This window comes from Pseudorca crassidens, chromosome 12 (genome assembly GCF_039906515.1).
Source record: "Pseudorca crassidens isolate mPseCra1 chromosome 12, mPseCra1.hap1, whole genome shotgun sequence".
Lineage (NCBI taxonomy): Eukaryota > Metazoa > Chordata > Mammalia > Artiodactyla > Delphinidae > Pseudorca > Pseudorca crassidens.
In genome coordinates, this window is record NC_090307.1 from 57,384,371 (window position 1) to 57,672,728 (window position 288,358).

Here is a 288,358-nt window from a genome sequence, read left to right on the forward strand (position 1 = left end):
GCTGCCACTGCACCTGCTCAACCCGCCTGCGGACCCTACAACAAGCGACAACAGAGTCACCAGCGGTGCAACATTTACACGGACGAAGTACTTATTTTTGTGCCAAATGGCCTTTAATCAGTCAAACTTTTAGCCCCAGAACTTCTGACCGTATGCAGCAGGACTCATTTGAATAGATTCAGCTTCAAGATGCGATGAGGTCCCACCTACATTGCAGGAGTTAATAAGATAAGGTAGAATTTGATGTAAGACATCCCATGGATCACCTGTTCCAGTCGGGAGTGATGGGTCCAGATTTTCAGTCCAGCCTGATAAATGACTCTATAAAGTACTTTCTGTGCTGACTTTTCTCAGTTGTAATAACAAGGATTCCTACTAAGGAAAGAAAGGAAGTTATGACACTGTTTGTCCTTCAGAGAGAAAGATTTACTGAGAAGTTTTGAAATATTTGTATAACATAGAAGCCAGTGTTTCTGTTCTGGCTTCCCTGGTGTGGTTGGTAGCTTCGCTCGGACTGTCTCTTGTCCCTAAACTACCTCTTAAAAGGGTCTCCATTGTGCAAAAGTAGACCACGAATTCCAGAATCACAGATTTAAAAGGTTTGAGGATTACCAACAGGTCTGGTCTAGTTCTTGCTGGCTGAGATGTGGGAGCTGTAGCGATGGGCCAGCCACGGATGCCCAGGATTGAGTTAAACAGGGAGAAGTATTTACTCACGACTGATCAGAGACCAGATCCTGGTGGAAGGTAGCCAAGATCTAGAAAGGCAACCCTGAGCATCCGGGCAGGGGTCCAGGGAGGGCTAGGGCTCCATCCGCGAGGGGGCAAGGCGGGAAACGCCAGGCAGGGAAGAGGCTAGCGGGTCGGTGCGGAGTGCTGGGGGCAGGGGCCGGGGGGGGGGGGGGGGGGGGGAGGGGGAGGGGTGCTTATTTCAAGGCCGGCTGAAGTTGGAAGGAATGGAGGCTAAAAGGGACTGTGCCGAGGCTGCTCAGGCGGCTCTAAAATTAGCAAGACATTCTCATGATGAGGCCAAGGGATGGACGGTGTCAGGAAGCAGACGCCCCAATTCCTATGTTCAGCTGGTTTTGTACTCTGAGAGATAAACAACAACAGCAATGTACCCGTTGCGGCTTGGTTTGCGTTCAATTCGGTAAACAGGCATCGAATGTCTGCTCTGTGCAAGACAGTGCCGGGTGCAAAGAGGAGGGATGAAATAACTAAGAAAGTCACAAAAGAAAAGACAGAAGGACCAACAACACTGATGGGGGAAGTAAACCAATAGGAAGTCTGCGTAGGATTCTCTGAACTGCTCCGACCGCCTGAGTGCCCTCTCTTTCCTGAATCTGTCTGTGTAGCTGACAGATAATAATAGTAATTAATAAAGCATCACGACATGCCTGCTGCCTTATACTCCGCTCACTCATTTATAACGAAACACTTACGGAGAAGCTCCTATGGGCCAAGAGTCGGCAGCTGTAATGAGGCATCAGAGGCAGTTTCTGGCCTCAAGGAACCTGCCAGCCCTGCCTGGTTCCACTGGGCCCTCTGTGGCGTCCGGGCCCACAGTCTTTGTTTTCAGCTCAGCTCCTCCTACCACGCTGGACACCCTCCCCCTCGCCCCCCCCACCCCCGGAAAGCCCTAGGTTTCCGCGCCGGGGTACAAGCAGTGCTGAGCCCACGGAGCCCGGGCCTCGGCTCCGCACTCGGCTGCTCCCACCGCGATCTGCACCGGGCAGCCTCACCAGACGATGCTCCCGCATCCTGTTCCAGACCTTCCCAGGCTCCTCCAGCCGTAAACACACACACCCTTGCTTCTGTCCCGTCTGTCACTTGACCTACCTCTCCAGTTCCTGGAATCCCGCCCAAGCACATCAGGAAATGCAATTGTCTTCACGCTTTCTCTCTCCTTCCCCTCTGGCCTCCTTCCCTCCCCTCCTGTCCCAGAGGAAAAACTGTGCCTTCTTTGACGGCACCTTTCTCTCTGCTCTCAGACTGACCCACACCCTTCATGCTGAAAAGAGCAGCTTTCCTCCCACATTGCATCTCCTCTCCGGCTTCTATCCTAGCTCTTCCCTCTTTTCAACGAGAATTTCTTGATGCAAGAGGGTGCATCCGTGCCGCCGCCAGCTCCTCTCGGTTCCCTCCCAGCCTACGGGGGTCCTGCTCCCACCACTGCGGAGGCCACTGCTCCTGAAGAGTCGCTGACGACCCTCCCGCTCTGGGACAGTCGCCGCTCGCCCACCCGTGCATCTTGGGGTTGTCACCTGCGATTTCTGGGACACGACGCTGTTCCTGTTTCTCCTTCCGTTTTCTGACAGTCTTTTCCAGGTGCTGCCCTGGCTCCGCTTTCCATCCAGGAAATACGGGCATTAACTAAGGTTCTGAGTCTGGTGCTTGTCTGTCTCTTCTTACAGGTCCCTTCTTCCAGGAGGCCTTGCACATTCTGCACTCCTGCTGTCACACCCGCACCAGTGTCTCCTAAACGTATATATAGGGGCGTGATGTTTTCCTTAGTTTCAGACCCAGGTTTACAATTGCTTGCTAGACAGCAATTCTACTTCAACACATCCAAAATCAAATGCCTTATCTGTTCCCCAAACTCCATTTCTTCTGTCTTGCACGTCTCAGATAAACACACCACCATCTTCCCACCATGCAGACGTGAAGCTCCGGCCGACTTCGCTTCCTCCGCCCACCTTCCCCCCCCCCGCCCCCCCCAGCTTCAATTATTCACCAAATTCTGATCTTGGGGAGCATCCTCACATCTGCGCCCTCTTCCCTTTTCCTTCTGTTACTCCTGTAGGTGGGGACTTGGAGGCACAGTGATGTAGGTGCAAGTACAGAGGCCTAGGAGGCCAGCAGAACAGATTCGAATTCTGATCCCACTGCGTGCAACCTAGAAACCAAGCCCAGGTCAGCCACCCCTAGTACAGTGTGTGGCACAATGAGATGTCAAAATACGTTCATTCTCTTCTTTTTTTCTCTTTACTCAGGTTGTTTTGAAATTCACTTTTAACCATTTCCCTATTTTTTTTTCCTCCTTGCAATCCGTCCTTCATACCAGCACTGGTTTTCATCTGAACATCCTGTTTAATACTGTGTCATTTTCTGGTTTCCCTACTGGCTGAGTAACGTTCATACCTCATGGTACGATAGCCCAGGCCTTCTGTAACTGCATCTATTTATTTCTGTTAGACTGTGAGCACCTCTGTAGGACTGTAAACATCCACAGAACTGAGATGGAACTTTTAATCCAGATTTCTCCAGCTCAATGACTGGAACACGGTAGAGAATTACTATACAGGTAGCCCTGTATAGTAATTACATCTGCTGCTACATTCCCACCCAGCTTCACCTAGTGTTCATTCATTTCCTTTAATGAATTACTCCCTTGGATGTACCCACTATGCCATAAGCTCCCGGGGTCACTGCATTTTTTTCTTATTTATTTATTTTTAAATTTTTATTTTTCAGTTTTTAAAACCATTAAAAAAATTTTTATACAATTTTTAAAGGTTACTTTCTATTTACAGTTATTACAAAATATTGGCTGTATTCCCCGTATTGTACAATACATCCTTGAGCCCATCTTACACCCAGTAGTTTGTGCCTTCCCCTCCCCCATCCCTATATTGCCCCTCCCCCATCTCCCCACTGGTAACCACTACTTTGTTCTCCTTATCTGTGAGTCTGCTTCTTTTTTGTTATATTCACTAGTTAGTTGACTTTTTTAGATTCAACATGTAAGTGATATCATACAGTATTTGTCTTTCTCTGTCTGACTTCACTTAGCATGCCTTCCAAGTCCATCATGTTGCTGCAAATGGCAACATTTCATTCTTTTTATAGGATTTATATATATATATATATACACACACACACATATACCACATCTTCTTTATCCATTCATCTGTTGGTGGATATTTAGGTTGCTTCCTTATCTTGGCAATTGTAAATTGTGCTGCTATGAACATTGGGGTGCATGTATCTTTTCGAATTAGTGGTTTTTTTCGGATATATACCAAGAGTGGAATTGCTGAGTCATATGGTAGTTCTATTTTTAGTTTTTTGAGGAACCTCCATACTGTTTTCCACAGTAGCTGCACCAGTTTACTTTCCCACTGACAGTGCACAAGAGTTCCCTATTCTCCACATCCTCTAGGGGCCATTGCATTTTAGTCATTTCTGTATTCTTACTTGAAAGCCCACTTTGTAAATGTTTATTGATAATTTTAAAATATTGATAATTGTTGAAATTGTTGATGAGGCTTTAAGGTCCATTATATTACTCTCTCTACATTTATGTACGATTGAGAAGCTCCATAATAAACATTTTAAAAAGTTAACGAATAAAGAAAGAAATGAAAGCATGAATGGATGTACATTTTCCCACTTCTGTGCATTTGTTCATTCTATTCACTCCATCTGTTATGTCCTCTTTGTCTCCACAAGTCCAAATACTACAACTTTCAAGATCCACCTATCTTCTATGAAGTAATCTCCAATTCTCCTAGTTTTAGGTTGATCTTTCTCTACTCTACTCTACTCCTAAAGCATCTTGTTTGCTATTTGTGGCTGAGAAGCAAGGTCTCCTACAATATCTGTTCTCTCCTTCTTTCATAGAAAGACCCTCAATTTTTAGCTGGGCTCATGGTCACTCAGAAAAGATTCCATTTTCTAGGCTTGTTTATGGCTTGGAGTAATCAGGTGATTACAACTCCTCTCACTAAGGAGTTGTAATCATGATTGTCCTGTTGTTCTGGGAAACTTCCTCAAAAGACAACTGACCTATATTCCTTGTCTCTTCTTTTTGCCCTGACCTCTCTCATGCTGTCTGGAATGGGGATCTGATGGCAGGAGCTCTAGCGGCTATCTTGGATCATGAAGACTATGGTCACATCCTAGAAACGACAGAGCAATGAGCTGGAAGGAGCTGGGTTCCTGGGAATTTCATGGAGTAGCTCCTGGACTGGACTCCTTCCTGTGGAATCTTATGCAAGAGGGAAATAGGACTCTATTTTGTTTAAGTCACTGTTATTTTTGGTTTTTATTTTTAAGAGCCAGAGTTATTGCTAACAAACACCACTTTTTCAATAACATTTCTTCTTTGAATTCTATTTAGCTGTGGATATATTGCAGGACAGGACTTTTCTCCTCCTTTGTCACCCCCCCTTACTACCTTGGTCACAGATTACACAGATGGTGTCAATATTAGCAAGAGCAAGGTCTGTTTGCCAGTGGGGGCCTATGGCTGTCCTGGCACCATGGAACCTGGGACAATGTCCAGTGTTTCAGGGATCCTGCAGAAGGGGGCAAAGGGGTAGGAAAGACCTCAGAGATGTACAGGAAGAAGAAAAGGGTGGGAGAATAGAAGTTGAAGGGACTCGTAGTGAACACCTGAATGGAATGGGCTCTGTGTGAACTGCAGGATGACTGAACGGGAAAATGAAGATACCTTTCTGTAGTCTCTAGAGCAGGATGTGTTTGCGTTGGGTTACTGGTAAGATTGTCTTCTCTCGGTGATGGTCACCCGCACAACCCTCTGGACACTGCCAGCAAACCTGCAGGTGACGTTCTTCTCTCTCTCCAGCTGAGCTCCTCCTGGGCAGGGTTGATGTTCCACTCTTCACATGTAGCCCAGTTCACAGTTCACAGAGATGCTAAATACGTGTTTGACGTTGATGAGCCTGATGATGATTAGCTTTAGTTTTGAAATATCAGTACCTGTGGGATATTTTTCCTGTGTTAGAATCTGAAAAGAAAAAGATACCTTGTCCTTTCTAGCTCCCCTCCCCTCCAGGCACTTAAGGTACTTCTTGGAATTTGCCTAAATAAATATACACCCAAAATATGTGTGTTTGTGCAGAAGGTGCCATTCGTAGCCAAGGGTGGCTTTAGCCAAGTATTCATCAGCTTACTTGCTTGATCTTTGTCTATTCCATTCGGAATTTTACTCCCCTCTTTTGGTTAAAAGCAAAACAACCAGAAAACGAGGGACTGTATCTTCCTAATGATTGAATGTTTAATAAATATTTATTGAATGAATAAATAAATGAATGAATATCCTAGAGTAATGGAAATAAAAACAAAAATAAACAAATGGGACCTAATGAAACTTCAAAGCTTTTGCACAGCAAAGGAAACCATGAACAAGACCAAAAGACAACCCTCAGAATGGGAGAAAATATTTGCAAATGAAGCAACTGACAAAGGATTAATCTCCAAAATTTACAAGCAGCTCATGCAGCTCAATAACAAAAAAACAAACAACCCAATCCAAAAATGGGCAGAAGACCTAAATAGACATTTCTCCAAAGAAGATATATAGACTGCCAACAAACACATGAAAGGATGCTCAACACCACTAATCATTAGAGAAATGCAAATCAAAACTACAATGAGATATCATCTCACACCAGTCAGAATGGCCATCATCAAAAAATCTAGAAACAATAAATGCTGGAGAGGGTGTGGAGAAAAGGGAACACTCTTGCATTGCTGGTGGGAATGTGAATTGGTTCAGCCACTATGGAGAACAGTAGGGAGGTTCCTTAAAAAACTACAAATAGAACTACCATATGACCCAGCAATCCCACTACTGGGCATATACCCTGAGAAAACCAAAATTCAAAAAGAGTCATGTACCAAAATGTTCATTGCAGCTCTATTTACAATAGCCCGGAGATGGAAACAACCTAAGTGCCCATGATCGGATGAATGGATAAAGAAGATGTGGCACATATATACAATGGAATATTACTCAGCCATAAAAAGAAATGAAATTGAGCTATTTGTAATGAGGTGGATAGACCTAGAGTCTGTCATACAGAGTGAAGTAAGTCAGAAAGAAAAAGACAAATACCATATGCTAACACATATATATGGAATTTAAGAAGAAAGAAAAAATGTCATGAAGAACCTAGGGGTAAGACAGGAATAAAGACACAGACCTACTAGAGAACGGACTTGAGGATATGGGGAGGGGGAAGGGTGAGCTGTGACAGGGCGAGAGAGAGTCATGGACATATACACACTAACAAACGTAAGGTAGATAGCTAGTGGGAAGCAGCCGCATGGCACAGGGATATCGGCTCGGTGCTTTGTGACCGCCTGGAGGGGTGGGATAGGGAGGGTGGGAGGGAGGGAGACACAAGAGGGAAGAGATATGGGAACATATGTATATGTATAACTGATTCACTTTGTTATGGGGCAGAAACTAACACACCATTGTAAAGCAATTATACCCCAATAAAGATGTTAAAAAAATGCAAAAATAAATAAATAAATAAAAAATAAATGAATGAATAAATGATAATAAATCAACACATTTCTATAAATCCTTTCTATATAACCAAGTGATCATAACCTGCTCTGTGTTATTTCTCAGTTACCAAAGGACAAACTGAATGTTTATCATAATGGTGTATTTATCAATCAGTATTGACCGTATGTCAATTTCAGTGTTAATTAGCGTGAGGAACACCCAAGATCCACCTTACAAACTGAGTAGAAAACACACAACAAAAGAGAATGATTTCTTCTAACATGGAAACATAGTACCATTATAAATGAAGTAGGAGCTCAAGGAAGAAATAGCCACATGGCCTGGAGGGAAAAGTTAAGGATTACTTCATGGAACAGATCAACAGCAAAGAACAATTCAGATTGGCTAGGGAACGTGGAGGAAACAGTGCTTTCAGGGGTTGGAAAATCAGGAGCCAAGCTCATGGATCTAGGTAATGAGCCGAGGTCATGGGGTTCTTGAGCAGAGGATTAACTGAAAGCACATTCTAGACTACTGGTCTGGTTGTGTTCCCCGAGATTAAAAAGATGCCTTTCTTTCTTGTCATAACTTGGGGCCTGGGCCATTGTGGGGGCCTAATCAGTGTTTGCTGAGAGGATGAACGAATAAATGAATGTCTCATTAAAATAAATGTAATCACCCTCCCTCCTTTATTCCAAGGGGGATACAATAAGTGACATGGTCTCACCTCTCTACCTCCTGTTTTTCTTTCTTTTAAAATCTTCTCTACTTTTCCACCTTCGGATTCATTGCCCACCTTTCTCTCCATCCTTCCCTTTCTTGGTCTGTTGTGAGTCTAAAGTGGAAGCCCAGGAAATGGGATAAAAGGCAGCACAGCACAGGCAGCCTGCTGATTCCTGAGTCCAGCAGGATGGATGGTGGTCATTGCCGTTGTCACCTGGCATTGCCTCCCACTCTGACTCCAGGAAGATGCCAGAGCTATGTTTGCCAAGCCTTACAATACTGCATGTCCTCAAGGTCTGCCTGCATTAATGACATTTTCCAAAGTAGCATCATTTAGTTATCAGAAAAAACATACATTAGGAAAAGAATGTTGTGGCTTCTTCTCTATTCATAGGCATCGTTATTTTCTGACAAGAATCATTTCTTTTTTTACAATCAGTTAATTCAGTTTGCATCAACTGCTTCTTTGTGATAGATGCTGTCAGAATAAATATTGTGAATTAAAAGCTTTGTTAAAGTTAATTAAGTCTTACGATAGAAGACTTAATTTGGTATATATATATCGCACATTAGGAAATGTGCATATATATATTTGGTATATATATGTATTTGGTATATATATATATTGCACATTAGGAAATAAAATCAAGTTGGACATTTCCTTTGATGATTAAATACGCTCACATTTATTTTTGCTTTCGTACAAAAACACCGTAAAGCACAAAGGCAAAAAACAGTACAAACTAAGACTCACCCAAAATCCATTAACAGTTTGATATATGTGTTTTTTATCTTTTTTCCTCTGCAATTTGTTTGTATGATTTTAGATTTAAAAAAAGAAGATAAAAAAGGAAGATGCATTTGCTTTTCCAATTACGCAATATATCAATCAATATTGCCACAAAGTGTTCCCTCAGTGGATTACTACAGTTTTCTTAAGTGATCTCCAATTTTTAGTATGAACAGTGCTTTTTCATGTTTTGATATTATAAATAATATTGTGATGCACATTCTTAACTCAAACATCTTAGTACATCATCTCTATTTCCTTCTGACAAATTGTTGAATTTCTGTGTCTAAGGTTATATGCATTTGTAAGATTTTCAATCTGTATTTCTGCTTTTTATTCCTTTTTTACAAAACTTTCAGTTATGCTGTAACTTTAGGGAAATAATGCCAGGTCCAGGCAAACTCTGAAGGACCAAACCTTCTGTTTTGGGTGCTCAATATGTCTGCTCTTTCCCACATAAAAACCTGTTCTCTGGAAATAATCTGAAAAATTAATTCTCACATGAGGATGAAGTTTGCGAGGACCTCAGCTGCATAAAGTTGGGAGCAGTGCTGGTCTTGTCCCAGGCTGTGCACTGGTGGGTTGGCCGCACAGGGCCTTTGGCTGAGAGGTGCTCCCTACACACTTACGGAGAGAGATGAGGATGAGGTGTCTCTGCCTGGCTTGGAATAAATCATCTTTCCCATAGGGTTTACATTTTAATAGGAAGTCCCTTGATGATGGAGTAATGGCTCTCTACTTGCGTGATTTTAGACAGCTCTGAGCAAGTGAGGGGATACATTCTGGGCAAGGTGAGGACAACAAAACTTTCTTAATTCTGGAATCTCATTTCACAGATTGTTATCTATTCTATCTACTCACAAGGGGAGGTTAGCAGGAAAAAAACCAGTCTTTGAAATCCCGGATTTAAGGATTCCCCTCTCTGAATAATGTGTTGTCCTCTGGCCTACTTACTAAAATGCTTCAATTCCAAATTGTTCTATCTCATTGGGACCCGCTGTCCATTGAACACCATTTTCCAAATGTTCTTCTCACCCTTCTTGCCCAGCTCCATGGTCCAACTTGATCACTTCCTGTGAACCCCCACACCATCTCCATTCTTTCTCCAGTTACTCACTGGGCAAAGCTGCTCCATCATAACTACACTTGTGCAACTGAATATTGCAGAAGTTGCACAACTGTGCGGACAGTGTCATCTTAAATATGCGACACATATTTCAAATGGGCCCTTGACACCTCCTGGAAACCCTGCCACATTTTCTGCTAAGATATTTATTTTTTTAAATGCTTTCTCCATGCCCCAAACTGAACTTGCTCTTTAAAAAAATATTTGTTTGGGTGCATTGGGCCTTAGCTGTGGCACATGGGCTCCTTAGTTGCAGCAGGAGGGCTCCTTAGTTGCGGCTCACCGGCTCCTTAGTTGTGGCATGTGAACTCTTCGTTGCAGCATGCATGTGGGATCTAGTTCCTGGATCAGGGATCGAACCTGGGCCCCCTGCATTGAGAGTGCGGAGTCTTAACCACTGCGCCACCAGGGAACTCCCAGTCAGCTAAGATATTTATATCCTACCTTTTTCTCTCTTCAGTCACTAACCCAACCCTCCACCTTCCTCCCACAGCTTCACTTTCAACCGATGACTTAGCCTCACAATTCGTGAAGAAGATGGAAACGATTAGATGGGAACTTCCTCATCATTTCACCATTAACTACCTACCTCCGTGCTCGTATTTTCTGCCTTCTGTCCTATTAAGGCCGAGGGGATGTGTCCCTGTCCAAGCAAAGCCACACACCTGCTCATGTGGACGTCATCCCGTCTTGTCTACTCAAGGGCATCAGTCTGCACCTTCACTTCCTCCCTCTCTACTCAACCAGCCTCATCAGAATCTTTCCATCTCTGATCTATCATCTTAGCTAACTCCCCCTTTACTCCAAGCCCCCTTCAGCTACCATCTCATTTCTTCACTCCCCATGCAGAATAACTATGTACTTGACATAATTATCTGTACTCCGTGTCCCCATGTTTTATCTTCCATTCTCTCTGAAAGCCACTCCAAGGCTTCTGACACTAAAGCTAAACTCATGCCGACTTCCTGCACATCTGATACAGTTGACCACTCCGTTTGGGATGAGCAAATGTTCTTTTCTTTTGCCTCCCTGAGGCTCCCAAGTTACTCCTTCCTGGTTGCCTTGGCTGGTTCCTCCTCCTCTTCTGGAACTTAAGTGTGGGCATGTACCAAGGCTCTCTGTTTTTCACTTCCTTCTTTGCTGAGGTGGTTCTCTCTTGGAAGCCCATGGCTGTTGGTAGCATCTGTAGTCCAACAACTCTAAATACCTTTCTCTTCTATGACCTCTCCTGAACCACAGACTTTGTTTGACTTCTTACCTGGCATATCCATTTGTGGGTCTAATAGGTATCTCAAAATTAACATGCCCGATATGGGATGATTGATTTCCCTGTTTTTCCCCATTTTTTCCTGTCTCAAACAGTCATACCACCACTCTTCCAGGGGACAGGCCAAAAGCCTTGAAGTTATCCTTGATTTTTCTCTATTTCCCTCAATTCACTACATCCATTGCATCAACAAACCTTTGTCCTCGAATTATATCTCAGATCTGTCTGCCTCTCTCCATCTCTGTTGCTAACTATAGTCAGAGCTGTCATCAATTCTCTCTTGAGTTGGTGGGAGAACAATTTAACTCCTTTTCCTTCTTTCATTTTTGTCCCTCCTCAATCCATTCTCCACTAAGCACTCAGAGTGATCATTTAAAAAAAAATAACTCATGTTGTTTCTTTGCTTAAAATCTTCTGGTGGGGGACTTCCCTGGTGGCACAGTGGTTAAGAATCTGCCTGCCAATGCAGGGGACACGGGTTTGAGCCCTGGTCCAGGAAGATCCCACATGCCACGGAGCAACTAAGTCTGTGAGCCACAACTACTGAGCCTGCGCTCTAGAGCCTGCAAGCCACAACTACTGAAGCCCTCACGCCTAGAGCCTGTGCTCCTCAACAAGAGAAGCCACCTCAGTGAGAAGCCCGTGTACCACAACGAAGAGTAGCCCCCACTCCCCAAAAGTAGAGAAAGCCCGCGTGCAGCAATGAAGACCCAACGCAGCCTAAATAAATAAATAAATTAATTAATTAATTAAATTAAATCCTCTGGTGGGTTCCCATTGGATTAAGAATAAAGTCCAAACTCCTAACCCCACTCTATATGGCCTGATTCCTACTTCCCTTGCTGACCTTATACTACCCTTCTCCTCAATCACTGTATTCCAGGAACATTGGCATACTTTCTGTTATTCAAACATGGTAAGTGCCAACCTGCCCCAGGGCCTTTGCACTTGCTGAACCCTCTGCCTGGATCATCATATCTAAACCAGTTCAAACCCATTATTCATTGTCCTGTTGTATGTCTTCATGCCTCATTTTTTTTCTTTTCTTTTTTTCATAATTCTTAACTCTAAAATTTCTAACAAAGTATCTTACTCTTAGTAAAATAATAAGTAAGATAATAATAAGATAATAAGTAGATAATCAATAATTTTTTTTTTGGAATAAACAAGTGATGCTGCTCAGTGAAACTTGTTCACTGATTGATTCATTCTTTAATATACCTTTGATAAAGAACATGCTTGGGCATCTATCCAAAACTGAACAGGCTTAAAGTTGAGAGAAACATGAACTGAATTACAAATAATAGACTGGCATCACGTCAGAGTCAGTCCTTTTAAATGCTATATTTGAGATAGTTTCTGAGACTGTAATAAAATGGTAATTGAACTGTCTTCCTCCTAATCTATCCACCTCCCACTGTTGACAAGGCAGAGCTCTGATTCCCCTGTCAAACCAGGGTCCTCTTCGCCCACTGAAATGAAAATTCGTGAAGAATGGGCAAGAACGAAGCATAGACTGGCCACTTACCTGCTCTCTACACCTACTGCCATTTTCTCAATAGCCTGGTTTTATTCACACATGTAGTTCTAATATTTTCCCTTTGTCTTTGATATTCTGAGGGGTCTAGGTGTGGATTTATTTTTTACTTATTTTGCTCATGATACAGGGAGCTTCATCACATATCTTTAGTTATGGAAAACATTTCCATGCTTTTTCAATAATGTTATTTTGTGTTCTTCTTACTCTCTTCTCTGGAACTCTAGTTCGATGTATTTGGTATTTCTCATTTTAGTCTCTGGGTCTCTTAAAGGATTTTAATGGTTTTCTTCCTTACATCTCTAGTCTGAATTCTGAAGTATTTCTTCCACTTCATTAATTCTCTTTTTAGTTAACTGAGTTTTTTTTAATAGTTCCAATAGATAATCTACTTTTCATGTGTAGGATTTCTATTTGTTCTTTCCTAAATTCATCTATTCTTTTCCCCATAATATCCTGTTCCTGCTTTCTATGTTGTATTTCTTCCTTTACCTCTTTCAACATTTCAAACTCAATTATTTTAAAGATTCTTTCAGATTGTTCTATTGCCTCTAGTTCTTGGATGGGAATTATCTCTTTTGTGGTTCTTCCCTGGGGTGGTTCATTTCCTGGGTGGTTTGTAATTTTCACCTGTGAGCTCATCTGAGGTGGGTGTTGTTTTCCATGAGAGTCCACCTTCCTTGGGTTTGTAGACAAATTACAGAGAGAGCAGGTCAGCCTCCTGTGGCTTCTCAAGACTGGTTGCCCAGTTGGAATGTCCTGGTCTCTGTTTTACAGATGGGACAACTCCTCAGCCTTATACAGGGAGTCCTTCTTACAGAGGTTAGTGGCTTCATCTTTTGACCTGTGTGAACATCACAGGTTTGATCAATGAACATCTGATGTATGAACATCAAAACCCTGGCTCCCAAATCCTAAAGCTTGTGTCAGGTTCCAGGATCTCCTTTATCCATTCAGCTTTACTCTTGCACACTACTTTGGCTTTGAGTTTTCTGTTCATTTCCAGCCCTTAAAATCTTTTTTTCATTCAACAGATATTTATCGAGTGTGCCAGGCACCGTTCTAAACCCTAGAGAATCAGAAATGAAGAAAATAATGTCTTTGTCTTCAATGATTTTACATTCCAGAGATTTCTCTTTCTTCTCCCATGCTCTAAATGTATTAAAAACTTATTTGTTGCATTTTATCCATCATTTCCATGTGTCTGGAGTGTGTGTGTCTATGGGGTGGTGTGGGGAGGGTGTCTTTCTGCAGCAGGTCAGCCTGCTGGAATGCCCAGGTGCCACCCCTCTCCTACCTGTGCCCCTGCAAAGTTGAGAGGATGGTGAGGCTTCTAGCCTACCTTGAAGACAGTGGAAATATCTCTATCCACATTTAACCTGAGAGGCAACTGAGTATAATTAACAATTAAAAACATGGACTTTGGAGCCTAAATACCTACATTCAAAACCCAGCTTAACCTCTTACTAGTTATGTGGCCTTGGGCAGAAATTTCTCCTGGTGCTTCAGTTTGCTCATCTGGAAAAGAAGTCCAATAATAGTATTTTCCTTATATGCTTATTGGGAGGATTCAATGTGTAAAGTGCTTGGAACAGTTTCTGACATGTTGTAAGTACTTATTAATTGGTAGCTACAATGCAAACATCAGGGACTATTATGGACTGAATTGTGTTCCCCTCCAAATTCACATGTTTAAGCCCTAATCCCCCAATGTGACTGTATTTGGAGATAGAGCTTTTAGGAGGTAATGAAGGATCATAAGGGTGGGATCCTAATCCAATAGGATTGGTGGCCTTATAAAAAGAGGAAGATAGTCTCTCTCTCTTTCTCTCTCTCTCTCTGTGTGTGTGTGTGTGTGTACACACACACACCAAAGAAGGGCCCTGTGAGCACACAGTGATCAGGCAGCCATCTGCAAGCCAGGAAGAAAGCTCTCACAAGAAATTGAATCAGCTGCAACCTTGATCCGGGACTTCCAGCCTCCAGAATTGTGAGAAAATAAATATCCTCTGTGTATGCCACCTAGCCAGTGGTGTTTTGTTATGGCAGCCTGAGAAGGCGAATACAGTGATCCAGAGCTAAACCCAGTGCTCTGTGACTAGTAGGTCTTCAAGAGATCTTTATTGTAGCCTGTTTGTTGTATTTTGCTTTCCACCATCTGCGTGCCTCATGGGCCAGGTCACGCTGGTGAGATCCAGTCACCAGTATGGCTGGGCTGAGCTGTAAGCTGGAGCGAGGTAGGGAGCCCGGAAACCAAACCCGGTCTGTTACCCAAAAACTGGGTTCACTTCTTGGTGGGTATGGAGCCAAAAGACACAACCAAGCCAAAGAGTGGGAGAAGGAAGGGTTCATTACCTGCAGCAAGTAAGGGGAACACCGGCGATCTTTCCCAAAGCAGTGTCTCCCCAAACAGCAAAATTGGAGAAGTTTTAAGCTAAGGGTACATGCACATTCATGAAGGACTTGAGCAAAGGAGAATTCAGCATAGAATTAGGGCAAAGGTCGGCAGAGTCCAAGCTTTAGTTGACTGAAATCATGAAGGTCAGAAATAGTCAACATCATCCCTTGGGTTCCAGTTGATCTGGTGGTTTGAGCCCTTGAAAGGGGTTTAAATTCTGCAAAACAGCTCAGAAAGTGCTTCAGGCTAATCTTTACCATTCAGAACTGGGAGTCTTTACAACTGATTTATTATCTTTGCTGTTATAACAGCCTTTGTTCTTTTGTCCCCGTGAGAGCATTATTACTGAGACCTGTTCAAGGGCAAGCCTTGTGGCCGGGCTTAGATCACACAATGGCTTAGGCCTAAAATGGCTTCTTTTCCGTCCAAAGTTACATTTGGTTCTTTTCTTGTGCCAACCCCCCACCCTATCTGCTTACAGGTCCAAACCAGGGGATGTCTAAAGTCTCTATGGGGACTATATTAGTTTGTTGGGGCTGCCAACAAAGTACCATAGACTGGGTGGCTTAAACAACAGAAATTTATTTCCTCACAGTTCTGGAGGCTGGAAATCCAAGATCAAGGTATCAGTAGGGTTGGTTTCTTCTGAGGCCTTTCTTCTCGGCTTGTAGATGGCTTGTCTCCTCCCTGTGTCTTTACACGGTCTTTCCTCTGTACCTGTCTGTGTCCTAATCTCTTCTGAAAAGACCACCAGTTATGGGACTTCCCTGGAGGTCCAGTGGGTAGGACTCTGCACTCCCAGTGCGGGGGGTCCGGGTTTGATCCCTGGTCGGGGAACTAGATCCTGCATGCCTCAACTAAGGAACCCCCGTGCCTCAACTAAGACCTGGCGCAGCATAAATAAATAAAAATATTTTAAAAAACACACAGCACCAGTTATATTGGGTGAGGACTCACCCCAATGACCTATTTTAACTTATTGGCCTCTTTAAAGGCCCTATCTCCAAATGCAGTCACATTCTGAGGTACTGGGGCTTCGGACTTCAACAAATAAATTTTAGGGGACACAATTCAGCTTGTAATAAGGACAGGATGAACTCTGCTGGACATCGTCTTTCTCTGGGAGCACGTATTCCAGCTCACTTCTGTGCAGACTTGTCTCCTTCTGGGATGCCTTCACAGTGCTGAGTGATTTCTACTCAGTCTCCAAATGGCTAAACCCATCTGCTCATCAAAGCTCAGATAAAAAGCTTCTACTTCTACAAAGCCTTTTCTGAATTTGGTATCTCACCTTCTTCCTATGCTCACCTCACGCTACAGCAAGTATTGCATCCCTCCTCTGAACTCGGATAATAATAGTGTGTTGTCTATACTTTCCTCACGAACTTGTGGCTTGTATTACGGCTTTTCACGTTCCTGTCACTGCATCAGTTAGAAGTAAGCATCCTGAGGGCACATCTCCTGCTGGTTCATCTTTGTATCCTCACAGTCTGTGCTCAATAAATACGTGTGGAAGGAATAAATGAGTAATAAAAATAACAACTAGATTGACCTCTATGTCATATATGGAGTCAAGTATTGAGACGTTCTTCCAAAACCTCTGATCAATATTTGACTCATTTGAAGACCTTACCTGCTTAGCACAACTTTTGCCACTTACTCAAGGTGAGCACTTTGAAAGCCTGGGTGGAAGAGGCATGAAATTAAGGTGTACCTTTGTACAGGCTGAGGGCTACCTTTAGCAAGAGAGAAGGTCATGCAGTTGTGGTGTGAAATCCTCAAGGACTCATGCAAGAGGTCCACAGTAGAAGTGAACCAGATTAGTTTTTTTTTTTTTTTTTTTTGCAGTGACTTGTCTAATTTCTGCATAAAACACTTTAAAGGTTAGAGAAGTAAACGCTTTCTTATTTTTTCCCCCATTTCATTTTAAAGGGAGTTTCCAGAGTTTGACTCTTCTTTTGAATGATGTCTTTGTAACAAACTTCCTGTGTTGACAAGGAACGCATTGCATTTCTGTAGCTGTGGCTACCATAGAAATGAGGCGTGGTTCCAAATGTCTTACTATTTTAAGGTCTTTATGCAATTTTCTGAGAGTTCAAGTCCCCTAATTTTTATCATGGGTGTATCTTGATGATATACAACTATTATACAGTACAATACAACTATAATACAATAATAATATACAACTACATCTCTAAATATAAATATATACAAATAATACAATAATAATAATATACAACTATATCACTATACTATACTGCTGTAATAAGCATATCAAGTAATGTTTTGTCTTTTGTTTTTTTTTTAACTTCGCCTAGTGTCTTGATTTGTTTTGCTTTAAATTATCTATCAGCAGAGGCCTGAACTCTTACTTCAGCCTTGCGGAGGTAAACCTTCCCCTTTATTTTGGTTTTGTATTATTAGGGTGGAAATGGAACCAGTTACCTCTGCATCTCGGCTGTGTCGGAGATCAATCTGCCTCCACTTCATAAAAGTGGTTCAAATGTCATTGACTCCGATTCTAGCAGAACTGGGGACATCCAAGTGTCTCTAATTTATAGGATAGAGTGATTTTAGCATGAGCCTGTTTTAAAACACAAATAAAAATTTTCTATTACTCAAGCTAAATGGTTTATCGTTCTACTTTTACTTACAGCTTTTATCTTTCTTTGGTGCCTTGTATTTTAAGGCAATGACCTCCTTTAATACAGCATTAGGAGAGCACAGCAATTTGTTTGAAATGTTAACAAGCATAATGTGGCCTAGATAAGAAACAAAAGTAATATTAAAAGCCTGAGGAGATGTAAAGTGGAGAAAAAGTCCATCGAAAAACGTTTACACAAAATAGTCTATAATTCTTTATAGATATGAAGTTATGCGTACAAACTCATAAGAATTCCCTCTCCTTCTGTCTTCTCTCCCCTCCCCTCCCAGCCACCTACACAGCTCCCATCTTGACCTCACCCTCCATCCAGGGAGACAGAAAAAACCCAATTCTCACCCCAGTTTAATTCTGTGACTTCCGGGAGTGCCCGTGCAGAGGCCAAAGCTGCCTGTGATTTTCCATTTACATCAACATGAACCTGGAGAGAAGGCAGGGGATTCAAAGGCTGAGGGGCAGCCTGGCCGCTGGTGGTGGTGGGGGGGGGGGGTGGCTGTGAGGAGGAGGGTCTGATCCAGACCTTTGCTAAGTCGATATTTGTTGGATGAGTGAATGAGCAGAAAAGGCGATGTCTTGCATTTTTATTAGTATAAGATAGAGGTAATTGCCTTCACTTCCAGTTTCGAGAAGAAAACCATTTCTTTTTTTCATTTTCATCATTCTTATCTTCATGTCAACACGGCTGAAACTTCCTCCTAAGATTCTGCCCTAGCAAGGAGTTGATCTCTCCTCTCTCTGCACAGTTTTCTTCTCAGTGAAGTAAAAAGATCCCCTTGGGAATGTGGTCCTGGTTTGTGGTACGGAGGAAGGGGCACTTTTCCCGTGACGTTCTGGGGAGTGGGGACTGGATGGTGGGGAAGCTCACCAGCTGGTGGGGTCTGTGCTGAAGCAGTCTGAGAGCAGAGGGGGTCCTGAGGCCTGGCTGGAGCGTTGCAGCGGGAATATGAGGCTGTGAAGAGCAGAGGGCAGTGGAGTGGGGTCGTTAGTCTATGCGCTGCAGCTGGCCTGGAGGCTTCTGTGGGCAGCTGTGGGCCAGGTGTGTTTGGATCACCGAGATCAACCCAGGAGCAACCAAAATAGAATCTACATAAGAAAACACTGTGATTCTGGGACAGGGCTCCTGGTCTCTGAAAGGAAGCTCTTCCCTCTGACCAGTCCCAGGGATGAGGTGTCAGCGGTGCCACCTTCTCACCCAGCTTAGAACTAGGTCAAGGCAGGCAGGATAGGAGGCTTTCCTGTGATATCATTGCACCCTTCAGGCTGTAGTCCTGCTCCTATAGGTTATGCCCTCCGCCCTTCTTCAAATAGGGAGGAGAGGGAAGGGGGAAACCACAGAAACTTGAGACCAGGGGAGGGGAAAGCTACTTTCATGATTTATTCAAAGCAGGGCGTATTTTGTTGCCAAAGTGTTTTAAGTGCAGCTTGGTTGTGTGTTGCTCCATACCTTTTCCAGAATGTAGAAATTTGCCCTTAAGTGGGGACAGCAGGGCGTGTGTACCGTCTCTGGGTGCCCCCAGAACGTGAATGAGCTTTGTCACAAGTATTGTCTTATTATCTCTAATAATAAGACAATAGTAGTAGTCTATTGCCACTAGACTACAATAAAGTATGTAAAGAAATAGTGTGAAAAATCACTTAGATCTTAATAACTATGAGCTAGGTCATTTTGGAAACTTTCATGTAAATTTTTTGAGATTTTCATGTACATATATCAATTGATTCTTCAGAAGCGTATTAAATCATCTAAGACTTTTCTTACATAACTTCATCTCTAAAGCCCTGAGGTAGAGGTCAAAATGCAAACACCTGAAGACATGACATAATAGTCATTGTGTTTCAAGCATGTAATCTTCCATAAAATCTGTGTATTTTATCTAAACATCTTGCTGTGGGTAAGAGAGCTGGGCCACAGAGTTGGACATAATAAACACTTTGAGACGGCGCCAGTGGTACTATTAATCCATAAATTTTTTTTTTTCACTTGATAGCGGTGGATACTTAGAAGTAACAAGAACATACTGTTTGAGCAATAACAATGCAATGATACTTTGCAACACAAATGCTACATAGTTCCTGTAACTGCCAAAACAGTAAAGAATATTCCTGATTCTATGATTCAACAGGAGTGTAATTCCTCTATTGTACAAGATTTGCTTTCCTGAGGTAGATATATTGATGCACCACAAAGATGGGAAAGTTTTTGTTTTGTTTTAACGTACAGTATAAGGATTCATAGTTCCCAGTACTTTAACTCACACTTTCTCTTTTATTTGTTCTGAGAATGCAAGCCCAGTAATCATTTAAGCATCATCCTCTGCTGCTTTCTGGTCATTCATCTCATACTGCTTCCTTCTCTTTCAGTCAAGGCTTTTTGTACCTAATATCTTCTAAAAGCAGTAATTTCTTACCCTACCCGAGCTTTTAGGAAACTCACAATTTTGCCGTAATGCAACCCCCACCCCCCGCCGCCTCACATGGCTCCTTCTATCTCTGGGCTGCTCCCCTTTCAGAGGACACACCACCCATCCAGCTACTCAAGGCAGAGGGTAGGTAGGTGAGTCCTCCTGAGCAATTCCACCCCAGCCCTGCCCATTTACCTCCGAAACATCTCTCTGGTCAGTGCATCCTCATCTCCTCGGCCGCTGCTCTCATGCAGGCACTGCAGGAACCTCCTGAGTGGTCCAGCCCTGGGTAAGGCTGGACTTCCTGAGACTAGAGGGATGAAGGGTTGGCACATTATCCTGGCGGGACTGCATCTATCCCTAAGCAGCGCCTCTGATGGTACTGATGCTGAGGCCTGGGAACCCTAGGGCTGGCCAGGGTCCGGGTGGAGGGAGTACAGGTGCTGGGTACCAGGCCGGGCCAGGGTGCCTCTGGCAGAGGTGCATTAGGAGCAAGAAGAAAATACAAATGAGAAAAATGTACTTCATATTTGCCCACGTATTTGCCACTTCCGCTACGTTTCATTCTTTGTTGATCTGAATTTCCATCTGATGCCACTTGCCTTCTGTCCGAAGAACTTCCTTGAACATTTCTTACGGTGCAGATCTGCTGGTGGCGGACCTCTCCACTTTAGTTTGACAGATACTGTAAAGTATTTTGCCTTAATTTTTTAAAAAATAAATTTATTTATTTATATTTGGCTGTGTTGGGTCTTCGTTGCTGCGCACGGGTTTTCTCTGGTTGCGTCCAGCGGGGGCTACTCTTTGTTGCGGTGCGCAGGCTTCTCATTGTGGTGGCTTCTCTTGTTGTAGAGCACGGGCTCTAGGCACGTGGGCTTCAGTAGTTGCAGCACGTGGGCTCAGTAGTTGTGGCTTGCAGGCTCTAGAGCACAGGCTCAGTCACTGTGGCACGTGGGCTTCGTTGCTCCGCGGCACGTGGGATCTTCCCGGACCAGGGCTCGAACCCGTGTCTCCTGCATTGGTAGGCGGATTCTTAACCACTGCGCCACCAGGGAAGTCCTTGCCTTAATTTTTAAATAATATTTTCAGTCGGTAGAGAATGCTAGGTTGAGAGTTTTTGGTTTGCTTTTTACTTGGCACTTTAAAGATCTCACTCCATGGTCCTCTGGCTTTTATAGCTTCTCATGAGAAGTCTTGTGTTGGTCTCACTTTTGTTCCTCTGTACATAATTTGTCTTTTTCCCTCTGGCTGCTTTTAAGATTTTCTCTTTACCAATGTTTTTCAGCAAATTCATTATGATATGCCTTGGTATTCTTCCACGTCTCTACTTAACATATTCAGTATTTCCTCTGGCTTCTTGAAAATATAGAATATAGTTGTAACAGATGTTTTAAGGTCCATGTCTGCTAATTCAATCATCTCTGTCATTTCTGGCTTTGTTTTTATTAATATACTTTTTTTCCTCATGTATCATTTTATTAGATTGTGGACTTCTGCTAACTTAGATTAATGATCATAAAACTATAGCAATGCCATTTCAAGTTACATACCTATAAGCTACCAACAAATAACTTATATACACGTAGCTCATCATATTTCAAGCATCTTTTATTGAAATTATGATTACATTTGCTGTTGGGATTGCACTGTGTTAAAAATGACTAAAAATTATTTTGAATTTTCATTATCTGCTCAAATTGTATTAAATTAATAATGAATTATTCTTGATACTTCCATAAAACTTGTGTATATTTTTCCCAGTTTTATTGAGATATATGGACATATAACATTGTATTAGTTTTAGGTATACAACATGATGATTTGACATATGTATATATTGTGAAATGATTACCACAATAAGTTTAGTTAACAACACCTCACATAGTTACAAATTTCTTTTTCTTGTGATGAGAACTTTTACCATCTACTCTCTTAGGAACTTGTAAATATGCAGTACAGTATTATTAACTATTGTAATAATATTTACATGCTGTACATTACATCCACAGAACTTATCTTTAATGTACTTTTCTCCTGGTTATCAATCATATTTTCTTGCTTCTTTGCACACCTGCTGATTTTGATTGGATGCCAGCTGTTATGAATTTCACACTGCTGGATGATGCATTCATTTAAAGTGTGATGCACTTTGTCCTGACACACTATTAGGTGACCATAGATATTTGATCCTCTGGAGGCCTGCTTTCAAGCTTTGTGAGGGTGTGTCCAGGGCAGCTTTCAGTTAGAGTTAATTTAGCCCCACTACTAAGGTGAGCAACTTCTGAAGCCTCTACCCAATATTCCATGTATTACATTGAACATTTTCATTCCGGCTGGTGGGGAGGAGAACTGCTCCCAGTCTGTGTGAGCTCCCAGGACTCCTTGTCCCCCCACATCCCAGGGTTCTCCCGCACTCACAGAGCAGCGCTCAGCCAGAGACCTGTCTGCTGCAGCCCGTGCTCCTCTCTGGGCAACTCTTCCCAGAGCGCGGGCTCTAGGAGCGCAGGCTTCAGTAGTTGCAGCACGTGGGCTCAGTAGTTGTGGCTCCTCTCTCTGCAACTCTTCCCTCCATTGCCCTTTCCTATGAATCCCAGCCACTTCAGCCTCCTTGAACTTCAGTCTCTAACTCCTCAACTCAGTGAGACTGACAGGTTCTCTCTTGGTCCCCCTGGCTAGACTGCAGCCTGAACACTGTCCAGGCATCAAGTTGGAGAAATCACAGGTCTTTCGTTACTGTTTCCCTTTCTCTGGGGCATCACAGCCCTGCATGTTCACTAGCCAACGCCCCAAAGAGTTTTTTTCCACATATATTGTGCCTGGTTTTCTAGTTGTTTATGGTGGGAGGATAATTTCCATAACAGCGATCCTTTGTGGGCAGACACAGAAGTTTCTTGTAGTGTCGTTTTACATTTGCTTCTCTGGGGCCCAGACACTGGCCATTTTTATGGGAACCCTTGGCTTGGGATACCTATACCATGTGGTGCTTGCTGTAAATGTGGACCCCACGAGTGTGCAGTACGGGCTTGAGGAACCCGTTAACTTTGTTTTTCTCCCCAGAACCACTCCCAGGCAGATGGCGAGCTTCAGTAGAGCTTCTCCATGTCAGCTGGTGATATTTTTACTATCCTTGTTTTTTTTTTGTCTAAACCACCTTTTATGCATCCCAGGGCTGTGCTGAGGTCTTGGTGTGCAGTTCCCCATCACGAACGATCCGAATCCATGCCTCTCATTCTGGCACGGGTATTAGAACTCCAGTCTCAGGCTCTAGGGGCTACATCTAGGTAAAATGAGCATTTTTGCATTATGGAGTCTGTGCATATTTGATTTTTATGTACTTGTAATGTTTTAGATAATTAAACACTTTCCTTCTGGGTCCACTTTCCTTCTGGGTCCACTCGTCCTGGGAGGAGAAGGTCAGCCTGCTCAGGCCGGCACTTTCTGCAGGGTCCAGGGGACCCCGGGAAACATCCACCTGCCGTGTCTGACAGTGGGAGGGCAGCAGCTCACTCCTGCCGGTGGTTGGCGTCAGGGCGATAGTGGGGGCTACAGTCAGGTGAGAGGCAAGTTGCAGTCCTGGTCTTTGCAAAGGAGAGGATGTGTACGTGCCCCTCCAAACTGTGTGAGGGACTCTGTCGTCCCATCCCTGACCCTTGACAGGACGAAGGCAGGGGTGGCTTTCACAGTTACTCTTTTCCTCCTGTGTTGTGTGTGTGTGTGTGTGTGTGTGTGTGTGTGTGTGTGTGTCTGTGGTGGTTGGGGGTTAGGGGTAGGGGTGGGGAAGGCCCAAATTCCCTCAAGCAGAAACGCTGCCGCAAGGGGCAGGCCCCAGACCTGGCAGTTCTCTGAACTTAGAGTGACCATCCTGTAGTGCCTTTTATTCTCAGCTGTGGCCTTAGTCGCCAATTCTGGTGCTAGATGCCCCACGCCGTCTTATTATACTCTGTTGACACATTACATTCGGTGACTCCGGGTATCTTAACAATGGAGGAGACCTGACAGATCGCCTGGTGAGCTACCAGATGCACAGTGACGGAGCAAGTTCACACCTCTGAGCGTCAACCGACCTGGGATGCCTTATGTGATTGTGTTGTGAAGGCACTGCTTCAACCAAAAGGAATTTAAAATTCAGAAGACGTGTTACAAGAAGAGGCCAGAAAGGTCACCCAGCGGAGGCCACCCAGCTGGGCAGCTAAACCAGTAAGAAGGAGAGAAGCACTGACGGGGGAGCGGAGGGGTGTGAACTGTTTATTAGGACCCAGAGCTTCCAAATCGCCAGGCCGCCCACAGAACGACACGGCTCTTGTTACAACACACGACACAGGCTGGCTGACTTAATAGCTTGTCTCGTCTGACTGGATGCTGCCGCCTCACTGCGAACCAGGAGAACTGACTGCTGAGAGGCTGGCGAGTCCAGACGGCTCCACAGAACGTGTCTCCCGCCCCCGTTCAACGGCCCTCTGACTTTACCCTGCTCTTTGCCTTAAAACTGTTTCCTAATATTTGCGCTACCAATGTTATTTTCTTAACACAATTTGTAGGTAAAGAAAAACGATTAAAATGTCGTTAGTTGGTGCTTTCTTATACGAATAAAGATTTGACAATCCCCCCCGACCCCCAAAGCCAGCACAAAAATAGGGAGTAGGAAGCACGGAGAGTTCCTCGCGCTCAGCTCGAACCCTTCGCACACACGTAGCCCGAGGCAGTGCGGGGTGGCTCGCCCCCCTCGGCCCACTCGCCCTCCGGTCACTTGGCCTTCTTGTTGCCCTTCGGGCGCTCCTCGGCGACTGTCCTCGCCTCCTCCTCCGGGATGAACACGCTGACGGTGAAGTCGCTGGTCTCCGAGCCGTACTTGTTCTTCACGACCAGCCCATACTTGCCCGAGTCGGACGTTCTGACCCCGCTGATGGTGAAGTAGGCGGTCTTGCCGGCCTCGAACCTGAGGTTGCAGTGCTCGTCCGAGGCCAAGATCTTCTCGTTCTTCAGCCAGGAGACCTCCGGAGTCGGGTCTCCCCACACTATGCAGGTGAGGTTAAGCGCCTGGAAAACAGGTTTCATGAGAGGGGAGGAGATGTATCAGATTAACGATCCAACTTGAAGCGTCCTTCTGGGGGTCGGCCTGACCGGACGGAGGATAAACCTAAACCTCCCGGGCCGGGCTGCGTGTACCTGTGTGAGTTACAGTCTGAAATCACACCTGAGTAGGTTTCTTTGGGGCCTTGGCTTTCTGGCTTTGGGAACATTTATCATCAAAGCCCCACAAAGGCATTTGCTTCCAGTTCCCATAAACACACAGATGCCTTTTTGCTCTAATGTGGCGTTTTGGACTCTGTCTCAGTAGAGAAATCTCCTCGTTGCCATGATCTCCACCTGCTTGCTTTTGCATTTCATTTGTGTCACTGGGCCCAGCAGCAGAATCCTAACAGCTGCTTCAGATAATGTGACTCATTTTCATATCCCATCTTCCTCATTTTATTTCTCCCCCTAAACCCACTCGAGCTGTTGCAGTCGCAGAGGTGCCCTGCCAGCATGTATTTGTAGTTCCTAATATTTTATTATATTACCAACTGTGCTGAAACCCTCTTATTTTAAAAGATCAATGTTTAGGCCTATAATTTTACTTTATATTTTTGTTGAAATATTTTTTAGATAATCATAGATTCATATACAGTATAAGAAATAACAGATTTTGTATATTCTTTACCCAGTTTCCCCCAATAGTAACATTTTACAAAACTACAGTATAATACCACAACCAGTACACTGACATTGACATAACAGATTTCCCCAGTTTTTCTTGTATTTGTGTGTGTTTAGTTCTATTCAATTCTATCACCTGTCTAGGTTCATGTATCCACAACCTCAGTCAAGATACAGAACCTTTCCATCCCCACAAGGATCCCTCCTGCTGTCCCTTTATAACCACGCCCACTTCTCCCTCCCAAGCTGTTCCTAACTCCTGGCAACCACTAATCTGTTTTCCATTTCTAAAACTTTATAATTTCCAAAGCATTATATAAATAGCATCATACAGTAATGTAACGTTTTGAGAGTGCCTTTTACACTGAGCATAATTCCTTGCAGATTCATCCAAGTTATTGCAGGTATCAAGTTTGTCCCTTTCTATTGCTGAAAAGTGTGCCATGGTATGTATATACCTGTAAGGGTCATCTGGGCTGTTTCCAGTGTGGGGCTATTATGAATAAAGCTGCTATGAACATTTGTGTACAGATTTTTATGTGAACATAAGTTTTAATTTCTCTGAGATAAATGCCCAGGAGTACAATTGCTGGGTCATATGGTAAATGTATATTTCATTTGTTTAAGAGATTGCCAAACTGTTTTCCCAAGTAGCTGTATAATTTTGGTCTACATTTCCACCAGCCATGTAGGACTGATGCAGTCTCTCTGCATCTTCACCAGCATTTGTTGTTGTCACTGTCTTTTTATTTTAGCAATTCTGATAGGTGTGTCATGATATTTCACTGTGGTTTTAATTTGCATTTTCCTGATGACCAAAGATGTTAAATTTACTTCACATTTTAAATTCCATTCTTGCATTTTTTTTCTTACCGAAGTCCAGAAATTATAAGGAAAAGAGCTAGGGCTCACCATATACAGGGAAAAGGACAGCCTTCTATCTAGAAGGACCTTGTATGATCACTTGTTACCTCTTCTGTAAGTGTATCATTTAGAATTGGGTAGATATTAAGAAATTTGTTTTCTTCCCATGATTAATTAGCACTTCTCACTGAATTATTCTGCAAACACATTTCAGCAAGAAAAATATGAGTCAAACTATCGACATTGAATTTATCCAAGCAGACCACGTGTATGTTCCGGGAAACTGTGATTTCGTGCATATTAAAACTTTTATCAAAACTAAACAAAACTCCCATGCACCTTAGGTGTCCAGGAAAACTCTTACCTGTACTATATACTTGAGTTATAGATCACGGGATGCTTTCACATACATTCTCTCTCTTAATTCTCACTACCACCCAGTGAGTTGAATATTTTGAACCTCATTAGGTGAAGAAAATGGAAAATAGAGTTTCAAAACAAAAGCAACCCTGCAGCAGTTGAGCTTAAAGTCAACTGTGGTCCTATTTTCCAGGCACGAAGAAACATAGCTGGATGAACTGACCTCTCATTAAAGCCTTAGATGTGCCCTGTTCATCATCATAGTCCCAGTCACCCATCATACGTCTTCATTGCCCTTTGGAGGTGGGAAAAGATGTTGTTCCACTACAAACACCCCTCCTCCTGTGGTTGGCATATTAAATTTGTTTTAATGAAACACAGGGATGAAGAAAGTGAATCCAGATTAGAAATTACGTTCACTGCTCTTCAGAGAGATTCTTATGGATCCAAGAAATACCAGTTTAAAACCAAATGGAAATAAATCAGTTTTCAGCTGAGAAGGGGCCTGTAGAAATTCACAGAGCAGCACGTTTCCCTCCAAAGGTGAGGAATCTCATAGGTCAGCCCATTTTCTACTGGTGTGAGAGGTTGCTTCTTCAATTATGTTCATCACATAGTTATGACTGAACATTTTCTGCTTCTCCTGATGTTAAAGGGAAATCACTTCTGGAAAGAGACTAAGAGGTCTACATATACCCACATCAGACAAACGTGCATCCTGATGCTTGACCTACGAAACATTAAGCTGAGTGGAAAACTGACTGCATTTTGAACCTTGCATGTGGCTATTCTGAAGTCAGGCGTAAGCAGCCGTGGCATATGATGAAGATGGTAGGATGCATCTTCAAAGAAGGAACAAAGTCTGGGGCACTGGAACCCCTTCCTAGCGTGGAAGAATTGGGGACGGGAGTGCTCCATGCTTACCTTGCCCTCCTGGATGGTGACCACATCGGGGAGACCTCCCACTACCCGGGCGCGATCTGCAAGCACAGGCATTTCTGGTTAATCACTGAAACGATGAAAGCCAGCAAACACACGCACAAAGCCTCCCAGAGGAACTCATTTTCCCATTTAGTTTCCCTCTCCTTGCAGTTATTTTATGCCTGCTTTCAATATGCAAAATAAGAAAATGATCCAGTCATTCTGAATGTTCTTCTTCTTCACACACGGGTGCCTCTATCTGTACCTGAAATATCAACTTGAGGTCACTCTGTTGTATCGAGATCTGCTCTGTAACTTTCCCGGCTATTCTCAGCCCTGGCTCTCCTGGAGGCAGAGCAGATCTTGGCCTCTTTCATGGGCTTCTCTCTGATTCGAAAAGGTTGCATAACCAGAGGCTGTGTGCCAGGGAGATCTGGAGGCTGGAGAAGATGTGGGCTTTCCTTGGGGCCTTCCCTAGAGAGTTCCCCTTCCTCATCTCCCGGGAGTTCTTGAGATGCTCTGCAGAGCTCCTGTCTATGGCTTAGGGGACAGGGGGTGGGAAGGGTGCTGAAATCCAGGGCTGACACCGCCCCTCCCCCTCAAGCCTTGTGCTGTGGGTGTGACTGCCTCGGCCCCAGGGACGGACACCTTTCTGTCACTCAGTCAACACTAACGCAGTAGCCGCCACCTTCTCATTTTCAGCCTACTTCAATGAATGTGTGACTCTACCTCCTTATTTCTATCAACACAATCCCTTCTCCAGTAAGTCAGGCCAAATCTTTGAATGAGTCTTAACTGCCTTCTCCTGCCGACTCCGTTGCCCTAACACCACTTGTGGGCCCAGCCCGTCACCTGGCCCCCTGCACCACCTGCCGTGTGGTATTAGGTGAGTCACGTCGCTGTGTGGACCTCAGTGTCCTCATCGGTGGGGCGGGGGGCTTGCGTTAAACCCATGGACATGAAGCTTCTAAACTCTGCTCCGTGGCATCACTGGGATTCATCCTGACTCCACCGAAGGTAATTCAGCTCTTACCTATTTTATATATTGGGAAGATTTTGTTTGAACTAAGTGTTCTATGCAAATGTTTAAGAACATGGAGCTAGAAGGGCTCTCAGGTCTCTTCCGGCTCTGAGCTGCTGTGGTCCAGAGACCTCTGGAAGGAGCATATGAAGCAGAGGGAGGGTCAGGCTCCTTGTCCACAAGAGAGTTCAAGAACGGGCGAGGCCTGGCTCTGGCTCTGACACTCTCCCGTTGTGCCCGGTGCTGGCCTCGGCCTCACAAGCCCCGGGCAGGAGCGGGAGGGAGGAAGGAGGGGGAAGGAGGGAGGAAGGCCTTGCAGGTCAAAGGTGAAAAGTTCCCTTCTGAGTGACCAGGAGCCACTGACAGGTGGACAACTCCACTTCTCACTCTTCCTCCTGGTTCCCTTCCACCCAGCTCAGGGCCAACCCTACAACTTTAACCCTCAACGGTTTTCAGGTTCTGCTCCCACACTGAGAAAGAACCTGAGTTATCACGATGATTCGTCTGTGACTCCTGGGATCCTGTAGACTGAGTTCTAGAAATTTCTGTGTGAAGCACGGTTGAGAGAGGTCAGGAGTCAGCACAGTTTTAGGGACACAGGCTTGACTGCTGGGTCAGGGTCACTCAGCCTTATTTGGCCCCTCAGGAAAATGGGACTACTTGCTGGGGGACCAGCTATAGCGATTCACCTGATACCAAACCTACAAAGTATTCTACTTTTTCTTCTCTTTAACATATATACATTTTTCTGACACCTGGCACCTGCTGCAAGCGATTAAAATCCTGCTGTGTGATTTGCAGCCCAGAGGTGTTTCAAGTCAAGGCTGGGTGCCATTCTCACAGTGTAACCTGAGACCTTCTTTTCACAGACATTCTACTGAAGAGACTAAATGAAAACACATGCAGAACACCTAAGATTTAAAATATAGAAAGAGAAATGAAAGAAAAGGAAAAAAAATGCTTTCACTCTCCTACATCTGCAGTCATAACAGAGAAACAAAAGTTGTATTTTGAAACCACAGCAGGAATAAACACGAAGGGGTTTACTTACTTTTCTCCACGATGGCAGCTTGCCTGTGGTTGAGAGAAACAAACAAACACACAAACAAAGAAGGATTTTGTTTTAGTGTGACTTCAAAGTAGCCAACCTCGACTGCATTTCATGTTTTTGCTGCTCAGCAAAGCGGCAGGAAATGCTGCTCAGACTGCGCTTGCCCGAATGAAAGACCCTCTGACAGCCAATGGGGAGCAGCGCGCATCAGAGACAAGAGAGCCCGTGGCATCGCTGGGAAAGAGGGACTTACTTTAATCTCTGGAATTCTTCAAAGGCTTCGTCGTACGCTTGAAGAGACAAAAAAGAGAAGTTAGAATTTTCTCTCCCAGAACTGGCCACACACAGGGGTCTATTAAAGCTCACATCCTTTAATAGACCAGTGTAGGGCAGTGTAAGCGGTCCAGACAAAATTCAGCTGGCTTTGAATGAGGCTGCGCCCGAGCAGCCTACAACTTGATGGGCTTAACAAGAGAAGCAAACACTTTCTAGGCAGAAAGCATGAAATAGTGGATTTTAGAAGCTCTCAATTCAGTGAGAAGCCTTCAACCCTCCAAATAGAAAGGGAAAGATTTGCTCTGCCGAAGATGAAGTGGAAAGAAAGGTCTGTTTCAAAAAATGATTGGTTGTCTATTAAGCATCCTGAGCATCAGAAAAGCTTTTCTCTCATTAAATCATCCCTCACGTCACAGCCTCCTAGCCGGACAGTTCTGTGGTCCTGCCCGTGCGTTTGCGGTAAAGGGCACGAGGAATTACTACGATCACAGTGTGGGCCAGTGTGGGCCTGAAGCGATGCTTGTACACTGTGCAGCAGACGAAAAATAAGACAGGGAGACAAGGAAATGAGAGCTATGGAGCTCTAAGATAATTATCTTTTTCCTGAGCCTGCGAGTAAGGAACTTGGAAGACTTCAGGCCATAAAGCTTCACTTTTAAATTTCTTTCACCTGGTTTTTAAGCTCCTCTGTGGTCTGGGAATCACAACATTTTATGTCTAGAAAATATGTCCATAATACTAGTTTGCTCTCTTCTTTACAGAAGGGAAAAATAAGCGTAAAGCCAGGCTTAAAGCCTCTAGACCAGCTGGGCTAAGGCAGGCTAGTTAGGGCTGCTTTTCCTGCTCATGCCACACTAGAAGGAGATGGGCACGGCTGAGCCAGTGTGTTTGGTGCCAGTGGCAACACTGGTCAGACAATCCAGGGCCTTTTTGCTTAAGGGGAATTTGAGAGCAGGGTAGTTAAATGAGCTTCGGTGAGCAGAGAGTAAAAGCAAATTTTAAATAAGTTTTGAATGTATCTGCCCACGTCTTGTCTCCCTTTTCTATTGTGTCTCCAAGTGTCAGATGGATCGCAGAAGCAATTCCCCATCACAGTCTCTGCAGGCTGTGACTTGAGCACAGGGTGGCCGGGGGACCAAGTGCTCATCCCCACAGAGATCCTTCAGGGAGCCTTTCCAGTCATAAAGGGTGGGTGGGGGTGAGGGGAGGGGTATTCATCCCAAAACAACCCGGGGCAGGGTTGAAAGGCTGCTCTCTAAGTTGTGAATCTACTCTGAGGATGAAAACATGAAGAGTCATTGCATTTTAATATACGAAGCCGTAGAGGAAAAGGCAGCCCACAGTCTCCTTTGGTAACTTCATACAAGCTCCTTCTTTCTTTAGCAAAGAGTAAGATGAGCAAAGTACCAGAAGAGGGAGAAATGGCACAGGGTTTTTAACTTTTTATTTGTGATTGTACATTTTTTAACTTTTAAAATTCTAATTAATAGCTGCATATCACCTTTCCTGTCTGTTCTTAGATGGAAAACTGCCTTCTGCATCTCATTACTTTCTTCTCCATGTCCCTATTCTTTCCAGAGCCCCTCATTCTCCCAAAAGGCTGAGAGATCTGAGGCCACTTTTCTAACTTCCCTCTGTTCCCCTCAATATTTATCTTTGCTTATTCACATTTACTCCTTTCTGGTTTCTGAAGAAAAGGTATCCCTGCTCCTTCCCAAAGCCATTGCATTCACCTCTGCCCCGCAACTCCAAGCTTCTGTTCTTCAGAACCCCGAGACATCAGTTATTCCCCATCATTCACATCTCCAATCCTTCCAAATCAACTGATTTCTTGGACTCTATGAACATGCTCGCTTTTCAGTCACCATAAAATGATCCTTTTTCAGTTTGTTCTTGCTCAATTGATTGTAAATCAACCTGCCCTTCTCTGTAAGCATCTTGGAAGAGCAGCGCTTCCTCTCCACGTTCACTGTCTCCACTTTACTTTTTACTGATTCTCCACTCGTTGAATTTTTGCTTCTACCACCGTGGCTGAATTTAAACTGCTTTATTAAAATCTCCCATCATCTTCCAATAGTCAAGCGTAATGCCCTCTTATCACACTTCATTCTTTTTAAAATGCCCTCATCTCCACAGTAGGTTCCAACCTGCAGAATATCCGTTTACCTTGTCCAGAAAGATCCACTGTCTTCTGGTGTCCAGTTTTGCCATCAAAGAGCTCCATCACGTATTTCCCTTTGTCATTCGGAGTGGGCTCGTTGATCTGCAGCCAGATTTGCTCCCCGGTGACCCCACTCTTAACTCTGTCTGTGTACTTAATAGCAGTCCCGCTGTTTTTATCAAAAGAAAACATCGTAATCATTGGCTTTCATCCAGAGCTTATCTTTACTTTGTCTCTTCGTACTGAAGGTCTTACCATAAAGTTGTACAGACTTTGAAATAACATGGGATCGGCATATGTTCTTCTGCTTCAGAGAAATTATGGGCCCTGAATCACAGAGCGTGGATTCCAAGGCCTGGGGTGGGGGTCTGGCAGTCTGCATATTTCACTCCCAACAGCAGTCTGGGGCCCAGATTGTAGCACCAATACTTCTCAGGGGTATTAGTTATCTTTGTTTCCACTCAGGTTTATTTGTAGGACTAAGGGAATCTTTAAAGTGAGAAGGCCAAAGTCCATATTATATTACTGCATATTTCATGCAGATGGTCCGTGGCTATAAATGGGATTTTACAGGCTAGTTAAAAACAGACCTAAAGAGGTTCATCTGTGGCTGACATCTATTGACACACATGGTTACAAAGCTATTTAAAACAAACGTAAATGTGCACTCAGTAGTACAGCCAAGAATAAATGAAAAGCAGAGTTGCTGTCAGAATGAATGAGGCACTTTCTCTGACCCTGGATGTGAGTTTCCCCATATTCTATAGTAGGTCACGAGCATACCCATGCATTGTATTCTTTACAAGAGAATAAAAGCAAATAGAACCCTTTCATCTGACAGTCTAGAAATGCTACTGTTACAGATGAAGTAAGAGGAAGGCAGAGGTAGTGTACTCTCAATGATGTTAAAATAAACTCTATGAAGAGTTTGTAAACGTGAGGAAGTAAGAAAAAAAGCAGCATACAAAACTACTTTATTATGGTAACAATTATGCATAAAGACCGGAAGGAAGTACCCCAAGATGTTCGTACTATGGCTAGGAAAACCATGGATGATACCATAGTATAAACTCTTTCTAAGTTGTAATATGATATTAAATATATTTTCTAAAACATGTATTATGTTTGTGGTTGTAATAAACAAAATGAACTTAAAAAAATAAAACCCAAAAAATCTCCACCAAAAAAATTTCAGACTCCAAATAAACATTCAGCATTTTTCTTATACACTAGATTCTTTAAAAGATATTAAAATTAAAATGCCATAAAATGTAGGGTAAAGGAACCCATCTGTACACATAGACGTTAGCCTGAGCAATATAGTATATGTCTTAGAGAGTTAGAAAGACAGATAGTTCTCAGCTTTGCTAATGGTAAGTCTGTCTGAGTTCTTTAATCTCTAGCTAATATGCATACTAGTACCTTAATAGGTGCTAGGTTTGTAAAGCACTTCACGGTTCACAAAATGCCATTCATTCTCTCATTGGGTCCATCAGTGTTATGAGCTAGAACAGGTATTATTGCTCCTATTTTATATGAGAGAAACCTGGGATTCAGAAAATTAGATGACTTGTCTAAGATCCAAGGGAAGACAGGAGCAGAGTGAAGATCCAAACCCGTTTCAAGGTTTTTTTCCTCATCACACCACACACTTACATAAAGACGGGGAAGACAACCAGTCCTTGGTTCCTGAGCCTTTAACAGGCACACGTGTGTGCACACAAAACACGCATTTAGCTGACTAGACCAAACAAAGTTTATGTCTTGTTACTCTGGGAGCAGTTTCCTCAAAACCCAACGTTCTAATTTTTTTGAACATGTATTCTTTTAGAGATGATGTAAAGCCTTTTGATTGATGATTCAATTAATTTATCGTCTCATTCTTCAGAGGGATATATTAGAATGTCCTAGATGTCACGGAGGAATTTCCTAGAATTTGATCTATTTTAACTTATAATTACTTTCCTAAAATGTATTCTGAAAGAAATAGAACAAAGGCATGAAACTCCAAGCATTCAAAGTGGAATTTCACTTGTTCTCATTTTTTTTTTAAAGAACTCAGGGAATTATTAGTAATGATAATAAATGTAATAAAATACTATTCTAAAACAGTGAAGTCATTTTAGAGAAAACACAAATGACTGTTCTGTGGGACCCAGCTCTGCTTAAACGTTCAGTCTAGACTTTTAATGCAACTTGAACCCGGGGTACTGCCGTGATGGGGCAGGGGCTCTGGAGCCAGGCTGCCTGGGCTCAGCCCTCCACCTGTCACATAGCTGTGTGACCTCAGGCAAGTCACCTCCCTGAGTCTGAGCTTCCTAGTCGCTAAAGTGAGAAGAACCTACTTCGTAGAGTTTGAATATTAAATGAATTCACACATCTAAAGGGCCTGGAGCAGTGCCCAGCGTATTGTAAATGTCCACTGAAGGGAAGATCCTCCCAGGGGTGCCACGGCGACCTTCTCCTCAGTGAGGCTCACAAGGACTTCGGGAACTGGCATCTGCTGCATCCCAAGAGTGGACTAAAGGGACATGTTTCTTTGGCAGACTGCTGTCCTCTTTCAGCTCAGGAAATTTCAAGGAAGCACAGAGATCAAGGACCCTGGTGATGGTGTAAGTGGGAGACCTGGTTTGACTAAGAAACCTACTTTAGCTCTTGGAATCCCCAAGGAAAACTTGAGTGAAATCCCTCTGTAACTGCGCGAAGGAAGCCTGGGATTAGAACAGATCTTCAGGCTCAATCCAGTTCAAATACACATTCCCAAAGTCATCTTGAGATCTCCAAAGCCTTCCAAGGAAACGTGCTAATACCCACTCTGCCAACTGCTACGAACAACAACGATGATAAACTCGGGCACTGCTCTAGATCAGGCTTATTGGGTCATTGGCCATTAATTCATACAACAGGAAATCTGGTGCAATGCTGCCCCACTTTTGTTCCAGAGCACAGCATGGCTTAGGAGTGTGTAGAAAGATGGAATAAGAATCTGGCAAAGCATGACTGTACGGAGGCAGAGGTCACGTTACTGAGGCGTCTACAAGTTATGATACGTCCCAGATCACAAAGACAGAGGCTTTAAGCCATCGCTGGCCTCACCATGTACGTGCTGAGGGAGAGTGCTAACCTCACGCTAAAGGGATGGGCTGGTGCTTCTGTCCTACACGCATCAACATCAGACGCGAGAAGTAAGAAGACACCTTACCTGAGAGGAACAGAGGGTTGTTGTTTTTCCCAGTCCTTCCCCTGAGTGGAGAAAGAATTTCTACACAGGATTTACGTTGTTATTTACTTACTTGTGGGACCAGTTAACTTTCAGATCATCCACGTAGTAAGTAACAAGAGAGTACAGCCGGATGCCCTCAACTGTGCTCTGGATCTTCAGGTCTGTTGCAGACAAAGCTGCAAGAAGAAAACACATTATTTCAAACACCTGTAAGCCCATCCTGGAGAAGAATGAAGCACTGCCCTGTGAGAACTTACCTATTGTTTTACATACTTCAGCCATCAGTTCTTTAAAGGCTGTGGATAGAGATTCACAAACAAAGTTTTAGCATAAAAATGCTCAATGTCAAGTCAAATCTCAAACTGTTAGTCACACTTGCTCTCAAAAACATCCAGTCACAAGGTGAATTTATTGACCAATTGGTAACAAAGAACTTAATTTTTATCAAGTTTCAAAAGATTCCTGCTCTTATTTTGATATTTTTGCTCCCTTGAATTCTTTGTAACTGTCACCATGTTTACATTCTAGAGAAAGAGCCACAATGAGATTTCCAGGAAGCTTCTTGGTTTTAGGATTCTCATCTTCCTAAGTCCCAGGAAGGCTTCATTTACATTAGAGGAAGTGTTCTTATCTGTGTCATCAATTCATGATGAATAACCATCTAGGTCCCCTGGTATTTCTCAGCCAATAAACACATTTAGTCCTGCCTCCACAAGGAGTAGGAAGGGAAATCAAAGGCATACTTCTGCTGTTCGTTAGCAACGTTGTTAAAGATCTTGTTCAGGAACAAAACTGGAAATGTGGGCATCCCATGTAGGTTTTCGTTATCATGATATAAGTGTCCTCAGTAGTCTCTGGAAAATGGAAGTTGCTTTCTTGCTCTGCTATTAACTGAGAGGCTTCGAGTTTCATATATAATCTTTCTTGCCACCTTTTAGAGAGTGGACTCTTTTGAGACATGCTTTCATGGTAGTTTTTGATCCTGGAACATTTTTCATAGGGTTGAAATAAAAATGATGATTTGTATTGAAAACAGACCTCTCGTGGATTGTGGACTATAAATCCTCTGAGGATCAAAACTATACTTCTGATTTCAAGGAAGACTAAAAGTGAAGTATTTTTTAATAAAACAGTAGTTCGCTCAGCTGGAAGGGCAATTAAAACAAAATCTGTGGGCAAAAGATCAACATGACTTCAATCATTCAGCTCAGCCTCACTCAGAATTCTGGTCACCTGTATACAGAACACACAGAATGGACCCCAGCAGTGGGTGGACTGACCTTCATCCACAAGCTTCAATCTGCTCTTATCTTTTCCTCTGTCGTCTTTCAGGATAACTTCATAAATCCCAGCATCTTTCTTTGAAAACTAAGGGGGGAATAGATATACCACATTACAACTTATTGTAGCCTCAGAATATGGTGTTTGCATCTTTCAGGCCCTGAGATTTATAGAACTGCCGTCAAAACACACTGAACAAGCATCCAGCCATGAGAGCAATGAACAGTTCGCACGTGAACTATCCATCATAACCTGACCAGCCAGCAGTCCTGAGTTTTCACCCTCTAAGGCGACAACTGATTTGAGGCTTGAAGTCCTTATCTTTTACTCTGCCTTCATATTAAAAACTAATGAGCACATGTATTTGAAAGGCATGCTCTTTTAGACAAAGAGTAGATAAAAATCTATACTTAAGTGAATACTATGATCGTCTCTGTACCTTTAGGGAACAAGTTATCATGAGGCTTAAGAGCAAACAAAGAAGGATCCACTTAACTGTCCTGCCACTCACCCATCTATGAAAAAAACTAGCTCAGAGAGGCAAGAATTGTGGTGTCCAGCCAACATTGTTTGGATATCTGACAAATCCTTGCATATCACAAGGTGAGAGAAGCCTTTGTGTCCTTACAGCTTGCTTTTGGGGTGACATCAGGGCAGGGATCTGTGCCCGGGGCTAAGGAACACATAATCTAGTCTCTGTATTTTAGAAGAATGTAGGGTACAGAACTAATGCATTACATTTTATACTTATAGTCACCTACCTCTGTTATAAGGAGGGTACATATACCATCCTTAAAGTCATGCTTTTCATCCACTGATATCTCCCTTTCATCTTTATACCACACAATATGAGTCTCCTTCTTAATATTTGCCACCTAGAAGAAAAACTGTAGTTATACTTCTCGAAATAAGGGAATGCTACTCTTATGAAACTAAATAATTCTCAATGTAGCACTGGATATAAGAAAAAGCATAGATTTCTAGAGGAATCAATTGAAAGCTATTTTAACTGATAAAGAGTTTAAAATAAAATGGATACAAAAGAATAAACCTAAATCAATAGCATCTTTACTTCCAGCAGAAAAAAATTTGTCTTTAAAATCACCTGGTGGACAAGAAAACATAGAAACATACATACTAACATACAGAATTAAGTAAAAATAAAAATTTGAAAACCAAAGGAAGATAAATCCCATCAGATTAAAATATAGTCTGTGTCACAAAAACAAATGACTTTATCAAAGTATCAGAATGACTAAGCCCCAATCTATGGCTAAATATTTTTTAAAAGGTAAATGAAGCTTTGTAAATAAATGTGGAAAGGAAATATGTTTAAAATTATTTAATTAAAAATTTTTCCAGTTTTATTGAGATATAATTGATATAATATTGTATAAGTTTAGGGTATACAACATAATGATTTGATATATGCATATATTGTGAAATGATTAACACAGTGAGTTCAGTTAGCATCCATCAAGTATGGTTTAATAAATTAATTGCTTGGCAATTTTTAGAAACTCATTTAGATCCAATATCCACACATCGTATCATAAATTTCAAATGGGCAAAATGACTTCATACGATTAAAGGGATTTTAAGCTTTATCTACAATGCTTGAACTTTCTATGAAGAAGAGTATATTCATGTATTTCTTGTGTAATTAAAATTATATGAAAAAGTAAAGACTTCATACAAATCAAGAAAACAATCTCAAAGACCCCACTACATAATTGGACAAATGTATGTATGATTTCCCAAAAAGGAAAGATAATTACAGAACAAACAGATGAAGAAAATGTTTGATCTCATTAAAGACAAGGAAATGTAAGTTTCAAAAAAGAAAAAAAAAATCTCAGCTAATACATCAACATAAGAACTAACACTGTAACTGCAGTGAAACCAGAACACACAAACTTTCTTTATAATCCTGTAAACTGGTTCCTGGGTTTTAACTGTGTTACTAGGCAACATTGCTTATGATAAACATGCCCCGCAGATGGGAAAGCTACCACTGGACTGGGCGGGACTAGAAATGGACTCCGTGGCTTTGGGCTTCCCTGAATATACTCTTGTTATTCGGACATGGTCCCTGCGGGGACCCTGGAAGCTCTGCTTGGGGCGTTGTTACAAGAGGTATTGGCCCCTTGGGGCACGAGGGATTTTTTTTTTAAAGCCATGGCATTTCCTGCACCTGCCCAAAGTGGAGCTTGTCTCCTTGCACCTGAGCTGTCACCTGTGGGTGGTGAAGGGAGTGATTCCTGATGTGGACTCCTGCAGGACAGGAGTGCCCAGCATGGCCCTGTAGGCAAGCTGGGGTTCTTGTCCATATTCTTTGGAGTAGACTAGCTCCAAGTGGGGCCCATGGTAGTCTCAGAGTCTGAATGTTTGGCTGCACATACTCCATCAACTCTAATGCAATATGTAAATTGCTAAATGTACATAAATTGCTGTAATAATGAAACAAAGAACTGTGGGAGGACAGAGGAAGGTTCATTTTACCCAGACTGAGAAGGGGGAGGCTTTACAGAGGAGATGGACTGAGTTGGGCCTTGAAAAAGGATCGTGTCAGAGAAGCTGAAAGAAGAAGGCCATTCGAAGTCATGAATACATAACGAATGAATAGTCAGAACCTACTTCTAGGCTCCTGTGGTTGGTCAGGATCTGGGTAAGGGGCTGATTCTCTTGAGGAAAACCTTCAGAATAGGGCTGCAGAACTCACTTCCCAGAAGCCTAGTGCAATAGGAAGCACAGAAAGAAGGATGCACGGACGTGGGGGCCCCTGAGGAAGGGATGGTTTCTGGGGAGGGCAGTGTGAGGAAAAAGTAAGTAGAGGCACGCAGCTGTGGACAGTCAGGAGGAGAGAGAGGTGCTGCGGGTTTTAGCTGCTGCCTGAGAAAGTGTTTTTCAAGAAGCTCTGCCATTTCCTAAGAGGCTAAAATCCAGCACTGGTTTTTCCTATACATTTCTGGTAGACCGCTGTTTCTTTGAATTTGTCAGATTTAGCAAAGACCGGAGTATTTGCGTTCTGGCTTTTATAATGACAACTACGTGTGAAACGCCAAATCTGTGCATCTGCTTTGGGGTCACTGTCCACCATCACAGCCTTCACACTCCAACCTCACCCAGCAGTTCTTATCCAAAAACGTTTGATGACTCACGGAGCTGCACACCATACACTCAGGTACATGATAATTTAGAATGTTATGTGCAACTTTTTTTTCCTAAATGTTTCAAAGGCCTAATAAGATAATTGGTTGTGAGCTGCAAACTCTTTACCAAACCTCTCCCCTCAAGGGAGCACAGGGGTTTCAGAAGCAGCAGCAGAGCTGCCCAAGACTCGAAGGTACTGTTGTGCAAGACACACAATTTAGATTTAAAAAATTGCCAAACTTCCACAGAAACACAGTGTGGCTGGAATGATTCTGGAATAGATCTACCACTTAGAATGCAACGAAGATGATGAGAGATTCTCCTGAGATTAATAACTGAAAAAGAGTTGGTGGGTGTGGTTAGTGAGGGACGAGCAAGCAGAGCACAGAGGCTTTTCAGGGCAGTGAAAATGCTCTGTATGATACTATAAGGACGGGTACATGTTTTTACACGCTTGTCCAAACTCATGGAATGTACAACTCCAAGAGTGCACGCTAATGTAAGCTATGGATTTTGGGTAATGATGTGTCCATGTAGGTTCATCAGTTGTAACAAATGTACCACTTTGGTGGGAATGTTGATAATGAGCGAGGCTATGTGTATATAGGGACAGGGGTGTATGGGAAATCTCTGCACCATCCCTTCAAATTTGCTGTGAACATAAAACTGCTCTAAAAAAAGTGGTCTTAATTAAAAAAAAAAGGAGACTCTGTCCTTATTAAATAGGGCATGAGTAATGAATAAAAACTATCATCTTGACTTCCCATATTTTTATGTTGTTTTATTTTAAATATTTCTTACCAACCAACAGTAACATTCAACAGTAAAGGCACGTCACTTATCATTTTGGTGCAAATAGAGGAGATAAAAAGTTGATCTTCCTTTTCTTCTCACATTCTATTTTATCTTTATTTCCCTTGTATCAAATTATTAGAAATTTATCTACTTCTTACCTTGCATTTCAATAGTACATTACATTCATCAGTCACTTCCCAGCTCAAATACTCAGCGAAATGTGGACCTATAAAATTTTAATAATATCAGCAATCAGCAATATTAATCATGAATGCAAAATTCCAAGCTCATTCTTAAATTCTAAGGTGATTTACATCTAAAGGGAAATTTTAAAAATTCAAGATTTAGTTTTTAAATATTTTAAACGGATACATATTTAATAATAAATATTTTTTCAATTATTTTTATTAACCAGGGCATTATTAACATAAGCAATAATATTCATTTAATTTGTTACGGAAATAATCTTGGAATATTTTGTTCAAGAAATTGAAGCTTTTCTCTTTATTCACTGCCTATGTTTACCTTGTTTCCTGATAAATTCTTGACGCTGGAATTCAGCTTCTTTCTGGAGCTTTTTATAAACTGAAAATTGAAAAATGAGGAAATATGAAATTGAGTTGAGTGGTATACATGTACATGCCAGTCACTGCGTTAAGTGATTTATATTCATTGTTATAACACTCATACACCATGACCACCCTATTTGTTTTCAGTATTCATAGATGAAGAAAAAGGCTTAGAAAGGTTAAGAAACTTGTTCAAGGTCATGAAGACAGGAAATAGTGAAACAGCTTTGGCGATTGCAAATGTAGAGACCTGGCCAGTCTTTCCATTGCTTTATCAAATATCACATTTTAAATCTTGGTGATTTCCACACTGGCTTATGACAGCTGTCATACAACCTAGTTCTAACGGATAATCCTCCATTAGATTTGGAATCCTCTACTCTTGCATGTTTATCTTCTTCATTTAAGTAATTTAAAGTAGGTACACATTATAAGATAGTATCGTAGTTTGTTTCTGAGACATAATACTGTCTTGGTTGTATTGCAATATCCTTCACTGGAGAATTTTAGTAATAAATACTTGTTTATATATGAGATAATTTAAGTGCGGTATTGCCTGTGGGCCAGTGATAACTTTGGTGTCCTTTTAAATCAACTTTCAGTTTTATGAAATGAAATACTATGGAAAGTATTAATTGCAAATTGCACTTTGAACATTGGAATCTAATCAAGAAATAATTTTTACTTCCTCCCACATGGTCACTTTCGGGCGATGGCGTATTTGCATTGAAGGGAGTAGCAAAATCTTCCAGATAATGTTTCACAGAACACTTACCATCTCCAATGAGAACAAGAGTAGAATGGCCAGTTGCTCTTCCATCTTGAACCTGGAAAGTATATGTGCCCTCATCCTCATCCTGTAGCTTTTCCATAAACATCTCAATTATACCAGTGTTTCGGTCAATATGCATCTTATATTTCTTCAATGTGACAAGTAAAAGAGAGAAATAAGTGAGATAGATAGGATGACAATAAGCCATATAAAATAAACACACAAACTCCAAAGTATCATAATTTAATAGTTTCTTGTTAACATTATTTTAAGTGAGCAAAGTTTCAAAATCTTGTACACAGAAAAAGGAAAATATTATGTGGAATATATGATGTTGACCAGAACTGATTACTAAAAGTCTGACGTTTAGTTTTTTAAACATAAACTTTTGTTACCCCAAATCACAAAATGTTATCAAAAAGTTGTTTTTAGATTCTCATTTTTCTTTCCAGATTACATTATTTTCAATTAAAGAATAATGCAACAACTATAAGCGACGTGAGAGAAGTGTTTGTCTTGATCATTGCTATACCCCTGGCATGTAGCACAAGCATGGAATACAGCAGCCAATTAATAAACATCTGCTGAATTAATACATGGATAAAAATGCTTCTAAAGCATTGGAAGCCCATTTGCTCTTAATGAACAGAAATTGCCCTGCTAGACTGTGCTTATTTTATCATCTTCCTCAAGCAACATTTTTTTCAATGTAAAGATAAGTCTTAGTCCTTGGCCTTCCAAGCTCAAGTTCCATAACAGATCTGAACAATGAAGTTTGCCTATAAAATGTCACAGAATGAAGGCTCAGGTCTGGGATCAACTCTGTGGTGCAATTCATGCCCTGGAGTTTCCCCTGCAGGGAGCCAGTCTTCAACAGAGACCCCGTTTTGGATTAGCTTGCCCCATAACTTGGCTTGTGTCCCTCACTCCTACCCCTGAGAGTAACCCCCATAAACCACTTGAAGGAGAAACTCTATTTCAGACTCTCCTAGGGAACCTGACCTAAGACGGTAATTTCCACCCAGTGAAATAGTATGATTAGAACCAATTGCAATGACAATAAACTGCTCTTCAAGTTCTGTGTGTGTGTGTATGTGTGTGTGTGTGTGCATGTGCCACATGCGTGTGTGAACACATGAAGGGGAGTGCCTCTACACACATGGGCACGAGTGTTCCCTCAATGGCTGTGGTGGCAGCGATGCCATCAAGGCTCTTCCTTCCTCTCCACTGGCCAGATGGTGATCACCGCTGTGGATGAGAACATTTTGAAAACAGGGAGATGGGCCACAGTGGACCCATGTGTGACTTGTTCCTGCTCTCACACAGTTACTACATGAGTTGAAAAGCAATATACTGCGTATTCTTCTGCTATTCATGTTACTCATTCTCCCTCTAACTAATGAATCCTCAAATATTTTTTAAAAACACATTTTGATGAAAGGGGAACAGGTTGTTAATCATGGCCACAAAACACACCTCTCCCCCATCTTTTTAGTCTCCCATTTACACCCATGAGAAGACAGGTATGAGACAGGGCCCCTAAACCCAAGTTCTTCAGTACCACCAGGCACAAGCCTGATGCTGGCTCTACTGATGTCTGGGGAAGACAGATAAAGTGCAGATGTTGTAACTCTAACTATAGAAACTATGTTTACATTAAAAGCAAAGAAATAGTAAATATGATATACATAATCACCTATGTAAATAATACACAAATTGACATACACACATAGAAGTATAGAAAAAGACCAAAAGTATATATTAATATGTATATCAAAAAGTTGTAAGAATTTGTGGTTTGTCTCTTCTGAGTCTTTAAAGTTTTTTACAATAAGGATGAATTGTATTTTTAATCAGAAAAGCAATGAGATTTTTTTTTACATTTTTTTCTGAGCCATTAGAACAATTCTTCCATATGAAGAACCAAGACGCCACTGTAGTCTCTGATGTGAGTATCTGTGTTCAGGCAAGGGTTCTGGCCCCTCTGCCTTCAGTTTTTTTCATAGGTGACCAGCTTCCTGATTTGCCTGAGACAGTTTTGGTTGATGACTGTTATCCCGGAAAAATTATTACTAGCATCTTCTTTCATTCTCAAACGTATCCTAGTTTTGGATAATATGATATAATCAATCTATATTTTCTTCCACACTTTTCACATGTGAAATGATTTAAACCCCCTCACCCCACGTCCAGTGGTTTTCTTAACAACTTATCTGCATTCTAATAGGGGTTTCCCAGCACATTCTACAATGATATGTTTAGAAATCTAAAAAGTGTAAAACCTACCGGCCCTTCAAAAACTTCCTTGTCGTTAACTATGTAGTTGACTTTGGCGTTGCCAGACAGCTTCTCAGCCTGCATCCAAAACCGGACCTGGCCTTTCTCCAAAATTTCAACTGCCAACTCTGATTTAACTGGGACAGCTATGAAAAATAAAAATAAGAGTAGTAGTTATATTGGTAACCATTTGTACTGATACAGATTTTTCCAACAAAGGAAAAACAATGGAAGTGATGATGTAGCACCTTGCTTCTTTCAGTGAGAGCATTGTAGGGAAAGTTTGATTTTGAGGGACAGTAGAACTGTGTTCTAATCCTGACTGTCATAGATGTCTTAACTATAAAAGTGAGGAAGATGAACTGACCTCCCAGGGTCCTTCAGCTAACCTCTGTGACTCTCTACTGTGGCTTTGGTTAGCTTTATTTAGGGACAATAACAAAGTATGATGAAAAGAGTCTTGAGCTGGCCCCAGTAGTTCAAGGTCAGCTACTAACAAACTGTGATGTGAGGCAGTTCACTTTGCATCTCTGGGCCTCATGTGACTCATAGTAAATGGATGGAATTGAACTGAATGTCCTAATTGACCAGGATATTTTCCTGCTCCAATATTCTAAGATTTAATTACTTCAAAATATTTTGAAAAAGAGTTCAATTTGATTTTTTTTCAACAATTTAACTCACTTTGGAGGTTTTTAAAAATGTTTTTAAAAATGAATCTTAAGGGCTTCCCTGGTGGCGCAGTGGTTGAGAGTCCGCCTGCCGATGCAGGGGACACGGGTTTGTGCCCCGGTCCGGGAAGATCCCACATGCCGCGGAGCGGCTGGGCCCGTGAGCCGTGGCCGCTAAGCCTGCGCGTCCGGAACCTGTGCTCCACAACGGGAGAGGCCACAACAGTGAGAGGCCCACGTACCGCAAAAAAAAAAAAAAAAAAAGAATCTTAAGAAAGAATTAATTTTGACTACATATATAAGATGAACCAGCTTGTCATTTAAACCCTATCCATCCCAATGGTATACCTGTTCATTTAAGTTCGTAGATCAAGCAAAATTTTTCAGATGCAAATAAGCAAGTCATTATCAAGAAGCTATATTAAAATACAGCGTGGCTTGCTTCACATAGAAAGTAAGGAACTGTGTGATATCTCTGATTTACACCTGTATCGCTTAAGCCATTTGAACATGAGTGAAATTTTTTAAAAGTTGGCTGACATCTCTCGAAGCCTGTTTCTAAATTTCTTGTAACTTGAAAATGTTCTCTACAAAGCCTCCTCCAAGCCAACAGATCTGTATCAGAGGTGGCTCCTGGGCATCCTCTGTGGAACAAGATGGTTGTTTCTCAAAGTTCTGTAGTACTTCACTTCTGTTAGGGGAAATCACCCTTTGCTTTCTCTCAACTATTCTTAAATATATCTCAAAATTTTAGCCATGCTACATTTTAAATTATAAGCTTTAATTATAAGCTTGGTATAAAGTTGTATGAAATGTACATTAATGTCTTTTGTATTTATCCTAAAACTACCCTTTTCAAACTTCAAGGGATGCCTTTCCTTTGCACTATTCCATATTCATTGTGAAACTCAGTTATAGAGTCATTCCATGCAGAGCTGAAAAGAGGCTCAGACATCACCTACTGAGGGTGTCCCCTGTGAACAGAGAAGGGCCACACCTTGATCAAGGACAGTTATCTACCCCTAAAACCTTGTGCTCCTCACCTGCTAACATGCATATTATCTGCCTCACAAGGCCACCAGGAGTGAATATGGTACCAGGATACACTGAGCCACTGTGAATAATGACCGCTGCTCGAGAAAGGAGTTCTCTTTCTCCCCTGATTTTACTGATGACAAAACTCAGCCTCGGGAAAGCTTAGTAACATATCTGGGTAGCAGAGCTGAGACCAGGGTTGTTCCCTCTATTCTGTGCTCTTATGGTCCTGGCCATCCACTCTGAAGAACACTAGTGGTTTTCCAGTAAGAGCAGATCAGCAACAGACCCCAGGGCAGTGACAGCAGAGGCTAAGTTTTCTCCCTACAGGATGCTCCTGCTTGCTACAAGTTAAGTCTTGAGGGGAATAGAGAGTAGGATCTCTTCCAGAAACATCTGGAAATCTCACTCTAGGGAATCTAATACATGAGTGATGCAGTTACTAAGAAGCTCAGTGTGGCGGCAGTGGGGAGGGGACACACTCCCACGCTCTCCTGGAAGCCTCCAGATCCCTTAATGTTCACGGTCCTCTCTGAGTAATGGGGCACACACAGAAACAGCCCATGTCCTGTCAGACCACCTGGGCTTATGCCCAGGTACCAGCTGTGTACATCTGGTCTAGTTACTTAACCTCTCTGTGCCTCACTTTCTTCATCTCTCAAATTAAATCACCATAGTAGTGACCCTTTTAAGGTCATTGTGGAGTTTGATGACATTCTGTTTAAGCACCCTATAAACAGCATATAATAAATTAATATTTTGGTGACTCTTCCTTCAGTTGTTTAAATAACAACCACCAATTGTATGTTATATTTACACCTAAGAGGACATACCAGATAGATATAATTTATGTATACGTGCTTGTGTATGTCTGTACTCATAGAGTATAATATATACAAGTGGGATAATAACCAATGTCTACAAATAAAAAGATATATTATGCAGGATGTTTTTGTTTCTGTTTTTTTTTTAGGTGAGAAGTGTATTTATTTAGAGAGATACACATTCCGTAGACAGAATGTGGTCCATCTCAAAAGGCGAGAGGCCTGCAGGATGTTGTTGATACTGAAGTATATCTCCCACCATCCCCCCCATATACCTTGAATTTTAGATATATATATATACACACACACACACACACACAGACATATATATTCAAATAAACTGCCTCTCTACACTGCAATTTAGTATCACTACTGGCAACACAGACTAGGTTATTTTCTATTTTTAGCTTTAGATATTTTTATTTTTTCCTTCTGCTCAGCCCTAAATTTCCTTAGGCTCTTTTCTCTGGCAGTTAATTTGCTCCAGCAAAATATCTGGTATTTGTAGGTTTAAGGCATATGTTTAGTGGTTTTCAAAATATTTTTGAAAACAGGAGAATTTACTGTGCCAAGGGATGAAGGAACAGCACACTCTTTATTATACTCTGTAAGAGACGAGACCAGTTAAGACCTTACAAAATCTCAAGAAAATGGCTTATGTGTCAACATATACTAAAAGGAAGTGGGTATAAATTGAGAAATTGGATATGCTGCTTTGACCCTATCATCAGATCTCTGAAATTATTCATGCAGTGACCTGGCTGATCCAACAGTGGTTGGGGAGAGAAAAGTACTGGAGCTGTGATACTTTAAACATTGCTTCAACGGGTTCACGGGAGCTACCTCCGGTTGGGAGAGTCATACCTGCACATCAGAGTTTTTAACACATTTTTGGGTTCTCTCTGTGCTGACCCAAATGCCACACCTGATCTCTAATAGTAGGGCACCTGAGTTTGCTGCTACCCCTTCTCCTAGAACCAACAACTAAAGTGATTATGCTCATGCAGAATGAAATATCTCAGCATACATGACAGTGACAGCGGGCAATTACTACTGGCAAGTCCATATGATCATTGAACTTCAGGGAGGCTGGGCACCTCCAATTCAATAGTAACACCCCAACTTCTCTCATCTCCATCCTTTAAGCTAAATGTAAATGTGTTTGGACCAGCTGTTGCCTAGACACTTTCTCAATGTTTACTGTCTGACTAGATTAGATTAGCAGGTGCTGCTGTTTCTGTTTCACGTTGTAGACAGTGCGAGCATTCACAGGCTCCAGCTGTGCTCGGCACGGTGACCCTCTCCTCCACTCCCCTCTTCATGGCCCCGGGAACATGAAGGGAGGACATCAGTGTGACTGGCAGACAGCTCTTCTGCAAGTGGGTTTTTCTAGGTCACTCTTCTGTTTCAATTAACATTTATATTTTCCCTGAAGAGTTCAGGATTAACCAACGCCCTGTTGATTGTCTCTCTCACAGCCCCTCTATGTCGTGGGTGCTGTGAACAATTACAACAGCCGTTCCTGGAAAAGAAACCAGGCAATGGGGAAATTGGGATGAGGTGCTCAGGTTCACAGAGTACAGAAGAAGGACAGTCCAGGCCAAACCTCTGCCTTCCATACAATTTTAAAAAGAATAACTTTTAAGATACTATTCTTGGTGTAACTTTTCCAGTTTGATGGTGAATAAGCTTACAGACGAGAAACAGTTCTCCCCTAGAATTCAGAAAGCCTGCTTTCTGCATTCACACTCCACAGGCACCCCACTGTGCTTTGTTGAATAAAGTTGGTTTTGAGAACATTCCAGCTGAGGCCAATAGTCACCAACACCCAGCCTCACCATCAAACATGCATTCCTTGGGAATGTGAGAGAGGTCAGACACCTAGTTTTAAGCAGTGTTTATTTTTCAATCACAGCTCTGCTGAGAATTTCAGGAAAGCTGTAGACCTTCGCCCTAGAAGAATGCACATCTACAAACACACAACGTTTTGCCTATAGTTTGGAGTCAGGGTATAGTTCCCTGGGTTCCTGAAACTCCTGTATTAGTGAAGAAGCTATATTTTAGGGATTAAGGAATGAAAAAAATTCCTGATTTAAAAGAATGAGTGATGCTATCACTCTTTGTTTTTTCAAACTCTAAGGTGTAACTTTCTGGATGCTTCACTGCTTTGGCCAGTGGGTACCAATGGGCAAGAGATCCTATCAGGCCAGTGGAACTTTCTGAGTATCGTTTCAGACTTCTTTCTCTTCTCTTAGGTGTCAACTCTGGAATTTAATCTTTTATGTAGAAGGTACTTCATTGAAGGGTTTTTAGATAGTTCATAGGGATTCTTTTTCTGATCAAGGCATCTTTACCTTATTTTCCAGGAGTTTAAAACGTTAGGTACTGTCTTTATTTAGAGGTATGGTTCTTCTATTAAATGTTAACATTAAGTTGCTTAGGAAGAGATCAGTTCGCCTAAAAGACATACAAATTAATGTATCCAGGAGATGTGTGTGTGTGTGTGTGTGTGTGTGTGTGTGTGTGTGTGTATAAAGTTCCAAAATATGTAGGCAAAAGGTTAAGAATGTAATTGGTCAACTGTTACACCTATGTAACCCGATAGTGTTCTATGTAACAGAGCATGGGATGTATCTTCTATGTCAGTGTTCTTTGTATCTCTGGAGAACAATGACAAAGATAAAGGCAGCCCTTCGGAAAGTGCATCTGCAGCTACCGATATATGCTCCATTATATGTTCTCAAGAGCCTCTTCTCTTGATCCTGTCAGAAGTGCGTAGTGGGATGGCTAAACTCTGTGAATGTATTGTGGACACTTACTTGGGAACTTGTGTTCTTGGCTGAGAGCAAGTAAACGTTTCAATTCTGTAGGGAGAAAAAGAGAACAATTAGAGCTTGAACTACTAAAACAAAAGTCACTTGATCCTTGGGAATCACTGAGAAATCAAAGCAGACTCGTGAATGAACTGATTTTTCACTTACCTTCCTCATCTATCAAGTAGCTTGATGCTATTCCATCAGTGTCTGTTACATCGCAGGAGTAGATGCCCAAGTCTTCCATCCCGAGGTCTTTGAAGGTCATTTTCGTCCTTCAGCACAGAATAATTTTATAAGAAGAGAGGCCGTGTGGGGTCTGAGGACCTGCACCCTGCCGGTCTCTAGGCATTTGCACGTCCGCTCCCTTCACGTGGAGCACTTGTTCTGTCCCCCTTGCTGACCTAAAGCCCACTCATTCTTGCTGCTTCTGGAAAGACTTTCCTGACCTCCTCCTATGGGCTGATGGTAACGGGAGGGGGAGCTGGTACAAATCTCCCATCCCCAAGCTATGATGCGTATCGATGTACATCCCAAATAAAGATATTTTTAGCTGATCAACCCTTGCTGGGCAGCCTGAAATTTTTCTTCTTCACAGGGCAGAACCTCCCAATGCCTCTCTTATGTCAACCCTGCACTTCCTGTTTTGGAGGTTATCACATGGCATCAGTATTGCCTAGTTCATTAACTATATACCTCCACTGAATGCCTTTTGGGACGAGATCTGTTTTGTTCACTGTTGTGTCCTCCGGCCTCCATACCTTGTCTAGCACATAATATGGGCCTAATAAATACTTGTGGAATGAATGAATGAATGGGTCAGTGGTCTAGTTCTCTTTGTTTTCTAACTTTGGTGAGTCACATTGCTGGTCAGGGTCTAAGATCACCCAAACATTTATAGGTTAATCAAGGAAAAAAATTTATAGTTTGATTGTCTTTCCTTTGACCAAAATTATGTTTCACTTCAAGGACCTTACAGCATAGTTACAGCAGAACGTCTTTTAATTATTAATATATTCAGTATTTCCTTGCTGTTTTCCAACAAAATTACTATTTCTTTCTTTTATTTTTGAGCTACATTGGGCTTTTGTAATAGAAATAATACTTAGGAATATTTTGCTTTACTAAATATAATCCAATCTGGTTGGCACTATAAAGATATGAAGCTTGACAAGTAAGGTGAAATAAAAAGAAATCTTGAGGCTGAAAGGAAGTAACAGATCATAAAATTAATCTCCTTCACTCTCTTCTATTTTACAGAAAAAGAAATCCAAGGTCCATGTAATTAAAAGCTGCCCCAGGTCACACAGCCGGCTCCAGGTAGAGCTGGGACTAGAGCTCATCTCTCCTGTGCTTCCCATACAGAGTTCTTTCCAGTACAGTAATGTGTCACTCACAAGTGGCGGTGAAAAAGCAGAACAGATTATACCCAATCCATTGAATTTACCATAACTTGAATCAGCAAGTTCTTCCTTAACCCCTCACCATTACTTAAGATTTCAAAATTCTGTAGAATAATGAGAATCATCTTCGAAGTTCACTTTTATGCCAGTTAAAGCTTTTCTTACATCATCATAAACGATGCCAACTAAAAACTGCTGCTCGCCATCTGCTTCTACAAGGATGAAGTCATTAGCCACTGCAGTCGCTGACCTTCAACACACCCTGAAAGGAGTTCAGGGTGGAGATCAGGAATGAGGCGCTCTGTGCTCTGGAAAAACTGGCAGAACAGGCCTTCAGATAGTTAGGTATTTTTCAGGAGAAGATTTTATGAGCCCAATTTCTTGTATCTTCTCATATCTAGAAAAGCACTAAAATCATTGATGGAGACATCGGCTCCTTGTGACTAGCAGCAAGCTTCTGCCGAAATGTGTGCTTTGATTGCACGTTTCCCCTTCACCAAAATCACTTCTATCCTGACTTTCCTCCTTACCTTTTCGGAGCAGTTCCTCAGAGCTGTCTGAGATGCTGTCTCCTGGGCTATTGTCCTCATTTTGCCCCAAATAAAACTTAGGTCATAACTCTCACATTGCGCTTTTTTTTTTTCAGTTGACAGTGAGACACGTATGAGAAAATACTTTAAATGGACTAATGTGAAAAGTATTTTATAAGGATTGTTATTTTTTAAGGTTTATACTGGTTTTCACTTTTTACATTTCCAGTTATAAAATATTTGGATTTCATTCTCTTATTTGAAATGGAAAGCGTACTTCATCCTCCTTTCATGAAAAGGAGACCCATAGTTAGGATTGAAACGGTGCGTACTTGTTGCCTTTGCTTTCAACCTCTAATCTTGGAGACTCCTCTGTGGGGACATAATCTTTGGACCAGGTGAACTCAGAATTTGGAGCCATCTGATCACATTCGAAGTTCAAGGAAATGACTCCATCATCATCCACATTTACAACAAGTTCTTTGGTTCCTAGAAGATCAAAAACAAGGCACTGATAGTTCCTGGTAGAAGTCAATCACGTAAGAATTCCTTACCTTGGGATCCCTTACTGTAGCCTTAAAGCAGGGCCTTGAGCCTGTGCAAGCAAAAAGCCCCAACTGCTCGCTGCAACTGACAATCCTGCTACAATTCAACTTTTGTGTTGTGACAGAATTAAATGAATGTACCATGTTTCTTAGGTAGTGCTAACACCATGGACAGTACTGTTTGTTCAGGGCTGAAGAAAATTGGTTGACGTGACCCTTGGGACAGTTACTGGAGTATGTTGACCATAATAAGAAGGACAAGGCAGCCTTGGGAGAAAGGAAAGTTGAATGGTCCTTATCAGGGCCTAATTCATGACTTTTGCTTCAATATTACCCATATCTAACTAGTCATCAAGAAAGGATAGATAAGAGATAAAGAAATCAAAGGGAAATTAGAGGGGAGAAAGTAGAGGTAGTAAGAACTGCCTATATTCACATGTTCAAAGTTTGTAAATCATTTAAGAATGAAAAAAAACTCCATGGAAACAAATTCTGCTGATCAGGTAATCATAAATTAATCTAAAGATGCCATTCTAGATTAGAACAATAGAAACCTAGAAATGACTGTTATTGAACTTTATGGAAATGAATTTCAAGAGATTCAAATGTTTCAAGATTAGTTTTTGGATTTTAAAAGAAAACAATAATGTTTTGAGGGATTTTTTTTGAGGGTTATAATAAATTACATCTGCATTCAATATAACAATTCAGAGTGTGTATAGCATATAAAATGTTCACATCTCTGCCTAAATCCAATTTAAAAGGTAAAATGCTCTTCTCAAATTGCCATTAATTCAATTACCAGTCTACACTTAGTTTGTTTCCATACATTAGGAAAAATATATTTAATTTCAGAAAGGTATAGTTTTATTTTTTTTAAAGTATAAACAAAAATCTTTCAGTAGATACTTCCCAAGTGATGAAAGATTTTCTCTTCTAGATTGCATCATTCAATAAAACTTGTCAGGGGAAAAACAATTGCAAGACTCCTCCCAGGCGAAGGGCAAAACAAAACGAGTGCCTAAAGAGTGATTGGTGACATTAGGATGTTGGTTCCTAAGCCTGGCAGTTGGTCTAATTTGTGTCCTTATTGATAGTAGTGTGTGCTTCAACTATAAACCTCCAAAAAGTGATTTTTAACACATAGAAAACTTAGCAAAGACTAATTCTAGGAGATTTTTAAAAAATTACTTTTTAAAAAATAAAGGGTTATTTTCACATTTGGCTATACAGATAAACAGAAATAAAGATCAATTAAAGATTTAATTTTTCCTAAGTGAAATGTCCCCCATGTATTACTTTATTGGAAGTCACAGACCATGTTTTATTTCTATTCCCAGTAACACATGACTAATCCTTACATTAGGATTAATGTATAACATTGCTGTATAACAAATAACGAACAAGTTACTTAAGAAAAGACTGACACCTAAGAATGCTGAGGTTTAGATGGTATTATAATACACAGTTAGCATAACTGAATCACAGAGAGTATAAATGGAAAATTTTCTGAATATCTGTATTGTTATAAAGAGGAAAGGAGAAGTAATGAAGTTGACTAAACCTTTCTTGCTATTTACATAATATCTATTTTGGAGGCATGACAGATTGTTCGTATTAATCATTCATTGGTTTATTTGTAATCTCTTTAAAAAGGAAGTGAATCATCCATATGCCTGCTGTTTATTATGTTGGAGGTATGACTTAAGTTTACAGCAGAAAAAAATATTGCTTAGCTTAAGAGTCTTGATTTTTATTAAAGTGAAAGATTTGACGTTTCTACAAAGGAGTCATAAAACAGAAAGCATATGAACAATATAATTAGCTTGGCTTTTCTCTCAATTACATGGATAACCTTTGTACCGTAACACTTCACTCATTTGGAATCTTGCCCAAGACCAAGAAGTAATGAAAACAAGTCTCTAAGAGCCAGTGCTGATGTGACAAAGTCCATGCACTAGTATTCTTGAACACTCACTGGTGAATTCCATAGACCATCACTTGGAATCTCTACTTAGCTTGAGATGATTGTAACAAGCTTAGTTGGTCAGTTTCTCTCAGTAGATTGAACCCAAAAAAGAGAGGAAAGTAAGAAGCTACTATCATCAGGAAAATGACAGCAGGAGAGGAAGCAGAAAACTAAAAAGCAGGCACAAAGACATTATTTAGTAGAGGGACAAACAGCTCCTCACCCCATAAGACGTCACTATATTGTAACACTGGGCAATAAATAAGGTGGATACTTATGGCTCTGAGTCATTCAGAAAAAGGTAAATGAAATTAAGTATATTGCATCCAAGAAGTATGAAAGGTAGGTACTGAAATGTGTAATCTATTTTATGAGAATTTTCATCAAAGAGTCTTAGAATGAAATTTTAAATAATTGATGCTCTAGCAGTAAATTCTCAGGTAAATGGAACTACTGGGTATTTAAAACAATACCTTTTTCAGGTTTCTGAATGGCCAGATTTGGTCCCAAACCCATGCAACTTAGAGAATAGAAAAACCCTGCTTAGTTGTTGTCTCAATTGCCTCAGCTATTAAGAGAAGGATATAGAGCTGCCTCACTGAATTATTCTGGGCAATTAATTTTTGTAAAGTACTTGGAGATCTTTTGTGACATATGAAATGAAACAAAAGATGTTATTTTTAAGTCCCAGGCAATATGTGTGTTTCCACTTTAACCTATGCGTTTTACATCATTACTTTGTAGCTGGGTTCTAATGTAAAAAAATGTAATAATTTATACTTTTAGAAAACAACATGGTATTTTTTGAAAGTCTTAGATCAAAATTTGTGATTTGAAATTAAGTAATTGCCTGGAGGGGCAAAATAAAAAGTAGGGATTAGATGTAAAGTCAACTAGTATCTGAGTGTGCTCATCTGTGCAGCTTTTCTTGATTAATCATATCAAATCAGAACATGGTAGACAATATCTGTAGTGGATAAAAGAGAAGCATGAACATTTCCTCAATTTATGCTCACATAATTGTGGCTATGATGGGTGCTATTTGTTGATTTATTTAAATAAAGGGAAAAAAAGTTAAAACTCTCTTCCATACTTCTGTTTTAAAAATCAAATACTCATTAAGATGAGTATTTGATTAATTTTCAGTTTTCAAAAAGTTGCACTGGTTGTTTATTTTATCAAGAACAGGGTTACATTCTACAAGGGCAGGGCTTTTGTCTTTCATATTTTCCATACATATTTACACATGCCAGGCACTGGACTGAAAAAACAGATTTAAATGAGAAATGTCAGTTTAGAATTGCAATGTTTATTTTATTGGAACTAGTCTTATTAAAGCTTAAGCATAACACCAATATTTTGATAAACAGACAAAATTAAAAAAAAAAAACCAACAAAGAAAACATTCTAGTCGCAGTGGGTTTCCTACTTATGCTCAGAATTTAAAACTTGATCTCTTTCCTGACAAACAGTGATGCTGTCAACTGGCTGACAGTATCACTCTGAAAGTGATCATAATCACAAGATTTTGAAAAGTAAAGTTTACTGAAAATAATTGAAATACTAGTTTTCTAGGCATATTTCTTACACTCCACAAAAATTCTCTTTAGAAAATAATGTTTAGTCAAAATACTATTACAAAGAAAGAACACAGTTTCAACTGTATAAATATAAAACAAGGTTATTGTCTTAAAATGATTATGGCAACAAGTTATCTTGTTCCCTATTTGTCACATGAATTACAATGCTAATGCTCTCATACTCTTTCAACATGGCTTTTGAAATTCAAAGCCTTCTGTTACTGTTCAGCTTTAATTAATTGGTTAACATAGTTCTTTGAATAAAAGTGTTTTTGGAGAGTGACTTAGTAGACCAAGTATTTTATAATAATACCTATAATGGGAAATGGAATTGAAGTTGCCTGGAAAAAAGGTAGACTCTTCCTGCATTCTGGGTTTATATATAGAGGAAGTCATTTTTGGAAAATACATAGATTCATAGATTCCTCTCTGTGTAATAAAGAAGGTAATTATGTTAATCTGGAAAGGACATTTTTTCCACATATTAAAATCTAAGAGGAATTAATAGTGGCGTTCCTTAAATGAACGGATCCTGGATACATCATGGGCAAAAAATTCTAGTGAGATTTTACAAAAGATACATGACATTGAAATGGATGATTCTTTTTATAAGTGCTCTAGGAACACCAAGAGCAATGTAATGACAGCATTTCTAAGAGGCCCCAGGCTAGTCCACAACTACACCTGTGGAGATTAACCTGGTGCAGCGTCAGAGTGAAAGAGGTGCAGCTACAACACCCTCAAATTTTCTTTTTAGAATGTCCCACGGCCTGAGTTTTTGCCAAGCACTGAGCTGCTGTCAATCCATGGTTGAACTCATAAATGTCTAAAGAGACACATTCACTAAATTTGACTAAAACATGAGCAGAATGGTTCCGATATTTAACAGGCAGGCAGCAAGTTTGATGTTCTGCTGTCAAAGTAATGGAATCCCTATGGATATTCTCATCTAGATGAAAGGCCATCTCACTTTCCCGCAGAGTTGAGCTGGGAAAGTGGACCAAAGTTTGTCAGGACTTAGATTTTTCTCAAAAACAACCTTTGAATCTTTTCAAGAATATGAAGAATTCAGTTAAGAGCAGAGGAGATTTGGCTATAGAAAATGAAGGAGATAATTCTGGTCTGAAAAGGAATTAAGAAGAGTTGTCTCTAGTCAGCTGCCCCAACCCTAAACAAATCCTTAATGAGGACATAGAGGAATACTGGATTGCGTGGAATGGCATTTTAATAGTCCCTCCAGGCTTGCCACTACCCCCAGTAAGTGAATGGGTTAAAGTACGGCCCAGGGCTAAAATGAACTTTTGGGAAATTAACTCCAGCCCATAATAATAAAACTCCAGCAAATAATGATTTTAAAAAGAGATAAAATTTAAAAGTGGGAATTCATCTTCTCACACATTTCATAATCTGATGTGAGAATTTTCTCATATAATTTAGTCTTTTATATCTGCATTAATAGGACACTTTTATAAGTTTTATTCTTTGTCCTTCTCCATGGTGTGCGTGAGTGTGTGTGTGTGTCTGTGTGTGTGTGTGTGTGTGTGGTGTTTAAAAAAACTGGAGAGTGGGACAGAACAGAAGCAGACAGAAGTGAACAAATGTAATCGGCTGCGTGTAACGCTGAGGTCCCCTATGTGGAAGACAGGACCGCTGGCTGACACACCAGCGGTCCTGGTGCTACATCAGGTACTCCACTGGACCTCTCCCAACTCACCCTTCATAACCAGGGCGTTCATTATGAGATACTAGGGTTAGGTTTACACGTTGTGGCTGCAAAACAGAGTCACACTCTCTCGCCAAAACATGGTAGCCATTCATTATTTTTTTCATCTATAAACCAGGTACTAGGCTATTGACATATATAGAGAAAATAAAGTTCCAATTTTGAAGGAGCCCACAATCTAATGCACAGTTCACAAACCTTGAATTTCATACTTGAATTACCCAAGGAGTTAAACAAACAAACAAAAATGAACCTATGCCCAGGCTCAGTCCTGGAGACTCCGATTTAATTGGTCTGGAGTAGTCTATAATGGAGTCAGAATTTTCAAAAAGTTCCTGGCATGATTCTAATGCAATGTACTGTCAAGGTTGAAAACTACTTTGCTAATGGGTGAAAGAGAGCAGATAGTGAGCAAATATAAGTGAAGTTTTCTAAATTAGCCAGTTGAGCTAATCTTTAATAGTCAGCCTGGCTTCCTGCTTCAGAATCCTTCAAAGCTCCACCTCAAGGCCACTGAACCTTCTCAGCCCTACCAGGTTCTATAACCTATCAATTTTCAGAAACTGGGATTGGTTAGTAGGTTGTCAACTCAATCCCAGCTCATTATTCCTTCTGGAGCTCCGTTCTTCTAACCTGCCTTGCTCTTGGTGAGAAGTCCTAACTTCCAATAACTCAGTTCCTGCCCGGGACTCTGCCTGGGTCTGGGTTCTCCTGCCCCTCACCTCAGTTCTCCTGCCTGCTGCTGGGTCTCTGGTAAGAACACCTGCAGCCTGTTCTGCCAGTTATTTGTTGCCCTCCAGATCACCTGCCACACCTTGGCAGGTCTCTCTCTTGCCTCCCGTCTGATCTGGTTCACTTTGTCTCCACCTACAGCCCAGACCTGATACAATCAACATAGATACTGTTTGAAAAATATCAAATATCAAGACTAGAAGTGCCTCTCATGTACCAACAAATCTACTCTAAATATTTTCCAGCTTATTCTTCTTACAGGCTTGTTTAGCTACTAGATTTCTTGGTAAGGCACAGCACACTTAGTCCATTTTGATCCTCATTACCAGCACGATCAGACTTTGCAGTAGTGGCTGAGCTACATCTGCTGGCATTTTCGTCAACTTCAAAGGGAGACCAGTCACCCTACCAACCCCAGTGGATTAGGTTAACTTTTAACCGGAATTCAAATTGCACTTGAGGTATCTTGTTAGGTGTATTTGAGGTTTGCTGTTACATGATAAGCTTTATTCTCTATCTGAAATTTTAGTAATGTGTTCCAAAAGGAGTTGTTCTTCTGAAATAGCAATCCTAGTTTCACGTTCCAAACCTTGAAACTGATAACAGATCCCATCCCCCCCCAACCCCGGCCCCAAACATTTTAGCATAAAATAAAAACATGATTAAAAGTAATATATTGGTATTTAATAAAGTTAATAAATACAGACAACCTTAGGCTACATACAAGTTTTTACAGGGATTTTTGAAGCCTTAACACCTGTTTACAGCCTATTCATCTATGGGAAATATTTTGTGAACCTCTAAGCTCTCATCATGCCGTGCTGTAAACTGTTTTTCCACCAGCTCACAAGCCCAGTGGGTGGTGACAACGTCACATTACTCTACTTGTGGTGCCCACACAGCACCTGGCATGAAGCAGGTGTTCAGGAAACACATAGTGCAGGAATGAATGTGTCTGTTGCATATGGAACCAGCCTCAGTGTCCTGGGTTTGGGCTCCTTCATGGCGATGCTTCAAGTCAAGCATCTTGACTCTGTGCCTCCTGGGATTTTTTCCTAGGCTTGAGCCAGTGGTTCCTGAGCGGGTTAATCTGCTGCTGTTTAGTCTGCAGCTACTGCTTGTAGTTATATTCTGGGAATGGAACGGCCACAGAATGACTTTGGGTGCCTTGTTCCAAACGAGTGAAACAAAACTCTCCCCCAGGAGCTCACCAGCAGACTCCTTTCTGATGGTAAAGTTTCCACCCTGGTGGCTTTACTAACATCCTGACTGGCCACCTGCCATTCCAAGGGTTATTGATGAGAAAACAGGAAATCAATTTAAGCTTTCTTTAGTCAATCAGATTTGGGTTCCACTGCTTAAAGGGTGCTTTTAACCTATCAATGACTAGATCGTTTATTTGTGTAATAATCTAAATGTTCTTACAAGGGCAGCCTCACAGTTGGGCTCTTCTGCATGTCTATTGGCACCCTAGATATCTGCACAGTTGGCACCTGAAGGGTCTGATTTCTATAGGAATGTGTGTCCTCATGTCTTCGTGTGTCACCTTTTACCTGGCATTTGGGCTCCTAGCATTTTTCTATTTTCTCATGAAGTTTTGCAAAGAGTACTTATATGAGGTATGGCACTCTGTCCAGACACACCTACCACACTTTGGTACAAGAAGGTCACTTCTGTCGTACCCGGTGCTAGAGGGTAGTTACAGGAGTAGATGAAAGCAGTTTATGAAGTAATAGGATGAAAGGGGCAGGTACTTCCTCAAAGGATACATTAGATATTCTTTTCAAGCGTCATTAAGTGAGAGCAGAGTTTTCTATATTTACATTCTTTTCTCATCCTAAAAACAAATATTACATTATATATCTGCTCTTTATTTCAGTCTGAAAATAGGAATGGATTAAAGTGAGAGTGCTTGGACTAGAATGAATATAAACTTAAAATAACTGGTTAATACTTTTTTTTAATCTTTTTTCATTTCCAGTGATTTCTTTCATGTAACCTTAATGAACTGAAATTTATAACTTTGAAAAGGAGATTAAATGGCAAAATAAGTATTATATAATGATCTGAAACTACTTGCACAGTGAACACTATAAACTTTGTTCACATAACAAAGGGAAAGGCTGTCTTTCCTAGTCCAATCATGGCATCTTGAAACTGGGAAGTGAGGCTGCCTCAACTCTACAGATCATTCAATTAGGACCGCTGTTAGTTTAATCCAGGGGTCAGCAAACTATGGCTTGTGGGCTAAATCTGGCCCATTGCCTCTTTTCGTATGGCCTGCAAGCTAAGAATGGTTTTTACGTTTTTAAACAGCTTTTACAAATAAAAAGAAGAGGGCTTCCCTGGTGGCGCAGTGGTTGAGAGTCCGCCTGCCGATGCAGGGGACATGGGTTCGTGCCCCGGTCCGGGAAGATCCCACATGCCGCGGAGCGGCTGGGCCCGTGAGCCATGGCCGCTGAACCTGCGCGTCCGGAGCCTGTGCTCCGCAGCGAGAGAGGCCACAGCAGTGAGAGGCCTGTGTACCGCAAAAAAAAAATAATAATAATAAAAAAATAAAAAGAAGATTAATATTTCAAGACCTGAAAACTAGTTATAATTCAAATTTCATAGTGCATGTAATGTATCATATTACATAATGCATGTATCAAGCACAATAAAGTTTTATTGGCACATAGTCATGCTCACTAATTTATGTATTGTCTGTGGCTGCTTTTGTGCCACAGCAGAGTTGAGGATTGTTACAGGGACCATATAACCATAGAGTTGAAAATATTTACTATCTGGCCCTTCACAGAAAAAGTTTTCTGTCCCCTGGTTTAATTTAGTAGCTACAATTATATAAATCCTACTTTTGTTTAAGGATCATGCTTGCTACCTGGGCTGTTCCAGCTTCCTGTGTGATGGGAAAATATTCTTGTGGGAATTAATGGCCATAGTATAATAGGAATAACGTCCCAGGAATGTATGCTTTAAACAGTTGGTCCAGGAAGCATAATTTGATCAAGAACTTCCCTGTTTTTAAGTATGAACCAGAGTAGCCCTGGACCGCTACAAACGTGGCTCACCCCTGCCCTAAGGTCCTGTGACGGGGTAAATGATTGTCAAGTCCTACGCTCATTCTTATCAATCATTCGGCTAGCATACAGTGATGATTTTGAAAATGAGGAAAAGCATAGAAGTAAGGTTGAATGTTACTTTGGTATCTTACACAGATGAGACTAACGAAAAAGTAAAAGCCTACCTGGACGGGTTTCTGCCACAACAGGCCCAGCAAGGTCAGACGGCTTCCCGACACCTGCCTGGTTTACGGCTCGGACTCGGAACACATAGCTGACACCCTCTTTGAGGCCTTGCACCTGGAAGAAGCAGGTATAGAAGTGATGGGTGCTTTGTGTCATTTGAACAGAAGTGCCCTTCCTCTGTGGTGGCAATTCAATTATACAGCACAAAGGGCACAGGACTTGGGTTCTGAACGTCATTCTGTCAAAGACTGTGTGGCTTCAGCTAAGACTTTCTTCTCTCTGGACCATGTGTAAGTAGAGATTTCCAAGATCCCTTGAAACTCAGATGCTGTTTATTTTTTAGATAATTTAATGGTCACCAGCATCAGAAACAGAAGACTAATACAGGTATGCTTTAAAGGAGTTAGCCACCTTATTCTTTGGTCAAAAGACAAATTACAAAGTGCTCAGGAGAGCTTATATGCTGCCCTTTTTTTCCTGATCCTTTTGAGACGTTCCATGAATAATTTCAGATAAAATTTCTGACAAGAGAGGGGAATTACAAGCACGGATCACAGATCATGGATCATTTTCCGTTTAAAAGCATGTTAAAGCACTAGAACAAAAACAAACAAAAATTGTCCCTATAAATATAATACAGCTATTTCTCACTAAACAGACAAGCAGGGACTTCCCTGGTGGCACAGTGGTTGGGAATCCGCCTGCCAATGCAGGGGACGCGGGTTTGAGCCCTGGTCCGGGAGGATCCCACATGCCATGGAGCAACTGAGCCTATGCTCCACAACTACTGAGCCTGCACTCTGGAGCCCACAAGCCACAACTACTGAGCCTGCATGCCACAACTACTGAAGCCCATGCGCCTAGAGCCCGTGCTCTGCAACAAGAGAAGCCACCACAATGAGATGCCTGCACACTGCAATGAAGAGTAGCCCCCCACTCACTGCAACTAGAGAAAGCCCACGTGCACCAATGAAGACCCAACGCAACCAAAATAAATACATAAATAAATAAATTTTTTAAAACGATAAAATCTTAATAAATAAACAGACAAGCAATTAACATGATTGTGAATTTTAGTAATTTGTGAATAGTCAAATATATTCAAATTCCAAATCCTCACATTTTCAATCATCAAGAAGATGCTTGCTGAGGACCTATATTATATGTGTGCCACCAAGCTAGAGTTACAAGAGCATAAGAGAAGTAAAAAACATATATGTTTTTATACAACAGTCCCACTTCATAATTTTTTGTGACTTTCTTTGGGTTCAGCACAGTCTCATTAGTATTACAAATACTGTCAATATTTTACAAAAATTATCTTTTCCTTTTTAGAACATGTGACTTTTAAAAGCTATATGTATTTTAAGAAGGAGTTTATTACACACAAAGGGCACAATTTTTTCCCATAGTGTTGTGATGGAGATTAACAGCCAAAATGGGATTTAAATCAAACAAAGCTAGAATATACTTATTCAACTAAGCGAAGTGTTTGTGACCATGTATTTAGATGAGCTATGTATTAAATTGTTGGGTTTTTAATCTAATTATTTAATTGCATTGTGTTTATGGTAACAGAATGTCACTACTTATATAGTGATAGCTTTCACTGGAGCTAACGGATTTTTGAAATGAATTTTAATCCGTAAATGAATTTAGGCACAGGCTAAATGCATAAGAGTTTGATGTATTTAAATTCTATACTTAGAAATAATGCCAGGCAACTGTGGATCTACAGAAAGGAACAGAAACATTTCCTTGTCGTGAAAAAAATAGACCAGTTGCCAGGTACCTGCCACATCTGCACCTGCCACTTAGGTAATATGTGGCCGTGAGTCAGATTTCTGCCAACACAGCACAGGAAGTGAATCAACTTCCTAGTGTCTAGTCACTGAGGTGACAGGCACACCCCTCCACTCTTCCATCACCGCAGGGGCAATGACTGCTGGCTTAAAGCACTAGAGATGCGTAATCTATATCCCCCACCCCTTCCAATTATTCAGTCCCTCTCACCACATTGTCTCAGCAGATTGTAAATACCAATCAAGAAGGAAGCATGAGCTCTGTTGGTTAAACCTTTGGGTGGATAGTAATGCATCTTTCACTCTCTAGGAACCCCTAGACACTCAGTGCTAATGTGAATGGGGGTGCTTCTGGCAGAAACCGGTTAGGCCATTATGTGCCAGTGCCACGGTGCTAAAATCTCCTGTTCCTGGAGCTATATGTCCTTTCCTCACTTAAATTTGACAGATTAAACTTTTTAACATGCACGTTTTTCCTCCATTTCAGGGCTGAAACTTTTCTGAATATGAAACATCTGGAAAAGTGACTCCACATCAAAATGGGTATGGGGACTATAGGACATCTCTACTTTTCTTCTTTATGCCTTTACTGCTTGAATTTGTCATCATAAGCATGCATCTGTTTTATAATCAGAAAAATCAGTAATTCTATTTTTGCTTTAAAAATTGTGGCCAAACTCTAAGGTCATTTCCTTACAGAAAGTTCGTCTCCTGGTTTGTGAGGGGCACTCAACCTCAGTCTCTCTCTTTCCCCTAAATTTGCCTTTCTTCTTCTTTTTTAAAAAACTGAGTGACATTAACCATTCTTTGACGTGTTTAAACTCCATTATTTTCTCTTCCTACTCATTTTTCCTGGGCTCTTGGTCCCCTTTGCTTGGCTTCTCACTCTCACTTGGTTTCCTGTGAGTCGGGCTCCTGGGATCCTGTGCTATGGCAGATGGAGGATTTGGAAGTCATGCTGGCCATAAGCACACACCACCATCATCTAGGATGTGTCCGACCTTTGTTTTACATTGGCCTTTGGGGATGTCTTTGTATCTAGAGGCCTCCTGACTTCTCTGGACAGCCAAACAGCACCCTAGGCTCCAGACCTTCCTTGACCTTTTCTTTTCCCCACGAAATGTGACCTTCCGTATCTCCTCATGGTATTGTAAGGGGCTGGAGAGCTTACTGGCACGTGGGAAGCTGAGTTAATGGCATGTTGGATATAATGGTTTAAGGGTCATCTCTCCTGGAGGGTACATTTACATCTTTTTATAGGGACCCCAGAGAGTGGCTGCCCTAACCCCAGAGAGTGGCTGACAAATGGTATGGACTTTAGTGGCAGGTTGACAAGAGAAATCTCTTAAACCAGGTATGCTCTGAAAATCCTCCAAGGCCCACGCCCTGGGTGGTGGCATATTCTGCCAACAGATAAGACTGCACACTGAATGCACTGTGAAGCTTCCTGTTTGACTGTGGTCATACAGTCACACTTCATTGTACGTAACAAGAACTGGAGTCATATTCCCCACAGTTTCTGAGGCCTTGTTGTAGATTCAGGGTCTCCAGATGCCACTGCTGATAATAGGGGGAAACATTCTTTTGAGATTTCTATTTGGTACTAGTGAGAGAGTCAGTGGCTAGAGCAGAACAGTCTCTGGCAGATAGAGTTAGAAACTGGTTCAGTTGGAACACTCTAGAGGAACCTGGAAGGCAGTGACATGGAGAAGGGTGAGAACAAGGTCAAGAGTTGAGGCAACTCATTCCTCTGGTCCCTGAGAGCTCACGTGAGCACAGGGGTGAGGGGGCAGGGGAGGTAAGGCAGACCACGACTCAAAAGGATCAGCAGTTAAAGGCGTACAGGCATGAACTCTATGAAAATAACACCCTCAAATCAAAAACCACCGGCAAAAAGTTCGAGGTAGGAATGAGAAAGTCACCTTTTGGAGATGGTAACATCTTAAGACTGTGAGTAACAAAAATGTGAGGTGGGTAAGTGGAGGCGAGGAGGGACAGAAGAGGGAGGAGGGATCTTTCCTAAAGCCAGGCAAAGGGATTTGGGTCAAATTACAAGCAAATTGTTTTAAGTATCAGAAACATCCCCCAAACCTCACCGACTGCCAAATGGAATCCTACCAGGATCCCAACACATGACACAGACCAATGCTGAGATGCTCTGCTTTATCTCACTGACTTTAAAGTTAACTTCGTTAGAAGAACCGTTTTTCTTTAAAAAAAAAAAGATTTTCTCAAACTGTGAGCACCCTCTCACCTTCAGGTATGTGTTTTTCAGAGCCGCCTCATTGAGTCCTCGCCACTGGTCCTCTTTGGCACTGGCCTCCTTCATGTCCACAAAGTAGCCAGTGACCGGAGTCCGTCCTGAGTGCATTGGAGGCTTCCACTGCAGAACCAGGGAGGTTTTTCTGACTTCACTGTACTTGAGACTGTGCGGTGGTCCTGAGAGGGAAAGAGAGACTGATGCGTAACAATCATAATGGAGATAAGAAAACTCCAATGTGTGTAAACCTAGAACCACATTTAAGGTCTTAAAGCTGAAGCTAATGCTGGTGTTCTTCTTTTGTAAAATCTACTACTCCCATGGAAACAGGTATTCTGTGCTCATTTCATATCAAGTTTCCTCAACAGCTCTGTATCAGCCTATTAAGACCCCTTATGGGCAGCAAGTGGTTAAGGCCAGTTCAAGGTGCCCTCCAGCAGCTGGATGAAGCCTTGCCCTCAGGCTGTCCTCAGGCCTGTGTTCCTCACCTTTTATCATAACAGTTTAATTTGGTTGCAGATTCAGTTTCAGATTATTTTTGGATGACAATCTGAAAATACCCCGCAATCTCAATTGTGACGAAGAAAGCAACTCTCTTTGATGGCTTATGAATATAGAAATATATATATATTGCAAAATATATATCCCTCCCTCACTGGAGGGATATCTTTCTCGTAAAGCATATATCCCATATAGGGGTAAAAACAAACTACAATTGTGGTTACAAAGAACTTTCACCAAAACAAATATAATCAATCCCACGGGCCCTGAGTCTATGCTAAACCCTATCAGGTATTTTACATTCTTTTATCTCACCCATCCCTAAAACAATTAACAGAAAGCTCAGAGACACCAAGGAACTTGACCAACCTGTTCAGGAAGGAAGCCAAATACTTCCTGTGTGTGCTCTTTGCACTCTTGGGCGAGTCCCATCTACTCACTGATGGCCTGCATCTTTGCATGACTACCAGCTGCTATGAAGGTGATATAGTTATTTATTTTCTTTCTTTTTTTTTTTAAAGGATATAGTCAGATTTGCACTTTATTTATTTATTTAAATTTATTTATTTATTTATTGGCTGCGTTGGGTCCTCGTTGCTGTGCGCGGGCTTTCTCTAGTCGCGGCGAGCGGGGGCTACTCTTTGTTGCGGTGTTCAGGCTTCTCATTGCGGTGGCTTCTCTTTGTTATGGAGCACAGGCTCTAGGCACGCGGGCTTCAGTAGTTGTGGCTCGCAGGCTCTAGAGCGCAGGCTCAGTAGTTGAGGCGCACGGGCTTAGTTGCTCTGCAGCATATGGCACCCTCCCGGACCAGGGCTTGAACCCGTGTCTCCTGCATTGGCAGGTGGATTCTTAACCACTGCACCACTAGGGAAGTCCCTTTATTTTCTTTTCTCTTTCCTCTTTTTTTTTTTTTTTTAAATAACAACTGGTTTCTAACCAACCAATCAAAAGCACCTGAACTGACTCACAGTGGCCTGAGAGCCAACTACAAGCGCAGACTCCATCATGCTATGCTTTGGCATTTTGCAATTGATCACTGTGTTTTTTGGGCCCTTTTCCTCAGCTTAATGGTCACTGGCAATGAGTCATCCTTGTCTCCTGATGATGCCTTCTGTGGAAATAGGTTTAAATAACACCAGTACCTTACCCTGGTGTGGAGTGCTCTGTTTTGCAAAGGGCTTTTATGACCATTGTCCTGTGTCATCCTTAGGAGCCAGAGAGGCATCCCAACAGGTAGCACCGGCACTTTCTTCCAGAGAAGGACCACTGTGCTGCTGCTTCCTACCCCCTCGTGTCTTGGAATGAGCAGACCTAGTTTCCAACCCTAACTGCCACTTATTCCCTGTGTGACCTCCTGGGTATCATTTAACCTGAGTCTGTTTCTTCATCCGACAAAATGTCCTAAATGCTCTCACCTATCATAAAGCTTTCTTGACTCATGGCTTTCCCAACACTTCTCAGTGAGTCAAGGGTGAATCTGGGAAAAGAGAGGCCGTGGGCATGGATGACTGCCCCGTTCACTTTTCCTCTGAGTTGGGAACACTCACCCTGCAACCTCTTTTGCTAACTATATCTCTGTCTATCAAACCATTTTCCACAGGTCTGCTCAGAATTTCTTGGTCTGTCGTCATTCACATTTTAACTTTATTCAGGAACTGCAGTAATTTAAAAACAGACCCACTTTTGTGTAGGTGGCAGAAAGAACTTAAGAAATATCGCCAGCTTCAAGAAGGCAAAAGGAAAGCCACTGTGTTTGCCTCTTGTATTAACTGAAAGAGAGTGAACTCTTGAACTTCTCTTGAGTTTCTCTTGCAATCTTTTTATTCACACCTGATAGAGATGTGATGTAGATGGACGCTCACTAAGTGAAGGCAACAAAGATGGTCCTCCAACTGCACTAAGGTTTCAAATAGAGGAAGTGGATGGCACTGGGGGCATGGCTGGATCCACCCAGTGTGCCCAGTGTGGCCTGGTGTTCTAACGTGGTTGGAGCCAGTGCTGTAGCAGTTGTTATACAAGCTGAATACCCAACCCAAGTGGGAGAATTTAGTCATTCTGTGGCACTAAAGTATTTGGGTGTTTGAAGTTAGTGCCATTGGAAGCACAATAAAACCATCCACTAGGGACTTCCCTGGCAGTCCAGTGGTTAAGACTCCGCCTTCCAATGCAGGGGGCGCAGGTTCAATCCCTGGTCGGGGAATTAAGGCCCCCCATGCCGTGTGGTGAGGTCAAAAATTAAAAAACAAAAAGCAAACAAAAAAAACCCCATCCACTGACTATGTTGCTAGTCTGACTCTTAATGACTTAGTAAATTTGTTAGTATTCAGTCTTTACATTTGTTCACTGTTGTAACTGTGTAAGAGTTAAAAGCATAGGTAATTGTTTCTGGCTTCTCCCCACTTTCATCCCTGCCCCATCAACCACCCTCTATGACAACCTCCAAAGGAGAGCATTTCCAGTCCGGTTCCAGGATCTTTATTGTGATGCAGAGTTGAGAAAAAGCTGACATAGACAGAAAGGACTCAAGGGCTAAGTGGAGAGATATAAGAGGCAGGAGGCCAGGACTGAAGCCCTAGGCAGGCATGTTAGGTCCCCTGTATGTACAGTGAAGAGCTGGGAGCAAGGGAGGAGGAGACCACAGGAAGGAGGCCACAGAGGCTGGGGCTGAGGAGACAGGGGAGGGAGGCTGATAAATGAAATGCTCCAGAGCAGTGGGAGAATGCACAACTTGGGAGTGCCAGAGGACATTTTAAGAAATTTTGCTGGCGGATGTGAATTGGATGCCCTTTAATGGCCTTGAAGAAGACAAGCAAAGATTAGAATTCCTTTTAAATAATCAAGTGGCATTCAAACTGTGTGCTTCCGTCCATCCTACTCCATGCAGAGGCTGAGCTATGGGGACTCTAGGATTTATTTGGAATATAAGAAATTTATACTCAGTTTTATATTGGTACCTATTGTTTCATAGTACTGTAGAAATATTTAACGTAAACACAAGGGGCTGAGAGAATTTGTCTCCCTTAGAAGCTGTATATATGTACCACTTAAATTTAGTTCCAGGTTGTAGGTTCCATTGGAAGAAACTCTGAGCCTCAGTGCTGAGACATGGTCTTCCCGGTTTACCTGGAACAGCAATGGTCCACTCTTCACATTTGAAGCTTGCGCTTACTGCCGAGGGTGCTCCCAAGCCAGCGATGTTCATGGCTGCCACTTGGAACTGATATACCATGTTCTCCTTCAAGTTGCTAATCTGCAACATGGACAATATCATGGATAGTGAACATTTCAGGTTTGTTTTTCTAGTGGTTCAACGTTTTATTTATTTACCTCCTGTGTTGGACATACTCTAGGGTGACCCCCCAATGAGTCACACCCTTTTGTAATCTCCCCTTGCATTGGGGTGAAACCTGAGACTTGCTTCTAGCCAACAGAACATGGCAGGGGTATTGGAATATGAGTCCTGTGATTGTATTATATCATATGGCAAAGGAGGAGGGATATTTCAGATGTAATTAAGATCCCTAATCAGTTGATTTTGAGTTAATCAAAAGGGAGATAGATTATCCTGGGCACACCTGACTATGATGTTGTGATTTATAATAAGACATATATATTTGGTTTTTGTCCCCATTCCTGGCACAGAGCTCCTAAAACACTTGGAATTTCCTAAGTGATGAGAGTTATAAAGTATCTTTTGTTGTGTTAATGAGGTGACTTTTGGAAAGCACCTAAGGATAGGGACTGGTTGCCAAGGGAACAAATCATGTGATTAGAGGCTGGGAACTTTTGGCCTCATCCCAGACTTCTGGACCTCCGGGGAGGGAAGATGGGCTGGAGATTGAGTTCAATCACCAATGGCCAATGATTTAATCAAGCGAGTCCATGTAATGAAGCCTCCATAAAACCCCAAAAGAGCAGGGTTCAGACAGCTTCCAGGTTGATGAACACATGGAGGTGCTGGGACAGTGGTGGTCTGGAGAGAGGATGGAAGCTCCATGCCCATTCCCCATATCTTGACCTATCAATCTCTTTTATCTGGCTGTTCCTGATTTATACCTTTTATAATAAACTGATAATCTGGTAAGTAAAATGTTTCTCTGAGTTCTGTGAGCCACTCTAGTGAATTAATCAAACTCAAGGAGGAGGTTGTGGGAAATTGATTTGTAGTCTGTTGGTCAGAAGCACAGGTGACATCCTGGACTTTCAACTGGCATCTGAAGTGGGGGCAGGGTTATTCTTGAGGGACTGAACCCTTTACATGTGAGACCTGAGTCTATCTTCAGGGAGACAGTGTCAGAATTGAGTTAAATTGTAGGACACCCAGCTGGTGTCTAAGAAGTGTTGTGAGTGTGAAGTAGTGTAAGAGCAAAGGAGAAACACACAGGAGGGAAAGTGAGTTTTTCCAAAGGACTGGCTTAATCAGATAGAAACTCTTAAAATGGGGTTTGGGCCCTGCCTAAAGAGAAACACTGTCATGATGGCCTTGAAGAAGCAAATACTGTTTTTCAAACTGCTTAGCCACTCACATTTGGAGAAGGACAGCCTCTAGGAGCTGAGGGTCTCAGACCTACAGCTGCAAGGAACTGAATTTTGCCAACAACAGTGAGCTTAGAAGAGGAACTCGAGTTCCAGATGAGAACACAGTCCAGCTGAAACCTGGTTGCAGCCTTGTGAGACCCTGAGCTGAAGACCCAGCTAAGCCGTGACTAGACTCCTGACTCAAGGAAACTGTGATACCACAAACAGGGACAGTTTGTGGTAGTTTGTTACACAGCAACAGAAAACGAATGCATGTACAGATGAAAATTAAATGAATTCTAATCTTGGAATCAAAATACTCAAATTCTTGTAATATTTCTGCTCTTTACTGAGTGATCTCATATTTTCTATATCCCTCAGTATGAACTGGGTTGTTGTGGGGTAAATATATGTAGTAAAATAATAAATGTGAAAACATTTGCAAAATAGAAATGATGGAATGTATTAATGTGAAAATAATCCATGAACTAGGCTTTAAAAGAGGAGACAATGAGTAGAAGGACGTGCTCTCACTCCCTCTTGCAAGAACACCAGAATGACAACTAACTGCTGAACAATCATCGACAGGAAGACACTGGAACTCACCGAAAACATACCCCATATCCAAAGACAAAGGAGAAGCCACAGTGAGACGGTAGGAGGGGCGCAATCACAATAAAATCAAATCCCATAACTGCTGGGTGGGTGACTCACAAACTGGAGAACACTTATACCACAGAAGTCCACCCACTGGAGTGAAGGTTCTGAGCCCCACGTCAGGCTTCCCAATCTGGGGGTCCGGCAACGGGAGGAGGAATTCCTAGAGAATCAGACTTTGAAGGCTAGCAGGATTTGACTGCAGGACTTTGACAAGACTGGGGGAAACAGAGACTCCACTCTTGGAGGGCACACACAAAGTAGTGTGCATATCGGGACCCAGGGGAAGGAGCAGTGAGCCCATAGGAGACTGAACCAGACCTACCTGCTAGAGTTGGAGGGTCTCCTGCATAGGCGGAGTGTGGCTATGTGTCACCGTGAGGACAAGGACACTGGCAGCAGAAGTTCTGGGATGTACTCCTTGGTGTAAGCCCTCCCAGAGTCCGCCATTGGCCCCACCAAAGAGCCTGGGTAGGCTCCAGTGTTGGGAGCCTCAGGCCAAACAACCAACAGGGAGGGAACCCAGCCCCATCCAACAGCAGAGAAGTGGATTAAAGTTTTACTGAGCTCTGCCCACCAAAGCAACAGCCAGCTCTACCCACCACCAGTCCTGGCCATCAGGAAACTTGCACAAGCCTCTTAGATAGCCTCATCCACCAGAGGGCAGACAGCAGAAGCAAGAAGAACTACAATCCTGCAGCCTGTGGAACAAAAACCACATTCACAGAAAGATAAACAAGATGAAAAAGGCAGAGGTCTATGCACCAGATGAAGGAACAAGATAAAACCACAGAAAAACAACTAAATGAAATGGAGATAGGCAACCTTCCAGAAAAAGAATTCAGAATAATGATAGTGAAGATGATCCAGGACCTTGTAAAAAGAATGGAGGCAAAGTTCAAGAAGATGCAAGCAATGTTTAAGACCTAGAAGAATTAAAGAACAAACAAACAGAGATGAACAACACAATAACTGAAATGAAAAGTACACTAGAAGGAATCAATAGCAGAATAACTGAGGCAGAAGAACGGATAAGTGACCTGGAACACAGAATGGTGGAATTCACTGCTGTGGAACAGAATAAAGAAAAAAGAATGAAAAGAAATGAAGACAGCCTAAGAGACCTCTGGGACAACATTAAACAAAACAACATTTGCATTATAGGGGTCCCAGAAGGAGAAGAGAGAGAGAAACGACCCGAGAAAATATTTGAAGAGATTATAGTCAAAAATTTCCATAACATGGGAAAGGAAATAGTCAACCAAGTCCAGGAAGTGCAGACAGTCCCATAGAGGATAAACCCAAGGAGAAACACGCCGAGACACATAGTAATCAAACTGGCAAAAATTAAAGACAAAGAAAAATTATTGAAAGCAGCAAGGGAAAAACAACAAATAACATACAAGGGAACTCCCATAAGGTTAACAGCTGATTTCTCAGCAGAAACTCTACAAGTCAGAAAGGAGTAACATGATATACTTAAAGTGATGAAAGAGACGAACCTACAACCAAGATTACTCTACCCGGCAAGGATCTCATTCAGATTCGATGGAGAAATCAAAAGCTTTACAGACAAGCAAAAGCTAAGAGAATTCAGCACCACCAAACCAGCTCTACAACAAATGCTAAAGGAACTTCTCTAAGTGGGAAACACAAGAGAAGAAAAGGAACTGCAAAAACAAACCCAAAACAATTAATAAAATTGTAATAGGAACATACATATCGATAATTACCTTAAACGTGAATGGATTAAATGCTCCAACCAAAAGACACAGGCTTGCTGAATGGAAACAAAAACAAGACCCATACATATGCTGTCTACAAGAGACCCACTTCAGACCTAGGGACACATTCAGACTAAAAGTGAGGGAATGGAAAAAGATATTCCATGAAAATGGAAATCAAAAGAAAGCTGGAGTAGCAATGCTCATATCAGATAAAATAGACTTTAAAATAAAGAATGTTACAAGAGACAAGGAAGGACACTACATAATGATCAAGGAATCAATTCAAGAAGAAGATATAACAATTATAAATATATATGCACCCAACACAGGAGCACCTCAATACATAAGACAACTGCTAACAGCTACAAAAGAGGAAACTGGGCTTCCCTGGTGGCGCAGTGGTTAAGAATCTGCCTGCCAATGCAGGGACGCAGGTTCGTGCCCCGGCCCAGGAAGATCCCACATGCTGCAGAGCGGCTGGGCCCATGAGCCGTGGCCTCTGAGCCTGCGCGTCCGGAGCCTGTGCTCTGCAACGGGAGAGGCCGCATCAGTGAGAGGCCTGCGTACCGCAAAAAAAAAAAAAAAAAAAAGAGGAAATTGACACTAATACAGTAATAGTGGGGGACTTTAACACCTCACTTACACCAATGGACAGATCATCCAAAATGAAAATTAATAAGGAAACACGAGCTTTAAATGACACAATAGACCAGATAGATTTAATTGACATTTATAGGACATTCCATCCAAAAACAGCAGATTATACTTTCTTCTCAAGTGTGCACAGAACATTCTCCAGGATGGATCACATTTGGGTTACAAATCAAGCCTCAGTAAATTTAAGAAAACTGAAATCATATCAAGCATCTTTTTTGACCACAGCGCTATGAGATTAGAATTCAATTACAGGGAAAAAAAACATGGACACATGGAGCCTAAACAGTCTTTAACTAAATAACCAAGAGATCACTGAAGAAATCAAAGAGGAAATCAAAAAATACCTAGAGACAAATGATAATGAAAACACAATGATCCAAAACCTATGAGATTCAGCAAAAGCAGTTCTAAGAGGGAAGTTTATAGCTATACAAGCCTACTCAAGAAACAAGAAAAATCTCAAATAAACAATCTAACCTTACACCTAAAGGAACTAGAGAAAGAAGAACAAACAAAACCAAAAGTTAGGAGAAGGAAAGAAATCATAAAGATCAGAGCAGAAATAAATGAAATAGAAACAAAGAAAACAAGAGCAAAGCTCAATAAAACTAAAAGCTGGTTCTTTGAGAAGATAAACAAAATTGATAAACCACTAGCCAGATGCATCAAGAAAAAGAGGGAGAGGACTCAAACCAATAAAATTAGAAATGAAAAAGGAGAAGTTACAACAGACACCGCAGAAATACAAAGCATCCTAAGAGACTACTACAAGCAACTCTATGCCAATAAAATAGACAACCTGGAAGAAATGGACAAATTCTTAGAAAGGTATAACATTCCAAGACTGAACCAGGAAGAAACAGAAAATATGAACAGACCAATCACAAGTAATGAAATTGAAACTGTGATTAAAAATCTTCCAACAGGGCTTCGCTGGTGGTGCAGTGGTTGAGAGTCCACCTGTCAATTCAGGGGACACGGGTTCGTGCCCCGGTCCAGGAAGATCCCACATGCCACACAGCGGATAGGCCTGTGAGCCATGGCTGCTGGGTCTGCGTGTCCGGAGTCTGTGCTCCACAACGGGAGAGGCCACAACAGTGAGAGGCCCGCGAACCGCAAAAAAAAAAAAAAAAAGATTTTCCAACAAACAAAAGTCCAGGACCAGATGGCTTCACAGGTGAATTCTATCAAACATTTAGAGAAGAGCTAACACCCATCCTTCTCAAACTCTTCCAAAAAATTGCAGAGGAGGGAACACTCCCAAACTCATTCTATGAGGCCACCATCACCCTGATACCAAAACCAGATAAAGATACTACAAAAAAAGAAAATTACAGAAAATTCACTGATGAATATAGATGCAAGAACCCTCAACAAAATACTTGCAAACAGAATCCAACAACACATTAAAAGGATCATACACCATGATCAAGTGGAATTTATCCCAGGGATGCAAGGATTCTTCAACATATGCAAATCAATCAATGTGATACACCATATTAACAAACTGAAGAATAAAAACCATATGATCATCTCAATAGATGCAGAAAAACGTTTTGACAAAATTCAACAACCATTTATGATAAAAACTCTCCAGAAAGTGGGCATAGAGGGAACCTACCTCAACATAATAAAGGCCATATATGACAAACCCACAGCAAACATCATTCTCAGTGGTGCAAAACTGAAAACATTTCCTCTAAGATCAGGAACAAGACAAGGATGTCCACTCTCGCCACTATTATTCAACACAGTTTTGGAAGTCCTAGCCACGGCAATCAGAGAAGAAAAAGAAATAAAAGGAATACAGATTGGAAAAGAAATAAAACGGTCACTGTTTGCAGATGACATGATACTATACATAGAGAATCCTAAAGATGCCACCAGAAAACTACTAGAGCTAATCAATGAATTTGGTAAAGTTGCAGGATACAAAATTAATGCACAGGAATGTCTTGCATTCCTATACCCTAATGATGAAAAATCTGTAAGAGAAATTAAGGATACACTCCCATTTACCACTGCAACAAAAAGAATAAAATCCCTAGGAATTTTTTTTGTCTACCTAGGGAGACAAAAGACCTGTATGCAGAAAACTATATGACACTGTTGAAAGAAATTAAAGATGATACCAACAGATGGAGAGATACACCATATTCTTGGATTGGAAGAATCAATAGTGTGAAAATGACTATACTACCCAAAGCAATCTACAGATTCAATGCAATCCCTATCAAATCACCAATGGCATTTTTTACGGAACTAGAACAAAAAATCTTAAAATTTGTATGGAAACACAAAAGACCCCGAATAGCCAAAGCAGTCTTGAGGGAAAAAAACAGAGCTGGAGGAATCAGACTCCCTGACTTCAGACTATACTACAAAGCTACAGTAATCAAGAAAATATGGTACTGGCACAAAAACAGAAACATAGATCAATGGAACAGGATGAAAAGCCTGGAGATAAACCCATGCACCTATGGTCATCTAATCTATGACAAAGGAGGTAAGGATATACAGTGGAGAAGAGACAGTCTCTTCAATAAGTGGTGCTGGGAAAACTGGACAGCTACATGTAACAGAATGAAATTAGAACACTCCCTAACACCATATACAAAAATAAACTCAAAATGGATTAAAGACCTAAATGTAAGACCAGACACCATAAAACTCTTAGAGGAAAACACAGGAAGAACACTTTTTGACATAAATCACAGTAAGATCTTTTTTGATCCATCTCCTAGAGTAATGGAAATAAAAACAAAAATAAACAAATGGGACCTAATGAAACTTAAAAGCTTTTGCAAAGCAAAGGAAACTACAAACAAGACGAAAAGACAACCCTCAGAATGGGAGAAAATATTTGCAAATGAATCAACGGACAAATGGTTAATCTCCAAAATCTATAAACAGCTCATGCGGCTCAATATTAAAAAAACAAACAACCCAATCCAAAAGTGGGCAGAAGACCTAAATAGACATTTCTCCAAAGAAGACATACAGATGGCCAAGAAGCACATGAAAGGATGCTCAACATCACTAATTATTAGAGAAATGCAAATCAAAACTACAATGAGGTATCACCTCACACCAGTTAGAATGGGCATCATCAGAAAATCTACACACAACAAATGCTGGAGAAGGTGTGGAGAAAAGGGAACGCTCTTGCGCTGTTGGTGGGAATGTAAATTGATACAGCCACTATGGAGAACAGTATGGAGGTTCCTTAAAAAACGAAAAATAGAATTACCACATGACCCAGCAATCCCACTACTGGGCATATACCCAGAGAAAACCGTAATTCAAAAAGACACATGCACCCCAATGTTCATTGCAGCACTATTTACAATAGCCAGATCATGGAAGCAACCTAAACGCCCATCAACAGACGAATGGATAAGGAAGATGTGGTACATATACACAATGGACTATTGCTCAGCCATAAAAAGGAATGACATTGGGTCATTTGTAGAGACATGGCTGAATCTAGAGACTGTCATACAGAGTGAAGTAAGTCAGAAAGAGAAAAACAAATATCGCATATTAACGCATATATGTGGAACCTAGAAAAATGGTAAAGATGAAGCGGTTTGCAGGGCAGAAATTGAGACACAGATGTAGAGAACAAACGTATGGACACCAAGGGAGGAAGCAGTGGGGGTGGGGGTGGGATGAACTGGGAGACTGGGATTGACATGTATACACTAATATGTATAAAATGGTCAACTAATAAGAACCTGCTGTATGAAAAAATAAATAAAACAAAATTCAAAAAAAATCCATGAACGATAAATAATCCTTTGAACATTAAAAATGCTTAATAAATGGAGGTACTGATGGAACCAGCTGAGTTAACAAACTTTACCTACTGTATGATTTAAGCCAAGACAAATCTGTATCCATGATCCAGTCTACACCTGATTTTATCATGAAGCTGGGTATCCATAAAGGGAAAAATAATTTGACCCTTATTTCACATCATACACAACATTTATAGGTGAATTAATAACTTAAACGTAAGTGGCAAACTGTAAAGCCTTTAGAATATAATCTATATAGCATGGTCCCAGCTGGGGCCATGGCTTTCAGGATTCCTGAACTAGAAGGCATTTCTTAAAAAAAAAAAAAGGCACAGAAATCGCTAATGACAAAGCAAATGTTGGTAAATCTGACTACAATAAATTTGACAAGAAAACAGGTGTAGTTCACCATAAGGAGAGGAAAAGTCTAGCCAATGAGACGATATAGGCAACTTACATAGCCAACAAGGATTTATGCTCAAAATATTTAAAGAACTTCACAAGGCAATAAGAAAACCCATTAGAAAAATGGGCAAAAACCTTGTTAGGCATGCTATGACAGATTTCAAAATGGACCATAAACACAGGAAAAGATGTTCAGACTCATTCGACACCCAGATTGTCGAAACAGGAAAAGTGTGAACACACCAAGTGCTGGAAGGATGTGCAGCATTGGGAATTCTCAAACTCTTCAGAAAAACAGCAGAGAATTATGAGGTGAAGTTGGAGATAAACAAGACTCTGGCCTAGCAATTTCACTTGTGGGTAATAACCTAGAGAAACTAGTGCACATATGTGCCAGCAGGCATGTACAAAAATGTTCATAGCTAAATTGTTTGATATGGCTTACAATGCCCCATGTCAATCAATAATTGAATGGGAAGGTCTACTGTGAGATGGTCATATAATGGAATACACAGCAATAAAGTCAGAGCTACTTGTACCAACATGGAAGAATCTTAAAAATAAAATTTTGGAAAAAAAAATAAAAAATAAAATAAAATAAAATTTTGGGGCTTCCCTGGTGGCGCAGTGGTTGAGAGTCCGCCTGCCGATGCAGGTTGGGGAAGATTCCACATGCCGCGAAGCGGTTGGGCCTGTGAGCCGTGGCTGCTGGGGCTGCGTGTCCGGAGCCTGTGCTCCGCAACGGGAGAGGCCACAACAGTGAGAGGCCCGTGTACCGCAAAAATAAATGAAATAAAATTTTGTTTTATGTATTCTCAGTATGCGTGTGATATTTCATAAATATTAGATGTTAAGTTAAAAGAATGTGGGCTTCCCTGGTGGCGCAGTGGTTGAGAGTCCGCCTGCCGATGCAGGGGACACGGGTTCGTGCCCCGGTCCGGGAAGGTCCCACATGCCACGGAGCGGCTGGGCCCATGAGCCATGGCCGCTGAGCCTGCGCGTCCGGAGCCTGTGCTCCGTGACGGGAGAGGCCCCAATAGTGAGAGGCCCGTGTACCACAAAAAAAAAAAAAAAAAAAAAAAGAATGTGACATTCAGTTGGGGAAAGCACCATTCCCCGGGCCTCACCCTGCTCTTGCTCTCACAGCTTGGGGTTCTGTGAGGGAGGGGTGGTGACTTGGGTCTAGCTGACGATGCTGCAAAGAGGGGAGCCAGTAGCTATGGTAATAGTGAGACCCCTCAGGTGCTCTGAGGTGGGCCGAGCAGTGAAGGCCCACGTGTAGCAGGGAAACTCGTGGGTGGACACGTGAAGTGCCCCTTTGTGGCTATCAGAGCACTATGACAGGGGCCACTTCGCAGAGGGCAAGCTGAGTCTGGCCATCGGGTCCATGTCCCTTTATTCTTTGTGATTTGGACATTGAAAGTTAAAAATCCAGTCATTTGGATTCCGGGGCTCTTAAAACTAGTCGCATATTGTTACAGATACTTTGTGAGTTAATTTTTGTAAAAAACGTAAGTTTTCATAAAAAGTATATATTCCATACTAAATATTTGAAGAAATTATGTTTATGTGTATAAATCAGAAAATACACATACTGCCTGGTTAGCCAAAATATTTCTATTCATCTTTGTATATTTGTCACAAAAGTCATGTCACTGCAGGCAAAGGACACTGGAGAAATGACAGGAATCATTGACAAGGTGCTGGGCATGTGCATGTATGTGCATGTGTGTGCATTGTGTGCATGTGGTGTGTCAACAGACATATGACACCCCGCACTACTGAAGGCCACACACTTACCTTATATGCCTCATCACTGACAGCTTTGATGTTGGCTTCTCTCCATCTTCCTGGTACCCCGTCAATTACTTCTCGATAGTTCACATAATAGCCCGTAATTTCAGCCCCTCCAGTCTTATCTGGTTGCTTCCATCCAAGAACCATTGAGTCACGAAAACTTTCAAGACAAGTGATATCATACGGTGGAGATGGTGCCGCTGTTGCAATATGAAGAGCTCATGAGTGGACAGAAATGCTTCTATGATTCTACCTGCATCAAACTGTCTCATTGGTGACATGCATGAGGGCACTAGGTCCTGTGGTGTAAAACTAAAACGTGACACCAGTAAGTAACTTAGCATCGATTTGGTATGTGAGGAAAAAAACTGACACACAGTAAAAACTGCACCACAATTATTATTCCAAAGATAAAAAGAACCTGCCCCCTCCACTCCCAAGGAGGAATAAGTTTTGAGATACTAACAGCAAAATGTTAGTATTTCTAACAATATCCTGAAAATATAACTAACGATATCCTGAAAAATGATCTGTTCCCCATAAGAAGAAATATTTTTCCCAAGATATATATTTTTGTTTCTTTTTTTCAATACTTTATGTATCTTTATTGATTATTTTTCATCCTACTTTGTATATCTCAACTCTAAATTTTAGGACAGAGGTACATGCTACCTCTTCATTCCTAAAGCAATAGCATGAAAAAGTAAGATATTTTTGTTTCTTTATGTGGTTTTGTTTTCATTTGCTCCCTGAGGAAAATGACATATGTATATCAATTTCTGCCTTGATTTGCTTATTAAGAATTTCTATATATTTCCAAACAGTTAGCATTTCACCACTCAGGTACATGTACCCTTGTGAGACCTTACAACTATATAGGTTCTGTCTCCACACAGAAAAAAATCATATACTGGAGCTCAGCTAAATGCCATGTTAAAAATCTTTTTTAAAAAACAGGAACAATCAGCCATGTGATTTTTCTCTTAGTATAATACTTTTTGCTGCATTATTTTAAACCTGATGCTGGATTATCATTCATATGGCACAAAATACTACACAGCTGCCACTGTGTTTATTAGTGCTTAATCAGAAAAATATTTGGATGTTGTTTTAAAAGTCTTTCTTCATTTATGTGGATTTGTTGATGAAACTTTCACTCAACTACTGAAATTATGTTTTTTTGATAAAGAAAGAGAGGGTGGGGTGGTGGAAAGAAATCCACTAGATGTGCAATAACATTAAAAAGAATTTTCTGAATATTTATTTGGATTATCAGAGATAAAGGAACTATCTCATTCTTATTCAAAAAGATTCTCAGAACAATAAAGATTTTAAAAAATAAAATACGTTTTTTCTCTCTTTACCCCAACACCAACCTCCTTCATTCTTTACATTTTAAAGAAAAGCTTTCTTACTCTCTCTCTCTGTTTCAGAGCAATGTTGAATATAAACTCTCAAATGAATACCCTATCTCATCTTGAGTTGAAGAGGCAAATAAAGGTGTCAAAAAAGTAGAGAAGGGCTTCCCTGGTGGCGCAGAAAAAAAAAAAAGTAGAGAAGGTTACAGAAGTTAGGGATGGGATATACATAGGGGATGGGGGAGAGGCAAGATATGATTTACCAGTATATGCTTACCGTTTCATTTTTATTTGATAAGAAAAACATTGCCTCCTAGAATATATAAACCACAAATACCAAATATCCTAATCAGAAAATTCTGATTACTGATAATTAGTCTTTCTATTCTAATTCTAATTAGGTAATTAGCCTTACTGATAAATAGTCTTAAGTAAATCAGTTCTGGGAATGTGGATCATATATAGTAGAATATGTGATTATATGCCCTGTTAAACTTTTCATGACAACTCAAAGAGATATTGTTTCTTATGTTTATTTGAATTAAATGTGAAGGTAATTTGAAAACCTGAGGATGAAAAACAGAAGTTAATAACTATGATCCTGATAAAATGTTACTTTTTTGTGACATATTTTTCCTATCCATTTATTACCAAACACGGATATTTCGAAAGACCTCCCATAGGCTATGAGTATCAAATCCTTCCCCTCTCATATCTAACTCTCTCAGCAAAATGAGGCCAAAGGTGTGTCTGCTTGTTAAACCAAAGAGACTCTATAGCCAAATTACTTCAAATATTCTATTGTCATTAAGCACAATGAATTATGTGTCAAAGCCAAACCCCTATAAAATTACTTTCACAACTAATTAAACAAAAGTATTACAAATGGATAACTGAAAACATAAAATTAAGAATGAACACTGATGGAAGTGAACACAGATGGAAGAAGGTGATCTGGACAACAAGTGGTGAGGACACTCATGGAAACAGACAGGATGCTTTTACTGTTTCAACTCTCACCTAGATCCTTCTTCTTTTTCAGAGGGTCAGACTTACTTTTCCCCTTAACAGCTGCTTTCTGTAGTGGTGGGAAAAGCTCTTCCTGAACTGTTTCACTTACTTTACTCACTTCTGTTTGGCCCAGGTTGTGAGAGCTACTGGGTAGTGAAGGTTTGTTAAGTTTGCTACCAAGCAAAGCATCTTTCTTAAAAGTTGTCTGGGAGGTGTCATGCATGCCTCCCCTGGAGTCTGTTAGTCCACCTGGTATATCACTCAGTTCAGGCCACACAGCTGGAGACACTCCTCCCCCTACAATTGCCAGATAACAACAGAAACACTTTGAACCAGGACACAGTACAGAGTGCTCTTACTTCATAGAACAAACGAGAAAAACATTAGCACCACAAACAGAACAAAAGCAATCTCGGTTTAACGGAAATCACTTGGCTTTGCAAGAAATATGGAAAGCATACATTTCACATAACTTACACCAAGGAAGCATTTCAACATTTCCATATTTTCAAAATAGAAGAAATGAGAACAAAAAAACCACAGACAGAACAGAAACCATTCTGATTTGCAGGACCCAAGTAAATATAAGAACAAGCACTTCTCAGACATTTCTTGAGAGAGCTCCATTATTCAACAGAATGGGGGAAAAAAGGACCATAAAGTGCACAGGAGACAAACATTGAAGATCTTGATTATATAACAATTAGAGTTATGTACCTTACTGATATAGTAATGGTCTGTACCTCCCAACTTCAAAGACGCATGTTCACTATGTCCTTATAATACAAACATATTCTAAGGAATGTTGAAAAGTAATATGGGGTGCTAACTGAAGATAACTGATATTAAATAATCTTTCTCTTTAAATATGTGCTACTACATCACAGATTTCAATTTAATTGCCCTGAAATACCTGGGTCCCTTTCCCACCTTGAGATTGGAAGGTACATCACTGTACATACATATAATTATTTTATTACTAGTTTTATTCTGTTGGTTACTTTGCCAGCAGAGATGAAACATATCAAGCAACCACACACGTCTCGCACAAATTTTAGCAGTTTATAAAAAGCAGGTTAATGTGCTGTTACTGAGAACAAGCCAGGCTGTGCCGCAGATGAAACGGCTTTTAGGTGTGAGATGCTCTGTGTTACGGGTGATGCACCACCTCATGGAATCGGGTGGCACTTCATACTCCCGGATGAGCACGAAGTTAGAACGGAGATTCACACAAAGGGAAATATCTGAGGAAACTCGGACTGGTGAAGAGGAAAAGGCTACAGATGCACAGAATCTGGATAAGTGATGAAGATCTGTAAAATGAGAGCTATGGAAGGTTAGAGGTCACCTGGAGTCAGAGACAATGATCATCTGAGGACGGAATCATCGGGCAATACTAGAAGTTTTACACAATTTCTGAAGAGGATGGTACCTTTCGTTGTAACTTAGAAAAATTCATTTTTCTAAGAACTTACCAATAGCAGCTTTTACTTCGATTGCTTCTGAATCTTGTGAATATTCACTAAGTCCAGCTGCGTTAACTGCTCTGACCCGGAAAATATAACTCTGACCGGTAGTCAGTCCATGACAAGTAAACCTGAAAGGAAAGAAAGTTTTAAAAAAACTTTCCCAGGAGGAAGGTTAGGGAAGTTGATTGTTAGCTTAATGGAATGATCTGGCTTTATGAGAATGATTCATTTTTTAAAAGGAAGAAAAAGACGTAGAGAGATGCAGGTAACATATGTACATTAAACAAGAAGGCACCTCAGGCAATTTTCTAAATTCACTCTGTCAAACGATGAGGAGTCTTGGTTATCCCCTGCACAAACACCTACCCTTTTGAGCCTACGTGTGCTTATCAGTAAAATGGAGATAATAACGCCTACATGGTAATTTTTGTGTGAAGACTGACCATAAAGTATATATAGCACCGGAGGGCGGGGAGGGATAAATTAGGAATTTGGGATTAACAGATACACACTACTATATATAAAATAGATAAACAACGTTTGTTTATCTATTTGTACTGTATAGCACAGGGAACTATATTCAATATCTTGTAATAACCTATGACAGAAAAGAATTCAGAAAAGAATATGTATTAAACAGAATCACTTTGCTGTATACCTGAAACATTGTAAATCAACTATACTTTAGTTAAAAAATTAAAAATAAATTTAAAAACTTTAGCAAAAAGTATATATAGTACCTGGCTATAGGAGGCATTTAATAAATAATAGGTGGTATTAATAACACGATTAATGACTATTTCAGGGATATACTTATAGCTGTAAGGCACTGGCTGCCTTAGTCATAGAGGCCTACTCACTGCCTCCCTGCATGCCATGGAAGGTATAATTACTTGAGAAATTGACTCCAGAATTGTCATTTGCATTTAAGGGTCCAATAATGAGGTGCGAATCCATGGGCAGTTTGACACATAAAACAACTCCACTCTTTAATAGCTATTATGGCTATAAAGAAAAACTGTTTCATGAATCACTGTAACATTCTAATGCATCCTAAGGACTGTAAGCAGAGGAAATAACTGGTCTGCTAATGACTCTATCACTATTAGCATGTTGAAATACTTAATAAGGGCAGTCATAATGTAGGCCAGCTCAGTTCAGTAAACATTTATTAAGCACTTCAGTGTTCCAGACACTGAGCCAGGTACTGAGGATACAAAGATGAATAAAAAATGGTGCCGGCCCTTGAGCAGCTCCATTCTATTTATGGAAAGGCAGACTCTGCCTTACCCTCCATGAAAATTTCTAAATAGTCCCCAGAAAATGTGGGGAACTCAGAGTAAACGTGAAGTACACAAACAGGCTAAATGAATCTCTTGCAAAACATATTGCCTTCTCCCGTTAGCTGGTTTGTCTTCATTCTCTCCTGTTCTACAAAAGGAACGACTCATCCTCTGGGGGTCCTTGGACATAGAAGTGGCCAAGTCAGAAGCTGCCTAACAAGCCTGCTTGACAATTGGGATGGGGTGAGTCTCCTCTGAGGTTGGTCCTAAATCAAAGGAGACTCAGAATTTGGATGCAGGCCAGAATCCATCATCAACTTGCAAAGCTGGTTGATAAAATATTCAAAAGCAAGAAAAAATAACCCTCCTCACATTAGAAACAGACACAAGGAGACAGTAAAGTATTCTGAATGTCTTTATTTTGGTGTTTATATCTCCTCAGCACTGGATTTAACCATATTGATGTTCAAAATTTGTAAAATGTTGATACTTTTTTCTGCTCATTTAAAATGCCTGCATAATTTATGACACTGGACAGCTACATGAACAAGAATCAAACTGGACTACTTTCTCACACCATATACAAATATAAACTCAAAATGGATTAGACTTAAATGCAAGATCTGAGGCCATGAAAGTCCTAGAAGATAGCATAGGCAATATGCTCTCTGACATTGGTCTTATAATATTTTTTTGGCTCTGTCTCCTCAGGCAAGGGAAACAAAAGCAAAAAGAAACAAATGGGACTACAGCAAATGAAAAAGCTTTTGTACAGTAAAGGAAACTATCAACAAAATGAAAAAGCCACTTACTGAATGGAAGAAGACATAAGCAAATGATATATCTGATAAGGGGTGAATATCCCAAATACAAAAAAAAAAACCTCATAAAACTTAACATCAAAAATCCCCCAAACAACCCAATTAAAAGATGGGCAGAGGATCTGAATAGATATTTTCCCAAAGAAGACATACAGATGGCCAAAAAGCACATGAAAATATGCTCAACATCATTAGCCATCAGGGAAATGCAAATCAAAACCACAATGAGCTATCACCTCACACCTGTCAGAACGTATATTCTCAAAAAGACAAGAAACAACAAGCGGTGGCAAGGATGTGGAGGAAAGGGAACGCTCATGCACTGCTGGTGGGATGTAAATTGGTACAAACACTACGGAAAAGAGTATGGTGGTTCTTCAAAAAATTAAAAATAGAACTACCATACCATCCAGCAATTCCACTTCTGGGTATTTTTCTGAAGAAAACAGAAACACTAATTCAAAAAGATACATGTGTCCCTATATTCACTGCAGCATTATTTACAATAGCCAAGATATGGAAGCAACCTAAGTTTCCACTGATAGATGAATGGATAAAGAAGATGTGGCATATATATACAATGGACCATTACTCAGCCATAAAAAGAACGAAGGCTTGTCATTTGCAACATGGATGAACCTAGAGGGTATTATGCTAAGTGAAATAAGTCAAAAAGAGAAAGACAAATACCATATGATTTCATTTCACTTCTATGTGGAATCTAAAAAACAAAACAAATGAACAAACGTTAACAAAACAGAAACAGACTCATAGATATAGAGAACAAACAGTTGTTTGACAGAGGGGAGCAGGGTCAGGGGTGAGTGAAATAGGTGCAGGGGATTAAGGGTTACAAACTTCCAGCTACAAAATAAATGAGTCATGGGGATGAAATTATAGCACAGGGAATATAGCCAATAATATTGTAATAGCTTTGCAATGCTGGCAGATGGTAATTAGACTTATCGTGGAGATAATTTTGTAATGTATAGAAATATTGAATCACTACGTTGTGCACCTGTAACTAACGTAGTGTTGTAGGTCAATTATACTTGAATTTAAAAAATAATAATAAGGGACTTGCCTGGTGGTCCAGTGGTTAAGACTCTGTGCTTCCAATGCAGGGGGCACAGGTTTGATCCCTGGTCAGGGAACTAAGATCCCACATGCCACGTAGCATGGCCAAAAAAAAGTAATAAATAAAAATAAAATAAAATGTCTGGTTAATTTACGTTCGCTAGAGCCTATTAGATCCTTGAAATCTAGTATCACACTGGGTATTAAAACACGAACAGAGGGTTAAAAAGGACAAACAGCATACAGGGAAAGAATCAGAAAAGAGCTATGAAATGATCTCTTATCATAGCTGGCATTGTGTTTCTAAGTGTTTAATATCACTAGTAATCCTTTTTTCAAATGTATGGCTGTAGACATGTTCAATTTTAAGTTCATCTGGATATTCAGAGCATAATGTTTTTAATAATCTCCCTGTGTTTGATGCTTGTGCTGCTCTTTGGGTCCATGTCTGCGGTCCTTTCCTCAGCCCCTGTGGCTCCAGTGTCATACCCCCACTCCCCCCACCCACCCATCCTGCATATTGCGGTTACCTTGTGCCCTTCACGGGGTTGTTGTTGCAGGGCTCCCACTTGCCAGAGCCAACAATACTTGACTCTATGTAGTACCCGACCAGCTCCTTAGCATCTTTGGATTCCTCCCACATAACGACAACTGATGTGTCTGTATTTCTGCTTGGGATGATATTGCTCGGGGGCTTGGGGATGTCTGAGAAAAGAGGGAAATGATGGTCCAGCCCAATGTGGTTTAGAAATTCATTCTTATCACATGTGCACAGACATGCACACACATATATAAATTTTACACTAGTAGTCACGTCAAACACACAGTTCTTTTATAATATATTTGTTAAAGCAGAAAGTTTTTAAAAATATGCTAGTTTGGGAGTACAATGAGAAACTAAACACCCAGGAACATACCAACCCCTTCCAGAAAAAAATACATTAGCAATACTGTTGAAACTCCTGGAGAAGTGTACTTTTCATAATAATTCATAATAATGAAAATTTTTAATATATCAGTCAAGTACAGTCATCAATTACATTAATAATATGAAAAAAGGATGTCATGATTTTTACTTTTGAATATATACATATTCCAATAAGATTCTTGCTTTGGAATCCTCTCTTGAATTGAAGTTAAATAAGTTTACAGTGGCTCAAGCAAACTCTATACTTACCAAGTTTGTCCTCGACCATGGTCACTTCCGTTGCCTCGGAGGGCTCACCAATTCCTGCTGAATTGGAGCAGCGGACTCGGAACCGGTAGGATTTCCCCTCAGTCAAGTCAAACAGAGCAAAGCGGGGAGACTTCACAGGGAGCTCCATGTTCACCTGCTGCCAGTTTTCTGTTCCTGCATCACACTGTAGCCAGAACAGTGGAATCCATTGAAAGGACAGAAAGAATAAACTGGAACTCTAAGCCAGGCATCTTGAAGTTCGTTTATCTGCCAACAAACTACTACCTGTTATGCAAACTGGACTGCAAAAGAGATTTGGGGGAAATGGGGTATGAAACATCTGAAGTACACAGGATTATCTAAATCAAATATGGCTGTATTGTTGAACAAATATGCTGCTTTAATACTTCCCTTCCTTTTTAACTAAATAAGATCATTGGTCCACTTACAAAAGTCCTTAATTTATTTAGATGATAGTTTGGGGTCAGATACTTTTCTAATTCTTAGGGTAGGTAATTAAATTTAATATGCTATGTTAGATACTTATACTTAAATTTCCATTATGTTATTATGAACTGTGTTATTTTAATTGTGTTTTATTTAATGTCTTATAACATCATGCAGGTCTGTGCTCATATACCATCTCCTCAGAAAGGCCCACTTGATCACCCTCCTTCCATTACCAATCTGAAAGCTTTATTTGCTCCTTTCCTATCTCTCTGTATCCCTTACTTACTCTGCTTTATTTTTCACCAAAACACTTATCAACACTTGAAATTAAATTATTTATTTGTTGTCTCCTTCATTGGAAAGTAAATTCCAGTGAAACAAGTTCAGGGAGCTGTCTTGTTCACTGCTATACCCCAGAGCCTGGAATTGTTATCTAGCACATAGTAGATAATCAACAATTTTTGTTTCTGAATTAATAAATGTTTCTGAATTCTGAATGCATAAAGTTAGTGTAAGATAAAGAAAATGTTATTTTTTTGCCCATATTTTAGAATAAATAATGGGGAAAACCAATTTAAAGATATTTTATCCTTGAAATTAAATTGATCTACAGTGACTTTGAAATCCCTGAAAGAAGGATGTGGTGTGTATTTGAGCTTAGGTACAGAATACAGTAAGAAAACTATCAGCAGTCTTCAGTAATCCTTTTTCCCTACTATTATAACTTTCAGCTCTGCCCAAGGTAGCAGAAGTGACTTTGCTCCAGAACTTCTGAACAGTTTTAAGAGACTTTTCTGGAAATCCAAACCTTGTGATAGACTGACCAGTTGTCAAGAATGATAAATTTGGGGGACAATAAGTTTATTGGTACATCACTCAGCGTAATCTTCATTGACTTGAAATGAGAGGCAATACGGTATGGTGAAAAGAACTCAGAGGCACCGATTCTGGTCCTAGCTTTGGTAACAACGAGATATGTGATCCTGGGAAAGTCACATTAGTGTCATCATCTGTAAAATAAGCAAATTTGACAAGCTAACCTCTGAAGTCCCTTGCAGTGCCTTTTATGATAATGTGTCAGTTGTGTGTGGGAGAGTAGAGAGGATAAATTCCCCCAAACAGTCAATCTGCTCCCCACTGACGGACAGAATTCTCCCAGACTTTTTATCCTTTAGTTTATGGCTTTGACTCATTTTGACATTTTCTCTCTTAGGGAACACATAAACATTTATCAGTCATTTACACTTTCATAATAAAAATAGTAGCTGCATTTCAGTGTGCTAAGAACTTTACCCCATTGTAACTCTTTAATCCCCTCAACTGTGCTCTGAAGTAGGTACTGTGGAGGTAATATTGTGTGATTACTGAGGTTTTCCAGAGGAGACTTAGGCTTGGGAAGGTTGAAAGGCAGCAATGTATAAGAGCTGGATCTATGGACCTGAGCCAGACTGCTAGGGTTCAAATCCTAGCTCTGTCTCTTCCTAGTTGTGTGATCTTGGGCAAATTATATACCCCATCTATGCTTCAGTTTCCTCATCTACAAAATAGACATAATGTAAATGAAAGTATTTCCCTCATAGAATTACAGTAAGAATTAAGTGAGTTAACACATGCAGAGCTTAGAACAGTATCTGGTCCTTGTAAACATTAGCTATTTTTATTCCTTTGATAGAAACAGAGCTACCAAGTAATACAATCCTTGCCTCTGACATGACCAGACTTCTGATAGGGGAATGAGAGAAAGAGCTGAAAACATAAGACATCTGGGGAAAAATTGGGGGGCTGAAAAGAACATAGTAGGATGGAAGGGTTGGGAGTGCTGAGACCCGATTTATCTAATTCCTCTCAGTATCAACCATTTCAGAGCTCACAGACATGGCATAACTGGTTGCAAGCCTGTCACCATGACAGGCAAGTTCGTCCTTTATGTGCAAATCCCAGGTAAAGAGTTCCATGAAGAAATGCAAGCCCAGGGGTAACCAAAGAGGCAGCACTGCTGTAGGCGTGAACATCCTGGGGATGGAAACTCGCCACAGGACGAGAGCATGGGAACATCTCCCTTAAGAAAGGTCAACGTATTAGATAGAAGTGGTTCATCAGAGATAATCTGAGACTTGGCTCAGGAGAATGGTCTAGCATTTGGAAGTTCCTCTGTAAATGTGCCCCAGGTCTCTGGATGTGTGCTGCTCCCCTACTACCTCAATGTCCTGGCCCTTTTGTCTGTCTGTGGTGCCTGTACAGGCCTCTTTACCCATGCCGCACTCATAAATGTCCCTTCTGTTCCATACGAACAGGTGCAGTGCTGGAAGAACATTTAAATTTTAACCTGGCTCACGTATTTAGGCCTGGAAAAGTGACAGACTTTCGTGGAGAAATTCGTGTTTATGTGACCAGAGGAGATGCTCAACAGAAGCTAAAAGCTGACTCATCTCAAGAAAAGGCCTCGGTAGTAGGTTCTTACTGTGCCATTATTCTAAGAAAGATGGTAATTACTGTCACAGAGCTTATTCAGAACCGTCTTCATGTGGAGCATTTCAAAAGGATTCACTGGGGAGGGTGTATTAAACACCACAGGAAATGAATGTTTATCACTCTTTGTCTTGTCCTCTATTAAAAAAAATTGAGGGAAAAATTTTTAAATCAAGAATGCTACTCAAGTTATATTTTATTTGAAGCTAATATCTAGAAAATATAGAAATTAACAAAAATATAAATTTTTAGTATTATTTTGGTAAAATCAGAATTTCTTTGAAGACGTCCATATTACACGTTGAAGAGATGATACGCTTATTGTTACCGATTTGTTAGGGATAAGAAGCAAGTGAGGAAAGCTCCTAAAGATGTGAGTTAAATGTCCTCATCAAAGAAAAGTATAATAATTAATAAAAGGAAACCACAGACCCTAGTGTTTTTAGCTCCAGTATAATTTTCTCAAGAGCTGCTAATTAGAAATAATTAAAAGGCCATAAAGATAGTCGAATATTGCTTTTACGTTGTTACCTAATTTGCAGATGTTTGCCTACGCCTATATTCCTATGATATCTATTCTCTTGTAATAATTGTCAGGGAAGGTGATCTAATAGGTGTTCTGAAATTGAATGATCAGAGTAGCATTAAAGGTAAAAGAGAGGACTTTAGGAAAATTAATTGAGCTCCATAACATTTTTGCAAAAAAAAAATGACCTTTTCTATGATTTTTCTATGAAAGCAAAATGTAAATGATACCTTAACATGCTATCACAGAATTTTATAAAAATAAAATATAACAAAAAAGTACAAACAGTTGTTTCATTCATTGTTCTAAAAAGTGGTGCATAACTGCCAATAAAAATGTTCTTACAGACAAGATAAGATAAACTTATTTTAATTTTTTTCAATTATATCCTAATCAAAACCTTCTTAACAATGGATTTGGAACCTCAGTTTCAGCACATTCTCTTTAAATGCCCTTTTCCAGTACCAATGATCCCTTTAGGCGCGGACTTCCTCCGCCCACCCCGGGCCCTGTGCCTTGCCTGGCAGGTGCTCCCCTGTGCACTTGCAGCTGGGGTAGCTCCCCCAGATAATGTCTTGTCCAGGTCTTGCTTTTCTCCATTTTCTCAGCATAAATACTTATTAGAACTCCTCTCCAATATGGGTATAGGATAGATTCACATGTAATTCTCATCATTTCACCCATTTTAGGCCTTCATTGTATGCTGCCCTCTCCAAGATAACTACAATATAATTGTAAGATATTTGAGGGAAAGAACTAGCCAGTATCTTTCTTGATTGTAACCCCTGACCCCACCCTCCCACCGGCACTTAGAGTAGTGCCAGCCAAGCTCGAGGGAGCATGTGAGGACTTTCTGTCTTCACTCTCGCAGCCATTTGAAAGTATTGTAACTTCTATTCCTCTCGCCCATCTACCCTTCCTGCAGAAGGACAAGTGCAGAGAGATGAAAAGGCATTTCTAGGGCAAGGGAGACAGAAAAAGTGTCGAGAAAACAGTGTCACAGAGGCAATCTACAGTTTCAGGAACATTTCTCTTCTTAGAAGGGTTATGAGTTGGGGTCTGTGGACCTTGTAGGAGTCTATGGGTGACACTCAGGGATCCATAAACCCCCTGAACTTTAAGGCAAAGTTCTGTGTGATACACATTTTTCTATAGAAATTGTTTACAGTTTATAAGAGTTTAAAAATTTCAGGACACAATAGAAATTTAATCTTTACTTCCTTAAAGAAATCTTGAAGAAGTGTTAAGAGGTATAATGTCGATCCCAGAGTCTTACCTTTTCTACAAAGTAGAGGATGCCCTCATGGCCACGCTGACGGGGGGGCTTCCAGCTCAGCACCACGTAGCTCTGTGTGGCCTCGATGACAGAGAGGTCTGTGGGGGGCCCGGGAACAATACCCTCTGAAAAACAACAGGGAATAGTGAGGGGCACACACTTGGGAAGCCCAGGGCACTCAAGAGTCACAGAGGGAGGAAGAGCTAATTACTGCTCCACAGTAAAAAGAAGTACCTTGTCTCTAAAATTCTTCCTAAAACTTTCATTCATTCATTCATTCATTCAAAGCCACAATTTTACTTTCTTTGCTTGACAATTTTAATTTCCTTACAGTCCTGAAAAACAGTAGCAATGACACAAGTTATGTTTTCTGCACATCTTACTTTTTTTTAATAAATTTATTTTATTTTTGGCTGCGTTGGGTCTTTGTTGCTGCATGCAGGCTTTCTCTAGTTGTGGTGAGCGGGGGCTACTTTCATTGTGGGGCGTGGGCTTCTCATAGCGGTGGCTTCTCTTGTTGTGGCTGGCAGGCTCTAGAGCACAGGCTCAGTAGTTGTGGCACACGGGCTTAGTTGCTCTGCGGCATGTGGGATCTTCCCAGACCACAGCTCAAACCTGTGTCCCCTGCACTGGCAGGTGGATTCTTATCCACTGCGCCACCAGGGAAGCCCTTCTGCGTATCTTAAATCAGCTTTTTGACAGAATATCTTTTCAAGTATGCTTGGGTGGCAAACAACCTTGGAATATAGAAATAGTATATCCTCTAGGTCAGAGAGTTGTTTCTGACCAGAATAGTAAAGATAATGTCTTTCTCCAAGAAACTTTGAGTAGGTTGGTGAGCAGCTCCCTTGTAAGACTGGGGTTTCCTAAGGGCAAGCTTTCTCAGCTGTGACGCAGATCTCTGCATGGGCAGCGTCCACATGTGTGGCTCCACATCGCCCTGTGGGGCTCAGGGAAGCAGGGGGACCAGTGAAAACACGAAGCTCATGCTGTCTGCTGAGCTGTGGGTAACAGAGCCCTTTCTCTCTGACCCGGGAGTCTCATGCCTTTTGTCAGCATCTATGAAACTGCTATGAAACTTGATGGCCCGTAAGTAGGGTGAAGTTTTATACCCTCCACAGTTCTTGACATTGGAGTGGCCCTTCCATGTGAAACAAGTAAAATAATGAGCAAAATATATGAAATCACCATTTATAGACATTGGACATCAGCCATCACAGGACAATGATACCCCATAGCTGGAAAATTAGATGAGACCTACCACTGTCCCAGCTTACTCTCTGGAGGGAGTTTCAAGGCAGCAGCTCAGGAAGAGAAACCCAGGTGGAGCCTGGCAGTCTCCCTGAGTGGAGAAGAAGCTGTAATTCCAAGGAGGGCAAAGTGTGCACAGAGAGAGTCATGGGGAGGAAAAGGCTGCACAGAGAGAAAGGCTTCAGAGACTTGAGGGGGTCCCTTTGGAGTATTCACTTTAGTATTGATCAGCACATGCATACAAGGAAAGCATCTGGGGCCGGGAACACCCACACAAAAGAACTGGAGAGAAAAATTCTCAACGCTCTCAAAGGACCTGGGAGAGTTCATCCTCCCACCAGCCAGACTGGAAATCTCCTAACTCACGGGGCATCCGGTAGAGTACTCAGAAAAGTACTACCTCTGTAATTCAGCCAAATTACGGCTACACTAAAGGCTGCTCTGATTCCACCAAACAAAAGCAAACCTTGAAAGAATCAAATTGTTTCCCCAGAACAAAGCTCAAGAATATTTATAGACATAAAAAAATATCCAGCACCATACAACATAAATTCAAAATGTCTGACATGTCATTAAAAAAAAAAAATGGAGGATCTAGGGGAAGATGGCGGAAGAGTAAGACGCGGAGATCACCTTCCTCCCCACAGATACACCAGAAGTACATCTACACGTGGAACAACTCCTACAGAACACCTACTGAATGCTGGCAGAAGACCTCAGACCTCCCAAAAGGCAAGAAACTCCCCACGTACCTGGGTAGGGCAAAAGGAAAAAGAATAAACAGAGACAAAAGAATAGGGACGGGACCTGCACCGGTGGGAGGGAGCCGTGAAGGAGGAAAGGTTTCCACACACTAGAAGCCCCTTCGTGGGCGGAGACTGCGGGTGGTGGAGAAGGGAAGCTTCGGAGCGGTGGAGGAGAGCGCAGCAACAGGGATGCGGAGGGCAAAGCGGAGAGATTCCCGCGCAGAGGATCGGGGCCGACCGGCACTCACCAGCCCGAGAGGCTTGTCTGCTCACGCACCTGGGTGGGCGGGACTGGGAGCGGAAGCTCAGGCTTCGGTCAGAGCGCAGGGAGAGGACTGGCAGAGTGAACACAGCCTGAAGGGGTTAGTGCACCACGGCTAGCCGGGAGGGAGTCAGGGAAAAAGTCTGGACCTGCCGAAGAGGCAAGGGACGTTTTCTTCCCTCTTTGTTTCCTGGTGTGTGAGGAGAAGGGATTAAGAGCGCTGCTTAAAGGAGCTCCAGAGATGGGCGCGAGCCGCGGCTAAAAGCGCGGACCCCAGAGACGGGCATGAGACGCTAAGGCTGCTGCTGCCGCCACCAAGAAGCCTGTGTGCGAGCACAGGTCACTGTCCACACCCCCCTTCCGGGGAGCCTGTGCAGCCCACCACTGCCAGGGTCCCGGGATCCAGGGACAACTTCCCCAGGAGAACGCACGGCGCCTCAGGCTGGTGCAACGTCATGCCAGCCTCTGCCGCCGCAGGCTCGCCGCGCACTCCGTGCCCCTCCCTCCCTCCGGCCTGAGTGAGCCAGAGCCCCAGAATCAGCGGCTCCTTTAACCCCGTCCTGTCTGAGCGAAGAACAGACGCCCTCCGCCGACCTACAAGCAGAGGTGGGGTCAAATCCAAAGCTGAACCCCGGGAGCTGTGAGAACAAAGAAGAGAAAGGGAAATCTCTCCCAGCAGCCTCAGGAGCAGCGGATTAAATCTCCACAATCAACTTGATGTACCTGCATCTGTGGAATACATGAATAGACAAGGAATCATCCCAAATTGAGGAGGTGGACTTTGAGAGCAAGATTTAGGATTTTTTCCACTTTTCCTCATTTTGTGAGTGTGTATGTGTATGATTCTGTGTGAGATTTTGTCTATATAGCTTTGCTTTCACCATTTGTCCTAGGGTTCTATCCGTCCTTTGTTTTTGTTGTTTTTTTTGGGGGGGTTTTTTTACTTAAAAAAAATTTTTTTCTTAATAATTATTTTTTTATTTTAATAACTTTATTTCATTTTATTTTATCTTCTTTCTTTCTTTCTTTCTACTTTTTCTCCCTTTTATTCTGAGCCGTGTGGATGTAAGGCTCTTGGTGCTGCAGACAGGAGTCAGTGCTGTGCCTCTGAGGTGGGAGAGCCAACTTCAGGACACTGGTCCACAAGATACCTCCCAACTCCACGTAATATCAAATGGCGAAAATCTCCCAGAGATCTCCATCTCAACACCAGCACCCAGCTTCACTCAACGACCAGCAAGCTACAGTGCTGGACACCCTATGCCAAACAACTAGCAAGACAGGAACACAACCCCACACATTAGCAGAGAGGCTGCCTAAAATCATAATAAGTCCACAGACATCCCAAAACACACCACCAGACGTGGACCTGCCCACCAGAAAGACAAGATCCAGCCTCATCCACCAGAACACAGGCACTAGTCCCCTCCACCAGGAAGCCTACACAACCCACTGAACCAACTTTAGGCCACTGGGGAGAGACACCAAAAACAACGGGAACTATGAACCTGCAGCCTGCAAAAAGGAGACCCCAAACACAGTAAGATAAGCAAAATGAGAAGACAGAAAAACACACAGCAGATGAAGGAGCAAGATAAAAACCCACCAGACGTAACAAATGAAGAGGAAATAGGCAGTCTACATGAAAAAGAATTCAGAATAATGATAGTAAAGATGATCCAAAAACTTGGAAATAGAATAGAGAAAATGCAAGAAACATTTAACAAGAACCTAGAAGAACTAAAGATGAAACAAGCAACGATGAACAACACAATAAATGAAATTAAAAATACTCTAGAAGGGATCAATAGCAGAATAACTGAGGCAGAAGAACGGATAAGTGACCTAGAAGATAAAATAGCAGAAATAACTACTGCAGAGCAGAATAAAGAAGAAAGAATGAAAAGAACTGAACACAGTCTCAGAGACCTCTGGGACAACATTAAACACACGAACATTCGAATTATAGGGGTTCCAGAAGAAGAAGAGGAAAAGAAAGGGACTGAGAAAATATTTGAAGAGATTATAGTTGAAAACTTCCCTAATATGGGAAAGAAAATAATCAAGTCTAGGAAGCACAGAGAGTCCCATACAGGATAAATCCAAGGAGAAACACTCCAAGACACATATTAATCAACACTCCAAGCCACATATTAATCAAGACACATATTAATCTCCAAGGAGAAACACTCCAAGACACATATTGTCAAAAATTAAATACAAAGAAAACATATTAAAAGCAGCAAGGGAAAAACAACAAATAACACACAAGGGAATCCCCATAAGGTTAACAGCTGATCTTTCAGCAGAAACTCTGCAAGCCAGAAGGGACTGGCAGGACATATTTAAAGTGATGAAGGAGAAAAACCTACAACCAAGATTACTCTACCAGCAAAGATCTCATTCAGATTTGATGGAGAAATTAAAACCTTTACAGACAAGCAAAAGCTGAAAGAGTTCAGCACCACCAAACCAGCTTTACAACAAATACTAAAGGATCTTCTCTAGGCAAGAAACACAAGAAAAGGAAAAGACCTACAATAACAAACCCAAAACAGTTAAGAAAATGGTAATAGGAACATACATATCAATAATTACCTTAAATGTAAATGGATTAAATGCTCCCACCAAAAGACACAGACTGGCTGAATGGATACAAAAACAAGACCCATATATATGCTGTCTACAAGAGACCCACTTCAGACCTAGAGACACATACAGACTGAAAGTGAGGGGATGGAAAAAGATATTCCATGCAAATGGAAACCAAAAGAAAGCTGGAGTAGCAATTCTCATATCAGACAAAATAGACTTTCAAATAAAGACTATTAGAAGAGACAAAGAAGGACACTACATAATGATCAAGGGATTGATCCAAGAAGATATAATAATTGTAATTATTTATGCACCCAATATAGGAGCACCTCAATACATAAGGCAAATACTAACAGCCATAAAAGGGGAAATCGACAGTAACACATTCATAGTAGGGGACTTTAACACCCCACTTTCACCAATGGACAGATCATCCAAAATGAAAATCAATAAGGAAACACAAGCTTTAAATGATACATTAAACAAGATGGACTTAATTGATATTTATAGGACATTCCATCCAAAAACAACAGAATACACATTCTTCTCCAGTGCTCATGGAACATTCTCCAGGATAGATCATATCTTGGGTCACAAATCAAGCCTTGGTAAATTTAAGAAAATTGAAATTGTATCAAGTATCTTTTCCGACCACAACGCTATGAGACTAGATATCAATTACAGATCTGTAAAAAAATACAAACACATGGAGGCTAAACAATACACTACTTAATAACGAAGTGATCACTGAAGAAATCAAAGAGGAGATCAAAAAATACCTAGAAACAAATGACAATGAAGACACGACGACCCAAAACCTATGGGATGCAGCAAAAGCAGTTCTAAGAGGGAAGTTTATAGCAATACAATCCTACCTTAAGAAACAGGAAACATCTCAAATAAACAACCTAAACTTGCACCTAAAGCAATTAGAGAAGGAAGAACAAAAAAACCCCAAAGTTAGCAGAAGGAAAGAAATCAAGATCAGATCAGAAATAAATGAAAAAGAAATGAAGGAAACGATAGCAAAGATCAATAAAACTAAAAGCTGTTTCTTTGAGAAGATAAACAAAATTATAAACCATTAGCTAGACTCATCAAGAAAAAAAGGGAGAAGACTCAAATCAATAGAATTAGAAATGAAAAAGGAGAAGTAACAACTGACACTGCAGAAATACAAAATATCATGAGAGATTACTACAAGCAACTCTATGCCAATAAAATGGACAACCTGGAAGAAATGGACAAATTCTTAGAAATGCACAACCTGCCAAGACTGAATCAGGAAGAAATAGAAAATATGAACAGAACAATCACAAGCACTGAAATTGAAAATGTGATTAAAAATCTTCCAACAAACAAAAGCCCAAGAACAGATGGCTTCACAGGCGAATTCTATCCAACATTTAGAGAAGAGATAACACCTATCCTTCTCAAACTCTTCCAAAATATAACAGAGGGAGGAACACTCCCAAACTCATTATACGAGGCCACCATCACCCTGATACCAAAACCAGACAAGGATGTCACAAAGAAAGAAAACTACAGGCCAGTATCACTGATGAACATAGATGCAAAAATCCTCAACAAAATACTAGCAAACAGAATCCAACAGCACATTAAAAGGATCATACACCATGATCAAGTGGGGTTTATTCCAGGAATGCAAGAATTCTTCAATATATGCAAATCAATCAATGTGATGCACCATATTAACAAACTGAAGGAGAAAACCATATGGTCATCTCAATAGATGCAGAAAAAGCTTTTGACAAAATTCAACACCCATTTATGATAAAAATACTCCAGAAAGTAGGCATAGAGGGAATTTTCCTCAATGTAATAAAGGCCACATATGACAAACCCACAGCCAACATCGTCCTCAATGGTGAAAAACTGAAACCATTTCCACTAAGATCAGGAACAAGACAAGGTTGCCCACTCTCACCACTCTTATTCAACATAGTTTTGGAAGTTTTAGCCATAGCAATCAGAGAAGAAAAGGAAATAAAAGGAATCCAAATCGGAAAAGAAGTAAAGCTGTCACTGTTTGCAGATGATGTGATAGTATACATAGAGAATCCTAAAGATGCCACCAGAAAACTACTAGAGCTAATCAATGAATTTGGTAAAGTAGCAGGATACAAAATTCATGCACAGAAATCTCTGGCATTCCTATACACTAATGATGAAAAATCTGAAAGTGAAATCAAGAAAACACTCCCATTTACCACTGCAACAAAAAGAATAAAGTATCTAGGAATAAACCTACCTAAGGAGACAAAAGACCTGTATGCAGAAAATTATAAGACACTGATGAAAGAAATTAAAGATGATACAAATAGATGGAGAGATATACCATTTTCTTGGATTGGAAGAACTAACATTGTGAAAATGACTCTACTACCCAAAGCAATCTACAGATTCAATGCAATCCCTATCAAACTACCACTGGCATTTTTCACAGAACTAGAACAAAAAATTTCACAATTTGTATGGAAACACAAAAGACCCTGGATAGCCAAAGCAATCTTGAGAACAAAAAACGGAGCTGGAGGAATCAGGCTCCCTGACTTCAGACTATACTAAAAAGCTACAGTAATCAAGACAGTGTGGTACTGGCACAAAAACAGAAAGATCAATGGAACAGGATAGAAAGCCCAGAGATAAACCCACGCACATATGGTCACCTTATCTTTGATAAAGGAGGCAGGAATGTACAATGGAGGAAGGACAGCCGCTTCAATAAGTGGTGCTGGGAAACCTGGACAGGTACATGTAAAAGTATGAGTTAGATCACTCCCTAACACCATACACAAAAATAAGCTCAAAATGGATTAAAGACCTAAATGTAAGGCCAGAAACTATCAAACTCTTAGAGGAAAACATAGGCAGAACACTCTATGACATAAACCACAAAAAGATCCTTTTTGACCCACCTCCTAGAGAAATGGAAATAAAAACAAAAATAAACAAGTGGGACCTAAAGAAACTTCAAAGCTTTTGCACAGCAAAGGAAACCATAAACAAGACGAAAAGACAACCCTCAGAATGGGAGAAAATATTTGCAAATGAAGCAACTGACAAAGGATTACTCTACAAAGTTTACAAGCAGCTCATGCAGCTCAATAACAAAAAAACAAACAACCCAATCCAAAAATGGGCAGAAGACCTAAATAGACATTTCTCCAAAGAAGATATACAGACTGCCAACAAACACATGAAAGAATGCTCAACATCATTAATCATTAGAGAAATGCAAATCAAAACTACAATGAGATATCATCTCATACCAGTCAGAATGGCCATCATCAAAAAATCTAGAAACACGGGCCTTCCCTGGTGGCGCAGTGGTTGAGAGTCCGCCTGCTGATGCAGGGGACACAGGTTCGTGCCCCGGTCCGGGAAGATCCCACATGCCGCGGAGCGGCTGGGCCTGTGAGCCATGGCAAAAAAAAAAAAAAAAAAAAAATCTAGAAACAATAAATGCTGGAGAGGGTGTGGAGAAAAGGGAACACTCTTGCACTGCCAGTGGAAATGTGAATTGGTACAGCCACTATGGAGAACAGTATGGAGGTTCCTTAAAAAACTAAAAATAGAACTACCATATGACCCAGCAATCCCACTACTGGGCATATACCCTGAGAAAACCATAATTCAAAAAGAGTCATGTACCAAAATGTTCATTGCAGCTCTATTTACAATAGCCAGGAGATGGAAACAACCTAAGTGTCCATCATCAGATGAATGGATAAAGAAGAAGTGGCACATATATACAATGGAATATTACTCAGCCATAAAAAGAAACAAAATTGAGCTATTTGTAATGAGGTGGATGGACATAGAGTCTGTCATACAGAGTGAAGTAAGTCAGAAAGAGAAAGACAAATACCATATGCTAACACATATATATGGAATTTAAGAAAAAAAATGTCATGAAGAACCTAGGGGTAAGACACGAATAAAGACACAGACCTACTAGAGAATGGACTTGAGGATATGGGGAGGGGGAAGGGAAAGCTGTGACAAAGTGAGAGAGTGGCATGGACATATATACACTACCAAACGTAAAATAGCTAGCTAGTGGGAAGCAGCCGCATAGCACAGAGAGATCAGCTCGGTGCTTTGTGACCACCTAGAGGGGTGGAATAGGGAGGGTGGGAGGGAGGGAGACGCAAGAGGGAAGAGATATGGGAACATATGTATATGTATAACTGATTCACTTTGTTATAAAGCAGAAACTAACACACAATTGTAAAGCAATTATACTCCAATAAAGATGTTAAAAAAAAAATGACCAGGGAATTCCCTGGTGGTCCATTGGTTAGTGTTCTCACTGCTGAGGGCCTGGGTTCAATCCCTGGTCAGGGAACTAAGATCCCAACAGCCATGAGGCACAGCCAAAAAAAAAAAAAAAATCACCAAGTATGCAAAGAAGCAAGAAAATACAACCCATGATGAGGAGAAATATCAATCAATGATACAAAACCAGAAATGTCACAAATGATAGAACTAGTAAACAAGGACATAAAGACGGTTATTATAAATGTATTCCATATGTTCAAGAGGCTAAAGATTAAAGATGATAATTAAAGACATGGAAAATATAAAAATAATACAAATTAATTTCTAAGATGAAAACTACAAAGTCTTTTATAAAGAATACATTGCCTGGAATTCACAATAGGTTAGAGGCTAAAGAGGAGAAGAATAATAAAATTAATGACATAGCAGTAGAAAGTAACACAGAAAGAAATGAAACACGGAAAGAAAAAAAGACTGATAGGAAAAATGAGCACAGCATCACTGAGCTTTGGTTTCAAGAGGCATGTAATTGGAGTTCCTGAAGACGAGAAGAGAGGGGGAGTATAGAAAAAAATATTTAAAGAAATAATGTGAAAAAAATTTTCCAAATCTGATGAAAACCATAAATGCACAGATTCAAGGAACTTGCAAACGCCAAGCACAAGATATGAAGGAAACTACACAAATGCACATCATAATCAAATTTCTAAAGCCAGTGATAAAGGGAATATCTTAAAAGCAGACATGGGAAAAAAATACATTACATACAGAAAAACACAAATAAGAATGGCAGGAAAAAAAATGATAGCAGTCATTCTTACAGTGCAGACCTATATTACAATGGACCAACCTCTAAAGAAAGACTGTCAACCTAGAATTCTATAGCTGGTGGATACAGTCCAAAAATGAAGACGAAATACAGACTCTCGCAAACATACAAATAATAAAATAATTCATAACCAGCAGGATTGCACTACAAGAAATATTAAAGGAAATGCCTAAAAAAAAAAAAAAGGAAATGCCTTAGGTGGAAAGAAAATCACATCAGATGGAAATCCACATCTACACAAAGAAATAAAGAGCAACAGAAATGGTAAAAATGTGAGTGAATACTGAAAACTTTCTTCATACTTTTAAAATTTCTTTGAAAGCTTTGTGACTGTTTGAACCAAAATAATAACATCGTATCATAAAGTTTATAATATATAAACAAATAAAATACATAACAACACCACCATGGCTAGGAGGGGTAAATGGAATGATACTGCTGTAAGTTCTTATACTACATGTGAAGTAGGATAATATTACTTGAAGGTACATTGTCATATGATGTATATTATAAATTCCAAACTACTATAAAAGAAAAAAATAATTATAGCTAATAAGATAACATAGATAAAATGGAATAACAAAAGATATTTAATCCAAAAGAATGTAGAAAGAGGGAAAAGAAAGCAAACAAATAGATGGAACGGATAGAAAACAACTAGCAAGATGGTAGATTTAAATGCAGCCATATCAATAATCACATGAAATGTAAATAGCTCAAACACCCCAATTAAAAGGTAAAGATTACCAGATTGCATAAAAAGGCAAGGCCCAACTATATGCTGCCTACAAGAAACATGATTTAAATACAAAAACACATAGGTTAAAAGTAGAAGGAAGGAAATCATATGTCATGCTAACACTAATCAAAAGAAAGCTGGGGTCATTATATTCATATTAGACAAAACAGATTTCCAAGCAAAAATGTATTACCGTGAATAAAAGGAGTCACTTCCTAATATTAAAGTGGTCAGTGCATAAGAGGATATAACAATAAAAATGTTTATGCATCTAATAACAGAGCTTCAAAACACATGAAACCAAACCTGATAAAACTACAAGAAGCATTTAAATCCACCATTTAGTTGGAGATGTCACCACTATTTTAACAATAATTGATAGAGGGGCTTCCCTGGTGGTACAGTGGTTAAGAATCTGCCTGCCAAAGCAGGGTACACAGGTTCAAGCCCTGGTCCGGGAAGATCCCACATGCCGCGGAGCAACTAAGCCCGTGCACCACAACTACTGAGCCTGCGCTCTAGAGCCTGCGAGCCACAACTATTGAAGCCCGCCTGCCTAGAGACCATGCTCTGCAACAAGAGAAGTCACCGCAATGAGGAACCCACGCAGCACAACGAAGAGTAGCCTCCGCTGGCCACAACTAGAGAAAGCCTGCGTAGCAACGAAGACCCGACGCAGCCAAAAATAAATAAATAAAATAAAATAATTAAATAAAATAATGGATAGAATGAGTAGATAGAAAATCACGAAGAATAAAAGACTCAAATGAAATCCCAGCAGGGTTTTTTTTTTTTTAGAAATTGATAAGCTGATTTTAAATTCTACATGGAAATGCAAAGACTTAGAACAGCCAAAACAACTGTGGGGAAAAAAAAAAGATTAGAGGACTTATACTACCTGATTGCAAAACTGTGAAGCTTTAAAAAAAACATGAAGCTTATAAAAGCTACAGTAATCAAGACAGTGTGGTACTGGTGTAGAGAAAATAAAATTGACCAATAAATATTCCAGAAATAGATCCACAAATATACAATCAATTGATTTGGACAATGGTGCCAAGGCAATTCAATGGGAAGAAAATAATCTTTTCAACAGATATTGCTGAAATAACTGGAGAGCCATATGCAAAATAATAATAATAACTTAGACCCTTAATCCACACAATATAGAAATAATTAATTTGAAATGGATCATAGATTGAAATATAAGAGCTAATGCTATAACATGTCTAGAAAAAAAAAGGGAGAATATCTGAATGAACTTGGATTTGACAAAGATGTCAAATATGATGCAAAAATGGCAAATAAGCACATGAAAATGTGCTCAACAGTATTAGGGAAGTGCAAATTAAGACCACTATACACCTACTATGAAATACCACCATGGTACAAAACACCACTATGCACCAATTAGAAAGGCTAAAATTAAAAAGACTGACCATACCACGAACTGGTTACAGTGTGGAGCAGCTGAAACTCTGGACTACTGCAGATGGGAATGTAAAATGTACAACCATTTTGGAAAACAGTTGGCAATTTCTTTAAAAATTACACAAACATCTATCAGATGACCTATCCATTCAAACCCTGGGTATTTATCCAAGAGAAATGAAAGTGTATGTCCACAAAAACACTTAACAAGGAGGTTCATAGAAGGTTTCAATGGTGAAGGTATAAATAAGTTGGAATAAACTGATACATGCATCAATATGGATAAATCTCAGAATAATTATGCTGAGTGAAAGAAACCAGACAAAAATGAGTATGATTCCATTGATCTAAAATTGTGGACAACACAAACGATAGTGACAGAAAGCATGTCAGTGATGGCCTGGAGATGAGGAAGGGGCAGGAGGGAGGTATTACAGAGGGGTATGAGGAAATTTAGGGGTGATGTATATGTTCATTACTTTGATCACGGTGATGGTTTCACAGGTGTTTGCACATGTAAAATTTATCACATTGCTCATTTTACAGACATGCAGTTTAGTGTATGTCATTATACCTCAATTAAGCTTTTAAAAAAAAGCGATTCTCTGACAACATAAGTTACTTCATGATCTCCAAATATTTCAGAATGTTCTTTCCAAAACACTTAAATAATATACAGTGTAGCCTCATAACAAAAGCCAAACTGCATAGCAGAGCACTGGCAATACTATCTGGGGAAAATGTGGTTTTTACCTGTCGGTTCCTCCTCAGTGACAATGATCTGTCCAGTCCAGGGTGCTGAAGGGCGACCTGACAGAGATAAATACAAAAATCAGAAACATTCACAAATGCAGTTCAGCTGCACTGAGAAATTGGTAAACTGGCCAGATTAGTCCCCAATGGGGTTGTTACTAGTTTACTTATGTACCTTCTTAGTGAGTCTTATCAAGCACGCACATGGTATTTTGGGGAGAGGGGGCATAGTCTCTGTTCTCAAACAACTCACAATCTGCTAGATTCCACGTTTCCGGAACTGTACTGACACAGGCGAGGTAAACAGCCTGTGTTCATACACTGTTCCCCATGTATCTCCTGAAACACATAGGCTCTCTCACCCTCCTTGAGAGATAGCATTTAATTGGGAGAAAATTTTCAGGAACAATTGTAAGCCGGGCTGTTATTTATGTCATAATGAAGATGAAAGGGGAGAGGGGCGCTGATCCTGCAGTAAAGCTCAACGAAAGAGATTTCTTTCCATTAATTTTGAAAGTGTTATTTACAAAGGAAAGCAGTTTAGATCCCGAGTAAGGAAAATGAGTGAGACAGGCAGTATAAAGTTAAAGGGGAAATTCATTTCTGTGATATCAGAAAGACATCAGAAAGAGAGAATGATTCAACTCCTGCTTCAAGTGAGGGACTTTTCACCAGACTGTGTGCAAAAACAGAAAGGTGATAAGCAAGATAATTCATTTTCAATCCCAACAAATCTTACTTTCATTGACATTTATTAAAGAGGAGTAAATGAAAGTATGAGATGGAATTAGGAAAGAGGGAGAGAAGTTGGACAGTGGGTGAAAAGTGATTGGAGAGTAATCAGGGAGCCTGATTAGAAAAGTCTCCAGAGGGAAGGTGACATTATTTTACTTAGATTTTTATGATGCCACTACATGTACTTAAGGTCAAGAATAACACTGAAAATGTTATAAATGGCATAGACCAGTAGTCCTCAACTAGGGTGATTTTGCCCCCCAGGGACATGTGATAATGTCTCGAGACAATTTTGATTGTCATGATGGCGGTTGGGGGGAGGGGGGAGGAGGGGGTGGGGGGACCATAGGCATCTAGCGAGTAGAGGCCAGGGATGCTGCTAAACATCTTACAATGCACAGGACAGCCCCCTACAACATAGAATTACCTGGCCTAAAATGTCAATAGGGCCAAGGTTGAGAAATCTGGTATAGACTGAAATGTGAAATTCCAACAATTCTTTTAATGCCACTTTAAGGTTCCTATTATTAAGGATGCTGTATTGGTTCCTATGAAACAAATGCAGAGCATAATTCATATACCACAATTTTTTTTTTTTAAAGAAGATGTTGGGAGTAGGAGTTTATTAATTTATTTTATTTATTTTTACTGTGTTGGGTCTTCGTTTCTGTGTGAGGGCTTTCTCTAGTTGTGGCAAGCGGGGTCCACTCTTCATCGTGGTGCGCAGGCCTCTCACTATCGCGGCCTCTCTTGTTGCAGAGCACAGGCTCCAGACGCGCAGGCTCAGTAGTTGTGGCTCACGGGCCTAGTTGCTCCGCGGCATGTGGGATCTTCCCAGACCAGGGCTCGAACCCGTGTCCCCTGCATTAGCAGGCAGATTCTCAACCACTGCGCCACCAGGGAAGCCCCATGTACCACAATTTTGACATTGAGACTTGGAGGCTAAATATATGAAAAGATTATTTTTGACTCTAACACAGAAACCCGAGTACAGATCAGACACGATGTGTTGTAAATGTGTTTTTCCTTTGACATAAAGAAATTCACAGTGTTGAGTATTAATGCTCTAAGGGATAAATTCAAGATTAAGAAAACTACCTTACAATTTTAAGAAAATGAACCAGAAAGAAAAGTATATTTGAACTGTGCTAATAAAATGAAAGAAAAAAAAAGCTCACCAGCCTTTTGGTTTTCATATTTCATTTCAAACACAATGCCTGTAACTCAGTCAAATAAGGCAAACTCTTCTGAATCAAATAAAAATAACATAAAATAAAGCCCTTAGTGAACAGATGAGTCAAAAAACAAATACTTTTTTGTTTTTGTCTTTTTTTCCCCTGGATTTTTCTGATCAGTAAAGGATTTCTTATTCTCTTCTCCCTCTAGTGGAGGGTGGAGAAATAACCTTGGAATAGGATCTACTTCAGGCATATAAAAAAAATTCAAGATGATCCTGAAAAATGAAAAATGCTTACTTTTAAGTCTAGCTTTCTCAGCTGGATCCAGAGCAGCCACAGGCTCGGAAACACGAGAGGGGAGACCTATTCCAGTTTTGTTCACAGCACGAACTCGGAATATGTAAGAACGACCTTCTATCAATCCAGTGACTGGGAAACGAGCAAACTTCACAGGTGTGTCATTGCACTGAGACCAGATGTCTGTGCCCACCTCACACCTAAGGGAGAGAGAGTAATGGACAAAACAGAAAAAAACAGAGCTGGAGGAATCAGACTCCCTGACTTCAGACTATACCACAAAGCTACAGTAATCAAGATAATATGGTACTGGCACAAAAACAGAAATATAGATCAATGGAACAGGATAGAAAGCCCAGAGATAAACCCATGCACCTATGGTCAACTAATCTATGACAAAGGAGGCAAGGATACACAATGGAGAAAAGACAGTCTCTTCAGTAAGTGGTGCTGGGAAAACTGGACAGCTACATGTATAAGAATGAAATTAGAACACTCCCTAACACCATACACAAAAATAAACTCAAAATGTATTAGAGACCTAAATGTAAGACCGGACACTATAAAACTCTTAGAGGAAAACATAGGAAGAACAACACTCTTTGACATAAATCACAGTAAGATCTTTTTGATCCATCTCCTAGAGTAATGGAAATAAAAACAAAAATAAACAAATGGGACCTAATGAAACTTAAAAGCTTCTGCAAAGCAAAGGAAACTACAAACAAGACGAAAAGACAACCCTCAGAATGGGAGAAAATATTTGCAAACGAATCAACGGACAAAGGGTTAATCTCCAAAATCTATAAACAGCTCATGCAGCTCAATATTAAAAAAACAAACAACCCAATCAAAAAACGGGCAGAAGACCTAGATAGACATTTCTCCAAAGTAGACATACAGATGGCCAAGAATCACAAGAAAAGCTGCTCAACATCACTAATTATTAGAGAAATGCATATCAAAACTACAATGAGGTATCACCTCACACCAGTTAGAATGGGCATCATCAGAAAATCTACAAATAACAAATGCTGGAGAGGGTGTGGAGAAAAGGGAACCCTTTTGTGCTGTTGGTGGGAATGTAAATTGATACAGCCACTATGGAGAACAGTATGGAGGTTCCTTAAAAAACGAAAAATATCATTATCCTATGACCCAGCAATCCCACTACTGGGCGTATACCCAGAGAATACCATAATTCAAAAAGACACATGCACCCCAATGTTCACTGTAACCCTATTTACAATAGCCAGGTCATGGAAGCAACCTAAATGCCCATCGACAGACGAATGAATAAAGAAGATGTGGTACATATATACATTGGAATATTACTCAGCCATAAAAAGGAACGAAATTTGTAGAGACGTGGATGGATCTAGAGACTGTCATACAGAGTGAAGTAAGTCAGAAAGGGAAAAACAAATACCGTATATTAACGCATATATGTGGAACCTAGAAAAATGGTACAGATGAATCAGTTTGCAGGGCATAAATAGAGACACAGACGCAGAGAACAAACATATGGACACCAAAGGGGGAAAATGGCAGGGTGGGTGGTGGTGTTGGGATGAATTGGGAGATTGGGATTGACATATATACACTAATATGTACAAAATAGAGAACTAATAAGAAGCTGCTGTATAAAAAATAAATAAAATAAAATTCAAAAAAAAAAAAGAATCTTACTAGATTTGTAAAAAATGGTGCATTTACATAGAGGGATACTTTTACAAAGGTAGATAGTTATGTTTTTAATTAAAATACAGATGCATATTTTTTTTTAAAGAATGTATCTAAAACTTCACAGTTCATCATTATTCAATGATGAAATAACTTGGAAACATTTAGTGTACAGTTAAATAAAGTATAATCTATTATAAATATTTCTCTGGTTAGTACTGAGCCCAGTAGGCATATACTTACTTACTGCTATAAATATTAAGTTTAATCCACCTTGGTACAAACCTGTCATACTACAGCGGCATAGATTATCTGCCCCTAGTGGTTTTTACAGTCAGGGTTTATTACTCAAAAATGGAAGAGAATTGGAGCAACTATCTGAAAAGAAACTAAGTCAGACAATAATGTATTTAGGTCAATAATCTAAATTTGTTTCTAAATTGGCCAAGCTCACTGGATAATTCATATGTAAGACCCATTTACTATAAATATAAAGCCTCTAAGTTTTGGAGAATGTAAACAGCAACGATTTGTAAATAAAACAGTTTAATACTATGGATATTTGTTATTTCTTTGTCAAACTTGAATCCTGTGATATAAATGAGATTTTCTTAGTATTCTTAGAGTACTATTCTTTAAATTACTTAATATTCTTAAATTACTGACATACTAATAATATGGACATTAAGCATATTGAATACCAGCTATTTCATTTCTAAAGTGGCCTCTATTAGGTGAACAAATTCATAATATTCTTGCCAAATTAGTGACTTGGGTTGGTAGTACAATTCAAGGATTATCTTTGGAATTTAGGTAAACAGGTAGGTATGTGTATATACATATATATATATATATATATACATACACACCAGACAGAGACAGAGACACAGAGAAAAGAGGGAGAGGAGACCAGTAAAGAAAACACTTCACCTAGAAATGGTGGGAGAAATCAAGCATGTGTCTCTATGGCCAAATCACTCTAACTGAAGTTAGACTAAGTACTAACTTATCAATAAAATATCCCAGAATAGGACTCCCTCCATCCACAGCCGGCTGTTTCCAAGAGATGATGATATAATCTTTGTTGGCATCCAAGGACACCACATCCAAGGGAGAGGCTGGGGCTCCTTCAATCTCTGCATCAGCATCTGTGGGGATACAGAAGGATCCTGTTAACCCTCTCGGATGTGCTCTGTCAGCCCCAAAGGCCAAGGTCTTAGTGCAGACATTTCTTACCATACCACCGCAGTGGCTATATCTTTGGCCCCAGTCGAGCGATCTTCAATTTGTAATTTGCTTACCAAAATAACAATGTGTGCTTTTCACCATCAGTACAAGGAACATTACACTAGGAAGGGCTCTGAAAAGGACCCATGACCTCTGCCTCATGGCCCTTGCCTGCCCAAAATGTTCTAAAAGAAAATAAATAAGGACATGTTGAGGACTGCTATCAGAAAAGTCTGATGTAAGTTATGTCAGGAAGTCTGTTCTTAAGATAACTATTGTGCAGTGTTACTCGGAAACTATGAATGGCTCCAAAGGGGAACAAGCAGCCCCTTCTATTACCTTCTAGATACATCCACAAGAGAAGAAGAACCAAGAAGCTTTGCCCATCCCTATGCTGGGACCACCATTTTGGAAGAGAAACAAAAACATTCATTTTAATTAAATGTTTGTTCCCAAGCTGAAGATCCTTGCGAAAGTAACTCTGATGAAATAGCCACATCTGAGCTTAGTTTATCTGAGTTTAGTAAAGTCCAAGACTATACAAGAAACAGAGTTCAGTGACTGTTCATGAAATGGGATCCTCTGACAGTGGGTCCCCTCAGCAGTGTATGCACAGATAAATTAGTAACACAGGGGTGTTTTTAGGAGGAAAGGAAGGGGAATGAAAATAACCCCATAGTAGCCTTTTAAGTGAAAATGATTAAGATAAGAGTCACAGTCCCAAGGGGAGGGGAACCACATTTGCCAATTCCACTTGACATCTGGTCAACCCTTTAACAACCGGAATTAGTAGGAGAGGAGGCTGAGACATGTAGGAGCCACTCACCCAGCGAAAACACTCTTGTTGACTGAATAATAAACACTTTCTTTTCCTATGATCTACTCTTTTGTAACTCTTATAAGTTACTGAAACATTTGCTAACAGGGCTGTGCATTGTCTGTGAAGATCTTAAATCAGTTTGGTTTTGAACATTCTGTTTCTTGCCCCATGAACCGGCATGAACCCATGAACCTGCAGGATAATATCTCCTGCATAAGTGCTATAGGAGAGTGTAACCAAATCATCATGCCTAAAACAATGCAGAATTCCTGCATGCCACACAATGGCAAATGGGCATTTTGGTGGGGAGAAACTTTTTTCCTTTTAGGCTTTCAGAGCACTGGATGGTGGGGAGAAGATTTGCTGATGGTGAAGGTGGAGCAGAGCTAGGATGGAGGTGGAGATGCTGAAGTTAACAGACCTAATAGCTGCTCAGCTGCGAGGGGGACAGCTGGCAACCTCTAGCCATGTCCCTTTTTAGCAAAAAGCCCATAATGTAACAACCAGCAACGTTGGTGTTGGTAGATAAATCCATTGTATGTAACAGAGCCTGGCAGACAGCAGACATTTAGGGAGCCATTTCTCAGCATTTCTATAAAATTGCTTGGAATATGCCATTTGCCATGTGGACTTGACAATCTTTCAAAACACGGTTCTGTATAGCAGCTGCTGGAAGCCAGATCCAAATACCATGCTGTATTGCTTCACACTTGTGCTCTTGGCTCCCAGCAGCTGCTACAGAGCGTCTGGCCCACAGTACCCACTTGGGCAACGTCAATCCTCTTCTTAGCCTCTGCCCTTCTCCCAACCCTCCAAATAGTCAAACTTTTTGTATCTCTGATTAATTAGGCCAAAGATTAGCCTGCTACTCTTTATATTCTGACGTCTGACACAGGCTATTTAATAACTTTTATCAAAATGTAAGTAATTTTATTGTTTATCTTTATTATAAAAGTAGTGTCTTCTTGTAACATATATGTAATAAAAAATACATGTTAGAATCCCTCTTAATTCCGTAACTCAGAGATTACTAATACTAACGAATTTGCCTAGATTTTTCTAGATTTTTTTCCCTATATTTATAAACTCAAAAGTAATTGTTTTTCACAACAATGTAAATCAACTATACTCCAATTTTTAAAAAAAGTTATTGTTTTTTCAATAAAAGTGGGATTGGACTATATAGTTTCATGTAAACTGGTTTTTTTTAATATATTTTCATATTAGTAAGTATACATCATTAGTTTTCATTACTGTGCAGTATTTGTGTGTTTATATGGAATATTTATTATACTTTATTTTCAGTTCCCATTGGTGGATATCTAGATTCCTTCCATATTTTCTCCCAAACAAACATTTTTTTCAGCTTTGTCCACTTAAATTCCTAGAACTAGAATCGTGGGGAAATGCGCACTGTTGATACATAGTGGCAAAACACCCTGAGCAAAGCTAAACCGATTTACACTCACCAGCAACGTGTGGGAGTGCTGGCCCCTCCATTCCTTCATCCCAGTGGATTTTAAAACCTTGTAAATCTTTTCAGTGTGATAGATTAATTTGATTGCTTTGATTACTAGTGAAAACTTTTCCATAATTTATTTTTCATTTGTAATTCTTTTTTCATGACATTTATATTCCATCCTTTATCACTGCATCATCTTTCTTTCCTCCCTGCCATGTGTGTAGGAAGGGGAGGAAAGAATATATAAAAGTCTAGAAGAATATGTGATAAAATGATAACTTCAGGTATCTCTGGATGTTAGACTTACGATGGCTTTTCTTTTTTTCTTATTTATATTATCTAGTTTTTCAGAAAGAACACATATTATGTATGTAATAAAAAACTGGCCAAATATGTACAGCTCTGGAATGTGTTTCTGCAGACATATGGTGCTTTCTACACTGATCATTCTGGTTCAGAAGCTATTTTCTAAGCAGCAAAATACCAGAGCTCTAAAAAATGCATTGAAATGGCCTCATGCAGCTCAAAGTTTAAAATAAAAAGCACCATAAAATGTCACTTAAAACACTTTGGCGGTTTCTCAAAAAGTTAAACACAAAGTTAACATACGACCCAGCAGTTCCACTTGTAGCTATCTACCCAAGAGAAGTGAAAACCTAGGTCCATGAATAGGAACACAAATGTTCATAGCAGCATTATTCATAACAGTCAGAGAGTGGAAACAATCCAACTGTCCATCAGCTGGTGAATGGACACACAAAATGAGGCATATCCATACAGTGCAATATTAGTCAGCAATAAAAAGGAACAAAGTACCAACATAAAAACCTCAAAACATAGGCTCAATGAAAAAAGACAAAAGTAGAAGATCACATATCATATCCAGAAATGTTCAGAAAAGACAGTTTATAGAGGCAGGGAGTAGATTAGTGGCTGTCTGGGGGCTAGACTGGGGATGGGAGTGGGGAAGGGGCACAAGAAGTCTCTTTGGGGTGAAGGGGATGTACTAAGCTGGATTGTAGATGGTGGGTGCACAGCTCTGAATATTCTGAAAAGCACTGTCCACTTAGCATGGTTGACTCTTATGGTGTGTAATTATATCTCAATAAAGATTTTTTTAAAAGAATCTAAAATATATCATTTAAAATAAACTTACAGGGGAAATCTTTTTCTAAAAGTTAAATTCACAACTCGATTTCTGAAATTTGTCTTTGCAATTTTGTCTTCCCCATGAATCTTTTCAATCCTCTCACATCAATATCTGATACATTTTAGAATCTTCCCTTATTTGTGGATATGAAAACTGGCTTAATGATAAATTTCAATCCCTTCCCCCTGTCTGTGGTTGGTCATCTGAAGTCTGGCCTCAACCTGCAGAGAGCCACGACTCTGGATGTGGGCACTGAGAAATGTTGCTGAGGAAACCCTGGACTGTGTCAGAGTTCCCAGAAAAAGTCCACAAAGGGAATCCTCAAGGCATAACTTAAGTGTTTCTTGAGTCACCAGAGATACTCTTTGGTTCAGGTGAGACTGAGAGCAGAGGCAAAGGCTCTGTTTGCTTTCAGTTATCATCTGGCCAGGTCTATCTGGGTGCTTTGTTTAAACAAACATACTTGCTGATAACTTCCAGGGTGTCCATTTTTACTGCAACTGACCCAGAGGGCTACCCCTCTTTTCCCCTCACAAGATCCAACTTTTCCCAAATGCTTTTGTGCAGGAGGAAGTCTGCCCCATTTATCAGCTGGCATAGATATGCATGCATCTTTATCAGTTGCGAATCCATGGCAGAATTCAATGATCATTTGTTATTGTTCAGTACTGGTGTGGTATATAGACTGCTGTCTCTCCCCAGTATCCATTTCTCCTGTTTCCTTTTAGTACCAGAACCCCTGAGCTTCTGCAGGTAACATGTTGCCCAGCTTCCCTCCCTGTGGATGTGTGGTAGAGTGTTCACCATGCAGAAGTGATGTGTGCGTCCCTGCATCTCTGCCCTTCCCACAGGCTGGAACGGGAACACAGGACAGCACCACGGGGGCAGTGGAGCAACAACATAGATGGGAGCCAGGACTCTGAATAACTGAGTTGAGCAGAACCACCTGGACCACCTTCCTACCTCTGGATTGATGGACATAAGACAGAAATAAACTTTTTAAAAAAATTTCATTTCAGCAGCTTAACCTATTCCCTAATTAAAATCCTGGGTTAGCCATCAGAAGGCCTGTATCCTAGTCCCACTTCTGCTTCTAACTGTGAGGCTTTTGGTAAATCATGTTGCTTTCCTGAGCTTTAGTTTTTGCATCTTAAAATTAAGGGGAGGAATTTCCCTGGTGGCGCAGTGGTTAAGAACCTGCCTGCCAATGCAGGGGACATGGGTTTGAGCCCTGGTCCGGGAAGATCCCACATGCTGCAGAGCAAATAAGCCTGTGCGCCACAACTACTGAGGCTGTGCGGCACAACTACTGAAGCCCGCATGCCTAGAGCCCATGCTCTGCAACAAGAGAATCGACTGCAATGAGAAGCCCGTGCACTGCAATGAAGAGTAGCCCCCACTCACTGAAACTAGAGAAAGCCCGCGCGCAGCAACGAAGACCCAATGCAGCCAAAAATAAAAAATAAATAAGTAAATAAATAAATTTATAAAAAAAAATTAAGGGGAATCCTAACATTTTTGTGTGCCTTAGACTCCTTTGGCAAAGTGGTAAAGAAAACCTAGAGGGCCCTTCTCAGAACAATGTTTTTAAATGCATAAAATAAAATAAAATACACGAGCTTACCAAAGAAACTAATTATACTGAAGTACAGTTATAATCACAGACCCCTTGGGAGTCTGTGGACCCCAGTTAAGGACACCTACATGACCTCTAAATTTCCACCCTCATCAAAACACCTAGGAGTTTATGGTTCTATTTAATGCACAAGAGATAAAAAATTAGCAAGTCTACTTGTATTGTTTATGTTTATTTTCTGTATATTGCGACGTTTTGACATCTTAAAAGCCTTTCTGGGTGGGGAGAGATTTTCTGCCCCCATCTCTGGGGGCTAGCCAATTTTAACCCATCCAGAGCTCACCTCCTCCATCTGGCCCGTGTACCCCAGGAGGAAATATTCCTCTGCCTTAATCATCTCAGCACCAGGGACCAGACAACTAAGCACGACCCCTGTAGCTTAGGGTCTGCTGAAGTTGTTCACACCAGCCAATCCTGAACTGTTTACCCCGCCCTGCCATGCCTTTTCCACAGGAACTCCAATACAGACTGCGGTCTAAGCTCTCCCTCTGCCTCTTCTGCCTCCTGACCAACCAGTAGTGCCTTTGCTTCCCCATGTGGCCCTGGGTGGTTCTCTAGCACCTATGAGTATAATACACTCTTTTCCTGAGCCCCTCCTCTGTCTCCTCGTGTGGCCACACCTGACTGACCACCACGTAAAAGAACACAGAGCACTGCCTTTGTGGCCTGGAAGTGTTCATCGTCTTCCAGATGTGCTAGTATCTCATGTAGAAATAACATTCCCACTTGTACATGTCTGACCTGTTAGAGACATCGCTGAAAAAAGAAAGACTCCTAAAACCAAGTTATAGTTTGTCTTAAGGATTCAGTTGTAGCATCTTGTTTCCTAGTTCATTAAAACTAAAGCTATAAAGAAAAGGCCTAGAATGAAGTAATAAATTTGCTCTCCAAAATAGATATTCAAGAGTGAGTCCCCATCACTCTTTTATTGTAGCTTCTTCAAACTGAGACGGCTTTTTGCATCACTAGGACCTAGCCTCTCTACTCAGACACCTACAGAGCACTGCTCTAGAGGCTCATTGAAGATGAGGAAAGTACTGACACTAGTGACAGTAACATAGTCTGGAAACTGGTCACCTTCCATTCCAACTGGTGCCTTCAGGGTTAAATTTTTACATTGGCTCTTTCATCTTTACCAAAAATATGTTTGGATAGATTGACATGGCCTCGGTGTTTTAAATATTCTCAGATGTTCTGCTTTTTGCTAGGTCTTACCTCGAACAAAGACGTAAGCGCTGTATTGCTCATAATATTCTCCCATTCGTACATGGATTGTGTAGAGACCTTCATCTTCCTTGTTGAGATGAGAAAATGTTAGTGTTGCCCGATCTCCACTCCAGTGTGTTTGCACCCATTTTGATGGAGAAACAGGAGCCCCTGGGGAACAAAAGTAAGCAAATTAACTGATTTCTTTCTCTATTACTCTCTTCTTCCTCCTTCCCCTCCACTCTTCCCTCCCCCCAATTCTCTCTCTCTCTCTCTCTCTCTCTCTCTTTATTCCTCTTCTTCTATATTGAAAGCTATCTGAATATTAGAGGACGTCTGTAGGGCTTTGAGTCATTCTGCCATGTTTATATTGGTTAAAATGTTAGAGCAGAAGTGAGGGGACCAGGGCCAGATACGTAATCTGCAGGGCCCAGTGCAAAATGAAATTACAAGACCCCTTGCTCAAAAAGCAGAGGAAAAAAACACAGTCAAGGTACTAAAATATAACGCTTTGTCCTCTAAAAATAGTTTATTACTTATAAAACATAATAGGGTAATACAAATTGCAAAAACTAATATTTTCATGCCATAATTTTACATACAAAAATAATACTTTATTAATGTGATACGTTGATTGATAATACGATATTTTTTACTTACTTTTCTGCAAATTCAGTTATTTTTAGTAACTTCATTTTAAATTGATATAACTGAAAGCAACATCAGTTACTCTTTGCAAATGCAAGATCATAAATTAGTTTTGATTTTTTTTATTTTAAGAAGGATCTTTCTGCTGATGCAACTATTAATGCAGCTGTTAGGAGTATTACATAGTCATAGTAATATACAGCTTTATACGTTATAGTATTATATGGTTATGGTGCTATAAAGTTAACATTGGGTTAATCTTATGATAAACTATTTCAAAATATAAATTTTAGTACTCTAGAGCTGACGATTCTTTTTTATTTTAAACATCTTTATTGGAGTATAATTGCTTTACAATGGTGTGTTAGTTTCTGCTTTATAACAAAGTGAATCAGAGCTGACAATTCTTGAAGAACAATTTTTTCTAAAAAGATTTAACTCTTTATACAAATAGTTTCATGTAAGTCTGAATTTAATTTTAAATGTAAATTTACATAATTGCATCCTAATGTTTTCTCTTACATGTCCTGTAACTTGTGGTCATACAAGAAACTGAAAATGACTTCATGATTTGTATATAATTCAAATGCCTGTTTATGCATTCTCTCACTGTATCTTTGATTATGAGGAAAATTTAATTTCAAAATTATCTTTCTTGTTAATAACTGCTTCATCCAAAGTTTTGTATGAAAATAGTGTTTTTTCATTGAATGTGACAATCTTTAAACTTAATTTTTATTTCCAAGCCTGTGAATGTTTGCTTTGCAATGTTGTGGCAGTTTTCATAACCAGAGAGTCTAAACTCTGAAGAATACTAACTGCCTTATGTGCCTTACTGCAATGTCTATGTACATGCTTTTATTTTATAATATCTTACAAAGTTTACTGCGTGATTGCTGGCAGTTCCTGTCACGGTGCTCAGGCGAGGAAGCTCATATCTGTGCAGATGCCACAAATATGCATTCTGGGGGCGGACGGGCAATCTCGGCTCCCACGGTGGGTGCCCACACTGCCCCACGTGGGACCCCTCCTCTCCTGGGCCACGCTGTCCAGCAATGTTGCTGCTACTGCTGCTGCCGTGACTGGTTTCACTCTGGGCCCAGGTCCTGGTCTCAGCCATGGTCTTGGGATGGCCCAGACTGCCCGGTGCCCACACATGCACTGAAGTTCAGGCCAACTGCATGGTGAGCATGCTGACCACCACCCACCGTGCCTGGGGACCAATGGGCCTGCTCCATAGTCCCATTGGACTTCACTGGACTCCGCTTTGTTTTACCAAATAAAATTAACTTACAAAATGAATATACATCCACCTTGCAAAATGAGAATACAATTTTTTGTAATCCTTTCCCTATATTACTTGGTGATAAGAAATTATAATCTCCACAAATATATTGCGAAAGTTCTGCTACTCTGATACATGTGTAAAAGCTTTTGTAACATCCAAAAGGTTATGTCCTCTAACGTTCAGATTCTGCCAGCTCTGATAAAGAGAACTGCAGTCTTATGGACATTCATGCTCTGGGGCCAAGCCTGGGCTGTGACCTTCTGCAAATAAGAACCTAGTGAGAATTCATTAGTAAGGCTCACCATTTCGGTACCACTGGATCTCCGGCTGGAAATGTTTAATTTCAGGAGTGATAACTACACGGCAGCCTAGACTCAACGTCTCGCCTTCTCTCCCGAAAGACACATCAAACTTGTCATCAAAGTGGATCTCAAACTTGGACGCATAACCGTAAGGGGTCACAGCAACTGGGCACAACAAAAACAAACATCAGTAATTTACTTTTTGTCATCAAAGAGACACAAGCATTTTAATAAGCACAGGCAGAAAGCAATCACAACAAACCTATCAAGTGACTTATCTGGGCAAAAATTAAGTCTTATAAAAGAGGTATGTAGCATATTCACATATATCATTATATTGAAATGGAAGTTCTGTGTATGGAAATTCTTGCTTCATTGGTCAGATAAGCTAAATGCTTATTTTTACTATTATAATTAATAGAATTTAAAAGGTCAGGTTTAACGCCTTACATAAAATGTAAATGAACACCACATTTAGCTTCGACTTAAATATAGCTGCAATATATGCACATTAAAATGTTAGATTCTGAGTTCATTTAAACTTTACTGCTTGTACTCTTGGAACAAACAGCCATATCGATTTCTCATAAAAATAGACTTTTTTAGTAAGTGGCTTCAGCTTCTTGGATGATCTGGGTTAAAAAAATACAAGAAATATCAATGGGAGAAAACAAAGTTTAAAATACCATTCTTAGAAATATCTTATTTATAGATTGAGTCAATACCTGCACCATAAACTCTCCTAGGTTTTATTTTCTCTTTTCTCAAAGGAAAGGGCCTGGGAAAATAATGACTATTTTTTGATGGCTTCCTGCATGCCAGGAACTTCACATTTGACATGTCATCTAATCCTTGCAAAAACTCCATGGCATAGTTACTAGTTTTTCCTCTCTTTCAGGTGGGGATATAGAAGTTCACGAATATATATAGCTAACGCAAAGGTTTCAAAGGCATCATGTGTGAAACTCAAATTCAAATGTATAACTGCCCAACTCTAAAACTTAGGCCTTTTTTCTCCTATTTCAATTCTCTTCCTAAGACCTCTTTGAATTAATTTGAAAATGCAAGCTAACATTTATTGAGTTCACCTTGTGCCAAGTATTGTTCCAAGTGTTTAATATCTATCAACTCAATTAAGCCTCATAATAACCCTATCAGGTAAGTACCATTATTATTCCCATGTTATCGATGAGAAAACAGCAGCACAAGGAGACTAAATAACTGCCCATATGCACCCTGCAGACCCAGGATTTACACGGGCAGGCTGTTTCCAGAGCCTGTGCTCTCAACCAATACATGGGGTTGACTTGACTTTGTGTGTCCCCAGGCAACCACTCACCAACAGGGAAATGACTTCTCTTTGAAGCGTGTGTCCCATCTGCCCCATTTTTATATGATGATGTCCCACTGAGATCAAAACGCAAAACAACTTGAACAGATCTTGTTTATTGGGAAGTTGGGCTGGTTCCAAATCTGCCTCAGGGAGTAGAGATAAGGGTTATAGGGAGGGCCTGGTTTAGGTCAGGGGTTGGCATATCTGTGAGCCAACTCTGGATTGCCTCCTGTTTTGTACCATGAAGAATGGTTTTTAAATTTTTTAACGGCTGAAAAAAATCAAAAGAAGGATAATATTTTGTGACATGGGAGAAGTCATAGGAAATTCAAATTTCAGTGTTCATAAATAAGGTTTTATCTGGATACAGCCATGCTCATTCATCTATCTATTGCCGATGGCTGCTTTTGTGTTACAGTGATAGAGTGGAATAGTTGTGACACAGACCCACACAGCCTAAACTATTTACAATCTAGTCCTTTACAGAAAATGTTTGCCAATCCCTGGTTTAGAATATGGTTGGTATTAGAAAGACCAGGTTACAAGTCGCTATTCTACCATTATGCGTGGTCTTGACCCATGACTTAATCTCTCTAAATTGTTTCCTCATCTGCATAGCACAGATAAAAAGGCACCCAGTTCATAAGCTTTGGAGAGCAGTAAATGAATCAATGCATATAAAAAATGTCCTAGGGGACTTCCCCGGAGGTTCAGTGGTTAAGACTCTGAGCTTCCACTGCAGGGGCATGGGTTCGATCCCTGGTCACGGAACTAAGGTCCCACATGCCACACGGAGCAACCAAAAAAAACAAAACAAAACTGCAAATCACCAGTAAAGCTGGCGGTGCTGTCTCCCAGCTCAAAAAAAAAAAAAAAAAAAAAAAAGTCCTAGTACGGAGTCTGGCACAACTGATCAATACATATTAACTACTAGAGCAGAACCAAGGGCAGGGAGCTTTATCCATGATATTTACCAGCATATTCCAACCACCTAAACTGGTACCTGGCACACGGTAGATGTTCAATAAATACTAGTTGAATTAATGAATAAGAGCCCTCCGTTCTCTGTGTTGGGAACAACTGCACTCAGTTCAGAAGCCAGAGGAGGCTCTGAAAGATTAAGAAGTCAGAGAGGTTAGATTGAGCTGGGCTTTCAGACTTTGGCTTGATGGAGAAGAGGGGAATGGAAAAAACATGGATGATGATATAGAAGTGGGACCGAACAGGATACGTGTGGAGGATTGTAGAACGACCAATAGGCCAATCTTGGGGACATTGGGGATAAGTCATAGTTTCAAATTTCCCAGTTATTCTATCTCAATATAAATCAAATGATAGAGAAGGACATGATTTGGGATGTGTTCCTTCTTCACTCTCACCCATCATTCCCCTCTTACCCAGGGGATTGATACCAATGATTACAACTTAGAATATTAAAATTAGGAGCCATTCCATGAAGTCGATGGAGTAGGTCATCTATAGACATCAAACTAATTAGTTAGGTGAAAAATTGAACCATGGGAAAGTATTTTCATCAACCATTTTTAAAAATACCACTTATTTTTTAATGTTTGGAAAATAAGAAGTTCGGGCTTGACTACTGTCTTCAGTCCGAACAGTGTAAGCATCCAATTACTTGAACAACAATAAGGATTTTACTTTTATTGCCACCCATGAAAAGAAATTCTGATATAGATGAAATGATTGAAGTTCACAAATTTACAAATTACTATGGATCAGAATATTGTTAATAATTTATTAAACCACATTTAGACCTCATTAAATTGCATTTCATAAATTAATGTATTTATTCATTCATCATCAAATACTACTCTACATCAGGTGCTGGGGTTTAAAGATAAAAGGTCCAGCCTTGCCTTCAAGTGTCTCATGGGTCAGTGGGAGAGAACAGTTAACAGTGTCCAGTGAGATAGATGCTCTTACGAAGGTGCGACAGCTTCACTGGGGGCACCGAACCCTGAGTGGGTGGGGCCTGGGGAGTATCAGTATCTCAAGGAGTTGATACTGAACTAGATATTTAAAAATGAGTAAAACTGCTCTGATATAGTCCAGACTGTGTGTCTGTGTGTGTCTGTGTGTCTGTGTGTGTCTGTGTGTCTGTGTGTGTGTGTGGTTAAATCACTCTGCACAGATTTGTGTAATGATCTTTCTCAATTTAAACACAGAAAGACTTAAAAGCATTTTAAATGCTTTTAAGACTTAAAACCATTTTTAGCCTGTCACATCTGGGCATTTATAAAACCAGAACAAAGCAATTATATGCAGAAAGAGAATATAGTAACCAAAGAATCTGAAAAAATAAAACCAATCACAGGTAGTATTACACACATACTAGCATATATTATAATATAGACTATGTATTTATTTCAGCATTATGGAACAGCTTATTATGCAGTATTGTACAGAGATGACACAGCAAATATACTTGTAAACTTACAGCTGAGGGGCAAGGTGGAGGCCCCCGCATGGAAGCGAGTCTCATCAAACTCTCCCTTATATCCTAGAAGAGAAAGCAGAAAAGCATGCCAACTGTTCCTTGACTTTATTTTTTAGCAGTGAGAATAAATTTTTTTAAAATACACTTTGAATAAAACAAGTTCAGCAAACCTACTCTTTACCACAACCGAAGCATATGCTGAAAGCTCTCCTTTAACATTCATCGCCGAGGCCCGGTACTGAGCGGTGTCTTCAAAATCACACCTGAAAGAACGGATGGAAATGAGTGCCCAGTGCAGTGACACTCCTGGTACAGTCGTCACTCAGCATCCGCGAGGGATTGGTTCCAGGACCCCCATGGATATTAAAATCCGTGGATGCTCAAGTCCCTTAAGTAAAATGGTGTGAAATAGTCAGCCCTCAGTATCTGCGGGTTCCGCCTCCTCAGATACGGAAGGCCGATGTAATTGCTAGCTGTTTCATCAAGGATCTCTTTGCTAACAAGCCACAGGGCAAATCACTGACTGACACATAGCTCTTTGGCACTCCTGATAAAGCTACTCTCTCTGAACCAGCACCCTGTGGTGTGTTATATAGGCCAACAGATCTATCTACCAACAGCTATAGTCCACCGTGACCCTAGCCTGGGTTCACTTAAAATGTCCCCCCCCCAAAAAAGTCAACAAAGTGTCAAGCATATAAATTACAGTGTGAACAGTGTGATGAAAAATTGTTCTAAGGTTGTATCAGGAGCAGAAAACGTCCAGCCATGTACCTTTGGAGCAGCTAAGACCCTGAACACCTTGGGGCCTCCCTCAAGGTGGGTTTCAGTCTGGGGGGCTACAGGGTGATGAAAAGACAAAGAAATAGCCTCTCCTTATAGACGCCCACAGACTCCCTGAGCCACAAAACGGATCCCGGTTAGTCTAATGTGCTCTAGCCTCAAAGTACAAATAAGTTATTTAACTTTCAATCCTGCTAAGGTTCAGGCCCACAGAACAACGCAAGAAGTGCCATTTGGAAGTTCCTCTAAGTTATAATGCAGAGATTGGGATGCTGTTAATGGAGTAGAGAGAGAAGGACCTCACACAGAGATGAACAGGCTAAGATTTCAAAGAAGGCTGTTCTGTGTCTTCTCACTGCCAGTGTTCGTGCTCTTCATTGTTCCTCTGGGTTTAGTTTCATTTGCAATATCTTAATTCTTGTTGAAATCTACAGACATCAATAGAACCCCAGGAGGGTCAATACAGTTGCCTTTCCCATAGCTATTTAATTATAAAGCAACCACATAGCTCACTGCCGCCTCAGCAGAATCCCCGACTGGCAGAATGGATGTAACTTTAGGAAGGGGTCAATGCTTGGCAAAAGCCCCAGAGTCCCAGGGTTCTTTCTGCTTGAAGCCCAGCATCACCTGTGTCAACTGCTCTGACCTGAGAAGGCTATGAATCTCTTGAGATCAGAATGACGTAATTTATTTTTACTTTGACATCTCAGCATGTCATGGTTTTATTTGAACCAAAAATGCTGGCAGCTTGTTTAACTTTTCCATCCACATAACTAGGCTTGGATTTCAAAACCACATTAGGAGACACGATAAACCTTTGAAAACTTGGAAATTTTGATGTGGATTCTGCTTTCAAATTTTGCTTTTGATTTTGCTTTATAAACATCCCAATGTCAGGCTCTGTGTCCATCTACAGGCTGACAGGGTGGGCACATAGTTTCCCACAGTTCCTGGTGAGCTGAAGGAAAGAACAATTTCTCTAAGTACAGCTTACTTTCAATGTCACCCACCCCAAACTTCATTGGCCTTTACTGATTAAAGGCAAAAGTGTATAGTGATGGCATAGATTTGGAACTCTGAAAGTATAACTGAATATAAATGCCTATTTATGTAACTTATTTTCTTACTAATGTCTAAGAAAAACTCTCCAGTATATAAAAGGATAAATAGATACAAATGAATTTTTCCTCATCGTCTTTGACTAAATTCAAGTAAGATCACTTTGGGAGGTAACGTGGGCTTGGTAAGAGTGTCATGCTTATCGCTCTTCGGTGTGCACCAAGAAGCAACGTATGGGACTGTCCCCCATCCTGATCGCGCTGCATTGGGAGGAAAAGGGAACAGTCGTTAACTGGAGCACAAATTGCCACCCTAAGCAACTGCTGGGCAACACACACAGACCCTGATGTCTCTTACGCGTTTATCTCCAGAGTGTGCATTCCATATCGGCTTTCGATAATATACTTTCCAGGGTTTGCATGGACGTCTATTGGCACCTGGTTTTTATACCTATGAGACAATGGAAACAAGGTGAAGTAAGTTGAGGTGTAAATAGATTCATGATTAAAAGCAACACACACATAACTGTTGTTCTTGAAGGAACACCTGTAAACAAAGCACTGAGGTCGGTAGTGGGGTCTGTTCAATAAATGCAAATAAAACACATTATAAATACTATAAAACCTCTTTTTCTTAACATTAAAACAATGGAATTTTATTTTGATGAAAAATGAGTTTACAATCATTTAGTAAATGAAGAGCAAACACTTCATTTTCCTATCCCATAACTCGAAAAAAATCATTAGTGAATAAATATCTGTGAACAGATTAAGGGTAAGGCAGACTGGATAATAAACCACCTGAAGTTCACACTCTCCGCATGTGACTCACTTGAAAAGGATGAAAACGGCACTGGAGATAACTGATAAGATATGGCCATTGAATCTCATCCTAATCATTCAAATAAGCCCAATGATACTCATTTTTTGCTCATCATGGACAGCAAACTATACACATTTTACTGAAAGAATACTTTGATAGAAGCACTTATTTAGATTATATTGTGCATCACAATTATTAAAATGGCTTGAACAGTTCCACTCAACCACCATATATAAAGTGCAACTACATAATATTCTACATTTTATCTGGGGTGTGATGAATATCAATCTAGACTGAAAGTACCCCAGCTGCCAATTTCCACCACTTCTGAAAAGATCTAGATGTGTGAAAAAGGACTGTTCCCCCATACAAAGAACCAATTTCACAAACCTACTGGTAAACCAATACATTTATATAACTGGAACCTCAAGATGCTAGAATTGCAGTCATTTAAAAAAACATTCAGGGCTTCCCTGGTGGCGCAGTGGTTGAGTCCGCCTGCCGATGCAGGGGACGCGGGTTCGTGCCCCGGTCCGGGAAGATCCCACATGCTGTGGAGCGGCTGGGCCCGTGAGCCATGGCCGCTGAGCCTGCACGTCCGGAGCCTGCGCTCCGCGACGGGAGAGGCCACAACAGTGAGGGGCCCGCGTACCGCAAAAAAACCAACCAACCAACCAAACAAACAAAAAAACCATTCAGCCATCCAACCATTTTAAAAACCATGGTCTTTAAAAAAGTTTACACTGCAATATCCTAAACACTGTTCTGTGCATCTCACAATGAAGAGAGTGGCCTTGCAGTGGAGGATGAGGAGAGTGCAGCGTCATCGTGAAGAGTAGCACGCTATGGTTTCAAGGAACATCACCATCACAGCATCAGATTCTGTGTGTCAGGATCGAGGTCATTGTTGCTAGAAGGGGGATGGATAGGGAAAATATCGAGCTCATCCACTTGAGGAGTTGGGTGCATGACTACCAGCTGGTCCTGGGGAATGTCAGCTGCAGCTGCTGCAAGGTTGGTGATAGATTTACTTTTTACACACTGAAAGTCTACACACCGGCTCTTTCCTTCTTCCTTCTCCCAAGACATTCGAATAAAGGGTCTTTGGACATAGTTGTAAATCACTTCTGGGCAGCCCCCAGGCCTTTTCTTTTACTTTTTTCTTTGTAGGTTGGACAACCTTTTATTCCCAATCTAATCTTCTTAAGACCCCTCTCCATCAAAACTGATTTGGCCACAACTCTGTTTTCAATGTACTTGAAAAATCTATATAATTTTGTGCTATAAATAATTTGTGAATATTATTCTCCCATCTGTGGTGGATACTCTTCATCCCAATCAACCACATCATCACCTGTAAGCACCACTATGTGGCATTCATGGTCCCCACTCTGGGCACTAGCTACCATGAGAGGCAGAGTCATTTCTTTCAGGTAAAATTCGAACTGTCTACGGGCACCATCATTTGATAACTCATGCATTAGGGCACTGAGATCTCTACATTTAATAGTACTATATTCAAAAGAGATACAAAGAGAGTCGCATGGTTCTCTCAGTTCAGGAATAGATATGCCATCGGGACAATGGATTATTCCTGTTTTATAGTAATCCAGAATAGCTCGAAACACAGTAGAGCCAATCCCCTCTGCCACCTCATACTCTCCCTTCTCGCTGGGACATGTAGAGTTATGTTCTCTGCCAGCCCCAAACATCCTGCCTAGCACTGCGTATGGCTGAGCAGTAAAAATGGATGGGTCTACAACAAATTTAGCGTTATCCACTATTAGTGTCACTCGTTCTGACGTTCTTACATTCCGACCTCCTTCTTTTTCATTTTCACACACAAACACCATTTCCCCAGATGTCTTACAGCTACCATCTGAACTTGACTGACCACTGTTTCTGCTGCTGTTCCCAGCACTGCTCCTGGAACCATTTGGAGATGCTTTTTGAGGATGAGGACTGCTTGGACGAGAGGAACTGTGATCTTTTTCACGTTCAACATGGTGCTGTCGTGTTGAAGTAACATTTCTAATACGAGGAATGAGCTGAGATTCTGTACTTTCGTGAGATGAATCTTGGGATCTGTCACTTGACCTTCGTCTATCTCTTGATCTCTCGTTGAGAGAGATCAAGTCACCATGTAGACTCATTTTGGTGTGGGCAACAACTCCTTTGGCAACACGTGGGGGAGTACTTGAATGTTTATAACGTTTACGATGTCTACTATTCAATTTCCAATCCCAGTTCTCTGGATCACTGGAGTTACTGTCAAAAGGATGAGGCCATCCTGCCATCCCACTTCAAGCTTCCTCACATTGCTGCTCTGAAAGCACACATGTAGCACCCATAACCTGTAGTCCCCCTTGAGTGTCCAGGCACAGGCCGGGGCCGGCGACACCTCCGCTTCCTCCCCAACTGGATCCCTCCGGAGGTGTCTGTGGCCGCGGAGGCTCTGGCGGCTGCGGCTACAAGAGCCTCCCCAACAGGTTGCAGGCCGGCTCCCAGGCTGCTTCTCGCCTAAAACTTCTTGACGAATGTGCTTTCCTCTCCTCCATTACAAAAATTACGTTCAAGAAGTTGGCCATTCACAGCAATGTGGTTGAATCTTGCATGTGTAATGTCGAGTAAAAAGAGCCAGACACAAAAGAGTATAATGATTGCTTTTATGTAAAGTACAAAACCAGAAAAGACTAATTAATGCTGCTAGAAGTCAGGAGAGTGATCCCCCCGGAGCGGGGCAGGGGGGATTAAGGAGACATCCTGGGTGCTGAAATTGTTTGGTTTCTTGATTTAGGTGCTGGTTACCTGCGTGTATGCAGTCTACAAAAATTCATCAGAGTTCTACATTTATATGTGATACACACTTTTTAATGTGCATATGATACTTCAATAGAAGATCTGAAAAAAAAGAAAACAAAAACTTGCCTATTGTTGACACAACAGAGAGGAAGGCTTTGAGTGGTTTTTTTTGTTGGCTCTCTGTGTAGGATGAAAGCAAAACATTCTTCCCACTAACATTCTTGCATGTTGTTCAAAACCTTGTCATTGCATTGAAAGCTCATTATATTTGTTTTACTCTTTTGTGAGCAAGCATAGCTCTCCTCTTGGAAGAACTTAAAATATCAATCATGAAAGAAAACTACTGACAAATAGGAGCTGAAAGATTCCCTTTCTCTGACTGGCCATCCTTGGTGAAGCCTCTCAGCCTTGAGAGGCTGGCGCTCCACGGAGGGGCCCCTCCTGAGACACTGTCTCCTGAGTCTGCAAGGGGCACCTTCTTCACCACGTCCTCAGGTTCTCAGTAGCCAGTGGCTATGGTGCTGGACCAGGCTTTTCTGCTTAAGCCATTTTCTGTCCCAAAGAGGAGCTGGACTTCATTTGATTCCCTTTAGGACACCCCACTTCACTTGTGCAGACATCGCAAATAACGCTAATAACCATAACGGACACAGAGTGTTTACTGTGAGCCAGGCAAGTGCTTTAAATTCAATGCTCACAACAACCGCACGAGATGGTACTACTTTTAACATAGTAAAGTAGTAGCATTTTCCAGATGAAGAAACCCAGGCATGGAGAGGTTAAGTGTCTTGCTCCGGCTCTCACGGCTAGAACAGCAGATCTGGGATTTGCACCCAGGCAGTCTGGCTCCTGACAACATGGGATGCTTCCACTTTCCAGCTGTTCTCTATTTAGCTGCATTTTATTTCTTCAGATTTCTGGACATGGTTATAAGGAGGTTTTGGAGCAGGGAAAGTTGTGGAAAGGGAGAGAAAGAAAGGAAATAATCTTCAGCCAGTCCCTACCTCTTCCCAGCTTGTACACTCGTACACTCATACACACACACACACACACTCTCTCTCACACACACACACACACACGTGCATCCTATGTCCCTAAAATGCATCATTTTTTATACTTTAAAAAATGTACCATTCTCCTTCTCCACCTAGCAAAATCCCAACTCGTCCTTCAAGGCTCTGATCAAATGTCACTTCTTCAATAATCTCTCCCTTGAAATCCCGTACGATATCATTCCTGCCTGTCCGCATTGGTGTTACTTGGTTCAAATGGAAATATATAACATTTATCAAATTATGGTTGGACAAGTGTCACTTCTACTAAGGTGTGCGTGCCTTGAAGCTGGGGATTGTGTCTGATCCCTACTTACTTCTATTGCCACTCTCAAGGAAGTAGGCATCACAGGCAAATATTAGGCACTCAGTGTTTGCTAAATTGGATTGAACAGAGTTATTGGGTAACACCATAGATTTAACTGTGCTTCCTGATTTGGGGCCGAAGGAACGGAGTTCTGATAAATCCATCCTTCATGATATGGATAATTTAAAATAAGTGCATGTGAAGAAGGTGTGTTGAGGCTCTTTGTGTCCTGGTTCCCTAGGATGTGAAACGGCAGGGTGGGCTGGCTTAGGAATCGCAGCTGCGTAGCAGGTGTAGGGGCACAGCCTTCTGCCCCACCCTTGGGAGCCATCCCTAGCTGTTTCTGACAGCTCAGAAGCAGCCTCAGTTAGCTCTCTCCCCACAGGGCTCCAGGCAGACAGGACTGTTTGATCAGAGATGGCGTGTAAAAAGAAATCTGTGGCCACTCCTAATCTGGAACATTCCTTGTTTTGATGAATGACAGGGTAGGACATGTTAATCAGCATGTTCTCCTGACTGAATTGGTTTAGGTCATTTCACACTTGACTCACAAGCTCCCTCTTGCTCAGTTTTCTCCTTTGCTGTGGTGTTTGCAGTATTTCCTTCTAACATAAGAAGAGAAATATGACACCCAATTCTGTGTGGCAGGTGCTACTTGACCAAACAACTGAGTGACACTCTATTTGGCTTCTGACCAAAAACGTTGTTCATATTTCTATAAAGTTTGAATTAAAACAGCATTTGCAGCTCCCAGGCATTCTTCACTTTCCTTGTCCTTCTGTCCAATCCGACTTAGCACCTCAATGCCTTCCCCCCATCCCCCGACCCCCAGCTAAACAGCCATGGCTTCTCTGTCTCTGTCTCTGTCTCTGTCTCTGTCTCTCTCTCTCTCTCACACACACACACACATACAAACACACACACACACTTTGAGAAGCTTCCATTCTCTCCACTGGAACTCCAATGTCAGTGTAAGGAGCATCTGTTTTAAAGCTGCAGACATGGATTAAATGAGGAAGTGATTCAATTCTATTCTCCAAGGAGTTCACCTAGCTAGGCGCTCAGGTTCAGAGTCATTTGCGATTGGCTGTCTTCACCATCAAGTCAGGGGAGAAAAGTAGGATTTGAGGCCTGCTCTGTATATGCTTCGCAGTTTGTTACTTCTGGAAAATGAAATTCCAAACTGGTCAGTCACCAGCTGATTTTGGAGAGTTAGCTACACCCTGGGGTTATTTGTCAGAGGGTTTCTGAAATTCCTGTGAACATTTAGCTGTACACCATTTTCCTTATCATTTTCATGTAGAGTCTATGAACTAGTTAATGAGCTTCTGTTACAAGTATTTCTAGAATAATACTCTTTATGTATGTGTGTAAAATACACACTTAATTCCTCCAAACAAATGTCTGTTTGGATATTGGGCTGACTTTGATAAGAAGGGATTACAGTGAAAGCTCTTTGGCAGTGTAAAGCACGGTCAAACAAAAGGGCTTCACTCTAACTTTTCTCTATCAGCAAATAATGCCTGCCAAAATGATCTTTTCATGTTGAATACCCCTACAAGTGTGGTTGCTACTTAGAATGCAACCCTACTGTTTTGAATAAATAGCTGTTACTTTAAAAACCAATTAGCTGAGAGAGAGCTATTCCATTAGCATAGAATTTGGACTTAAATAAATAAGAAAAATCTAAAATAAAATCCCAAACCCTTATACCTGGGAAGTAATTATAAGTAATTTTTAACTATTTTAAATGCAGGCTGTTTTCCTAAGATAATATGATAGTAATTGCTAAATTTAAATACATTGTGAATAACTCTAATCTTGTAAACAAATTCAATACATGATTCTATCATGGAATTTGTGAATTCACATAATTTGCAAAAATAGATTAAGGCGTTTCCAAGTCCCTGGACTCTCCCTAAGATAGTACTATTTTATTCCCAGGTTTTGAACTCTTATCATGCTTAATGACAAATATGTTTGTCTATTTGACAGTGACTTCAGGGATAATGTGAAGAATTTCAAGTATGTATTTTTAAGTGTCTTGCGTGAGGATCTAGCCCAGTAACCACATACACATCTGAAAACTTGGGTATTGAGTGAGCATCAGATTAATACTAATCCTCACTAACACTAACACATTGCTCCAGGGAGTTTGTGTGAGTCTCCCTGCAGATTACAATCCAGGCTTCCATTGAAAAAACTGATTTAGACTTTGGGCTCGAAATGCAATTAAATCTGGCTCTTTTTTAAAAAAAGGAAGTGTAAAATTAATGCAATTCTCTCCTTCTCTTAAAGAGAACTTTTCTCCCTCATTTCACATAGTTTTTACAATTTGACTGGGCAATACAGGCATATGGTTCAAGGACCAGAAAATATCAGGGTGCCCAGGAAACATTCTCCTTCCTCAAACCTGTCTGCTTTCTGCCCAGCTCCTCCCCACAGCTAACTGTTCTCCTTAGATTCTTACATAGCCTTCCAGAGCTTCCTTATGCAAGTAATATGGATACAAACATAAATGTTTTTCCTCCCCTTTTAAACCAATATATAGCCTATTAAACAAGTTATTATATAAATATAGCCTATTAAGTAAAACAGCTTTGGTTTTTCACCACATATATATTTCTCCTTCTCTGTTGACAAGCCCTCCTTCAGGATGGCCTGCTTCACTGTGGTGGTGCAGCAGCGTCATCTACAGCTAACTTTTCTACCGGACGCAAAGCCCACAGCCTTCCTTCTGCTCGGAAAGTGAGCTCAGTGCCCCCACACCGGGCCCTGATGAATGATGGGCGCGCCTGTCAGTGAGCGCTCCCTGGCTACCCTCTAGATTCCATCCAGACGGATTTAGTCAGTACGCGGGGTTGGCCAAAGAGCAGCTGCTGTGTGTTGATATCATTTGTTAGACCTCAGGGGCTTCCATGACCTGAGGCTGCCCAGTGGAAACCTGGAACTGAACCCTCTTTGGAAAGGTGTCTGAGGGAGCCAGGTCCCAGGCACACATGCCTTTGAGAGCTAAAGGCTTCAAGCGGAGGCATCACAACTGCCCGCAGCAACATCACACACTTATTTCTGTACTTTCCCTTCTTCTATTCAGTAAGGTCATTCTCAATTGTTTCTTTCATACTTATACTCAGTGTCAGGCCCAGTAAGCTGCAGCTGGGTACCAAAGAGGCATAAATGCCAGCAAACTAGTCACCACCAACCGTGGTTCTTGCTAGGTCGTGGATTCCCTGCTCATTGAGGGGAAGGATGCTCACTGAAGATCGCACACTCTGGACCAGCAGCTTGCAAAGTAAATTAGAGCTTCATTTCATGATTATTTTTAAAAAGGCAACGTACCCAGCAAGCTATAATCAATCTTACATGGAAGTTTACTCTCAGAGATGGATTCACCTTGAAACCAGTGAAGCTCAAGTTTCAGGGTCTCTCATCAGCATGCGTCCCCATAAGGCTCTGTGCCTAATGCATATGACTTAACTTTATATTCTTTTTTGTAAAAGTGCTCCTCAAATGGTATAACTCTTATGCCCCACAAAACCTGGATCTGACCTTATTTATTGCCACAGCCAATTTTCAGTTATCTGCTAGCTGATTGTCCAAATTTCAGCTTTATCCAGGGGCAAATCTTGCTTGCTAAATAAGGTGAACTATTTTCTTAGTGGTCCACTGGTTCTTTTGTTTTCATATTTACTTCTCACTTGACTTGCAAGGCAACAGGACTTTCTGTGAAATGGTCTGATCCGTCCCTACTGGGAGAATTCTTGATACAGAATGGATTTGACTTCTCCAAGCACAAAAGGGGTCACGAGAACTAGAGAAGGTTTGTTCCAGTCAACGGACAGCCTCCCAAACAGCCTCCCAATCGTTCCTGAGACAAATCTTGCCTCTGTGCCTTTGTTTTTGATTCAAATGAACCCCTAGGCCATACAATTCATACGTTAAGGAAATAAATACTTCAAAGCTAAAGGTGAAAGATTTGAGGGATCAATCATACTTCTCAGCCCCATTAGTGAAGATAACAAAAAACTGACAGTATGGGCTTCCCTGGTGGCACAGTGGTTGAGAATCCACCTGCTAAAGAAGGGGACACGGGTTCGAGCCCTGGTCCGGGAAGATCCCACATGCCACGGAGCAACTAAGCCCGTGCGCCACAACTACTGAGCCTGCGCTCTACAGCCCGCGAGCCACAACTACTGATCCCGTGTGCCACAACTACTGAAGCCCACGTGCCTAGAACCCGAGCTCTGCAACAAGAGAAGCCACCGCAATGAGAAGGCCGCGCACTGCAATGAAAAGTAGCCCCTGCTCGCCACAACTAGAGAAAGCCCGCATGCAGCAACGAAGACCCAACGCAGCCAAAAAAAAAAACCAAAAACTGACAGTATTTCTATTTTCCAGTTTGACTGGAGTTTTACGGGTTGACAATTTAGTCATCTCATATTTTTTCTGTGGCGTTTTAATATTTTTTGTTTGTTTTTATTTTTTTAACATCAACATATTTACTCATTTGCTTATTTTTGTTTGTTTTTAAATCACTCCTTTTTCAGCCCACAAAGCACTATGTAAGGAGTTTAATCTCTAACAGAATTAGAGCTCTGCCTTTGTAGAATCCTATTACTCTGGCTTAGTAACACCATCAGTGGTACATGGCATGTTTGTATTCTAGTTGCTGAGTATTTAACGGAATAAATAAATGCTTAAGAAATTAATATTTACCTCCTAGAGATTACTTTGTATTCTTTTGAAAATCATCTTTAACTCTGATGTTTAAAAATCAGGAAAACAGAGATAGGACACTGTGTGATAAATATATCTACTTAAGGACTCCAATGATTCGTTTATTGGTAGTACATTTTAATTCATGAAAGATGAGAATTTTTTTTACTCATCAAGTAATTTTTTTTTTTAAACATCTTTACTGGAGTATAATTGCTTTACAATGGTGTGTTAGTTTCTGCTTTATAGCAAAGTGAATCTCAAGTAATATTTCTTGGAGCTAAAAATTTGTTATTCTTTACGTATTTCTATAGGAAAGTTTGGATTTTTTCTGAGGTGGGAAATAATCAGTTTTTTAAGAGGAAATGTCCCTTTGATAGGCCAATTTGTGCAACTCTATAGGTAGAGAGAAAGGTGGGCAAAGATGGACTGATTCCTAACTTACTATAGTATACTCTTATACTTTTAAAGCTTGGAAATTGATTTTTTAAACTTCATTTTCATCTAAATATGTTCCTACATTTCTCATCTTTGTTTACTATAAATTATTTGCCTTGGTAACATAGAGCTGGCTTTGGTTTCATTCTCTGGTTTTCAAACTCAAGAACCCTAGAAAGAGTTTACATACAAGAAAAACTGTAAGTAAATCCAATATTACCACAGGCAGATTGATATCACAGGTGAATTTTTAAAAAACACAACTCACCACCTGCTCCTTAAGAATAACCTTAGCTAGCAGTTTATCTTGTCAGCCACCTCCATTATGCTAGCCAGGTGTCCAAAGAACATTAGAAATAACAGAAAAGAGAGGAAGAGACAGGCGCTCTTTGGGTGACAGTGCTATTCTATGAAGTGTTTATACTGTGACATAGGGCATATTTACCACCACTCCCGAGGATAAGGGAACTGCATGCAAAATACCCCTGTCGGAGAAGAAGACGGAAAACGCCTTTTAAAACTGGCTCACAATCCTCTTCAGACTTCTGCTCTCTGTGGCAGACATTCATGCCGTATGATGGGAGAGTTCTGAGTTTAGGGATCACAAAGTCATTGACAATTGCAATAGGATATATAATGGACGGAAAAAAGGGGAGCTTATTCGTTATGGAACAAAAATTTCTTCAGGCCCCATAGTCGTAACAGCTCCCTCTATTTTTTGGCTTTAGAAAACACATTAAGACCTCAGCTCATGTGAGGAGTAGAGATGGAGCCCTCTGGGTCTTAATTACTTTTAAAAAGGCAGTATCGCTTCTCATCACAAAATGATACCAAATAAATATGCTGACTAAATTTTAACACTTTATATAAGATAAAGATCCATTTGTATAATAGGATTATAAAGTATCATAATAAATCGTAATGGATGCAAGACTCTTCTTTCCTTCCATACATGTATTTTTTCTTCACTATTTAAAAAATCTATTCAAATTTGTAGATGCTTTCACTGACTCTTGCATATTCACAATGTCACATGTTTTCATAAGAGGTAAAATTAACTTTGAGTAATCGATTCTATGAGAAATTTTCATAACGATAGCATACCATGTGAGACGAGGTTCTGGCCAGCCGGCTACAGAGCAGTGTAATTTTACATTTTCTTTCTCCCAAACAGTGTGGGAACGAGGTTTAATGACAAATTCAGGAGCATGGAGAAGACTATCTTCATTCAACTTTTTATGATATGCCTCAGTTTCTTCTAACTGAAAAAAAATCAACATATTATGAAATCAAAGTAACATGTGCTACAAAAATGTAATGTAGAAATCAAAATGATCATTTTTTTCATTTGCAGCCTTACTTTTGCATTCATTTCAAACGAATTCCCCTCACCCCTTTTGAAAACAGACACATCACTTAATTTTTAACATTGTAAGCCTGAGCAACATATTTTACTTCTCTAAGGTGGATTTCTTAAGGTTCTTCAAGAACTTTAATTTCTATAGAAACTAAAATTTCACAGAATTTAAATATTAAGTGTGTCTTTCTTTGACCTATACATTTTGATGTCTTTTTCCTTCTTTTGTTTCTCCGCAAGACCACATATTTCTTCATTTGAAGCTAATTAATCTATATTAACACACATATATACAATGTTACATGCATTTCTACTTTTTAAAATTAATATTTATTGGAGTATAGTTGATTTACAATGTTGTGTTAGTTTCTGCTGTGCAGCAAAGTGAATCAGTTATACATACACATGTATCCACTCTTTTTTAGATTCTATTCCCATATAGGCCATTACAGAGTATTGAGCAGAGTTCCCTGTGCTACACAGTAGGTCCTTACTAGTTATCTACTTTATATATAGTGGTAGCATTCCTACTTTTGTAAGTTATCTTTTTTTTTACCGTTTTTTTCAGTGACAGGTGTTCTGCCTTTTCTCGAATTGCAACTTTCCTCGACTTCTCAAAACCTTCCTCCTGGCGAAGCATGGACGTGGACTGTTCGGATACTGGGGACTGCTTGGCTGCCGTGACTCCTTCCTCTCTAGCAAGGAGATTCCTCTGGGCTATGTAAGCAGCAGCTTCTTTAATTCTTTCTTCTTCCGTGTCTGTAATTCCACTGACATGCACTTGGCTAAAATATAATAACAGCGAAATATGGATATCGCGGATGGCAGTGATGAGATAGCCCAAGTTTACCAAGTTCAAGGTGCCCGACCTCAGATGCTGTACACTGTGCCCAAAGAAAACCTGACGTAGAAAGACCTGGTAAATAGGAGCTAACTCTTCACACATGGCAGTGATCTTCACCTTAACCAACAATGATAACCACAATAATACTACCTATTCTGGCTGTGGTGCCTTGACAAGTGCTTTTTACATACATTGTCTCGTTTTTCCCCACAACAACCCTTTGAAGTAGACTGTACCCTCTCTACTTTAGCAATACGGCAACAAGACACGGAGAAGTTAGATAACTTGCCCAACGTCATTTCTTTGGTTTCCTTAGTGTGTTGAAATACGATTTAGTCTATAAAAAAAGATTAAGTTACGACTTCCTTCCAGAAAAGACGATATTGTGAAATGACAGACAGTTGTGTGGCTGTGATTCTGATTTTCGCCTATGTGCTTGATCTGGATTCTGTGACTCAGATGATGTAATGCATTGCCCAGAGGTGCTGCACGCAGAAATAAGTTGTACATTTACGTGAGATCCTTAAGCCTAGTGGGTTTCCTTTCCATGATAATAAAGGTTGTGTGTGTGTATCTACATATTTAATATGACAGCCTTACTTTGTGCTTACACACAAGACAGCCCTGTTGTAAAGAAATGATCAAACTCACAGCTGAAGTGTCGATGCTGACAAAAGTGACTTGTTTTTACTCATAATTGATGATGATGATGGCAAGTGAGTGGTTACATCCCAAAGTGCTGTGCCTAATATAGTAGTTTATGATAGAATTTGTGCTGTGATTTAGTAATGTTTAAAATATTTGGATTATTTTAAAACTCCTTCAATACCTTTGTTGTCAATCCTATTACATGTTTCAGTGAGGAGTATGTTGATTATATTGAAGATTCTCTTGAAATTGAGTCTCCTGAGACCTCTTAAGGCAGAATTGTACATTTGTTTTTCTTATAAGAAAAATTACTTCAAACTTCAAGCAAACACTGCCATTGTGTTTACAAGTCCCTGGCACCTGAATCTATATAGTTTGCTGACGAGTAGGACGCAACATTTGCACAAGTTTGGAATTTCTCATGGAATATTACTAAAACATCTGGCAGACACATTAGTCTACCTTGTGTTTTACTCAACTTAGTGAGTAAATTTTAATTTCTTTTCCCTTCTCTCTCTCTCTCCAAATATTAAAAAGTAGTCTCTACCAAGGAAGTTATCTGCTATAATTTAGGGGGAGAACAAGGAAGATGGAACATTTTTAGCTTAGTATCCTGACATAATTACCTCTAACTTTTCTTTTTGAATGAGATAGGAAGTGAATGAATTAATAAGTGAATACAAAACAAACGTCATGAGAATCTACTTGGAATTCTCTATAGAGGCTAATATACAATATAGAGATTTGAAATGAGGTTTGTAATATGATTCAATATGTATAGTAATTGATTATATTCAATGATAGTCCGGCCCCAAGTTGAGACAACTCTAAGTGAAGTTCACATACCCTTTAACAGTGGATGTGCTAATATAGCTCTAGAGGGCAGAATGGAGTCATGGTTTCCCTGCCTTTTCCATTTGCAAATAAGGTAAACCTTGGGGAAAAAAACTGTAATTATTTCACAGGAAAACTCAAGTACACTTAAAAATATATTTTTGACCCAGGACAGCAGGCACATTTGCCTTTAAGTAAATATAAGTGCATGTCAGTGGTAACCCTGCTATAATTTGGGTACAAGAGCAAGAATATGATACTAACATCAAAAACACACTACTGGGCTTCCCTGGTGGCGCAGTGGTTGAGGGTCCGCCTGCCGATGCAGGGGACGCGGGTTCGTGCCCCGGTCCGGGAGGATCCCACATGCCACGGAGCGGCTGGGCCCGTGAGCCATGGCCGCTGAGGCTGCGCGTCCGGAGCCTGTGCTCCGCAGCGGGAGAGGCCACAGCAGTGAGAGGCCCGTGTACCGCAAAAACAAAACAAAAACAAAACACACTACTGCAAATTTAAAATAAATTAAAAACCTTTGCAGGGCTTCCCTGGTGGCGCAGTGGTTGAGAGTCCGCCTGCTGATGCAGGGGACGCGGGTTCGTGCCCCAGTCCGGAAAGATCCCACATGCCGCGGAGCGGCTGGGCCCGTGAGCCATGCCGCTGAGCCTGCGCGTCCGGAGCCTGTGCTCCACAACGGGAGAGGCCACAACAGTGAGAGGCCCGCGTACCGCAAAAAAAAAAAAAAAGTCAAAGGTATAAAATGAAAAGCTAAAAATAGAATATTGTTTACCCCCTTACCTTCCTAAGTAGGTTCAGAGCAATTATGACATTAGCCTCCGAAACAATTCAGAAAGGAACCATCAGAAAGCAGTGGAAAGAAAAAATGGAGGGAAACAGAAGTTGGTTACCCAAAATTACACCCGCATTATTGCCTAGTGATTTTCCTGAGAGCACTTGCCTGGAGAAGATGACCTCATTCTGAACCATCTTAGCTCTGTGAATAATTCTCCATTCAAAGGAAAATAAACAGGGAAGACTCAGAAAGTTCCTGTTAAACTTTAAGTTGGTGTCTTGGACAAGTCTCCTTTCAAGATTCCTTTGTATATATTATCATTCAAAAAAATGTTTATATTATAAACAAATTTGGCATTACACAGACTGGTGATTTAGTGATTATTTTGTTTGAACTTTACCTCAAAATAAATAGTAATCTATTTTACATCTAACAAACATAAGCCAGGCATTATTATGGTGCAATTCTTTTACTTAGTCTACGTTATCTAAGACTTTTTTTTCTTCATAATGAATAATAATTAAAACCACACTGGCAACCAATCTACCTAAACATATCATCTGATTTTCTTCTTTTAGTTCACCCAATATTTTATAGTTTTAACCTTTCTTTCTACTCTAAACATAGTGACTATATATAGAGTCGAAAAACTAGCATCCAATACTCAGCTTCTAATTTCAACTAGTTACATAATTAGAAATAAGTTGCTGATCATCCTCTTTTGTCATATAGCCATCCTATGTGATGGCAAACAGTTTTACAATGAACACATCTCCCTCCGTGCATGGTTCTGAGGTTCCACAGACCTTTCTCAACCAGTACATAGTAAGTGCTCAATAAATGACAGCTGCTATTGTTATTACTACCTGACAACATTTACTCTCCACTTTCTAATAATCAGATCCAGGGAGAAAATCCGTACATACCGTCCTGAGAAAATGGGCACCATGTAGTCACTTGGCAGATTTTCTTTCTTCTCTCCAGAGAGAAGGCTTTTCTTGGCTCTCTTTGTTTGGGGGCTCAACTTGGATGAATAATCTTCTAACATCAGACTGGAATCTGTAAGTCTGAAAAAAAACACCCTAATGTGAGTCTATAATTTAAAAAAATGCTTATAAAAGGAAGTTTTAAGTTTGAGGACGTTTTACAGAAACCTAGACGGCTAAAGTTATAATCATCTTTTATCTTTAGAGCTAGCGTGAGAATGACCTCACATAATGCACTCTATCTAGACACAAGAGAAAACTAAGTCTATAGCAATTTTTAAAAATTGCAGTATAACTGCTTTACAATGCTGTGTTAGTTTCTGCCGCACAGTGAAGTGAATCAGCCATATGCATACACACATCCCCTCCCTCTTGGACCTCCCCCCGCCATCCCGCCATCCCACCCAAGTAGCCCATCGCAGAGCACCGAGCTGAGCTCCCTGTGCTATACAGCAGGTTCCCACTAGCTATCTATTTCACACATGGTAGTGTATTTATGTCAAATTTCATGGCTTTTTCCCCCTTAAAATTTCGAGGGAAAGTGGCAGTGCTTTGGTAAGAGTTCCAAATACCCTTTGCTGTTAAGTTAATGTTGGAAAGTTAGATGGTCTACATAAACGGTTTGGATACATTGTGTATCCAAATGCTTTCAGGGGATTGACACAAAAGCAGATTTTCTGTATTGGGAGCCCAGGCAATTCTGATGCAGGGCCTCTAGGTTCAACTTGAGGCCTTTATGTAGTATAGACAGACTCCGTCTGAAAGGACACTGGGTTCATCAAACAATAGAGTTAACATACTTTGTGTGAACACACAGCGTCGAGTGACTCGGAAAATTACAGGTTTGATAAAGAACACTTTCCTAGTGCTGTTGCACACAAAAATCCACCCACCCATGCACACTGGTGCGAGTGTACACTTGGAGGTAGTTATTGTTCTAATAAACCAAAAAATGTGTTAGCAGAGTGGAAAACATGACAGAAGAGATTGCACCTAGAGAAAAGAATTGATGAAATTAAAAGGACAACCTTAATCTATATAGTTCTTGAATGAAATGAAGTGTATTTTCTTTCAAATGTATAGAATTTGGCATAAATTTCAGAAGTTCATGGACTCTGAACAATCCATGGGCTCAGGCTAAAAGCCTCTCGTCCACATTGTAATGAAAGATAGTCACAATAGGAAGCCGTACAGGAACTCTCTGTACTATCCTTGTCATTTTTCTACAGACTTGAACTGATTCTAAAATTAAAAGTTAATATTAAAAAGGTCCCTGGTGTAGAGAAAATTTGAAGAGAAAGTGAAGCATGTGAGTGGTGTGGCATGGAAAAAGCCAGCTGCCCAGTTAAAACAGCAAAACCTTCCAAAGTGTCCAAACCTTGATCGTTTCCAGTCTTTAAAAAGCATTAGCAAAAGCAAAGAGATTACCTAAATCAAAAGAAGACAGCACATACACAGAGTACAAAATGGGTACATAATAATGCAAATAATCTTATCCCCTGCTAAGCAAGTAACACAGACCTGCAGGGCTTCTAGGAAGTACAGGGGGTGCAAACGTAGCCTGAGAGTATAGGGTGGGCTACTGTCTTTAATTCCTGGAGTGGAGTTGTAGCACAGAAATGGCAAACCTTTTCCTCTCCCACTAACTACCCCCTCCCCCAGGGTGAATATCTAGCTCTTATTCTATGATCAGCCTTAATGCCAAAGGTTAGAACCTTGAAATCAAACTTGTGGATTGGTTACCAATTGGAAGGCTTAGTGAAATTTGTTCCTGGCTGGCTGTTCCAGGCAGCAGCAAAATGATTGCATTCTATACCCCTAGCAGGTTACAAAGTACAGGCTGTGCTAATACAGGTCTAAGTTTAAAGTGGTATTTTCCTTCACTCCTTTAATTCCATTACTATACAAAATAAAATTAATTATGGAGTCTGTTTCATTTTTTTCTATTTATAGAACATTTGCATTTTCTAATTTTTCTCCTGTTTTTCTGTTTTTGCTCTTTTTACTTTTTACTTTCATTCTACTATCTGCAGTCATATTCTCATGAGCTCATATTTTCAATGTTTATTTATATCAAAACAGCTGTGACTTGTCATTCTTTTTCTTGTACTGTCGTTCCTTTTTTTCTGTCATTTTCCCTTTAAGATAAACCTTTAAAATGATTCACTTATTACATAGAATGTGTCAGAATGTGATTATTCCATTCTCACAAGTAAGTCACAGCAGATGATTTTTAATAGTTAAACTTCATGGTAAAGATTTATGGTACTATCATCAGTTTTCAAATAATATTTCATTTGGAACAAAAGGCTTCAAAAAAAAGCATTATGATTTATATATTATATAGTATTATTTAGAAAATCATATATTATATAGTATTATTTAGAAAATCCAAAGTATTTAGAAAATATCAAACACTTGTTATGCTCTCTAAAGTTTCTTCAAGCTTTTGAATCCTAACAAAAAAAGAGTGTGTGAAGGATTAGATGTTAAAATACTGTGCCAACAGACTATTTGGTAATGCTAAGTCATTTATCGAAGTTAACAAACAAAACTAAATCAGAGAAACAAAGTTTTAAGGAACTGACTATGCAATAATCAGTGTAACTAATTATTTGAAGGAAAGCCATGTCTATTTTGTTATGACCCAGGAACACTGAAGTCTAACATCTTACTCTATTGAATTTTAAAGTCAAATAATGTTTTTAGAGGAGTTCAATAGAATATGTAAAATTTTAATTTCTTTTTTTAAATTTAAATTTCTTTGAAGTTACATCAAAGAGCTAAATAAGGGCTTGCTAACCTCTTGGGCTTTTAGTTGTATCTAAATTTTGAAAATAATACTCTGTCTTATAAGTCAGTTTCTGAGTAGACACTTAACTTGATATGTATGGATCAATTTGGGTCTTTTAACTATTAAAACTATATTTAACAGGACTTCCGTGGTGGTGCAGTGGTTAAGAATGGTTAAGAATCCTCCTGTCAATGCAGGGGACACGGCCTCAACCCCTGGTCCAGGAAGATCCCACATGCCACAGAGCAACTAAACCCATGCGCCACAACTACTGAGCCTGTGCTCTAGAGCCGGTGCGCCACAACTATTGAGCCCACGTGCTGCAACTGCTGAAGCCCATGCACTCAGTGGCTCCGCAACAAGAGAAGCCACCGCATTGAGAAGCCCGTGCATTGCAACGAAGAGTAGCCCCCACTCGCAGCAACTAGAGAAAGCCCATGTACGGCAACGAAGACCCAACGCACCCAAAAATAAATAAAAAAATTTTAAAAACCCTAAATTTAATGTTCTTTATGTCTTGAATCTTTCTGAACTTCAATTTATGAAGGCAGGGAAACTAAGCTATAGGTAAGGATTGATTTGCGTGTGCATGGGTGCACCCATGTGTCTGTAACTGTGTCTAAGTACATCTATCTGTACTCTGCTACTAATTGTGGTATGTCGTCTTAATATGTCTAAAGTTAGCAGAATTTAAAGAAATATCATGGTGTGTATGACATCATCACACCTATGACCAGCAGCACCACAGAGAAGGGATGTAGCTCAGGTACAGAAAGCTCTTTCTGGAAATGTTCCAGGGACTCAGAAATAGACTTGCACCTCCATCCAGTTCAAATACTGAAAAACAACAACAACAAAAACAACATAACCTTCCGCTCTTACAACTTCATAATTATTCTTAACAGGAATAGCAAGAACAAAACTAATTATAGAATCACAGAACTGGAAGAGATCTCAGGGATATTTATACCACACTCAGTTTATAGATGTGGAAGACCTGGAATATCTTTGTAACTTGCCCAGGTTCATACAGCAAGTTGGTAGGTGAGCTAGGACTAGCATCCACCTAGGTTAGTGCTCTTTCCACTACAGCAGTAGTCTCTAACTTTTGTGACTGGGTCCTCTCAATCCAAAAATATTGGGGGCATGCCACCTGTTTATTTATAAATTCTACACATATACTGCTGTATAAATATTCTCACTTTATGAAATATTCAATCAACAGAAAAATTTTATGGGCCAAATTTGACTTTTTAAAAAATACAGAAGTGCTCATATTTCTTCCTACACTTCCATGGCTTGCCTTCGTGGATTCGCCACTTTGGAAACCACAACACCGTGTCACACTTCCCATACTGACTCTGATGTTGATTTGCTATTCCTGAATTTATTCACATCAATTGATTTATTCACATCACAGTTCAATTAAAAATAAAGCATTAAAAAACTCATTAAACTTTACATGAAGTAAAATGCTAGTTCTTTAAAGTTATGTTGTCCTAGCTCCCCAGGATGAGTAACTTTATTCACACTTATGTTAAGTATGGATCTACTTAATGGCTATACTATTTTCTAAAAAAATTATGACAACCTATCAGCATGTTTCAGAAAAAATGATCGGTTGTAGACACCCATCCCTATATGCCTACGGTTATATTGTATTATTGGTTTCCCTCTCTATCTTTCCCATTGCCTATGACTATTCAAGGAGGGGGATGGCCTAAGTTACCTTTGTATACTCAGTACTGTGTGCACTGCCTGATAGTGTTCAATAAACTTACTGAATGAAGTGAAATCAAGATTCATCCTCCTGTAATCATATGCTATCTCAGTGATTCTCAACCCTGACTTGCCATCAGAATCAGCTGAGGAGCTAATAAAAATGACCAATGCAGAGGTGGGACTTGTAGTATGGTGGAGTGAGCAGTTCAGCAGTTTCTCTCCCCAAAAAGCCATGATAAAATTGGATACGATTGCCAAAACCAACCCATTCAGGGCTCTGAAAATCAACCAAAGGCATACACTACACTGACAAGTGGTTATTCATAAAAAGATACTGAACTTCAGGTATGAATAAGTGGGAGTCTGTGTGACATTCTTGCCTAGTCTTTCACCACCCCCTAGCTCCCAGCTCAATCCATAAGGTAGTTCTACCAAGGTGGGAAAAGGTGAGAAAATCATAATGTTCACTGCCAGAGGGGTTGACTTGATTTGGAGCAGAGCATGATAAACCTCCACAACCAGCAACATTGTAACATGAGCCACCTAAGTGGCAAACAAACAAGGGAAGACCAGCAGCTCAATCAATCTCAGGATGCAATCACGGTTGGAGCAAGCAGAAGACTGGCAGGTCAGCCTGAAATTTAACAGGAAGATTTGAAAAATAAGACCACCATGGAGGGACTTCCCTGGTGGTGCAGTGGTTAAGAATCCACCTGCCAATGCAGGGGACATGGGTTCAAGCCCTTTTCCGGGAATCCCACATGCCACGGAGCTACTAAGCCCATGTGCCACAACTACTGAGCCTGTGCTCTAGAGCCCACATGCCACAACCACTGAACCCGTGTGCTACAACTACTGACGCCCACACGCCTAGAGCCTGTGCTCCACAGCAAAGACAAGCCACCGCAATGAGAAGCCCATGCACCACAACAAAGAGTAGCCCCCGCTCGCGGCAACCAGAGAAAGCCAGCGCACAACAACGAAGACCAACGCAGCCAAAAAAAAAAACGACCACCATGGGGGCCTTCATAAGCTCTCCATGTGCCTGAATAGAAAAAAACTGGAGAGGGCTCAGGTTATCCACACATCATTGGTTAACTGTAAACCTGTGTACATGTGCAGAGGAGAAACAAGAGAGTCTAGAGGTAAGCAAATCCAGGGCATACATACTTCAAAATTACCTGAAATTCAAATGTGCTCCCCAACACACACACAGATCTATTGCCAGAAGATGGAACCTTTACTGTCTTGAGATGTTTGAGCACAGTGTCTGACCATTCATTTATTGGCCATTAATCTATGCAAATACAAGGTGATCCCTATGAATTCAGGCTTAAAACTGAGAATGACAATTTTTTAAAAAAACTAAAACAGAGACATCAGCAGTAACACAGTGCTAGGTAAACAGATTCTATAAATGTGTTTAGGCAAGTAATTAAACAAAAACAAAACAGAGCAACAACACATTTAGGGAAAAATTCAGAATCCAGAATTACTACAGTATATTATCTAACAGGTCCCATTTTCTTTTTTTTTTTTTTTTTTGGCTGTGCTGGGTCTTTGTTGCTGTGTGTGGGTTTTCTCTAGTTGCGGCGAGCGGGGGCTACTCTTTGCTGCGGTACATGGGCTTCTCATTGCGGAGGCTTTTCTTGTTGCGGAGCCCAGGCTCTAGGCACGTGGGCTTCAGTAGTTGTGGCTCGTGGGCTCTAGAGTGCAGGCTCAGTAGTTGTGGCACACAGGCTTAGTTGCTCCGTGGCATGTGGGATCTTCCTGGGCCAGGGATTGAACCTGTGCCCCCTGCGTTGGCAGGCAGATTCTTAACCACTGTGCCACCAGGGAAGCCCCCAACATGTCCCATTTTCAATTACAACAAAAATTATGAAACATGACAAGAAATAGGAAAGTGTGACACACACCAGCAGAAAAAATCAGTAAATAAAAATTGTCTCCAGGTGCACCCTGATGTTCAATTTAGCAAACAAAGACTTCAAAGCAGTAATAAGAAATAAGTTCAAAGGCCAATAAAGGAAACCATGTTTAAAGAATTAAAGGAAAGTATTATAATAATGACCCAAAAAGAGAGAATGTCAACAAAGAGATAAGAATTATAAAATAGAAGCTAATGAATATTTTGGAGTTTAAAAGTACAATAACTTAAATGAAAAATTTATTAAAGGGACTAAACAGATTTTATATAGAAGAATTTAAAAAATCAGTGAATCTGAAGATAGAAATAATCTAATAAAAAAAAAACAGAAAAAGAATGAAGAAAAAATCTTAAAGCCTCAGAGATCTGTTAGACAACATCAAACATACCAATATATGAGTCATGGTAGTACTGGAAAGAGGAGAGAGAGAGAAAAGGTAGAAAAATATATTTGAAGAAATAATGGACTAAAATTCCCCAAACTTGATGAAAATATTAATCTACGGATCCAAGATACTCAACAAACCCAAGTATGATACTCACAAAGAGATACACATGTAGATATATCATATATAGTCAAACTGTTGAAAGCCAAAGTCAGAGAGAAAACTTCAAAGCACCAAGAGTAAAATGATTCATCACATACAAGAGAACAATGTATTAATGATTCACTTCTCATCAGAAACGATACAACCCACAGGCATTCGTATGACATATTTAAGTGCTGGGGGAAAAAATAAATCAAGAATTCTATATTCAGCAAAACTATTACTCAAAACTGAAAGCAAAGACATTGCCAGACAAAGAGCGAGAGAATCCATTGCTAGCAGACCTGTCTTATAAGAAATGCTAAAGCAAATCCCTCAGGTTTAAAGGAAATGACACCAGACAGTAATTTGAATCCACACCAAAAAATAAAGAGCACCAGGAAGTAAATAACTGGATAAATATGTAAGCATACATATATTTCTATTTTCTTAAATTCTTTGAAAGACATAAGATTACATAAAACAATACTTATCACACTGCACTGTTGGGTTTATAACATATATAGTTGTAAGGCATATGATAATAGTACAAAGGATAAGGGAGGAAATGGAACTATATTGGAGCAAAGTTTCTAAATTTTACTGGTATGAAGTTAATATAAATCTGAAGTAGATTGTGATTAGTTAATATGTATATTATAATTTCTAAAGCAATCCCTTAAGAAAATAATAAAAAATAGAGTCAAGAAAGAAAGGAATTAAACGGTACACTAAAAATATCTATTTAACACAAAACAAGGCAGTAAAGGAGAAACAAATGAACAAAAGAGATATGAGATATGCAGAAAAAAATTTAAAAACTGGTAAACATAAGTCCAACCATAGCAGTAATTTTATTAAATGTGAATGGATTAAAAACTCCAAGGAACAGCAGAGATTGTCAGAATGGATTTTTTAAAATCCAACTATATGCTGCTACAAGAGCCACATTCTAAATTCAAAGACACATATTGTTAAAGTAAAAGGATGAAAAAGATATACCATGCAAATAATAACCATAAGGAGCTGGAGTGGCTATATTAATATCAAACAAAATATACTTTTAACTAGGAAATATTACTAGAGACAAAGAGGGACATTTCATAATGATAGGAAGGTCAATTCCTCAAAAAAATATAACAATTATAAATGTACATGCATCTACCAACAGAGCCGTAAAATATATGAAGCAAAAAATGACAGAATTGAAAGAAAAAATAGAAAATTGAAAATAGCTGGAGATTTCGATACTCCACTTTCAATAACTGATAGAACGACTAGATAAAAATCAGTAAGGACATAGGAGACTTGAATAACACTCTCAATCAACTTGATACAACTGACCTTTCTAGAATACTTTACCCAATGACAACAAAGTACGTATTCTTTTAAACATTCTCCAGGAGAATTTATATGCTAACTCACAAAACAATCTCAATCCATTTAAATGAATTTAAACCATACAAAATATATTCTCTGATAACAGAAAAATTAAGTAAAAATCTACAACAGTAAGAAATTTAGAAAATTCTCATATATCAGGAAACTAACAACATACTTCTAAATTACCCACAAGGGAAAAGAAATCACAAGGGAAATTAGAAAGTATTTTGAACTACATGAAAACAAAAACACAACATATCAAAATTTATGGGATAAAGCTAAAGCAGTTATTAGAGGTTAGTTTATAGCTTTAAGTGTCTATATTAGAAAAGAAGAAAAGTCTCAAATTAATAACTTAAGCTTTCATTGTAAGTTAGAAAAAAATTAAATATGAAGCAAGTAGAAGGTAGATATAATAAGATTAGGGAGGAAATCAATAAAATAGAAAACAGAACAACAATAGATAAAATCAGTGAAACAAAAGTTGGTTCATTGAAAAGATCAAGAAAATTGACAAACCTTTCACTAGATTAACCATGAAGAAAGAGAGAAGACACAAATTATCAAGAACAAGAATAAAAGAGGCGACCACTACCAACCCCACATAGATTAAAAGGCTCACAAGGAAGTATGATAAATGCACTTATGCCAAAAATTTAGACAACTTAAATGAAATGGAAAAATTCCCATAAAGATTCAAACTACAAAAACTAACTCAAGAAGAAATGAAAAATCAGAACAGATCAATAACAAGTAAAGAAACTGAATTAGTAATTTAAAATCTTTGCACAATGAAAAGCCCAGGCCCATATTGTTTCACAGATGAATTCCATGGAATATATAAAGAAGAAACAAACAAATCATTTACATGTATTTTCAAAAACAGAAGAGAAGGGAACACTTCCCAACTTATTCTATAAGGCCAGTATTACCTGATATCAAAGCCAAACAAAAAAACATTATAATAAACAAACAAACAAAAAAAACACAGACCAATAGCCTTCAAGAACACAGGTACAAAAATCCTTCACAAAGTATTAGTAAACTGAATCCAGCAACATATAGCCAAGTGGTATTTATTCCAGGAATGCAAGGTCGATTTAACATTTGAAAATCAATCAGTGTAATATACCATATTAACAGAATAAAAATGATCACCTCAATAGATGCAAAAGAAGTATTTGACAAAATTCAGCATTGCTTCATGTTAAAAACTCTCAACAAAAGAGGAATAGAAGGGAAGTTCCTCAGTCTGATAAAGACCATCTATGAAAAATCTAGAGCTAGTATCATATCTAATAGTAAAAAATTAAATCCTTTCTTCCTAAGACAGTAAGGGAACAAGGGTGTGATATTTGCTCTTGCCAATTCTCTTCAACATTGTACTGAAGTTCACACTATACTGAAGAATAGCCAAGGCAATTATTAAAAATAAAATTGAAAAAATTGGATAGCAAGTCTACCTTTAGTTATGGATGATATAATCCTATATGTAAAAAATGCTAAGGAATACACACACACACACACACGCACACACACACAAATGCTACTACTAATAAATGAGTTCAGCAAGGTAACAGAATACAGAATCAAAACACAAAAATCAATTATACTTCTGTTTACTAGCAATGAACAATACAAAAATAAAATTAAGATAACTCCATTCACAATACTATCAAAAAGAATAAAATATTTAGGAATAACTTTAACATAGAAGTATAACACTTCTACATTGAAAATTACAAAACATTATGATAAGTGAAACAAAATCTAAATAAATAAATATCTCATGTTCATGGATTGAAAGAGTCAACATTGTTAAAACACACATTTTTCAAAATTGATTTACAGTTTCAACATAATTCTTATCATGTTGCCAGCAGACTTTTCTCTTTGTAGAAATTAACAAGGTGATCTTAAAATTTATATGGGAATATGAAGGAATTACATAGGCAAGATTTTTTATTTTATTTTTTTGTAGAAGAGGAACTAAGTTTGAGAACTTACATCTACCAATTTCAAAACTCTTTATAAAGCAATAATAATTAAGAAAGTGTGGTGCTGGCATAAGGACAGGCATATAGATCCATGCAACAGAATTGAGAGTCCATATATAAACCTTTTCACTTATGGTCAGTTAATTTTTGATAAAGGTGCTAAGGAATTTAAGGGTGAAAGGATAGTCTTTTCAACAAATGGTGCTGGGACAATTGTATATCCATAGGTGAAGGGATGGATTTAGAACTTTACTCAACATCACATACAAAAAATTACTTCAAGCAGCCGCATAGCACAGGGAGATCAGCTCGGTGCTTTGTGACCACCTAGAGGGGTGGGATAGGGAGGGTGGGAGGGAGGGAGATGCAAGAGGGAAGAGATATGGGAACATATGTATATGTATAACTGATTCACTTTGTTATAAAGCAGAAACTAACACACCATTGCAAAGCAATTATACTCCAATAAAGATGTAAAAAAAATTTTAAAAATTAATTCAAAATGGATTATTTCTAAATGTAAAGTAAAATTACAAAACTCAGAAGATAAAAGAAATTCTTTATGATATTGAGTTAGAGTTCTTAGATATAACATGAAAAGCATGATTAAAAAAGGAAAAAAGTGATGAACTGAATTTCATCAAATGTAAAAGTTCTGGTCTTTGAAGGACACTGTTAAAAGAATGAAAAGACAAGTCACAGAATGAGAGAAAATATTTGCAAACATTAATAAAGGAATTGTATATAAAATATTTAAATAACTCTAATGATTCAATAATAAGCAGAAAAAAATCCAATTTAAAAATGGGCAAAAGATTTGAGCAGGCATTTCACCAAAGAAGATACACAAATGGCTACCATGCACATTAAAAAGATGGTCAATGGGCTTCCCTGGTGGCACAGTGGTTGAGAGTCCGCCTGCCGATGCAGGGGACGCAGGTTTGTGCCCCGGTCCGGGAAGATCCCACATGCCGCGGAGCGGCTGGGCCCGTGAGCCATGGCAGCTGAGCCTGCGCGTCCGGAGCCTGTGCTCCGCAACAGGAGAGGCCACAACAGTGAGAGGCCCGCGTACCACAAAAAAAAAAAAAAAAAAAAGATGGTCAACATCGTTAGCCATTAAGTAAGCACAAGTTAAAACCACAATGAGACCCCACTACACACCCAAAAGAATGGCTATAAAAAATAAGACAGAAAATAACTAATGTGGATAAACTGGAATCCTTGTACCTTAGTATGTGAATGTAAAACGGTATAGCTGCTTTGGAAAAGAGTAGTTTCTTGTAATGTTAAACATAAACTTAGCACACAACCCAGCTGATATTTTAGAATGTGCAAGAGAAGGTTCACTTCAAACAGAAAGCCTTAACTTTCTGTCATAATTTCATTTATTCAACAGAAAACTTATTTAGTATCCACTGTGTGCACAATAGCGTGCTTGAAGCTGGGATGGGAGGGGGATATGAAGATAAATTAGATAAATTAATGACTCCTGTTAGGACTTCTCTGGTGGTGCAATGGTTAAGAATCTGCTTGCCAATGCAGGGGACACGGGTTCGAGCCCTGGTCCGGGAAGATCCCACATGTCACAGAGCAACTAAGCCTGTGCGCCACAACTACTGAGCCTGTGCTCTAGAGCCTGTGAGCCACAACTACTGAAGCCCGCACGCCTACAGCCCATGCTCCACAACAAGAGAAGCCACCACAATGAGAAGCCTGCGCGCCACAGCGAAGCATAGCCCTCGCTCTCCCGCAACTAGAGAAAGCCCGCGCGCAGCAACGAAGACCCAACGCAGCCAAAAGTAAATAATAAAATAAAATTAATTAATTAAAATAAAAAAAGACTCTTGTTTTCTGAGAGCTTTACCATCTAGTAGGGGAGTAAATGCTACCAGGCCTGATGTGTTGAATTATGTCAATCATGGAAGAAAGGATGGAAGGACAGAAGGAAGGCAGGCAGATAAACAGAAAGATTAGAGCAAACAAAAGCTGAATTCACAGGCTTGGAGGCAATTTCTGTCTGGGGTTATCAGGGAATCCTTTGTGGAAGAGCTGGACATTAAAAGATGGGTAGGTCATCCCAGGATGACACAGAGATGTGTGCAAAAGCTTGAAAATAGAAGTTCCATTTTCATTGCTGACTTATCTATGTGTTGCCATTAGACTTTACCGAGTCGTCACAAAGGAGCTGAACTCATTTTTATTATTCTAACAATTTTCCTTTAAAACCGCCTCTTCATATATACTTACAACCTAGCACTGCAGCGTATAAAGAAAATGCTCAGCTGTTTCCCAGAAGGGAGGAAAGGGTGGTGGTTTCACTGAACTATGGGTCAGCTTCTAGAAAACTATCCTTCTTGGCTGTCTTTGGTCATTTGGTCAGCCCCTCCTCCTCAGGGCTTCTGGGATCTGAGGGTCCATCTCTTTCATCTTCAGAACCCCCTGGAGGGTCAGAAACAAGCACTTGGAGTTTGCAGTCTCTTTTCTCATTTCTGTCTTTCTATCAGCTGCATTTTTCCCTGTTGCAAAACTTGAAAGACTGTATTTTCCCTGGGTTTTGTGAAAGGTTGTTTTGGGTCTACTTTTGATATACAGCAGCTTTGTCCTACGCTCCTCCTTTGGTATGGGTATCATGTCAGCCTCAACACTTTCTACTGACCTTTTGATTCTCCTGTTTCCCAATCTAAACACTTAAGGAACTTTCAGGAGAACATCAAAGTTAGTGGATAAGCAGGAGGCTTTGAGTCCTTTTTTCACTAGTATACTTTCCAGAAAAGGTCTCTTATAAGATACAAGCACGAATTTAGTTTGATCAACATCATCCTTGAAATTTACTGACATGCAGTATCATAATAAATAACAGTCCCTTGGCCTTTCTTTCTGTCTTTGCATTATTTACCTTATAGTTATCCTGTTTTCCTCTCTATTTCAGTCTCTCAGCATAAAAATATCTTTTTTATTTTTATTTATTTTTAATGTATTTATTTTTGGCTTTTTTGGGTCTTCGTTGCTGCATGCGGGCTTTCTCTAGTTACAGAGAGCAGGGGCTTCTCTTCATTACAGTGTGCAGGCTTCTCATTGTGGTGGCTTCTCTTGTTGCAGAGCATGGACTCTAGGCACGCAGGCTTCAGTAGTTGTGGCTTGTGGGCTCTAGAGCACAGGCTCAGGAGTTGTGGCGCACGGGCTTAGTTGCTCTGTGGCATGTGGGATCTTCCTAGACCAGGGCTTGAACCTGTGTCCCCTGCATTGGCAGGCGGATTCTTAACCACTGTGCCACCAGGGAAGCCAAAATATCTCATTTTTAGTTTTTAAAAAATTTTAGTTACTTAAATAGTAATATAACCACAATTTTTCTTCTATTTATTGCCTTATTGTTTCCATTATTTAAATTTCCGCTGACAAGTAACATTTTACTCTCCTTTTTAGTAATTTGCCACAGCTAATGTATAGATAGACATGATCTAAAAACAAATACCAGGGGGGTCTGAACCACTTCTCAACATGAATGTTAGAATAGTCATGCTCTAGAAAAAGCTAGTGGGTTAAACACTGAGAGACAAATCTTTATGGTTACCACATACACCCTTCAGTTTCTATCCATTCCTGGCTATTTTAGAAATTAATTTAACTCAACTGAGTGAGTATGGCCCATTTTTAAGCAGAAGTGAAAGAGTCCACTCTATATTTCCTAGATATATTATGCAGGACACTTGACCATAGTATCAGGAGATGCCTTATAGAGTCTAGGTCTGTGGACTGAAAATTGTCCAGGGTTAGTAAAAGTTAGCCTTATTAACTTATTTATAAGGCAGCCCAGAAACCCATATTCCACCCCACTCTGAGGATGGTCGCTAGGGTTGACTAGACTTTGCATGAAGCTTACCTTCCTCATTTGAGGTGCTCCTGCTATCTCCTGTTTCATCTAGAAAGGCTGCTGTGGAAAAGGTCAAGCCTGCAGCAAGGGCTCCTTGGGCTCCCACAGCTCGGAGAGCTCTGCGGGGAAGCTCAGTTACACTCACTGCTCGGCCAGCAGTGGACAGAGTTAACATGTTACCTCTGAGCGATGGGAGGTAACTGCATGGCCCTTCCTCCACCTCTGGCTACTCATTCTATTCCCACTCTATGAGGGGACATGTCTTCCTTCTCACAGCCTGATTCACCTGCCAATGGAAGATTAATGCCATTCTGGGGGTATCTTGTATCATCTAAACTTTAATTTGACCTGCAAAAGAGCCTGATGAATAGTATTTTCAGTGTAGAAACAAAGCAAATGAAGCAGAGAATGAATCACGTCTTTCTGGGCCTCAGTGTATGTTATCTGTGGAAGGAGGGGCTTGAATTAGATGAGCTTGTGGTCTCTTCCTGCCATTCCCCAATTCTATGGATCTACAAATTGCCAATTGTAGGAAACTGGTATCACCAGGAATGATACTCCCAGTCCTCTCTCCGCAAACAAGTTGCAGGTTTACAGCCATGAGAGTCGGAGATTGATGCGTGGTGAAGGCTTCTCTCTTTGGACGCAGCGTTTATTTTGGGGATTCAGAACACAACTCAGTAGTTGCCTTTTAAAGAAGGAACTGGCAATAAACCTGTCCATTTCTGGGCAGAATAAAAAAGAATAACTGATTTCTGCTTTCATTAGATGTTTCCCCTGATAGTCTCCTGTCATATAGGAAGTAATATGACTCATCATTTTCTTAGTACTTAAATTCTGGAAGACAAATCGCAGAATGTTCTATTTTCTACCCAGAAACTTATGGTGCCTTTTCCTTATATATAATAGTTAAATCTTTCTTTAGAGAAGAGGATATATCTTAATCCTTCTTACCCTATTCTATTTTTTATTGCTTCCATAACATTTATTACCTTTTAGCATGATTTAAATTCATTGTCCTTTTTATTATGTTTATTGTTTATGACCTATCTCTCCATGCTCCAAGAGGGCAGGAATCTTTGTCAGATTTATTCAATAATTTATCCCAAGCACCTAGAGCAGTGCTTAGCACACAGGAGGCACTCAGTAGATATTTACTGAATGAATGAACAATACCTAAACCTCACTAAACGGTCCCTATGTGCTTGCTATTATACTACACACCTTACATGATTATCTCTTTTAGGGCTGCCAACATGAACAACAATCATTTTCCTCATTTTACAGATGAAGAAACTGAGAGTTTACAGGCATATCCAAAGTTGCAAGTGTAATTGCATGTAAGTAAAGGCTTGTTTGACCCCAAAGACTATCCACTTGCCATTACGTTAGAACATCTAGAAATGGAGATATAGAAAATGGACACTAATCCGATACCCATAGCTGAGGTCAAGACACACAAATGTCCACAAGGCAGCAGACTTCTTTGGTAGCATCTTTTGAAACCACACTGGGGTGGGAAAGGGAGCAAGTCTTCAGGTCCCCCTCAGTCCCTGCTGTAATCAGATCCATCAATAAAAGACAGGGGTTTGTGTTTTATGGTCTCTGTTTTTAGCATTGGATTGGTATCTTCTGTGAGAATTACAACTGGTTTGAACATTAGCACGTTCTTTGCAAAGTCTAGAAGTTTCAAAAGAGGTTATGATCTGGGTAACAACCAAGGGTCAATCAATGTGACATGAGTGTAGGTAAGGGGCACAATTTAAGGTTAGGCACGGTGCCCAGGGCAAGTCACTCATGTTTCAGTTTTCTTATCCCCAAACTGGTGTCTTCCAGAGCCCTTGTGAGTCTCAGGTCTGATTCTAAGTGACAGTTAAAGAGTGTGTAAGGTTCCAGGTTTGGCATTCATAATGCCCCTGGGATTTTCTAGCTATTGTTTCTACCTATTGTTCCCTGCTCTAAATCTTGGTTTCTCCAGGAGAAGCAGAGGAAAGAAAAGGAAGCATAATGCAAAACTATACATTGATGGTTCAAGAAAAATATGGTAGCCATGTAGTCAAGGGGAATTACTGGGAACTTGTAGAAAGGGTGAGGGACTTGGGGTAGGTTGGGGCGCTCAAGTCACTCTTCCACTATTTGTTAGTGTAAGGGAGAAAAGTCATTTAATCTCTTTGGTCTCCAATTCTCTCATTTTTTAAAAAAAATATTTTCTTATTCTTTGTACATTTTTTGTGCTATTTTTAAAATTTGTTTATTTATTTGGCTGCGTTGGGTCTTTGTTGCTGCGCGCAGGCTTTCTCTAGTTGCGGCAAGCAGGGGCTACTCTTCGTTGCAGTACACGGGCTTGTCATTGTGGTGGCTTCTCTTGATGAGGAGCACAGGCTCTAGGCATGCGGGCTTCAGTAGTTGTGGCTCGCGGGCTCAGTGGTTGTGGCTCATGGGCTCTAGAGCACAGGCTCAGTAGTTGTGGCACACGGGCTTAGTTGTTCCGCAGCATGTGGGATCTTCCCAGACTAGGGCTCGAACCCGTGTCCCCTGCATTGGCAGGCAGAGATTCTTAACCACTGCACCACCAGGGAAGTCCCTCCAATTCTCTCATTTTAAAAATGAGGATAATAATTTCTACTTCTCAGAGTTACTGTAAAGTGGTATAGAGAATGCTATGCTGAACGGTATCATATGGGCTGGATTTTAATCTGTTTAGAATCAGACAATCTGATGCCTACCATTACCACAGAGGGTTGAGGGGCCCATCACCCAAGAACTGTGCTGTGTTGTTCTCTGGTTTCTGGAAGTTATTCATTTCTACTTATCAAGTATAACAAAATATTTCTTTTTTACTCCCATCTTACTCAAAAGAAAGGATGGCACCCTGATTTCCATATACCACATTCCCTGTAAACATCTTCCTTATTTCATCCTAATTCCTTAGAAAGGGATCCTCAGGTCACACACTGGGCTGTCTGATATTTATATGCAGACTTTTCAGTGCAGTGGTTGTGACCTTTGTTGAACCACAGAGTTCTCTGAGAATCTGATAAAAGCTAGGGTCTTTCTCAGCAAAAAAAAAAATTTCATCTGCGCCTAATTTTGCATATAATTTGAGATCATCCAAAACTCTGTTGAAACCTACTCATGGACAGAGGCTAAAAACCCTTGCCTAATGGTTGTGAAGTGGTCATGAGTACCATTTCTCCTTTCATCTCTAATAGTATTTGTGAATTACTAACATAAAACAATAGTCTTGTATCATTTTGTTTTCCTGAATTACTTTCTTTAATTTAGTTTTTTTTTCTCACTGTGACTAAGAACAAAAGCATTTAGAATAAGCCTTCCAGAATTTATTTTATAACCCTTGGCTCAGAATGCAATTGGTAAACCAATCTGAGCTAAAAACCACACTGACTCTGAACAAGCCATTGTTCTTAAGTCTTAACTGAGGTCAGCCAAGTCCTGAGCACGTATAAGTCTCCATAGTTTCCACTTTACTACTGGACATCTAACTACAAAGCAGAGGCTAAAAATAGATCAAGCCTAGTGTTCATATACACTCCACAGAATTGCATTTCCAACCCCACATGAGTTTTAATTAACAACACTCTTCACAACCAAAGAGAGACTTCATTTAGCAGGGAAAAGTTGATCTACTTTGAAAAAGTTAAAATACAACCTGAAGGAATTATGAAGATTTTGAAATGTTCAAAGAATATCATTTGCTCCTGTTAGCTCTGGGTCTAAAATAAGAAAAACTAAAATACCCCTGGGATTAGGTTAGCTTTCTTTTCTTTTACATTGCATTACACAAAGGAGAAAATATTGACATCCTCTTCCCTTTCTTGTTTCTAGGTCTACATGTCTACTAAGTGGAGTTGTTCAAACATAGCAAGCCATTAATAAATACCTAATTACCTACATAAATACTTATAGAGCAAGAAGGAAGATGTGAGGTCGAGTACAGATAAATAATTACAGTTCTACTGCCTACAGAAAGTTTATTATCTGAGGCTCTTTATAGTTAAAATGGCTGTCTTCCAAAGATAATATAGAGCAAATGTTTTCTGGATAAAATATAAAGATTCTCAAATTTTCAATTACTAATGTTAGATATAATTTATCAGATTGTAAATAAATATGAATATTGCTTCTGTGGTTAAAAAAAGAATTTGTATAAAATTAAAATAATTTTTACAAAATTTAGCAATAGAGTTTAAGAAGTAAAACTCTTTGAATTACAGATTCATAAAACTCTGTAGCCTCTACAGCATTGGGGGAATGAAATAAGTACACAAGGAGTTACCTTAACAACTGTATGGTAATAAAAATACCCATTTTCTACATTTTCTATAGACTTGGCACAGACAGACCAGGAAAATGGATATTTAAAACATAATCCTCTCTATTACAGGACAGCTGTTTCCTAAATGAGGTTCTTAAACACATGTATGGGACATTCTTCAGGAGAATGCAATGATACTGTCACATAGCATGGTGCTCGTTCCTATTTCCTTTGGAAGGCAGGTATTTGAAACAAGAGCTAAAAGAAGTGAGTTCACCTCCTCACTGACAATATTTCCATATGTGCAGCTAATCTGAGGTCTTTATGAATATCCCCTGGCACACATGACCCATGAAAGTGAGATTGCAAAACAATCCTGTTCCATTTTAAATGGAATTTCAGAACGTTGCCATCACACATTCCAGGTAAACTCCAGAGACTCTGGTACTGAACATGCAGAAGCTCCCAGGAGGTCAATGTCAGTGCCCAGGAATCACAGCCGTGGATCAGGTACTGCTTAAACCCACAGGGATTCAGGCGTTTCTGCCTTCAGAAACTGTCCTTACATACAAGCCACCATATTATTTCCTCAGTAATTTTTTTAATTCCCAGAAATAAACACCTTCTCCAGTTGCCCTAACAGATATTTTGTGGACTTAAATTTTGTAAGACAAAATTATATCTGTTTAGAACAAATAATGCAACCTACGCCAGATGGAGGAGGTTTGAGCCAGCAGGTGATTACTGATCACATAGCCCAGGAATTTTTATGTTTTGAAGTTCAGCAATTCTTTCTGTGGACTATAGATAGATGTTTAATAAAATCACATGAATCTTGCAAGTGTGTTTTAATCCCCATGACACATTTTGCTCTGGATATGGAGAAAATAAAAATTGGCTTGGACTGAGAAATTATCTGCCCAGCATTTATCAGGCTGGAACAACAAACACAGAGAAACCAAGCTCAAGGTTCACAGGAAATGTGTCTCCCGGGGACACTGCTGCAGTAGAGGGTTGTGATAACTCCCTCTTTGAGTGACTACAGGCTCACCGAGAAACTTTCTTCTCTAATATCAAACATTATCAGTAGGCTTGCTGTTTGAAATTTTATCAGGAAGAATGAGGTATTGCCTTCTTGTGTGGAGGAGTTGCTGTTGACAGAGAAGCAGCCTCAGTTCCCAGCCCAGGTGCTGAGCTCCACATAAAAGGTTTCTAGATACAACAGTCCTCATTTATCTCAACTTGACTGTTTCCAAAGCAGCAGGACACTGGATTCATTTTTCAGACCAGACCTACATCTAAGCTCCATGCTTCCTAGAATCCTACTGAAACTCTCTTTTCCTCTGGTGTGTGGTCTCCCTCATGGCAATGGGTTAAATCCAATTTTGTCAGAGTACCAGTTTGCTCCTGGTATTCTTAGGCTGACTGAGATAGGGCCATGTTTTTATAAAATGCCCTGGCTAAAGAAAATATTTGCTGCTTGAATAATAACTCGGAATTTTAACCTTGGCTTTCATATATTGAAAGACTAGAACACATCTCTGCTGTAGTTTGGGATCCTGTGGTCTGTGAATTTCAAATTCTATTCTCATCTATGACTTCCCTGGTGGCACAGTGGTTAAGAATCCACCTGCCAATGCAGGGGACAGGGGTTTGATCCCTGGTCAGGGAGGATCCCACATGCCACGGAGCAACTAAGCCCGTGAGCCACAGCTACTGAAGCCTGCACACTTAGAGCCCGTGCTCCGAAACAAGAGAAGCCACCACAATGAGAAGCCTGTGCACCACAGCGAAGAGTAGCCCCTGCTTGCTGCAGCTAGAGAAAGCCTGTGCGCAGCAATGAAGACCCAACACAGCCAAAAATAAATAAATAAAATAAAATAATTAAAAATAAATAAATAAAATTGGAAGTTAAGACTCTGCATGAGCATTTCTTTAAAAAAAAAAATTTCTATTCTCATCTAAGTTGAAATGTTCTCAGGACGAGGAAACCTGCTGTGAGTATTGAAATGAGGTTTCCTGGCTCTGCTGCTGCTGAATATTGAACACGACTTGTGGCAAAACATCTCTGCTTCTAGCAATATCGCAGATGGCAATTCAAGCAAGACATCCCAGGGTGGCTGTGAAGCTTTTTGTGAAACTCAGAGAAGGAAGGTAAAGGGAAATCGTAGACATAAGTCCCAGGCCTCCCAAAACATGGCCTTGCTCCATACCTGGTTTAAAGGTAGGGCTGCCAGTAAGAAGATAAGAAAATGTGACATGGGGAAGTTATTCAGAGAACGTGGCTTTGCCCTAAATTCGTAAGGCTGCTTTGGACATACCCATGGGAGTAGCCATAGTCGTAGGCTGAGGCAGCCTTCTGACTGACTGCAGATGAGAGGGCAAACTCGGAGGCCCGGGAAGCCTGCTGCTGGTAGGACGCGGCGGACGCCTGGCTGAAGGCCTCGGACTTCTGGCGGTGGGCAGCGGAGGAGCGGCTGCTGTAGGCAGTGGAGCCGTGGGTGTAGATGGCCGAGCTTTTCTTCTCCTGCTGGTACTGGCTCATGGTGGTGCGAAGGTTTTTGTTGTGGTAGCTGCGATCATAGTGCTCGTGAAGTTTCTGATAAAAAGGCAGAGACATCATGTGCCCCCAGGGAACCAGGCAATCTACAAGAAAGCAAGAGTTTGGGGGTGAACTATTAAGGAACAAACCCAACAGAACAAGTCATCTAAACCAACATGTAAAAATTAATACTCTTTTATCTGTTCCAAAGAGTAAGTGGAAACTGATGTGAAGGTTAGTTTAGCTGGTTACTCAATAAATTCCTTGCTTCATAGCCCAGATGTACCCCCTCCTATCATTGTACCGTCTTCTCCTTTTTTTAAATACCTAGGAGATCTTTACAAAGTTTCCCTATTGTGCTTTTTCCTTAGACCTTTCATAGCATATATTTCTAATTTTTTGGCATTTCATTCTGACAGGGGCTTCATCTGAGAGAATATGTAATGATGGAGAGTCTGCGTCCAGCCAACGTGGTTTTCATTCAACAAATAATAACTGAGAACCTATTTTGAGCCTGGTACTATTCCAGCACAGGAAATACAGAGATGAACAAAACAAACAAAACCCCTGCTCTGATAACCCTATATACAACCTTATGATCTATTGCAAGAGACAGACAAATAGAGAAAATAAAGTGTAAAGTATATTAGAACCTGCTAAATGCTATAGAGAAAAATAAAACAGGAAAGTGGGATGGGATGCAATTTAAACAGCATCATTAGGGATGATGATGATGACTGAGCATGAAAGTGACATCTGAGCATGAGAATATCTGGGGGGAAGTATTCTGGTTGGAAGACCATTGCAAAGGCACTGGGGTGTGAGCCTGCCTGTTGTACTCCAGGAATGGCAAATAGGCCAGTGAGGCTGCATGGAGTGAGGGAGGTGCAGGGAGAGGTATAGAAGATGATGTCAGAGAGGTGGAGGGTGGGGAGGGCAGATAGTGTAGTGTCCTACAGGTGACTGTAAGGACTTTGAATTCTATTCTGAAAGGGCTAAGGAGTCACTGGAATGTTCTGAGCTGAGAATCACTCTTGCTGAGTTTGAGAATAGACTGTTGAGAGACAAGAGTGAAAGCCAGGAGACCAATTAGAAGGCTGTTATGGGCTGAGTTGTATCCCCCCCCCCCAAATTCATATATAGATGTCCTAACCTTCAGTACTTCAGAATGTGACTGTATTTGGAGATAAGATCTTTACAGAAGAAGTGAGGTTAAACTGAGGTCATTAGGACAGATTCTAATCCAATATGACATGATTGGCATCCCTATAAGGAGAGGAAATTAGGACACAGATATGTACATATACAGAGGGAAGACTGTGTGAAGACACAAGAAGATGACCATCTACAAGCCAGGAGAGAGGCCTCAGAAAAACCAGCCCAGCTGACACCTTGATCTCAGATTTCTAATCTCCAGAATCATGAGAAGATAAGTTTCTGTTGTTTAAGCCACCCAGTCTATGGTACTTCGTTATGGCAGCCCTAGCAAATTAATATAAAGGCCACTGCAATAGTCCAGGCTAGAGATTATAGTGGTAGCAGTGGAAGTGTGAGAAGTGATCAGACTCTGCATGCTTTGCAGGCAGAAGCAATAGCATTTGTTGAAAGTTCTGGATTAGGGTGTGAAAGAAAGAGAGGAATGAGAGATGGCTCCAAGGATTTTGCTTGAGTAATTGGAAGACTAAAACTGCTATTAACTGAGACGAGCCAGGAGTGTAAGAAAAGAGCAGTTCAGAATGGAAGAACAGGAGACTGGTTTGAGACATTCTACATTTGAGATACCTGCTAGACACCCAAGTGGAGAGATTAAGTGATTAATCTTAAACTTAATTAAGAGATTAAGTTGGATATTTGACTCTGGAATACAGGGTAAAGGTTCAGGATGGAGACCTACATTTGGGACTCACCAGCATTTAGATGCTATTCAATGCTGAAAAGAAAATAGATGAGAATGAAAGTCCTAGGACTGAACCCTGGAGGATGCTTATATTGTCATATAACAAGCTCTCTCGAATTTCACAAATACTTCAAAAAGGTATAGTGTCAAGGCAGAAAAATTCCATTAAGAATATGAAGGCTTCTAGTCTTCCTACATAAGGCAGCAAGAAAGTCAATCATCAGTGTAGCAGTTTGCATTGTGAACATGACCTAACAGTCCTACTGAAAGTCAAAAATAGGTTTGCTTAGTATAGAGAGGGGAAACTTCAGACTGCATTATCTTTCTTGAAAAATCTGTCCACTGACAGAAGCGTATCAGCCATATTGACAACCCTGGATGAAGTAGTGGTTTTATGGAAGCCCCCTCTTACATTTTTTTTTAATTAATTAATTAATTTATTTTTGGCTGCATTGGATCTTCGGTGCGGTGCGCAGGCTTCTCATCGAGGCAGCTTCTCTTGCTGCAGAGCACTGGCTCTGCAGCAAGAGAACTGGCTTTAGGTGCGCAGGCTTCCCTGTGCCACCAGGGAAGCCCCCCTCTTCCATTTTTAATGCTTTTGTGCATGTCCTAAATTTTTTACAAGTGAAATTAGTTGTAATAAATTTTTCAAATCTTTTAAAAAAATTCTAAATGAGGACTGAATCCTTCTAAACTTGCCACATTTTCTGTCAAGTTTAAATCTACTTTTTAGGACTTCCCTGGTGGCACAGTGGTTAAGAATCCGCCTGCCAATGCAGGGGACACGGGGTCTATCCCTGGTCCAGGAAGATCCCACATGCCACACAGCAACTAAGCCCGTGTGCCACAACTACTGAGCCTGCGCTCTAGAGCCCCTGAGACGCAACTACTGAGCCCACGTGCCATAACTACTGAAGCCTGTGTGCCTAGAACCAGTGCTCTGCAGCAAGAGAAGCCACAGCAATGAGAAGTCCGTGCACCACAACAAAGAGTAGCCTCTGCTTGATGCAACTAGAGAAAGCTCGCGCACAGCAACGAAGACGCAATGCAGCCAAAAATAAATAAATAAATAAATTCAAAAAATAAATCTACTTTTTAGAAAGCCTTTTAAAGTACAAGACAAGCTTGCTCTTCAATTCAGTTCCATTAAAAACAATGAGATAAATATAAAAACAGTTTCTAAGATGAACTGAAAAGCTGTTTCCCTTTTATTATTACTTTATGTTTTCTTGTCATTAGTCCTGCAGATTTCCAGGCCAAACCTCAGACTTGATAAATGAGGATCTTTGGTGAGAGCGGGAGCAGGAGACTGAATTCTACACAATTTCTCAAAGTGTTTCCGATGTACACTGAAGTTTGAGAAATGCTTGCCTTAGAAGATAGGAGTGATTTTAAGGACAGGTAGAGAATAATATTTCAATGGATTTTAAATGACTAGTGTGGAGAAGTTTTCAATTTTTTGTGTTTTTATTTCAACACCTAATAAGAATTTTCACCTCTTAAAAATTTTTTTTAAAAAATCTACTTTTTTTTAACATCTTTATTGGAGTATAATTGCTTTACAATGGTGTACTTGTTGCTGCTGTATCACAAAGTGAATCAGCTTATACATATACATATACCCCCATATCCCCTCCCTCTTGTGTCTCCCTCCCACCCTCCCTATCCCACCCTTCTAGGTGGTCACAGAGCACCGAGCTGATCTCCCTGTGCTATGTGGCTGCTTCCCACTAGCTATCTATTTTACATTTGGTAGTGTATATATGTCCATGCCTCTCTCTCACTTTGTCCCAGCTTACCCTTCCCCCTCCCCATGTCCTCAAGTCCATTCTCTATGTCTGCATCTTTATTCCTGTCCTGCCCCTAGGTTCTTCAGAACCATTTTTTTAAATCTTTTTATTTAAACTAAAGAGTCAGCATGTATTCCCTAGAGAAGAAAATCCAGCAAACTTCATTCCAGAAATATTTATGTTAGGACTCATGGAAGATATCAGTCTACATGCCATTTCTCAAGAGGAAGAAAATAGCTACCAGCAAGCAACTTTGCTTCAACCCTTAAATAGATTGCTATTTTCTGTTCTAAAATATACAGGATGATGATCAGGTGTAATGAATTATTATTAGACACATTTTTATAAAACAAAAGGGTTGAATATATAAATATAGAAGTATATGATCAGGCATTTATAAAGATGTTTGATAAGCTTCTGTACTGATACATACTACACTGCAACACAGCACATGTTATTTGAATGATGTCCAAATAAATAGTGAATGACCTTCCTGTGTATTATGTTATAAGCTAAATTCAGAACCCAAATAACTTGAAATGCTGTTATTTTCACAAAATAAAATCTTTAAATGTCTTGCCTCAATTCTATTTTCCATTCGCTTTATTTCTATTTTCCCCAAATACGTTTATTTTTAATAATACTTAATATTCCAAGCACAGAGATAATATATTACAAGTAAACAGGCTTTGGCCTTATGTCAACTCAGCTGGTTGTCATAGCTCTGACCTCTGGAACAAAGGTACAACTACCTTCTCCTCATCAAGTAAGTGAGGATTATCCCCAACACATGACAGCTAGAGTGTATTGGGAGGAAAGATGGTTTGGTTGTCTTCCATTCCTTTAAGACCTGTGTTTTTTCCTGAAAATAATTTGGGAATTTAGGAAGAGACAGTAACTCCATAGTTGTAACTGTGACATGATACTTTGTACAGGCATTAGAGGCTGAAAGCTGATAAAAATTCTTCACAGAAAATATTAACTTTAGGATCATGATGTGGGGCTCTTTGTTGCCTCTGAAATATTGCTTAACCATTTTCCGATTAGAAATACCCAATGTACCCTTACATTCATCCACGTGGCACTGTCAGAGCAAAATCACTGAATTAGAGACTAGTGACTTCAGAGCTAGTTTACTCCTTTTGATCTAATATGTAATCAGGGAGTATTGTAGGCGTATGGAGGATAGAAAACACATGATTTCCTGTTACCTCACCCATTCCAGGTTTCAACCAAACCACTGAACTGTAACTTGGAAAGAGTACTTGACTCACGCTTACAGTTCTATCTGAGACAGCTATTATCTTTTTATAGTTCCAGAAACAGTAGCTTAATTTTAAAAGAATCCACTGATCTGAGAGAAGAGCTGTGCCAGCACAAACTGGCACCCTGCCGCTCGTTTTCCTTCCCCGGAGCTCCACTTTCCTATTTCTCTGCTATTCTGACATCTCTCTGAGAAAACTGCTGAGCTCAGAAGATAGAAAGAAACCACACACACTGCAGTGCTGTTGAGCACATAAAATATCAAGTGCATTCTTCTGCCTCAAGGTCACACTTACCAGTTTCCAAAGGAGTGATGGTGGTGGAAATGTTCCGACGTGACTGTGGAGCTGGATGAGAGAATGAAAAACCCACGCAGGTTGAATCCAAGAAAATGTTAAGAGGCAGGGCTAAAGACAGGACCCTGGGGGCCAGTTCAAAAATAATGCATGTGGTCAGGCTGTAGAATGTCAGAGCCACACAGCCAGCCTTTTATGGCCAAGAGGGCAGATAAATATAGCACCAAATGGGGAGGGTAGTCCTAAACCAAGAGGAAGAAGGAGGCCCTGGCAGGTAGCTGCCTCAGTAATTAATTACATTAATGCCAGTCAATGGCTCTGGCCTGATTAAACCAAATGTAGGATTTTTATTTGGCTATAAGAGCTATTTTCAATATAATTTTATCACAGGATATTTAAAAGCATAATGGAAAGAGTGGTTTGTGTTGAGAGTTAAAAATAGGTGCAGTAATCTGATTCCCAAAATGGACTTCATGGAATTTTAATGCCAAGATATGATTCTGGATGCGCTGTTCATAACCCATGTACAATACATTTAAAAGACACAAGGTGAAAAAAGAACATGAGGCTAACTAGAGACAAGCAAGTAAGAAATGGGTCACACATGGTGGAAATTTTGGCTTGATGATCACCATTTCTCTCATTTCAGGAAAATTTACAAAGTAGGTTATAGCTTCAAGTTTGAATCTTTGATTCCCTATTCATTAACTAAAGCCTTTACGAAGCAACAGGTTTTATCTTTCCTAAAGTCAGAGTAGGGTCAGTCTATCTAACAAGAGATTCTCTTTCTTTGTTTTTAGAATATGTCACAAATTCAGAGGTGGTGTAACCTGGTGGCAAGAGCCTGCACTTTGGACTCAGACCAGACCTTGATTCTAGGCCACCGATGGCATTTAATAGCCAGGTAACTCTAAGCAGAGTATTTCTCCTTAAGTTTCATTTTCTTTCTCTATAAAATGGGGACAATAATATCCAAATTAGGGGACTGCTATGGAGATCAATGTGATAATGCAGAGAAAGCACTTAACCTAGTGATTGCCACAAATGAAGACTCAGTAAATGTCAACTATTGTTACCGATAGTAATAACTTAAAAGCTCATTGTTTAGAGTATATGTAAGGAGAAGGTTATGTCCTGATGTGATATTACATCGACTAAATACAGATCCACTTGTATCTACCAAAATATTGAACAGACCCAATATCGTAGCCTACTTTATAATTCCTTTCTTGATGATAACTACAGTTAAGACTGTTGAGAATCTATCAAGTGCCAGACACTCTGATAGGCACTTTGTACACATTATCTCATTTAATTCTCATATTGCCTTCTATCGCTGAGGAAACTGAGGCTTCGAGAGGTGAAGTCATTTACCAAAGAGCACACAGCTAGGAAATGACATAAATGCAATTCATTCAGAGATATTTGGATTCCAAAGCCCATGCACTTTTTGTCATGGATTGCCTTATCCTCCCTCCAATGATACTTTGTCTATAAAAAACTAGATATTTTCAAATGGTCTTTCAAGTGCATTACAGGTCCCCACTCATAACTTAGGGTCAGCTTTTGAGCTACCCAATCAATGTATGTAAAAGAATGTATTCCACTTAGTACTGATCAAATTCAACCCAGCATTTGTTTATCTAAATGCACCTCTAGTCAGTGTGCATACGTACATTTTTGCTGTCAGGAATCCATAGGAGAATTTTCCAAGCTTTACGTTCCCAAGTACCCATTTGTTCTCTAAACATCCAATACAGAATGGCAGTGGTTCTTCCGAGTTTTATCCATCAGCCATTGGAATGGTTCCCAGTGAGACATTTCTCTAGAGAGCATGGTAAGTTGCTTCAAATCTCCTTGAAATAGAAAGAGGAAAAATAAGCAAAAATAAGAGATATAAATCATCATAATACGAGCTAATAGTTAATAAGCATTTGCTATATGCCAAGTATTAATAATGACCATGATACACACATAAAAACATTTCATGGATTATGAAATTAATTTAAGATTTAGAGAGATTAATATTCTTAAAGTCACACAACTAGAATGTGACAGAAAATTCAAACCTGGATCTGTTCTACACAGAGCCCAGCCTCCTTTATATCATACTGTACTGCCTTATAACCATTTAACTCTGTGTGTGTGTGTGTGTGTGTGTGCAGATAGATACATACATACATAGATAGTCAGATAGATAGATAGAGTGTGCCATATGCCAATAATGTCCACTAGAAGTAAGAACTCTTACCAAAAAAGAGTCTTAGTTATATTTCCCATGTAACAGACAACTATTAGGTCAAGATTTACTTGCTACAAATATCAACACATTAAAATATTTACTGAACTTTGATCCCTGTTAAGAACGCAAAATGAGAGAAGTCCACACACATTTGTGGAAAAACTAAAATATCATTTATTCATTGATGCTCAGGATCCCAGTGAAAGCCAAACAGTCTATTTCAAACAACTGTACAGTAAGATTCGGCAAAAGAAGTAGAAGCTAGACCCAAGCAAGTCTCCTAAGTGATCTTTCTGCTGTAGCATCATCTGGATTCAGCCTTTTCTAACAACATATTTATCCAAAATATAAATATCCAGATAATAAACTACCTACTGTGTTGTACTGCATAATAAAACTAAAGATGAAAAAATTAGTTGGGCTTTGACAATCAATAATTGTGATTTAATCAAATTGCCTTATAGATGTATAATCAATTAATCTGACTTAATCATGATGCCCTTACACATGTGTAATTATTCTGAAAACTTAATGGAATGCTAATCTACTGTTAATTTCAAATTTCCCAGAAAACCACCTAATGCAAAATACTTTTTAAAAAGTGTATAACTATATAAGTCTGGAAATTTAAAAAATATTTGCTTCCAGAATTACAATTACTTTTTTTCATTTATTTATATATTTTTGGCTGTGTTGGGTCTTCGTTTCTGTGCGAGGGCTTTCTCTAGTTGCAGCAAGCAGGGGCCACTCTTCATCGCGGTGTGCGGGCCTCTCACTATCACGGCCTCTCTTGCTGCGGAGCACAGGCTCCAGACGCGCAATCTCAGTAGTTGTGGCGCACGGGCTTCTTTGCTCCGCAGCATGTGGGATCTTCCCAGACCAGGGCTCAAACCCGTGTCCCCCTGCATTGGCAGGCAGATTCTCAACCACTGCGCCACCAGGGAAGCCCAAGAATTACAATTAGTTTTTCAAGAAAGCAATTTTAAAGTAGATACATCTTCTCTTCATACTAACTGTAAGGGTATTAATATTTTTATGTGTGAAATGATGAGCTTAACTAACTGTAGTGTATGCTAAAAGCCAAAATAAATGTATAAATTATATTTAGCCACCTAACAATTTTTTGTTTTACGGAAGTGGAAACAGTAGCAAATCATTTTTCTATACATGAGGGAATAAACAAAGATATATTCTTTAGAAATAAGGTAAACCAAAGCAAACAATAACTAAATTCCAACTCAAATCAAGAAAGTTTAAGTTGCTGGGGAGTTTAGTTAACAAATAAAACCCATGTATCAATAATACAGAAAAAGAAAGACCCGTATTTAGTCAGTTTAATTCATAAAGCATTTATTGAAAACCCACTAATGTGTCAGGCCCTGTGTTACGCCCTAGGGTCCAGTGGTGACTCACTCACGTCCTCAAAGTAGCCACTGTGTAGTTGGGTAGACAAAGATTACTTAAGAATAACTGTGGTACAGGGCTTCCCTGGTGGCACAGTGTTTAAGAATCCACCTGCCAATGCAGGCGACACGGGTTCAAGCCCTGGTCTGGGAAGATCCCACATGCCGCAGAGCAACTAAGCCCGCAAACCACAGCTACTGAGCCCGTGTGCCACAACTACTGAAGCCCGTGCGCCTAGAGCCTGTGCTCTGCAACAAGAGAAGCCACCACAATGAGAAGCCTGCGCACTGCAACGAAGAGTAGCCCCCGTTCTCCACAACTAGAGAAAGCCCACGCGCAGCAATGAAGACCCAACGCAACCAAAAATAAATTAAAAAAAAAAAAAGAGTCCTAGCCCCCTCCTCTAGCCCTTTTCAATGATCACCTCTCCCCTCTGCCTCCTTTCCCACCACTCTACTCATAACAAATCTGATACTCTGGCCCGTCACGCAAGGACTTAACTGATTACATGCTGAAACATCTTTCTGGATAATTTCTAGTATAATAGGGATTTAAATTCATAAAACGACACTCTCAGGAGAGAGCATTTCAGACATGAGCTAGCAGGTAGAAGCAGAATTCTTGGAGTAAGGAGGATTTATTTTATTCCCCTCAAAATTGCTCCACATAGGATGTTGCTAATCAGCTTACAAACCAGGCAAGAAAAAACAGCTGCTTTTTGGATTCATAGCACAGTTATTCAGGCTAGAAAACACCTTAGAGATTATCTGGTTGAACTCTCTATTTTATAGATGAGAAAATGGAGCTTCAGAGAGGGGAAATGACTTTTCAAAGTCACTCAATGAACAACAGGACTAGATGCCAAGTGCCAATATATATATACTTATGTATTTTTTAATTAGGCAACTCTGAGATAGGAAGGATACAATTAATTTACAGCTTAAAAGAGCTCACTGAATAATCTGGCTGAGCTTTGCCTTCTGTTGAAAGCATTTGTATTGGAGAAAATTCTTAGAATTTAGAAATTCTTGACCACAGGGCCCGTGTCAGTCATTTTGCTTCCCTGTACCTAGCATGTGCTTTGCATAATAGGTGAGCAATGAGTGATATATTAGATTTGCTCCTTTAATTCTTATCTTTTAAAGGAGAAGGATTCTTTTGGTTTTGCTTTGTACATATAAAACAACCAGTCACATTCTTTCTTATGTGCTGTGTTCATCATTTCACCTATCATTGTACCACAGTTATTCTTTTTTTTAAAATTAATTTATTTGTCTGTTTTTATTTTTGGCTGTGTTGGGTCTTCATGGTGGTGTGGGCTTCAGTAGTTGTGGCATGCAGGCTCAGTAGTTGTGGCTCACGGGCTCTAGAGCACAGGCTCAGTAGTTGTGGCACACGGGCTTAGTTGCTCCACGGCATGTGGGATCTTCCCAGACCAGGTATCAAACCTGTGTCCCCTGCATTGGAAGGCAGATTCTTATCCACTGCACCACCAGGGAAGCCCGGGACTAGGACTCTTATCAGAAGCCAAATCTCACCTAGTTATTAAATGAACTCGATTTAAACTAGATGAACTAGATCTAGATCTAAAATTAGATCTAGTTCTAATTTTGCCTGTACCCGGGCAATGGCCAAATTAAGCCAATGCAGTCAATGCCTTGCATCAGGACCTACAGGTTGTGAGGGGCCCACGTGTGCTCCCATCCAGGCTAGGGATAGGAGAGAATTGCTGGGGCTGACAGCCGATTCTGAAAAAGGACAATCCTGTGATGTGCAGCACTGGCCGCGGAGCTGGTGGGATAAGTCCCCACCCCCTGCTCAGATCCCTACCTACCACCCTGTCCCCCAGACTAGACTCCAGGCCACCAGGAAGGAGATGCATAATTCCACAGTGGCCTTGGCTTTCTGTAGCATGGTGCACTTGTGGCTGCAGAAATGGAATTAATTTCTGTTCTTTACCAGTTGCTCTATCTCCCTCTCCTCTTCTTTTTTTTTTTTTTTGCGGTACGCGGGCCTCTCACTGTTGTGGCCTCTCCCGTTGCTGAGCACAGGCTCCAGACGCGCATGCTCAGCGGCCATGGCTCACAGGCCCAGCCGCTCTGCGGCATGTGGGATCTTCCCGGACCAGGGCACGAACCCGAGTCCCCTGCATCGGCAGGCGGACTCTCAACCACTGCGCCACCAGGGAAGCCCCCTCTCCTCTTCTTAACTCCCTCCCCCATCACAAGAATCTTCACCTTACTTATCCAAACCCTCTTCCTCTGTTTGTATTTTTTAAATATTTAGTGTCAAGAACTGTGAAGGCATATAATGGATATTATTCAGCCTTAAAAAGGAATGAGATCCTGATTCATGATTACAACATGGATGAGTGTTGAAGACATCATGCTAAACGAAATAAGTCAGACACAAAAGGACAAATATTGTATGATTCCACTTACACGAGGTACCTAGGGTAGTTACATTTATAGAGACAAAGTAGAGTAGTGGTTACCACGGGCTTGGGGAAATGGGAATAGGAGCTAAGTGTTTAATGGGTAGAGTTTCCATAAGGGATGATGTAAAAGTTGTGGAGATGCATAGTGCTGAGGGTTGCACAGCAATGTAAATGTGTTGAATGCCACTGAACTGTGCACTTAAAAATGGTTAACATGGTAAATTTTGTTATGTAGATTTTATCATACACACAAAAAAACTATGAAGACTAAGCTTTTTTACCCTGCTTACAAGCTAACAAGTTAACCTACAGTTTCCTTGATGCTGACAAGACATGGGACTCCTGGGTCAGAGTCAAAGGACTGCTACTCACAGCAATAGCAGAAGCCAAAGCACCAGCATATTCTTCACCAGTGTGACAACCCCACCCGCCCCGTTCCCCCAGGGCAACAGGAAGAGGCCCAGGTGACACCAGCACACACACTGGATTGCATTATGAGAGTGGAACTTTGAGCTTAGGGAACCTGAATATTTTATAAGGAGCAGTAAGCAGGCCTGCTCTTTGCTCCAGCGGCAGCCGTTCTCTTTATTATACTGGAGAGGGGGTGTGCCTGCCTTTGCCCTGGAGGGAGATACCTTCTCTATTTTCAAACATCCCTGAAAAGATAGCCTGGAACAAAGGGAAGCCAGAGGCTTTCTTGCAAGATGTGCAGAAACATGACAGACCCATGGAGAATTGTCTCCCAACAATCAACACAGGTTATTTTTACAAAAACAATAACTTTTTTCTTTTTTTTTTAAAGTGAGAACCAGACTAAAGAGTAACAGACGTGAATCTCCAGTTTCAATTTATTTTTAATTTCTTTTTAACAGTTTTATAGAAGAAAAATTTATTGTACATACCATAAAATTCATCCATTTTGAGAGTAAAGATCAGTGAATTTTAGTAAATTTATACAGTTGTGCAACCACCACCAAAATCCAGTTTTAAAACACTTCCATCACTGGAAAACTTCCCTCATGCCAGTTTGCAGTCAGCCCTTGGTCACTTCCACAACCCAGGCAACCACTGACCTGATTTCTGTCCCTACAGTTTAGCCTTTTCTGGAAATTTCATACAAATGGAATCATAGAATATGTAGACTTGTGTGTGTTTTTTTTTTAACCTCGCAAGATGTTTCTGAGATTCATCCATGTTGTTGCATGATTCAGCAGATGGCTTCTTTTACTGCTGAGAAGTACTTCACTAAAAGACACACCATGTGTTGCTTATCTGTTCATCAACGAAGCAACTTTGCATTGTGTCCAGTTTGGGGCTAGTATGAATAATGTCACCTTGAATTTTTAAATCTATTTTTCCTTATATAGTTAACCAAAGTTGGTGTAATAGATAACAGAAGTATCAAAACACTGACCAAAAAGTATTGCTATCTAACACTTATATAGTACTTACTATTTGCCAGGTGGTATTAAAAATGCTTTATATGTATTAACTTCTTTATTCCTGACAACAATTTATAGATACTATTATTATAATACCTTTTTCATTAATGAGAAAAACTGAGTATAGAGAAGTTCAGTAACTTGTTCCAGGACAAACAGCTAAAATGTGTTAAAGCAAGGATTCAAATTCAGATAACCCATATCCAGAGTTCACATGTTAACCAGTACATAATATTCCCTTATAATTAAAACAAACCAATTCTGACAAAATTCTATAGCTTCCTCACCTCTTTTAATATTGCAGACACCATTTTCATATCTGATGCAGGCACATGTCTCCACGTATTAATTAATTATGTTCTGTGTTCCCTTATTCTCTCTTTCATACCATAAGAGCCCCCTTTCCTCTCCTAGTCTACACTGAAGCAGAAACAAAGATGCAAAAACACAACAAATCACAGTTTCAGACTAGTAGTTTCAGATACAAGCTTACAGAGCTAGCTTTTCCTATCCTGCTCCCTAGATAAGACAGCCTAGAAAAAAGGAGAGGGAAAAGGCAGGGTAGTTACTAGAACAGGAAAGCAAAGATCAAAAGAAGGGCTGGGGTGATCCTCAACCTGGAAGGAAGTGGACCTTTGATGAAAAGAGCAAGGGAGTAGAGAGAAAGACAGGGAATAATTTTCTTCAAAAATGAACTCAACTTCGGAGACACTAAGTGAAGGAAGCCAGTCACAATGGACAAATGCTGTTGTATGATTCCACCTATATAAGGTACTGGGGTCAAATTCAAGGGAGAACAGTAGTTGCCAGAGACTTGGATGGCGGAGTGGAGGAAATGGGGAGTTATTGTTTAATGGCTAGAAAGTTTCAGTTGAGCATGATGAAAAAGTTCTGGAGATGGATGGTGGTGATGGCTGCACAACAATGTGAATGTACTTAATGCCACTGAACTGTGCACTTGAAAATGGTTAAGGTGACAAATTTTATGCTAGGCATATTTCACCATAATTTTAAAAAATGGATTCTTCTGATTCGTCACTGTTCAGCATAGACAGTCCACCATTCAGCAGTCCTGGACACTGATAACCCTATTCCCCTCAACAGAGATGCAATACTTGGCCACCTGGTGGGGGGAGAAGAGCATGATGGGAGACCTGTGCCCCTCCCACGGGGGAACTCAACAGTCCTGGTTGGGACTCTCTCAATGAGGGCAGCAATGGACACAACATTATCACACTTGGTTCTCATCAGTGTGTACACACTATGTTCTACTTTGTCTAACAATTGATGAATGCATTGTACTATTTCACCATAATTTGTTACCTAGTCTCTAGGTGTTGGCCACATGGATATTTCCAGTTATTCACTAAGACTAGAAGTTAGAACCAAGAATTAGGAGCATCTTCATTTTCACCTCAGCTCTTTTACCACATCTATGTGTGTGTTCCCTTCAGAGGCAGCCTTTTAACCCCTCTGGTTCTGTTCTTTCATAGTTCTCCTAATGGAGTGGGATTGGAAGAGTGGTTCTCCATCCTGGCTACACATCAGAATCACCTGAGGAGTTTTTAAACCATCCTCAGGCTCAGGCCATATTCCAGGACAATTAACTCTGAATCTCTGGGCATGGGAGAATGAGTGTTTCTAAAAGCTCCTAAATGATTCTAATATGCAGCCCTAGAGGAAAAATAATCTCCTAGGTCTATTTTGGTTCTAAAATGATGAAATTCTCTGAATTAAAAAGGGAGCTATAAATATTTTATACAAATAAAGTTTTCCTTTCAATTACCTCCTTGGGAAGTATTTCCCCAGAAAGGAACTACAAATTGAAGGAAATGTTTCGTGAGAGTGCTATTTGGAACATTAGGCTAATCTATAATGCCACCTACCAAATATGAATGCACCCTTTCTTCATTGCTCCATCAACATTGGAACGTACAATTTTATTTCAGCAAGTTTAACAGATGTGAAATATATCTCATAGCTATTTTTAAATGCATTTTTAAAATTCATGGTAAGGCCAGATATTTCCTTCAACATAAGCTATTTGGTTTTCCTCTTGTATGAGCTTCTTTTGACCTTTGACATGGAGATTGATTATTTTTCTTGAGATCATTATTAATCTGTTAATATAATAATAAATAAAAATTTTAAATAAGATAAAATAGCTACCATTAAACCTCCTGTGTACTAGATACTATATCATGCTTTACACATAGTATTTTATTTATTTCTTACAAAAACCCTACAAAGCAGTTATCATCCCCAAGTTATAAATGAGAAAACTAAGTTTCAGAGAATAACATTAGACAAGTTACCCAAGGTCACATAGCCAGCAAATAGTAGAGTTGGGATTTGAACCCAGTTCCATCTGGCTTTAGTGCTCCATTCTCTTTCCTGGACAGGAAAGCACTTAATGCCTGCTCTGCTCACAGCATCTGCTGATATTCTGCACCGTGTGATTCCTACTCTATGACCACAGGTGACGGGTCATTTCAAACCCAAAGGTTACTGATGTATATCCTGGCAGCAACCTATGATACATAGCCTGGGCCAAAAAGGTGAGTCAAGCCAATCACATTCCTAGCTTACAAATTTGATTTTGGAAATACTGAGTGTCAATACACTTACTAGAAGGACCAAAAGTCAAAAAAGCCTGAACCAAAAGATGCCAGGGGTATATCTGGGGTCAGAGAAGCCATGGCAAGCTGAAATTATGAGGGACCAGAAACTAAAATTAGCAGCGAAAGGCAGTTGGTAGAGAGAAAACACAGTAGATGCTCTTAAAGAAGCAGCAGGTCACTCAGAGAACAATCATTCGGCCCATGAGAGAGAAACAAGAGTCAATCCCTCAAGTTACTGAATCCAAAAAAAATGGTTCTGAAGAACCTAGGGGCAGGACAGGAATAAAGACGCAGATGAAGAGAATGGACTTGGGGACACAGGGAGGGGGAAGGGTAAGCTGGGACAAAGTGAGAGAGTGGCATGAACATATATACACTACCAAATGTAAAATAGATAGCTAGTGGGAAGCAGCCGCATAGCACAGGGAGATCAGCTCGGTGCTTTGTGACCACCTAGAGGGGTGGGATAGGGAGGGTGGGAGGGAGACGCAAGAGGGAGGAGATGTGGGGATATATGTTTACGTATAGCTGATTCACTTTGTAATACAGCAGAAACTAACACACCATTGTAAAGCAATTATACTCCAATAAAGATGTTTAAAAAGGATCTAAATAGAGAGAATTACTACAAGAATTAATATAGTAACATAAAAGACTTTATTCATTGTTATCCCCTGCCTTGGACAATAATTTTCATTGGCTTATATATCCAAACAAGAGCTAACCTGTCTGTGGCTAATCTGGTCACCTCAACTACCTATGTCCCAGGAGATTTTTCATTCTGGACCTAGCAGGCCATACAGAAGTTTGATAACATTCATCCGGTTGAGTTTCAACACAGGACTACATTCATCATTTAACCACTTCCTAAATCTCCCTTATTTTTTTCTATACCTTTGCCCCAGAGTTCTTAAATAGGTTTACAGTTTTAACGTAGGTTTACTGCACACACATGACATGTCTGGCACTGTGCAAGGTACTGGGAATACAAACAGAAGAAGGTGCTCTTGGGAAGTACGTCTACCTTCTTATCATAGTTCTTTCTTTGTCCAGCAGTAAATAATGAATTGCGTAGCACACAGTAAGACACCAAAGAATACTGACTTTGGGAAAGCCCCTTCAAACTTGACCTCTGGCTCGTCGACCTGTCAGGGATTCCTGGGTAGTGCTGCCAGACCAGTGCTTTAATGCTTTACTGAATCAGCACGTGAGGGACAATGCAAAAGGAGGTGTTCTGTGTTAAATGTTGACATGTTATATGAAATGGAATCTGCCCATAGAAATTACTTTCATTTACCATTATTTCTCCAGGAGAAAGAAGAACTCAGAATCAAAAGTTACAATACACTTACAGATGGCTGGCAAATCAGTTATTTTCCCAAGGCACTAACTTCAGTGGAATTAGGAAGTCTGCACAAGACCTTAGAGTCTCTTTTCCTGGGAAGAACAAAAAAAATAAGTCAACATTTGGGGTAACTATTCGCACTCCAAATTATTAACACAGTCATTCTTATCAATGATTAGCATGTGTCAACAATAAATACTCCTGCCTTTTCTATTCCCCAGCATATGACCTTGGGCAGGTTATTAACCTCTCTAAGCTTCAAGTTCCTCATCTGTAAAATGGAAATGACGGTAACTACCCTGCAGGACAATGACTGAGAGTTAATAAAACACGTAGCCGAATGCCTAGCTCTGTAAATATAATAACAATAACAATTCATTAGTTTGTTAAAAGTATACACTGAAAAACTTCTACTTAGCTAGTGTAAAACTAATATAGGATATGTTTACAAGTGAGTTGGAAAGCAAGTCAAACAGACATGAAAAAGCAGAGAACAATCAAAAATGATCTAATATTTTTGAGCGCAATAGGACGTTAAACGTGAGGTTCATGATATCTCAGAATTTTGGCAGACATCCCAGAGGCTGAGAATATTAGTTGTCAGAATATCTATTCAGGACATGTTCCAAGACTGTGAAATCAATTTTGTGACCCTTAGTTAATGTTCCTCCTCAGGAATTATAAGAGGCAAGATCAGTCTCTAGACCTGAGAGTTTCTAGAGAGACCAGCATCCAGAATTCTTTGGAGAGAGGTGTCAGGATTTTGCTCATCCATTCCACACACATTGTGTAGGGAGTGAGTGATTCTTCTCACAGCACTTTGAATACACCTTCAGCAGGTAACGTTGCTGGAGGAAAGCATACTGCCGGTTTAATTATTGTTCCATGGTAGGCCATTTGTCTTTTCTCTCTGGAAGTTTTTACTATTTTCCTTTATCCTTGATGTTCTGAAGTTTCACTGTGATGTGACTTGGCATAGATTTATTTCTATTTTTCCTGCTTCACATTCAGTGCACTTTCAACGCGAATAAAGATTTTTTGACTCTCTTTCAATACTGGGAAACTCTTAGTCGTTGTCTCTTTTAATACTGTTTCCCATCATTCCCATTTTTATCTTGTTCTGGATTTCCCATTAAATATACAATGGATTGTCAAAATATATCCTCCCTGACTCTTGACAGCTCTTTTATACTTTTATCTTCTTGTCTCTTTGTGCTGTTTTAGTGAATGCCTCTGTGCTGTCTTCTAATCCACTACCTCAAAACGTCCAAAACTGTAACTGTCATTTCCTACCGTCACCATACCCCACACTCCAAACTACTTCTCCCCCATGTTCCTCATTTCAGTGATTGTCAGTGTCATCTGTCAGAAATCCCGATTCTTCCTTCTCCCAGGCTATTCCTCTGAACTATCAGAGCAATTTTAAAATAACACAATTCTGCTCATATTAACCCCATACTTAAGACAGATCAGTGGTATCCTACTGACCTTCAGAAAATGACTTAGAGGCCATTTGGGATACAGTCTCTGCTTACTCCTTTAGCCTCATAGTTCTACCATTTTCCCCTTATATTCTACTTTCCAGCTCTTCATTCAGTCAATATGTATTTTTACTTACTGAGTGCCTGTAATGTGCTAATAATAATCACTGTTCTAGGTCTTGGGGATACTTCAGTAAACAAAGAAGCCTAAAAACCCTGTCTTCATGGAACTTAATAGGGAATATGTTCTGGTTTACATTTTAAAGGATTACTCTTTGGCAGTGTGGAAGTACCACATAGGGGGACGTGGAAGTAAGGAGACAAGTTAGAAGGCTATTGCAAAAATCCAGGCTTGAGAGAGGTTACCTTGCACTAAAATGGTAGTAAAGTTGGTGAGACTAAGTCATATTCCAATATATTTTGAAGGACTTAACCAATAGGTATGTGCTAATAACTGTTCTAGACCCTGGAGATACTTTGACTGAAAGACTGGATGAAGGTCATGAAAGAAAAAGCGGTGGCATAGATGAGTCAAAGGTTTTTGACCTGAGCAACTTAAAGGATTGAAATGCCATTAACCAAGCTGGAGAAGACAACAGGAAGCGCAGGTTTTGGAGTCTGAAGGTTTAGATGCCTGGCAGACCTCCTCTTGGAAATGTCAAGTGAATATTTAGATACGTGAGTCTGGAGTGCAGGGCAGAGGTTTTGGCCAGAGATACACACTTGGGAGTGATCAGTGTCTAAGTAGTATTTAAAGCCATGAAAGTAGGTAAGATCAGCTAGGGAAGGAGTGTCGACAGAAAAGAAAAGAAAGCCAAGCACTGAGTTCTGGGCTACACTGAGGGATTAGGGAAATTAGGAGGTATTGGCAAAAGACATTGAAGAGTAGCCGTAAGGAAGGAGGAAAACCAGGAGAGTGAGGCATCCTGGAAGCAAAGAAGAAAGTATTTCAAAGGTGAGGGAGTGATCACTCGGGCAATTGGCCATGATGACATGGAGGTCATTGGTGACCTTGATAAGCGCTTGTTGGTGGAATGGCTGGGAAAATAAGCCTTATTATAGTGAGTTTAACAGAGAACTAGAGCCAGTGAGTATAGGTGACTCTTCTGAGGACTTTTATAAAGGGGAACAAAGAAACAGGACAATAGCTGGAGGAGGAAAGGGCATCAGAAAGAGGGTTTTTTTTGGTGTTTGTTTATACTATAGCAGTTTTCTATTGCTGCTATAACAAATTACCACAAACCTAGTGGTTTAAAACAATACAACTTAATTTTCCTACAGTTGTGTAGATTAGAAGCCCAACTTGGGTCTCACTAGGCTAAAATCAGGCTGTCAGCAAGACTATGTTCCTTTTTAAAAACTCTAGGGGAGAATCTGTTTCCTCGTCTTTTCTAGCTTCTGGAGTTCATCCACATTCCTTGGCTCCTGGCCCCCTTCCTCCATCTTTAAAGCCAGCAATGTTACATCACTCTGAACATTCTTCCATGGTCACATCTCCCTCTGATTGTCATATTCTGCCTCCTTCTTCTACTTTTAAACCCTTGTGATTACACTGTGCCCATCGTGATAACACAGCATAAACTCCCTATTTTAAGGTCAGCTCATTAGCAACCTTAATTTCATTCTTAATTCCTCTGTTATGTAACCTAACATAGTCACAGGTTCTGGAATTAGGATGTGGGGAGCCTGCCATACATGCGATACATTACAGCTTACTTGTTGATGGGAATAACCCAATAAAGAGAGAGAGAACCTGATGACGCTGGGGAGGGCAGAATTGTTGGAGTGACATGAGTGAGCAAAGGGAGGAACTGGTTTTCCATAGGAGCAAGGAGGGTTCCTCTCAATTTAACAAAAGAGGAGTGAGAAGACAACAAATGGGGACAGATGCTGGTTGGTGGGTAAATGTGGGTGGTGTGGGAGCTTGCGGGAGTCATTTTTTTTCTCAGTGACTCAGAAGCAAGGTCATGGACTGAGAGCAAGGATCGGGGGAAGGTGTTGAAGGTGAGAGAAGACAGAAGTTATAAAACTGACATCGAAGAGATTAGGAGCATGAAAGAAATAGAGAAATGTCACGAGTACCTAGGTAGCATCAAGGGCCCACTTGACGTCTGTTGTCATTATTTAAAGTGTGCCCATTCAGCTTGTTTCCTCCAGCCAGGTAGACAAAACATGGGTACATTAATTAGCTAGGTTAGGTTAACTGCTCGACAAACTCCAAATCTCAGTGCCTTAACCAACCAAAGTCGATTTCTCACTAAGAAATGTACATGGACTATCTCACCTAATCCATACAATGGTTGAATAACATGAATACCATTATTATGCTCTTTTCCAGATGAAGAAACTAAAGAGTTAATTGTAGCAAGCCTAAATCATAATTTTTGTTTTAGGTATTAGTTTAATTTGGGGGTATTTTTTAAAAAATTTTTCCCTCATAAGATTAATTCAGAAAATGTAATTTGGTCACTATACTCATTCATTAACAAAATATTATTAGAATCAATTATGTTAGGCTATGTATTTCAAATTATGAACCATAATATTATATTAGGAATCTTTGTCTTTTAGTAGTTGGAGCAGCATTTCTTCAGTTAATTACCAGAGCCCAGTAACTTATTTTCTAGGTAATTCTTATTTCTTATTTTGGTTTGGTTTATTCATATTCTCTCTTCTTGTATCTTGTTTAGTATTTTAATTTTCCTAAGCATTTATCTATCTTATTTTTTCAGATTTACTAGTATGGAAGTAATAACTTTCCTCAAATATTCTTAATTCAACTTCACATTATTTTTTTAATATCATTCCCGAATTTAGAAATAATTGTGATTTTTTTTTTAAATGCAATTCTTTATGTAGAATTTTCTATACCCTTTTAATATACTACTTGTAGTTTTGGCGCTTTTAAGCTATTAACTTTAAAGTAAATACAGATTAACTCAAACACCTTTACTTCATTTAAAAGAAAGAAGCTCCTCCTACTGTTTTACTGAATTAATGCTAATTGTTACATTCTATTTCATGTACAGAGAATTAGAATTCCACTTATGTAGGTAAAACCAGAACGTAAGCCATGTCTCTTAACATTCAAAAATTTCTTACATGCAATAAAAATTGCAAGTGATCATTACAAAATTATTGACTTAGGTAGTAAACACCAAGGGTCAATTCAGCTATGCTTCTTTGTTGTTTGGGTATTGAGTTCCCCTTCTTGGACCAAAGAAGAGAGCGCAGCATAGTAAAATTAAATGTGGGCTTTGGGTCAGGACACTTACTAGCTATGTGCACTTGAACAAGTAACCAGTTACTGAATATTTATTGGCACCCATGGATAATTAGGCCCTTTATTAGGAGTTAGGGATTCGTGAACAAGAAACACTGGCCTCTGCCCTTCTATCTTACCCCTGGACAAGCAGAGACATGAGTTATAACCCTGGTTCTTTTATTGTCTTTTGGTAACATGTGCAAGTCACTAAAGTATTTAAGCCTCGGTTTCCTAATCTGTGAAACAGAGGTGATAATACTTACCTCACGGGGTCATTGTAAGAATTAAATGATAAAAATGCTTATGTACTAATTAAATGCTTATGTACTAATAAAAATGCTTATGGAGCTTCCCTGGTGGCGCAGTGGTTGAGAGTCCGCCTGCCGATGCAGGGGACGCGGGTTCATGCCCCGGTCCGGGAGGATCCCACATGCGGCAGAGCGGCTGGGCCCGTGAGCCATGGCCGCTGAGCCTGCGCATCCGGAGCCTGTGCTCCGCAACAGGAGAGGCCACAACAGTGAGAGGCCCACGTACCTCAAAAAAAAAAAAAAAAAAAAAAAAAGCTTATGTACTAATTAAATGATAAAAATGCTTATGTACTAATACCTAGTACATAAGAGGTATATAGTAACTGTGTGTTCCTTTTCTTTCTCTCTGTGCTTTTTTCTTTCTTTAGAGCTGATCTCGGGGTGGGGGGGGCGTGGAAAAGAGCCTTACCTTGAGGCAGGAGCAATAGTGCCCTTTCAGTGTAATTACAGCACTCCCAAATAATTGCATACTATATAGTCTGAGTTCCTGAAACATGGTTTTTCCCAGCCTTGGCACTACTGACATTTTTGGCAGAATAATGCTCTGTTGTAGGGGGCTGTCCTGTGCATTGTGGTGTTTAGCAGCATCCCCGGCCTCTACACACTAGATGCCAGTAGCAGCTCCCTGGTTATGAAAATCAAAACTGTCTCCAGACATTGCCAAGTGTTCCCTTGGGGGAAAGTCACCCCTGGTTGTGAACCTCCACATTAGTGGATCATAAATTCACATGTAGTAGGTCTTGAGCATTTAAAAAAATTAAATGGCATAACGTTGACAAGAATAGAAATCTTAGAAAGTATTACAGGCAGTCAAGTATTGCTTAGTGATATAAATTTCTGTGAGTTGTCAAAAATTTGAAAGCCACTGTACTCAGTGAAAACTTTCATATAAACTCATTTAATCAGAAAACTCTACAAAATAAGGACAGATGTTATCCTCTGTTTTACAAATCAGAAAATTGACTCTCAGATCAGTTGAATGACTTGCCCTCAGGGTTACTCAGTAGGCTAAAGGAAAGATGTGAAACCCATCCCAGGTCTCTAAACTTTTAATGACAAGGTGTAAAGGAGATTGTCACCTGAGGGCAAAGATCTCCCGAAGGGTCCACAAGGGAAGAGATATTAGAGTGAGAGGTCTTTGGTGGTGGGTCCAATCATTAAAATTTAATATCAAAATGTTAGATGGAAATTTGAATAACATTTTATCAAGATATTATTTTTCCACACTGCTAACCTTTGTATACCCACAGTTAATTGGGGAATGAATAAATTAATGAATGAACATGGACCACACAAATCCCTGTGCTCAGTCAGCCAGGCCCTCTGATCACCTCCAGACAATCAGGCAGGCTGCTCCCTTTGCCTGGAATCTCCCTCTCCTCTCTTTCCCCACTGACTTCTAGAATCAGCTCTTCAGTAGTCCTCCGAGGGACACTTTCCACAAGTCCCCAGACAGGCTGATTTCCTCCTCTGTGCTCCTTCTATAAACCTTACCAAATTATGCTGTAATTTTCTGTTCCACGTTTGTTCCCTGATAACTCCCTGTGCCTTTACTCCCTCCCCGTTATCCCAGAGGTAGAAACTATGCTCTATTTTAAAAACCAAATAAACCACAGCACTCACCACAGTGCCTGGCAATGCAGTTGCTGTTTAATACCTGTTGACTGAATGGAAGGAAAGCAGACAGACAAAGCAATTATCTGATACTATAGAAGCAAAAGACTGTTGCTGCTCCCTGCCGCCCTGAGGGGAAAACTATACCGTCCATTTCACCTTATGGGATGACAGCAGTGGGGGCTCTAGCGCCCCCTGGTGGCAGGTGGAGGTGTGAGCACTGCAGGCGGCTCGCCCTGGGTCCAACCCAGGCTCCAAGAACCATCTGCAGTCCCCCGACTCAGCCACCTGGAGTTTGTGCCCTCACTGCCTAGTCTTAGACCCTAAACTGTCCTCGCTCTGTGTCCCCACCTTTGGTGATAAGACTCACTTAGAACCCCTGTTAAACTGATGGCTTCCCAGGACCCGCCCTGCAAGATTCTGATTCAGCGGGCTGGAGATGAGGCCCCCAATATTGTGTATTTTTAACTAGTACCCCAAGTGATTCTCACTACCAAGGCTGTTTGGTAAACTAATCATCTTCGTTTCACTCACGCTGTAGAATTAGGGCAGTTGTTTATTTTTCAGTGACTTTACCTCCAAGTGAACTTGGGAATATATTATTGGTTAAGAGACGAAATGCTCCTGAGGTCCTTGAAGGTGTAGCTTATTCGTATTTCGAGTATATTATCCTGCAGCCTTTACCTTCCAAATGCTCCAATATATTATTGGTTAAGAGACGAAATGCTCCTGAGGTCCTTGAAGGTGTAGCTTATTCGTATCTCGAGTATATTATCCTGCAGCTTTTCCCTTCCTTGTCAGCAGCAGGGTGACTCGAGTGAGGGCCCTTTCGAGGGCGACCCCAAACCTCAGAACTGTTCCGGCCACGTGAGCCAGACCAGGCACGTGACCCCGGGGCCAGGATGACCCTGGAGTGGCATCGGCCCCAGCCCACCCCTTCCTCCAAGGGGCAGGAGTCTGGACGCAGGAAGACAATGGGGGAGGGCTTTCCTTTAACAAGACGCACTGGCTGAAGTGGCCCGGGGCAAGGAGAGCAGAGCACAATAGGCCCCACTTTCTGGCCCCCTTTCCACCAGGCGCACGCCCGAACCACAGTCAGAGGCGGGGGCGAAGTTAGGAAGCTCTCGCTGCTGGTCACGCGTCTTCCTTTCGAGCCGGACGCAGTCAGGCTATCTTCTTCATGGGGTCTGAGGGGCTCTGGTGGGAAACAAAACCGCGAACGTTTTTGAATAGGGAGGAGGTCTTCGGCCGCCCGTGGCCTGAGGAAATCCTTCTGGGACGAATAAATAGTGGCTTCTTGTCTGAGGGCCCTCGGGACTAAACAATGTTTGCTTCTGTGGGGAGGGGCGGGACTCTTCATAAAATAACACGGTACACAGAGATCAAATCTTTTGTCCAAAGGCCTCCTCTCGGTAGACGCGGGCCGCTCGGGGACCTGCAGGCCTACCTCTAAACCTCCTGAGTCACCCTGAGGTGAGCCACACGCGCAGGCGCACGACTGCTCGGCGGCAGGGGCGGGGCTTTCTGAGGCGGGGCGAAGGCCAGTCACGTGGGCCGCGAAGCCCTCTCCGCGATTTCCCTACAAGGACTTGGGCTGTTGGGCCCCGCCCCTGGCCGGGCCCTGGAATGTGCGGAGGGGCAAACCCTCAGGACAGAGTCAACCATTTGCTAAGAGGAAAGGGGGGAAGAAAAGCTTACATTGTAAGAAGAGGTATTAAAAAAAAGGAAAACTCAGTCATCAGACCTGGCGAACCATTACACCTTCTTCTACGTTCTAAGTTGCCCGCTTTACACGTCCTTCCCATGCACTTGGTCAAAACTGCGCCCTTTGAGCACACCGGCAACTCCCCCGCTCCGTCGCCCTTCCATTAAACCAGGCTCACACTGTTAGCAGAGAATGGTAACTCGCTTCCTTCCGGTCCGCTAAGCGGAGGCTGGAAGAGTTGTTTGCAGCGTCTCTGGGAGTGGAAGGGAGTTTGTAGCGGCAGTCAGGGCAGCGAGGGGTTCCCTGAAGCGTTCGAGTTCTCGCGGCTGAGCAGGGTGAGTGGTGCTCGCGGTCGGGCGCGTGAGGCCCATTTCGGGGCGCATTCCCTCGGGACGGCTGGGGGGGGGGGGAAGTGGCGCTCCCCCGGCGCCGGGAGCGCACCTGGGCAGGTGTACCAGCCGGTTCCCGGGTTTTGAGCCCCAGTGCCAGCTCCAGCATCGAAGGCCGCGGCCGGAAGCGGCCCAGACGCCGACTTCGCTCCTTTGCCCAAAGTAGGAGCTCGGGAAGTGTGGCTTACTCTGCTGGCGCCGCGAGCTTGAGCGACAGCAGGCCTGCGAAACCCGAGCCCAGCGGAGCTGACTCTGGGACTAAGTTTAGTTTATAACGTAAACTTGCCCGATTCAAGAGAGTTTGCGCAAAAACTGTGCCCAGTGCGCCCCCCTCACCCCCCCCCCCGCGCTGCATCTGTTGTTGCAGCTGTGTGGCTACGTTTAGTGGGAATAACCACCTCAAATTAGCAACTTCCTCAGCTCAGTGTCCACTTTTGTAATTAGAGTTTTATTTTTAAGTGATATTTGGACAAAGAGGAGTTCGGGGTTTAGTTTGCGGCTCCAGAAAAACTCCAAAATACAATACCGTGTTACTCTTGGGTGGAAACTCGGGGTTAAGTCAATTTCCCAAAGTGTTTTCCTTTTAAAGTAGTTGAATAGGTTTATCAAAGAGTGTATCAGTTCTTTACAGAACTTAGAAACAGAAATAAGCGTTAGGTTGAGATTTTAACTTAAGTGCAAAAAGTTTTATATCTAAAGGTGAAGAAAGTGAATATTTCCTAAGATTACTACTATTTGTTTCATGTTCTGGAAGCCTTTTGATAAAACTTAACCAGAAAAAGCTTTTTATTTAAAAAAGTGACGCTATACTGGCAAGTGAACCACGACAAAGAATTGCCTTTGTCAAGTGCTGAGAACTTTTTGGGTGTGGCAGTCTAAGGGAACTAATCCTACCTTCTACCGGAAGTTTGCATAGGAATTGAAAACTTGTTTTAGTTGGAACGGAAGCACCAGCTTGAAAATGTACTTTTAAAAAGCCGTGGTTAGCCCCCCAAAATTACACATACTTAGCTTTGAAAAAAGAAGTGCATTGATTAAATGAGACGGTAGATTTGGTAAGCAGATACTACGTGTTCTCACATTAAGAAGTGTTTTCTAAAATGGGAGTTTTTCCTTAAAGAATATAATCATATTTCCAGAATACTATCAATGTGAGTGTTAGTTCTGTAGAAAAAGTCTTAGGATTAGTTTCCATTTATTACCACTACAAACGCTGGACTCTAGGATTCTAACTAGAGTAATCTAATGTAATATTGGTATGGATTAATCCCATTTTATAAATGAAACCAAAGTATCTAGAAATTCTGAAAAATCTTCTGGTTGCCCTTGATGTGTGGGGAAAGCCTCTTTGAGGATCTTTATTTTCCATTTCCCCCATCACTTAATCTAGTCTAACATTTTCCTTACATAGTTTGTATCCCTCCTTCTGTCATAACCCTGAATGATTCTCTGCCTGTTTGATCAAGCTAAAAGGATAAATCTAGAAATTCATTACCACCAACACTCTCTTTCCCTGATTAAGACAAGATTATACTCCTTCAGGTCTGTAAACTGAATCTCCTTGACTGAATCTCTTCTATATATTTAATAGAAGTTGGCTCTGCGAGTCTGTGGGTTTTCAAGTTCCATACAACATATAGCCCTTCACACCAAAGATCTTAAATTAAATCCTTCAAAAATAGACTCTAGGGGCTTCCCTGGTGGCGCAGTGGTTGAGAGTCCGCCTGCCAATGCAGGGGACGCAGGTTCGTGCCCCGGTCCGGGAAGATCCCACATGCCATGGAGCAGCTGGGCCCGTGAGCCATGGCCACTGAGCCTGCGCATCCGGAGCCTGTGCTCTGCAACGGGAGAGGCCACAACAGTGAGAGGCCCGCGTCCCGCAAAAAAAAAAAAAAAAGACTCTAGACTATAACTTAGGATGAGTGAGGACATAACTCGGAAATCTCAGGTGCCTTCATGGCAATCTTCCCACCCTGAATAAAGAATAGTTACATTGATGAATAAAATATTTTCAGTTTTATTTTGCCTTAGTTTATGAGAGTTGTGTGTTTGCTGAAGGCTTGTTACATGCAGAGGGTTATAGGTTGACTCGTTTGGGGAGGGTAAAAGTGGACAGCATACTAGAATCATAGCAAGGAGGACAATGACAGTATCTGTCATCAATGATCTTCTCCTTCGGATCATAGCACTGTTCCTCATTTGGCTGCCTCTCCGCCAGTGTTTATTCCACCCATACTTTCAGTTTGGTAGGGGAAAATAAAAAACACCCTTTCCTTATTTTGAAATAACTGACTGCAGAGCTGAACTCCCTGTCACTATAAGGATCTGGGTTTCTGGTGGGAGATAAACTCACAGATCAGAATCCAACCTCCTTGAAAAAGTAAAGAGTAACTTGCCCAACGGTATACTACCAGTTTTTGGTAGAATTAACTACCCTAATTTGTTAGAACTAAGACTAACATTTAAGTCTCTTAATTCTAAGGATGTCTTGTAGCTTTTAGGATTTTTCAGTCTTCTCCCCCCGCCCAAATCTTTCAGAAACAAAGATCTTTTCTGAACTCACAATATTTGATAATCATGTACCACCTTTGAGTTATTTTTCATTTTTGTTACGCATTGTTTTAACTTGAGAGCCATACTCCTGGAATGAAAACTATGTGACTCATTTCATAAGTTGAACCAATCATCTCATTTCTTTAAAGTTGCCTCCCCAACTATAATTTAAGCTCTTTGAAGATAGCACACCTACCTTACATTTCTTAATTCTTAAATAATAATCAGCTCTCATGACATTTAATGCACATGAATGTAATTCTGCTGATCATATTAAAGGTTGATGGTTAAGTATCGAATGAGATAAAGAAAAATTCTGTGAGACCACTGTCAGTTCTGACCCCCAAAAAACCTTTATAATGTTTAAAAACTATGTTAGAATGCATTTACAAATTGAAAGAATGCATGATTTTAAAAAGGCTAAATAGGGGACTTCCCTGGTGGCACAGTGGTTAAGAATCCGCCTGCCCAGTGTAGGAGACACGGGTTCGAGCCCTGGTCCAGGAAGATCTCACATGGCCGTGGAGCAGCTAAGCCCGTGCACCAGAACTACTGAGCCTGCACTCTAGAGCCCACGGGCCACAACTACTGAGCCCTCATGCCACAACTACTGAAGCCCACGCACCTAGAGCCTGTGCTTCACTACAAAGAGAAGCCACCGCGATGAGAAGCCACTCAACCCAATGAAGAGTAGCCCCCACTCACCGCAACTAGAGAAAGCCCGTGTGCAGCAATGAAGACCCAACACTGGCAAAAATAATAAATTTATTTATTTTAAAAAAAGCAACTGTAAAAAGGCTAAATAGGAAATACATCAAAATTCAAGAAGTGGGTGTGTGTTACTTTATAATCCAAACTAAGTTTTAAAAAGGTATATAGAGGACCCGCACCAAATTGAGCATTATGAGTTTTTTTGTTTTGTATTTTATAATTTTATTTATTTATTTTTGGCTGTGTTAGGTCTTCGTTGCTGTGCGCGGGCTTTCTCTAGTTGTGGCCAGCGGGGGCTACTCTTCGTTGTGGTGTGCGGGCTTCTCGTTGCGGTGGCTTCTCGTTGCACAGCACAGGCTCTAGGTGCACAGGCTTCAGTAGTTGTGGCTCGTGGGCTCTAGAGTGCAGGATCAGTAGTTGTGGCGCACGGGCTTAGTTGCTCCATGGCATGTGGTATCTTCTCAGACCAGGGCTCAAACCCATGTCCCCTGCATTGGCAGGCGGATTCTTAACCGCTGCGCCACCAGGGAAGCCCTATGAGGTTTTGTAGATTAAAAAAATCAGTTGTATCAACCATTTGACCTATAATTTTCATCAGTTTCTTTGTTCTTAAAATAACTGACATTTGCGCGTCATTAGGGGAATATTATGTAGTCAAACAAAACAGACTGTTTTTAAAGATGTGCTTTGTTTTGCAAAGACATGGCATACCTAAAATATTAAAGAGACGTGGACTGGTAAATATATGCCACTCATTGGGTCTCAACCGCTAACCCAAGTCCTGTAATCCATTTAAGAGATGGAAGAATAATACATATATGTTATAACTCCTTGTAGTTTTAAAAACTGCATTTAGAATAGAGGGGGACATTACAGTTCCATATAGTTTAGATAATAGTGGGATTTACTGCGTCCAGAGGTGTTACAGAGTGAAAATATGCATTCATAAAAGGGTGATTAAAGGAAACTTGGAAACTAGGGAAGAGTATATATCATAACTGCTATGTCACGTAGAGTATATCTTACCAGCAACACATTCCAGTGTATCCTAGGAGTGCTATATTTAATGGACTGGAATTTGTGACTCTCCTTTGTGGAATTTCCTTCTAAAATCTGAGAACAGATTTAGCTTCAAAAAAAGAAAATCTGAGGCAGAGTCAGAGCTTTTCTAATTATTTCCATAATTGAATTTAGCCTGGCTGATGTGGTGTAATCAAGGAAAGAATGTAAGTAATAAGTTTTTAAACTCATGTGGAGCGTTGTGTTCTAAAGTCACTTGGCAGTACTGACATCTAGGTAGTACTTCATTCTTTGCAATCCACAGACTTATTTTTAGAGTAAGGGCATAGTGTTTTGCTACATCATAGTTAAATGTTGTTTTCAGAACGTAAGCTTTAAAATTGTTGTCCTGGTCAGAGAGTGAAATCAGTAGTGCCTATTTTAGACCTGCTTCAAAGAATATAACTGAATACAGTGTCTCAGTCTTGTGTGTTAGAGGTTTTGCAGACTGCCATTGCCACCTCAGCTCTGAAAGATGGTATGGTAAAATTTTATTATCTGATGACTGTGGGATTTTTAACTTCAAACAGACTTTTATAGTATTAAAGATTGTGTGAAAGGAAAATTATCTCTTCATCTTAGGTATTATTAAACATTATTTTTAACTTAAATTTTACAGGGATAAATTTAGATTAGAGAGCAAAGGTAGTTTCTGTACCTCTTAAAATGCTTTCTAAAACTTTTTAAAAACTAAAGTGCTTTAAAAATTTTTATTGTGCTCTGGTTTTTGTTTCGAGGACTTAGTCACCTCAAGTGATTTAGCTTAGCTCTGTGCAACAAATTGGTTAGGATAGAGTGGAAATATTTACAAAACTTAATTATTGATGAATTACCTTTGGCGTTTTCTATACTCTTTCAGTTAGCCTTTTAACAGATATCTTTCCTGAAGTACTTTGATTCCAGGAGTGAGGGTGCGATAAGAAATGTTAGTTGCGAGTGGAAGAATGGTATTTGGCAGTAAGATTAGGAGATGAAGACCTGTCCCATCAGTTAATCCTCCTTCCTTCTTTCTGTCCACCTTAGAATGGGAGGCTGGTTTCAGCTAGGGCTGCAGAAGGATAGACCTGTTGAAGATGAGTTAATGTCCCTCAGTACTCCATAGCACTGATGTACAGAACCCAACATTTTTTGTTTCTTGTTTTCTGTATTGTTATTAAGCTAGTAGATTGGGTTATTGGTCCTTAATCAGCTGTCCAGTAGTACTGGGGACAGGAAATCTTGTTGATAATGCTCTGAGCTTTGAATTAATGTTGGTCATAGTTTCGTCACAACTACTAAGGATGAGTGAACTCAGAGCATGAGTCTGGTTTTTCTCTTTGTAGATTGATTCTCTGCATAATGGTATCGATTAGTTGAGAGAGATTTTTGCCAAGTGATACTATCCTGTGGAATAGTCTTTAGACACATCTCTAAGTGGCTCAAACGTATCAGGAAGGTTGGTTCAGCTTACTTTTTGTTATTTCTTATATTTCCCTTATTTGTTAGGATTTAACCGCCACCATGTCGAGCAAAAGAGCAAAGACCAAGACCACCAAGAAGCGCCCCCAGCGCGCAACCTCCAACGTGTTCGCCATGTTTGACCAGTCACAGATTCAGGAGTTCAAGGAGGCCTTCAACATGATCGATCAGAACAGAGATGGTTTCATCGACAAGGAAGACTTGCATGATATGCTTGCCTCCCTGGGTAATGATCAGTTTTAACATTAATAAATCAAATAGAATTTCTATAACACCTTTTATATTTATTTCTTAAGCCAATCTAATGATGCTTTGTGAAGCCAATCTAATGATGTTACAGTTCACTAAGATTCGAAGTCTGGAGCATTGTTTCCCAAAGCATGGTCCCCGGAACACCTGCAGATTTCTGGCCAAGTTTCAGGGTTAGGCTGGGGGCCAGCCGTGTACGTGCATGCACTGCAAACACTGATCTTGATTGTGAGAGCAGTGTTATTCCTCCTGACATCCAGTGGAACAGCACACAGTCTCCACACTCTTAATACGGATCCTATTCATTGAGAAGACTTTTTTCCGAATAGTTTTGCTATCTTGAATGCAAATAGCAAACTGTTTAAATGACCGTCTTTCTTGTCAAAATGTTTACCATGATGAATTGTTGATGCGCTTTGTGGTGTAATTATCACCCTCTTAAAATTATGACCCTCTTTTTTGTTTAGGGAAAAATCCAACTGATGAGTATCTGGACGCCATGATGAATGAGGCTCCAGGTCCCATAAATTTTACCATGTTTCTCACGATGTTTGGTGAAAAGCTAAATGGCACCGATCCAGAAGATGTCATCAGAAACGCTTTTGCTTGCTTTGATGAAGAAGCAACTGGTAAGTCTGAGGTAACCTTTAATTACCAAGTGATTTAATTTTTGGTTATGGCAACTAAAATATATAATAACTTGAAATATGATGACATATAATACCCTCAGGTTTATACCATACCTGAGGTTTGGGGGATTTGGGGGGACAGGTTTTGCCTATGGCTTGTTAGTCACTCACTTCACTGCCTCTGCCCTTAAATATTTAATTTACAATTTAATAGGTATATTTGAAACTTCTTTAGGAAACTTATGTTCCTCCTTTACTAGAATACTTCCACAAGGGTCAGATACTCAATAAATGTGTGTCAAGCCAATATCTTTTACTGGAGCAATCTTGGAAAAAGTTTAAATTGCTGTAGGCGGTGATACCAGTACAATCCTATGTTTGTTTATCAGGTACCTCTCAGCTCTGAGAGTGTTTAGATCTGGTATCTAACCTCTCCCTCTGGAATCAGGTGCCCCGGTTTCATAATCCTATTCTGCATAATAGCTGTGTGATTTCAGGCGAGTTACTGAACTTCTCTAAGCCTCTGTTTTCTTATTTGTAAGATGGACAGTAATATTACCTACCTCTGGGTTGTTGTGAGGATTAAATGAGGAAATGAGATAGTAGCTTACTGCCTGCATAGAGTGAACTCTCAAAGACACCCAAAAGGTTAACTAAATACATGCCCGATAAGGGGGTAACTCACATAGCAAGTTTTTGAGAAGGAAGGCACACCCTCTGGTTACACAGTCCAAGCATAATTTGGGCATGGAAGCATAGTCTCCCCACTCTGGCTTTCAAGACTCTGCACGATAGGGCCTCATTTGGCCTGTTCAAGTAGACCACCCTCAACTCTTCCTAACCTCCTTCCAGACTCCTCCATGCGTTGTTGCCCTGACTTACCTCCACCATTTCTCCCTCTGCCTTTCCTCCTTATACCACCTCCTTCCTCCTTCCCCTTGAAATCAAGACTCTGAACAGTTATTTCTGGAAGGGGTAGGGAAGGGGCAGGCAGAAGAGACCTTTTTCCTGCTAAAAACATTTGTGTATTGATTGAATTTTTTACAGTCAATGGGTATTACTATTTTAGTGGAAGGGAATAAAACCATAAGAGAGTAAAGTGTCTTATTTATTCTTCAAAGTCATCTCAATGGTCACTTTCTTTATAGAGCCTTACCTGTGTTTTCATACTATTTTCTCCTGATCTCTGGGAAAACGTAAAAGTTCTCCCTTTCCCCCTCCAAAGTATTTTATGTATGTCTCTACTGGCACATACTCCACCTGAGCCTCTACTTTAGTTGTGTGCTTATTTCTTTTTTTTTTTTTTTTTTTTTGCTATACGTGGGCCTCTCACTGTTGTGGCCTCTCATGTTGTGGAGCACAGGCTCTGGACGCTCAGGCTCAGCGGCCATGGCTCACGGGCCCAGCCGCTCCGCGGCATGTGGGATCTTCCTGGACCGGGGCACGAACCCGTGTCCCCTGCATCGGCAGGCGGACTCAACCACTGCGCCACCAGGGAAGCCCGTGTGCTTATTTCTAATCATCACAGTCTCCCTGATCCCAGGATAATAGCTGTGTCTTCCAGCATTCCATTCCCATCCTTGTAACCCCTCCCAGCTCCTACCACAGTCCCTTGCACATAGTCAATGATGATTTTACATGATAGTTGAATGACTTGGCTGGAGATGAGGATTTATTTCTACAAGCTAAAAGTCTAAGATTTGGAGAACTTTTTTTTTTTAATCTAGGATTGAATTAGCAAAAACAATCCGTAAATCTAGAGTTTCTTTTGTGAACTGACCTTACACTTTAAACTCATAGGAAATATATTATCAATGTTTTAGCTTAATTTCACATACAAGGAAGTTGTCAGATTTTTCTTTTTTTACTTTATGAATTTCAAAATTTCTGTGCTTGAATGGTCATGTATTACCTTTGGATTACTGCATTAGTGGGTCTCAGTCATGATAGCTCGTGGGATTTACTTGGAGAGCCTTTTTAAAATATCAGTAACAGATAAGGCAAGGGTGGCCTCTGGGGTTGTTTTGTTTTGAGCTCCCTGGATGATTCTTATGTGCAGTCAGGCTTTATGAGAACCCTGCTTTCACAAGTCCAGAGTAGAAAGCCTTCCTCTCAGCTCACCACTGTAGCCCCAATGCCTATCCCAGTGTCTGCAACGTAGTTAATGCTCAAATATCTACTCAGTGTTTTTGTACATCCTGGGCCTGAACATATTTGTTACTGAATCTAAAATTAGATTTGTTTAGAAAAATTTTTTTAATCTCATTTTACATATAAAGAAAAAGAAGGAGGTAAAGTGAAATCCCTGAAGTAACATAGCTTGTTAAAACTGGACCTCAAGACTTCAGTATTCTTTCCACTGAAGCACTTTATTGATGTTTGTGATGATTTTAGTATATTTACTCGTAGAATAAGTGTGACCATGCTACTTTAAGGAACCATGAGGCTTAGATTCCTTAATCATACTTTATGGCTTGTGGTTAGGCATAGGCTTAGCCACTGTTATTGAGATCAGGAGATGGATGTCGGGTGAGGTCAGTAGAGCAGAGCAGGTTAATGTCACTAAGCAACAGGGCATTTTCTAGGCAGCTGTCTGCTGAGGCTGACTTCAGCATGTCAGGACCTCATATTTCATACATTTGCGTGCTTCTAGTTCTTAACATATAGCCCATGCTTAGTCAAGTGTAGATGCCCCTTGCACTTACTCCTCAGAGTAGTGTGTCTTCTGATCCCTGGTTCTTTTCTCTTTAGGCACCATTCAGGAGGATTACCTGCGAGAGCTGCTGACCACGATGGGAGATCGGTTTACAGATGAGGAAGTGGACGAGCTGTACAGAGAAGCACCTATTGACAAAAAGGGGAATTTCAATTACATTGAGTTCACGCGCATCCTTAAACATGGAGCAAAAGACAAAGATGACTGAAAAGAACTTCAAATTCCAGCCAAACTTTCCTTGTTGCTACTTTGGGTATTTCTGAGACTTTCTCTTAGAGCCTATTGCATGCCCTTAGCTTTACAGCTTTTGCCTTTCTTGTTGTATTTATTCTCAACCATTTGGGGCACGTGCATCTCTATAATCAGACTGGAAATGGGACTTTTTGTCATTTTCAGAATAGAAAATAGGGTAGTTTAACTTACCCCTACCTTCCCCTCCCCCAATAACTGCAGTCTACAAAGAGTCGATATATTTTTTCAGAGAAAGTTATTCACTCAATTTTTTCTGAACCGTAATTAAACTTTATAATAGAAACTTACTTGTTTAAAATTTCTTTATTTACCCAAATTGGCTTTGTTGGTCTTGGTTGTAATTTTTTATTTATTTATTTATTTTTGGCTGCGTTGGGTCTTCGTTGCTGTGCGTGGGTTTCTCATTGTAGTGGCTTCTCTTGTTGCAGAGCATGGGCTCTAGGCACGCGGGCTTCAGTAGCTATGGCTCGAAGGCTCTAGAGCACAGGCTCAGTAGTTGTGGCGCACAGGCTTAGTTGCCCCGCAGCATGTGGGATCTTCCCCTACCAGGGCTTGAACCCATATCTCCTGCATTGGCAGGTGGATTCTTAACCACTGCGCCACTAGGGAAGCCCTTGGTTGCAACTTCTAAAGAAAGGTAGTGGGAATTCCCTGGCGGTCCAGTAGTTAGGACTCCGCCTGCACTTTCATTGCCAAGGGTCCGGGTTCAATCCCTGGTCAGGGAACTAAGATGCCACAAGACGCGCGTGCGGCGCAGCCAAAAATAAAGAATGGTAGTGAGGCAAATCCTAGAAAATAATATGGTTGTTAGACCTCCCCCTTACTCCTGCCAGTTTTCCTAACAATCCTACTCCTCTACTATTCATCCTTCCCCCTTTTTAAAGAAATCCAATTTTCACTGCCTTTATTGAGTTTCCTGCACTTTGCCTTCCAATTTTAAAAATAATTTCCTGTAAAATTTACATGTGTATGATAGCTTTGGTAGCTTTAAATCCTAAAGTTTAACATACCTGCCAACATCACCCCATATCTGTTCTAATCTTTTGTACATAACTTCTTGTCATTTAAAGTTAGACCAGGCCACTGAGTGTAATTTTAATTTGTCCTAATTTTTAAAACAATTTTAGCCCCAAAGTTTCTATGGAATGCTTCTACCAAAAAGGCGGATTTTTTTGTATTGTATTTCAAAGTGTTGGAAACACAATATGGTTTTTGTTGGTTTGTTTTGGGTTTTTTTGTATATAGTTTCTTTTTATCACACAGTCCTCATTGAAGTACTGTGTTTATTTATGCAGAGATTCACATGAGTTCATTTGTGAATGTTTGACATTCCTGACCTGCCCGTGGTCAGAACAGCTGAAGCTACATGCCTGGGAAAGTGAGGTCATTATTTCAATCCTAAAAATAACTTCTGCTATTTGCAGGAATGCAGGACTGTTTTAAGAGTTAATCAGGAAATGGTAGACAGTTTCATTCACTTTGGGCTTCAAAAATCTGACTCTCAAGGATTCATAAGTTTAAGAAAGATCTTGAAACAGTGGGGGGAAAAGTTGGGTGAAGAGGGTTGACAATTAACCTGTGAAGATGAATAATTGATAATTACTATAACTTTATGTTTTATACTACTATTAACAAGACTGTCCTCGGACAAAACTGTTACCTCGTTGAATATGCAATTACTGAATGCCTTCAGGGCAGCAGACCTTTACACTCACAGGATAGGTGAGCTAGATTCTTTAACCTCAGGAGACCAGCTTAAAATAGGAGTAGGACTAGTAACAAGGCTGCTCTTGGCCCTTTCAAGATTAGAATCTTAGCACCTGCCTTAACTCTGCCTTTAATGTGTTCCTGAATTTTGTTCAGTGGTTTAAGCAAAGTACCTTTTCCAGGGTATAGCCATGATGCTGAAATTGTTGAACTAAATTTACATTTCAACTGAAAAAAAAAAATAACTTCTGCTTTGTTAACAAATTTCCAGTCAAGAACAAATAACATTGTTTCTGTACTGAAAAAAAGGTAGCCTCATCTACTAAAATTATCTCTTGCAGTATCTCCACTTCCATTTCAGATAACTGCTCAAAGAACCAGCCGCCATTAGAAACAGTGGATAGTCTCTTCTGAATGAAATGTCTCCTCATTTAGTAATAGCATTCTCTATGTAGTAAGTAGGCTTTGCTTAAGTAAAGCTGATTGACAGTAAAAAGCTAAAGCATCTACTCCAACAGTGCATTTGATAGAAAAACTGGTCTCCACGATGAAAGCCAGACTTGAAACAAACCATTTCAAAACCAGCCTAATGGGGGCAGCCTCCTTACCCACCTGCTTATGATTACATTGTCATTTGGACTCCAGGGCCCAAATTTTATTTGATCAAGGAGCCTCTATGACTGCACGAGAGTGGGAATTTATGAGTGCTACTGGGAAAAAAGGGAGCAGGCCAGACTATATGAGACAAGTAAAAGCAAATTCTGGAAAAGAAAGGCAACTATTTTTTTTTTTACAAAGTATGAGGGGGGAAAGGACAGCAAGAGATGTACTAGACTTTGAGAAGTGCAGGCAAGTTGTAAGAAGGATCAGATAGAAGATGGTAAAAGAGCTTAGTAGATAGGGCCACAACAGTGTTATGGAAACCAAGTGAATAATTTCAAGAGTGAGGAAGTTAGTAGTGTTAAACCACAGAAAAATCGAACACAGGAAAATTTAAATGAGGCCACTGGATTTGGCAAGTCGGTCACTTCTGCCAGAGCTGTTAAGGTAGTTTTGAGTGCAGAATCCATAGTGTAGCAGGAGACACGGACAATGCCTGGGTTTGGGGGTCAGGCCAGCTGCATTTTAATCTCATTCGTGCTACATCATGGCTTTATAACCTTAAGAAAGTTATTTAACCTCGCTCGACCTCTATTCATTTGTAAAATTGAAGTAATGCTCTGGCTCATAATAGGAACATAATCTATTAATATATAAAGCAGCATTTTTGTGATTAGGAGCAGTATAGGTTTTAGAGCCAGCCGTGGTTGGGTGAATAATGCCTGTTATTTGATGAGCTTTGTGTCCTTGGGCAGGTGGCCCAGCCCTAAGTGTCAGTTTCCTCACCTGTTTAACAGGGACAATACCCTCCACGTTTGTTGTGAAAATAGAAACACTAAAGCTAAATGGGTCTGGCACACAGTAGGTATTCAAATAGTGGTTATTCTGTTTACCAGCAGGGGCTGTTGGGCAGTGAGGAGAGGCTTGAAGGGAAGGCAGGACCAAAGAGCATTTTAGAGATTCAAGCCTGTCTGTAGACAGAGGAAGAAGGCAAACGAGTGTAAGCAAATGAGTGAAACCAAAGGAATGATGTGCAGGAGCTAGGTAGAGATAGAACCTAGATCACATGTTGTAAGATTATTCTTAGAAAAACAAAAATGGATACTGCTCCCTCTGAAAACAGGAAAGGGTAGGTGATAGGAGTTTAATCATAGTTGGAGATTAAAAGCCGAGGTTAGGAGAAAGGTCCATAGTGGTTTGATAGTAAATTGTCTCAAACTAGAATTTAATTAAAGGGTTGTTATGAGCATTTAATGAGAATATACATTAAAATGTGTGGTACCAAGTAGGTCCTCAGTTTATTTTAGATTTCCTGAGTAGGTCCAATATGCCAGCATAGTTTGTGTCTTTCTAGATCCTCCTTAAGTGTACAATTTCTTGATTGCCCTGCAACCCTGGTTTTTATCTTTGCTGTCCTGAAAGGCATTGCTGAAGCTAATCCCATATTGAAGAAACAGCCAGTTTTCCCAAGTCCCTGTATCTTTTTATCCTAGGTTTATATGTGCCTGCTCAAATAATAGGCATCATAACTTCTCTTTCACATTTATCTACATACATCTTGTAGTTGTAGTGAATATACACCTTGTTTTTTAGTTTAATGTATGTTAAATTGTCATGTTTTGGCATACCCACCATTTTTGTTTTGAGTTTTAAGTATATTACCTTTTTTTAAACCATTCTTTTTAATGACCACAATAAACAATTATCCGGTATTTAGATATTCAGCTTTTCATTAATAAATATTAAGTTTTTCTTTTGAATCTAGAGAGAACACTATACCCTAAGATTATTTTTCTATAACAGTGCTATCCAGTAGAATTTTCTGTGATGATGGAAATGCACTCTCTGTGCTGTCCAATAAGGACACTAGGTCACATGTGACTATTGAGCACTTAAAATGTGTCTAATATAACTGAGTTTTTAATTTACATTTAAATAGTCACATGTGGTTAGTGACCACTGTGTTGGAAAGCAGTTCTAGAAACAAATATGGAGATCAAAGTCAAAGTACAGAGTGTCTCAGCTATGATCTTAATTAAGGTGGCCAGGGTGAGGGCTTATGGTATAGTAATAGACCATACTTGAAAGAGCTCTCTGACAAAGACCTCAGAAGCCAAAATGTTCTCAGGAGTGGAAAAATATTTAAATTATTGGACCAAAGGGCAGACTACAGCTAAGGAAAAGAGTAAATATTTTAGAACCAGATATGATTTCTCAGCAATTGGTTTCCAACTCCATTGAGAAAATGCATTCAGTTAAGGACCTTGGGGCAGTGCTAACTCCGGACCACGGTATAAGCATCACCTGGGGCTTATTAGGAATGCAGATTCTTGCCCCACCCTCGACCTACTGAATCTGAATACCTGGGGCTGGGCTCCAGAATCTTTTACGTAGCCCCCAGGTTTTTCTTATTGGTGCTACTGTTTAAGAACTACTGCTATAGCGTGTTGAACACATGGTTCCTACCATATAGGAATTCCTGATCAAAGATACCTAATTTCTCATCAAACTTTTCTAGAATATAAGACTGGATTATTCGTTCATCTCCCTGCATCCCGCACACGTTCAGGCAATCACAAGTGCTCAACGAAGGTTTGCTATTAAGTTGACTACCTTCCATTATCCGGAAATAGTAGTGTCTATCTGTAATATTCCAAGGTGAGGGAACTTGAAGGTTATAGGCACAAACAATATCTAGAACAAAAATTGAATTATGTAGCTTCGTGGTTTCGTTTTGACCAAGAGCATTATATAGTGTGTGCGCGTTTGTGTGTGTGTAAATCTGCATTGTCTTTGACGAACCAAAGGAAAACAAATAACCTGAATAAAGCTTCCCTGTGGTTGAAAGGGGAAAACGTCACCAGCCGTGGCCTGGTAAGGGCGTACACCTGATAATCTGAGGGGTAAAACAGGAGGGGCAGAGGTAAATGATAGAACTCGGTCTGGGCGTGCAGTCTGTAAAGCAGGCGGAGACCGCTCGGCCGCAGCCCTCTTACCTTCCCCAGTGTGGCGCGGGACGGAACCTAAAAAATTGCTCGTTTTATCTGAAGTTCAAGTGTAACCAGGTGAGGTCTACTTTTACCTGCTAACTCGGGCAGCCCTGGGTGGGCGGCGCCCGCAGACCCCCAAACCTCGAGGGCTCGCGCCCGCCCAGCCGGGTCAAATTCCATGCCGGCCCCGAGCCGGCCCGGGAATGCGGAAGGGCCGCGGGACACGCCGCGAGCGGCGGGGGAGGAAAGCGGGGAGGTGAGCGGGCCGCGGCGCCCCGGCCGCGCTGCGCCTGCCTCAGACCGCACGGCCCGAGAAACACCACGAAAACCCAAGCCGTGGTCGTCGGCCCCAGCCTCGCGCCCAGGTGGACAAGGTGGACTCGGCCTCGAGCGGAGCGAGAACCGCAGCGCATCCCTCCACCCGGGGTTGGATCCCGCCTCGACTTCCGGTGCGACTTCCGGTCCGCCTCCCGAGGCAGGAAGTGCGGGTGTCGCCGCTCTAACGCTGCATCCCAGCTGCAGTTCCGCGTTCTTCGCCTCGTTCGTCTCGAGCAGGCAGTCCGGCTTCTGGTGCTGGTGTCCGGCCGCGGTGAGTGGCGTTCGCCCCCCGCGCGCGACACACCTGGGGCCGCCCCGGTGCCCCGCCCCTCCGACCTCTCGCCGCCGCCAGACCCCGGCCAGTGGGCCGGCCGGCCGGGGCGGGGCGGGGACTGCGGGACCTGTCGGTGGGGCAGGGAAGGTTGGCGAGGAGGTCCGGCCGCGGCCAGCCCGGCCCTGGACGTCGAGGGTACGGGAGGCTGGGGCAGATGGAACCGGGCTGGGGAACTGCCCTGCTGGCTGAGTCGGCCTGTCCCCTGCGCTGCGTCACCCGACGGCTTCACACACCTGGCGCCTCGGCGGCCGCAGCCCCGCTCCCCGCCGGCCCGGTCGGTGGGTTTGGGTGTCTGCTTAGCCCACAGGGCTGGATGCTTTGGGGGTACAGGGGTCCGCTGGTGCGTGGTTCTTGCCCGGAGCGCCGAGTTGATATCGGCTAAATGTAACGATTTCCAAAGGAGTTGTGACTCTTCGCAGCACCTTGCATCTTGTAAAGATTTACTTCATTCGTGCTGACTGAAGAAGAGGACAAATAGCAAAAATCAGGAAAGGTTTTCTGAAAAAGAGAATCGTGACCTCATTGAAGGCCTTGGACTTAGCCCTGGTGGGGAGAACTTTAGTATTTCTGGCTGTATCTGTGGTAGGAGGTAACAAGACCAAAAGCTCAAAAGGTGTGAATTGTGTCGTGTGAAAAGGAGACCAGCCCGAACGGAACAGAACTGTAATGAATAATAGTTGGAAATAGGTAGATCAGTGGGGCCGTTTCACGGATGTCTTGCAAACTTGATGAGAAATGAAAGATTATGTAAGAGACATTCGGGAGTCATTTTGGATTCTTCACTAAGGGAGTGAGATGAAGAAAGGGGTGTTTAGAGGATTAGTTTGGCAGCCTTGGTTTCGGACGGATTTGCAGTGGTCCTTTGGTAAGAAAAGAATTGTACCATTTTAGAATTCAAAAGAAACTTATAGGTTATCTTTCGATTTATAATTGAAACCCAGCGAGGTGAGATAATTTGCCCAAGGTCACTTGAGGGGTTCACCTGCTGCCACCCATTTTCTCTGAGCATTAGGTGGACGTTCCTCATGGTTAAGTGCACGGCTTCTTGTTTGTTCTGGCTCTGTTGAATAAAACAGCTTCTGTGATGACCTACTCGATACGCATTTATGCTTTAATGAGACTCAGTGTGGACAAGAGGAACTGCAGCTTCTGAAGGACAGGTCCCAGGTGAGGGTTGCTGGGCTTAGGAAAGATAAAAGGACTGGGATCCCCTAAATGGAGCCAGTTGTCCCTCTCCCAAGATTCGAAGACAGCATATATCTAGGGATGATTTTCATTGCCGGCAGCTTTGGGGTCTTTCTTCCCCGTTCCGCACTTTAGATGTGGTGACTTTGCTTCTTACCCCCAACCAGCTCTCCACATTTTCATGGTGGAGAAATTCTGCCGCCTACACGCAGGATGTTTGGAGCTAGTGGTGCAAGCTCTGGGCTAGACTTCCTGAGTATGATCCTGCGTCTAAGCTCTACGTTTTTCTAGCTGTGGCTGCAGACAGATGATTTTTTCTCTTTGCCCTAATTTTTCATTTGAGAAATGGGGATAATAACAGTGCCTATGTAATAAGTTGTTGTGAGAATTACATATATTAATACATATGAAATGCTTAGACCAGTGCCTAGCACATATTTAGCACTCTTATTAGTACTCTTTGTTCCAGGTACTTTTTGTTATGGATTTCTTGGGGAGAGTCCAGTGGAGTTTATGCTGAACCATGGGTAAACCATAGAGAAAAGCCATATTTTGCGGAGTCATATCCAGGGGGTGATGGGAATGTTGAGGAAGGGGTGACTCTGTTGCACTTAAAAGAGGAACCCACAGAACTTGGAGAGAAATCGAATAAAAGGAATTAAAATTTGCTAACCAGGAATAGAAAATTTCCCTACCCAGTGCAAACTTGGCTGTGGCCCCTTTGAGGTTTTAAAAATTCTTCGGCTATAATTCTGAAATAAAGGCATTGCCCTATTGAATATTAAAGATGCCAAGGAAACACAACGGCTTTATTAGTTTTCTGTAGCTATATAACAGATTACCCCCAAACTTAGCACCTTAAGAAAACAATAAAGAGCTTCTGAGGGTCAGGAATTGCAGGGCAACTTAGCTGGGCAGCTCTGGTCTGGCTCAGGATCTCCTGGAGTTGCAGTCCAGATGTCAGCTGGGTTTGCAGTCATTTGAAAGAGGATCAACCTCCAAGATGGCTGACTCACCTGGCTGGCAAGTTGGTGCTGGCTGTTGGCAGGAGGCCTCAGTTCCCTGCCACATGGACCTCTCCGTGGAGTTGTGTATAGTACCCTGTAGACCTGGTGCTGGCTTTCCCCAGATTGAGTGATCTGAAAGAGCATGGTAGAACCAGCAACATCTACAATATTATGACAAAGTCGCACTCCATCATTTTCACAATATCCTGTTAGTTATGAAGGGTGGCAGAATATGCCACCCCAAGATATGCCACTTTGGCATGAAGATTATTTTGAGCTGAAGGCAATTGAGAAGAAAGCAGACACAAGAAAGGCTCTTTGCCCTCCCCCAATGTGCCTAAAAGCAGGACACACATTTACAGAGGTGTTCTTCTTTCCCTCTCTACCAGGCAGGACAAAGGTTACTCTCTGGAGACAACTTTAGACTCTTAATGGAGAAGGCCGTGACTTAAATCTACAAGAGAAGCCTTACCCTTGTTTATGCTGTGCTTTTAACCTTCCATACCTAGCCTCTCCCCTCCACACATGCCTTTCTTCTTTTGGCTTCAGCTGAAGATGATATTTAAGCCAGAGTTCTAAGCCACCTCTGAGAGTTGGATTTTCCCTGGGTATCTCCCCATGTATACATGAGGTATACGTGTTAATAAACGGTGTGTTTGTTTTTCTGTTATTAATCTGTTATTACAAGGCATCAGCCAAGAACTCAGAACCACGGTCAGTGCCTTGTAAGTGTTTAACTCAGTGGTTCTCAGCCCTCACTATATATTGGAATCACCTGCTGCATTTTAAAAATACAGATTCATAGACTTCACCTGTAGACATTCAGTTTCAGTTGTACTAGACCAGGACCTGGACATCACTTTTTAAAAACTTCCAAGATGGGACTTTCCCTGGCAGTCCAGTGGTTAAGACTTCGCCTTCCAATGCAGGGGGTGTGGGTTCAACCCCTGGTCAGGGAGCTAAGATCCCACGTGCCTCCTGTCCAAAAAACATAAAAAAACAGAAGCAATATTGTAACAAAGACTTAAAAAAAAAAAAACTTCCAAGATGATTCTAATGTAGCCAAGATTGAAACCAGAGGTTAGCTGTTGTGAGAGCCATATTTACCCGCCATGTGGTAGCAGCACCTCGCTGACTTAGATGTTTCATAGGTAGCTAATAGAATATGCTCCATGAGCATCTTTTCCAGGCTTCCAATAAAGCCATATAGCCTGGATGAAGTTCACAAGCAGTTTCTGCTTATTAATGGTTATAGTGCCCATGTTTTGATTTGCACATCAGTATAGCAGGTGATTTTGCAAAAATTTAGATTATGACCTAAATGTGTTGACACCACAACTACCTATAATACCGGTATTCCTATATCCCTGCCCTTCTTTAACCTCTAAAAATACTACATATAACCTTTAGTTCACTCTGTATCAGAAATATACAAAAATAATGAAATAAAAATTTTGAAGAGGAAGTAAGACTTTTGTTTATTCCTGTTAAGGCTTATTTGTTACCTTATATGCTATGTTCTAAATGGATATTTTTTGTAACTAAGGATGGGGTTTGGTGGGTTTTTTTCCTTTAATATTTATAGGTCAAGTAGTAATTTCACAGTCGTACGTAAAGATTTCAAGCCTTTACCCAAACCAAAGCCATGACTGATAGGAAATACTGCCATGTGATAAACCCAATTGCACGGTTGCAGGGAAGGCCATTCATATCTTATTTTCTTCCCATTCCACTGTGCACTTCTAGTCTATACATTGGTTTCCCCAGCATAGTTTGAATTTATTTGAAAACAGAGTTTCACTAGGAATTAAATTTAGAGGAAAGTAGCTGCTCAGAAATCAGTGTTGGACTATATTGGTAAGTATTGAAAGTTTAAGAAATTTTTTGTGGTAAAAAAAATAACTAGCAGAATTGTATGAGGTAAAAAAATATATAGGTAAAATCACCTTTAACAAATGGCGTTGCATTCTAGCTCTGCCACCAGGTGACCTTGGGCAAGTTGTTTAATAACATATTTTGATATTCAGTTCCTCCATGTGTAAAGCAGGCATGTTGAATTTAGTGCACCCGAGTACCTAGCATAGGAGTCACTCAGCAAATGGTAGTAGCCATAAGTTGAGTAGACTTTTAATTCTCTCTGGTCCTAAGGCATTTGGGGGCTAGAAAAATAGCGAGAACAAATACATGAGTTAAACTGCATGGTGCCTTGGGCACATACTAGTACCAATAGTTTGGTGTTGCTGAAGGAAAAGTACAAAGCAGAGAATGGCTAGCGATGAGGCTGAAAGGTCATCCTAGAGCAGGGAAAGGTGTGTGTGTCATGCTCAGGAACTTGTACTTTGGCCTGTAGGCAGTGGAGAGCCGACAATTTCTCAAAAGGGAATGATATGGTCGTATTCATGTTTTACACACCTCTGGCTGGAAGATAAAGGATAGTCTAGAGGGGACCAAAAAGCAAGGAGGTTGGTTAGTTGGCCAATGAAATATTCTACCCAAAGAGGTGATGAGGGCCCAGCATAGGGTGGTGGCAGAAGAATGAGGAAGATGAGCAAGTCTGATGAATATTTAAGAGGCAGGCTTGGTTCATCAGTGAGAGGGATGAGTCAGGGATGACTTGCATGTTTCTGGCTTGGTGAGGGCGTAAACGATGGTGCCATTAACTGACAGGAAACAAAGTTGAGAAAGTTTAGGAGGGGAAGATAATGAATTTTGTTTCTAACATGTTGATTCTGAATGTCTGGGATATGAAAATGGGTGCCTTTCACAAGCACAATTGGCTGTTTGACTCCACAGCTCAAGGGAAGGGTCAGCCCTGAGGATACAGACGTGGGAGTCATAGGTGTTGTCAGAACAGTGAGAGCCGATGAGATCATCCAAGGAACACAGAGTGAAAAGAATTTAATAAGCCATGGACTGTGAGAATACTCGGAAATGTGAATATTAAAGTGAGTGGAGAAGATAAGAGCCTAACAAGAAAATGGAGGAGGACCAGGCATAGAAATAGAACTGAGAGGAGGTTGGTGTCACCGAGTCAAATACAGCATTTTACTGAAACTAAATGTGATCTTCAGGAGTCTCCCTTGTTAGAGTGTAAAGTCTTAAAGGCTGGGAACCTTGGGATCTCGTTCCATTGGGACAGTTCATTTCTACTGTTACAGTTCATCAAGGCCAAGAGTTGTTGAGGCCTGAAGAGAAGAGGGATAAAACGGTGTCAAATATAGCAGAATGGTCCAAGGAGACTTAGACCAGATTTGACAATTGGAAAGCACTTGCAAATAGAGAAGAGAAAGCCAGATTGTGATGAGTGGGAAGTGAGAAATGGAGAAAGCCAAGATACGTATCTCAGAAGGTAAGGACAGAGAGGGTGGTAGATTCTTTGGGCGCCAGAGTTCTCTTTAGATTGACTGTTTTGCAACAACCTTGCCTCACTTTTCAGCTGAGGTTTTCTTATCAGTTGATATTTTCTGTGTGTACTTTGTATATTTATATACAAATATAAATGTGCACTGGTTTTAAATGAAGTACAGAGAAGACGTAAACTGTTTTTCTTTTTAAAGAGATCATGGTGTCATTTCATTGAGCCATACCTGCTCTGTAACAGGTTTTGAGTGGCGGCTCAGACTTGCTCACGGTATAACGGCTTTTCTAGCCTTACTGGGTTACCTCCTCATTCTCGCTCCCAGGCATTTTCCATAATAAAGATCCTTGCATGTGCAGTCTCTTCTTGGCATCAGCTTCTTGGAGAACTCCAACTAAGTTTCAAAAATGTTTAAATATAATATACTTTTGGGTTAGCTGTAGCGTTTGCATGTAACAACTGATTATTTTTTAAAAATAAAGATTTTCTCTTTGGGAGGTTTTTCTAAATGACTATTGCAGACATAGTTTGCTGATACTGAGGGAGAGAATTAATTCTTGGCTTCAGATCTACTGTCTTTTATATCTTTTGAATCTTGAAGAAATAGAATCATAGAATTTTTAGCATGAGAAAGAATTTTAATCCAGCAGTTTTGGAATGTGAGGAAGAAGTAAAGCAGAGTCAAGTGCCTTGCTAGTGGACCACATTCTGTCTCCGATTGAACCTTCAATGTAACTAAGGTCACATGACTAGCTAGTTACAGGAAGGAGAAGAAATTAACATTTACTCAGGCCATGTATGCCCGGAGGGGAAGGAGTTGAAATGTTAAAGTAAGGACTCTAAGGCTGACGTGCTTCAAAACTGCAAACAGGGCTTCCCTGGTGGTGCAGTGGTTGAGAGTCCACCTGCCGATGCAGGGGACACGGGTTCGTGCCTGCGTCTGGGAAGATCCCACATGCCGCGGAGCTGCTGGGCCGGCTGAGCCTGCGCGTCCGGAGCCTGTGCTCCGCAATGGGAGAGGCCACAACAGTGAGAGGCCTGTGTACCGCAAAAAACAAAAAAAAACTGCAAACAAACTAAAACAATGTAGGTTAAAAGTCCAAGACCGGAAGTCCCGGAGACCCAGGTCCAGAATTCCCTTGCCCAGCCACTGCCCTCACCAGTCACCTGCTTTCACACTGCGAGGCTGCAGAGTTAGAGAACGGTCCCTAAGGCCACCCTCATTTCTGACACCAATTCCAAGTTTCGTTCCCCAAGACGACCCTCAGGTTCAGTAATTCGCTAGAACTTACAGAACTCACTGAAAGCTGTTACACCTATGGTTATGGTTTACTGCAGTAAAAGGATTCAGATTAAAGTCAACCAAGGGAAGAGACTCGTGGTATGGAGTCCAGGAGAATTCCAAATGCTTAGCTTCCAGTGGTCCTCTCCATGCGCAGTGTTGACCTCTCCTGGCAGCAAGGCGTGGCGGTGAGCATGGAGTATGGCCTGCCAGAGAGCTTGCTTGACCCCTCATAGCCATAGTTTTTACTGCGGCTCTGTCCCCTAGATACTGTCCCCACTCCTAGGCTGACTTCAGTCTCCAGTTCCTCTAGAGGCCAAGCTGATTAACACCTCACCCAGAGCCCCCATGATAAATCACATTGTTAGACTCTCTGGTGTGACCCAAGACCCCAGATATACCAGGCAGAACATTCTAAGAGCGTAGAGATTACCTCCCAGGAGCTGAGGACAGAGGCCACACCTCTCTTACAAGGGCCGTTGATTTTTTTTTTTAACCTAGGTATTACCTACCTCATAGGGCAGTTGTGAACATTGAATACGAACGACAGTGGAGCAAACAATTATTCTGATGTCCATGGGTTTTCAAGAAATGGTGAAGCTGAGATTCAGACTCAAGATTTTTCTGATTCCAAAGCCAGGAGTATTTTTGTGTTGTATTTATTTACATCATTTAAAACTGCAAATAATGGAATGAGAAGGGAATTCCCTGGCGGTCAGTGGTTAGGAATCGGAGCTTTCACAGCCAGGGCCCGGGTTCAGTCCCCGGTTGGGAAACTAAGATCCTGCAAGCCACGTGGTGGCCCAGAAAAAAAGGAATGAGAAGTGTCCATTCTTTTTGACATTTAAAACATTGGTGGCTTTCAGTAGAGTATCGGGCCACCACTAAAGGTGTATTACGGAGAATTGAGGAGTGATTGGGAAGATGAGAAAATGGAGAGAGTTGAGTAGTAGAGTACTATTCTAAAAGTTTTGTCAAGGGAAAGGGGAAATGAGGATGTAGCTAGAAGGGATACAAGACTAAAGATACATTTTGATGATTTTTTTAAAAAATATATTTATTTATTTTGGCTGCACTGGGTCTTAGTTGTGGCATGTGGGATATTTAGTTGTGGTACGCGGGATCTTTAGTTGCAGCATGCGGATTTCTTAGTTGCGGCATGCATGTGGGATCTAGTTCCCTGACCAGGGATCGAACCTGGGCCCTCTGCATTGGGAGTGCAGAGTCTCATCCACTGGACCACCAGGGAAGTCCCATTGATGTTTTTTTTTTAAATGAGAGCCTTTTGAGCATGCACCTTACAGTAACTATACTAGTCTCTTTGCATATGTTATCTCATTTAATTCTCACTTGCATTGGAGTAGATATTGTGTTTCGCTGTAAAACTGAGGGTCGAGTGAGGTTCCCTGGTTTTCAGACCATTTTTTGGAAGAAACCAAGGCTCAGAGAGGTTATGCAATATTGGTGGTAAAATGAAGTTAAAAGGTGTACCTACTGCAGAGGATTGTTGTGAGGGTTAAATGGGACAATCCTTGTGAAAGTAAGATGTCCGCTTTGTAGCCTTTCTCTTTAGGGGAGCCCCCTGCCCTCATAACAGTGCTTGGCACGTAGTAGCACTCGGTAAATGTGATCTATTGCTATGTGCTTTAAAACTCATTCACATTTAATAAAAATGAGGTTCGTGAAGTTTGGGATGAAGCCACATCAATAATTTCTATTCTGTTTCTTCAAAACTGCTTTTGTCCTAGCTGTTTAATTGTGACATTGGAAATAAAGTTTATATGTATATTCCCACCCAAATAAAGTAATAATTCTACAATACATTGAAATATTTTTTCTCACTAACTTTAGGTGTTGTGAATTCTTTTTTTTTGCTTTATGTTTTTATGCATTCTGTTTTGCTTTATGTTCCTTTTTAACTCTAGGATTAAACCGCCACCATGTCTAGCAAAAAGGCAAAGACCAAGACCAAGAAGCGCCCCCAGCGCGCAACCTCCAACGTGTTCGCCATGTTTGACCAGTCACAGATTCAGGAGTTCAAGGAGGCCTTCAACATGATTGATCAGAACAGAGATGGTTTCATCGACAAGGAAGACTTGCATGATATGCTTGCTTCTCTAGGTAGACTTTTATGTTCTTAATATTCCTGCTTCCCCAAAATAATTAGCGTTTTATGAATTATTTTTTGTGTGATGTACAGATATTAATCTCCTGGTCTCAAAGGCCTCTTGAGAGATGCTGGGTGGGAGACACCATACTGAGGCTTGGCCCGTCATAAGAGGATATGCCTTCGGGGGTGGGGGCCTGGCTGCCACTGTGGCTAGGCAGGCTTCCGTTCCTGTTAGCTAAATATGATAGGTCTACAAGGTGAAAAGCCAGGGGATGACTAGATGGCAAGATACCAGAATCTTAAACAAAAAGTGTGGACAATAATATAATGTATTAAGTAATAAAAGTTGAGGACAGGTTATATGACAGAGGTGACGGTCATAAGTGATAACGACCATCTCAGAGAGGAAGGGCAGTGCTCCTAAAAAAAGGGAACACAGGGAAGGGGGCTTCCACAATTTATATATTTTTTTTATAATTAAAGAAAATAAATGTAAAGATAGAAGATTTATCGATTTATTTTTACACATTTATTTAGCTATAGTTGATTTACAATATTGTGTTAGTTTCAGGTGTACAGCTTCAGATTCTTTTCCACTGTAGATTTATTACAAGATATTAAGTATAGATACTTGTGCTATGCAGTAAATCCTGTTGTTTATCTATTTTTTGTATAGTGGTGTGTATCTGTTAATCCCAAACCCCTAATTTATCCCTCCCCCCACATCTTTCCCCTTTGGTAACCATAAGTTTGTTTTCTATGTGAGTCTGTTTCTGCTTTGTAAATAAGTTGATTAATAATTTTTTTTTTAGATTCCACATACAAGTGATATGTAACATTTGTCTTTGCCTGCCTGACTTACTTCACTTAGTATGATAATCTCTAGACCCATCCATGTTGCTGCAAATGGCAATATTTCATTTAAAGATACAGGATTTAAAGCAAACATAAACTGCCCTTTGTCATTCTGGCTATGTCGGTGTTAATTTACTGTTCCTTATATGATTTTGTTATTTTGATCTTAAGGAAAGAGGGGAAAGTCCTCCATGTCCTGCCTGAATTGGCACTGATTTTACAGTTGGAAGAAAGGAGTATCAAGTCAGGGGGTTCTTGATAGGCCAGAATGATGGGCAGGGAAGGGGGCACAAGTCAGGGATGGCCCACAGGTAGGCTCTGCACTCTAACGTTTCTGTGTCTGACCATGAGCCAGAAAGGGCAGTTCAAGGGCCAGAGGACAAAGAGAGAGAATTTTGTTACTTTTTTCTTTTTAGTAACCACATGATTTTGTTCGTCTCTGTTATTTTTTTCTCCTAGTGTGTTATTTTGAAATTTTTTAAGCCTATAAAAAGTTGAAAGAACGGTGTAATGAACACGCATCCATCCTGTACTCAGATTCACGAGCTGTTAACATTTTGCAACATTGCCTTTATTCAGAGTGAGAGTTGAGTCTTGCAACATGGCCTTTATTCACAGTGAGAGTTGAGTCAAGATACTGATCTGACTTGTTGACTTGCAGGTGGGGTGGGTGCCAGTCTTTTCCACACTCTGAATAGCTAAGTACTAAGTGTCCTTTGGGGAGCAGGTCACTACTGAAGAAGGCCACCGAGGAGAATTGAGGGCCTGAGTTGTATTACAAAGATCAAACACTCAAGCCTATCCCCTGGTCCTAGTAGATGCTCAGTTAATTTTTGTTGGATGAATGAGTGATGGTAGAGTAAGAGACTTTGGGGAACTTCCATTTTGGGGAATGCCATGCCTTTAGAGATACATATTTACCTTTTAAATCAACAAATTATATTAGATGCCTTGAATGGGTCCATAGGTGCTTAGCCTAAGCCAATTCATTTTAAATCCCTGTGTCTTTTTCGTACCCATGTTCTCTTGACACCTTTGGGTTACACTTTTTACCCCCAAAAATTGCTGCAAGAGAGTCGGGTTAAATCTGGAGGTAGAAAAGTAGTCCTTTTTAGCTACTTTCACTTACTCGAAGAATCTTGAGATTAATTTTGGGCTAATTTTGTATCGATATGTTGAATAGGTATAATGAGTGAAGGTTGTAATGCAGGAAGACAGATGCCAACTTGGCACTTAAATTTCACCCAGATTCCTGGGAGTAAAACTTACATATGAACCATAATTCTAGACTTGACTGTCATTAGCACTTAGTTGGGTATAATAGTGAGATGCTGACATGGATACTCTTTTCCTGGAGAATCATACAAACTTAATGTTGGAAGGGACCTTTCAGATACCAAGTTTAACTAGACCATTAAACCCTAGACAGTTTCCACCTTGTCCCAGGGCACACAGTCAGTGGCAGAACTGGGATTCAAACCCACTATTCCAGACCCTTCGTTCAGTGCTGCTTTTCTGCACCATGTGGACCTCACACATGCCAGGACAAAGAGAAGCTCTTTGTTACTCCCACCATATGTGGCCACTCCAGGGGAATTTCTCCCAACTTCGAGGGGAGGGTCAGGGGAGTTCCCTCACCACCATACCAGAAGAGGGAGAAGTGTCCTTGGTTGGAACTGAGATTAAGGTTTCCCATCATGAACAATACTAAACAAGACTATATTTCAGCAATACGAGTAAACAGCATCTGGGGATATGTCTGACAACCAAATAGAACATAACATTGTTTAAAATGAGCTCCCAGGGACTTCCTGGTGGTGCAGTGGTTGAGAATCCGCCTGCCAGTGCAGGGGACACGGATTTGAGCCCTTGTCCAAGAAGATCCCACATGCCACGGAGCAACTAAGCCCACGTACCACAACTACTGAACCTGCACCCTAGAGCCCGCGTGCCTAGAGCCTGTGCTCCACAACAAGAGAAGCCACCGCAATGAGATGCCCGCGCACCACAACGAAGAGTAGCCCCCTCTCGCCGCAACTAGAGAAAGCCCACGCGCAGCAACGAAGACCCAATGCAGCCATAAATAAATAATAAACAGATTGATTAATTAATTTTAAATAATAAATAAAATGAGCTCCCAGTTCTAAACCAACCTAATAGTTTCAGCTTAAATGACCAACTTATAAATAAATTGTTTGAAGCATACCAATTATAGGCAACTTACTGCAGTTAGAAATATGAATATTTAGATTTTTTAAACAACCAGTATTGAAATGCCCTGATGGATCTTTAATGTTATCAGCATTCAAGATGTAGTAATGTGGCATTACCTGGTTCATAGTTTCATGTGTGTGTTTTATTTTTAATGAAAAATAGTGAAGGAAAAGTTGCAGGAAGTATCAGTGAATGGACAGTATTCAACCTAAGCCCAGAATGCATTTTATTTATGATGTAGCAAAGATTTTTTTATGTTGTTAAAAATTGTCTTTTTTAAATGTTCTTAATGTAAGTTAATTGAAATATTAGTTTCGTGTGATGGTGATGTAACTTTTAAAAATATGTTGGGGAACATAACAATAACAGAATAATTATTTATTGAAATGAGTTCTTCGTCCTTAAATGTTAAAATGTGCGATTTTCTAGGGAAGAATCCAACCGATGCGTACCTCGAAGCCATGATGAATGAGGCTCCAGGGCCCATAAACTTCACCATGTTCCTTACCATGTTTGGGGAGAAGCTGAATGGCACAGACCCAGAAGATGTCATCAGAAACGCTTTTGCTTGCTTTGATGAAGAAGCAACTGGTGAGCACTCTTTGTTTATGCCCACCCTCATTCCAGACTATGTGAAACACTTTTTAGGGAATGAGAAAGATTAGCAAAATATAAATTTTTAAAAATGAGTAGAGGGAAACTATCATTTACGATAGGACAGTCGACCAAGAATGGCTAGAACACAGGGTAGGCCATAAAGCTACACGGTTTGTGGTGTTAATCTTTGAATCTGGTTCTGAGCTTCCTGGCAGCCAAAGGGAGAATTTTCTTTTAAATAGTGTTTCTTAGACAATATACTGCTTCAAGAAACTTTAAGTTTCACCAGAAAGTATAGTTAACTAACTTGGACAATTAAAATCTTCGGTTTTTTTCCCTTATTATTTAAAAATGTGTGAAGAAAGCCCTGCTGTTCCGTTTTCTGATTTCTCTCGTTTTCCCCTTTGCTTCTGCGTTAACCCTCTGCTCAGCCACGCGCATCGCCTCCTCACATACACCTCGCATCCTCCTTCCCCCTTGCTACCTATTAAAACTGCACCATCCTTCGTGCACGTTTGGTCTTGGCAACGCTGCCCTTTTGTTCTGGGTATCTGCCTTTTTTTTTTTAATATCCCTGAAATACAAGGTTTTTATTTTCTCCTCTGGAAAATACTCGCTTCAAATTAATTTTGTAAGCGTATGATCTACTAACTGACTTTGTAAATGATTTAATCTAATATTAATAAAGAACTCTAAAAATAATAGGAAAAGATAAGGATATGGTTATATATTGCTTTATATTGTTCAGGTAAATATGTATGTTCTGAAATATCTTGTAAGATTGACGTAGTTGAGAACCAAATCATTAAAGTGCTGGGAAGTGTTTGCAACTCCCCTTTTTCTGCTGCCTTCCAGGCACCATTCAGGAGGATTACCTTCGCGAGCTGCTGACCACGATGGGAGATCGGTTTACAGATGAGGAAGTGGATGAGCTGTATAGAGAAGCACCTATTGACAAAAAGGGGAATTTCAATTACATTGAGTTCACGCGCATCCTTAAACATGGAGCAAAAGACAAAGATGATTGAAAAGAACTTGAGCTAAGACTTTCCAATTACTTTGTCTTACTCTGTTTTATTTCCCAGACACTTCCCCCCTCATAGACCTGTTGCATGCAACTTAGTTTCACAGCTTTGCCTCTTTTTTGGTGTATTTATTCTAGACCTTTCTGCCACTTAGCACTTGTATAATCAGACTGCAAATGGGGATGAGGTTGTAAATTGTATTGAGAAAAAGCATTGCGAATAAAAATCAACAAATGTGAAAGCCCAGGAAAATATATCCGGTATTTCTGGTTTTGCTGGATTTTTACATTTTTATATAATAAAAATGCTATTTTGAAATAAAGATTATGCTGACTCAGATGTAATATAATGGAAAGTTAAATAACTGGTAGTTGGGGGTAGTCCTTTTTTAGATTTTCAAGTTCGTATAATTCAGATTCCATAGTAAAACTGATTGTTCACATGTATGGGACAGTGTTCTTCAGTATAAGTTAAATAACATCATTATACAGTAAAAACTGGTTGTACCTTAGTTTCTTTCATGCTTCTGGTAAGTCAGATGTTTAAATTATTGAATGATAAATATAGAATGTATCTGAGAAAACGCTGAATGTTTTACTGATTTGAGTCTAGGAACATGAGGCAAAATTCTGAAGAAAAGAATAGTTATTATTGAACATTTACAGTGTGTAAAGCATTGCATGTAGACGATTTTCATTGACTCTTCCCAGCACCCTTGTGGGATAGAATTTTATTAGCCCTGTATTTCAAGGGGAAGAACTGAGCACCAGGGAGTCAAGTGATTGATCTGAGTCTCTGTCAGAGCTGGGACTCCAGGCCAGGGCACCCCACTCCAGAGTGAGGATTCTGGGACCACTGTGCTGTCTCTGAAAAGCCCCAAATGCCTAAAAGGTCAAGATATTTCCATTACATTCTAACATAGTTTTGTAGTCATTACTGAAATTTAAAATAACTTGGGGACATTGATTGTTGGAACAGAATTTCAGAAAATTCTATCCAGGTGAAAAATAGAGGACCAAAGATTATAAGCAATATAATCTTCCAACCGCCTTCAGTTGGAAGGTGGTTCACATAGTGTAGAGTGTAGACTGGATGGAAGGTCTGAAAACCATACAGACAAGGCTGCTATGAGCTCGCTTAACATCCTCAAGGCCAAGCAATATGAGAAGTAGGAGAGAAAAACCTAAAAAAAGAAAAAAATCCATTTAAAAACAAAGTTTCCCAACGTTGTTCAACACCTATTCCCTCTTAAATGTATTGATATTCTATCTCCTTAAAATCGATGCATTTACACGTCGTTTAACATTTGTGCTTCCGAGCTTGCTGTGGTAGGCAAATCCTTGCTATCAATTAATTTTTCTAGGTTTTTCATCATCTTTAAAAAGAGCAGTTCCACTCTCGTGGTCTAGTACGAGAGAAGTGCTTTGCAGTTCATAAGAGCTTTCGCACTTATGACCTAATCCTCACCACCCATGAGGTAAGTAGGGCAAGTAATATCCCTGCTTTTCATATGAGAGCTGAAGTTTAGAACAGCCAAAGCACCTGTCCGAGGTCCCACAAGAATAAGAATCCACATCTGGCTCCCTTTTCTACTTCCAAGTGTAAAGTCACATGCAGTGTCAAAACCAGAGTCACCGTGTGTAGAAGGAGAAGGGGAAGCGTACTGGGATCATCTTGACTGTCATTAACAAATACTTATCAGTCACCTGTTATGTGCCAGGCACTGTTCTCTATTGGGGATAACTGGGGGGGGGGGCAGGACAAACAAGGACGCCACCCTCCTGGGGCTCAGCTCCTTAGTGGGAGATCAGGAAGGCACCTCTAAGTATCGTGGGGCACAGAACTTGAGCAAGTGCAGAGAGGGCCTCTGAGGTGAGATCTGAATCACGAGAAGAGGATCCCCGTGTGGAGGTCAGGGAGGATGTTCCACTCACAGGGGACGGTCCTTCCAAGGCAGGTGCTGGCGGAAGCACTGGGAGAGCTCAAGGGAAGGACATAAGGATGGTGTTTGCTGCGTGGTCTACGTGCAAAATCAGGGCTTTGGGCAGGGAAGAAATGTGAATTATGTTTTAAAAACTCAACCTTGCTGCTGAGTATAGAATGGAGGGCAAGAGTAGCAGCAAGAAGACTTCCAGTTAGGAGGCTATCACTATGGTCCAGGCAAGTCAAGAGGGTGGCTTGGTCTCCAGATGGTCGCACAGGTGGCTCTGCTGCCTGACCTATTTACTCTGTTCCAGCCTTTTCTTGTCACCAGCTCTCTGGCATCATTTTAACTGCATTTATTCTTTTGCTCTGCTTAAAGGCAGATTTGAGAACATTGGGAGGTTGAAAAAGTTTTCAAGATTAAAAACAAGAAAAACTGTCTCTTGAATGCCTTATGTTGACCTGACGTAACCCATTCTGTTTCATGCATAGTATCTATAAAGAGAGTAGTGGAATCCAGCATGCACTATAAGGCACTCAGCTAGGACCTTTTTCCTCTCTGGTTCAATAAATATTACTGATGATGATGAAAACTCTATTTTAGTATCTTTCCTTTTTTGAGAACAACTTAGTAATGATCTCTAAAATTGACAATTGATGCCTTGGCCAACACAATTGGAATGTGTGTTTGTACTCAGGTATTTAAAACTATGCTGAATGGTTGCTCTGTACTAAGCATGTACACTACTGGCCTTTGAGGTAGGTTTTTGTTTTGTTTTAATTATCCTTGTTCTACAGATAAAGCACTGAGGCGCAGAGAAGTAACTTCCCCAGGTTACACAGGTAGGAACCAATGGGACCATAATTTGAGTCCAGTCAGTCGAGCTCCTGAACCTGCCCTCTCAGAAAAATAATTATTGAAAGTAACACCACTGGTTTCTTACCATTGTACAGGAATTTTAAAAGCATTCATTATTGCATTTGATCCTCAAAACTCTAGGAGGTGGATGAGGTAGGCATTATTATCCCATTTTACAGGTGAGAATACTGAGTTATAGACGTTATCCCACTTGCTCAACTTTATATATAAAGTACACAGTGTCTGAGCCATGACTAGCTTTTAAGCTTTTTGAGTGAGGGTACTTCTCATTAAACCTATAATTTCCTAATTAGATAATACCTGTAGCCTGATCAACATCTTTTTCTCATTTATAAATGTATATATACTATATATCATATATATGAAAGCCATTAATATTTATAAAATTGAAATTATGTTTAGTTATACATTTAATGAATCATCTTTCCTGATAAAATAATTGCATAAAAATGAAGTTTTAAATTCAGCATATATATGAATAAATACTTGCATAAGAATTTTCTTGATTGTAATTTTTTTAACATTTTAGTGTTTTTGAAAACAAAACGTCTTACAATCAATGTATATATTCAATAGTTTACCCTTAAAAATAATTGCATCAATGTTGCATCGCAAAATTGAAAGGTCTAAAAAAAAATGAAGGGTCTTAAAAGATAAAAAACATTATTTGGAATATACATATATAAACTACTGAAAAATCTGGTGTGAATAGGCTCTGTCATCTGGGAAATATGAACGAGGATGAGAAAGTTTATCACATACTGAAATTTTGGGGAAAATTTTCTTGGACAGAAAAATGGGGAATATTACAAATTGCATACATCACTCTGTACTTAATCTCGGGTCAATCGTTTTTAGAGCAGGCGATGTTGTCATATGCACTCTTAGAGACAATAACTAGAAGGGTCACTAGATGGCACTATTATTCTTAGTACTGTAGTAACCTATTCCGTAGTGAACTTGAGAGTGACAAAGCATGAATAATCAGCATTAGTCCAATAATGCTGTAACTTTGTCAAAATTGTTTCTTAAAGGGAAAGAATTGATGATAAAGTCTGTTACAATGAAATTCATACTATTTTGTGAACCCCAAAATGCAGGGAGCGATCTCTAGGACTCCTTTTTACAACGCAGCATTCATTTATTCATTCATTCAATCATTCGTTCACTTACAAATATTTATTGAGTGTTTTGAAAGTGCCAGGATCTCAGTGAAGCTCTGGTTATTTTCACACTGAAGTAATGACTTCTTTTTTCAAGTAAGAGCGCAGGCTTCGCACTAGTAAGACCGGAATCCTCCACTTACTGGGTCATCTTAAGTAAGCCCTTATTATTATTATAACTACTGTTTTTGAGATGAGAAGAGTAAGGCACAGAGCCAGTGGCTGTGGATGGAAATACTTTGTAAAATCATGCTTTCTATATGAATACTATTACTACCTCAAGAATGTTGAGGACTATGTCTAGTAGTAGTTCTATTTACATAATAGACTATTAAATCACACAATCTAAGCTTATTAAGATCAGCCTTGGGACTTCCCTGGTGGCGCAGTGGTTAAGAATCCGCCTGCAAATGCAGGGGACACAGGTTTGAGCCCTGGTCCAGGAAGATCCCACATGCCGTGGAGCAACTAAGCCTGTGCACCACAACTACTGAGCCTGTGCTCTAGAGCCCATGAGCCACAACTACTGAGCCCCGTGCCACAACTACTGAAGCCTGCGCTCCTAGAACCTGTGCTCCGCAACAAGAGAAGACACTGCAATGAGAGGATCGTGCACCACAATGAAGAGCAGCCCCCGTTCGCTGCAACTAGAGAAAGCCCGCGTGCAGCAACGAAGACCCAACACGGCCAAAAACAGAAGTAATTAATTAATTTAAAAATATATATATATATGCTAAAAAAAAAGAAAACATTTCAAAAAAAAAAAAAGATCAGCCTCAACACAAGTGACCATGAGACAGTTTCTCAGTGCAGCTCTTCCCTGCCTCAATATATGTCTTGGAAATACCATCAGAATCAAAACGAAGCAGATCCGAAGTGTTTTGGCAGAAGGATACTAGAAGTGTGTTTGGGGTGTGAACGAATGGGTGTGTTTATATATAAAAAATTGTTTCAACGCACCTTGCAGGAAGCCAACCTCATCTCTTACCAGCCTCACTTCTGCAGTTGGTTTTGTTCCCAGTGCACAGTACTTCCTTTCAGATGCTCGTTCTGAATGAACATGATGACGATGCATATTTACTCCCGGACGTTGCTAACCAGCACAGCAAAAACAAATCTGAATACTTTATTCACATTTTGTAATAATCAGGGTGTAAATTGACAATGGCTCATTTAGGAGGTTGCGCTCATTGTACTTTACTCAAGTTCCCTTTTTATGTGTGATCTGTTTATTCAGTTCTTATTTATGGAAGTGGATATTACGTCCGAGTGTTACGGGTGATACAGAGATTCTGATTCTGTTACTCGCCATAAGTGTTATACTGCCCAGCCCTTTGGATGCGAGTAGTAAAGGTTAGGTTTCTCCTTTGGCCAGAATCCCAACACAACTGTGCTCTCTATCTATGCTGGAGCCACTGCAGCTGATGTCCTAACAGCTCACTGAGGAGGTCAAAGAGGGTTTTCTGAAAAACGCCTCCTCTGACAATGACGCTCGCATCTCAGAGCTACCATTGTTTGCCTTCCTGTCAACCACTCACATAGCTAAGAACTCAAGCAAACACATGAAAAAGAAAAGCCTCTATTTAAAGTTTTATTGAAAATATTCAAGATTTCCTGCTTATTTTAGGGACAGTGAAAGAAATCCAGTGTTTTATCCATGTCAGGTCCCTACCAGATTATAAACAGTTGAGAGGAGGGTCCACTTGCTGAAAGGTGCCTTGAGAGAAAAACTCCCACTTCTCGGATTCGAAGAGGAAGCCCCCTCGTCTCTAAAGTCTCCCTTGAGGTGTCGCAGCCAGTGGGGGCATCACAGCCTCCCACTCCAGGCTCTTTCTAGCTTCCACAGCCACTGCCTCACCCAGTTTATCAGGCAGCAGGATTGGCTGCTCTACCCAACCCCAGAGCTTTTCCCTTTGCTTTAAAATTGCCCTTGAATTCAGCTCCCTTCCACTCCCTTTTCCCCACACAGTATTTTTACACCTTTGATGCCCAAACCTTGAAGGTAAATGCAAAGACAGGCATCTGTAAACACAGAACGATGCCCACATTCATGGGAATAACAGCAATCTCAAAAAACAATCATGATGGCAAATTTTAATCAGTGACTCTGAGAAACTTCCCAAGCAAGAAAGATTTGTGTCCCAGTCTTGCTCTACCCTCATTTCATGTCTTTTTTTTTTTTATTTTACATTTTCATTTTTATTTATTTATTGGCTGCCCCGAGAAGCATGAGGGATCTTAGTTCCCTGACCAGGGATCGAACCCATGCCCCCTGCAGTGGAAGAGTGGAGTCTTACCCACTGGACCACCAGAGAGGTCCCCCTCATTTCAGGTCTTAGTTCCAGCTCTAAGCGTTTGCAACAATCTCCTTCCTGAACTGTATCACATTCGTGCAACTTTTTTTTCCCCTACCTTGTATGTGAGCCTGGCCATTTCTTTCCCTGTTAAAGAATCTACAGCCCCGACCTCTTTATATAACGTCAACCCAACTAGAGCAGGAACCTGCCTCTATCTAAAAGTCTGGCCATGCAGCGCCGGCAATCCGTGAACAGCAGTTGACGGGCTGATCCAGAGCAAATCCCTCATGTACTCCTCAGGGAAGGGAGGAAGGCAAACCCATTGCCCACGATGGTCATGATGGAAAGATGTGAACATCCAGGCTGGCCCTTCAGGCTGATGGGGCTGGCTGAGAACTGAGTGAATAAAGTGAAATGGAAGGTAAATGGATCAATCCAATTATTTCAAAGAGGGAACAGGCAAGGTTGCTTTAAAGAGACGAAAACTGAGCATTTCTATGCCCTCCACAATCATGGGGGTTGAAATGTTAGTATTCCTGCTCATCTTTTCTCTTTGGTGTAGATCTGTCTTTTGAGGCATATGGTTTTTGTTGTGATTTTCTTCGTTTTTACCACCTGTGTTCCAGATGTCTGTCAACTTCATCATTTTGCTGCTTTGCTTGAAGATTTCAAAACAGACCTCAATTTTGAAACTCTTCTGTGGCATATTTCTCTTTTATTTGAAAAGATGTGTTTGATTTAGAAAATACGAAGACATTGCCCTACTTTCTTTGCATTGGGGCTAAATTGGAAGTAGGCAGCAAAATGGGTTACCTCCTGACTAGTGGAAGAGATGCTCACCACAGCCGTCTGCTGACTGCGGAGAAGCGGCAGCCAGGATGGTGCAGGTGAGGCCAAGTGCATGTCCCCAACCTTTGTGCTTCATTATGTCACAGACGCCAGGAATGACAAGAGGATAAGGAAATCTGTGGCCTCAGTTTAAAACAGAGTCCAGATAGAGTCCATACCCTATTGAGAAATCAGTTCAGTACATGCGTGTGTTCTACATGTGCACAGGTGTATTCATGCCAACATAAATGCATCAAACGTCTCTGGCAAGACATACAGGAAGTTGGTTGCTGTAGAGGTGGAAATTTGGAAGCCATGGGCCAGGGGTAAGAGGGAGACCTAATTTCGCTGTAAACAATTTCTTCTTAAAATTTGGAACTTGTGCTTGTATTTCCCATTAAAAATTAAAACATTGGATAATCATCATAACAAAAGAATATATTCTACGCGACTGGGCACACCTAAAAGTAGTCTCCTAAAGCAATTTATCCCTTTGCATGAGGAATAAAGTCCTAGCTGTCACCTCAGTTTGAAGGGAGATTAATGTGGCTTGAATATTTACTATGGTTTTACTGCAGAGATGTTTAAGTGCAAACAATGTGTTACCACGTAGGCAAATGGCTCTTGAATCCAGATAACCGTGCTATGGAAAAGATGGTGGGGATTTTGGTGTTTGTGTCATTTGGGCTTGGATTACACGTTCCTTCCCCTGTTGCTGGGAGGCGCATGTTCTTGGAAGTAACTGAACTAAGGCTGGAATAGTGGGGATTGAGAAAATGAATGACTTGGAAGAAGATACTGCAGCAGCAGTTTGTGGAGACCCTCTTTCTGCCCCCTGCTCAGACATCCAGGGCAGGTGAGACATCCAGATGCACAGGACCCTTTGGTTGTGTCATCTTGGTTCACTCCTTGCTGCCACCACTAGACGGGCACTCATCTGTTTCCTGGGACACGGTTCTAGGCCTCTCTCCAATTCCTCCCAGGGTCTCCAGCATGATTTCTTCTCTCTCTTTGCAGCCGGCACAGAACAAATAGACCAGTGAGAGGACAGAACGCAGATGGCATATCTCTCATATAAGTTACCTATTCAGGTTGCTTGCTTACTTATTCATTTAATAAACATGTATGGATTCCTTTCCAACCCAGGCAGGGCAGGATGGCTCCCACAAAGAAGGGTGGTGAGAAGAAGGGCCGCTTCACCATCAACGAGGTGGTAACCAGAGAATACACCATCAACATTCACAGGTGCTTCCATGGAATGGGTTTCAAGGAGCGTGCCTCTCGGGCACTCAGAGAAATCCGGAAATTTGCAATGAAGGAGACGGGGACTCCAGATGTACACATTGACGCCAGGCTCAACAAAGCCATCTGGGCCAAAGGAATAGGGAATGTTCCATACCGTATCCATGGGCCGTTGTCCAGAAAGTATGATGACGATGAAGTTTCACCAAACAAGCTCTAAACGTTGGTTACCTACGTACCTGTCACCACTTTTCAAAAATCTACAGCTCGTTGATGTAGACGAGAACTAAATGTCGATTGGCCAAGAAAGGTATAGAACGGCCAAAACCAAACACAAACAAACAAACAAAAATGTATGGAAAACTACCATAGGCTGAAAACTTGCTCTGGAGATGCAAGACCTCAAGAAGTTCACCATCTAGTGGGAAAGATAGACTTTTTTTTTTTTTTTTAATATATGATTGCGATAGTCTGATGAGTGTTAATGTAACCTAAGGCCAAGGTAACATAGGAGCATTTACAAGGGCATCCAAACCAGACTAGGGGTGGTACCGATCACATAGGTGACCAAGTTGGGACTGGACGGGCGTGCCGGAGTCTGCCTGTGGGCCCCATGGGAGACGGGGACTGAGTGTGTTATTGCCGGTTGGTGACAGGAGAGTGGCTGCTGTGAGGGGTGTAGGGCATTTCATGATGAGATAGTAACATAAAATGAGAAATGACCACAGCTCATCAGGAACCGCAAATTGCCGGCATGGCAGAAACGTAAACTCTGAGACAGGATAGGGAGTATAAAGGGAAGAGGAGGGGCTTTACATGTCTGGCTAAGGCATTTTTGAAAGGATCAAAGTGGGAGAATGACAAGACTTAACAAGATATGCGTTTTCAAAGATAATTGAAAGCGGTAGAGGGAAGGTATTGGGGTGGGAAATGTTAGAGGTGGGAGACCAGTTAAGTGGCTTCTGCGACATTTCAGCCACGGGGGGGATGAGGTGGTGAAGGGGGGTGGCAGTTACAGGAAAAGAGAAGAACAAAGGTGAAACCAACAGCAGGGGCAACTCTGTGACCTTCCTTCCCTGACACAATGGGATTAGGATGTCATTGCAGGTCTACCCGAAAGGAGCTTAGAAGAAATGACCAGACAGTATCCAAGCACGTGTCAGATCAATGTCTAGGTAAGTAAGTAGCTCAAAGTTAACTAAGAAGAGGCAGGTAAGGGATAAAGCCAGCTGGGATGGAGAGTGTAGGGAGAAAGTGCAAGCAGATAGATACCATGGGAACCTGATTTAGTGGGACCCTTGCAGCTGGTGAGTGTTCCAGAAGCCCTAAAGGAACCAATACGGAACACATCTATGGGTGTGGGGAGGGGTCTAGGGTCACTTACCTCCTGACTTGGGTCACTGGGTGGGTGGAGATACAGCAGTGAAAGGTAGAAAGTTCAGGAAGAAAGACTTTTGGGAAGAAGATAATGAGTTGAGTTTTGAGCTTTTTGGATTTTAGACGCTTGATGGCCATCTGAGCCACATGCACTCTGGAAAGCATCTAGGTAATGCAAGAGATGTGATGGAAGCTAAGAGAAAAGAGTCTCAAGAAAGAAAAAACAGTGAAAATGTCCATTGCTTCAATGAAATAAAATAGGTGTCCATCTGATTTGACAAAAGGAAAGTAACCAGTGATCTTAGTGAGAATGTTTTTGGTAGCGTGGTGTTAGAAAGTAGATTACCAGATTACCTCCGCTGAGGACCTGAGGGAGAGAAGAGAAGGTTGTTGCAGTGGGAAGTCAATTTGATGCAAAGTTTACCTCCAATCAGGTGACCAACCGTCCCTGTTTGCCCAGGACTGAGTGGATTCCCAGGATGCTGGACTTTTAGTGCTAAGACTGAGAAAGTCCTTGGGCAAGCAGAACAGATTGGTCACCCTGCCTTCAATCCCACTACCAGAAAGGCTGTCCAAGAGTTCATGAAATAGGCTCAGATAAAATGAAGACGCTTGGGACTTCCCTGGTGGCGCAGTGGTTAAGAATCGGCCTGCCAATGCAGAGGACACGGGTTTGAGCCCTGGTCTGGGAAGATCACACACGCCGCTGAGCAAGTAAGCCCATGAGCCACAACTACTGAGCCCGCGTGCCACAACTACTGAAGCCCCCGCACCTACAGCCTGTGCTCTGCAACAAAGAGAAGCCACCTTAATAAGAAGCCCGTGCACCACAACGAAGAGTAGCTCCCTCTCGCCACAACCAGAGAAAGCCCGCGTGCAGCAATGAAGACCCAATGCAGCCAAAAATAAATAAATAAATTTATTAAAAACAAAAAAAATTAAGATGCTTGAGGGAATTCCCTGGTGGTCCAGTGGTTAAGACTTGGCACTTTCACTACTTTGGGCCCGGGTTCAATCCCTGGCTGGGGGAACTAAGATCCCACGAGCCGTGTGGCGTGGCCAAAAAAAAAAAATTAAGATGCTTGAATCACAAGGTTTACTGAATAAATTTAAAACGCACAGCAAGAAACAAAGGGAAAGAGATGAAGGATGCTATCACCATGAGGAGAGGGTGCAAGTTGGGTGTATGAGCCACAGCTCTCTCTCTGTCTGTCCCTGTCTGTCTCTCTCATCTTCATTCCCTGCTGCCAGTATGGTCACGAGGTCCAGAGTTGAGGGTGAGCAAGGGGACTCAACAGACTGAAAGTATCTGGAGCCAGCACATGCTTACTCCTTCCAAGAGATGGAGGGACAAATAGCTTGGACACAACTGAAACTCACCAATAAGTTGCTGAAAAGCTATGGATTTATCTGTGTTTCTTGGGCAGAGGTTACATGTGGCATAAGGATGATACATGATCCGTGTTTTATTAATGTTTTAGGTTTAAGTGGTCCTTCTATCCCTTCCTATCTACAAGTAGTGCTCTGGTTTGTTCCATCCTTTTCATCTATGTTTATCAAACATATGCTCTGTTTATATTTATATTTAACAGATTTCTAACTTAGCACATTTGCTATCATTCCTCAATATGTTTTATGAGTTTCATCTGTTATTCTACTTGTTTGTTTCCCTTGTTATTTACAGCACAATTGAATATTCTCAAATAACGTGATAAAATCATGTTATAGAAGTGACAATAGCACCAGTAGACTTTTCATTCTCGAAACTTGGCTGTTGTGAAAAAAGAAAGAAAGAGTATTTACTAGAGGGATTTAGATAATCGTAAGAAAAATTTTTTTTAATAAACTGAAGTCACCAAGTCAGAACATAAGGTGTTTCAACCAGAGACATGAGAAGTTAATTGACAAAGCATGATCCTTGGGAGAGTATAAAAGGATGGAATCCAGATCAGGTGGGAGATCTCATCCTCTTAGACTAGAGGGGAGAAGGAATAATAGTGGACAAGACAAGTGTGTTTCCAGTGGTGGACTGGGTTTACCATTATGTCTTAGTTTTCTTTGTGAAGTAACTTGGCCATTAAACAATTATTTCCAGGCACTGGTTGATTTACAAATATTTACTTTTTTTAAGGTGTGGTGGCCTTGTAATGTATCGATTTGGCTATGCTGAACTACTTTCCCTAGAATTTCATTTCATGTATATTTTGGGTTATGGTGGGTCCCAAGGGAGATTCTTGTGAGATTTGGAAGGCAGACAGGAAAGGGCAGCCGTTCTGTAGCTCACACACGTTGCTGCAAATGTGCTGACTCACCTCATCAGCATGAAGCAGCAGCGGCACCGGCTCTACTTCCCCTGAACCAGGTGCCTATGTTCAGTTCCAGGAGGAAGGGCAATGTCAATCATCGTGGGTTTCAGTGTGTCCTGGGTTGCAGCACGTTCTTGATCTTCCTCAATTTACATCCATTTTCCCTTCGTAACTCCCCACCATCTAGACTCCAGGCTCCAGTATCAGTGAGAAGACTTACAGAGATTGTTTAACCAGTCCCAACAAATGTGTAAGGCCAAACTCCTATAATATAATCTCCGGAGACCATGCTTGAGTTTATGCTAATGACATGACTCAGGACAGGGGCTGTCCACGTCAGAAAGATCAGCCTTATAATTAGAGGGTTAGGATTTTGAGCCACATGATATCAACCCAACATTTAACCTCCAGGGAGGGTGAGGAGGGCTGAAGACTGAGTTCAACCACATGGCCAGTGATTCAATCCATCATGCCTACAAAATGAAACCCCAATCAAAGCCTTGCACGTGGAAGCTCTGCTGACTTTCCTGGTTGGTAATCCTGTATCAATGAGCCAGGAGGGTGATGCTTCCTAAGGACATGGAAGCTTTGCATTCAAGACCCTCCCGACATTGCCCTGTGTGTCTCCTCATTTGGCTGGTCTTGAGTTGTATCTTTTATCATAAAACTGTAATCATAAGTATAGTGCTTTCCTGAGCTCTGAGTCATTCTAGCAAATTATTGAATCTGAGGGGGTAGTGGAAACCCGTGAATTTGTAGCCAGTGGTCAGGAGCATGGGTGACCTGGGGACCCTGGACCTTATGGCTGGTGTCTGAAGTGAGGGGGTGTCTTGTGAAGGAATGTGCCCTTACACTGTGAAGGAATGTGCCCTTACACTTGTGAAGGAATGTGCCCTTACACTGTGAAATTTAACAGGTATTCAGTGTTAGGATTGCACTGCAAAGAGAAAATAATATAGTAACCTCCCATGTGGGCATCACCTAGCTACAACAGTAATCAACTCACGGCCAATCTTGTTTCATCCATAACCTCCACTGTGGGATTACTTTGAAGCAAATCCCTGTTGTGATAGGATTTCATCCATAAATATTAAAGTAGATATCTCTAAAAGATAAGCCTCTTCTTTCTTGCTAATAACTACAATACCATTAATTTATTTTTAAAAATTGATTCCCTAATATCATTGCATACTAATAGTCAGTGTTCAAATTTCCCCTATCATCTCAAAAAAATTTTTTATATCTGGTTTGTTCAAATCCAAACAAGTCCCCACATTGCATCTTGTCAACAGACCTCTTAATCTCTTTTCATCTGTAGGTCTCCTTAACTCTCTCTCTCTTTTCTTGCAATTTATTTATAAAAGATACTGAGTGTCTTTTCCAGTAGAGTTGTATTCTCAAACTTTAAAGTACACACAAATCACTAGGGGATTTTTTTTCTTTTGCTTATATAAATGCATTTTTAATTTTTAAAATTCTTAAATTAATTTTTATTGGAGTATAGTTGTTTTACACTATTGTGTTAGTTTCTGCTGTACAGCAAAGTGAATCAGTTATACATATACATATATCCCCTCTTTTTTGGATTTCCTTCCCATTTAGGTCACCATAGAGCACTGAGTAGAGTTCCCTGTGCTACACAGTAGGTTCTCATTTGTTATCTATTTTATGCATAGTACCAATAGTGTGTACATGTCAATCCCAATCTCCCAATTCATCCCACCCTCCGCCTAGGGCATCTAATTTTAAAAGTAGATTCTGCTTTAGAAAGAAAATTTGGGGGCTTCCTTGGTGGTTCAGTGGTTAAGAATCCGCCTGCCAATGCAAGGGACACAGGTTCGAGCCCTGGCCTGGGAAGATCCCACATGCCGCAGAGCAATGTGTGCCACAACTACTGAACCTGCACTCTAGAGCCCGCGAGCCACAACTGCTGAGCCAGCGTGCCACAACTACTGAAGCCTGAGCACCTACAGCCCGTGCTCCGCAACGAGAGAAGCCACCACAATGAGAAGCCCGTGCACCACAATGAAGAGTAGCTCCCACTCGCCACAACTAGAGAAAGCCTGCACAGCAACGACGACCCAACGCAGCCAAAAATAAAAACAAACAAATAAGTAAATAAATTTATTTTTAAAAAAAGAAAATTTGTTGTGGGGCCCAAGATTCTGCATTTTCAGCAAGCCCCCAGGTGAAGTGGATGCTGCTGGTCCATGAACCACACTCAGACTAGCAAACTCTGGAGCTCTCTACAGTCTGGATTTTGATGATTGCATCCCCATGATGTCATAACCATGTTTCTCTGTCCCCTCTCAACTGGTGGTCAGGCCATCTGGATGAAGGGGAAGTCCATTGTGTGTAAAGCAACCTGTTGTGTAACTTTTAATGCTCCTTCAAAAATGTATACTTAAGCAATCTGAAAGTTTTCCAGTAGTATTTTTCTCACCCTCCCAACCCTTTTCTGTGTTCTCTCCCATTTAAAGTTTATGCCCAATGTATTCCAATGGCACTCAGTAAAAATACTTTTTAGGGAAAGGAGGGAATATATCCAGTGGTTGTAAAGTTGGAGGACATACCAACATGACATGGAAGACAGCCTAGATTAGGCGGAAGACAAGAAGAGAAGCAGCTGCAAGACTGACTTGGGTAGAAGTAAGGGCCCTTGGATAGGGGAATGAGGCTGGGTGAGGCTGGGTGATAAGAGTGGGGCAGAGGTTGTGAAGATCCGTTGCACACAGCCATTCTCAAAAGCCAGTCCAAAATCCCAGAAGCACATGGGGGCTTGCTAAAAACGGTTTCCTGTTCTGACACATCAAATCAGAATCTCTGGAGAAAGAGCCTTGGAATATGCTTGGCAGGCACCCTCTGGAGACTGATGTAGAGTGGGTCTAGAAACCACTGAACTATATCGGATGCCACACATTGCTGTATGTGTGTGTGTGTATATATATATTTTTTTTTTTATTTTTTATTTTTTTGCCATCTTTCTTGCCAGTGAATGCTCTGAAGTACTCATTGACCAACTGCTAGGTAGCCCTAGGATAAAATATCACCTAGTGCTTTCATTCTCGGTGGGCATGTGGTCGTCTGATTACATGATGTTTAATTTAATGGCTGAGACATTAAAGCCCAGTGGTTAAGAGCTCCGACGAATTTAAACTCTGAAAAGTGTGGTGTTTACACTCCTATACATGGCACCATTCCCATATCAATTATGCTGGATTTTCAGATTAATTAGATGACCATAGAGTTGCCAGGCTCTGAAGGAATTGGACTTCAGACAAGAAAAATGGAAATAAATCTTGTAAATTATTTACAAGTTTCACTACTCTGTTTTCAGCCAGACCTCACCAAAAAGAGAAAAAAAGTAAAGACAGAGGAACCTTCTAGCACAACGGCGAGAGTTTGCTGGGCTGTCATGGGATTGACCTTCCTGTCTCATGGGCTTGGCTGTCTCACACAGCTCTAGCTGGCAGCAACCTGGCTTGGTTGTGAATATTATCCTTATATGGGCTGAGTCATCCGGAGGCAAACATGGACTTGCAAGGATTTGAGGGACTCTCCTTGTTAGAATGTTCACATTAGTTCCTCTTTCAGCTACACATGCCAACCACACATGCTGCTTCATCCTCTGCCAGTAAGATTCCTTTTCCTCTTTCCTTGGCCTGGCCACTTGTCACTTCCTTCTGATCTTGCGTGTTTCTTTTCCTTTGTCACATCTGGCCCTCACACCAGTTCAGCCTGCTTCTAATCCTGTGTTTATTGGCATTCGCAGGCATTTTCAGAAAACGTGTAGTGTTTCTGCTTCATTAGAACACTGAGGTTACAGGAGGAATTGAATTGAGGATGTTGATTTTTTTCAATACAATTACTCTTCAGTTAGCGGGTCCCGTAACACCAGTGAATTTTAAAGCCGGAACAAGTTTTACAGATGCTCTGAAAAGTACTAACTGTTTTCCCCTTGAGCCCAGATGACATTTGGGCAGAAATGGAATGCCAACTTTTGTCAATATTCTAAGGCAATAACATGTAGGGGGTGACTCTGGTGTCATCTTCCCACCTCCTTACCCACTGGGAAGTCATAGAGTACATTCCACGGCCAAGTTGAAATGTTTTCTGAATGATTCACTCTATCCTCTCCCATTGGGTCATATATCAAGAGTAAGAGGAAGGACTCAAATCAGACTCCTTAGTTCGAATCTCAGAAATCACTACTGTACCATTTTCCACAAAAATGTAAACCTCTTTAAGCCTCATTTTTATCATCTGTAAAATGGGGATAATATTAGCACCCACTTTGTAAGGATGTTGTGAGCATTGATTATTATAATCCATGGTAAGCACTTAGCATAGCGTCATTATAAGTACTCAAGACACTTCAGTCACTAATATTTTTCCAAGGTTTGTTGATAAATATTCTGCCTCATACCACAATATTATCATGAATTATAATGTCATTTTTGGAAAAAATCTGTTGTCAAGAATGTGACCACTGTGAGAAGAGAAGACTAAAAACAGAATCGATGGATCAAATTAAACATGTCATGACTTTTGATATTATTTAGTCCAATATGTTCCTTGTTTATACATCTTCTAGCCTTTTAGGCACATAGACCGGCATCGTAGGTTGATCTTGCAATGACTGCCGTGTGCCAGAAAAAAGACTAAGTCATATTATCCTGATATGAGTTGCCACCTACGATCATCACAGGAGAATTTCAGAAAGTCGGCTAATTTTAATCTTCTACTTAAAAAGGAAGTGTCACAACAGCAAGTATTTGTTCGATTCAAACTCTGATTCTATATATCCCAAACCATTGAGTGAGGAAAATGTCTTTTAAATTTAAAGTAATAAAATGCACGTGATAAAAGATTCACAGAGTAAATAAGGATGTAAAAGCAGAAGGAAAAGTTTCCCTACCCCTGCCTCCTTTCCACTCCCAGAGGAAATTAAGACCGACAATTATTTGTTTATCTTCCCAAACGTTTTGTAATGCACATTCGGGTTTATATTCTGGAAGCTCTGTAGTTCAGTTTGGTCTCAGTGTTCTGACAAATTCTGCTATTTGGCTTCATCTTTGGCCTGTGGAAGACTGAAGAGTCAAATGCCAACTTTACTGTCAGTCCTGGCACGCTTAGTCTTGTGCGTGATCAATTAGCATCTACATCAGGGGGTCTGCAATCTACCACCTTCAAGCCAAGTCCGGCTTCTTTTCTGTTTTTGTAAATGAAGTTTTATTGCAACCTATCACACCCATTTGTTGAGGTAATTGTCGATAGCTGCTTTTAAACTAGGTGGCAGAGTTGAGTAGTTGCAATAGAAACTGGCCTGCAAAGCCTAAAATACTTCCTGTCTGGCCTGTTATGGAAAATGTTGTCCATCTATGATTAGGCTATCACCATAGCTAACTAATCAGCATAAGACCGTCCATCCACACAAGGCAAGTCATTGATTGTTGTCATCTGAACAATCACTTTTAAACATAGGAGCATTCTAGATGTAATTTAGAGAGAACTGTCACCCCAAGTGTTTTATGTTGAAATTCTTTCAGTTAAAGTATAAGTTTGAATTTACCATTGCAAAGGAAAAATGTTGAAATAACCAATGTAAAAGCTGTTAAGTTTGTGAACAAAAGCCATCATTTAGAATTTTCAAATAGTTAAGTAAATGAGACAATAGATCATCAGTGCAAATACTAAGACAGAGTTCGATAACTTTAGGAAAGATTAAAAAGTCCTTTTTGAGTTCACAAATGTTTATTTAAAAATTAAGTATCTATACAAGGACAGCAATGGAGATTAGAGTATCAGAATTCTAGTATCTGTAGACTTGTTTGAAGTGAATGAACAAAATAACCCTTAAGAATTTTAATTATTTGTTATTTAATTCCAGTTGGGCCATGATCATTTCAAGAAAAAATAAATTCATTTGGGAATTCCTCACATCTTCTAAAAATGAATCAAATGCAGAATGTTAGCTTTGTTATCAGTTCAGACTTTCCAAAGAAGAAAAACTCCAAAATCACATGGAACAATAGCCATCTATATTTAGACATAAGAAAGAATGTATAGAAGTATATATTTAGACATAAGAAAGAGTGTATACAAGTATAAGAAAAAGGAGGGACCTCAAATTTTGTTCTCACTTTTCTAATTCAACAGGGCAGACTCCACGGATGAACCCTGAGACCATTACGCTCAGTGAAATAAGCCAGCCACAAAAAGACAAATACTGTATTATTTCATTTATATGATGAAGTCCCTAGAGTAGAGATATTCACAGAGATGGAAGTAGAACCGTGGTTGCCAGGGACCGTGAGGAAAGAGGATCGGGATGTTATTGTTTAATCAGTTACAGAGTTTCGGTTTTACAAGATGATAAAATTCTGGAGATGGATAGTGGTGATGGTTGCACAACAATGTGAATGTACTTAAGGCCACTGAACTGTATCCTTACACAAATGGCTAAGCTAGTAAACTTTATGTTATGTGTGTTTTACCACCATTTTAAAAAGATTCTATGAGACTACTTTAAGAAGACAATCCTTTACAGCTTTAAGTCTATCGAACTCAAAAACTTCAACAGAAGCTTGTTGAAATAACTCCTATTCATTGCCAACCATTTTCAATAACTGAAGTAAAAAGATTCTGGAAAGTTGACCAATCTATGAATCTTAGGCACAAAGTTCCTTCTAGAAAGCACGTTACTGAAAAATGACTTCCTGAATTGTATTCTACTGTGATGAAAAAAGGAAGGAAGGAAGGAAGGGAGGGAGGGAGGAACGAAGGAGGGGAGGGAAGGAAAGATGTCATTAAAGATGCCGGTTGAAAGAGCTATTTACCTGCTGGAAATGTGCAATACAATGACCACAGGAGCTGCTCACCAGCTGACCATGCTGTGGAACCACTGTTCATGTACCATGATGGCAATCTTTAAAGATGTGACTAGTACCGTTTTAACAGTATTTGAAGTTATAAAAGTAAGTCTGGAATGAAGTTCATTCTATGATGGTATAATCTGTTCCAGTCTTAGTTTTAACTGAATACTGATTTTTAACAGCCCTCCTTTTGGAATTCAGCAAAACTATGAAGTTGGTGTTGAAACATATATAAAATCATGTGTATTTTTTAAATGTACATGAGTGAGACCAAAGTATTCATGCTATATTTATTTTTTAATGAGTCATATACCTTGGATATCCTTCCGTATCAGGATATACCACCCCGAGGTACTTATCCAAGAGAAATAAATCCTGTGTCCACACCAGACTTGTAAACTGACATTCACAGCACCATTTGTAACAGCTCCAAACTGGAAACACCACCCAGTGACTAGCAACAGGTGAATGGCTAAACAATGTGTATAGCATTTGTACAGTGGAACACAAATCAACAATAAAAAAAAGAATGAACTATGGATACAAATAACAACATAGATGAATCTCAAAATATTTATGCAGAGTTAAAGAAGCCAGACAACAAAGTGTATCTACTGTTTAATTCAATTTATATAAAACTATAAAAATGCAAACTAATCTATAGGAAGAAAAAGCAAATGGCTGGTTGCCTGGGGACTGGGAATGGGGAGGAAGAATAAGGGAGGGAGAAGTTACAGAGACACAAGAAACTTTGGAGTTGACAGGTATCTTCACTATTTTCATGTGGTCACGGTTTCATGAGTTTAGACTGTGTCAAAACTGATCAGGCTACAAATGAACTTATCTACAAAACAGAAATGGAGTTACAGATGTAAAAAATAAATTCATAGTTACTGGGGAGAAAGCAGGGGAGGGATAAATTGGAAGATTGGGATTAACACGTACACAGTACTATATATAAAATGGATAACTAATATGGACCTACTGTGTAGCACAGGGAACTCTACTCAATACTCTGTAATGGCCTATATGGGAAAAGAATCTAAAAAAGAGTGGATATATGTATATGTATAACTGATTCACTTTGCTGTACGCCTGAAACTAATACAACATTGTAAATTATACCCCAATAAAAAATTTTTAGAAAACTGATCAAATTGTTTAAATATATGCAGTTTATTATATGTCAACTATATATCCATAAAGCAAAACAAAACAAAACGAAACAGAAAACGTTTTTAGGAGTTGGTAGTGTGGTTACTCACACTTTCCACAAACCGACGTTTGTCAAGCTTTTAAAAAGTAATGATTTTTATATCTGTTGATGACATTAGCCATTTTCAGTAAAGTGTGGCAAATATTTCCTTAATTTTGTTCCTTTTTTTAAAAAAAACTGTATGTGATTTTTAGCCAGATAGAAACCTTACATTTTTATCAAATTAAATGCATGTCTTCTATGTTTTTGGCTTGTGCTGTTGTGCTCTGCTCAGAAAGAATCCCTACTTCAAAATTATATATTTACAATTTTCACACACCTTTTTTTTTGTTTTTTTGTGTGTTGTTTGCGGTACGCGGGCCTCTCACTGCTGTGGCATCTCCCGCCGCGGAGCACAGGCTCCAGACGCGCAGGCTCAGCGGCCATGGCTCACGGGCCCAGCCACTCCGTGGCATGTGGGATCCTCCCGGACCGGGGCACGAACCGGTGTCCCCTGCATCAGCAGGCGGACTCTCAACCACTGCGCCACCAGGGAAGCTCTCACACACGTTTTATTCTAGCATTTTTATTGCTTTATATTCTACATAAAATTGTGTCTTGAATTTAGTTTGGAATAAGGCAGAAATTGAAACTTATTTTTTTCCCCTAATTACTTAGCTGGTTGAATTAACATCATTTATTGAATAATCACTCTTGTCCCACTCTTGAGATTTTTATCATCTCAAAGTGCTTAATATTTGGGGGGGGGGGCAGTGGTGGGAGAAGCGGAGGAGCTTCACCTGGGGCCTCAGGCTCTCATGCTGGTGGCCCTGGTGGTGGCTCTTTTTGCTGTCCTTGGGTTAAAACTCCTGCACCAAAATTCATTACACTTTACTGGTAGTAAATACTCTTGGATTCTAGCTGCTCTCCAGTTCAGAGTAGATCCATGAAGCTCTTGCTTCTGACCCAGGAAAAATGTAGACATTTATTTCCCCCTCTTCATCTCTGCTCCATCTGCTGATAACCTCTCCCTGGCACCCATGCCTCACCCCTACCGATGGAGGAACAAAAAGATAAGTGAAACACGTGGGTTAGGAAAACCTGCAGTAGGGAAGGAGGGGCTTCAAATACAGCTTTCTGTGTCTTTCTTCTCTTTGTTTACTTCATTTAATTTGCGGGGAGATTCTGGGACCTATCTTCACAAGTTTTTCATCTTATTCTAAAGTCTCCTTCAAATATCCCTAGATAGAGACAAAATATTTCATTGCAAATCGTTTGGATAAATTTATCAGAATAAGAAAAAACCATCTCTTTATGGCCCCCATGTCCCCCTCCTGGAAGCTCTGGTCATCCAGGCTGACATCTCATGACTGTTACTTGTCTGAAGATACACAATTAAATTTTTCTTAGGAAACTAATTACTGGATCATTTATAAAATTAAAGTTTTACCAAATGTAATAACATCCTCTTCTCTTGTGCTGTGGGCTGTTTCTCAGCTCCTAGCTCTGTCAGTTATGGTGATCCGTAAGTATTTTTACTCAATAAATAAAGACATTTATGACACTTTAAAATAGCCCTTCAGGGACGCTTCAGAAACTATTTTTCCGACGGATTTTATCGCATTATACTCATCTTTTGTATTTTCCTCCCTAGACAGCCATCTCCTAAAAAAAAAATCAGACTGGCCTGTAATGATAATCTGGCTCATTTCAAAGGTTGGATTAGAGTGCTAATACTAGTAAATATAATAATTATAACTAACATTTATTGAGCCCTAACTAATAATAACCCTTGCTTAAACACAGGTAAGCACTACATAGAAGTAGAGATATTTATTTCAAAATTAGACTCCACTTTAGCATGAAAATGTCCTTCCTTTGCTCCCCCGCCCACCCCTGCTTTTTTTTTGTCCGCTCCCGGCTGAATGTGGGATCTTAGTTCCCTGACTAGGGATAGAATCTGCGCCCCGTGCACTGGAAGCACAGGGTCTTAACCACTGGACTGCCAGGGAAGCCCTGCCCTCCTCTTTTTAGTGGGACACACATTCTGCCCCCCAAATTATAATACTGGCCTCAGCGCCCAAACAGCGGTCAAATATTGCTTACTCACTTTCTTGCCCACAGTCCTGAGGAGATGCACAAAATTGCACCTTCCTGTTGTGTCTCTCTGCTTCTCTTACCTCTACTACGCTTTGGGTTGGTCACACAGATGTACCAAAACGTGGTTGGTGACCACAGCAATTTGATTTTTCACTAACATTGTTCAGTAGCTTTGCTTTTTTTTTTTGGGTGGTTGGGTAGGGCTGTCACTTTATATCCATATTTTGGATGTGTAGAGGTAGGCAGAGCTTTTCCTTTTCTTTTTTCACCCTTTATCCAGAAAATGTAAATTCTCAGGGAATGTATTGGTCATTCTGGTTTTCATTTGAATGCCCACCCCGGTCATGAGAGAGGAGTTGAAGTCTTTGTTTTGTCTCAAACTCAGGAATCTCAATTTACAGGAGATTGAATAGCAAGCAGAGTTGTGATTAGTTCGAGCCTTGCAATGGTCAACCTTGATCTGGGGAGACTTCGTACCTCTGTGAGAGCAGAAGCAGGAGGGCAACTCTGCTCCCTGCTGCAAGCCAGCTCCTGCACCTTGCGGGCTCACTATGAAAAGACGTGGCCTTTGGGATTGACATATGTACACTAATATGTATAAAATGGATAACTAATAAGAACCTGCTGTATAAAAAATTTAAAAAAAAAAAGACATGGCTTTTCAGCATTTGCCTATCACTCCTAATTCTCATTTCTAGAGCAAAACATCATTTTGTGTCAACCTGAGGTTTCATCTCTAATTGTGAGCATTCTGATTTTCTTTGACCACTCTGGAATGTTTGTATTTGTTTTTAAGCAGTGTCAAAAAATATTTGTAAAGAGTATTTAAAGGGTGTAGTGCAGCGGGGAAATTATAGATTTTAAATAAATATCAAGTGTCATTTTTGCTTCAACCATTTGGTCTTTTGATGTTATAGTTTTACACCAGATCAATGGTGAATTCGATCTTTATCATTCACTACAACACTGCAGGCAGTTTGTATCCAAGTGCTTCTTAAGCTTTTTTATTCAAGTCCCAGCTCTCTGACCCTAAGAGGCTGGGGATAGGGTCACTGTCTGCAAGAGGCACAGCTGTCTCCACTGCCATCTCCAGCCCCCTTAGCTTCCTTTAGCAAGTTGGAATTTTCTCCATGCTCACATCCCCACACCGCGAGAAGAGATCTGCTCTAGGTAGGTGGAATCACACGAGGTCAGCCAATGGCCGGCTGGAAACAACATCAGAATTCTGGACCGGGCTGTACCCGATTTGGAACTCCCCTACCCCCAATCCACTAGCGCACCATACCAGGCACTCCCTTTGGAAGACGGTTCATTTTCAACATCCTTTAAGTTGGTGCTTTGGGACTCCACAGTAATTGCCCCCAAACTTTAAAAAAAAATCCATTTCAAGGTCTGCTTTTCTCCCTAAAGTCTTTATACTCAACTCTGCAATCTTACTGCATTTATTCTTTAGTGTTAAATAAGAAAAAATAATGTTTCAATATGTGTATTCTTAGATGTTATAGGCTATACATCCATTTTGGTGACTACGTAAAGGTAGGCATTGATTCCAAGTAAAAGCAGTGAGAAATACAGCAGGTAGGGAACATAGACCTTAAGACTTAAAAAAAAAAAAAAAAAAAAAAAACAATGGCCCTCTGTAATGCTTTTCCTCCTTCCGTGTAGTTTTCTCTGATCTCTAGAGCATGCCAAAAGTTCAAGCACTAATAAACTATAAAAAGAGAAGCTGAGAAAAATTCCCCGTTTAGAAGAGAGGTATTAAATGAAAGGTCTTTCACACAATAATTTTTAAGAAAACACAGTGAGGAAGGAAGATAATAAGAGGATTTTTTTTTTTTTTTTTTTTTGCGGTACGCGGACCTCTCACTGTTGTGGCTTCTCCCGTCGCAGAGCACAGGCTCCGGACGCGCAGGCTCAGCGGTCATGGCTCACGGGTTCCAGCTGCTCCACGGCATGCGGGATCCTCCCGGACCGGGGCACGAACCCGCGTCCCTTGCATCAGCAGGCAGACTCTCAACCACTGCGCCACCAGGGAAGCCCAGTAAAAACTTTTAATAGCTATGAGGCCATTATTCAACATATGTGAAGTATGATGTTTTTCAGGAAGTGGTTATTTAACAGAGACCTAAATTGATTGAATTTTCAGGTGCTTTTGGAGCAATTCCCCAGAGACAACATCAAAGTAGCAAAGTGCAATGGTCAGTCACTTGACCGGGGTCCTGGGAACTAGACTTCTCCTGGCCGGGTCACCAGCTTGCTCAGCCACTTTGCCTAAGTCGCCTGGACTCTCGATTTCTGGCCCTCCATTTTCTTACTTACGAAAAGGGGTCACAACTCTAAAATTATGAGACTATACAATTTTGAATTTTATAAACACTCTGATTTGCTGTATTGGACAGTTAACTAAGGAAAAGGTGATTAAAAAATATAAAGATGTACATGGTAAAAAAACAAAAACTTCAAACAGCACAGAAAGATATAAAATGAAATCTCCCTCTCCACCAACTTCTAGTCCCCTACCCTATATTGACCAAATATCCTTAGTATAATTACCTATCCTCCAAGAAATTTTTATGCAAGGGTCAGTGTATATGTATATAGACTTTAAAATGTGTACACAAATGGCATACTGACTACTGTTTATATTTTGCCCTTTTTTTCTGCTTAATAACATATCTTGGAGATCTTTCACATGAAACATACAAACTTACCTCATTCTTTTTAACAGCTGCACCGTTATTTCATTGTTCATCATAATTTATTTAATCAGTTTCCTACTAATAGGTTTCTGGGTTATTGCCAGAATATGTCATTGCAATTAATGCTGTAATGAACATCTCTCTATGCATATAAAGAAGCAGACTTTTGCAAATATAATATATACCTTAGGTAAATATCCAGTAGTAGAATTACCAGATCAAATGATAAGTGCATTTTAAATTTTGGTAGACTCTGAAATTACTCTTCCTAAAGGTTTACCAATTTATCTTTCAACCAAGGCTGTGTTCAAGTGCCTATTTCTTCCTACCCTTACCAACACTGGGCATTACCAATCTTTTACATTTTTTGTCAGTTGTACATAAAAATATGGTGAGAGGTAGATTTGAAGGTCAGAATTAAATGATGTAAGATTATCGATCTTTATGTATTTCCTTGTATTTAGCTCAACAGAGAGGTTCCTTTCATCTTTGTTTGATGTTTTGCATTTATCAGCCTGTTGATTTAATTCTATGATAACTTTGGAAGTTTAACAATTAACCAGATTTACTTATGCTGCTAAGGACCATCAAGACCCACCTTCCATTTGCATTGGGTTTCAGGACCTCATGTAATTTCAGAAAATTTGCCCTAATACGGCCATCTTCTGCGATTTAACTGATACAGTTGAAGACACAATGGATACTTCACTCGCTACATTGTGTCCTGAGACTTGAACAGTGAGTGACAGGGCAGCTCCCAGAAAACCCAGGTTAAAAGGAAAAACAGATCATGCACTGATCTGTTTAACAGATTTCTCAGGTTCAAATCTCATTGTAGATTTTCTCTCTGATCTAGTAGAGTTCATCCTAACAGCTACTTGCTACTCCTTCAAAAAGGGCAGAGTGCCATACTTTATCTTGATATTGCTTCAGGCAAAAATATGTGTTGACTATCACCTATGTTATTTTGCATCTAGCTTCCCAGACTTCCGTGAACACAGTTGGTAGGAATATGTCTGTTTACAGAAAGGAAAAATGACACTCAGCAATGATCAGGGATGAATTCAAAGGCATTACATTGGGGTACAACTGAAATACAGTTTCAGACTTGACAACCTTCAGTGCTTTGAAAGTTATCACACACAACTAACTTGCACTACTCCCGTAAGAAAATTCTAATAATCTCTAGAAGTTTTTACAACTTTCCTTTGAGCTACAAAAATAAGCATCTATCTGCCATGAACAAAACTCCAGAGTTCACCGATAAATGCTGTGTGTCATTTAAGCCGTCTAAAAAGTATCTGAGAGTATATATGCCACAGGCATGGTTTCTAAAACAACCACAGTGAAACCTGGGAAAGAAGAGATAAAGGAAAAGAGAAGAGACAGAGAAGGAAGGAAGGAAAGGGAAATGGCGAGGGTGCAACTGAAGAGTGCAAGGTCAGCCAGGGGTCAAGGGTGAGAGGGTAGGATTATTTTCAAATTTGTGTTGGTCCAGCCTAACTTTTTTCTCCAGTTATACAAGGTCACAGGTGTCGATTTAGAAGGTTCTCTTAGGACATGATGGAAGAAATTTTCACAGATTGAGGTATGGGGAAGTCATTCTGGCTTATACCAGACTTGGCTTGAACTTTCTGTTCACTAGAACAGCCTGTGTTATGGCCTGTCAAGCACACATTGTACATCTGCTTTAACCATTAAAGAAAAGAATGCTTTTAAAAATCAAAATGGAGTAACTATGGTTCAGGCATCCAAAATGGAGCTAAGTAGCCATCGTGGGTGTAGTTTCAGACACATTCCTGCATCACTGGGAACTTGAATTTTCTGAACTGTATCAAACTCAAGGACACCACCAGCCGTTTTCAAAACAATATCTGCTAGCTGCTGCCAGCTGCAAACTTATGGTCTCAAGGTCTCCCCTTGTAACTATGCAACCATTTTGGATCCCAACTAATCCTTGCTTAACGAGTGCCCTTAACTTCTTGCCAGCTCCAATCCTAATGCTTGACAAACAGCTTATGTAACTTTGTGGGTTTTGCCTACATATCCTCTCTCATTTTGCAGTCTGGAGGAACACGATTCAAGTGCTTCTTAATCTGTGTTTCCCACACTATAGTCCTCAGTCTGGCGCGAATAAAGCTCTTTTCTTTTCCTATTGTTTACTGATTATTTGCATCAACAGACGCCTACCAGTATTATTAGATCTGTAAAATGGAATTCATATTACTATCGATATATTTAGAGAACACTTGGAATACATGCTAACATATGGGAGAGAAATAATCACTTTGGGGAATATGGAGCAGAGGTACTTTTACCTATTCTCTCAATAAGTAGAATCCAAAACCCTGGACATTATATATGAAACATATAAGAAAATTCAGAAGTGGAGAGGAGAAGGTGGACCACTTAGGGACCTCGAGACACAAGGAAAAACAGGTGGTGAGTTCCCTGGTTTGCTTTTTCCGTCACATAGCCAAGACTTGGAGCTGAAGAAGCTACCAAGGCAGAAGTACGAACAGACACAGACAAAAACAGCAACAACAACAAAAGCCTGTTCTTTCCAGTCAAAGGACCAGGTAAGGAGTCGCCTCAGAAGACAGAACACTTTTAGAAAACAACCATTCTGGTTCAGTCAAACACTCTAGAACACATACTGTGTTCATGGATTGGAACACTCACCATAGTACAAGCCCTAGTTCTTCTCGAATTGATATACAGGTGTAACACAATCCTCATCAAAATCTCAGTATGATTTTTGTACATATAGACAAGATTGGCCTAAAATCTATATGGAAAGGCGAAGGAACTAGAATTGCTGAAACGATTTTGAAAAATAAGAATAAAGCAGAGGGACTCAGGTTACCCAATTTCTATCAACAGTTGAATTGTTAAAGAAATAAAATGTGGCATATTCATACCATGGAATACTATACAGCAATGAATGAATAACTACAGATACAGGCATGAGATGAATGAATCGATTAGAATTATCTAATTTAGGGTGAACAAGCCAGACACAAAAGACTATACATGGTGTGATTCCATATATATAAAATTTTAAAGCAGGCAAATGTAAACTATATTATTTAGGGATAAATACTTAGATGGTATTTATCCCTAAATAATATAGTATAATAATGTATAATAGAGTATAAAACAAAGCAAGGAAATGGTTTCCATAAAAGTCAAGAAAGTAGTTACTTCTGGTGGGAGGACAAGAGATATGAGGGGGTTTCTGGGGGTGTTTGCAGTATTTTATGTATTTTATTTCTTGTAATTATATAAAGTGTGCTTTACACTAATGTCTTAAGCTGTACATTTATATTTTATGCACTTTTCTATATACATATTGCACTTTTTCAGTGTAAAGTTGCTTTGTTTTTTTTTAAATTTATTTACTTTGGGCCGCGTTAGATCTTCGCTGCTGCGTGCGGGCTTTCTCTAGTTGCTGTGAGCGGAGGCTACTATTTGTTGTGGTGCGCGGGCTTCTCATTGAGGCGGCTTCTCTTTGTTGCGCAGCATGGGCTCTAGGTGTGCAGGCTTCGGTAGTTGTGGCACGTGGGCTCAGTAGTTGTGGCTCGCAGGCTCTAGAGCGCAGGCTCAGTAGTTGTGGCGCACGAGCTTAGTTGCTCCACGGCATGTGGGATCTTCCTGGACCAGGGATCAAACCCGTATCCCCTGCATTGGCAGATGGATTCTTAACCACTGTGCCACCAGGGAAGTCCAATGTAAAGTTTCTTTTTAAAAAAGATTGCTCGTAGGCTTCCCTGGTGGCGCAGTGGTTGGGAGTGTGCCTGCCGATGCAGGGGACACGGGTTCTTGCCCCGGTCCGGGAAGATCCCACATGCCGTGGAGCGGCTGGGCCTGTGAGCCATGGCCACTGGGCCTGCGCGTCCGGAGCCTGTGCTCCGCAACGGGAGAGGCCACAACAGTAAGAGGCTCGCGTACCACAAAAAAAAAAAAAAAGATTGCTCGTCTTCTTTGGGAAGGATAACTTGTATGAATAGAAGAGGAGCAAAGATAGAAATTAGGGAGAGGAGTTGAGGTGGAAGGTTGCTACTGCAATACTCTAAGTATGAGATGACAAGAAGCAGGACTAGGGGCTTCCCTGGTGGTGCAGTGGTTGAGAGTCCGCCTGCCGATGCAGGGGACACGAGTTCGTGCCCCGGTCCGGGAGGATCCCGCACGCGGCAGAGCGGCTGGGCCCCGTGAGCCATGGCCGCTGAGCCTGCGCGTCCGGAGCCTGTGCTCCGCAACGGGAGGGGCCACAGCAGTGAGAGGCCCGCGTACCGAGGAAAAAAAAAAAAAAAAAAGAAGCAGCAGGACTAGGACATTAATAATTGGGATGGAGAACAGCAATTAGAGAAGACTGAAAGTAAATGGAGGCGGAGGAAAAGTCAAGATGTGGTAACCAGTCTCTAAAGACGGCGCCTAACGAATCACACCCCCGGTAGTGTCATCCCACATGAATTCTGGGATGGTCCGTTAAAACTGATGGAATGAGATAGGAATGACACTACCTGACTTCCAAGGCTAGGTCAGAGGAAGGCTTGCCTGGGTCTCTTGGAATGAGAACCCAGCTCTCATACTGGAGAAGTCCAAGCCACCCAGCTGCACTCACGGCTAATAGCCACACCTCCTGCAGCCACACGCAGGAGGTATCTTGGGTGTCTAGTCCAATAGAGCCACCAGATGACTGCAGTCCCAGTCAATATCTGACTTCACCTAACACAACCCACAAGTAGTACCCGCCTGAACCCAGTTAACCCACAGAACTGCAGAAGATAGTAACAAATTGTTATGCCACTAAGTTTTGGGGAGGTTTGTTACACAGCAATAGATAACCAGAACACAAAGATAACCCAACAGTTTGGAGCTTGGGGGACTGGATGAATAACGATACCCTGACCGAGACAGACAGTGTGGAGAAAAAGTAGGTTTGTGTCGGAGAAATAAGTTTAGTTCTGGACTTTGAGATGCCTGTGGAACATCTAGACGTAGGCATCCAGTAGGCATTTATTTATAGTGACAAGCCTGAAGCCCAGGGAAGAGATCCGGTCTGAGGATAGAGATTTGGAAGACATTTCAGCATATCGCCATAAGAGTATAGGACCTGCCCAAGAAGTAGGACCTACTCCTTCAAAGACTAGTCCTAACATCACCTCCTCTAGAAGAACCCAGGGACACTGGTTTTTAAATGCCAACTCTTTCCCAGTAATTTAGTAGTTCTTTGAACCTATCTTTTCTATAGTCCTTACCATACTTCCCTATCATTATTTATTTACATGTCTGTCTTCCCTGATAAATTGTGATGTGATCCAAGACAGGAATATAACTTGATCATCTGTCTCATAGTCCTGGAAAGCAAGAAAACCTTCAATGGATAAATGGAAGAATACATAAATGAACAAAAGAATAAATGAAAGACCACCCTCATCTTATACAGATAAAAGTCAAATAAACACATTAAAGGGACTTCCCTGGTGGTCCAGTGGTTAAGACTCTGCACTTCAACTGCAGGGGACACAGGTTCAATCCCTGGTTAGGGAACTAAGATCCTGCATGCCATGCAGTGTGGCCAAAAAAACAAAACAAAACAAAAAAATTAGGAAACATAAACATAAAAATGAATAGGTATTCAAATGTAAAATAGATAGCTAGTGGGAAGCAGCCGCATAGCACAGGGAGATCAGCTCCATTCTTTGTGACCACCTAGAGGGGTGGGATAGGGAGGGTGGGAGGGAGACGCAAGATGGAGGAGATATGGGGATGTATGTATATGTATAGCTGATTCACTTTGTTATAAAGCAGAAACTAACACACCATTGTAAAGCAATTATACTCCAATAAAGATGTTTTTTAAAAAATGAATAGGTATTAGTTGCTAATATCTTACTGAATAAGTTGATTTCCTACTAAGATGAAATTAGAAAATAGTGCAGTATATGAAGACAGAACTGAAAAGAATGTGTGTTTAGTATACATTTCACTCCTCTTCTGGACTTACTGCTTCCAGGGACTATTTCTAATTACTGTGCACAAATTTATCTATCTGCTACTTAATCAGGAGAGATTTTCCCACTAGGTTTACAGACTAAATTTTGAAGATACTCTTCTTTTTGTATGAATTGAGTAGTAGTAAATACAAAACAAAATAGAGAATGCCTTAAGAGTTTGTGAATTACAGAGCTCTGTGGGTTTTTCTCTTTACCCAATAAAAGACTTAAAATAAATAGCTTTGGGTACTTCTTTTATAGAACAATATTGACTATTCCAGGAAGTTATTAGGACCACCTACTTTAAAACCTTTGATCTTTATACCACAGAGTGTAATGTATTTTATTTAACTCAATAAAGTATAATTGATTTATTTAGATTTTAAGTAGAGTCTGTATAATAATTCAAATCATATGCCCATAGGCTACCCTATAATTTTTGTTTCCTATCCTTCTCATGAGCAAAGAAAACAGCTGTGTTTATCCATTCGTGGCTGACAAAATCCATTTGTTGGTATTGTACTATCGAAGTTACAAACGCCAAGTCTGGCAGCATTTTAATTTCGAATTATCACATGTACTTGAATGAATCTTTAGAGAGAGAACTGCCAATTTTGAAGGGCTACTGAAAGTACTAAAATATTAATTAGACAGGAGGTCTGCCAAGCACTTGGAAAGCCCAACTCCTTTCACACATTACACACTAGACCTAGGAGATTTGGGGAATTTTTTTGTTTTTTTGTTTTTCTGTGGCTTTGATCTCGGGTGGCCTCAGCCTGCAGTGGCTTGAAGCAGGGTTTTGGTTCTCCGCCAGTGATTGAGGTCGGGTTGCGGCGGTGAGAGCGCTGAATCCTAGCCACTACACCAGTGGTCAGTGACAAGGTCCTGACCCCACGGCTTTGCAGAAAAAAGAATTCCCACAAAGACGGGAAGTCATGAAACAAGTAAAGTGTTTATTAGGAGGAAAAAGAGTACGCGTGGGTAGACACATGGGCGGACTCAGAGAGAGAGCTGTGCCCCCGTGGTAGTTTAAATCACTTATATGGGGCATTTCTTCCGTGTTTCCTTTGACCAATCATCATTTTGATTTGCTTGGTTCTGAGTCCGTATTTGGTAGATCTCAAGAACCTCCCATGTGTGCACGCGCATCTCTTAGCCAAGATGGATTCCAGCAAAGAGGCCTATGGGTAGATTGACATCACTCTGCTTTTGGCCTCCAAGGAGCTTTATAGTCGGGAAGGTCTCCTTGACTTTGAGAACGAGAAATATGTGGTGTGTTATCTTTTATCTGGGCAGGGCCCGGTCTCCTCAATTATCCTGCTATTATGGAGTTTCTGTCCACAGGGGACGAACTCCATCTCCTCAACTTGGGGCCCGTCTATCTCCTGCCTCAGCTTAAACGACACGAATTTATTTTCTCACAAGTCTGGAGGCTGGAAGTCCAAAATCAAGGTGCCAGAAGTGCTGATTTCTCCTGAGGAAGATTTGGGGAATGTTAACAATAGGAGAATATTACTTACTCAGAGACCTTTGAAATCTGAACTGCTGAAATCAGGAGTAGCTAGAGCTTCATCCAGGGTTAGGGGTTGTTGAGAAAGTAGAATAAACAAAATTCTGTATTCTGTTCAGTGATCACTATCACAGAAAAGCTGGCCAGACTTTTTTTTTTTTTTTTGCGGTACGCGGGCCTCTGACTAACGCGGCCTCTCCCGTTGCGGAGCACAGGCTCCGGACGCGCAGGCTCAGCGGCCATGGCTCACGGGCTCAGCCGCTCCGCGGCATGTGGGATCCTCCCGGACCGGGGCACGAACCCGTGTCCCCTGCATCGGCAGGCGGACTCCCAACCACTGCGCCACCAGGGAAGCCTGTGGCCAGACTTTTGATTGGGAATTTGGAAGAATGGAAAAACTACTAAAGATTCTAATCTAATTTATAAAGACTCGGCTTCTGGATTATTTACTCCTTCGATAAATGAAGTGTCTCCTGGAGTTGCTGACCTTCCCATCTCCAGGAAAGCAGCGTCCGCTTGACCAGTGGTGCTTCCTTTTTTTAAATCAGGAAGGAAGCTCCCTGCACATGCTTTACCATTGTCTGTGATGGGACTTCTGCCAGTCTTACCACCCCAAACCTGTCTCCCCTTAAATCCTCCCCAGCCTCACATCATGCCCACTCCTATTTAAAATCCTGGCTTAGACCGTTGTTCCTTAAGCCTGGCTACAAGTGAGAATCACGTGAAAAAACAAAGTAAACCTAATGACTGGACCCACCCTCATGGAGTCTACTTTAACTCCAAGCACCGGCTAGTGTTAGCACTTCCCCAGGTGACTCTCATGTGCAGCCAGCGTTGAAAGACTTCAATCCCGCCTCCTCTGCTCCAACCCCGCCTCCTCTGCCCCAACCCGTCCGCTGCCACTCCCCGACTTCACATCCACCTCTGAAGCTCCTGCACCACATTCCACAGCGGTCCCGGCATCACCTCACCTCTGAGTCACTTCCCGACTTCCCCAGGAAGAAAAACCCTTTGTCCTCGGTGCCCCGTTATGCACTCAGCCGAATTCCATCAATGCACCTGGAGTTAGTTAACGAACTCTTCCCTGGACGCGTCTCTGCTTCTGCTGGACGGTGAGTTTGTAAATGTAGGGTTCAGTCAATAAGTGTTGCCAGGAGTAAATGAAGGACAAATACAAACTACTTAGAGAACTCCATCTTCTCTCGTTTAAACCTGCAGAATCCCTTGGGGGAATAGTTCCAAGATTGCTGGTATTGCAAAGATCCATATATTCTCCAGATTCCCCACAACAGATCTGTCCGTGGAGATAAGTGAGAGGGGGTGGGGGAGGGAATGGCGAAGGCTATAAAAAGGCACCTTTAAGCCCAACTGCTGGAACATACCGTCTTAGGGTCTTTGCAGTCCATTTTGGTATTCTGGAAATAACAGTAAGAGAATGGCTATGTACCAGCCACTGTTCTAAGATCTTGTTTTTTCCCCAGCTTTACTGAGGTATAATTGAAGATAAAAATTGTATATATTTACAGTGTACAATGTGATGCTCTGATATATGTAAACATGGTGAAATGATCTAGCTAATACATCATCTCCTATAGTTACCTTGTGTGTGTGTGTGTGTGTGTGATGAGATCTATTCTGTTAGTAAATTTCAAGTATTCAATACAGTATTATTAACTGTGGTCATGATGCTGTATGTTAGATCTCCAGAACGTGTTTATACTGCTTGACTGAAACTTTGTACCCTTTGACCAACATCTCCCCATTTCGCCCTCTCCCCAGCCCCTGACAACCACCATTCTACTCTCTGCTTCTTTGAGCTTTATTTTTTAAGATTCTGCATATGAGTGAGATCATGCAGTATTTGTTTTTCTGTGTCTGATTTATTTCACTTAGTATAATGGCCCCCAGGTTTATCCATGTTGTCTCAAATGACAGGATTTTTTTCTTCTTTATTTTTTTAAGACTGAATAATGTTCCATTGTGTATATAAACCACATCTTCTTTATCCATTCATCTGTTGATGGACATTTAGGTTTTTTCCACATCTTAGCTATTGTGATTAGTGCTGCAGTGAACATGGGAATGCTAATTCTGACTTCGGTTTTTTTGGGATATATACCAGGAAGTGGAATTGCTGGATCCTATAGTAGTCCTAGTTGGTATTTTTCTGAGGAACTTTCATACTGTTTTCCACAGCTTTTGGACCATTTTGTAGTCTCACCACCTGCGTGCAAGTGTTCCAATTTCTCCATATCCTTGTCAACACTGTCTGTTGTTTTTCTTTTTGATAAATAGCCACTCTAACAGGTGTGAGGTGATGGGGCACTGTGGTTCTGATTTGCATTTCCCTGATGATTAGCTAGATACCAATAATATCCTCATCTTATAGTTAAAGAAATCGACAATAAAATCTAACCTGTTTTACTTCCTATTTGCAACAACCCTGTAGAAGAGTGAAGCTCAGGGGTCAAGCAAGGTCAAGCAAGGTCCCAAGGCTAGTAAGTGGAATCCAATCAGCTCTGATTCTTAATTGTTGAAATGTTGGAAGCACTGCCCTACAGATTTTAATAACCCCTATGTCCATGAGATGCTTTCGGCTGCAAATAATAGAAAACTACCATCCAGATCCATTTAAACAATGAAGAAATGTGGTTTTTTTTTCATAAAAAGAAATCTGCGATAGGTTTACACTGGGCCTGATCTGCAGGTGGTGCTTCTGCTTCCTTCTCTTTCTCTGCTCTTCCCTCCACATTGGGTGGGCTTAATCCGGGGGTTGGGTCCTCTCACCAGATGGCCACAGAAATCCCCGGCATCACATGTAGTGACGACAACAGGCTTTTTGCTCATTGATCATTTCCAAGGGGGTGGCATAGCCATGGTCAAATGGAGGAATAGAATGGGTGTTGGAGAGCCAACTGCTGTCTCCATCACTCTTTTTGTTTGCAGTGCATGTTTGAATTTTCAGAATTCTTTCATGGTGGTTATTGCTTTTGATTTTCACAACAACCTATGTGAAATGTGAGTTTTGGGTTGTCCTCAGTGGTAGTTTTGTATGCAGGAAAAGATTAAATTTTAATATTAATATTCAGTATCTTAAAGTACACTTTAATGGTTCCTTATGCTTTTAAGTTTAGCTTACACATCATATTCTTATAAATCTAACAAATTTGGCAATTATTTTAAAGAGATCATTAATTAAAATGGTCCTATTTATAAGCATAATCAAATATTTTAGGACTTTTTATACTGCACCTATAAATTTAATATATATCTGATTTCATTAAATAATTGTCTGACTTAAAAAATAAAACCTTTCTTACCTGTGGGGGGAGGGATAGTTAGGAAGTTTGGGATTGACATATACACATTGCTATATTTAAAATAAACAGCAAGGACTTACTGTTTAAAAAAAAATGGAGAGGGGACAAGAGAATGACAGATGAGATGAGACTGGCCATGTGTTGATACTTCTTGAAGCTAACTGATGGATTTGTAGGGATTTATTACACTACTCCTTCCACTTTTGTGTATGTTTGAAATTTTCCATAATAAAAAAGTTAAAAAAATAAATAAAACCTTATTGAACACTATATAATTCTCTTTTTTTAATTTATTTATTTTGTTTAATTTTTGGCTGCATTGGGTCTTCATTGCTGCTTGTGGGCTTTCTCTAGTTGCAGCGAGCGGGGGCTACTCTTAGTCACGGATTGCGGGCTTATCATTGCAGTCGCTTCTCTTGTTGTGGAGCGTGGGCACTAGGCACACGGGCTTCAGTAGTTGCAACTCTCAGGCTCAATAGTTGTGGCTCGCAGGCTCTAGAGCGCAGGCTCAGTAGCTGTGGTGCACGGGCTCAGTTGCTCTGCAGCATGTGGGATCTTCCCGGACCAGGGATCGAGCCCGTGTCCCCTGAATTGGCAGGTGGATTCTTAACCACTAAGCCATCAGGGAAGTCCCACTATATAATTTCTTTTTTGAATTTTATTTTATTTATTTTTTTATACAGCAGGTTCTTATTAGTCATCAGTTTTATACACATCAGTCTGTACATGTCAATCCCAGTCGCCCAATTCATCACACCACCACCCTCACCCCCCCACTGCTTTCCCCCTTTAGTCTCCATACATTTGTTCTCTACATCTGTGTCTCAATTTTTGCCCTGCAAACCGGTTCATCCGTACCATTTTTCTAGGTTCCACATATATGTGTTAATATACGATATTTGCTTTTCTCTTTCTGACTTATTTCACTCTGTATGACAGTGTCTAGATCCATCCACGTCTCAACAAATGACCCAATTTCGTTCCATTTTATGGCTGAGTAATATTCCATTGTATATATGTACCACATCTTCTTTATCCATTCGTCTGTCAATGGGCATTTAGGTTGCTTCCATGACCTGGCTATTGTAAATAGTGCTGCAATGAACATTGGGGTGAATGTGTCTTTTTTTTTTTTTAATTAATTAATTAATTTATTTATTTATTTTTGGCTGTATTGGGTCTTCATTTCTGTGCGAGGGCTTTCTCTAGTTGCGGCAAGCGGGGGCCACTCTTCATCATGGTGCACGGGCCTCTCACTATTGTGGCCTCTCTTGTAGCGGAGCACAGGCTCCAGACGCACAGGCTCAGTAGTTGTGGCTCATGGGCCTAGTTGCTCCGTGGCATGTGAGATCTTCCCAGACCAGGGCTCGAACCCATGTCCCCTGCATTGGCAGGCAGATTCTCAACCACAGCACCACCAGGGAAGCCCACATGTGTCTTTTTGAATTGTGGTTTTCTCTGGGTATATGCCCAGTAGTGGGATTGCTGGATCATATGGTAATTGTCTTTTTAGTTTTTTAAGGAACCTCCATACTGTTCTCCATAGTTGCTGTATCAGTTTACATTCCCACCAACAGTGCAAGAGGGTTCCCTTTTCTCCACACCCTCTCCAGCATTTGTTGTTTGTAGATTTTCTGATGATGCCTGTTCTAACTGGTGTGAGGTGATACCTTATGGTAGTTTTGATTTGCATTTCTCTAATGATTAGTGATGTTGATCAGCTTTTCATGTGCTTCTTGGCCATCTGTATATCTTCTTTGGAGAAATGTCTATTTAGGTCTTCTGCCCATTTTTTGATTGGGTTGTTTGTTTTTTTAATATTGAGCTGCATGAGCTATTTATATATTTTGGAGATTAATCCTTTGTCGATTCGTTTGCAAATAGTTTCTCCCATTCTGAGGGTTGTCTTTTTGTCTTGTTTACGGTTTCCTTTGCTGTGCAAAAGCTTTTAAGTTTCATTAGGTCCCATTTGTTTATTTTTGTTTTTATTTCCATTTCTCTAGGAGGTGGGTCAAAAAGGATCTTGCTGTGATTTATGTCAAAGAGGGTTCTTCCTGTGTTTTCCTCTAAGAGTTTTATAGTGTCTGGCCTTACATTTAGGTCTTTAATCCATTTTGAGTTTATTTTTGTGTGTGGTGTTAGGAAGTGTTCTAATTTCATTCTTTTACGTGTAGCTGTCCAGTTTTCCCAGCACCACTTATTGAAGAGGCTATCTTTTCTCCACTGTATATTCCCACCTCATTTATCAAAGATAAGGTGACCATATGTGCATGGCTTTATCTCTGGGCTTTCTATCCCGTTCCATTGATCTATATTTCTGTGTTTGTGCCAGTGTACCACATCTTTATCCATTCATCTGTAGGTGGACATTTAAGTTGCTTCCATATCTTGGCTATTGTAAATAGTGTTGCTGTGAACATTGGGGTGCATGTATCTTTTTGAATTAGAGTTTTCTACAGGAGAAAACTTTTTGATTAGAACTAGATCTTTGGGTATTGTGACTTTTGTTATAAATAGCCATTGTGTCCTGTCCACCTATCTCTGTCTTTTGTGTTTTTGTTTCTCATAAGGAGAAGAATCAGAGGGTGGAACACAAGCATAGGTCCTAGAAGCCTGTTGTTTGAGCTGGCCTCACAGAAAAGTGAATTTATAGTTTTTACCAGACTGGTGTCCACTTAGACAAACTGTGATGCGGATCACCAGTGAACTGGGTGGGGTTCTCCTTCTGACTTAACTTTACATCCTGAGAGCCTGGCTTGGATCCAGAGAGCATCTACCTGCCGGGGGCGGGGGGAAGGGTGTGTGTGCAGATTGTTGGGTCTGTCCTTAGAGGCAACCAGTCATCAGTTTAGGGGCTGAGACTTGAGATACACAAGCAACACTCTCTACCAGTTGTTGCCTGCTCTCAGGAGGTTTGTCTAAGTCTGAATCCTAAAGGATCACAGCCTGTAAAGACCCTTGTCGTCTCTTTTCCCATTGCCTGTGTAGTGCTAAGATTCCCGTCTTGGTATCACCTGCCCAGTACCATGGATGAGTAGGTCTGTGATCAGAGGTGTGTCCCTTTTATAGGAGATTGGAGACATGAATACCTAGAGAGCACTCTTACTGCCTGAAGCAGTGGGGGTCTTTGATTTCTTTCTCCTTGGCTCTCTTTGGATATGGAGGCTGCATCTTCTGCACCCTCTTTGGGGGTGCCTCTTGCACCCACACTTAAGCCATTAAAAAAAGCTTATTGGAATAAGTATACTCTTTGAAGTTGAGTTAGGCTCCCAGGCTTATTTGTTTGGAATGTACTTCTTGGACTGGAAGTTCTTCCTAACTTTTTTGGAGACCCTTCTGTTCTCACTACTTGCCTGTCACTGTCACTTCTCAGTCGACTGAAACCCTCACCCCTTCTGCTGACCACATGCTTCACCAGTACGGCCCTAACTTATTGGCTTCTTATTGGTATGATTTTGCAAAGGATAGTTTGGAACTTCGATGGCCCCTTTGGGAAACTTACACCTCCCCAAATTGGCTCCTCTAAGACCTCTCCGTTCCTATTATCTCCGTTCCTCCTCCATCTTTTCACCACTTTCAAGGTTCCCTTCAAGCTCCTTTGCTATGTCCCCCTTCAGACTCCTACCTCCTCCATTCCCCTGCCCATCACTGCCAGACCTTTCCCTTCCTCTCCAGCCTCTCATCTCCCGATGGTCACTCGAGCTTTAGGCCCCCTGCCCCCATTAGGGGCTCTTGATGGACTCGGGGATCCCCAGAAGGAACCACCTGAAGGTATAAAGGCTGATTGGAAACAGACTGGAGACTTTATCCAGATAGCTCCTTAGTCCCTTGCCTAAAATAAAACTTAGTCCACAGCCTCCATAAGATTATATGTCAGGGCAAAAGAAAATCTTAAAAGTCTCTCCCATAAGTATTGGTGGGAAGTTTTAACCCTCATATTGAACAGATAACCTCAACTTGTCCCATTAGCCAGAAACACAATTTGGATAAAATATAAAGTGAAGCAAAGATAAGATGTAAACTTTATGTAAAAACAAATGAACTTTGTGTTACTGTGTTTATGCCTGACTCATGGTAAAATTTTAGAATAAAAGACATAAGATCTCTATTTGTATCTGCCTGTATGTTTATGTGTGTATTTATGTCTAGGTGATATTTTCCTATCTGTGGATGGCATTGCCAAATTCATTTGTAAAATCCCTTAAAGGAGCTTAATTCTAATTAACTTATAGGGAGGTAATAAGCAGTTATATAAGTTCAAATATTCCTAATGGTCCCAGAAGTGTTGGAACTAACCCATATGTTTTTCAAGTTCAAATAATTTCGGTGAATCTCTGGTAAATAAGACTGTTTTGGTATCGTTGGTTTATTAAAAATAGGTATGTTGGGCTTCCCTGGTGGCGCAGTAGTTGAGAGTCCGCCTGCCGATGCAGAGGACACGGGTTCGTGCCCCGGTCCGGGAGGATCCCGCATGCCGCGGAGCGGCTGGGCCCGTGAGCCATGGCCGCTGAGCCTGCGCGTCTGGAGCCTGTGCTCCGCAACGGGAGAGGCCACAGCAGTGAGAGACCCGCTTACCGCAAAAAAAAAAAAAAAAAAGGTATGTTTTCTGAGTTATCAGCATTAATCGTTCATTTTATTCTACTTGGGTTTTCTTGACAAGTAAATTTATACTATATCTGCTAGAATTTGAAAATTATAAAAAAACATAAATTCAACTTAAAGAATAAAGTACAAGTAAAGGTGCAATAAAAATGAAAAAAAAAGTATTTACATTTTTGGGGTTTTTTGCTTTTGTGATTTTCTTTTTCTTCTGAATACTTGCCTAGCATGCATGTGTAGTAAGATTAGTTAACAGGAAAATAACTTGAGATGATGGCTGACTTTGTTTAAGGTCTTACGAAATTTTTGTAAATACTCCAAGCATGATGGTTAAGAACACAGATATTAAATGCGTATAATTGGGATAACAGTTTATAAATGGACTTTTCAGCAATAATTATGTTTTGTAATATGTCTGCCTTAAAATAATTTCCAAAATCTTTCTGGTGACTTGCAACCTTAGAGTTAGACTAAGTTAAGCAATAGATATTCATTAAAAATCTAGACCGTTTCTATGCAAGAAATTCCTGAAATATTCATTATTAAACATAAGTTAAAGTTTATATACTTTTGGCTTCTTATTTTTGCAGAGACAAACGGTATTCGGGTCTATTAATAAACATTTTCTTTTTGCCACAGTGAAGAATTGTATTATGAGGAAGCATATAAAAATTGTGAGATGGTATATTCCTAAACTTTGCTATTCTGCTACAGAATGTTGGCTTTCTGAATTAAGTTCAGAATTTTCTACTTAGTTTTCTGTAAAAGTTACTAATGACAAAACTTAATTGTAATCAATATATGTAAATGAAACTACTAGAAATAATAAGAGTGAAGGGAAACAATTTCGTATGAAAAGTATGCAAGGAGCACAGGATGTGTTTTTGTTAAGAAAAAAAAAGGAGAGCGATTTTGTCTTAAAATGACTGGCTGTGCCAGACCGAGAACGAGTAGGGCAAAACTTGAATAGATACGAAAAGTTGTAGTGTTTGTGGAAAAGGAATTTTATGTTGCATGGTCAAAGCTGTCTAAGGATGGATGGGTTTACATACAAGGTTTTCAAAAATGAGTTTTAGGGCTTCCCTGGTGGTGCAGTGGTTAAGAGTCCGCCTGCCAATGCAGGGGACACGGGTTCATGCCCCGGTCCGGGAAGATCCCACATGCAGCGGAGTGGCTGGGCCCGTGAGCCTTGGCCGCTGAGCCTGCGCGTCTGGAGCCTGTGCTCCGCAACGGGAGAGGCCACAGCAGTGAGAGGCCCGTGCACTGCAAAAAAAATGAGTTTTAGTGTTAATATACCTAAATGTAAAACTAGAGTTTAATTTTCTCTTTCTGTTAAAATGACCATGTTTTTATGGACTACTGGTCTGCTCTTAATAGGAGATTATAAGAGTTTTTTGTTTTAACCTTTTAAGTAATCTGCCTAGGAAACAAAGATTCTGTGTCTTAGAATAATTTCCTCTGTTGTCTTTATCATGCCCTTGATTATTTGAGAAAAGGAAGTCTTTTCACTTTCAAAACAGCTGTTTGTCTTGTAGTTGCCTTACCTCCTACACTGACTTTTGAAGCTTTTGATTGTCAATTTGGTTAAATACATAACTAAGTATTGTTTCACAGTGATCTCTGAACATATTTAATCAAGTGTTCAAACCTTTTGACATTTCAGACAACCTTAAATATTTTTGCCTTTTGAAAAATCAAATCCTAAATGAAATCTTGTTCTTAAACTGACTTTGAGATTTCCCAGAGGCTCCCCTGGAAAATTCCAAAGGGTTTGCTCTTTCACCTTGTAAAAAGAGAAATGTTAAAAATAATTAGGTTTATTTGATATGTTGAATTGTATGAAAAGCTTTGTCAAATATGGAGAGATGCTTAACATTCCCTAGGTTATATTTGTATGGGTAAATGTTATTAATATAAATATTTCAGGAATTGTATGAAATTCCTAGAAATTTGTCAGTGTCCATGACGCGTCCTGTTACTGCCTTCACTGGTAGCAGACAACCACCACAGTATAATGTTATCAGCCATAATTCCGGTTATTTTTTTTAATGATGTATGTCACAAACACAACGAAATTTCCTTGTGAAAATGCATTATTTTTATAGTGAAGTCTCATCAGATCTTTACCCATGGCCATTTTAAGTTTTTTGTCATTTGCAAACAATCATTGTTTTACTCTCATGCTTCCTGAAAGCTCTTCCAATCAGCTATCAGCCAAGGCGCTTTTCTTCAACAACAGAGGAAATTTTCATCTATGCTTCTAGGTTCTTCTGGCTGGCCGAGACTTAAATTGATGTGAGATAGATTAACAGGAGAAAATCAAACAAAAGTTTAATAACATTTGTACATGGGAGAGACCCAGAAAAACTGAGTGACTCAGCCAAATGGCTGAAACCCTCCCCTTAAGTACCATCCTCAGCTAAAGACAGAAGAGGATGTTGAGGATGGAGCGTCAGTTAAGGGAGGCTACCGGGAAAAGCACCATAAACAAGGGTAAGGTGGTGATGCAGATTTAGGTCTTTGCCTTTTCCATTGCTAAGTTTCTAGAGATTTGGTCATCTTCCTCTTCTTGGTACAATGAGGGAGACACCCTTACAAAGGGAGATTTCCCTTACAAATGTCAATGTTTCTTGCAAAAGGGTAACTCCTACTTGGTTTTCAGAGTTTTCCCCACACCTGCTGTTTCTGAGAAAATAACCAGCTTAATAGGCCAAAGAGACATATTTTGGGGTGGCAAATTCTGCTCCCCGACAGGGCCTGTCTTGGAGATCTATGAAGAGGAGTACATAAGATGCTCTGGGGTACAGGCTCCTGATAACATTGCTTAAATAACTTTGAGATAATACCCTGGAACTGAGTAAAGATTGCCAGAACTGTAGTGGAGAAGCTGATGAGTTCATAAAACCACCAACCAAGGTCAAGCAGAACAAGAAATAATTACCTGGAACTAAATGAACTGATGAAGGAGAATCATGGCTTTTGTTTGTAACACTGCTGTTTGTTTAATGTTGTGTACCCTGGATTCAAGGAACTCCTTTCTCTTAAGTTATCTATAACGCATGACAATTTAACAGATTATACTTTTGTTTTTTGTGGTACGCGGGCCTCTCACAGTTGTGGCCTCTCCCGTTGCGGAGCAGAGGCTCCGGACGCGCAGGCTCAGCGGCCATGGCTCACAGGCCCAGCTGCTCCGCGGCATGTGGGATCCTCCCGGACCGGGGCACGAACCCGTGTCCTCTGCATCGGCAGGCAGACTCTCAACCACTGTGCCACCAGGGAAGCCCAGATTATACTTTTGTAAACAGAAATGTAACATTTATCTTTCTCTCTGCCTGATTCCCTCCAGAATTCAGAAACTGTAATTGAGTATTCTTATTTTCATAGAAATATAATTACTTACACGAGTGTAATAAGAATCTTTCTCCCTATAACAGGACATAATTGGAAACATCAGTTATATAGCCGAGGCTTTGACTGGAATGTCATATTTAAGAATGATGTACGTAGAATCAGACATGAAAGACATTTTTAAGGAACTAAGATGAGTTTATGGAGTCAGTGCTTACAAATCTCTCTTGGAAACACCAGCCTGGTTTATGGAGTTCCCAGGCTTCCAGGTGAGTGAGGAAGGTCACTTCCTGGCTGGTGCAGGAACCTTAGGATACTCTGGGAAACTTGAAAAAAAAAGAATTCACCCAGATCTATAGGTACTGCAGGTGAAGTGTTGTGGCAAGTTCTTAGCTTCCTGCCATTGAGAGGCACTTAAAAGCCCAATCTGAGATTCCTCATGAAAAGTTCCAGCAAAGCAAACTTTAAAAGGCCTGTCAACTGAAGAAGAGCACACAACCCAAAAGTTGTGAGTTATGTTTTCCTTGGGGACCTTACTGAACAAGGACAACAGCCCGGGAGACAGCCTCTCAGATAGCTCTAAGGATCTGTTCCAAAGAGGTGAGGGAGGAGCCAGGATATATAGGAGCTTTTGCTGAGAGACAAAAACAAAGAAACCATGTAGTCGAACATCAAAAGATGACTGCTAATCACAAAAAGCAGATATCTCAAGTTAATGATTTTAGTGCTTTTCTACCTATGAGAAGATTCAAGAGTATGGGCTTACTGAAATTACTCCTTTGATGTGCATCTTAACTATCTAGGGCCAGTATCCTGTTTTTCTCCATCCTGAATTCCCCTCAGGGCACACCATGGTGGGGGACAGGGGAGGGATGGCTGCGGTGGCTGATGCCTTGATGGTGGACAGCGGTCATTGTTCACTGGAATGGCAGGCAGCATTCCCTTTCACGGGCCTATGTGGTCAATTACCATTCTTGCTGCACTTATGTAAATAATAAGACCAAATTTAATGAGATGACTTATTTTGCAAACAAAAATAATCTTACTTTGATTATCTTTGACCAAAAGTGTGTAGCGGGGTGAATACAGAGATAAATTTCATTTGTCATTGAAAATCTGGAACCCATCCTTGTGACTGATCAAATTCTAGTCCTGTTCATTGCCTTTGAGGCTTAATTACCTACCTGTGAACTGGACTGAATCCTGCCATTGTGCACGTTTTGTCATTCCTTACCAAATTCTCAGTTCTTTGAGTTTCCTTCCATATCAGGCTACAACACACCAAGTTAAATTTCCAATTTTCTCCCACCCTTCTGACTTGGTGTCACCAGAAACTAAACCTCGACCACCCAGGTCCTTATGGGTGCACTAGGTTGCCTTGAAGTTGCCCTCTTTCTGAAACCCTGTGTGCTGAAGCTTGATGACTTGATATAAACCTCAAGAAATCATCATCACAACAGTCTGGGCTGTGTCTTCCAACTTCTGCTCTGGGAAGTGATTATGACTGATGTCCATGCCATCACCAAAAAAACATCCGAACTGCAAACGAAGAAATCTGCCAGGTTGTCACTGCCATCCTGACCCCACCATCTAAAGGTGTTCTGAGTCCAACTGAAACAGCAGGAAAGGGGCAGGGCACAACCTTTAAAAGAATGACATAAACTGGTTAGAACCAACTAAGTCCAAGATGGCGGAAGATTCGACTTCCAGTAGACCTTGAGCCTCATTATATGCTCACTGTAATACATTAGCACATGCTATACGACACATCTACAGTTACCATGACAGTTCCAAGGCTGACCATAAAAGGTCAAGAAGTGGGTGGTGGCCCAATTCCTGGAAATCCCCACCCCTTCCCCAAAACAGCTGGAATATTCCTCTCACTCATTAGCCTATGAAATTACCCACCCCTATAAAAACTGACAACCCCATACCCTGGGGCCACTCTTGCCTTCTGAGCTGGCCCACACTCTGTCTGTGGAGTGTGTTTCTCTCTAAATAAATCCACTCCTTACTGTCACTTTGTCTCTCACTGAATTCTTTCTGCAATGAGACATCAAGAATCTGAGCTTCATTAAGTCCTGAGACCAGGTGTGATCTCAGTTAAAAGACCGTGGGTTCGGGCTTCCCTGGTGGCGCAGTGGTTGAGAGTCCGCCTGCCGATGCAGGGGACACAGGTTTGTGCCCCGGTCCGGGAAGATCCCACATGCCGCGGAGCAGCTGGGCCCGTGAGCTATGGCCGCTGAGCATGCGCGTCCAGAGCCTGTGGTCCGCAATGGGAGAGGCCACAACAGTGAGAGGCCCGCATACCGCAAAAAAAAAAAAAAAAAAAGACCGTGGGTTCAAGTCCCAATCTGAGTTACATGGTTTCACAATGTTTAGAAATCTTGACTGGCCACACCTTGGACTCAAAAACTGGGATTATAGCCTGCTCCCACCATTAATCTTTTGTTTTTCTTTCTGTTTCCATAGAAATACCCTTTATTAAATGCCCTGGACTGGGAGATTCCTTCAACAAAATGTGGGGCAATGTGTTTAGATTTGGTTTTTTTCTTATTCATTTGATCTATGTCCTTTCCCTTTGTAGATCTCTTACCTCACAACTTCTAACCAGAGTCTTTTCTCCACAGTAATCAACCCAGCTCCTTGTTTGTGAAATATGCCTACACAACAGGACAGTATAATTCCCTCATCTAATTTCCTGCCTCCCTTCTCTTCCATTTGCTCCATTTACTCTTTTGGCCCCTTTGCTGTTCCTGAAACCTGCTAGACACACCCCTGCCTCAGGGCCTTTGCCTTCGTGTTTTTGAACCCAAGTCCATGTGCCTGACCCACAGTGAGGCCAAACAAACCTAAACGTCAGAGTTTAGAGCAGAGAAAGGGTTACTGCAGGGCCAAGCAAGGAGAACAGGTGGCGTGTGCTCAAAAGACCCAAACTGCCTGATGGTTTTCAGGGAAGAGTTTTTAAAGACAACATTTGGGATAAGGGCTGCAGGGTGCATGACCTTCTTCTGATTGGTTAGTAGTGAGGTAACAGGGTAGTGCTGCAGGAATCTCAACCATCAGCCTTCTGGTTATGACCAGTCCGGGATGTCAGCACGTAGTCACCATCCTCTACATGGGTGGGGGCCTTAGTTCCTGCAGAACAACTCAAAGATATGTATCAGATAGTTATCCCTTGAGGCAGAGCTACGACTCCGTTTTATCATTGAACCATTGTTTCTTGACTGCTTTTCCTTTGTTTCTGCATTCCCTAACTTCCCTAATTAGTAACTGCTTGAATCTGCTCTTTGAAACTCAGGGAAGGCCTAGGAGACTAAAGCCTTTTCCTACAAACAAGAAACAGGGTGGGGAGGGTGCTGCAGGGTCCTGCTCTGTTTCATTCCCTCTGCCCTGAATCTCTGGAACTTTCTCCCTGACATTCTCCAGGTCTTTACTCAGATACTCAAACATCACCTTAGTTTTAGAAAACACTTCACTGACAGTCTTATATAAAATAGTCCCAAATAAGAGTTTTATAGAGATGACAGGCTTAAAGTTTGCTTTACAAAATTCTCTCAGAGCGCTTGTCTTTGGTGGGGGGAACAATTATGGGATCGCTTTCAGCTTATTGTACATAACACACATAAGTCTCATGTCTCGGATCACGAGTCCTTGCCCTTGGGGTCTATAATAAATCCAACCCCCGGGGCAAGCTAGCCCTAAACAATATAGCCCCGTGTGCATGTGAAACAGGAAGGAAGGGGACAGGGCACAACCTTTAAAAGAATGACATAGCCATGGCACGTGACAAAAACTGGTTAAAACCAACTAGGTCCAAGATGGCGGAAGAGTTGACTTCCAGTAGACCTTGAGCCTCATTATACGCTCACTGTAGTCCATTAGCTAAATGACATACCCACCAGCGCCATGACAGTTCTGAGGCTAACCATAAAAGGTCAAAAAGTGGGCAGTGGCCCAGTTCCTGGAAATCCCTGCCCCTTCCCCCAAATAATTGGAAGAATCTTCCCACTCATTAGCCTATGAAATTATCCAGCCCATAAAAACTAACCATGTCGTATTTTGGGGCCTCTTCCTTCCAAGATGACCCACACTCCATCGGTGGAGTGTGTTTCTCTCTAAATAAATCCACTCCTTACCTATCACTTTGTCTCTCGCTGAATTCTTTCTGCAATGAGATATCAAGGACCTGAGCTTCATTAAGTCCTGAGACCAGGTGTGTGATCTCCTGGGGTTCAAGTCCCAGTCCGAGTTGCACGGTTTCACATATGCTATTTAAGACTGCATGGCGGTGCGATAGGGCTTTACGGGTTCCAAACGTGCGCAGGCTCACTTGTTTCTTGAGGAAGTTAGGAGGGGCGGCATTACAATGTGGGTCTGAAGGCTTACTGCACCCAAGGTCCCCTACTCAGTAAATGGAAGAATGAGGCTTTAAGCTCCAGCCTTCCTGCCAGTGGGTCAGCTCTCTTTGTACGGTTTCACAGTAACACTTGAACATGTTGGTCTTTTTCTCGAGGGTTCCCAACCTTTACGATGCCTGGCATGCTCTCGAATTTGTCCCAGCGTGCTGGAGACCTGCTCCTAAGCCTACCCATCCTTCCAACCACGCACTTCCTATGGTCCACGTGGAAAGACAGAAATCTGCTGATTCAGCAGGATGTAAGCCGAGCTGCTTACACCTCCCACTCTGGAAACCGTTCCCTTGGCTCTTGTAGTTAGAGGGAGCCATTTGATCCAAAGACTTACGTAGATCGAGTATCTGCATGGACTTTACATCAACACTTGCTAAAGCAACAGAAGGAGTTCACCAGGAGTGAGCGCGACCCACAGCCTACCGGAGAGTTAATATAAACACGCAAGACACCGTAAAGAACACAGAGTTAGTTTTTTGGTTTTTTGTTTTGTTTCGTTTTTGGCCGTGCCACACAGCTTGTGGGATCTTAGTTCCCCAACCAGGGATTGAAACCGGGCCCTCTGCAGTGAGAGCACGGACTCCTCTAACCGCTGGACCGCCAGGGAATTCCCCAGAGTGAGTTCTTGTGCCGACTTCCAATTTCTGTTCACTAAAGTTAATCCAGGAGAGTCTTCTTTGTTATATGACAGAGTAGAACAAAGTATCCTCTGTCCTTTTAATTTTTCTTCTGTCTCAAGGTTCTGTTCAGCTACTTCTTTGTGTCTGTCTACGAAAAATGCACTGTGTTTTCCTCTCCTCTCACACACAATACATCTGACTCCAGATGCGTGGGTTTTTTCCCACACCGACTGATTTTCTTGGCACCAGCTGGGTATCCTACCGTTCACTTCACTTCTTTTTTTAATTTTTAATTTATTTATTTTATTTCTGGCTGCATTGGGTCTTCGTTGCTGCACGCGGGCTTTCTCTAGTTGCGGCGAACGGGGGCTTCCCATCGCAGTGGCTTCTTTTTGTTTCGGAGCACCAACTCTAGGCACTTGGGCTTCAGTAGTTGTGGCTCGCGGGCTCTAGAGTGCAGGCTCAGTAGTTGAGGCGCACGGGCTTAATTGCTCCGCAGCATGTGGGATCTTCACAGACCAGGGCTCGAACCCGTGTCCCCTGAATTGGCAGGTGGATTCTTAACCACTGCGCCACCAGCAACGCCCTCACTTAACTTCTGAATCTCAGTGGAGTTAGTCCAGGTCCCACAGGTTAAGGGCTCAGTCCCACAAGACTGCCCCCATCTCAGATGCTAATTGCAAGGAGTAGGTCTCCAGGTCCCCACAACTTCTGTCCAGCTTGGCTACAAATCAGAGGTTCCCATGACCCTCTCCTCCGGCTCAGTAACTTGCTACAGTAGCTCACAGAACCCAGGAAAACAGTTTACTTACTACTGCTGATCTATGATAAAGGACATTTCGAAAGATACAAATGAACAGCCAGATGGAGAGGTATACAGGGCGAGCTCTGGAAGGGTTCTGAGCCCAGGAGCTTCTATCCCCTTGGATGTGTGTCACCCTCCAGGCATGTAAGATGCATTCACTGACCTGGAAACTCTCCCAACCCCATACTTTGGGGATATTTATGGAGGCTTCATCACACAGGCATGACCTATCATGAACTCAATCTCCTGCCCCTTTCCCCTTCCAGGAGGATGGGAGGTGGGGCTGAAAGTTCCAAGCTTCTAATCTTGACTTGGTCTTTCTGGTGACCAGCCCCCATCTTGACAGTATACAGGAACCCGTCAAGAGTTGCCTTCATATTGGCACAATATTGTAAATCAACTATACTGCAATTAAAAAAACAAAGAGTTGCCTCATTAGAACACACGATGCTTCTATCACCCAGGAAATTCCAAGGGATTTAGGAGCTGTGTGTCAGGAACCCAGTCAAAGACCAAACATTAGGACAAAAGATGTTCTAGTGCTCTTATCATGTAGGAAATTATCAGGGTTTTAGGAGCTCTGTGCCAGGGACTGGGGGCATAGACCAATATATTTTTTTTCTATTATGTCACAATGTCCTACTGTCGACCGTTGAAAAATTGTTTCCTTATGTCCCTAATTGTCCATCTCTGTTCACAGCTGCTCAAAGTGTAGGTTTTAAGTGGTTCATAAACTACTCTGGTGAAGCTTTTGTCGGAAGCCTGCCTTCCTTCCTACTGCCTGGGAACCGGCTCTCTGTTTCCTGCCCTGCAGCTCTTGGCCTCTCTCTGAGGTCTCTCTCAGCCACCTCTGAGCTTTGCCCCAAAGTATAACAGGATGGACGTTTGTATAGTCTTCTTGATGTGGGGAGAATTGTCTAGATGGGGCCCAAGCAGTAAGTGGCTTTCTTCACCATCAGTCCTGAGTGCCTAGTGTTTCCTCTGCACCCACGACGGGGGCCCGTTTTGCCAAAGTGAAGTGAGACGTCTGTTTACCCTCTGGCCCTGAGCCTCATGTACACAGCACCCCAATCTTCTTCCTTCAGCCCCTGTCTGGACCAAAACTGGGTTACAGAGTGGGGAACCCATGAATCTCATGTTGCCATCTCACAAGGAATCTCTTGGGACGGGACTCCTTTGGTGTGTGTTGCCTGCGATAATTCGCATTTCTCTTGGTTAGTGGAGGCTCCCAGGGGAGGGAAGTTTTGAGTGGAACTGAGAGGGGCCGTGAGGCTGTATTCTGCCTGGGAGACATCCTGCCACACTCAGGTCAAACAGCCTGAAGAAATGCCAACAGATAGCTGCCAGGTTTGGGATGAAATTAGTTTGAGAACTGTGTAAAGCACAAATCTAATTTATCTTACTTTTTTATTGAGTAATAATTCTAAATTATATCTAACCCTATAATTCTAAAGATCACTAAAGTGTGATTTGTTTTTGTTTCATTTTGTTTCTTCATTGGATTTTTATAAACAAAACAGCAAAATAAAGGAAAACAAAAACACTCTCTCACCAGACCACATGGTTCATTATTTGTGGCCATAAAATTCCTATTAAGGAGAAAGACTCTTCTGCTTGGGATGATTTTTAAAGGTTCTGAAATGAATAATGATGATGGTTGCAGAGCACTGTGAATGTACTGGGTTGGCCGAAAAGTTCGTTCGAGGTTTTCTGTATGCGTGTAAGGGAAAACCCGAACGAGTTTTTTGGCCACCCCAATACTTAATGCCACTGAATTGTCCTTAAATATGGTTAAAATGATCTGTATAACTGCATCACTTTGCTATACACCTGAAACTAACACAACATTGTAAATCAACTATACTTCAATTTAAAAAAATAATGCAAAAAAAAATAATGCAGAGAGATATAGCTAAAAAATGGTTAAAATGGTAAAAATTTTATACGTATATTATGCAATTTAAAAAACAAATTTTTAAGGGAGAACCCCAAGGTAGGGCAGAGATCTTCGAACTCTCTTTGAGCATCTAGAAGCCTTAGGAGATGGAAATAACTTAGTATAACAGAAAGAATCTGGTCTTTCTGGGCACAGACCTGGGCTCACAGAGAGGACCCACCCTCGCTGGCTGTGACCTTGAGCCAGCTATCAGTGTCCTTGGACCTCAGCTTCCTATAGTTAAGAAACAGATACTACCTACGCAGTAGGGTTTTTGCTAGGATTAAGTGAAGTAAGTGTGGGGTGTAGAATATACCAACTAAGCTACTCTTAACCTCTAGAGCTTTTTTTTGGTTGTGCGGCATGTGGGATCTCAGTTCCCCGACCAGGGATTCAACCCAGACCACAGCAACGAAAGCCTGGCATCATAACCACTAGGCCACCAGGAAACTCCCACCCCTAGAGCTTTTAAAATCTATTCATGCTCAGACTCGACCACCCTTCTAAGGGCCTGAGAGTGATGCCTCATGTTGTTCCAAGCAGGCTTTCACACCAAGGATTAGTGTGAAGCTCCTTTCTTAGTTTAGTGCTTCTGTGTTCTTGCTACTTTTTGCCGTTATCTGCGTTGCACTTATCCTGATAGAGAAGTTGCTGCTCCCATCTGTCCACACTTACTGGCACTTAACAACACGCCAGTCTTTTATATTAGTGCTGTGGTCGTTGCCTTTTCAGATTTACTTGTTGTCAAATCCTCTCTTTGCCAATTTGGTGATAATATCATGGAGGCAAGAAAGGAAGGTGTAATCAGCTCTGCAGGAGAAGAAGGATACTCCTGCCTGGGAGTAGCCGCCCTGGACCGCTCGCCCAGAATAGCTTGGGGTCTCCATACTTTGGAGTTGCCTGTTTCCCTGTGTTACCAAGGAACACAAAGGGTACTTCCATCTCCCCTCCATCCTTCTTGTGACTTAGAGAAATTCCCAGATTTTTTAAAGCATTCTTCCCTGATGATAACAACTTATATTTTCCCATACAGAATGACCACTTTCTCTAAAACCTGCACTCCTTGAGGGTTATTAAGTCATCCCTTTAGAAATCTTGTAGGTTAGGTGGAACAATTACAACCACGTAACAGAATGCTTCACAAGACAAGAGGAAACTACCCAGGATGGAAGGCTGATCTACTGATTTGTTTAACAGATATTTACGGAGCGCTGTTCTGAGGGCTTGGCCTGTATTGACTGTGTGATCCTCATAGTAACAACATCAACCTCATTTTATAGATGTGAACATGAGTCACGGAGAGGTTAAGTCACTCACTGCATTTGGACACACACGTAGCAGGTGGCAGAGCAGTCAGATGCTGGACCCACCGGCTTGTGACTACCCAGCCTCACTGGGTGCCCAGCTGGGAATACCAGGGAGACAGCTGGAAGGGCCCCACGTCTCTCTACAGAAATGTACCGAATCCCAGCTGCTACATGAGAGAGAGAGACTGCCCTTTACCTCCTGCTCCCAAGTCCCATAAGGAAAACAGAAAGTAAGTGCTTAATACAACTAAATAATGGGACTTTTGACTAAATACCACGCTAAAGAATGATATTCCACTAAAAGGCGTGAAAACAGAATTTTAAAATAAGGAGGTAGAATGATTTATCCCAATGATCTCATCCCCAAGGCGGAAGGGAGGTGGAGAAAAAGAGATTGCCACTGCTTAGCTTATTAAACAGAGTTTCTAGAAAGCAGTATCTGATTACCACTTCCTCTAGTTGTCTTGGTAAGTGAATTCCTGCACAAAGGAAAAAGAGAGAAGGTCATCGAATCCAAATAACTTCAAACCAACTCCTAAACCAAGCCTGGCAATAACTCTGCTGCCGGAAGCTGAGCCGGGCTCCAGGGAGAGGAGCTCAGCTGGGTACCGCCCAATGGGGGCTGCCGGGGGTCAGCCAATAGCAACACAGGACGTCCAGGGACATTTGCATGTAGGATAAACAATGAATAATGTTTTTTTTACAAGTACACCCTTATTGTTTATCCATTTACATTTCACTGGGCGTTCTCTGTTTTTTCTGGTAACTCTACTCCCAGCACTAAAAGAAGCGTGCATGGTGTAATTTCTCCTCAAGGCGTTAGCCTTCCTGCCTCGGTATACCCCAGCAGAGCTAAACTTCTTTCACTGAAGAGGAAAATTGTAGTTGAAATGGTGTAGGGAATTTAAACATATCTGATAGAAATCAAATCAGGATACAGGGGCGTAGAGTGGACTTTATTAGTGTTCTTTCGCAGTAGGGGGGGGAAAAAACAAAAGTTGTGCAAAAAACGGCAGGTCTGGGAATGAAGAGAACAGGGGTTCTAGGGGCCCTACCTTCCGGTCAGCTCCCCTGATTCCCACGGCTTCTGTCCTTCCCTTCTAAACTCAGATCCTGGAAGAGCTGAATTTCTTTCACTTGGTGGCAGGCGCTCACTTCGTGGAGGAGACTTGAAGAAAAGAAGTAGAGATGGGAGGATTTGCGTATGTTTGTGCGACTTGCAGGTCGGCAACAAACTATAGCTTAATATTTAAAAGTGCACGTTTATTTAATTAAAATAACCAGATATCTTAGCCATTATATCCATAATATAAGTGCCTGCTGTTTTTGTTAAAAATAAAAATTACACACGTCTGTCACTGAAGAGAGCTGAGAGAAATGCGAGTCAGTCTCGCTCTGCCTCTGGTTAGTTCCCAGCGGCAGGTGTTTTTCCCAACGTCAGATTCTTCACGTTTGACACGCAAAGCTGGAGCAAAGCTGGAATGAAGATCTTCGAGGTCGCTTCCTGTTCTAGAACTCTTTGATGTGACAGTTCCTCAATGGGCTTTTGTTACGTGCAGGAATTTCGTAACTCAGAAAAGGGAATTAACATGGCTACTTAGCTAGTTTCAGCTAAGGGACAGAATAGCTCCAGCTTTACTACTGAATAACCACCATATAAAATGAAAAGGACTGAACCTTAGGCTTTTAAAAAAAAATCCATGTTAAATAATAGTGGCATTCATTCTCCTGCACTAGCTCAACTTGCCTGAGGAGCAGTTGTTAAAAGGCAGTCGCCTCCAGATCCTTGCACCCCAGCCTCCTTTTAAAAGAAAATTAACCCTTTTGAGTCCTCAAACAAGCAGTCACATTCTAAGTGCGAAAGGAGTAAGAAACGATAATCATAAACTTTCCACCCCTAACTGTCTAAGCAGGTTTGGAGGATTCTGAAATTACTCCTTTGGGGGCCATTTCCCAGGTGTGAAAAGATCTGCACACAATTGCTGTGCTTACTTGATCACTATCAGTAATCACAGTGGGCCCCAAGCTTCCATCGAAAAAGTACTTAGATCTCCAACCGATGACTGTCATTGGACAAGCGATAATTCTCTTACCCACATTTATATTTTATATCTTGATTATTTAACTCTAAATATCAAGAAGGTCCATTAGTAGATGACTGAAATTGGTAGAAATCCTATAACTCCTGTTTATTTTCAACTATGAGTCTTCATTGCTGCGCGCAGGCTTTCTCTAGTTGGGACGAGCGGGGGCTACTCTTCGTTGTGGTGCGTGGGCTTCTCATTGCGGTAGCTTCTCTTGTTGTGGAGCAGGGCTCTAGGCACACGGGCTTCAGTAGTTGTGGCACGTGGGCTCAGTAGTTGTGGCTGGTGGGCTCTAGAGCGCAGGCTCAGTAGTTGTGGCACACGGGCTTTGTTGCTCCGCGGCATGTGGGATCTTCCCGGACCAGGGCTCGAACCCATGTCCCCTGCATTGGCAGGCAGATTCTTAACCACTGCACCACCAGGGAAGCCCCATAAGGCCTATTTAAATGTGGCCAGGCAGGGACTTCCCTGGCAGTCCAGTGGTTAAGACTCTGCGCTCCCAATGCAGAGGGCCCTGGGTTCAATCCCTGGTCAGGGAACTAGATCCCTCATGCCACAACTAAGATCCCTGTACACAGTAATGAAGATCCCGTGTGGCGCAACTAAGACCCAGTGCAATCAAATAAATAAATATTTTTTTTAAATGGCCAGGCATAGCCAAATACAGCTGAGTTGCATATTCGAACTTCTAGAGAATCTAAACTTAAAAACTTTTGTTTCAAAATTCCAAATCTTAGAAAAGTATATATTTATTGAGGTATAGTTGGTTTACAACATTGTGTTAGTTTCAGGTATACAGCAAAGTGATTCAGATATATATATCTTTTTCAGATTCTCTTCCATTATAGGTTATTACAAAATATTGGCTATAGTTCCCTGTGCTATACAGTAGGACCTTGTTGTTTATCTATATTATATATAGCAGTTTGTATCTGCTAATCCCAAACTCCTACTGTATCCCTCCCACCCCTTTTCCCTTTGGTAGCCATAAGTTTGTTTTCTACGTCTGTGAGTCTGTTTCTGTTTTGTAAATAATTTCATTTGTATCATTTTTTAAGATTCCACATATAAGTGATATCATATGGTATTTGTCTTTCTCTGTCTGACTTACTTCACTTAGTATGATAATCTCTAAGTCCATCCATGTTGCTGCAGATGGCAAAATTTCATTCTTTTTTATGGATGAATAATATTCCACTGTATAATGTAACACATCTTCTTTATCCATTCTGCTGCCCCTGGACACTTAGGTTGCTTCCATGTCTTGGCTGTTGTAAATGGTGCTGCTGTGAACATTAGGGTGCATGTATCTTTTCCAATTAGAGTTTTCATCTGAAAATTATATTTTTAATAGCACTTTTACTTTATTTATTTATTGATTTTGGCTGTGCCCTGCTCAGTTCCCTGACCAGGGATTGAACCTGGGCTACAGTGGTGAACACACAGAATTCTAACCACTAGACCACCAGGGAACTCCCTTAATAGGACTTTTAAAAGTTACTAAATGGCAAATGAAAGACTTCAAGTTAGAGAAACTGGATTACAGTGGCATTAATAATAATAAAAATATTATGATGATGATTATGTATTATAAAAAAGTTTGGGTCTTAAAGCATCCCTTTCTTCCAGTAACCTGACATACTTAACAATATGCTGTATTCCACTTGTCCTCATGACAATAAGACCTATGGATGGTGGAAACTATTATAAAGGAGCAGAGAGACTTTGGGATCACTCTAGCTATATAGCAGGGCTCAAAACGCCGGGGAAGAACTTCTTTCTCTATTTTCCTTATGAACCAATATGGATAACTAACCAAGATAAATTAGTTCCCAAAGCAGATCTAGGGTAGCTCTCTACCCAGCTTGAATTCAGCAAATAATTGGCAACTCTCCTATATTCTATTCCAACTCTACCGTGCTTAACATCTGGCTTGGGATAAAAATATCGTTAAAGAGAGTAAGCTCAGCTCTTTCCCCGGGCACTCCGGGCGGAGAAGCGCATTCTTTGCCTTCCTTCATCTGTCTCCAGGTCTTCCTGTGGAGCCAGGTTTCTGTCTGACCATCCCCGGGTCCCGAGACCACTGCGGCAGTCCTAGCCCTCACCCAGTGTGCTGAGGGGCCCTCCCAGTGCGGGCACCGGTATCTTCCAGCAGAGGCACTCAGGCGTCTGTGACAAGGGGCCAGGCTACTGCAGAGGCTCTCTGCTCTGCCTGCTGCCAGAGTCTCCTAGGGCCACTGCCTCTGGTTAAAGGGTACACAAGAGTTACTGAGACCACTCCAAAAGGTCCTCGAGTGCCAGAGCCTGGGTCCCGGATTTCCTCTGTGCAGTGCCCAGAGCTCAGCCCTTGGCCTCTCAGGCCAGAAACATCAGAAAAACGGTGTCCTTTTGGTTCACTTCATGCAGCCACTTTTCAACACTTCTGTATCACGCGGGGTGTCTCCAGATTCTTCCTTGGCTCACCCTGGGGAAAATCAGCCCTTTCCCCCTTTGCCTCTCCCTCCCTCCTTCTCTCCCTCTTTCCTCCCCTGCTTTCCCTTCTGAACTTTCTGTTTCTCTTTCTCTCCTTCTGCCCTGGCTAAACTTCACACCTCACTTCCCAAGCCTGGAGTCTGTCAGAAGACCCTTACCTGATTTTCTAGAGCCGCACTATGGAATAGAAATATAATGTGAGGCACGTGTATAATTTAAAATTTTCTAGTAGCTGCATTTAAAAAAAAAGTAAAACGAAACAGGTGAAATTAGTTTTAATAACATAATTTAACCCAGTATATTCAAAATGGCATCATTTCAATATGTAATAAATATGAAAACAGAGGTATTTTACATTCTTTTTTTGTTTTTTGTTTTAGTTCACCCTTTTATTTTATTTGTTATTTTTTGGCTGCAAGGGGCTTGCGGGATCTTAGTTCCCCCACCCGGGATTGAACCCGTGCCCTCTGCAGTGGAAGCACAGAGTCTAACCACTGGATCACCAGGGAATTCCTTTTTACAGCCTTTTTTTCTTATGAAGTTTTTGAAATCCCGTGTATATTTCACACTTACAGCACATCCCGATTTGGACTTGCCACCGTTCAATGCCCCAAAGCCCTCTGTGGTTGGTGGCTGCCATATTGGACAGTGCACGCATGAAGGCTAATGTGTCTGCCCCAGTGCTGCTGTGGCAGAGATCGAGAATTACCTCCCCACATTCACTTTCCCCTTTTAGTTTAATATAGAATGCCAATTTGGGAGGTTTATTTCTCAGACTCCCCTGCGTGGCCATGTAATCAAGTTCAGGCCAGTGAGATACAATATCCAGTACCGCTAAGAAGTCTCCTTATGGGGCAAAAGCATGTATTCTTTGTTAACTCTACCCGTGTTGAACATCTGGCTTGAGATAAAAAAAAAAAATCTTTAAAAAGTGAGGGTAAGCTCAGGTTTCCTCTGGAGCTCTGGGGTGGGGAGAAGGACATTCTTGGCCTTCCTTCATCTGTTGTTATGAGCCTTGGAATGCCGTCATGGAGCTGTCATAGCCCTGGGCTGCAGGCCTGTGGACTCCTGTGTAAGAGAGAAATAAACTTCTGCCTTATTTCAGCTATTGATATTTTGAGCTCTTTCTGGGCCTAATCTTAACTGACGCACTTCTGTAAGGTTGTTTTAGCCAACAACAAAATCAGTCACAGCAAGTAGCAGAAGCCTGGGAAAATCCTCTGTGGCAATGCCCTCCCCAAGGTTTTATCTTACTGTGGTCCCTCCTCCAGAGATGTTCTAAGCGTCTACACTCACAAAGACCCTTTTGACTCACTGAATAACTTCGATAAGGGAGTGGTCTCACAGCTGGTTAACAGCCTCATTGAAAAAGAAACAGGGGCTTCCCTGGTGGCGCAGTGTTTGAGAGTCCGTCTGCCGATGCAAGGGACACGGGTTCGTGCCCCGGCCTGGGAAGATCCCACATGCCGCGGAGCGGCTGGGCCCGTGAGCCATGGCCGCTGAGCCTGCGCGTCCGGAGCCTGTGCTCCGCAACAGGAGAGGCCACAACAGTGAGAGGCCCGCGTATCGCAAAAAAAAAAAAAAAAAAGAAAGAAACAGATTCACTGTTATCTCCATCCCTTGAAATGACCTACTGCCCTGTGCTCCAGTGGGTGAGACAATGTCAGTTACATAGACTAGAGTTTCAGACTACATTTCACTTTCTTTAAGATTTGAAGTTAAAAATTAAAATGCCCTTTTCCTGTGTCATCCCTTGGAACATCATGATGCCCAGAGCTGCATCTGCTCTCTCATTCAGAATGAAAAGGGTTCCCTCGATCCTTTAGAATATGTCTTTGAATGGGAAAGTGCCCTAAAGGCAATTCAGACCAAAAGAGAAGGAAGATGAGGACAGGGGGCAGAGGTGCATGAAATGAGCCTGGAGGACCCCTGAGTCACCTGGACAATGACCTTTGTGACCAGAAACCCTCCTCTGAGGGGCTGCATCCAAGCTTCACTTTCTGTGGGACCAGTGGCTTCTTTCCCTGGCAAAAGAGCTAAAACTTACCAGGCTGCAACAGGTGCTGGCTGGCTGGTGGTGACCATTAAGAGACCTCACCTTACACAGCTGAAGAAAACATTGATAAAATTTAAAAAATACACTTACCTCAGTCACTTTTGGGAAAAGGTCTGGCAGTTTCTTTATAAACAGCCTACATCTACCCTATGACCCAGAAATTCCACTCCTAGGTACTTGCCCAAAAGAGTTGAAAACATATGTCCACAGAAAGCCTTGTACAAGAATGTTTACAGCAGCTTTATTCATAATAGCCCCAAACTGGAAACAGCCCAGTGTCCATCATGATGGAACTCGCTAAACTCTGGTATATTCATTCAATGCATTTCTACTAAGCAGTAAAAAGCAATGAATTACTGATACGATATGGATGCAACTCAAAGAAATCATGCACAGAGAAAGAAGCCTTGCACAAGAGTTCATGCTGTATGGTTGCTTTTATATGAAATTCTAGAACAGGCAAAACTAATGTTTGGTGGAAAAAAATTAGAAACAGCTTTCTGTGGTGGTTAGAGGCAAGAACTGACTGGGAAGGAGCAGGAGATGACATATATTCTGAATCTGTATTCCGTAATTCAGGTTCATGTATTTGCCAAACATTCAGTGGTGCACTTAAGATTTGTTCACCTCATTGAAATCTGTTAATTGTGGTAAAAAACACATAATATAAAATTTACTATTTTAATCATGTTTAAGCATCTGGTTCAGTGGCATTAAGTACACGCATGTTTTTGTGCAACCAGCACTACTCCCCATCTCCAGAACTTTTTCATCATTCCAAATTGAAACTCTATACCAATTAATAATAACTCCCCATCACCCTCTCCCCCTAGTCCCTGGTAACCCCTAATCCACTATGCTTTATGGACTTGACTGTTCTATGTCCCTCATGTACGTGGAATCATACAATATTTGTCCTTTCGAGTATGGCTTATTTCACATAACATAATGTTTTCAAGGTTCATCCATGTTGTGGCATGTGTCAGAAATTCATTTCTTTTTAAGGCTGAATAATATTTCATTGTATGTAAATACCACATTTTGTATATGTATTTATTCAGTGCTGCTGTGAACATTGGTGTACAAATAGCTGTTCAAGTTCCTGCTTTCAACCTTTTGGGTATATATCTAGAAGGAGAATTACTGGATCATACGGTAATTCTGTTTAATTTTTTGAGGAACCTTTTTCTTACAGCAACTACCATTTTACATTCCCACCAGCAATGCACAAGGGTTCCAATTTCTCCACATTGCTAACACTTGTTATTTTCTGTTTGCCCTGGGTTTTTTTGTTGGTTTTTTTTTTTTTTTTTTTTTGCGGTACGCGGACCTCTCGCTGTTGTGGCCTCTCCCGTTGCGGAGCACAGGCTCCGGACGCGTAGGCTCAGCGGGCACGGCTCACGGGCCCAGCCGCTCCGCGGCATGTGGGATCTTCCCGGACTGGGGCACGAACCTGTGTCCCCTGCATCGGCAGGCAGCCTCTCAACCACTGCGCCACCAGGGAAGCCCCTGTTTGTTTTTATAATAGCCATTCTAATAGGCGTGAAGTCGTATCTTATGGGTTTTATTTGCATTTCCCTAATGATTAGTGATGTTGAGCATCTTTTCATGTGCTTATTGGCCATTTATATGTCTTTTTTGGAGCTCTCTTCATGTTCTTTGCTCAGTTTTTTGTTGTTGTTGAGTTTAGGTATCCTGTATGTAATCTAGATATAAATCTTTTATCAGAAATATGATTTGCAAGTACTTTATCTTATTCTATGGGTTGCCTTTTTACTTTCTTGATAGTGTCCTTTGATACACAGAGTTTTTAATTTTGATGAAGTCCAATTTATGTTTTTTCTTTTGTTGCTTGAACTTTTGGTGTCATATCCAAGAAATCATTGTCAAATCCAGTTTCATGAAGATTTAATCCTATTTTTTCCTCAGAATGTTATACTTTTAGCTCTTAAATTTAGATCTTTGATCCATTTGACTTTTTTTTTTTTTTTTTGTATATGGTGTCAGATAAGGGTCCAACTTCATTCTTTTGCATGTGGATATCAGTGTGCCCAGAACCATTTGTTGAGAAACTATCCTTTCTCCACTGAATGGTTTTGGCACCCTTGTTGAAAATCATTTGACCATATATTTGAGGGTTTCTGTCTGGGCTCTCTATTTTATTCCATTGATCTATATGCCATTACCACACTGTCCTGATTATTGTACTTTGCAGTAAGTTTTGAAATCAGAAAGTGGGATTCCTCTAACTTTGATCTTCTTTTCAAGATTGTTTTGTTTATTCAGGATCCCTTGCAACTCCGTATCAATTTTAGGATGAACTTTTCTAGTTTTTTCAAAAAATATTATTGATTTTGATAGGAATGGCATTGAATCTATAAATTGCTTTGGGTACTATTATCATCTTAACAATATTAATCTTCCAATCCATGAACACAAGGTGTTTTTCCATTTTTCTGTTTTTTTCTTGAATTTGTTTCAGCAATAATTTGTAGTTTTTAGTTTTCTAAGTCTTTTGCCTCTTTGGTTGAGTTTATTCCTGAGTATTTTATTGTTTTTGATGTTATGATAAATGGAATTGTTTCCTTAATTTCGTTTTTAGCTTGTCTATTATTAGCGTATAGAAATGCAACAGATTTTTGTGTGTTGATTTCATATCCTGCAACTTTACTGAATTTATTTATCAGTTCTAACAATATTTTTGTGGAATCTTTAGGGATTTCTACATATAAGGTCATATCATCTGTGAACAGAGATAACTGTACTTCATTTCCAATTGGAATGACTTTTATTTCTATTTCTTATCTAATTGCTCTGTCTAGGACTTCAAATATTATGTTAAGTAGAAATGGCAAAGGCAGCATCCTTGTCTTATTCCTGATTTGAGGGTATTCATTGAGGGTTTAACAAAAAAACATAAAAATATTTTGAACTCTACTTAATGATATACATGCTGAAGTGTTTAGAGATGAAGTTACTGATGCTTGCAACTTACTTTGAAATTAGTCAAAACATAAGATGGACTGATGGATGGATAAATATGTGACAAAGCAAATATAGTAAAATGTCAACAGTAGAGCTCCAGGTGGTGGGTATATGGGTGTTCATTGTGCAAGTCTTTCTCCTTTTCTCTAGTTTTGAAATTTTTCACAATAAAATGTGAGTCAAATTTTAGAGATAAAGTTTTCCTACTTTTTTACTGTGAAAAATTTACCTCTGAAATGTACGAATTAAAAAGTCAAGATGCTACTTCTATGAGAGTAGAACTTGAGTACTGTGACTACTTGCCCACTTAACAGCCATTGCTCTCCTTCTCTTTCTTCCTGACAAAGCATGACTCCCAAGAAAGGCTGAAACTGCTGAGATAGCTTTCTAGCCTCCACTGCAGCTTGGAATGTCCATGGAATCCAGCTCTGGCCAATGAGATCTGAGAAGAATTCTGCCAGGGGTAGAGTCTCTTCTTCATAAGATTTTTTTCTGGAGTGAAAAAAACAGAATCATAAACAAGACTCCCTCACCCCTCGGGCTTTGCTGTGCATTCTGCCTTTGACCCTGATAACGGGAGGCCATGATACCTGGCACTTCAGCAGGCATCTTGAGCCCATGAGGTTTTCTCTAACCTGGGGAGAAAAGCCAACATGATGATGGAACAAATCATGGAAAGAGCCTGGGTCCTCAAAGGCATCACTTAGCTGTTGAACCAAGCCTGCAACTTCCTACTTCCAGGTTCACGTTATGTGGAATAACTGAATACCTTTAATTAAAGTTGTTGATAGTTCAGTATTTAATTTGCAACTGAACACATTCTAAAAGATACAAATTTTTAAAATATAGTAGCTAAGTTCATCTTAGTTTCTTAGATTAGAATAAACTAGTTTCCTGTCTAATGCAGAAACTCCTCCAAGAACTTGTCTGACAGGTAGTGTTAGAATCAGCTGCTTAAACACTTCCAGGGAGAAAAAGATCACTATTTCGTGAGCACTTACTGAACTCCTCTGATTGTTACAGGGCTCTTCTAATATGTTTAACCAAAATAAACCTCATTATTACTTTTACCCTTGGGTTCCTGGGAACAATCCACAACAAGCTACCTCCTTCACATTCCAAATATCTGAAAATGGCTCCTATATATTCTCTTTGTATCACTGTTTAAGGATATAACATTCTTAGTTTCTTTACCATTTCCTATAAGACATTGCTTTTTAAATATTTTGACATCCTCTTCACCCTCAAGTTTACACTAGTTTTTTGTTTTTAAATAGACCCCAGATGAGTCTAGCTAGAACATGAGAGACTAAGGTTACTTAGCTTAATCTAGGAATGTTATCAAACATCTAAATCATGCTTTTGCTTCTGCAATCTGGCCAGTTCTCTTCTCTCCTGTATTCATGAAATAGGTACTTCTTAACCTAAATGCAATTTTTCTAGTTAAAATTCTTCTTATGGTTTTAAGTCATGTTCTAGCCCCTGCAGTCTTTGTGAACCTTGCTCTGTTATTCATCATATAAGCTATCCCTCCCAGATTTTTGACACCAGTTTATGAAATAAGCATGTCTGATAGCTCTTCACCAAATTTAACATTCAAATATAAAACAAGAACCCCAAGGTACATCACCAGAAATTTATCTCCCGTTTTTATTGTTGTTGTTGTTGTTTTGGGGGTTCTTTTTGGTCGCGCGGCTTGCGGGATCTTAGTTCTCCCACCAGGGATGGAACCCAGGCCCCATGCAGTAGAAGAACAGAGTGCTAGCCACTGGACCATCAGGAAATTCCCGATTTCCAGGTTGATGTAATCAATGAATACTCTTTGGGTCCTGTTGTTAAATCAGCTGAAATAGTGTAGAGGGTCATTAGCTGAGCATAATTAATGCTGAAAACAACCACTTAAAGCAAAATCATCTAAAACAGAAAAAAAACAAAAAAACATTAAATCTTGAAAATAATGTTTTCTTGGAATTGATCTTAAAAAATAAAACCAAAAATTTTGCAAATGAATTTATTTTACTTCACAGTTAACAAATTTTCAGTTATGACTGCAATCATGCATTAATTCTGAGAATGAAAAAAGAACGGATCAATTCTGTTATTTTTTAGGAGGGGGTGGATTTTCTGACAAAACTGTATGATAGCAAGATGTGACAGCCTTCGTTTTACTTTTGACATTCAGATGAAAATCATAAAGACTTATTTCTGAAAAAATATTAGAAGGCTTTAATAATTTTCCGAAGGTTCCTACTTTCCCTTTTATATTAAAATAATTCACTTCTGTGGTCCTTTGATGTCTACATGAGTTTTTTTCTTCCTCAACTAGTCTGACTCTTCCAGATCCTCCTGTTTTTTATTTTGGGTTTCATTCAAGCAATTCTGTGAAATCCTACTTCTTTGCAAGATTTATAATTTCAGTTTGCAATTGACTTGAATTCCTGCAAATAAGATAGCTATTAACACGGGTTCTGGATCCAGCTCATCCTGGTTGAAATCCTGCTCTTTCACTCACTTGACCTGGAGCCTCAATTTCCTCATCTGTAAAATGGATTCATAATAATATTTGCCTTATAGAGTTTTAATGAGTATTGAGTTCATATAGATAAAGCACATAAAACAGTGTCTGGCACATAGTAAGCATTCAATACCGTAGTACGTATTTTTATTCTTATATTGTACAAGAAAATCAGCCAGCCATCAACAGACAAAGAAATTGATGCCTTGGGCTGAGACAGATGCTGGTATAAAGTGATTTCGTGAGCTGAATTTTGTACCCCAGACTTCATATGTTGAAGTCCTAAACACTTGTACCTCAGATTATGACTATCTTTGGAGCTAGGGGCATTTTTTTTTTTTTTTAATATTTACTTGCTTTTAAAAAAATTCTTATTGGAGTATAGTTGATTTACAACGTTGTGTTAGTTTCAGATGTACAGCAAAGTGAATCAGTTATACATATACATATATCCACTTTTTTTTTTTTAAGATTTTTTTCCCATGTAGGCCATTACAGAGTATTTAGTAGAGTTCCCTGTGCTATACAGCAGGTTATTATTAGTTATCTATTTTATATACGGTAGTGTGTATATATCAATCTGGAGATAGAGGCTTTAAAAAGACCCTTCTGGGAAGTTAAAAAGAGGTCATTAGGGTGGGGTCTAATCCAATATGACTGGTGTCCTTATAAGAAGAGAAAATTAGGACACAGATACACGGAGAAAAGATCATGTGAAGACACAGGGAGAAGACAGCCACCCTCCAGGCAAGGAAAGAGCCTCAGAAGAAACCAGCTCTGTTGACACCTTGACCTTGTACTCCCAGGCTCCAAAGCTGTGAGAAAATACATTTCTGTTGTTTAGCCACCCAGTCCGTGGTGTTTTGTTATGGGAGGCCTAGCACACTTCCTCAAGTGGAGAGGAATATCTGAGTGCGACTATCTTACTTTAAAAAGTGATTCGTTTTAAAAGGTTCATTAAGTATTTCTGTTACGGTCATTTTCCTTCCCTTGTGCCCTTTCACTGAGGTTTCATATGATGAATGCTGGAATATGGAGCACCCTGGAATCACAGTCCACATTTCTCTGTGGTCCACAAGGGTGTCATGAGAGACTTCTGGCAAATGTTCTGCTAAAATAGTACTTCTATGATTTCTTCTTATTCCTCTAGTCAAGTGCTACAGAATGGAAACAAGGTTGTTAGGGGTGAGCTCAGGTTTCAGGGAATGCAGGAGAGGGCCTTGCCTTCACCACTTTCTTCAATAAACACGCACAAAGCCCCTTTAATCATCCATTCTGGGGCTCTGCTGAGGCTCTGCATTAAACTTAACCAGTGTGCGGACCCCTAAGTCACCTTTCCTGTTGTGCTGGAAAATCTGGAACTCATTTGACCATCTCCAGTCTTTGCCGTCTCTCCGTTCCCCTGACCCCTCCCATTCAGCTAGTCCTGCGATCACATCTGCAAGTTCTTTCAGGGCCCCGGGGTGTCATTTATCTAAACCAACAGTCCTGCCCTCATTGTAAGCAGCTAGATGCTCCCTTTGCGTCTGCTCCCTTTGCGTCTTCTTGGTTTGAAGATCGTTCTGCTTGAGAGAGAAGACAAAAGTGTTATCATTTGTGCTGTTTTATCATACACACTGCACTTTTTTTCATTTACATTGATCATTTTTCTTTTTTGTCTTTCCTGGTTCTGTCAGTGCAAACTTTTATTCACTGTCACAAATATCCTTTATACTGCAAAAATCTCATTAAGTAGATACCAGTTTAACTCGAGATGTACTATCCAGAGCTGCAATGATTCCCCTGCGCACTATAAGATCCATTGATGTGATACAGTAATTTGTATCATTATAAATATACTCAGGAATTTCATATATAGTTCTATTTTTCCCCTACTCCTTTAAGCCTTGAACTAATCCGGAGTCTTTGTCATATATTACAAACAATACTTTTAAAAATGTAAGTATTCAAAGTAATGAATGTCATGTACTAGGTCATACCATGATGTTCATCATTAAATGATGCCAGTTTAGGAAGGTATGTACTTCTTTCCCCCCATGCATCTTGCACAATGAACATGCTTCCACGCTGGTCTTACCTAGACCCCTTCCAATGGTTCATCTATCAGATCCCCTAGATATCAGAGGCAGTCTGCAAAACTGTACACATTGGTCCCCACCAGGACCGAGCCCACCTGAGCCCCAGCTCCCCGGGGGATGGAGTCCTGCTACCTGGCACTGAGGCTGAGGGCTCCTCTGCTACCTGCAGTGCCTCTCCCCTCAAATGGAAGAAGTTGTGCATGTTCTCCAGTAAACTTTCCCATTTGGCTGTGGCGTCTCGGGCTCACTGCAAGGAAGGGGGGAATGGGGAGCAGGCTAAAAGGAGAGACACCCTTTTTTCCCTCCTTCAACTTGAGGAGATTCATTGCTTTTTCGTATTTTTGGCCTCCTTGTAAGATTTTGTTTCAAGAAGGCCTTCAAGACAGTTTGTAGTAGGGGCTTCCCTGGTGGCGCAGTGGTTGAGAGTCCGCCTGCCGAGGCAGGGGACACGGGTTCGTGCCCCGGTCCGGGAGGATCCCACATGCCGCGGAGCTGCTGGGCCCGTGAGCCATGGCCGCTGAGCCTGCGCGTCCGGAGCCTGTGCTCCGCAACGGGAGAGGCCACAGCAGTGAGAGGCCCGCGTACCGCAAGAAAAATATGTATGTATATATAGTTTGTAGTAATAAGTAGTTCTGGAGGCTGCTCACATCTGCCCCTACCAAAGTTTCCTAGGTTTAGCGAATAAAAATACATGATATCCAATTACATTTGAATTTCAGACAGACAACAAAAAAATCTTGTATAAGTATATCTCACATATCACATGGGGTATACCTATACAACAAAAACCCTTTTTAGTACAAGTGTGACCCATATATTGTATGGGACATACTCATATTAAAGAATGATTGGTTGTTTATCTGAAATTCAAATTTAACTGTGCCCTGTATTTTATCTGGCCGTCCAGGCCTACTCCCAATGAGCCGACAGTGTACACACTGTATAAGTGACCCCTCTGCGGGGATTGACCCTTTTGCCTTTAGCAGCAATTCTTCCCTATTCAGACCTCAGTTTGTTGGGCTGCGTGTCTCAGGCCCAGCCTTTGTCATACTCCACTCCCAACCGTCGCGTGAGGACAGCCCAGCTCCGGGACTCACTGACCCAGCTCACATTGAGGTTGATAATCAGAATGAAAGGCTCCCTTGTGGGCTGACCAGTCAGGGCAGACTTTCACCTGTATTGATCACTAGAAATGACTACACATCAACACTCGCATTTCTCAGTTGGGGAACAAAACTGAAAGGTGTTTCCACCATAAATGGTCTTGACTGAGACTGGTCTACAGCTGGTTGGTATTAGGGGGTGGCGGGTGGTGAGGGCGGTAAAATACCTGAGGTGGGAGTGGCCTCCGGTTGAGGGAAGAAGGGAATGTGTTCTGCCATAGCTGTGGATGAAAGGAAGGATCTAAAAAGTGGCCCGAAGAAGGATATTGTCTCAGATACCAAAGACATTGTGCTTCTAATAGTTATCTTTTCTCGGCACAGGGTGACAGAAAGAGCAAGGGGAGTCAGAGTCAGGGCTTAGAGTTACCCCAGGATCTGATGAGCCAGGTGCATAACCTCTCTGACCTTCCTCTCCCATGTGATAGGATGCTTGTGCCTGTCTTGCTGGGTTTTTGTGGGAATTAAATGAAATACCACTTAAAGTTGGGTTTCTGTCCATTTCCTTCTCCCCTTTCCAAAATTAAATTATTTTCTCTGCTCTAAACAAAACAAAACAAAAATGATTATGGTTTGGAGAGAATAAAGTGAGGAGGAAAAAAAAATCTAGAAATATTAACATGAAAGAAAATTATATAATTTAATTTGAAAATATTCCGGTTAGGCAGGAAAACATGGGGAGATTTCTGTTTAAAGACAGAATACACACATTCACTGCTTCTCCTTCCGGAAACACCACCAAAATTATGGCCAAGGGACAAACGAAAGCCATGAACCAGCAGAACAGAGAACAGGAGGGAAGATGACAGCAACAAAACTTTGGAAGGCAGAAAGCAGAAGACAGAGTGGTGAACTGACTTAGCCCTCCAGAGAAAGAGGCCTGCTTTTCTGGAAAGAGCACCAGACAGCTGGGAAAGTGGGAGCACTGGTCTCAGTAAAGGAGAGCATGGGGACAGAAGCGTCACATCCTGAAAAATAAGAGTTATTATTCTGAGATGGTGACCAGATAGAGGCCTGAGTCCAAGTCTTTTAACCTCTCTGCACTCAGTTTCCTCACCTATAAAATATAAATGATGGACCCTAAAGTCCTGGATTGATTGCAAGGAATAAATATGGCCAGGTGTGTGTAAAGGTTTTGTAAATTTAAAACACCATAGAAATGTAAGGAATTTATTAAGTGCATGAGGCTAAACGCAGCGTAAGAAAACTAGCTACCGATAAACAGCTGGTTCTTTGATCTTGTTTGCAGCCCCTCAGAAAACGTGAACCTAAATCACTGCCATGCAGAGATGCCAGACCTAGTCCTTATGAAAAAGAAAACATTGCTTCCTCTCACAGGGCACTAAGCTACTCCTATGAACGTTCGTGGAGTTGGAAGCCAAGCTAGCGTTTCGTGGTGTGTGCTGGGTACATGCCCAGAGTGTGCCGTCAGATGTGTCCTGAGGTGCCTCCTAGGCCATCTTGCCTAAATAACACACAAAAACACACAAAAATGGCCAAGTCTTGCCTAAATAACACACAAAAACACACAAAAATTGCCAAGTCTGTGGTATAGTTAACAATTGTATGAATTTCAATTGTCTGATTTTGATAATACACTATGTTAAGATGTTACTTTGGGGGAAGCTGGGTGAAAGGTACCCAGGAATTCACTGCACTATTTTTGCGACATCTTGAGAGTTTAAAATTAATTTTTTAAAAAAAGTTTAAAGATAAAAGTATCCAGACCCAACCAATGCCCCAGATGAAAGAGAACCCAAACTACATCTGGAATGTTAGAGGGGTGTGAATCCTACAAGGACACTGGATTGTACTGCAAGGAATTGCAGTATCAACACCCTTACAGGCTACTTGTTCTTGCAAAGAAGGAATGGTCTTTCACCGGAGCCTTTTTCTCCCAACCATTTGCTCAGCATCTCCCCTCAAACTACTATTTTATGTCTGCAATTAAGAAAAATTACCAGGTACGTTCATCTGCCTTGAAGAAGGAAATGAGTAGCGTCATTTTGCTTACTTTCCAATAACAAAGTAGGAAATCAGAAGTCCCTGGGTAATGTGAAAAAAACACAACAACTTTATTTTACTTAAGAGATGCCAAGGAACTTCCCTGGTGGTCCAGTGGTTAAGACTGCGCCTTCCAATGCAGGGGGTACAGGTTTGATCCCTGGTCGGGGAACTAAGATCCCACATGCCCTGCAGCCCAAAAAAACCAAAACATAAGACAGAAGCAATATGGTAACAAATTCAATAAAGACTTAAAAAAGAGAGAGAGAGAGAGATGCCAAGACTCCTTGTGCCCCTGAGCATGGTGGGTGGAGGAGTTTCCTGCATGTAAAGTCACTAATGCAAGATGCATTAGCCCTTAGCTTTAGAAGTTCCACATTTCTTGGCACCAGAGGGCCATGAATAATCCTGTCCACTCCCCTTGACTGTTGGAGCCCTTTCAAAATATTTCTTAGCCCTCATCCCTCCTGTACTTTGATCTTGTCAGGGAGAATGCAAGATATCAAGTTGTTTATACCCTAGACTAGTTTCAGTGTGTCTCCAATGTCAGTGTACAGTAGAATCACCTGTAAAAATGCAGATTCTCAGGTCACACGCCTGGAAATGCTGATTCCATAGATGTGGGCTGGAGCAAATTATCTCCAATATCGACAATTGACAATATTGACTATAGGTCACACTGTGAAAATCACTGGCAGAGGGTAGGTACTTGCCTATAAAAGATAAAGAAAATGGCTGACTATATACAAGATTGAATTAAAAGACAATATGAAAACCAAAGGGTTTGACATGAGCATTGAATCGTTAAGAAATGAGAATGTGACCATGGTTCATTGACTCACATTTTAGATTTACTATTCCCTGCAGTAATTCATCATTTAAGATTAAAAAATTTGAATGGTTCAGTTATTTTCACTTGTGAGATAGGGCATCAGTTTTGTTATTTCAATCAGCCTAACTGAGACAAAATGAAGAATTCCTTAGTGGTATTTTTTCCCCCTTAGTGGGAAGTATTTGCATCCAAAGTGCACAGATTGAGTTCTTTTTTAAAGTATCAACGAGTAGAAGAATAGAAATGGGTTAATGTACAGACTTGCTTAGTCTACACAGGTTGTGATTATTAAGGAAAGTTCAAGGAGCAAAATTGCATTTTAAAGCTTTTTTTTTTTTATTGCTCCAACCCAGTTTATATTTCCCTTCCTGAACAGCATTCATCTTAGCATCTCATTTACCTTCCAACTTGGCCATTTATCAGTTTTTCAAGCACAAGACTTTTATCCTCAGCAGGACTGTGAGTTCTGGGCAGAGCAGAATCATACCATTCTCCCACATGCTTTGCATACAGTAACTGTTCAATAAGTATTTGTTGTTTGAATCCATGAATAAATAAATGTAGATGAGCAGTCACTCAAACCACCTTCACCAAATAAAACAGCTTGGAAGCTGAAGGAATGTAGCCTAGAAAGAGCACTGAATTTAGAATCAGCCGAGCCCATCTCTGCTTCCTCCATCTGTAATCTGTGATCCAATAGAAGTATAATCCCTATCAAATTACCAATGACATTTTTCTTAGAACTAGAGCAAAATCATTTTTAATTTGTATGGAAACACACTAGAAATATAGTGCAAGTTACTAACACAGGCTGCCTATGTAATTTAAAATTTTTAATAGCTCTATTTTTAAAAGTAAAAATAAACAGGTAAAATAAATTTTAATAATATATTTTATCTTACCCGATATGTCTAAAATACCGTTCATCATATAATCAGTATCAACTATTACTGATATATTTTACATTCTTTTTCTAAAATACCGTTCATCATATAATCAGTATCAACTATTACTGATATATTTTACATTCTTTTTTTTCTTATTGGTTTTGAATCTGACGTGTATTTTACACCTGTAGCACATCTCAGTTTGGACCTGCCACTGTTCAAGTGCTCGTGGGGCTGGTCACCATCGTGGTGGAGAACACAGCTCCACAGGCCGGTTAACTATGAACAAGCCTTGATTTCCCAATTGGGAAAATTGGAATAGTACCT

The 288,358-nt window shown here is 40.8% G+C and overlaps 4 protein-coding genes, 1 long non-coding RNA gene and 1 pseudogene across 9 annotated transcripts; 3 read left to right on the forward strand and 3 right to left on the reverse strand.

The window, feature by feature from the left end:
• Positions 1 to 24,395: 24,395 nt before the first annotated feature.
• On the reverse strand, positions 24,396 to 166,938 carry MYOM1 (myomesin 1). Of its 2 annotated transcripts, XM_067699592.1 has the most exons (38): positions 166,756 to 166,938; positions 161,289 to 161,613; positions 140,411 to 140,551; positions 136,928 to 137,156; positions 136,119 to 136,276; positions 125,235 to 125,327; positions 123,210 to 123,298; positions 123,036 to 123,098; positions 119,245 to 119,409; positions 117,016 to 117,177; positions 110,512 to 110,653; positions 107,823 to 108,022; positions 105,613 to 105,669; positions 92,702 to 92,826; positions 87,981 to 88,164; positions 87,334 to 87,508; positions 83,629 to 83,750; positions 82,163 to 82,450; positions 79,788 to 79,984; positions 69,347 to 69,473; positions 65,717 to 65,901; positions 61,660 to 61,774; positions 52,199 to 52,355; positions 50,102 to 50,208; positions 49,940 to 49,984; positions 44,600 to 44,736; positions 42,317 to 42,461; positions 41,498 to 41,557; positions 41,131 to 41,198; positions 37,786 to 37,899; positions 37,024 to 37,111; positions 36,001 to 36,039; positions 35,814 to 35,919; positions 32,526 to 32,689; positions 30,337 to 30,373; positions 30,084 to 30,106; positions 28,015 to 28,070; positions 24,396 to 25,206 (listed from the first exon to the last, which is right to left on the reverse strand). In XM_067699592.1, the coding sequence occupies exons 2-38, from the start codon at positions 161,588 to 161,590 to the stop codon at positions 24,913 to 24,915; spliced, it is 4,959 nt and encodes a 1,652-aa protein (XP_067555693.1). In that variant the 5' UTR covers positions 161,591 to 161,613; positions 166,756 to 166,938; the 3' UTR covers positions 24,396 to 24,912. The 2 variants fall into 2 exon arrangements, with proteins under 2 accessions (XP_067555693.1, XP_067555692.1); XM_067699591.1 differs by lacking the exon at positions 82,163 to 82,450 and having other exon boundaries at positions 166,756 to 166,929.
• Positions 126,370 to 128,194, reverse strand: LOC137204135 (BTB/POZ domain-containing protein 10 pseudogene; annotated as a pseudogene).
• A 1,499-nt stretch (positions 166,939 to 168,437) lies between the features above and the next one.
• Positions 168,438 to 186,667, reverse strand: LOC137203451 (uncharacterized). Its single transcript, XR_010933120.1, has 3 exons — positions 184,924 to 186,667; positions 178,254 to 178,338; positions 168,438 to 168,611 (listed from the first exon to the last, which is right to left on the reverse strand). It is a non-coding gene; the product is annotated as an uncharacterized lncRNA (long non-coding RNA).
• Positions 186,668 to 186,796: 129 nt separating this feature from the next.
• LOC137203449 (myosin regulatory light polypeptide 9) lies at positions 186,797 to 196,918 on the forward strand. Of its 2 annotated transcripts, none has more exons than XM_067699594.1 (4): positions 186,797 to 186,954; positions 192,817 to 193,015; positions 193,506 to 193,667; positions 196,419 to 196,918. In XM_067699594.1, exons 2-4 carry the CDS (start codon positions 192,832 to 192,834, stop codon positions 196,589 to 196,591), a joined length of 519 nt encoding a protein of 172 aa, XP_067555695.1. In that variant the 5' UTR covers positions 186,797 to 186,954; positions 192,817 to 192,831; the 3' UTR covers positions 196,592 to 196,918. The 2 variants fall into 2 exon arrangements, with proteins under 2 accessions (XP_067555695.1, XP_067555694.1); XM_067699593.1 differs by lacking the exon at positions 186,797 to 186,954 and adding an exon at positions 191,654 to 191,809.
• A 5,443-nt stretch (positions 196,919 to 202,361) lies between these two features.
• On the forward strand, positions 202,362 to 216,539 carry LOC137203450 (myosin regulatory light chain 12B). 3 transcript variants are annotated; one of them, XM_067699595.1, is made up of 4 exons: positions 202,362 to 202,521; positions 211,342 to 211,537; positions 215,025 to 215,186; positions 216,048 to 216,539. In XM_067699595.1, the coding sequence occupies exons 2-4, from the start codon at positions 211,357 to 211,359 to the stop codon at positions 216,218 to 216,220; spliced, it is 516 nt and encodes a 171-aa protein (XP_067555696.1). In that variant the 5' UTR covers positions 202,362 to 202,521; positions 211,342 to 211,356; the 3' UTR covers positions 216,221 to 216,539. The 3 variants fall into 3 exon arrangements, with proteins under 3 accessions (XP_067555696.1, XP_067555699.1, XP_067555697.1); XM_067699598.1 differs by lacking the exon at positions 202,362 to 202,521 and adding an exon at positions 202,683 to 202,694; XM_067699596.1 differs by lacking the exon at positions 202,362 to 202,521 and adding an exon at positions 207,833 to 208,125.
• Positions 216,540 to 219,697: 3,158 nt separating this feature from the next.
• LOC137203452 (large ribosomal subunit protein eL31-like) lies at positions 219,698 to 225,520 on the forward strand. The gene has a single exon (XM_067699599.1). It carries the CDS (start codon positions 224,465 to 224,467, stop codon positions 224,768 to 224,770), a length of 306 nt encoding a protein of 101 aa, XP_067555700.1. The 5' UTR covers positions 219,698 to 224,464; the 3' UTR covers positions 224,771 to 225,520.
• The last annotated feature ends 62,838 nt before the right edge of the window (positions 225,521 to 288,358 follow it).

Coding starts and splice junctions, on each gene's coding strand:
- MYOM1 (XM_067699592.1), bottom strand. CDS start 161,590: ATGATGTCTCTGCCTTTTTATCAGAAACTTCACGAGCACTATGATCGC. Junction 92,827..105,612: donor CACTGAGGAGGAACCGACAG/GTAAAAACCACA, acceptor GTTGTTTTTCAG/AGGGTATTGTTCCCGGGCCC. Junction 30,107..30,336: donor GAAGAATTCCAGAGATTAAA/GTAAGTCCCTCT, acceptor TCTCAACCACAG/GCAAGCTGCCATCGTGGAGA.
- LOC137203452 (XM_067699599.1), top strand. CDS start 224,465: ATGGCTCCCACAAAGAAGGGTGGTGAGAAGAAGGGCCGCTTCACCATC.
- LOC137203450 (XM_067699595.1), top strand. CDS start 211,357: ATGTCTAGCAAAAAGGCAAAGACCAAGACCAAGAAGCGCCCCCAGCGC. Junction 211,538..215,024: donor TGATATGCTTGCTTCTCTAG/GTAGACTTTTAT, acceptor GCGATTTTCTAG/GGAAGAATCCAACCGATGCG. Junction 215,187..216,047: donor CTTTGATGAAGAAGCAACTG/GTGAGCACTCTT, acceptor GCTGCCTTCCAG/GCACCATTCAGGAGGATTAC.
- LOC137203449 (XM_067699593.1), top strand. Junction 193,016..193,505: donor TGATATGCTTGCCTCCCTGG/GTAATGATCAGT, acceptor TTTTTTGTTTAG/GGAAAAATCCAACTGATGAG. Junction 193,668..196,418: donor CTTTGATGAAGAAGCAACTG/GTAAGTCTGAGG, acceptor TTTTCTCTTTAG/GCACCATTCAGGAGGATTAC.